This window comes from Haemaphysalis longicornis, unplaced genomic scaffold (genome assembly GCF_048455015.1).
Source record: "Haemaphysalis longicornis isolate Haplotype H1 unplaced genomic scaffold, Haemaphysalis longicornis Haplotype H1 scaffold_6, whole genome shotgun sequence".
NCBI lineage: Eukaryota > Metazoa > Arthropoda > Arachnida > Ixodida > Ixodidae > Haemaphysalis > Haemaphysalis longicornis.
In genome coordinates, this window is record NW_027526407.1 from 72,974,287 (window position 1) to 73,262,644 (window position 288,358).

At 46.6% G+C, this 288,358-nt stretch overlaps 3 protein-coding genes, 4 non-coding genes and 1 pseudogene across 7 annotated transcripts; 3 read left to right on the top strand and 5 right to left on the bottom strand.

The window, feature by feature from the left end:
* Positions 1-499: 499 nt before the first annotated feature.
* Positions 500-70,882, top strand: LOC144143483 (protein MMS22-like). The gene is made up of 31 exons (XM_077675232.1): positions 500-759; positions 956-1,130; positions 7,161-7,213; positions 10,546-10,606; positions 12,647-12,809; positions 14,811-14,913; positions 18,587-18,699; positions 21,415-21,546; positions 23,204-23,279; positions 26,897-27,015; positions 27,976-28,029; positions 28,790-28,900; positions 30,894-30,946; positions 35,026-35,091; positions 36,425-36,529; positions 40,672-40,789; positions 41,686-41,855; positions 43,797-43,927; positions 45,055-45,145; positions 45,964-46,040; positions 46,895-47,027; positions 49,938-50,021; positions 52,456-52,614; positions 54,582-54,909; positions 58,221-58,340; positions 60,126-60,224; positions 60,853-60,897; positions 61,855-61,992; positions 63,709-63,770; positions 67,535-67,728; positions 70,470-70,882. Exons 1-30 carry the CDS (start codon positions 699-701, stop codon positions 67,698-67,700), a joined length of 3,366 nt encoding a protein of 1,121 aa, XP_077531358.1. The 5' UTR covers positions 500-698; the 3' UTR covers positions 67,701-67,728; positions 70,470-70,882.
* Positions 70,883-71,802: 920 nt separating this feature from the next.
* LOC144141659 (uncharacterized) lies at positions 71,803-75,309 on the top strand (annotated as a pseudogene).
* Positions 75,310-79,622: 4,313 nt separating this feature from the next.
* LOC144143630 (U6 spliceosomal RNA) lies at positions 79,623-79,725 on the bottom strand. Its single transcript, XR_013317138.1, has one exon. It is a non-coding gene; the product is annotated as a U6 spliceosomal RNA (small nuclear RNA).
* A 1,468-nt stretch (positions 79,726-81,193) lies between these two features.
* Positions 81,194-81,266, bottom strand: Trnar-ccu (transfer RNA arginine (anticodon CCU)). The gene has a single exon. It is a non-coding gene; the product is annotated as a tRNA-Arg (tRNA).
* A 2,841-nt stretch (positions 81,267-84,107) lies between these two features.
* On the bottom strand, positions 84,108-84,210 carry LOC144143631 (U6 spliceosomal RNA). The gene has a single exon (XR_013317139.1). It is a non-coding gene; the product is annotated as a U6 spliceosomal RNA (small nuclear RNA).
* A 3,183-nt stretch (positions 84,211-87,393) lies between these two features.
* Positions 87,394-87,466, bottom strand: Trnar-ccu (transfer RNA arginine (anticodon CCU)). The gene has a single exon. It is a non-coding gene; the product is annotated as a tRNA-Arg (tRNA).
* Positions 87,467-105,387: 17,921 nt separating this feature from the next.
* LOC144143080 (uncharacterized) lies at positions 105,388-129,091 on the bottom strand. The gene is made up of 9 exons (XM_077674896.1): positions 128,861-129,091; positions 122,254-122,431; positions 121,800-122,097; positions 115,388-115,702; positions 113,023-113,223; positions 110,726-110,954; positions 109,023-109,287; positions 107,797-108,197; positions 105,388-105,681 (listed from the first exon to the last, which is right to left on the bottom strand). Exons 1-9 carry the CDS (start codon positions 129,089-129,091, stop codon positions 105,388-105,390), a joined length of 2,412 nt encoding a protein of 803 aa, XP_077531022.1.
* A 100,346-nt stretch (positions 129,092-229,437) lies between these two features.
* On the top strand, positions 229,438-229,917 carry LOC144143081 (uncharacterized). The gene has a single exon (XM_077674897.1). The coding sequence runs from the start codon at positions 229,438-229,440 to the stop codon at positions 229,915-229,917; it is 480 nt and encodes a 159-aa protein (XP_077531023.1).
* Positions 229,918-288,358: the final 58,441 nt, after the last annotated feature.

Sequence of the window (288,358 nt, forward strand, 5' to 3'; positions counted from 1 at the left end):
AGTTTTACGGCGGTGTCCTGGTGAAGCTGACGAAAGCCGATTGCCACAGCGCAAGGGCACCTTTATGGAAACTGTTTGGGCGCTTTCCCGGAGAAAGGTGACCTCATTCTGGTAGGGCTTGCTGGTGAGGTGGGCCCTCTCGACCAGCATACACTGATTGGTTAGTGCCAGGCTAGTGCGCGCGCATACAACTAGCACTATGAAGTGGTAGAGCGTGCTGCCTGTGGGCGGCTTTGAAAACTTGACACGGAGAAGGATGTTTTGATGCAGTTTTTGAGGTGTGGTACCTTCGCGTCCACATAGACGCGCGAGTTGTTGCGGCTGAATTTTCGGCGGGATAGTTCTTAGTGGAAAAAAATGGCTACAAAAAGTTTGTATTAGTACTCAGAGGCATTTTATACGTAAATTGTACCTTCGTAATAGTTTACTACAACGACTACTTTCTGTTTTCACCCAACAGTTGGCAACCACGGTGCGTCCCAGCCGCTGTCGAATCCGATCCAATCCACTTGCAAACAAGCGCGCTCTTTTTGTGCAGAAACCTTTCTGTGACGCAAGTTAACTGTAGTTTCAGAAATGCGGTAATAAGCACCGTGTTCGGAAGAAATGTAGCGCAGATTGACTATCTGTGATTTCGCGCCCTGCGACGCTTTGATCTTTCTCCGGGTGTGAAAATCCAAGAGCAGTGTAACCTAAAAATGACATCCGTGGCTTCGTATCCGCACCAACCGGGGCGACCCAGGGATCGGAATGTTTTCGGTACGTTACTGTTTTTTCCCCGCCCGTTAGCTGCTTTGTTAACCTTAGTCGCAACTCCTAAAGTGTAACGTGGTACTCAACAGTGTTGGATGGTTTGCAGGTGCGCGAGATCAGGAAAGCAGTACCGCTCATCGAAGGTTCTTTACTCTCGCAAGTCGAAGCGACGCCTGTTTGAACGTTGTGTCTTATTTTACAGAGCCTACCGACGCAGACGTGGGCGTTATGTTCGACTGCACTGACAGAGCCGTGCGTGTCGGTGCTTCTGCGTGCAACTTCTCCCCCGACGTGCCCTACGTCCGCCTGTGCGGTCAGCTTCTCTGCCGAGACCGGCTGACGCATGCGCAGCTCACCAGGCTGTTTTGGTCCGCAAGGTATGTGCATTTGGGGACTAACGGGGAAAAAATTGGGGGAAATTTATAACTGGGAGAACCTAGGGACAAGCGATTAGAAAACTGCGAAGCAGCATGATCCAGACGAGCACGAAAGATGGGCATTGAGGATAAGCGTGTTTGCGTTAAGGATTGGGGAAATCCATGTGTTAAATTCGCGATTACGTGTCTAGCGGGGTTACAGCTGCGTTGACAACGAAAAACGAAAGTTGGGAACAGTGAATATTTGTAAAATTTTCACTTGTGGTGGTTTTTGCGTTTGTACGGAGGCAGTGAGGTGACCAAGGAGTATGCAATGAGCAAGTTATCTGTATGTGTGTGCTGCAAACGCAGCCAGAAGATGAATGCAAGCTGGTCAGCACAACAGACTACCGTACCTACTGACCACTAGTGTACATATACTTGACACAGCCAGCGACAAAAGCAGGTGTAATTAGCACGATCGTCCAGAAACGAGATGGCCGTAAAATTATTCTATCAACTCGAAACGTATATTTTCCACACCTGCTACCAGAGGGAGCCATGTCCTGGGCACATTCCCAGGAAAGCTTCACCGAGATCATTCTTCCCTTCCAATAGACACCCTGCAATTGTCGGGCGGCGCCTCCATCGAGCTGACATCCGCGCCGGCGGCGGCGCCAAACACGCAGGCGCTCTGTGAGGGGCTGCGGCCGTGTTAGCATTGCTTTCCGTAATGTGGGAATACGTGATGTGAGCGTTTTTAACGGCGCGCGGCGCTAGATTTTGCCGAGTACATTTTTCTGCTATGTTTGCAGCAAACGTTACACTTGGATTGGCCATTATAGCTCAACAGCATACGATGAAAAACTGCGAGCCGCCTTGTCGCGAGGCTTGCATTGTGGGTTCAAGTAAGCCATAAATACAGTAAGAAGAATGCCACTTGTTCGAAAGCAAGCATGTTTACGGGATCCGGGAAGTGTACGTATCTGGAGTTACCCAAGCATGTCTTTCCCAGCAGAGCAAACTCGTGTACTACATTGGTCTGAAAATAAGCAACCAAAACAACGTAGCCCAGCAACTGTTAGCTCGTGAGTTCCCAGCTTGCAGTTAAAAGCTCGAGAAAAACATTAATCGTGTATTGCTGGCGTTAAACGTCTGTTAATAATTCACAAGCTTTTATTTCGTTTCGCCGTGTGCCTCAGCTACCTTTTCGCCCGAATTAACGCAGTTGACGGTGAGGCCCCGAGAAATTGAACTTCCCGCAAGTGCACTTGTTGATACGGCAGCATGAGTCAATACAGCACAGCAAGCGCTTTGCCGCAGTTGCGTTTTATTTGAATGACATTTACAAGATGACTGGAGTACACATTTGAGTCCCGACTGGGCTGCCAGGTTGAAGAATCCTCCGAACTGAAACAATTAAAGAATGAGGAATGACGTCAAAGTGCAGTAATACCAGGCTGTGTCATACAACAAACACGACAAAATACACTGCACATATATTTTTCCTTCCTTGCTTGAACGTTGCACATGTTTTCGTCATCTTTAGTAATGTACCACGCGTTACTCACTAATATTGCAGTTCTTTTCAATCAGCATGAATGAAGAGCAAAGTGGTCAACGAATAAGAAACGCTACAGACGCCAATCGCGCACAATGTAGAAACAGAGGATGGCTTCCGACGAACACGCACATTTGCTAAGCATGTCATGAGTGGTTGAGTCATTACTCTCGAATACATATACAAGCCACAAGTATGAGCACACGGAGTCGAAAAGAAGGGTATTGAACTGCAAACCACCAGACGTTAAACAAACGGTAAGCTACGGCCGCCTTGTACCAAATGCAGACTGACGCTTCCTTAGTGGCTTTAGTAACGTGCCGGGATTTCCCGAACTAACAGAGTTCACTTACTTCACTCGCTGCACGGTGACAATCTACTTCTGTCTTCAGGTTTTCTCCCACGGCTGCGACGGGAAGCTGTAAAAAGCTTCGGGCCTGGCGTGCCTTCCCGACTAGCTGTGGCATCTGTGCCCAGTTTTTTTCTTTGTGACTGTGGGGTTACCGCATGACTGCGATGACTCCATCGAACCGTCAGTTGCAGAAACATCACCGCGAAATAAAAAACCCGGATCAAAATCCCAAGTAGTTCCCCGCTCACGCAGCAGCAGCGAACGCGGGCATGCGCGAGTGAACGCCTTTGAAGCTCATAAATTCAGCCGTCAGAAGGCGCCACCTACTTTTAAAACTACTTGCAGGGTGCCTATAAAGAGTGGGGGCTTGGCGACCAAATTTGCTGTACTCCGCCACGCAAAGATGGCGTCAAACAAACCTTTCCTGATTTTCTGTGACAAACTTGAAAGCCGTTGAGAACAGGTTTTCAGGAAGATGGTGGCGATCAAATTTACCGTGCCCGGCTTGCGCTGGCCGCTTTGTAACGTGTTCGGAAACGTCTCAGAAATGGAAGGGAAATGGGGAAAAAAAAAAAAAAATGCCACCTCAAATTATTTCTTTCTTAGCAAACTAGGTATTGTTGACTGTCACACAAAAACTGAGAGGGCTACAGAATGCACAATCTTTCAGTTGAAACAAGAAGTGTACCTTCATCTTATTCCCTGTCTAAATTCATGCATTGTAAGCTTATGCAGTTTTTGTTTGTGGATTCGGTAAAGCAGCTTCTGAAGATGTCTTACAGACAGCAGAAGCATGGGGAACTGAGTATTAAAATGGAAATAAAGTAGGAGAACATGTTGGCTGCTTATGGTAGATTGTGGTGCCGTATGAATACGCCATTAGCAGCAGTTGAATATTAAAACAAAGATGTGAAATGCGACGATAATAATGGCACCTCAGATACTGTTTCCCGCATTTGGATTTATGACGGCACAATTGGAAAAAATAAAACGGGATTGGCATAGCTAATCTAACTGTTCTTCTGAAATGAACAGAAAGGCAGGGCTGTGTAAAGTAAAACAAACATATGCATGAAGTTCTGCTGAGTGTACGTTTTTTTAAAATGCACACTTCTCAGCCTTTAAGCATTGTAAACAACTTTCCTTTCACATGGAGTTGGATTTGGTTGAGTTTTAGTTTTGGTCGGATGTTTTGCCTTGTCGTACTAGAGCAATAAAAATATTTATGCAGGGGGACATGAGTGTAATGAATGTTGGGCCGGGCCGCATAGAAAGTCACGAGACTTGACTACTGTGTTCTCGCACACGCACACACAACGTTATATTAGCTGGGTAATGGAGAAAGCCGAAACAGACGCTGCAGCACACCAGCGAACTAGATGCGGGAAGATTCAAGTGCGGGAGACAGTACACAAAGTCATGAAGAAAGTCACGCGCTCGGAGACGCCGATCGCGCGACGAGACGATCGCTGATGCGACGACGTGGAGACGTACTTCTCTGGATGGCGACGGGGCAGACTAGTGAAATCGATGAGGAGTTTCCCTCTCGCTGGCAGGGACGTGACGGTGGCCGATGGCTAGCGGCGGGACGGAAGTGCTTAGGCCTGCGCCATGCCGAGGCCTCGCTGCCCGCGCTCCATGCCACCGGAACACCGCTCACGCTGACTGGCGCAACACCTTCTTGTGGTCTCGTCGGCCGTTGTCTCGTTGACAGCCCGGGCGGTGGCTCAGACGGGAGAGCCGGCGACGGTCCTCGGGCCTACACCGCGAGGGTGGCCGTCTTGCTGCCTCCGAAACGAACAGCTTCCGACGTCCTTCTTCTTCTTCCCTGCTTCCTCGATACTGCTTTCTCTAGCGCGCACGTTACGCCACGGGTACCGGCGGATTGGCCCCCACTCTGCACGGCCTCTTCACTACAATGAGATCTATCGTCCCTTTTCAGCATCGGGATCTATATTATGTACTATCATGAGCAATATGAAAGGGAACACAGGAACGCGTGGCAAACAGACTCGGAGCGATACGCGGATGGCGCTGTGAAAATCAAAGGGGGAAGGAGGGCGCTCTTCCACTAACTGTTTGCACTCCCACCACGCTGGGATTTCTACAAAGCAGCAGTTTACGTCATTTCGCCGATAATATGGTATCGTCCGACCGCCGATAAGACGCACGGCGGGAATGGGAACAGTTGTTAGAACAGCGACCCCCTTTCCACTTGGTTTTCGGCGGTGGCCGCTGCGTATCACGCATAGCTGGGTCTGAGGTGGTTTTCTATGCGTTCCTGTGTTCCCTTTCATATTGCTCATAATAGTACAGCAACTGGCAGCATAAGTCTCGGATTAGTGGTGCCATCAGCTACGCAACTTGTCTGTGTATTACTGTCTCTGCTTTTCCTGTTGGGGAAATGTGCAAACATTTTCTGCATCTTTTCCTAGGTGGCAGCATAGCTGCTACTTGGCTGACATTGTGCGACTTGCTGTTTTGCGTCCTTTAAAACTGGAGGGGAAACAACGTAGAAATGCCAGATTTATTTATCTATTTCAAAACAAACAAAGCATCATTTGCTGTCTCAAAAAAGCCGGAAAATATTTGAAAGGGGTTCCTAGTTAAAATAAAAATGTGTAATTTGGGCCTTACTGTTTGAACTTAAGACAGAAATACAACTGTGTTGTTTTGTTTGAGCGGTCCTCTCGGCCGGTTGCTGCTGTTGTCTGTGACTGCGCACTTGCGTGTTCACTGGGTGGCATTTAATACACCGCAGACCTTGTTATAAACTGTGCCTTAACCAACGCAAAGTTAACATTAACCATGAGATTGGTAAATATTAACATATTGAAGAGTGAGCGTGATACCCTGTGGGAGTCTTTGAGGCTGCGTGTGTGGTGTACTGTCTTCTTCAGTGCTTTAAAAATAAGCCAAACTTGTTGACTTTCTTTAAATGCACTGCAAAGATGGCATGCAAGTCAAAAGCATAACCAATATGTTAAGCTTAACACAAACTGCCTAATCCGGAATGTCAAAGGCAACATAGTCGCCTCCTGTGGCATTTCCCAAGCCCCAATCGACATCGCCAGTTTATGTCATTTACTGTCCTGTACAGATTGGCGGACGCCATTAAGGACAAATTCAAAATTGATGAATTCTTGGCTCTTGTAACAAAGCGACACGAAAGCACTGCAAACTCTAGTCTGGGTATGTGCTGTCAAAATTAATTCTTGGAAACATTTTTTTTTGCTTTCCAACCAATTTTGATAAAAACTTATGGGCTTGTTCAGTTTTCTTAGCTGATTTTGAATGTCCAATTAGTTTTCATGTGAGGTAATTAGTTTCCAGTTTAATTAAAAATCTTCCTTAATTGTTCTTGAGAAATATAGAGAAAGGACTATTCAACAAAAAATTACCAGCAAGGCATCAATAGATACCAAAAGTTGTGGAGAATGAAAAGTGGGAAGCAGTTTTTTTTGTTTTGCAATCGCATACACTTTTACTTTACCTCAATTCTATCTTCTAGGTTTGCAATACTCCTGCTAACCAATTAAAAATAACACTAATCAAACAACTACTAAAGCAAAAAATGAAAAATCTGCTTCCCTTATTGCGTGGTTTAAATACTCAGCTTCACAGTGCAAAAGAAATGACCTTCCTAGCTGCACTACATGCTGGGGTGTACCTCTTGAGAATTTCCTATCACTGCGATACCAATCGTGGTGAAGAAGTAGGAATTATGGGAAAATTGTTATTTGCTTGTTGAAATCAGGCCTGTATGGCTTTTATAAGTACCTGGTACTATTCCAAGTATGGGATTTTTGCAGAAATACTGTGCAAATCAAGAGAAAAGTGATGCCTAAAAAAATGCTTCTTTGGGCAATTTTTCGGTCCGAAAGGTCCATGTGCCCCCTTAGAAGAAATAGCAGGAACTCAAGGTGCCAGTTTTCCTATTTATCCCAGATGGGATAAAGTTGTACTTGATTGATGTCTTCTGTTGCTGTGCGTTTCTTGCGAATCCTGCTTACTCTGTTTGTGTACACGTTCCCAAGGAGGAGGATTTTATCTTTTATAACGAAGTGGGATGTATACATAGTTCCAGGGAAAAATTTGTTAGCCCTCCTGACAACCTTTTTCTGTCGTTTTCACGCAGGTCGAAGTTCATGACCCTGGATGTTTCCCAAAGCTTTCGCAGGAGCACAGAAGGTGAGTATCTTGAGTAACGTCCTCTATGTTATGTGTCCTTCTGGTTTGGCAACAATCAAAAACAAGTCCGACCATAAAAGTTTATAAAAACAAAGACGTTTAAACACCAAAAAGCTTATAAAAACAAAGATTACAAACAAGGGCCCTGTATGGGAGCCAAAACATATTTGTTTTTATAAACTTTTATGCGTGACGTTCGTTTTTAATTGTTCCCATAGGTTTTCCAGATGGGCTTCCATCCAACTCTTGGTTTTGTCCTTTTGGTTTGTGGGTTTGTGTTGTGAAAATTGTTTTATAGCCTTTGGCGTCGGCTGGTCTGATTCACTGTGGCGCTGCATTGACTGCTTGTAGCTGCTGTAGAGGTCATTGTGTAAGCAAAATTTGTCTGTACTCACTACTGCAGTGAAAACCAGCAGTGATACTGAACAGGGCTCAAGAATGGTTTTGTGGGAGGGATTTGTGATGTTGAGTCACTGTTGCTGGCTTCGTTCATTCATTTTTGTTGAGTGGAAGGTGAGACGACGCAAGTACTCCATTCTTCCGCCCAATACAATATTTTAAAGGGGCACTGACACAAAAATTTTGCATCTTGTTTTTTTTGTTGCGATAAGTAGCTAGTGACCTACTTATAACCTGTAGAAACCTCATTTGCTTCAGCGTGCGACGGTTGTTTAACTAGAGGCATTTTCAATGCGGCCAGTCGCAGTTTCGGTTTCAGCGAGTGCCGCGAAACGATGGATTTTGTGGATTTTGTGTGCACAAAGCTGACCACGTGACCATCGGAGGGATATCACAGAGCAGAGCCGCCGTAGCACTGTCGAATCCGCATCGACTGCAGTTTCTGCGAATGCCCCCACGTACTGATCTCGTGAGGCGCTTAATTAAAAAGCGACCGTGGATGTGACGCAGGCGCTGCGAGTGCAAATGCTACCGCGGCCAAAGAACGACGCGCGACGCTCGAGACCGTGGGTGGCAAGACGCTCGCTGGGAGCAGCCGGCCGGTCTGCCTACAGGTCCGCCTACAGATGTGTTCGGCTTAGCACTGCGGCGGATATTCGAGTGCCGCTCTCGTAAGCGGTGCAGATGACAATTTTTAATGCAACCCGCCATGGCATCATTAACTCCTTTCTCATGTAAGCCACCATGGTCGGGACTTGGGGACAATTTCGTGCAGAGGTAACAAGCTATCACTCGAGCTACCTGCGCCGGCCTGGGCCACTTCGCGGCCGTGGCCGCCGCCTGCACAGCGACCGTGCGGCTAGCTCAGTGGGCTTTTCGTGCCTCCGGCGCGTTTTCGCATCCAATGGTAATAAAAAGTAATAGAAACAGAGTGCCTGGAATCGCTGTAGAACTTTGGTCGCGGCCCGCTGCCCGATGAGCTGACGAAATCACGGCGCCTCCGCCGCCAACGATCGGGTCGTTCGTTCTCGAGAGCAGAAGCTCCGCCCTCCGGCCCTCCGATTGGAGCGGCGAGCCGGCGGAAAACGCCGGCAGGGCGGAAGCGGCAAACACAAACTCGAGACGTGTTTGGACGTTGTTTATTTACACAATATCCTCGGGATGTCGATTGCGCGTGGTCCTCAGCTGGCTGCTCGGTTGCGTTTCGCACACTTTAAAATTGATTTTAAATATGTTCTAGGCTGTATTCGCCGCTGATATTTTGCAGATGATGTAAATGTGTTCCCACCAATCTATCTCCGAAGCTATCTCGCCTTCAAAATTTTGTGTCAGTGCCCCTTTAAGTGCAGAGCACCTTAGGGGCTCGCCTTGTCGTTGTAGCTTGCTTGCTGGACCCAAGTAGAGCAACGCGGTGTTCCGCCGTAGCGGCTGTCGTCGCAGTGTAACCCAGAGGCTTGAAAAGCCAAGCGGTTTATATAGTCATAAGCGCTCGAAACTCGTGAGCCGCTGGTGCTTGTCATACATCTCCTCATTGTTTAGCGCAAAGAAAACTGCAGGTACATTTGAGGCAGAATATACGTAATTAACCGCCAGCACCCGCGTTCATTTAGTTAGGAATGCTGGTTGGGTCGGTTTTTGCAATAGTAGTAAGCGAAAAAAGTGACAGTGCAACGCCGGCACGTGTGGGAGGAAAAGCAAGCACAAAAAGAACAGAACTCTCGCTGGTGCAGTTTCAGGCAGGGGGCACGTGAGCACTGCGAAGGCGGGAAATTTGAATTGCATTGGACAAACCTTCATCGAATTCATCAGGAGAGGAATGAGACAGGGCGGCGAAGAGCGTGATGGGTGGTAAGAGTGAGCTGATAACGTCCCATAACAGCTGATAACAGCTGATAACAGCTGATAACAGCCCATTATAGTGAATCACTGTTCTGCACTTCCGACAGCTTTCACATTAACTGGAACAGCTTTAATTTTTATTGGTGGGAAGATTGTGGGCAGGGTGAGGTCCTAGAACAGCTGTGAAATTGCAACGTTTCAAAAGGAAGATGCAACGTGTCAAAAGCTGGGCAACGAAAATGCTGTGGGGTCCCAAATGCAGGTCTGATTTCTTTCCTGATCTGTTTTACCTGAATGACTTTGTTAAGAGAGCTGTTAAAGTAAATGACGCCTTTATGGCTCGTTCTATGCCACGGGAAATTTTGCTGCGCTTGCATAACAGTTGTATTCGAGCTCCTCCTCAGCATGCTTTGCTTACGTGGATTGCCCGCGGTACTCCAGATACTTAAAAGAAGACAAAAATTCAGCAAACTTTTACCTGAGGTTATCTTCATGAAATGCTTGTTGTGTTGTAAATTTAGCAAAAGTGCAAAGGTGTGACATGGGCGGTGACTATGTGATTCTGTGCAAGGACCTTGAACGAAGTGTCGAAACCTTTGCTTTTTTTTTTTTTTTTTCCGACAAACCAGTCAAAGAACGACTTGAATAGACCATTGAACCGGTTTGTAGAAAAAAAAGCAAAGGTTTCGACACTTCGTTCAAGGTCCTTGCACAGAGTCACATAGTCACCGCCCATGTTACACCTTCGCACTTCTGTCAAATTTACAACACAACAAGCATTTCATGAAGATTTTCTCAGATAAAAGTTTGCTGAATCTCTGTCATTTCTGAAAAACTTGCAGCTGATCACCTCTGCGAACGCTTGCCGCTTTTTGGTCGGTCGCCCAAGTTCTCGCCACGTGTGCTTGTGTTGTGGGACTGTCTGCAATCCTGGGCTGTGCTGTCGTAGACACAAATTAATGTGTACAGCAATCCCTTTATCCTTGGCTCTTGGCACGTGAGCTGCTAATATTGTACTCAAATTGGCATGCTTTGCGCAGCGTTAAGCATGCCAAGTTAAGCATTATTTTCCGTGCCTCGTGTTCTTTTCGCAGCGTACAAACAGCACCATGAAGTCTCCTGCCTCCTTGCCTACATCAGGCATGAAGTTGACAGGTAAGGTTGCCCTCTTGTCTACAAGAAGGCACATGTAGGGGGTTCTGCAGCAGAAATGCATGAGTTTTTTCATTATATCGCTGTTAAGTGAAATAAGTTAGGTAAAGAAAAAATAAACTGTGCGGTTCGGTTTCGAATTCTTATTTCAAACTTATCTTTCTTGATAAAGTTGATCTTTCGAAATGTGTTGGTGTCGGTTTTGGGCAAGTGTTCAGTTACTTCAAACAGCTGGGGAAGTTTGCATTTGCCTCGAATTAGCAACCAATCTCTCAAGTACTCATCTTTGAAACTGTGTCCAGGTGCATTTGGCTCATGCCTGATAAAGACAGTGTTGTTGCTGGCCTCCACCTCTGCTGGTATTGTGTAGCGTCTGTCGTGTTAGGACGTGCAGAAACATGAAGTTGTGGCAATGGTTTAAAATGAAGCTTTGCGGGGTATGCTTCACACTTGACATGCGAACAATCTCGTAACCAGCCCACCCACCACATCTCTGACCACAAAAATGTAGATACATGGTGTTTTGTCATAAGGTATGGTAAAGCGCAAATGTGTTTGTGTGTGAGACTGCTGGTGTTTGCAATAAAGACATGCGCTCCTCTTTCTTGCTGCCTCAACATTCTTTTGCTGAGGAGGAACTCGCAAACTAGATGCGTTTTTTGTTTGAGCACAGCTTAAAGGGGCACTGACACAAAAATTTAGCATCTTGTTTTTTTCGTTGCGATAAGTAGCTAGTGACCTACTTATAACCTGTAGAAACCTCATTTGCTTCAGCGTGCGACGGTTGTTTAATTAGAGGGATTTAAAAATGCGGCCAGTACCAGTTTCGGTTTCAGCGAGTGCCGCGAAACGATGGATTTTGTGGATTTTGTGTGAACAAAGCTGACCACGTGACCGTCGGAGGGATATCACAGAGCAGAGCCGCCGTAGCACTGTCGAATCCGCATCGACGGCAGTTTCTGCGAATGCCCCCACGTACTGATCTCGTGAGGCGCTTAATTAAAAAGCGACCGTGGATGTGACGCAGGCGCTGCGAGTGCAAATGCTACCGCGGCTAAAGAACGACGCGCGACGCTCGAGGCGGTGGGTGGCAAGACGCGCGCTGGGAGCAGCCGGCCGGTCTGCCTACAGGTCCACCTACAGATGTGTTCGGCTCAGCACTGCGGCGGATATTCGAGTGCCGCTCTCGTAAGCGGTGCAGATGACAATTTTTAATGCAACCCGCCATCGCATCATTAACTCCTTTCTCATTTAAGCCACTATGGTCGGGACTTGGGGACAATTTCGTGCAGCGGTAACACGCTATCACTCGAGCTACCTGCGCCGGCCTGGGCCACTTCGCGGCCGTGGCCGCCGCCTGCACAGCGACCGTGCGGCTAGCTCAGTGGGCTTTTCGTGCCTCCGGCGCGTTTTCGCATCCAATGGTAATAAAAAGTAATAGAAACAGAGTGCCTGGAATCGCTGTAGGACTTTGGTCGCGGCCAGCTGCCCGATTAGCTGACGAAATCACGGCGCCTCCGCCGCCAACGATCGGGGCGTTCGTTCTCGAGAGCAGAAGCTCCGCCCTCCGGCCCTCCGATTGGAGCGGCGAGCCGGGCGAGCCCGCGTAAAACGCCGGTAGTGCGGAAGCGGCAAATACAAACTCGTGACGTGTTTGGATGTTGTTTATTTACAATTGCGCGTGGTCCTCTGCTGGCTGCTCGGTTGCGTTTAGCACACTTCAAAATTGATTTTAAATATGTTCTAGGCTGTATTCGCCGCTGATATTTTGCAGATGATGTATATGTGTTCCCACCAATCTATCTCCGACGTTATCTCGCCTTCAAAATTTTGTGTCAGTGCCCCTTTAAGCTTGCACTAAAACGGTAGTGTGTGGGAGGTTTCAACAGGCATTAGCAAAACCCAGGCGGTTTGAATTATTCCTTTACGTCTACTACAGCTCACCTCAAAGTCTGGGTGTAGCCTCAATGCATAAACCCCGACTCGGAAACTCAATCGTGCCTTTCAGTAAGTGTCTAATGTTGGCTTGGCTACGGCTTGCAGGTTGGCCGACACGGGCGCAAGTAGAGACGGGTTGGACTCATTCGGCCGAGAGACGGCTGACTCGATGGGGCCTCACGACTTTTGCCGCAGTGTGGTGGATGAATTGCGGCAGACTCTGCGCATGGTCGGACCGTGCTCGGGCTTGCCGGTCGCCGACTGGAATGTGAGTGGGGACCGAACGTGCCCACTGTGCTCTTGCTGAGGGGGCGTGAAAGTGCACTTCGAAATGCGATCTGCCAATCATTCAGTTAATCAACCAGTCGGTTATTCAACCGGTTTGTGTGATGTGCGGGAAAAGGCGCAAGTGTTAGGGGCTTGAATGGAAGGCTGTCAAAATCAGCTTGACTGGGTCATTCAGCCAATATAATATTAATAAGTAAAGTCAACGACAAATGAAATGCGAACATGAAAATATGAACCAGAACACTCAGAATTGAAAAATACTGTTCAAGGAGGTACAGTAATGGGGCACTATTGTTATATTTTCAAAGCAACATTTTCAAACTTTGTTACAATAGTTGAAGCCAAGCCTCAATTTGACTTGCATGAAAAGAAATCGCAATATTTGTGGTTCCGGTTTATATTTTCGTGCTCACATTACAAAAGAAAAATATAGGTGCACCTTAATGTAAAAGGATGAACCACAAGTCATTAACCAGGTCAAAAACAAAAATGACGTTATGTTTTTGACTCGTTCAGTGACCCGTATTTCATATTTTGTATTATTATACTACCTGATGAGATGGTATGCCATCCAACTATTGACTTCAACAGCTTAATGTATGTATTCCTCGGTGGTGCCAGTATTAAGATGTAAAGATATATTTCTCACTTGAAGATTCAACATGTGTGGATTTTGTATTTTTAGACTGTATATAAAAGTTTGGAAGCAGTGTTGCAACTAAATCGACTGTGATGCATTCAATACTCCATGAGTGGGAACAAATTAGTGCAATAACTTAGTGCAATAAATTAGTGCAACAATTTAGTACCATAAATAGAAAATTATAGTAGTGGCAGCCCGAGTGAACAAGTCTGTGAATTCTGTGAGCATGTTTAAGTCCGGTAGTGAACCAGTAAAGCAATACAAAGAGTAGGACGGTTATTGAAAGGAGGTGCAAGACATGAGAAGCATAGTTGAATGCTTTTTTGTTACTTATGTGCGGAATAAGAGCGGGAATTTCAAACTATTGATTGATTTTTAGGGTTTAACGCGCCGACGCAACGCAGGCGATGAGGCGCGCCGTAGTGGAGGGCTCCGGATTAATTTTGACCACCTGGGGATCTTTAACGTGCGCCGAAATCTCGTACACACGGGCGTTTTTGCTTTTCGCCTCCATCAGAAAAGCGGCCGCCGCGGCCGGGAATCGAACCCGCGACCTCGTGCTCAGCAGCGCAACGCCTTAGCCACTGAGCCACCGCGGCGGGTGGGAATTTCAAACTAGAAATAACGAGTACAAGCGCGAAATGTGACATAAAGTCATGCTACCGGGTGCTTTAATGAAAGGCACACAGTTCAACCCGTTGTGTTTGACCGAGGTATTGGAATGCTTTCTGGTTTTCTGGGAAAGTAGCCAACGATTCTTTGGAGCTGCTACCAACAATGAGCTGTCACTCGGGTTTAAAAAAATGTCGGCCTGTCGAATTAGTTTTTTTGTGTGGCGTTAGGCGAAACTGCGGTAGATTACGGTGTCACTGAAGCCATCTCATTGGCTGGTGAATCTATTGTGTGCAATAAATAGGGAATTCATTACCATATAGAAGAGAAACAGAAAAGAGAACAACAAACTTACAAATACAAAAAAAAAAATGAAGCGAACCAAAAGAAATGGCAATAAAAAACAGCAAAATGGCAATAAAGAAACAATAAACTGACTCACAGTGTGACATTTCGAGAAAAATTGAATGGAACAAGTTTTTAATTAACGCAGTTGTGCCAAATGGTTGGCAATTAGAGCAAATTTCACTCACCTAAAGAATAAACCAAGTCTTCTACTTTGTCAAACTTTTAGTCTGCTTACCATTTTTTGCAAAAATTGAAACTTGTTTTCCTGTTCGTGGCATGTTGCACTTTCCAGTAATTTCTCACTTGTAGGTTCACACATACTTTCAAGCTGCTTTTTGTCAATTTGGCAGCTTGAATTTTAAACCAACTTCCCCACAGCACTGTGACTCCGGTGACGGCCACCGCTTCCACCTGGCCCTTGAAGTGTGGTGGACGGCTCTGCACGTGGTGGATGTCGCCATGTCATTCAACCTGCTCAGAGGTTTGAATAAGGATAGGCTGTTCTTCTTTCCTCCATGTCTTCATTGCGTTTGCACCTAATTGATGCTTGGCAACTTATAAGGAGGGGCAGTGGGACACACATTTCTGCTTGTGAATCATCATCATCATCATTATCATCAGCCCGTCTACGCCCACTGCAGGGCAAAGGTCTCTCCCATAGATCTCCAACTATCCTGGTCCTGTGCCAACTGCGACCAATTTATCCCCGCAAACTTCTTGACCTCATCTGCCCATCTAACTTTCTGCCGCCCCCTGCAACACTTGCCTTCTCTAGGGATCCACTCTGTTACCCTTAAAGAAAAACGGTTATCTTGCCTTCGCGCAACGTGCCCTACCCACGTCCATTCCTTGTTCTTAATTTATACTAATATGTCTTTAACATGCGTTTGTTCCCTGACCCACTCCGCTCTCTTCTTGTCCCTTAATGTTACACCTATCATCTTCCGTTCCAGTGCTCACTGAGTCATTCTGCTTGTGCATGTGCTGTTAACTCATTCTGCGCCTCGGACGAACTCGGCTTTCGTGCATAGGGCTTTTTTTCTTCTTCTGGTGCCCTGCTCAAACTTTTTGTCTTTCAGTATCCTGTGGGAGCCTTTCGTCCTCTTTCACTGTCTTGCGTCAGCTTTCTGTCTTCTTTCAGTGCTTGTGCAAGCCTTTAGACTTTTTTCAATTTTAAGTACAAGATTTCTATCTTCTTTCAGTGCCTAGTGCAATCCTATAGTCTTTTTTGAATGCAAGCTTTGTGTCTTCATTCAGTGTCTAGTGCAAACCTTTAGTCTTTTTTCAGTACGGTATTTCTATCTTCTTTCAATGCCTTGTGCTAGCCTTTTACCTTATTTCGCTGTATTGTGCAAGCTTTCTACCTTCTTTCGGTGCCCTGTGCAATCTTTTTATCCCCGTTCAATTCCCTGTTCTATCCTTTCATCTTCTTTCACAATATTGTGCAAGCTTTCCGGTTCCTTTTGGTGCCTTTTGCGAGCGTTTTCTTTCAGCTTCCTGTGCAAGTACTTCATCTTTCTTGAGCCTACCTTGTATTTGCTTCTTATCTTTCAATGCCTTGTGCTAGACTCTCGTCTTTTTTCATGGTCTTGCGCAAACTTTTGCATCTTCTTTCAACACCTGTGAGCTTTTCATCTCCTTTCTGTGTTTTGTATAAGCCGTTTTTCTTCTTTCAATATATTGCGCGAGTCTTTTGGCTTCTTTCAGTGTTCTGCAGAAACTGGGTGCTTCGCACACTGTTGGTTGGTGGTAGCAGCACACGATCTGTGTTCACGCAAAAGCAGGGGAAAGTTGTTAATCTACAGGGAAAACATTTGAGAAATTGCACCCTTTTTTATCTTTATCTTTTTGAAAGCAACAAAAAAAAAGCTGCTTTGTAAAACGTTTTGGGTAGTTTTGAAGAATACAGGTTTGATTCATTGGGTAATGAGGGACCCCCTGAGTTACTTACAAATCTAATCGGTCCAACGAAACATGCCAAAGTTTTTTTCAAGGAATAGATTATCGAACTTGTATTCTCAGCGAAAGAAATTCGCCATTTTCAGGTAGAATGTTATGTACGGCATTAAGGAAATGAAATGCTCTCAATTTGCAAAATACCTTTTTGAAAGCCTTCAGGAGTTCTTAAACTCACCCAGGATATTCAGGAACGGACATTAAATCAACAATGCTGGGCATAGAGCTCTTCACAGACGCCTTTACGGCAAATTTCAACAAATGATCAGTCCATAAACATAAAAACTGGCCCCGTTACTGGTCCTTTAGCGAGCTGATCTATTTCTTAGGACATACCTAAAATCGGATAACCAACGACCATTTCAGATAAACGGCCTAAAATCGGATAAACAACCAGATAAACAACAATAAACAAAGCTGTTTAGAGTGCTTGAGCAACAAGAAGCATGTTTTGTGGAGCAGAACTATACTGTTCATTGGTTGTTATCATTCTGAAAACCACATACAATAGCAGAGCAGCCATTGAAAAACGCCTTCCATACTACGTGCTTTTACAAACTAATGCACAAGATTCCTGGAATGTCTCAGCCAGTGTTCCAGCTAAGTTAGCTCAGCTAATGCTCAGCTTTTGAAAAGCTCAGCTCAGCTTTTGAAAACAACATTATTGTATATTTTGTCGCGTGTAGAATGCCATGTTGTGGTGTCTGTAGAACCAGTGACAAGCAATATCATTTCTGAGGAACCCGTGAAGATGAAACAAGACAAACCATGCTTGTTGATTTTATCTGTTACACAATACATTTCTCCGAAATGTATTTACATCTATGCCAATGGGTAGTATGAAGCAGTTTGCTGCTTGTGTGTGTACGTAGCTGTTCTTCAGCATTCTGATGTTTGCTGTGTATAAGCTATGAATGACACTTCGCCCAGGTACAAGTTAAGAACGGCAATAGCTCATGTAGTGTATCACTCTACCGAAGCGACAGTTGCAGATTTCGAAGCGCGTGTGCACATTTTGAAAGGAGATAGCACTCAACACAAACATCGTCTGCTTTTTCTCACCTATTTTGTTTGTCGCCGGTGCACTACTTTACAAGCAGATTAAGAGCAAGACGTTCTGGACAGAAACTGTGTCATGTTCCAAACGCACAATCTTTGCACCATGCGGAAGAACAGTTGGCTGCGGCCGTGAGATGCAGGGTCAACTGCCGCTGTCGTTTTTAAGTTGTCCCCGCACATAGTGATTTTGTCGCGTGAGGTGCAGTGGGTCTATCAAGCTACCTTGCCTGATCCTTTCCTACCATATGTCTTGTGTTCAAAAAGAGAGACCAGGAAAGAAATTTAAGGGGGGACACTGGTCTTGAAAACCAAAAATTTACCAAAAAAATCAATTTTCTGTATTAATTTTATTTGCAGTCTACAGGTCCCACAAAGTGTACCTGCAAAATATTATAGCTGTACCCTAAGTATTTACAAAGATGTCGCCCTCTGAAGTTGCCTAAATGACCATTTTCACCTATGGTTCTCAGAACCAATCTTTTTCTTGTGAGGCCGATTGTCAGGTACAACATCTTGGGATGTCCTGGTTGGATTTGTATCACTTTTGCTGCATGCGAAAGCTTATGAACTGAGCAGTGCAATAAAACCACAAAAATTTAAAATTTCTTTTTGCTGGCATAATTTTTTATGCAGTTCATTTATGGAAACATTGGTAACTGACGACCTGACATTTAATAAGTTTACAGCAATTGCACAAACAATGCTAAAATTACTGCTGTGGTATAGTTGCACTCCCTAGTTCTTTAGAGCACAAAGGGATAAAAATTATTAGAGTATTTCATACGTAGATAATGAAAAAGTTGCCCGAAACGGAATGGCATAACATGTTACACAACTATGAACTTGCACCTCATAGATGAAAACTGACTGCAAATTTGTGCCCACGATGTTAAAATACACGTAACGGTAAATCTCAAGCAAGTAGGCGAAAATAAATAACAAAAGTGTCCTCAAGACCAGTGTCTCCCCTTAAGCCATTCGTTCTAAATACAGTTTTCAAATCACAAATTCAGTTTGAGTTCGCAATGGTTTTCTTGACCACCTGCTAGGCTCTTCAAGTTGTGTCACCGAGAGTAAAAGCCTGGGGAACTAAGTTGTACGCGTTGCAGTCTGGTGTGTTTTTCGTTGCCTTTTGACAGGTCTAGTGGTGCCCTTCTGCGATCTGGGCGGGTTTGGTCAGAACGGTCTCTTTGCACAAGTGGCGGTCCTTTTCATGGCTGACCTCTGCCGCATCTCGGCGCGACAGTTCGTGGTAAGAGGCTGAACCTAGTGACTGCTTCAAACCAAACTTTGCCTGAAGGACACAGCTGCTGTCGTGTGATAAAATGCTCCCCTAGGATTCACATGTCTGGTCGGGGTGCGCGCTTATGAGGAAAATGATGGATGTTTGAAGATCTACAAATACTAGACGCTGAAATATAACCTACCTGTTGTACTGAATGAATTCTCTCAAAAGTCAGGAAGAATTGCGCTCATTTTTTGCACAAAATTGAAGCGATTGCCTGTTTCTTTTGTGAACCTTGAAACTTGCGCTTATTCGCACGTTTGAAACTGTATTTGGGAATTGTTCTTGTCTTGTACATGTTTTCTTTGGAAAAGCAACACCCAGTAATGCGGGTGTATTTTTGGTTATATCTTTATACCACGATATTTGTCTAAATCGTGGAGCAGTGTCTTTCTGTATGTGTATGTATATTTCATGAGAACTCTACAGGTATTATTTTTTTCGTGTATCAATTGTTTTGCACATTTCTTCGTTTTTGTACCTACTTGCCTTCAAATAATCTCCTGGGCCCTGTCAAGCTCGACGCGTAGCTTTTAGCCTAAGAGAGCATCAGTTCTCTATATTTTCTGGAAAATAACACCTGTATGTACGTAAAAAAAAAAAAAAGAAAACTTTCGAAGAGTACTTACTGCAGAAATAATCGCCTTCCTTTCACCTTTTTTTTTTTTTTTTTTTTCGTATTCTTAGATTTGATTTTAGGTGTCCTGTTTGAGGGCCCTTCAAGCTGTTTCAACAGCTTTCTTCCTGGTCTTCCTGCAACATAGTTGTAAAATGAATTCAATTTAATTCAATTCAACAAGGGCCTGGGGATTAACTGGCTCGCTTGTATGTTGCATCGCTTAGTTTGGCAGCAATTAGGGTCACAGCTGTGGGTCAACCACAATGACGCAAGGTTTCTTTAAAGGGGCCATGCAGACAAAACACAAGTCTCGTTCATTTGAAAGCTTGCCTCGTTAGAATCATACTGACCCCACTTTCCATGCACACTTCGCTCAAATAAGCTACATAATTAGGAAGAAAGGGAATGGACATGCGACCCGCTAGTTCATTTCCCGCAACAGAACCTATGATGCCATATGTGCCAGCTGCGCGATTGGCTGAGGCCGGCAAAAAGCAAATGCAAATTAGTCAAGGCTTATAAACTTGCCGAACAAGCTGTTTTCGCTTAGATGTAATGCGTAATCATTTTACAGCAGTAAGAATGGTGCTGTAAACAACGAAAGTTACAAAAATACACGTGAGCATAGAAGTGCAAGTGCGTACTGCTGTTGGTACTGGGCGTACTATGCTTGTTTTAGCTGCACAGCAGTTCGCCACCTTAGAGTTGTCTTACACGAACTGGCCAATTGGCGTAATTTGTCTTGCATGACCCCGCTTGTCGAGGATATACCATGTTTCACGAAACGATTACTTTCTACTGAAACAAAAACAAGGCAGGTACAAATACAGTCAAAAACAAAGCAACGGTGGACAACGGTCCGCGGCTCAGTATGGTAATGCCATCTGGGGGGACTGATGGTAAGCAAGGCTGCAGAGCCTAATGACACACTAAAAGTTCCGCGGCTCAGTATGGTAATGCCATCTGGGGGGACTGATGGTAAGCAAGGCTGCAGAGCCTAATGACACACTAAAAGTTCACTTCAATACCCGCCCCTGTGACTTCACGGCAGACATCACTAAAACACACGATTTGGCGGGAGAATCAAAATTTTAACCTAAATTGAATAATTTCTCATAGAATACGGCATAGTTTGCTGCCAAACAAGCGCTGGGGGCACTATAAAACACGAAATCTTTCGAATAAAACAAACTGGTATTTTGTGTGCATGGCCCTTATAAGTACAGATAACATATCGCCGGCACCCCCATCAAAATTGGAGAAAATATAGTTTATGCAGACAGTGCAAATCTGGGAAAATTGAATTGCATAGAGCAAACCTCTATCAAATTCCTCCCTAGAGGAGTGAGATAGGTCGGATCGGAGAGCGGAAGAGTTTACGTGGCAGGGGTGGCAGACAACTTTTATCTTTTGACGACGTTTGTAGTGAAGCAAGCAGATATGTGGGCAGTGTTTTTAAGTACAGAGCACTTTAGGGGCTCGTCTTGTCGTCATAGCTCGCTCGCTGAACCCAAGTAGAGCCACAGGGCGTTCCATCGTCGCGGCGTCCCACAGAGGCTTCGAAAGCCAAGCGGTTTATATAGTCATAAGCGTTCGGAACTCATGAACCGCTGGCACTTGTCATACATCTCCGCATTAGTTAGCGCAAAGAAAGCTGCGGGTACATTTGACGCAAAATATACGTAATTAACCGACAGCGCCTGCGTTCATTTAGTTAGGAACGCTTGTTGGGTTGGTTCTTGCGATAGTAAGCGAAAAAAAGTGGCAGTGCAACGCCGGAACGTGCGGGAGGAAAAGCAAGAACAAAGAAAACAGAACTCCCACTGGCGCAGTTTCAGGAAGGGGGCGTGCGAGCACTGCGAAGGCGGGAAATTTGAATTGCATTGGACAAACTTCCATTGAATTCATCAGGAGAGGAATGAGGCAGGGCGGCGAAGAGCATGATGGGTGGTAAGAGTGAGCGAATAACGGCGCTACAGCCCACTAGGGCGAATCACTGCTCTGCACTTCCGACAGCTTTCACATTGACTGGAACGGCTTTAATTTTTTTGCTTTGGTTTCAGAGTCTGGGCCTAAAGAGCGCCATGCCCGTTGTGGATGTCGGGGACGGAGCCTTTCCATGTGCGTGCGTGCGTGAAGCCTGGGCCATGCTCGCTGACCTGATTGGCCGTAGGCACGAACACTTTGCCGAGGAGGTAATACACATACTACCACGCTTGTTTTCCTTGTCTGTACTCTAGAGGCTTCATCAAGGAGCCCGCGATGAAATGGGAAATTGTATTTTCGTTTTTCTGCTTTGTGTGAGTGGTGATTGTTGTCGTAGGATGTGACTATGGTCGTTCAGTTTTCAGTTTTACAATATTTCAAGGTTTTATAATATTTGAAGTTCTGGGGATCGTCAAGTAGGAGAAAACAGTTGTGCCTAAGTGTTCTTCGCTGTGTCCCCATTTTTTCGTACTGTTTACCACGTTGAGGTTCTATCACCAAGTAACCCAAACTCCTGAAATGAAAAATCAGTGCCTTTAGTTTAGCTAAGGATGCAACAAGACTTGAGCTAGGTCATTACACAAAACGAAACAAAACGAGAAACAATGGTGCTTGAGCTCGGAAAATCTCCGCATTACACATGTCGCTTTGAGTTTGGACAAGTACTTGAGGGAAAGTTGCACCAGTTCGTAATCAAATTAACGTCACTGTGGCATTTAGTGTGAACTTTTGCCAGAACCACCAGTAATCGCCTCTAACCTACGTGCCTGTGCTCTAGCAATTCTCTTCAAACTCAAATCATTGAAGCTCTCTTCAGAGCATGTTTTTGTAGTTTGCCACCGAAAGCAGAAATCATTTTTATTGGCGGAAGGAACCACTAAAGAACCATGGGTCTTTGATCAAAAACTTTATTTTTACAGCTTTGACTATGAGAATTGGGGGACTTATGTAGTTTATCATTCTTATTGTAGATATACAATTTGTATTTGTGTAAAATGACTACATTCATATTTCTTTGGGTTTTTATATTTCATTTTTTGACAGCCTTTGTAAAAAAAAACTGCTGGAGTGATGCAGCTGAACAAGGTACCTGTGAACTGTGCACAATCAAGGAGTGCAATAAGACTAACAGTACCATTCTATTTGGTCTGTAGCAGAAGTTACGACCGTTTGAAGTTTGGGCTTGAAAAGTGGCAACTAGAAAAACCGGTTTTGTCTTCCAGGCCCAAACTTCAAATGGTCGTAACTTCTGCTACCAGCCAGATAGAATGATACTGTAAGTCTTACTGCACTCCTTGACTTTTCCACAGTTCAGTGGTACATTGTTCAGCTGTGTCACTCCAGCAGTTTTTTTTACAAAGGCTGTCAAAAACTTAAATATAAAAATCCAAACAAGTTTGAATGTAGTCGTTTTATACAAAAACAAATTTTATATCTGCAATAAGAATGATAAACTACACATGTCTCCCAATTTTCATAATCACAGCTGTGAAAATAAACTTTTTATGGTTTAAGAACAGTGTGCCCCCTTAATCTGGTGACTTCTTTGATCTTGAATGGATAAAGCTGAGAAGCGATTTCTAATCAGTGCGACCTTACTTTGTTGAAAGAACTTTGTCCGATAAACTTGTTTCTCAGGGGCGAATTTTCGCGGAGGTATAGGATTGAGCCCAAGGGGAACAGCTGAGTGACGTCCACTTTTTGGCAGTTTGAAGAGGGAATTGAGAAGCCATGTGCTACGTGCTCGGCATATGCATCGATGCGGTCATCACGTGCCTTCACAATCTATGTTGTCATCCACTTCTTTGGTAGAGGAATCAACCCGAAATAATTATTTTCACTTCTTCTTTCCTCTTTCTCTGCCAGGGCTTCTGGACGTACGTCAACTTTGTCCTCGAAGTGGTCTGCCCGCAGTCAAAGCCCGAGCCGGAGATGAGTCTGAGTGAGTGCTGCCCTCTCTTGAGTGAGGACAAGGCCTGTTGTTCTTCTTGGTCATCTCTCACTTCCTTCAACTTGGAGGCAGTTGTCAACAAAGTTTGGCTGATTGACGGTAGGCATCGCGTATTTTCTGCCATAACAACATCCTTTGATGTTTTGTGCATGTGATAGAGCTATTCAATGTATTGTGAATCTTCCGCAGTGAGGCAGCTGACAAGATGTTGCTTCAAGGTGCAGTATTAGGTTCAGAGCACTTTAGGGGCTTGCCTTGTTGTCGTAACTCCCTCGCTGGACCAAAATAGAACCACATGGTGTTCCGTTGTCACAGCGTCCCACAGAGGCTTCGAAAGCAAAGCGGATTATATAGTCATAAGCGTTTGAAACTCGCGAACCGCTGGAGCTTGCCCTACATCTCCCTGTTGTTTAGCGCAAAGAAAACTACAGGTACATTTGAGGCAAAATATGCGTAACTGACCGGCAGCGCCTTCATTAATTTAGTTAGGAACACTCGTTGGGTTGGTTTTTACGATAGTAAGCGAAAAAACTGGCAGTGCAACGCCGGCACGTGCGGGAGGAAAAGCAAGCACAGAAAGAACAGAACTCCCGCTGGCGCAGTTTCAGGCAGGTGGCGCGGCAAGAGCACTGCGAAGGCGGGAAATTCGAATTGCATTGGATGGTAGCAGTAAGCGGATAACGGCGGTACAGCCCATTATGGCGAATCACTTCTCTGCACTTCCGACAGCTTTCACGTTGAGTGGAACGGCTTTCATTTTTTTTCTTTATAAATTTTCTTAAGTACCAGTTGTCCCAACTTTGCCGGCAAGTGGCGGTTGGTCGATGCTTCTCTACAAGAAGCCTCTCGCTCGAGTCTTCCTTGTCGCAACAGATTCGGAAAATGTTGGAACAACACTGAGCATTATTGATACCGTAAACGTTTTTGTTGTTCAGCTCGCAAACTATTTTATCAAAAAGGTTACTGAGTAATTTGTATTTCCTAATCAAAGCATTCGCACATTGGCACCATTTAGCAGCGCTAGTGAACCCACTGGAATCCTTTTTTTTTTTAGGTGCAGAGTACCTTAGGACCATGCAATGTCCGTCCGTGTCCGTGCGCATAGCATTTACAATCGCAAAAAATCCCACAGGCACCGGCAGGATTCGAGCCTGTGTCTGGTAGACCAGACAGAGTTAGCGTCGGTTGTCTTACCCATTGGGGTACCCGAGAGTCAAATGGCTTACTCCCTCGCCTGTAACGGTGCGGAGTACCTTGGGACCTCCCAATGACCGTCCGCGTCCATCCGTGCGCACACCACCATCAAGCGAAAATCAAGCGAAGTTCGATTTGAGCCGTGAGTTGCAGTTTCAGTTAGGGTATAATCAAGGCGCAACTAACGGCTCAAATCAAATGACGGTTGGGGCGCAAATCGGACTTTGCACCCTCGCCTTCATCCAAGGAGTGGAGATCCATGCCATTTTTTTCCTTTCTCGATTAGTGTGTAGGGTGTCAAGGTATCACCTGTCAGTGGTTGTTCATTATTTGTCATCCAAATGCCTACACACTGTTTCAAGGGGGCATGAAGACAGAATTCAAGTTTGGTTGTACCTTAAAAAGACCGCTTTGTCCTGATAACAACGGCACCGCTTTTACCCCAAACTTCAAAGAAATACCGTATTTATTCGGGTACTAGGCAGTCGCGATTACAAGGTGAGGGTGCACTTTGGAGAGTAAAAAAAGAAAAGAAGTATATTTCTGAGCTTCGAATGCAAGGCGGGATATGAGTTTGAGACTACAGATTTTGGAAACAAAACCTCGCTTATATTCGAATAAATACAGTAATCGAAATAATTAAAGAAAGCACACGAAGCAGTGGTGACTCCCTGGCCAATTTCCGGCGATTTCTTTGTGACATCACAGAAAACCTTGTTTGTGCGATTTGCCGATTAAAGTCGCTGCCAAGAAACTTGACAGGGCGAGCGTAGCGGGGCCTCTAGTTCTGTTTGTTCGTATCACTTAAAGGGGCCATGCAGACAAAATACCAGTTTGTTTTATTCGAAAGATTTCGTGTTTTATAGTGCCCCCAGTGCTTGTCCGGCAGCAAACGATGCCGTATTCACTGAGAAATTAATCAATTTAGGTTAAAATTTTGATTCTCCTGCCAAATCGTGTGTTTTTGTGACATCTGCCATGAAGTCGTGAGGGTTGGTATTCAAACAAAGTTCCAGTGCGTCATTAGGCTCTGCAGCCTCTTTTCCCATCAGTCCTCCCAGATGGCGCTACCACACTCAGCCGCGGACCGCTGTCCACCGTTGCTTTGTTTTCGACCGTATTTGCACCTGGATTGTTTCTGTTGGGGTAGAACGTGATCGTTTTGTGAAACATGGGGTATCCTCGACTAACAGTGTCATGTAAGACGACGTCGCTTCCGCCAATCGGTTTGTGTCGTGTAAGACAACTCCAATGCACCGCACTGCTGTGGAGCTAAAACAAGCGTAGTGCGCCCAGTACCAACCGCAGTGTGCATCGGTAGCTCTATGCTTACGTGTGTTTTCGTAACTTCCACTTTTTGTCCCACCCTACTTACTGATTTATAAAGAATGTGCACTAAATGTAAGTGCAGACAGCTCATTCGGCAAGCTTATAAGCCATGCCTAATTTGCGTTCGCTTTTGCTCAGCTGGACATGTGACATCATAGGTTCTGTTGTGGGAAATGAGCTGGGGGGTCGCAGGGCCATTACCTTTTTTCCTAATTGTAGAGCTTATTTGAGTGAAGTGTACGTTAAAAGTGGTGTCAGCATGATTCTAACGAGGCAATGGTTCGAATGAACCAAACTTGTGTTTTGTCTGCCCGGCCCTTTAAATGATAACGCGCAGTTAGTGCAGTGATAAAAATGTTTTCAGTGCTGGTCCATATTGTGTCTCAGTGTAGCGGGAACGTTAAAAAGTTTTTGTTGCATTTTTTCAGTTAAAAAAGCGCCTTTCATGGCAGAAATGCAGCGGCGTGAGCTGTCAAGGGCTAGCTCTTTGAAATTGAACAAAGTTGCATTTTATCGTCATGGCTCCGAGGGTCTTGAAACATTTTCTTTCAGTTTTTAAGTAAACTCTGTGAAACTTGCCAGTTTTGCTGCTTTTTCCCCAATGATTTCAAATATGCTGTTGTTTTTTGAGTTAGTCAATTCGTTCCTAAGATAATTAGAAATGATTATCTATTTTTGGATGCACAAAAACTGTAATCTTTATATTTTCCAGTACCATGAAACCCTGGTGGATGCAATGTACGAAGCGTTTTTTTGATGCATCACTTGCAACTGATTTTACAGCTTGTTAAACTCTGGTGTTTGAAATGGGCGTTTGAAATGGTTCCTTGCCACTGCTGCCACCAAGTTGTCTGTTGTTCCTCCAAAAAATGGTTAGTTACCTGTAATTATTTTGGGGACTAATTGTCTGGCTCAAAAATAATGGCATATTTGAAATCATTTGGAAAAAAGCAGCAACGCTGACAAGTTTCACAGAGTTTACTTACAAATGAAAAGAAATTGTTTTAATACCCGTCTCTTCCCAGCCGCTTCAAGGCACAGTAATCGAACAAAATGAGGAAATGTTGCTGTCTTGTTCTTTGCAGCTGGGTTCTGCCTGTCGTCGTTCACAGCAAGCGTGGAACGCACTGAAAGAGACGCCTTCTGCCTCTGGTTGTTGGCTGCTGCAGCTGAAGCCAGAAAAAAGTGTGTGTGGGGTGCCAAGGTACGAAAACCTGTCAACATTACACTTGCATGGACAATCTCTTGCGCGTGGTTTTTGGGGCAGAAGTAACATGTAGTGCAGTTATTCATCTGATTGAGACTTAAGCTTTTGATTTTACTCGTTTGTACTGTTCTGCAAATGTTTGAAACTTCCTAATGTCAGTGTGAATGGGGTGAAGAAGGCCGTGCAACTTGTTTTGGAGGTTGTTGTAAGCGCTGAGCACGCTATATTTCAGGCATAGTTCGTTATTGAGGATATACTATTGTGCACGTGCCCTCAGAAAGGTGTTTTGATTGCTTGATGTGGGCTATTTTCAGCATCTTCGAACTTGGAAATAGCTGTAAAATATTCCGAGTTTCCGAATAGTCCTTATTTAATACAAAGCAGAATCGATTGGTACAAAAGTTGACTCCTTTTTGGTTTTACTCATTACGAAACTACAATTGAGAAATCTTTAGCGTTTTTTGTAGTGGTGGTTGAAAAAATACTCACTTTAATTGGTAAGCACTTGCTTCCTTTTAGATGCTGCACGCATTTCGTAGGGCTGTTAATTTTTTACACCATTTTCCTTGCTGCAAAAACACCGTGCCAACAACCTTCTAGCCTGCTCACGGGAAAGAAAAAAAAGTGTAGCATATGTGACTGAATTTGCAAACATAATAATTAGAGTCGTGTAGCCAGGGTCATTACTCCCTTAACTTGCCAGTTGTAATTTTTAGTCCTGCACATTTTTGCTGAAGGAAGCATTGCTTTTCTAAACATGCAATGTGAAATGCGTTGTTAGTCACTGCCCACTTAAATGTTGCACCATAGAAGCCCTTGAAATGTAATAACATTTTTTTATTGTGTCTCTTAGTAAGGTGTACTATTTAATGATTAGTTATTTACACCAATGCCAGCGCAACAAACATAACAACCATTGTACAAAATGGTGCAAATGCGCTGCCATTTTCTTTGCAGAGCAACTACTTGGCAGCTCGGAGGTTTGTGACGGCGGCGGTCACAGCTGAATCCGTGAGTTAGCAGCATTGTTGTGACTACAGTCATCATCATCATCATCATCATCAGCCTATCTGCGCCCACTGCAGGGCGAAGGCCTCTCCCATTAATCTCCAATTACCCCGGTCCTGTGCTAACCGCGACCAATTTATCCCCGCAAACTTCTTGATCTCATCTGCCCATCTAGCTTTCTTAGCTTTCTGCAACGCTTGCCTTCTCTAGGGATCCACTCTGTTACCCTCAATGACTAACGGTTATCTTGCCTTCGCATTACATGCCCTGCCCACGTCCATTTCTTCTTCTTAATTTCTACTAATATGTCCCAAACACGCGTTTGTTCCCTGGCCCACTCCGCTCTCTTCTTGTCCCTTAATGTTACACCTATCATCGTCCGTTCCATTGCTCGCTGAGTCGTCCTCAATTTAAGTTGAACCCTCTTAGTGAGCCTCCGAGTTTCTGCACCGTAGTGGGTGAATACCGGTGGGATGCAGCTGTAGCTGTCATACACTTTCTTCTTCAGGGACAATGGTAGGCTGCCATTCATCATCTGAGAATGCCTGCCGTATGCACTCTACCTCATTCTTATCCTTCGAATTACAGTGTTCTTTCGAATTACAGTGGCCAAGTGCTCTTTTGCAACCCCTTTCTGATGCCCACGGCCTCACTCGAGACGTGCCTACGCTTGTACTTTGAATTTTTTGTGGCATATGCACTTGCAACATGGCCTAGAAAATTTTGACGGAGGCCGTATGTACGTGTGCATGGGGGTTTCCAGAAGGAGCGGCTGATGCGAGTCGTGGTCCGTTCCTGCATCAGGCTGTGCGGGCTGTGGGAGCCCAGCCTGGAATTGGTGCAGCCCCTGCTGGACTTTTACCTCAAGCACCTGGTGGGTGACGCCGCCTTTTCCTCCGCTCACGTTAGTCCGTCTTGGAGGGTAAAAAAATCATTGTCGGGAAAAAAGTGGAGGGAACATGTTGAGAAAAGGTAAACAGGAGCAGGAAGAAAAAAAAGTAAAGGTAAAAAGGTAAAAGGTGAAGGTGAAAAGGTAAACATTTTTCGGGGCAAGGCGGAAAAATAATAATAACAGAAAAGTGTGGAGCAGACTGCTCGGTCAAAATCAGCTAGAGTAGTCAGTACTTGCGGTTTTTCAATTGCATAATAGATCCTTTTGTTGATTTAAGCTTTTTAAGGCAGAAGAAGCCTTAAGTGCCTCATTGTGTGAAAAACCAGCGTTGTTCTTGTTGTTCGGCAATAAAGGAAAATAACATGTCTGAGTTCATATGGGAACTCAACGTTGGTTTTTATTTTTTTAATTTATTTACTTTATTTATTTATTTACTTATTCTCATGCCTACACTTCACCGAGAGGGCATTACAATATGGGGGTAAGAACGCATTTTCATGCACAAAATGCACCAACAAAAACATGAAAGGAATAAAGTAACAGGAAACAGGGAAACAAATAACAGACAAAAATATACAAATGCCTGCAAAAAACAAGTAGGAATGATTAGCATTCAAAGTAACTCCCGTATGCAGAAACAAATGCATAAACTGACGTATGAAAGAAAACCTGTATGCAATTAACAGACATGCGCACTTGGAAGTGAATGTGCTACCACCCCACTACGGTAAAGTTTCAAGAGAATGCCCACCCCCCGAAACATCGCCCACTCCCCTTTAGGGGTGGGATATTCAATTTACTAAAAAACCCCAAAGATCTCCCAGCCCCTAAAATTGATGGCTTTAGCACCGATGGGTGAACAAAATAAACGCTAATCATATATTCATGCGTTGATACGGTCAGTTATTAGTGCTTTCCACACCTGTCCGGAAAGTTCGCCCGTCTGGTATTTTTTCTTGAAATCTCCACCGTTTTGGTTGGCAGTGCTGCCTCTTTTTTGTAGTTTTTCGCACCTGACCCAAAAGTTTGCCCATTCCGTATTTTTCACTTGATATCACTGTACTTTTGGTGGGCGTTCTTTCAGAACTTTACGGTACATCATCACGTTGCTGGTGGCGGAATTAGGGTTAGCCTAGAGCGTGCGGCACTGACATCGTATTGCATGACAGGTGAACATGACATCATACGATAAGGAGAGGTCCATGTCAGCCACAGAGAGCTCTGGTTTTATTGAGGAGCTGTAGTGGTGCAAAGTGCGGCCATTCGGCCTGTTAATGTAATTCGTGCTCAAATACTCAAAAAGAACCTGGGGTCATCTCCACTAACGTGAAATCTTGTAAGGGACGAAGCATGCAGTATATAAGTGTATTCTTGGCGCCTTGGTGTTTTGGCCAACGGAGATGAAACCGTTGGGTGGTAGAGGTATACAGCTATGCTGTAAAGGTCTCTTTTTTGAAGCACGAAGCTCTCTAGCGCAAGGCAAAAAAAAAGTGTCCTGGTGTTTTTTTAGTATGCGTTACGTTCTAGCGCGAGGCGTCAACAAGTTTTCCGGTGTTTTAGCACCATGACTCCATGAGACGACAATTATGACGACGATGACGCCGACGGCAGGAGACGCCAGCAGCCCCAGCCCCTAAGGGGATTTGCCCCTAAAAAGGAAAGAAAAAGGATGTCGCAGTAATGAAATCTTTGATAAGTACTATTGCGGGGGTAGGCCATGATGCCTTCACCTTCAAAGCATGTAAGCATATTTAAGTGCCCCGAGGAATTTCTAAAAAATTATTTGGTGGGTTCTACTTGTACATTTTGCTCTGCCTACCTAGCAACCTGCATTGCAGTGGGGGGAAGGGGGGCCTGGTCTATCAAATGCCTGCGTGTCCGTCTACCGATTCCAGTGTGTTGCGATATCTTGTTCGGAGCACTGAAATTGAATCCTCTGCAATCTGTTTCAAACTGCTGCAATTGTGTCTTTCAGGACGAAAGCTTCATGATTGCTTCGTGTCACTTCCAGGCCTTCCAAGCTGCATGGTGAGAGAAGTGTCAGTCCGACAGTTTTTCTTCGGGTAGGGGTGTTGGGGTAAAGTGCAGAGACCTTACCTTTGAGGCTTACCACCACAATCCGCCTTAACAATTTGTGAGACTTGGATGTGATTGCTTTGATACAGCTTATCTTTGTATGCTACTGGTTGCTGCACAGTAAAAACTTTTTGTGTTGTCAGAGCACAGGAGAAGTCTTAAAACAAGTTTTGGTGCCCAGAAGAGTAGCATGATTACTCCAGTGGTATGACTGCCGCGACAATTGGGCTCAGAGACAAATTCTGCGGCATCTTGCTACGCTGTAAGTAAGCTGTACCGAACCTGCACTACGGCTTTTTTTTTTTTTTGCAATCTGAAGGAATGAAATGAACCACACGAGCTCAGTGTGCTTTGTGACGCATAGTGAAGTATGCCGGAAAAGCTAGCGAAAGAACAAAACAAAATAGGGCAGAAAAATTACACCTTCTTCCCGTAGGGGAACCCTGATTAGTATGCGAAGTAGCCGTGGTGTCGACTGAAGTTCCCATTAGTTTTCAGTTCGTCGTTTCCGTTGACGTTCAGCTTTGCGTGCCTTCGTTGTATCAGTAGCTTCTTGATGTAGTTCGAATGAGTGAAGGACATAAGGCGCGTTCGTAGCACATGCTCCCGTCTCAGTTTGTATAGCGCAGTGGGAAGAGCGCCACGTACCTCCCGTTGCGGCCAGAGTCGTGGGATCTAAACCGGGCGCCGCCTAACTATTTCTTCTCATAGTGGGCTGCGCTGACGTCAGGCCAAACGCTGACGGGGCTGAAGAGACGCGCATGCGCAGTAGAGAGAGGACGGCGGACAAGGGAGGGAGGGACACAGCCCCGAGCATGAGATGCTTCGCATCTAAAATGAGGTTCAAGATGAGGGCACTTGGGTTGTCTGTCTTCTTTTTACAATGAAGCTGTATATGGCCACCTCAGCAAATTTTTTGCGTCCATGTGTGTTCACCGTCGCGTTTACAAAGAAAAAGTGAAGGCACCCGATCACTTCTTTGTTCCAGTGGGTGGGGGGAAGGGGTGTGGAGAGGAGTATAGGAGGAAAGAGTGGGGTGCATGCCATCAGAAAATGTGTGCTTTCGCGGTGTGCTCTTAGTGCGGAAAACCGGAACGCTTTGGTTTCACTCTGCCCTCTGCTGTGTGAAGTGGCTGCCTGGCATCCGCTTTTCCAGGACAGGGCTATCTCTTGGCAAACTTGGTTTAAGGGCGGACACTGGTCTTCAAACAACTTCTTTTAATTTTCAAGCAAACTCTGTGAAACTTGTCAGTCTTGCTGCTTTTTTTCCCACTGATTTCGAATACGCCATTATTTTTTGAGTAAGTCAGTTAGTTACCAAGATAATTAGGGATAATTAGCCATTTTTGGAAGAACAATAGACAAAACAGTATCAGCTATAAAACTGTAATCTTTACATTTTTCAATACTATGATCCCTGGTGAGTGCAATAGGAGAATCGGTTTTTTGATGCACTGCCTGGAACAAATTTTACGGCTCATTAAACTTTGGTGTTTTATATGTGCATTCGAAATGGCTCCTTGCCACTGGTGCCACGAAAGTTTAATGAGCTGTGAAATTAGTTTCGAGCAGTGCAGCAAAAAACTGATTCTCTTATTGCATTCACCAGTGTTCATAGTGTTGGAAAATATAAAGATTGCAGTTGTATGACCAACACTGTTTTGTCTGTTGTATGACCAAAAATGGCTAATTATCCCTAATTATCTTGGTAACTAACTGACTTGCTGAAAAAATAATGGCATATTCGAAATCAGTGGAAAAAAAAGCAGGGAGACTGACAAGTTCCACAGAGTTTGCTTGAAAATTAAAAGAAGTTGTTTTAAAAGCAGTGTCCCCCCTTAACCGCATTCAACCATGGGAAAATTTTTACATGGCTACAGCCCATGTATGTGTCATGTCTGAACCGCAAAACTTTTTCTCAGGGATGACCACCACCAACGCTCGAGAGAAACAAAGTATGCGTGCACCTGTCACCTAAATTCTGGGTCACTTCTATGTTCGTGTGATAAAAAGCTGCGCTGGTAATTCACCTTCACGGAGTGGAATGGCTCCTAATTTGTGCTGTTGTCTTGTTCTTCATTCCAACTCAGAAAAAGGAGGGCCGCGTTTTATCAAAGATAACTATCCTCTGAACACCCATCTCATAACTTCTATCTGCAGAGTTAACCTCAAGTCTCTGCTGTGATGGTGCAAAATTTAATAAATTTCTGCTCTTGAGAGGAACCCTCATGAAAAACTAAACGTCAGTCGAAATAAAAAAATTGGCCGCGTATCTGCTCACTCTGCTGCAAATGTCGTCGAAAAATGATAGTCGTCTGCTGCCTCCGCCGTGTCAGTGCCTCTCCTCTCTCTCGCGCTCTTCGCCCCCCATCTGGCTGCTCCCACGATAAACACGGTGGATGTTTGCTCAAGTCAATTTAGTTTTGCCGCGTTCCGCAACTCTCGGGCCATTTACTGGAATCTCTCGTTACTGCTGGGCTCCTTGGATAGCTGCCATGGTTCTCTAGAGTCAAGCTCTGGCACTTTTGTCATTTTCGGGTCAAAACATTCTTTTCAGCACCGATTTATTTATTTGCTATCACAAAAATCAAGCAGCCATGTACTCTTCATTAAAAGAACACTAATCACTGCCAGTTTTGTATTGTTCTTTTGCCTCAAATATGCTTGATGTCTTCTTTGCCCAACGATGTTGAATAGTATGAAGTGTGGTACGAGATTTAGGGGTTTGGAAAGGTTTTGCCTGTAAAACTTCTCGTTTCGGAATTTTTTTATCCTTTAACCAGGGGGATGAATCGAGGTACAGACAGACCAAAATTTTTCGGTTTTAGCAGCCAAAAAAGACTATTGTCTTTAAAATTGCCCCCCAAAGATGAAGTTTGTGGGTCACAGCGTGCCTCAAAACTGTTCTTATTGACAGGGGCTAGTGACAGTAAGCGGGCCCCTGAAGAAGAAAGTGTATGACAGCTGCATCTTACCGGTACTCACCTACGGGGCAGAAACTTGGAGGCTCACTAAGAGGGTTCAACTTAAATTGAGGATGACTCAGCGGGCAATGGAACGGAAGATGATAGGTGTAATATTGAGGGACAAGGAGAGAGCGGAGTGGGTCAGGGAACAAACGCGTGTTGAGGACATAGAAGAAATGGACGTGGGCAGGGCATGTAATGCGAAGGCAAGATACCGTATTTTCCGGTCTATAAGTTGCACTTTTGTATAAGTCGCACCCCCTCAAAACGGCAGTTTTCCCGAAAAAAAAAAAAAAAAAACGTATATAAGTCGCACTGCTGTACCAAACGCAGTCGTTAATCAGGTAAACTCATAGAGCATCAGTTCGTTAGAAAGGGCATCGAAAGTACATGGTTGCGGCGGCCGCCGCCTCTGAACGCATCCCCCGGTAAACAGTGCTAGACATGTGCATCTACCGTCCAAAGTCTAGACAGAAATAAATCTTAAAAATGGTTTATTGATACACGCAGACAGCATGTACTTACAGACGGCATTTAGGCAAAACCATCGAAGCCTCCTTCCTCCGACTCACTAACAAATAATTCATTCATTTAGACCATAAAGCTGTGTCTGTTAACGTGCGCTAACATCATGCAGCACACAGGCACCTTTTCGAGCGTGGACCACGAGTGGCCGCCGCATACAATATTTTTCCATACATAAGTCACACCGGTAGATAAGATGCACCAACAAAAATTTCAGAAAAAAACCGCGACTTATACACCAGAAAATACGGTAACCCTTGGCCATTAAGGGCAAAAGAGTGGATCCCTAGAGAAGGCAAGCGTGGCAGGGGGGGGCAGGAAGTTAGATGGGCAGATGAGATCAAGGAGTTTGCGGGGATAAATTGGTCACACTTAGCACAGGACCGGGATAATTGGAGATTAAGGGGAGAGGCCTTTGCCCTGCAGTGGGCGTAGATAGGCTGATGATGATAACAACAACATCAACACTAATAAAGCAGGCCCCCCGATTCTCCGGCCACTGTGGTGAATGGTCGTTTCCATTGTGTGCCGTGCTTGCAGCCAAACCAGCCAGCAGATACAGGTGCGGGCCCGGGCTTTGGCCGAATGTGACGATCTCGGAGTGAGGTGAGTGAATATTGTTTCGGGTCATCAAGCTCTGTTTGTACCCGGCCTCTACCAAATCCATGGAGTAATCAGTGTGCTGTGAGGTGCTCTCTCTTAATTGTGCTGCGTGCCTGATTCGTTACGTCTTAAAGAGCCATGAAGACAAGTTTGGTCCGTAAAAACTGCTTTGTCCTGATAACAATCGTACCAATTTTATGGCAAGCTTCGAACAAATCATCGAGATATCAGGGAAAACAGATGGAGTAGTGGCCACTCTCCAGCCAACGTCGCATGAGCTTGTCAGTGTGAGCTGCTGAGATAAGCCACCGCCAAGAAACGTGACATGGCATCTCTAGTTCAATGTGATCCATCACTGCAATGCTAATGTGTAGTTAACTCGCTGATGATTGTGTTTTTAGGGCTGGCTTCTGTTGCACCACTCCTGCCCATATAGGTACGTGGTATTCCCTTAAAAGCTTAACGGCCGGTCTCTTCTCTTGGTAACACTAAAAACTATCACGACCGTGTTTAATGTGCTTATGCCTGCGTTTTTGTCTCAGAAAAAAAAAAATATAAAAAAAGCAAGCCCCGGCGTCTGTCATCTCCACCATTAGCACGCAGTTCTCGGCCTACTTGTTTCGAATTGAACAAAGTTGTAATTTGTCTTCATGGCGCCTTTAAATTAAGCACTGAATAAATTTCTCGAGTAGCTTGGAATAGGTGACCGGTAAAAAGCACAAAGGCTCATGGGTATGTCATCTGCTACCGCCACTTCCCGTTCGAGATCTCAATCCTGCCCTCTTGTACGCCTGCATGCGCCGGCGGCTGTCAGGCGCGTGTGTGCATGCTGTTTATTTGTCACAGGGTGCTTACCTGTCAGATAAATCCCTAGTAGGGTCAATTGTTGTTATTTATGGAATTCCCGATGCATGAGCATTTTTTTTCCCGGTGGAAACATAAACAACAAGCACACATGCGCGTGAAAGCTGACGGCGTACAGGAGTCCAGGAGAGCTCCCGAACCGGAAGTGGCGGCTCTCCGCGGGAAAAAACAATGCACCCATGAGCCTTTGCGATTTTTACCAGTCACCTATTTGACTTGGTTTGAATGGAAGTTACTGTGCTGGGCGCAAGAGCCAGTTGTCTACCTCGGGCGGTGAAGGGTTCCCAAATTAGTCGGAGAGCCGGTGTAGATTGTGAGGCTGCAAGGTGTGGCCATTCGGCTAAGTGTAAAAGGTGGAATCATGCATCGGTTGGTTGGGAGGGTAAAAATTGGGACGTCATCTTCATGGGCTTGTAGTGTACCTTGCCAAAGCAGTGCCGCCTGTTTTTTTTTTGTTTTTTTCCTCTCCCAGAGGTGTGGAGAGCAGTTACGAGCTGTTCCTCATGCTGTTGGCAAAGACCCTGCGTAAGAACACCCCAGAGGGAGCCACCAGTGCGTGGAAGACTCTCCGGGGCCGGTGAGGGAGGAGGCCCTTTGCTTTGCTGAGAACGCCTGATAGACCCTGATAGATTGCGGGAGTCTTTATGTGTGTGCGTATGTACATGTATACGTACAAATGCACATACATACATATGTACGTACATATGTACCGTATTTATTTGAAGCTAAGCCGATAGTTTTTTTCAAATACTGATATATCAAACTCCAGGGTCGGCTTGGATTCGAGGATTTTGAAACACGCGCCAATTTCCAAGTGAAATTGAGGGAAGTGGCGCGCAGCTGGCGCCACCCAGAAAAGAAAGTATTGTAGCCATTACTAGATGAGCCAGTTGCCACTTAAAGGGCCATAGCTGGGGGCGATGCCGCCATTTTGAACTGTGCGGATAGTGGCCTGTGTGCGGTGTGGCGTTTGGTTTTGACATCGCAATGGCATCAAACAAGCGGTGCCATTATAGTGCCGCTTTTAAAAGAAAAGTTGTTTTAGCCGCGAAGTTGACGTCGAACGTTCAAGCCGGGTGGGACTTCTGCGTGGATGAAAAAAATGTCCGTCGTTGGAGGACGCAACGGGAGAAAATATTTGGGTGCGCCGCAACGAGGATGGCATTCAGAGGCTAGCAGCGATGATGAGACTCAGAATGAGCACCGCATCTTCATGTTCAATAAATGTGTTTTCTTTTTGTGAACGCTGACCTCGCCTTTTTGTTCGGCCTACATTCGAGATAAGTTTTTTTTTTTCCTGGCTTCGGACTTTCGGGGGTCGGTTTAGAATCGGGGCCGGCCTAGATTCGAATAAATACGGTATGTACCTATGTATGTTGGATGTATGTGATAATGATGAAGTCTGGTGTGTATGTACATATGTAAAGATGTATGCACACATATGTCAATACATATGTATGTACAGGTGCCGTCAGAAGCAATTGCAGCACGGGAGCTGTAGCCGAACCGCATAGGAGCACCGTGTAACTGCACCAGCGGTAAACAAAAGGAGCAGAAGATGCATGCGCGCCTGCCTACGGTGATAGCCCATCTATACTTCTCAACCCACTTCTTTTAACGCGGCTTTGAGCAAATTATCCCCAGCATACTGCAATGGCGCTGATAGCATACCCACATAAAAATATTCGAAAAGAAAAATTGTCACTTCAGATCCCTGTGATTACGGCGCTTCTCCCAGCAGGTCACGTGCGCTAAAAGTGTGGGAGCGCACTGCCAGATACCGCCTCTTCTATCAGCGCCATCACTGAGACCAGTACGCTGCGAATAATTTGCTCGAAGCCGCTTTAAAAAAGCAGTGGGTTGAGAAGTATAGATTGGCTATCACCCTCAAAAGGCGTGCGTGCGTCTTCTGCTCCTTTCATTTACTGCCGGTGCAGCTACACAGCGCTCCTATGCGGTTCGGCTACAGCTCCCGTGCTCCAATTACTTCTGACGGCACCTGTACATACATGTATGTATGTATGTACATATGTACGTATGTGTGTATGTGTGAATGTATGTACTACGTATGTACCGTGAAGTTTCGAGCGACCGCCCCACCCCCGAAACGCCCACCCCACCTTTAGGGGTGAAATATTCAATTTACTAAAAGACCCCAAAGATCGCTCACCGCCTTTATCGATGGCTTTAGCACCGATGAGCCAGCAAAATAAACGCGAATCATTTATTCGTGTGTTGATACAGTCACTTATTTGTCCTTTCTGCACTTGACCCAAAAGTTTTTTCTGGTATTTTTTTCTCGATATCTCCGCAGTTTTGGTTGGCAGTGCGGTCATTTTTTTCTAGTTTTTCGCACCTGACCCGAAAGATCGCCCTTCCCGCATTTTTCACTTGATATTGTATTTATTTACACAATACTGCAGGCCCAGTGAAGGGCCCAAGCAAAAGGGACATAACTACAAACGATGTACTATGAACAACAGAAGTTCAAAGAACATGAAAAGCTCGAAGATTAAGGGCATCATTCAAACACTGTATCACTGTATCACTGTACTTCGGGTGGGTATTTTTTCGGAACTTTATGGTATGTATGTATGTAAGTCTATTTGCTGCGTACCATGCCGTTTTGACTTGTTTGTTTATGCTTTCTTACGAGTGTCTGGCCATGCCCAACTATGCTATCTTGTATTAAAAAAGCATGTGTTTATACTCCTTTTGCATGCTGCGCCACCAATATTGATTTGATGGTGAAAGGATGTTGCGTAGCGGTCAGTGCCCCAGACTGTTCCTGTGTAATCTAAAACGTTCTTGATATGAATCGGTGTGTCTAGTAACAAGAGCGCTGTGGATGAATGTGTGCCGAGGAAATCCCGTGGGATTCTATTCGTCCACCCTCATCTGTGCATGTCACTTCGTTGACTGCTTGTTTGGCGCTTGTTTTTTCTTTAAATCCTTTGCAGAGCACAAGTTCACTCCAGTGAACGTTAATTTCTATCAGATCCTTACATTGTTCTTCACTGTGTGACAATATATATTTGTGTGTATGTGTGTATTAATAACGAATTAAAGTTATCAATATTATGAATATAAAGTTTTCAATATCAACGGGTATCAATATTAAAAAACTGAATCTTCGAAAAGCTTTTAAACATTTAGGCCAGGGACCGGCCTCAGCAAAAAGCTGGTATCGGGCCAAAACGTTGAAAAAAGTTGTCTTTATATAAAGAACGCACTTCTTTCCTTTAAAGGGACCACACCACGCAGCCAACATCTGCTTGAGAGACTGCATCATTGGAATAACAGTAATGCCCATTATGTCTATTTGAGAGAGAGTGGGGCGCCAATGTGGGCGTGGGTACTTCAGTGTTTGTGCGGGTAATGTGGCCGGACACCTGCCGCGGTGGCTCAGTGGCTAAGGCGAGCCTGAAGATGCGGGTTCAATTCCCGGCTGTGGCGGCTGCTTTTCTGATGGAGGCAAAAAGCAAAAACGCCCATGTCTCAGCGCATGTTAAAAATCCCCGGGTGGTCAGAATTAATCCGGAGCCCTCCAGAATTCTTTACTACGGCGCGCCTCATCGCCTGCGTTGTGTCGACGCGTAACCCTACAATCAACAACGATGAACGTGGCCAGATGTATGTGTGTGTTCTAAGTGGCTGTGACAGGTACTGGAGGTCTTTTACTGATGTACGTGTCGCCGTCTTCGATAATGACTCCAATAACTCGGTGTATCAACTTGCGAGCCGTACCGTGAGCCGCTTCATTGCCCTTGATAGATGTTTGATGAGAAAAGCAAGAGATTGGCTTGCCAGCTACTTTCCCGCACTCGACTTGTGACTCTGCAAGACTGTTCGGCTGATGCTGACAAAAGCAGCTGCGAATTAAAACTTTTTTGTTTCAGCTTAGACAGGTCGTGTTTCAAGTTGAAAACATTTTTTATTCTGATAAGGCAATTATACATGGCTACGGCACAGAATTGTAGGGCAAAGCGACCTGAATTGGATGTGAATGCCACGACCTGTGTCATTTGGGCGATAGCGGCAGGACGAGTGTGCTTGCGATCTGTAAACTGCTCGTTAGGGTTAACATTTCGGCGCGAGGGCTGCCATTCTGTGACGAGGCTCTTACGCATGATACGTTTGGTGCAGACTCGTGTCAGAGTGAGAAATATCCGACTAAATTACCCAAGCAGAGAAAATTGGATAACGGTTTGCGCAATCTGAACCCTAATTTGGCAAAGAGATCAGGCAGTGCCTACAGGTCTCGAAGTGCGCCTTGAAGTTACGGTATTTGCATGATTATAACGCGCCCCCAATTGTACTGTGCCGGTAACTTATAAAAATTTGAAAAAAAATTACCTGAAAAAAATTTCACGCGGATTCTACAGCACCAACTTACAATTGGATATCAGGAGGAGTTCGTGTCCTTGGCAATGCTACTGGCCGCTTTGAAGCCGATTTTGTCTTCGAGCTCAACTGTAACGCGCACACAAGTATGAAGGCTAGTTTTAGCCAAAAAGGGTGCTCGTTAGCATCGTGCAAATAAGGTAGTAAGCTGTTTCTGCTGTTCTCAACACTCTCCCCATCAGAACGCCCCCTTGTCACAATATATCGTTTGTCAAAAGCTTCCTGTGTTTTCTCGGAGCCCTTGGTTGAATTCTTCATCATCCTTTCTCTCATGCCGTTGCATTCGTTTTCCCCTCTCCCCCCAACTGTGTGCAGCATCTGCAGCCGTTTCCATGCCAACCGGGTGGAAGAACTGACCGAAGTGGGCCTCCGCAACTGCTCCCTCCTCTTCCTCGTCCTTTCCCTCTCCATCCGTCAGCATCCCGAGGAGCCTGTGAGTAGGCCAGCTCTGCTCTCTTGTGGCAGGGAGAGATAATAGGAGGGATGCTACCCCTGGTCATTGAGGTGTTCGTAGAGTTGAATCCCTCTTTAACGAAATTGACAGGACGTGCAAAACACTTCATTGAAGCGGAAATTCGTTGATGTGAAATCTACCCCAACACACCACGAAAGGGCAAAAAAATAGTTTCGTATATTATCTACATCATTGACAGCATAATGCAATGCTTATAAAGTTGTGTTTATTTGGATGACAAAAGTACCAGTGGTTATCTGTCTTCTGCTACATCTGTTATCTGTTATCTGCTACAGGCCAGATAGAATGATACTGTTAGTCTTATTGCACTCCTAGATTTGGGCACAGTTCACTGGTACCTTGTTCAGCTGCATCACTCCGGCAGTTTTCTTACAAAGGGTGTGAAAAAACCAAGTATAAAAATCCAAATAAATTTGGATAGAGTCGTTTTACACAAATACAAATTTTATACCTACAGTCAGAATGAAAAACTACACACGTCCCCCAATTTTCACAGTGATAGCTGTAGAAGTAAAGTCAAAGACCCATGTGCCCTCTTAACTAAATGTTTACCAAAGTCCAGTTTTGGGGCCACGCGAGTGCACTCTACCCTCAGCTTCAATGAAGCAGCGGGGCCCACGGTGCTCAGATTCTGAAGCAGAGTTCTGCAACTGGTGTCTGCTATAGAGTGCCTTGGCTATGGAAAGCTTCCCGAAGGGTTGTTTTGCTGTTGCAAATGCCGGTGCTGGCTTTTTCGCCCATTGGGCCATTTAATGCTTTCGCATTGAAAGCAACCTAAGAAGCCCCCTATTTGAGAGTCGCCGATCCGTTCCACGTCACCGGCCTTAACAGCCCGCTAATTTTCCTCGTCTCAGGTGGATCGGCTGCTGTCCGTGCTTGCCCTGGTGCCGGCGGACAGCCCAGTGGAGAAGCTGCAGGCTGCCTTGCGAAGCCTGTTTGCGGTGCTGCTGCTTCTGCAGACGACGTCGGCCGACCTCAGCACGGCCGCTCAGAAGACGGCGGCGTGGTTCTTCGAACGCTGCGTGTCAGTCACTTGTCCCGCGCTGCTGTGTGCGTGGTGCCTGGCATCGCTGAACTCTTCAGCCGCCAGCCCCTATGTGTACTCGTCACACGAGTTTGTACCAATACGTATCGCCAATGACGAGTGACGCTCGTCCGGCCTGATTTTCCGCTCCTTCCACTGCTGAAGACATATCACGGTCGTCAATTGCTTTGCTTACAATTTTCAACCCTAGATGGCGCTAGTGGTCGATGAAAAACCACGTTTTGTGCCTTTTGCTCGTGTTTTAAGTATGGCGACAGTCATTTTTACAATGGCTGATTGAATGAATTTATTCATACAGGAGAGGTTGAATGCCTCATGTTGGGTAGCAGGAAGAGAACAATGGCACTTCGCAATAAAAATGCTGATGGGGGGATGCTCCAAGAGAAAGAGGTGCTTCTTGGAGCCGTACAGAAAGCAGCGTTAGTGACGACGGGGAATTTGTGTCCGACGTCTGTGCAATTTTTAATGTGTTACCGTGTATGGCATCAAATAAATACTTCGACTTTCAGTACGTTCTGACCCATTAGCACGGCATGCATTGACAGAAAGGCGCCCTCAATGGCAGTTTTTCCTTTTTTAATTTCTGTGCTAATTCTAAGCAGAAATCAACGATGTGGTATATTTTCAGAATCAGAATTGCATGGGAAGGATTATGACTACTTGGTGATCTTGGTGGTGAAAAGAAATTGGTGATCTTGGTACATTTTTTCGAAGTTAAGTTGGCGGTTAAAGGGTTAAGGGGGCTGTCAAGACAAAATACCAGTCTGGTTCATTCGAAAGGCTGCTTTGTACCGATAACAATGACACCAATTTCATTGGAAACTTAAAAAAATTACTTAGATATTAAGAAAAAAAAAGAAGCGGTGGCAACTCCGCTGCCACTTTCCAGCAACGTTTCCCTGACATTTCGGCATCTTACTTGTGTGGTTGGTGGCCACCAACCAAGCCACTGCACGTAACAGGACTGTGCACTTGGAGTGGGGCCTCTACTGCTGCTGAATCATATCACTTGAATGCTAACGTACAGTTAAACTCGGAGGGATGTTTACAGTGCCGGCCAGTATTGTGTCCCTGCTGGCATCACATGAAATTTTAAAGCTTTTTTTTAAAGATTTCTACATTTTTTTTTTGGGGGGGGGGTTTCAAAAACGTCTTTCGCGACTAGATCGGAGCTGAGGGATTCACCAAGTGCTGCACTTTTCAAATCAAACCTGGTCGTATTTTGCTTTCATGCCATTTCAACAGCTTGTGATTGCACGGCAGGGTCTCACACTCCTCTTTAGCTGACACGAGCGTTTGCAGTTTTCTCTTGTTTTTCGGCGAGGTTGCACAGCGGCTTTGTGGTTCGTCCTGCTAATTTTCAACACCTTACCGGTTTGTCGTACCATGGGGAACTTGTATGCGCAGCACCAGATGCTGATGTCGTTTTGCAATCTGTCTGCCGCATCCACCACCTCGTTTCGAAGCTTGCCATATAGCAGGTGAATTGCATGGTAAATGCTTGCAGTGCAAGGATTTTTAACCTTCTAGTGCACACCGAAGTATCAAGTGAAAGTTTTGCAGAATGCAGATGTGGCACGTGCAGTCACCCTAACTGGCAGTTATTCGTAAAAGTTGGGTGAGTATACGAACACAAGAAGAAAAAGGAGTGCCGCCGTTGCTGCAGCCATGTCAAGCATGTGCACGCCACTGATAAAGTGGAAAGCTTGGGCTTGTTGGTGATGCATATTCGAGTGTAATGCACAGCCCAAAGGACAAGGACAAGAGAAGGTGAGGACAGAGGGCAGAGTGCCTGACCTGTGCTCTCTCTTGTCCTTGTCTTTGGCATTCTAGTCCACTGATAAGTCTCATTTTGGGGTGCACACAGTCGAAATGTTCAGCGAAGTCACGTCAACCGGCTTTGTCCTTGTTTTGGTGCAGCGGCCTGGCGCCACAGGGCGGCTCCCAGTGCCAGTCGCTGCGCACTGCCCTGCTCCCAGTGTACACTCAGGGCATCCGCGACGTGGTGGACGCCAGCTCGAACCTGGCGCTCTCGGAGCAAGCACTCCTGGGTGAGACCACTTGCCGATTTCCTACTCCACAGCTGTTTGGCCCTTTGGTGGGAAGACAACATCTCTTACCCTATGGACGCTTGATTCCAGTCACAGACGTGTCGTCGATACAGTAGTTACTGTATTTGCATGAATATAACGCGAAGTTATTTCCTGCGATTTCTGCCTCCAAAATGTCCCTCGTGTTATATTCGGGCTCGAACATAGCGTGAGCTTTTTTTCTCGCCTTTCTTTCTTCAAATACCTTCGTCGTTGGCACGCGCCTCGTACTATTATGCCTGGAACCTGAGCCGTATACCCGCTGCTCTACCCTCGGATTTACGTTGCCAAGAGCTTGCTGCTATCGGCGTCAACTTTGGCGCCAGCTTCTCCCAGGAACGCAGTTGGCTACAATGGTAGTGATCACATGACCAGGCGATCTTCTGCGGAGGCAAGAGCTAATGCGCGCGCTCATTGTACTTTGTTTTGTTCGTACTTGCTTCTGCCTTCTGAGCTGCTGCAATGAACAACCAAAATCAGTACACCGTTGCATTTAAGAAACAGGCGATCCTGTTGTCCTCAGGGTAGGGAAATTCAAGTGCAACACGGCATCTCGGACTAAGCGAGTCAACCATTCGAGGTTGGAGGAAGTATCGTGATCGCATCTTTCAAGCTGCACCGACTCGTAAAGCGCTCCATAGACCCAAGAATGTGCGCTACTGTAAACTCGAGAATGACCTGGCAGAATTCGTCCGCGAACGTTGCGGCTAGTTTTTGCCTGTAAACGTCGAGCTTGTGCAACTGAAAGCCAAAGAGCTTGCATGTGAGGCCGGTGAGCCTCGTGACATCTTCGCGTTACTTCCTGTAATAATCGTAATATATATTTTTTCCATTTTCCGAAGGGCCAAAAGTACCCCCCTCGCGTTATATTTGAGGTCGCTTTATTTATGCGCAAATATGGTACTTGATGTAGTGGTCATTTGTCACTTTCAGATCGTCCGCAATGGGCATTCCACGTAATGGAGTCAGAAAGATCATACTCCTTTCATTGCCTTACCTTCCAGGTTACGGCCAGTGCTTTTAAAATGTTTATCATTCAGGACAAAAGCCTCAAAGAGTTTTTTAAAGCCATCGTCCTTTGGTTCCAGTTCCGGAGACATCCTTGCTGCTCGAGCAGTGTTCCACCTCGCAGCAAGAAGACATCATAGTCACTATTCAAGAGGCAGCAGAAAAGCTGAGGTGAGGGCTGTTTGGGTGGAGGGAGACAGCTTGTGTATCACAGTTTATCAAGGAAGGCTTTGCACTTTTATTATCAGTGTACAGGGGTTGGTTCTAGTTTTAATCAGGAGGAAGGGAACAGTTCAACACAAGTGTGTCACACAATTTGAAGAATGCTAGTAGTATCTAATTGACACTCATTGTGGATGGGTTTTGCCTGAGTTTTTCTTTTTGTTTTACAAGTTTAAACTGCAAGGAAGATCACCCGGGGAATTCCAGGATCCAGCGTGTCTGTGCAGACTAGTGAAAGACAGTCTATAGCTCGAACAATCTTGTTATTCGCCTTAACCAAATAGTGGAAGAGGAAAGTGGGGAAGACGTGTAGGTTAATTCTTACATTAGAGGCCCGTGCTTTTTTTTTTGTGTCTGTACGTATCTGAAAACAAACCTGATGTCCTTTTTGATGAGCAGTTAATGTCCTGTTTGTTTTATTGGGATCACCTGCACATTCTAAACATTATCACTCATTCATTCGTTCACAGTGGACACGCCATTTTATGAAGCTGGCGAGAATTTTGAAATGCGCTGTAAGAGCCAGGAATTGGTAAAAGGGGTAAAACAAAATTTGCGCAATTTGAACTTGTAAAAAAGTATGGTTATTTTAAGAGGATGGTCGATCTTGGACCATACTCGATATAGAAACTGTGAAAGGAGGGGGAATGCAAGGTTACTTGTGGGTGCATATGTTTTGTTTTCCTTTTCTACAAGAAGAGCCGGTGTACCGCTGGGAACTGCACTTTGCCCTCTTTTTTTCGCCGCCACCATGGCTCTTGGCACAGGAGCATTCACAAGAGGAGTGTCGCCCGGTACGCTGAAGGTGGTAGCAGGGACGACAGGCTATTTGAACGGCACGCAGGTGAGTAGATAGCATGAGTACCAGAGGGGGAGGAAGGGGGCACGAACCTAAAATGTGGCACCAAATGGCGTGCAGGGCAAGATCGTGACGTGGGCGTTCGGTTACAGATGGATTTGATTTTGTCTATTTGTTTTCTTATTTAGGGACTGCAAGCAGCATGATGCCTCAGGAACAGGGCGCTAAAAAGACATAAAAGGGTGCAGATGGGGATGATGCAAGCGGTTTTAACAGAAAGGGGAAACTCAAGTCAGAATGCTAGATAGAACATGATTTGGGGTGTTGAAGAGAAGTGCACAAAACTAGGAAGCTCAACATACAGGCTGCAGTCGGTGTTATCGTAGCCCAAGTCAGCCACTGAAAGAATGACTAAAACGACGAAAAACATTTAAGAGATCTCTTTGTCATGCTAGCTTTGAGGGTAAGCCGTGGGTGTGCCCTTTTTTGGGATGAGTGTTTGAAAGTGTCCGGTTCCTTTGAATGAGGAGACAACCCTCTCTTTTTCACCGCATGTTGTGAATGCTGTTGGGCTGTGCGTTGTAGGCTACTAGCTCCACCTATGTCTTCCATAAATTTTTTTTCCACAGAACTACATGCTCCAACTCAGATAGACTTTTCTTACACCATGGCTGCCGCACAATGTCTTGTTATTCTTCGCCCCAACAAACGTCAAGCATTGTCAAGACGTAAGATTGGGTGGAAAACGTTGAACAATACCCATGATTTCCAGCAGGGAGCCACTACATCCTACCTACATTCCCAGCGGTCAAAGTACTGAGAAGTACGAAAAGACCCTATAGTACTTGGAACAAAGCCTGGTTGTCGGCCCCCTCTGAGGGTGCGGTTTCTCCTCGCAGCCTTCAGTGGCGCCATCTGTCGGAGCACTCTGCAGTTCCTGCACAAAGCCCTGGCACTCCCAGTCCACGCTCCCGCACCCGCAGCTTGCTTCACCGACCTGGCAGTCAGCATCACGCTCCTGGCACTGGACCTGTGAGTGGGGTGCCACACGTGCGGTGTTCAAAGAGACACTGGGGATCTTGGATTTACAGTGTTGGACTCGCTGCATATAGTCCGTTGGCAGTGTGAGGATTAAAAGGGGGGCAAGTTGTTGCTAAGATAACGGAGGCATGTTTCCTAGTGCAAAAAATTGGCCGCGTATCTGCTTCTTTCGTTGCAAATGTCGTCAAAAGACGATAGTCTTTATCGACTTTTGCCAAGTAAATGCCTCCCTTCGCTTTCCCGCTCACCTCTCATGTTGTTCCTCTTGTGTCGCGCTCCTCCCAAGGTAAAGACACCAAAGGTTTGCTTAAATCATTTTAAATTTACCGCGTTCCACTGCTCCAAACCGGGTGTCTCGATGCCATCGCTGCCGTACGGCGAAGACGCGCATGAGTCAAGGCGCCCTACTTCGTTTATAGAACTGCGTTTCCCTACTCCACGTGCGTTGCGAGCAGGACGTGGAACCTATCTAGTGGAACCTTTCATAACGGTTGCCGGTTGATTCCTTAAAATGCCGCAAGAAGCTATAGTGGCGCGGGTGACAGCAGGCGACGGCGAAGTGAATTTTTTTTCTGGAGTTGATGAAGTATTTAATTTCGCCAAAGTCAAGCATGTATGATTTTTTTTAAAGGAACACTGCAAACATCACTTCTGTATTAATTTTTTGTCTTATATTTGCGTAATGTCTTGTTATTCTTCAACAATGTTGACAGGTATGAACATTACACCGGACTTAGACGGGTAGATTTAGCTGTGACTATATAAGACTATTGCGCAGGCATTGTTTTGCTTTGGCCGGGTGGCTGAATCGAGTCACAGACGTACAGACATACAGACAGACCGAAATTTCTGGGTTGAAGTAGCCCAAGAAAGACTATCATCTTTAAAAAAGACACGAACACAGGAGAAGATCCCCGTACTTGCATGATTCTAACGCACCCCCCCCCAATTTTAACGTGCTGGTAAGTTTGCTTAGGACAATTCAAAAACATAATTTGATGCCGATTCTTCAGCGCAGATGTAAGTATAGGCAGAATTTGAGCTAGTTGGATCATAATTGGTCCAAATACTGGTCAGCCTAAATTTAACTCGGGACACAGACAAGAAGGACGAAAGGATAAGAACAAGGGCAGACAAGTACGTCAGCATTTGTGCTTTTTCGTTCATCCTTGTCTGTGTTCCTGAGTTAAATTTAGGCTGACCAGTATAAATCAGATGTAAGTGACATGAAACCATGGTACTGGCGGAGGACATTTTAATTTAATTTGATGCGCGCGATGGTGTCAGCAAAAATCTTTTGTGCTTCACAATAGCCCCGCTTATCCAGTTCCTGCTGGCGTTAAAACTGGAGTGGGAAATGCATTGAAAGGATTTGGGATTTCAAGTGCCTTTTTAACTTCGTAATTTTAGACCTGACCGTTTAGGGTTGGTTCATTTGCTGCAAATTTTGGAATTCTGCCTGGAAGTCTTCAAGTTGTTGAAAACGCCCAAGCTCCGAGCCGGTGAAGCCATGCGTTAAAATGTGGCTCTGCTTTGTTTACGTCAAGCACGCACTCATGCTTCCGGTACGCCCAATATGCATGATGCCGCTCGATCCCCCTCGCTGTCGGGCGGGGAAAAATTCTTTGCGTGTGATGGGAATTTCATAGCGGTATCTTTTCGGAGCCGTAACGACTGAAACGTGCTAATTGCAGCAGCAGAAATACGTGCAACAGGTGGCCAAGGTATGCCCATTAAGAAATGGGTCCACCAAAATTTACTGAAGTGATGTTGATGGATTGTTTTGGATTGGATTGAGTTGGCTTTTTTGGGAGGAGTTCATGTGCCTGGCAATGCGGCTGGCTGCTTGTAAGCCAGTTTTGGTCTTGAGTCCGGTTGTAACGCGTGCACAAATTTGAAGGCTACTTGTAGCGAAGATAGGTGCTTGTTAGAATCGTGAAGTACAGTAAGTGGAGAAGAACGTGGGAGAAGGATAAGAAGAAGTGTCTGTGTTGTCTGTGTGGTTCTTCTCTGTTTGGGCCTTTTTTTGTGCTAGGAAACATGCCTCAGTCCAAGGATACCTCACCCCGTAGAGATATATGTGAAAATATTAAAGCCGTTCCGCTCAACGCGAAAGCTGTCGGAAGTGCAGAGCAGGGATTCGCCATAATGGGCTGTGGCACCGTTATCCGCTCACTCTTACGACCCATCACGCTCTTCGCCCTGTCTCATTCCTTTCCTGATGAATTAAACAGACGTTTGTCCAATGCATTTCAAATTTCCCGCCTTCGCAGTGCTTGCACGCCCCTTGCCTGACACTGCACCAGCGGGAGTTCCGTTATTTTTGTGCTCGCTTTTCCTCCCGCATGTGCCAGCGTTGCACTGCCACTTTTTTTCGCTTACTATCGTAAAAACCAACCCGACGAGCGTTCCGAACTAAATGAACAGTGGCGCTGCCGGCTAATTACGTATATTTTGCCTCAAATGTACCTTCACACCAAACAGTTTTCTTTGTGCTAAACAACGAGGAGATGTATGACAAGTGCCAGTGGTTCACAAGTTTCGAACGCTTAGGACTGTATAAACTACTTAGCTCTTGAAGCCTCTGGGTTACGCCGCGACAACCAAACGCCGTGTGGCTCTACGTGGGTGCAGCGAGCGAGCCACGACGACAAGGCAAGCCCCTAAAGTGCTCTGCACTTAAAACAAATGTCACATTGCTTCGCGGGGTGTCTGCACTGAGTCTGAGATGGATACTCGAAGGGTCCCACTGAAGCGCATTGAAGGGAACAACCGGACACGATGTTGAGCCATTGTTGCAGTATTCCTCGTTGCATTTGGTGCCCAGTCGCAAGATTTGACGCTCTCCTTTGCAAGTGAGCAGCCATTGTTGCGGGTATGTTTTGGTGCTTTTTTCCCCAGGCCACCACCGCAATCAGGACCAGTGAAGGCCAGCTTTGTGAGCCTCTTCGACCACTTTGGCTGTTCACCTCACACACACCCCAGGTGGGTTTTGTGTTTCATTCACCTAGGTTTCATGGGAAGGGTTTTGTTGACGGGTATGTGTACTTGTTTTCTAATTGGGTCAGTTATTTCAAATAAGGGAGCGCAGAATATTTTTTCGAAGAACCACGTTAGCGACTCGAGCGACGTCAATGTGAACTCCAGTTACCACAGTTTGTTGGGTCGCTTGGTCGTATCAGACACACTAGGCCGACGCGATGGCGACGCAGACAAGTCGCCAAACCATCGGTCAGCTGCCGAATTGCAAGACCGTGTTGTCACACGCCGACGGCGACACAAACACGTCGGCCGATGGAAAGTCGCCGTAGTGTGACTGACTCGCCGACCGAAGACGCCAACAAAACCGGTCGCCCGACTGTTTGCCCGACGCGTCGTCGGGAATCGACCGAGAAGCGAAAACTGCGCCCCGACAACATTCGTGCCGCAATGAATGCAGCGCTATTTTGTTAGTTTCTGGAGTGTAATAAACTCACTAAGGTCCATGAAGCTCATACAGCTCAACACTAGCGCTAATGCGATCCGTATTTTGGCGTTCGGCGCTTCGGCCGTGCTCTTCGGCGACGCCGCTACCCCGGAGCTGCAAACTGCATATGCACGTGCGATCGGCTCGCCTGTAGTAAATATAAGGTCAGTTTCGTGCAGAAGAAGAGTTACGTAGGGTAATTTGGGTAATAAGAGATCAATATCGGCGAAGGTTTTTAACGTAAAACGTAAAACCAAATTACAACAAGCACTATTCCTACAGTGCAAAATCGCAGTCGCAGCCGGGCCCACTCATTTTCGCGAGCGCTTTCGCGAAGGAGCACAGTTGATGGCGATAAGCTATTGCAGGAGCTTCGCAGAACTTTGCTGCGCAAGTGCTATTCAAGAAATTTCAGTTTACCAGCCAGGAATTCTGTAAACTAGCTAGTAAACGCCGACGTACGACTCAAAGGATGGGCCTCCATCTAGTACACCGGCTACTTCGCAGCCGGAGCCTCATTTGTGCGGTGGCGCAGTGGTCTCGCACGTCACGCCCGCTCGGCGGTCAACGTTGCAAATTCAATTCGTGACAAAGACCTTTTTTTTTTTTTGAGCGGTTACATTTTTATGGTTTGCTTGCATATCCATGGCTTTCATTTGTCTGCATCCGAGGATGCAGACAAAGAGCCCATGTCGGCGCTGTCGCGGCTTGACATGACGAGCCGGCGTGTTTACTTCCGTGGTGAAGCACGTGTGTGCGGGAGCAGACGCCGCAGTAAAGTCGCAGCGTACCGCAGCGCCGCATGGTAGACACACGTGGCAGAGCCTCCTCGCAACACTGTGACGTCACTGCTTGAATGGGCGCCCAGAAACAAACCGAATCCTGTTCACATAAATCGTGCAATAATAAATTTTTTACTCAGAATATGTGCATGTGAGAGCATGTATCATGCTTTCTAAAGAAATATAAAGCGTTTGCAACAAAGAATGCACAAACAACAAATTTGGTGGCACAACACCTTTAACAGTTCGTTTGGTTTCACTCTTCCTTACTCCCCTTCCCCACTAAACGTGCAACAAATGTTTTTCGTTGTGCAATCTCTTTACGTCGTTAAGGCATATTATTTATTGTCTTATGTCATGCATACTTTGCATCTATTTGTGCACTATCGCTGTTTCTATACGAACTCACTCCGTGCCATTTCTGTAATTCACTTACTTGGTACAAGGGACCAAGTGTTGTGCTTAGTACCTTGTGTGCAATTTTGTGTAGTTTGTTATCCTCTCTAAGACGCTGTCTAACTCAGAACTTTGCAGTCACTTCACGGGAACCTTACAACTAACGTGATAAGGAGCAAGCCTGCTCGCAACCTGGTGTCAGCATCTCCTTTGTCATGTACCATTGTCCCTAAAGAAGAAAGTTTATGACAGCTGCATATTACCGGTACTCACCTACGGGGCAGAAACTTGGGGGGTCATTAAAAGGGTTCAACTTAGGTAAATTGAGGACGACTCAGCGAGCAATGGAACGGAAGATGATAGGTGTAACATTAAGGGTCAAGAAGAGAGCAGAGTGGGTCAGGGAACAAACGCGTGTTAAGGACACATTAGTAGAAATAAGAAGAAATGGACGTGGGCAGGGCATGTAATGCAAAGGCAGGATAACTGTTGGTCATCAAGGGTAACAGTGGATCTCTAGAGAAGGCAAGCGTGGCAGGGGGCAGCAGAAATGTAGGTGGGCAGATGAGATCAAGAAGTTTGCGGGGATAAATTGGTCGCAGTTAGCACAGGCCCGGGATAGTTGGAAATCCATGGGAGAGGCCTTTGCCCTGCAGTGGGTGTACACAGGCTGGTGGTGATCAATAAACAAACATGCAAACAAACAAGTGTTCCATCTCTCGACAACACCCCCAATTATGGGGTTAACGTATGACGTGGGTGCGGTGTGGTGCAGTGCATCTGGGCGCTTCCTCTGCCTGCTGCTGGAAGACGACCAGGTGTCGAGCGAGATTGAAACACGTGCGGCCAACGCTGAAGCCCGGATCGTGCAGTCCTGGCTGCGCTGCTGCGTCGCGGTGGAGCCCCCCTGCGCCGAGATGACACGCCTCTCGCGGTGAGATGGCTCTGCCAGCCGCTTACTGGGCTGCTGTTCCCTTAGAATGCAGTGCCGGCTGTTACGTTGTGGAATCCGTATTACCATCGTCGTAATTGTTGTGAACAACTTTACGGGTTCCTCCGCACCCTCTATGACATTCCATTTCCGCAGTTTTATAGTTGTAAGTAGGGTATGAAAGGCCTTCGCCAATGGATGCTCGCTGCCAGATTTGAAGGGCAGTGCAAAAACACGTGAGTAAAAAAAAATGAAGGGAGCTCACACTAACGCGTAAGACTTGAAGCTAGCGAAGCTGCACGCCAGCTTCACGACCGTCACGTACTAGGTTTAAGTCCATGATTGCAGCTGGTTTGCTTCTTTCTCACTGCCACAACAACCTTTACTCCATCACTGTTGGGATAAGTGTGAGCTTCCTTCATTTTTTTTAAAGTGATAATCATTGGACATCACCTTGGAGGGTCGTACGCTATGACGTGTCTTTCTCGTTCCAAGCAGTTGCCACGATTACAACTAACGCTGGAGGGATTTTTTATTTTTTTAAAGGGGGGGGGGGGGGGGGGGGGTCAATTTTTGCCAGTCTCCCTAAGTGGTATGCTTGGCTTGACAAACGTGCACAGTCGTCGTCGTGAGTCACGCACACACGAGCGCTAGGCATTTTCTTGGTTTTGTTAACTGCCGGGCGGTCGCCGCGAGGCCCACGCTTATGTACGCGCACTCGGCAGCTTCTTGGTATTTTTAACGGCAGACACGAAAAATTACGATTTGCCAAACAGCTTCGCTGTTGAAACTAACAATAAGAGATTAGAAAACAGAAGTGTGGGTAGAAGACATTCTGCTTCAAATTAAGTGAAAGAAGGGTGGTTTCGTCAGTCATGTAAGCGGATGAAGGACAACAGGTGGCTGCAAAAGGACGGTGAATAGGATAGGGCAAGACCAAGGAATCGGTCGGGGGGCGAACTGCAGAGCGATAAAGAGTGTTTGATATACAAGGAGCCATTTGTAGACGGAGTGCATGTGGCTGGGGCCTTTTGTCTTTTTCGGGTGAGAACTTTCTGAAAACATTTCAGTAATCATTCCAGGCCAAGGGACGACGGTAGAGAGCTTTCAGCTCTTTAAAGAACAAGGAGTGAAATACAACTTAACGAAATAAAGCTTGCTTTGCAAATTAGAAAGCATTTAATTAGGTCATTTTCACATATGTCTACACATTTTTTTCTTTTATGACTTACGGCAGCAGCCGCAAGCACTTGGGTTACTTCGTCAACTTTCTCCCGATTGAGAGCAGGCTAGTCAAGTTGCCCTGTGCTCGCCCCTGTTTGCCCCCAGCACAGGGGGGGGGGGGGGGGGGGGGCTCACTGTGGACTGGTTTAAAAGCAAAATGCTTCTTAGTGGGACCGATTGCGTCCTGTCACAAAACTAGTGCATTTCCCCATAGACCGATTGGTCGACCAAAAAGCTCTGGTAAGATCTCTGGACACGGCACGTGCGTCAAACCGGGCTTCCATTGTGTCAAAACGGTCACTTGAAAATCGCAAAAAAAAAAAAGAGCGGTCCCAGATAAGACAGTACAGTACACGTGTCGGTCATGACGAAAAAGTGTAATAGTATACATAACTTTATCTTTAAACTACGTATCGGCATATATATACTTAGTGCACGAAAAGTTATCGCATCGGTTCATTCTTCGTTTGCGATTTGGGTCTTTGAAGGTTTGATGATTGATTGGACGCATTTTTGACGCAGTTTCAATGCCAGAAAGCTTTCGCGCTTCTCTAAACTTTCTTTAGGGGGGGGATGGTAATTTTCTTTCGATGCGTGGAGCCTATGGGGAATTTCACAACCGGCGTATATTGAGTAACTCTGTTGGAGAGGTCGTTACAGGAGGGGCTTCAAATCACTGGGAGAGGCCACGAATGGGCCGTGGATGGTGGTGGTGATGATGATGATGACGTGTCCCACACACGCAGGATCGTCCTGAGCCGCAAGGAGTTTGAGCGCTACAACGCCCTGGTGGGGGCCGTTGTCCCATCCAAGGACGACGACCTGCTGACCCACGACGAGCTGGCTGTCCACTTCCTGGACTGCCTGGCGCAGTACGCGGACATCGTCTCGGCCATGGACGGCCTGTCTGCGCTCTCCCAGCTGAGGCAGAGCGTCGCCTTCTACCTCCGGGACTTTGCGACCCTGGTTGTTGCACAGCTGAGGAGCGGCACGGCCACCTCGACCCGTCTGGCCAACGTGTACTTCCTGTGCGGGCAGTTGTTCCGGCTGTGTGCGGGCCTTTTGTACACGAGGGTGAGTATGGGTGGTACTTTTACCCTTAGCGATGAGTCGCGAGGCCTTCCCTCTTGTGCTTGTTTTTGCGGAGTGGTGGTCAAGGCAGTGTATGATATGGAGTGTGTACGTAGATGTGAAAGCTGTCATGGGCACATTACCAAAAAAAAAGTAACAGTGTTACAGTTACAGTTACCTAAGCCAAAAAAATTAGCAGTGCTTAGCTCAGCTATGCCAGGATATACGTAGCGTGAGCTAAGGTTCAGCTGGTTATTTTTAGCTTTCCGGGTTGTCTAGGATTAGCTGATTATTATGTTCACTGCTGCTAAAACGATTTCAAATCCAATCCAGTGCAGTCTAGTCACTGCTCCTCGCACATGTGCAGCACGGCTCTGCAGGAGCCACGCGAAACGGCTATCAAGCGGCTCCGGCGCACCGTCAGACTTGGCTACTGTGCAACGGAGGCGCACAGCTGGGCATGCGCCGGTGCCAGTGCATCTGCCGCGGCTATGACGTCACTCCTCTGGAATGCGCAGACTGGCAAATGTGGAGACCCAATTTGCTACACACCCAAACTACAATTAGATTGGATTTCCAATACAATCAAATATAATCCAATCCAATCCAAACCCAGTCCAAGCCAAGCCAATCCAATCCAATCTCGTGCTCTTCGCACTTGCGCAGTACGGCCCTTTACGGCCCACGCGAAATTGCTCAACCTCGGCCAGTGTAGCTTACGCTACAAAATGTAACTCTGTTACAGTTACAGTTACTGCAAAAAAGTAGTGCCGTTACTTTTTTGCTGCTATATAAAACAAAGTAATAGATAACAAACCAAATAATAAGAGTTTATTTAATAGAAATGTACAAAGCCATGCGGAAAGACAAAATTGCATGTGGTAAAACCTAGACTAAGGGAACCTAAAAGGAAGCACACTCAAGCCCAACACCAACAATCGTTGTGTAGGTACTATTTTGTTCCATCAACTATTTTGTTGATTCACCCTTCGTTTCGTTATGGGTGCCCAGTTCTCAGTGGGCCCCTCTGCCATGGTCTTTCTTTACAAGGGTAGGCCAACTTCGTGTTCAGTGGAGATCTAATTGCAGGTTTCTGTTTTTTTTCTTGCTTCCACTCAACTCATGGGATAGGAAATAATTTTAAGAAATCCCCCGTACGGACCGACGTCTTACCTTGGTCTTCTGCGAGGAAAAATAATCATTTTAACAACCTTCTCTCCTAAACTGCGAAGGGAGCCGTGTTGTGGAAAGGGAGAGAGCGGATAAACATCTTTAATTTCGACCTTAATGGTGTGGAAAGGTGAAAGCAGAAGAGGATACAGAAAAAAAGAAAGTCCGAAAATGAGTTTTTTGTTAAAGTAACTGTAACGGCATTTCCTATCACAGAAACTGTGCAAAAAAGTGACAGTGTTACAGTCACAAGTTACTGAAAAAAGTAACTAGCTACCGGTAACGTGTTACTAGTAACTAGCTACTGCCCAAGACTGCGTGAAAGCCTCCCACTAATGTATTGGCAGGAAGAAGACCTTCGTTTGTTTTAGAATATTGTCTGCTTCCTTGTATGCCTGGCTTGAAGTCTAAATTTGCCCACATATATGTACAGTCTTTGTCAAAATTTTCTAGGCCAAGTTGAAAATGCACAGGCCACAAAAAAATCAATGTGCAAGCTTATGCCCCGAGCGAGGCTTAAACATTTTGTGCTGGAAAGGTAGAGAAAGGGCCTTTCTTTCTTACTGTCATGAAGTAATTTTGTCTGATTTAAAGGGGAAGCTAATTCTTTGTGCTCAAGAAGGCTTACGATTGGCCTAGAAAATTTATACAAAGGGTGTACTTACACCAAACAAAAAATGCAAGAAATATTGGAAAACCCCAAGTTTCGTGCTACAGTGACTTAATATAGGGAGGAGTTATGCAGTAGATGTCAGCACTCAAATAACAGTTATGAGTGTGTTAGATGCAGATCATCATTCAAGTGATACAATCGAAAGCGGCAGGTTGGCATTCAGGTGATACAGTCAGACAGATGTAGAGGCCCCCAGCACAATTGCCCAGTCATGCTTTTTGGCAGCTACCAACCACACAAACAAGATTCTGTGACATCATCGAGGCGTTGCCAGAAAGTGGCTATCTTTTCTTTAATATCGCGATTATTTGTTAAAGTTTACGATAAAAATTGGTATCGTTGTCGTCGGGACAAAGCAGTATTTTTAATCAGCCAAACTTTGAATGGCTGCACTTGCCTAATGAGGTGAGGAGCTCTCTTGATATCACTGGTGCTAACTGCTCGTCAGAATTACTCTGGTTGAACGGTGACTTGATGACAACAGAGTGGCTCTTCAGCTGTCAGTCGTGTATCGTGGACTCACTCAGAAGTGATGCAACCCTTGTATATTTGTTTGTTTGTTTGTTTACTTATTTATTTTTTGTTTGTTTGTTAGGATAAGTGCCCCCCCTTTGGCAGGGGTGGTTGGTAGTGAATTTACATTTTCGTTGCTGTACAGCATAGCCAGGAACAAAGAGACTTAGCAGTAAAATTTGGATTGACGATTTGGATTGATGCCTTCAGTGTGGTGCACCGAAGAAGCAAAGGAAAGGAGAGGAAAAAGGAAGGCATGTTCAATAGAGAAAAAAGAGCATAACAAATGAAAATAACATCAATGGGACAAACGTTTCATGGCTGACTCACACATGATTCTACAACACACATACTATATTTCACATACTATATTTCTGTGGTGTGGGAAATCCTTGGACTACCTGCAGACTATCTGCGGTGAGTTTGAGACTGAATCGAAAAGCCTCAGAGACCCACGTTTGTCTCGCCGTATATCGGTAGAAACCGAGTGAGATGTCAACTGAGCCTGTGCGGTAAAAAAGCACAACAGTTCCATGGTCAGGCTGCGCGTGCAATCAAAGCTCTTTTGGAGTTTCTTCGTAGCACAGAACTGGACAGAGTTTTGTGATTGAAAATTTTGGCCGCATCAAATGACATCATTTCGTTTTCACATTTTTTTTTCTTTTTTTTTTCTTTTTGTTTTTCTTCTCTCATCTAGCGTAGCAAGCCAGCCCGACGACTCGGCTAACATCGCTGGTTTTCATTAAAGTTACTCTCTCTCTCTCTCTCTCTCTCTCTCTGCAGTTTGCTTTTCCGCATTCGTGACTACGGCTTCGACTAGCAACCGCTGTCTCGGAATTCTCGCAAACATGATTAGTTCACAGTCTTGCATCTCCTCGTAGCTGTTGTGTATCGGTTGCTGTGTGGCGAAAAATAGCAAGGGCGTGTCAACCAAAGTTACTGCTGTGTACCCTTGCAGGGGATGGCGGATTGCCTGCTGCCGAAGCTGCTGGACTCCCTCGTGCTGCCCAGTGCACTGTACGCAGGGAAGCTAATCCCCCAGGCCCAGCTGGCCGCCATCAAACAGCACCTGCCTCTGGTGAGCTGGGAAGGAGGCAGCTTGGTGGTGTCCCTTCCCCCCGGCCGGGGTGGTCGGTAGCAAATTTGCATTTCCTTCGCTGTACAGCATAGCCAGGAACAAACAGACTTCACCAGTGAAATTTGGATTGACGATTCTTGCCGTGACATTGATGGTAACGTGCTCGTGTTTGAGCCGCGAAAGTCTGTTAGACGCAAATTTTTTTCGCAGAGAAAGGGAAGTGAAATAGTTTTAAAAGTGAATGACTGAAGAGCAAAATTTGTTGACTGTCGCAGCTCATACGAATGTCTTCAGACAAATACATTAATTCTCCACCGTGCAAGCCAGGCACGCGGCATTATTTCCCGGCGGAAGACATCTCTTGTCACTTAAAATAGCGGCACTAGGTAGCACTGCAGGTGGCCTGTTTGCATAGCAGAGGAATTGTAATAGTTTGAAGCAGTACGTGCTACTAATCACCGTTTTTCTGAGCCGTGCTGTGAAAAACGACGGGGACACTGGAACTGGGTAGGTAATCATGCATATCACATATTGTTCGCTATCGTGCTTAGTTGATGCATCTTTTCTGGTGGCCATGCGACCATACGACCAACAAGATTGGAAGTTTTTAGCAGCGAAGCTCTTTAGCAAATCGTAATTTTTCTTGTCTGCAGTTAAAAATTCCCCGCATTTCCCCGAGCGGAAGATTGTGAAAGTGCGAATGCACGAGTTGAATTTGCGCGGTTCGGTAATGTTCGCGAAAGAGAGATCACACACACACACACAACTACAAATGCATTTATTCACACACACCTATTTGTGTTGTCGTTGTACTTGATTGCTAGAGCGGATCTCAGCTTTGAAATTTCGTGTCAGTACTCCTTTAAGCGGGTGCATTAGCCCTTCTCACGCCCGATTCCTGGCCAATCCCCCACGTGGGTATGTGCCATGTCAGCGGCCAGGCAGCGCGCGCCCATCTCCCCCCGTTGCCAAGGAAGACGAGGAGATTCCTGGCCAATCCCCCACGTGGGTATGCTATGCGGACATCGCCGGTGGACGCAGGTTCAGGGTCGCTTAAGAAGTGCATCGCACTTAAAAATTCCAAAAAACTGGCGAGCGCGCGCTCCGTCCAGCAGTTAACAAAACAAAGAAAATGCCCAGCACTCATATGTGCGTGCCTGGCGACAACCGCCCAGCATCTCCTGTGCACGTTTTTCAAGCCAAGCATAATCGCTTAAAGAGATTGGCCAGGATTAGCCAAAAAAAAAGAAAGAAAGAAAAAAACAAAAAAGAAAACTCCAGCGTTGCTGTAATCATGGCAACACTTGCTCGGAACGAGAAAGACACATCATAGCGTACGCCATTCCAAGGTGATGTCCAATGATTATCACTTCCAGAAAATGAAAGGAGCTCGCACTTATAGCAGCAATGATGAAGTAAAGGTCGTTGCAGTAGGGAAGGAGAAGCAAATCAGCTGCAATCGCGGACTTGAACCTTCGTGATGGTCGTGAAGGTTGCGTACAGCTTCACTACCTTCAAGTCTTACGCCTTAGTGTGAGCTTCCTTCATTTTTTTTAATCACTTTTCATAATTCAATATTGGTTTATTTAGTGTTTACTGTTCATTACTTGCTCAATCTGTTCACTGTTTAATATGTGATCAGTCCCGGCATTGTTCCACCATCCTTTCTGACTATTTAAAATAATACAACCTACCAACTCTCCCAACAGTACACTTTGCTAAGTGTTGTTCGCCCCGCAATATTTGGCATGCTCTTTTACTCTCTCCCTGCGTTCAACCGTGCAGTTCGTGTGCGGTCTTCTGACCCTGAGCCCACAGACCGACGCCTACATTGAACGGAAGCTGAAGGACATCGTCGTCCACTACCTGCCAATGTTCCCCACGGTAGGTCAAGCTTCACAGCTCAATACAGCCAAGCCGACGGCCAAAGCCGAAGCCGGTTGCTTCCTGAAGCTATTCGCTGTGGGAAGCGAATCTTATTTCCAGCACAGAAGATTGATAGAGGGGAGCCGATGGCCAAAGCCAGAACGAATGGCTTCCCGCAGCCAATGGCTTCAAAGAAGCTGAGATTGTCACTTCTGAATTTGTAGTTTTTTAGCGTGATATGTTTCGTCCCTGCCTGCACTAAGGGCTAAGGGCTTTTGTTAAGGGTTTTTTTGGTGTGTCATGTGTGGGAGTCCCTGTTCTGAATGTGGAGTGCTGTCATTATTCTACTGTGCTATGCTGTGGCGGCGAAGAAGAGGATAAAATACCACTGGCCGATAAGTCAGAAGTTGTCATTTCATTCATTAACAAACACCCGCACAATGCTTGCAGTGTTGTGTTAGCTGGGTTGCAGAAAGCGATTGAAAGGCCGCTCTATCCTTTCATGTTGTTTTATAATGTTCGTAGTGTTTGAAGTGGCGGGGTGCAGAAATTGCAACCAAGGCAGTTGAGTGGTGCTTACGTTGCATGACTCCGTCCTTGTTTCACCGTTGTAAGTGTTGCATGCTTTTCCGCTCCTTCGTTCCAGCAAACGCAAAGCTCCATTCACCATACGGGGGAGCACCCACTCTTGGTGAGGGCGCACTTCTTTATTTTTCTCCTGTTCGTTCGTGTTCGCGTTGAAGCGTTTTCTGCCTTTCTCACGGAATAAAGCGAGCACTCCGTTGTGAACAAACTGTCCGGAGTGTAGGAAAAGGGAGCGGGCAATTCGATTCCCACATTTTTGCTTCTTCGAAATGTCCTTTACACTGTATGTGTTCAGATAGGTGATAGCTTTGATATGTTTTTCCTGAAGTTTGAAGACATTTTACAACGGCGTAAATAAAGGCACAGCGCCTCAGGCCCACGAATATGCAAAAGTAACAAAAAAAAAAAAAGGAAAATGCAGGGCAAGGTATCTCACAAAAGTTCATTGGAAGGCTATAGTGTGGGGAGAAATGTTTAAAGACATTGTATGAAGCCCTAGTTCACTGCTAAGTGTAATCAAAAGAATGGTGTAACTTACTGGCAAACCATATGATTGGCAACACAGCATGTGTTGCACATCTCTACTGGAATAGTCAAGGCTAATGTGAGACGCTTTGCTTACATTAGTTTTTTAAAATCACCCTTTGAAAGCAAAAAATAGCATGTTGTGTTAAAGAAAGCGCACCTGGGGCATTTAAACTTGTAACAGCAGGACTTTATGCTATTCTAACTTAGTTTCTTTAGAACAATTGAACTGGGAACAGGGCACCCTTATGTATTTTGCAATACCGGGCTCAAGAAGCTTGTTGTGACCCCCTGTCAGACGTTGAGTGCAAATTTTGACCTTCAGAGTGTTGGGTTCTTGGATTATCAGTCGTGGACTCTCTGCGACCTCTTGGAGAGGCAGTTGGGCATTCGTTTTTCTCATATAGTTAGTATTGCTAATACGTGTAGAATGCTTTAACTATTTGCAGTGGGTCCGAGGCTTTATATTGAGGAGTCCGAACGGCATTACGTACAACTGCGTGCCGGCCAACTCTTCCGTCTGTGTATTTGCGTGCAGGCCACGCTAGAAAGTTGCGGAGGGGCATGCCGCGCTGCCGCCGAGAGGCGAGTGGCTTATGTCGGCTTCCTGCTCGACTTCATTCACAAGCACTTTGTAGCCAGGGCCCGGATCGTGTCGGCAGCACATCTGAACCAGGTGAGAGCCGTATGGCTGTTGCCCGGTTGTTGCCTAATAAGCGGGGGAAATAGGAGATAAAAAATCTCATTAATATTGCGGACATTTTCGCATTTTTGAATTTCGCAGGGCATAAAGACAGTTGTTTCATGGGGGCTAAGCAGAGTGGTAGTGGGAGGATCCATAAGAAAGCCGTAGTGTAGCGTCATCAACTTTGCTGATGTCAGGGACGAAGCTTCAAAAGCATAGATAGACTTGTGTCGGCCATAACAGGAATAGCGTCCTTTGCAGAAATTCTGCGACTAGAGCCCAAGGTGTTTAGCTTGCACAAAAAGGAACCTGATGGCTGTTTTGAACCATCGCATCCACAGCCTCTATGCCAGGTTTTAGCATGTGTCTTGATTCAGAAACAATATGTGTTTCACATTTTGGAAAGAACAGGGTGGTAGGACGATAATTGGAACACTTTAATTAAACTTTTTTCCTGAGCTAACCGCCACTCTGTTTGCGCTCAAACTTCACACAAAGGTCGCATTTTGTGGTCTATTTTGTTTGACACCAGCAACAACGGCGGTACTTGTCTGTTTATTCTGAAAATAAATAAAAACCATTTTTGCCTATGGGAAAATGGTGGCCAGTTTGGACTTGCGAGCCAGTGCAATCTGATCTTGGAACGGTGGCGCCACCTGTGGTATGCAGAGCGAAACGGACAATGGGGATTCTCGATAGGAAGGAGCCAAATGAGGTAGCAGATGATCAGAAAATCTCTAGTCCCTGGTTTACGATCACAAATACTTGCATAACAGCTGATACCAATCACAATAAAATGTTCTCACGGTTCACCGTCGCCAATAATTTGTTGCCTCTCCTGTTTCAACTTTTTCTACAGAGCTCTTCGAAGTAACTCTGATTTTCTGATCGTCTGCTACTTCATTTGGCTCCTTCCTACCGTGAATCCCGATCTTCCGTTTCGCTCTGAATACCCCAGGTGGCGCCACCGTTCCAAGATCAGCTTGCACTGGCTCGCACATCCAAACTGGCCACCATTTTCCCATACGCGAAAATGGTTTTTATTTATTTTCAGAATAAACAGGGAAGCACCGTCGTTGTTCCCGGTGTCAAACAAAATAGACCATAAAATGCGATCTTCGTGTGAAGTTTGAGCACGATCTGAGTGCCGGTTTGCTCAGGAAAAAAGTTTAAAGTGTTCCAATTATCTTCATACCACACTGCATATTTACAGAGTGTAACGAATGTTCAGGGAACTTTCGCTTAATTCATAGTCACGCACCCTCGTACTTTCTTTGTAATAATACTAATTTCCAAATTCATGGCGACCTCGTGAAAAAGCACTGAAATCGGAGGCACGTGCTTCCACAAAATAAATGATAAAATAAGAGGGTATAAGCTTGTTAACCATCAAATTACGAAATAGAAAGGCTATCGGAGAGGGCAAAGAACAAAGAAAAACAAAAATTGTTTCCTTTCATGAATAAGGGCAGTCATTAAGGTTTTAAATAAAATGGTGTAAACCGGTTCACGGCTTGAAAGCAAGTAGCTGCTATTTTTTGTTTGCTTTGGTACGCATGATGCTCTGTATGACTTGACATTGGCTGGCTTCTGGTCACGGCATTTGGAGCATCAAGGGTAGCAATTATTTTTTTTCTTTGTCACGGTGTGCAAGGTGATTGAAATGCAGACGTGAGAGCTTTGCTTTTTTGGATGTGTTTTACGCAGGCGCTGCGTTTCCTTCAGGAGCTCTTGAAGCATGCAGCATGTCGTCAGGGTGAGTGCAAAAGGTGAGTTGGTGTCCTGTTTGTACCTGCGCCGAGTTCCTTTCTGAGGCTTCATAATTAAGGTGATGGCGTAGAGTAATAAAAAGAAAGGTAAAAAAGAAACCTGCATGCTCCTTGCCTTTCACTTGTTTTTTTTTTTTTTTTTTTGTGATCTTCTGTGATCTTACTCTATCGACTGCTAACCAATAAGGTTGCCCATTCGCGACTATTATTGGAGTCTTTGTTAATGAACACATTTTCATGGATAAGGTGAAGCAATTAGCTGCTAACATGATTACTGAATGACGCGTGCACTGCACTGATGTCAAGGGAAAAAGCTTGTCAGTAAGTGTTTGCGTCGTAGTTTGCAGTTTAACCCTGAATTTAGTACTGCCATCTGCGTTAGCAGCCAAGCCATACTGTGTTTTTATATGTAGTGTTTTCACCTCCCTGTCACAAACGGTTTAAAGAGGTTCCACTACACGAGCAAATAAGTAAATATGGTTCTTACTTACTGCTGATTGTAGCCCTGACACTAAACGCTGACTACTGTATGCATCCTTTAGGTTCTGCGTCGCCATGTCTGCCTAATCTTTCCAGAGAAAAAGTCCACCCCCACTTTTACAACTGCATAATATGTGAGATTGGAAAGGTTTTGAATGTGCAATAGAGTCCTCCTTTTGCGCTAGCATGAGTGCTATGCAGGCATTGCACTTTTTACAGTAAAAGTGTACATGACTAACCCCCCCCCCCCGTGCGGGTTTTCATTCCGGTGAAGCCGTGTCATTTGCCATCACCCTTTTTCCTCCTCCTCGCCACCACCGATGCGCCTTCCACAAGTTGTGGAATCATCTAATGGCGGCGCTAGCACCGTTATCAACAGTTTCTCTGTGAACTCGCTATGGCACAGATGCGTGTCGTTCGCTCTGAGGAAGGAGTGGGAATTGAAGGAGCGTTGGCGCGAAAACAACGGAAAGCCGCTGCTGCAGAACGTACAGCCACTTCCGTTGCCGCCTCGGGTTCCACCTCGCCAAGTAGCTACGAATCCCTCCCAGATGAAGAGCAACCTGCCTGCTTGGAACGCTGGCGTGAGCCAATAAGTCCTGTCCAGCTTGAAGGGGTTTCAGAGCGGCATTTTCGCCGGTCTCTTTCACGATTAACCAAGTGCACATCACTGGTTGCCGGTTTATTCGTGCACGGATGGTGCGGGTGACATGTGGGAGATATAAACTTAGACGTCTCACAGCCCAGTGCGACTTGGCGGCTGTGAGCCATGGTCGAGTGGTTTGGGTCGGCGTGTTACTCGGACAGTAAAATGCCTACAACACATGAAGGAAACAAGTAGCTCCATGTTTGGTTGCTAGAATAGAACTCGATTCCTTCCTTCCAAGTTTAATACAGTAGAATCTCGATGATACGAATCTCGCGGGACCGCGAAAAATATTCGTATCATCCGAAATTCGTATGAACCAACACAGACCAAAAAATTGAGCGCTGAAAAAAGTTTTCGTTTATTTCTTTTCTTACTTTCGCGTGAACAAATCCATGATTTTTTCTGCTTTTTTTAAACCCCCATGTCACAAAGCAGTCCTTTCTGGAGCGCGTAACGCTTCGCCCAGCTTCGCGCTTGTCTCACTCCCGGTGTCCAAGCTCGCTACACGCCGCAAGTCAAGCGTGAACCGCATGGTGCGTTTTTGCACGCGATTCGCACGCCTCGGCTTTTCGCGCGCTGTATTTTCAAGGCCGCATTGACGATTTCGCGCCCGTGGTATCTCCTACCTCGGTCAGAAAAAGACGCTGACGACTTCCGAAACGCTCGAGACAGCCCGCTGGCTCCGCCCGAGATGTTTAGGCTTAGCACTCCGGCAGATTTTATGGGCGCTTTCACTAGCGGCGCGGATGGTGTTTTATAGTACCGTTTTCGCCAACGTCGTTATCAGCTCCTTTACTGCACAAGAAACTTCGTGTCCGCCTTGAGCGGCATTTTAAAGAGCGGCTAGAAGCAGTCGCTCAAGCGGCCGTGCCACTTCGCGGCCGAAGCCACCGCCATGTTGCCGCCGCCGGCCGCGGCGCGCGCAGCGTGCGAGAGGTTTCGCGGCGCGCATGGGGCGTAAGGGGCGCGTTTTCGCGAGCAGAAAACAACAGCCCGGCTGTTTCTGGAGAAAGAAGAGTGACAAATGGGGAGAGAGAGCCATCACCGCCATCACTTGCTTGTTCGGCAGTCGGGCGCCTCGCCGGCTCGTTCGTATCATCCGCCGGGCCGCGCAGGTCCGTTCGTAACAGCCGAAATTTTTCCCATTGCAAACAATGCAATTTTGCCGGGACTTTTCAGAAATTTGTATCATCCAGAAATTCGTATCACCCAGAATCGTATCATCGAGATTCTACTGTATAGCTAATTAGCTAGGAAGTATTTGCGCAAGAGCACGTTACAGAGGAACATGTTTTGTTCTGCGCATTCCTTGGACTGCACCCAGCTTTGCTGGACATCGTTCTTCACAGAGTGGAAGAGCGCTCGTTTTTTCTTACTGCACCAAGATCAACACTTGTTCTGCACGCATGTGGCCTTGGGGCTCTGGTGGGGTTACGGCAAGAAGAATGCACGATGGAGAACCACCCCCTTCTTTCCTTCCTCCTTATTGTCACGTAGCCATGGAGGACACAGGTGTCTTCAAGGAACAAAAGTTTATTGGAGCAAACTTGTGCTCCGCAAAGAACTGAAAGAATGCACAAAGGGTGACGGAGCAGTCAACAATGTGACGGGTGCTGACGAGTTTCAGCGAATTAAATGCTGATGCGTTTGCCCTCGGAGCATTTATCTTTCTGCATAATTATTTTTAGAATAATTGGATTTGGCAGAGAACAATGGCAACCAAAATAGAACATTCTAGTCGAGTGACGTCAGGATGACACACTCTGCCTATAGTAGCCGTGCTGCATGTACATGAAAAATGACAATAAGTGTTTAATTAAGGCCTTAAGATACTGAATGACATTATTTGGGCCGGCCGCACCAGACACGAAAATGCAAAGGCATTAAACGTGTTAGGCATGATGGTGTTAATGACCTAAAAGAGATGCACTCATATTTTAGAAGTTTTTAATGCAGGGAAAAACATGTCACAAAGGTTAAAAACATTTTTTGTGCAAGAAAACGTTATGAGAAATAATGCTTTCTAAAAAATAGTGTGAGCCATTTCTAAAAGTGGCTTCAGCAGCTGCCATCACCTGCCAGTGGTAGCCAAATCCGAAAAATTTTAAGCGACGAGTAACACGATGTTTTGCCTTTTGCGGCTGTTTTAGTGAGCTAAGTCTTCTTCAGAAGTGCACCACCAAGAGTGCACAAAAAATCGTCTTATTTTAAGGTTCAGCTACGTTTCCGCGTCAACACTGTGGTACTGAGAGTTTCGTTGCTTTCATGTGGTGCTCATTGCGTTCGAGAGTAGGCAGATGCAAGGCGCTCGTGAAGGCGAATGAGTTGTACGGAACTCCTTAAACCAAAAATGACATTAGAGCGAATGGCGTTAGATTTTTGCGTGTAGCAGCAAACTAATGGCATTAAAACTTGAGGCATTAAGCACTTAATGTCATTTTTTGTGGCTAGGGTATAAAATAAGATAGCGTGTGCAGCATAAAAAAGAAAGAAGGATACACGCACTTTGCTTTAAGCATAGATAACAGAGCTAGGCGTGACCAGACGGTAAAAAAAAAATAAGTGAACAAAACAGAAGGCATGCTTTGTGGCATGATTTTCTTTTTAATATTTTGATTTGTGTGTGTGTGTGCAGTGTTCTGGAGGCGAAACTTCCGGTCCTTGCAAGCACCCTAGGATCCCTGACACTCGCCCACAATCGAGGGCTGAACCGTGACATCTTGGCAGAAGTCGTGCGAACCATGACTGCCAGGTGCAAGGCCTTCCTGGAGCAGAAGAAAGTTACCGGCCAGTCGCAGTAGTTGAGCTCCACGCACAATGAACCTCGAGGTAATTGTAAGAGATGTTTGTCAAAGACTTCGATGCCCCTCGAATTTTCTCGGGAGGTCAGATTGCTCTATAGACGTCCGCTAGATTTGGCCTGAAAAAAGCTTAACTTGAAGTGCTCATGTAGGCATGCTGAAGTAACCTGTTACCCAGACAGGGCGGCAATTAAAGTTCTGAGCAAGGTACGATATCAAGAACATTAGGTTGTACTATTTTGTGTGTTGGATGCAATGTGACACTTGGTCCTAAGGGCATATTTACAATGTCCTTAGGCTCCTTAGTTGATGTTGTAGCTTGTGCAACCTAGCCCAGTCTTTCGGTTTTTAGACGCCGCGTTGTGTAAAATGCTAGCCTGTTTTTCCTGCCATGCGGATTGATTGTGCTATCATCGAGGCTGTACCTCCTCAAACAGAACATTTTTATATCGCTGCGACACACCAGTGTCTGCCGTGCTTTCTTTTGGGGAGTGGAGGGAAACCATACCTTCCGTAGTGAGTCCATGCGGAAGCAAAGGGGAGGGGCTTCGTGTGAACTACGTGAGCGAAAGAAACAGGTACCCAGGATTAGTAGAACAGTTGTTGGTCCTCTGCACCAATCATCATCATCATCATCATCACCACCAGCCTATCTACGCCCACTGCAGGGCAAAGGCCTCTCCCATTATTCTCCAATTACCTCGGTCCTGTGCCAACTGTGACCAATTTATCCCCGCAAACTTCTTGATCTCATCTGCCCATCTAACTTTCTGCCGCCCCCTGCAACGCTTGCCTTCTCTAGGGATCCACTCTGTTACCCTTAATGACCAGCGGTTATCTTGCCTTCGCATTACATGCCCTGCCCACGTCCATATCTTCTTCTTAATTTCTACTAATAGGTCTTTAACACCAGTTTGCTCTCTGACCCACTCCGCTCTCTTCTTGTCCCTTAATGTTACACCTATCATTTTCCGCTCCATCGCCCGCTGAGTCGTCCTCAGTTTAAGTTGAACCCTCTTAGTGAGCCTCCAAGTTTCTGCCCCATAGGTGAGTACCGGTAAGATGCAGCTGTCATACACTTTCTTCTTCAGCGACAATGGTAGGCTGCTATTCATTATCTGAGAATGTCTGCCATATGCACCCCACCCCATTCTGATCCTTCTAATTATCTCTGCCTCATGGTTGGGATCTGGGGTCACAACTTGGCCTAAGTAGATATATTCGCTTACCACTTCCACTGCCTCGCCACCTATCTCAAACTGCTGTGCTGTCCCGCGGTTATTGGTTATTACTTTAGTTTTCTGCATATTAATTTTCAGGCCCACGGTTCTACTCTGTTCGTCCAGTGCGGAAAGCATGCTTTGCATGCATGCACCAATCAGAGAGCTTCAAGTACAGCCTTTCTTGAATGCTGTGGCTACCGTGGTTTCCCAGCTCACTCCCCAAGCATCAGCCACCCACCAAGCTAAACAGTGATGGCGTCACCTGCATTCCTGCTTCGAAGTGGATCCAAAATAGTCATTCTCTCTCTTTTTCTCTTGTTGGTTCCTCTCAACATGGCAGAGCTTAAAGGGGCCATGCAGACAAAATACAGGTTTGTTTTATTCGAAAGATTTCGTGCTTTGTGTTGCCCCCAGCGATTGTCCGGAAGCAAACGATGCTTTATTCACTGACAAATTAGTCAATTGTAAGTTAAAATTTTTGTTCTCCTGCCAAATCGTGTGTTTTCTGGACATCTGCAATGACATTATATGTGCTGGGTACCCTTGTTTAACATTACTAAACCGAGATGGCGCCGTCATACCACGGCGGCCGTTTTTTTTTTTGTCTTTGCTCTGTTTTTGACCGTATTTGTACGTGGCTTGTTTTTGTTAAGGTAGAAAATAATCGTTTCATGAAACATGGTGTTCGCTCAAAAAATGTGGTCATGTAAGACACCGTCGCTTACGCCAATCAGCCAGTGTCGTCTGAGAGAACCCCGAAGCGCCGCAGTGCTGTGCAGCTAAAACAAGCATAGTGAGTGCAGTACCAACAGCAGTACGCATCTATCCTTGTATGTTTACGTGTGCTTTCGTGACTCCCACTGTTTTCCCCACCATTCCTATTGCCGTAAAAAGAATGTGCCCTAAATGTAATCGCAAATAGCTCGTTCGACCAGTTTATAAGCCCTTCTAATTTGCATTTACTTTTGCTGGCCAATTGCAGAACTGGCACATATGACATCATAGGTTCCGTTGCGGGAAATGAGCTAGTGGGTCCCATGGCCACTCCTTTTTTTTTTCCTAATTTTATAACTTATTTTACCGAAGTGTATGTTAAAAGTGGCGTCAATATGACTCTAACGAGGCAATCTTTCGAATGAACCAAACTTGTGTTTTGTCTGCATGGTCCCTTTAACCTCTGAACGGTGATGGTGTGCGCTCACGGGGGTTGATTGTATATTTATCGGCATATAGAAGACTGCCAGATGCAGGGCAGTACTCCATCCCTGATTCCTAGCAGGTTCCTGTGCAAGATCTTGGTGCAGTCTTGGTGCAGTTAACTTTCTAGTTATGGCGTATTTACTCTGATAGCATTGCTGCAGGCTGGTCGTGGCCTTTGCGGGACTTCATTCAATAGTGTAATGTTTCCTTAGACAGATGTGAGACTGTGTCGTATTGCGCGCGAGGCTGAGTGCAAATGGGGTAGCTGTAGTTTTATCCCTTATGTTCCCAAAGATCGTGGACAGCACTTTCTTGCATCGTTCTACTTCTCATCTTTTGTTCACAGATCATTCGCCAAGAGGTCATCTCCATCTTCAACAGGTCATCCACTGCGAGTTCATCTTCACCGAGCTTGAGAAATTTACGAGGACATCTACAATCGTCTTCTCTGTGGAGTGTGGCACGGACGCAGTGGAGTTGAACCTTCCACCCTCTTCCAGTGCCTTTTTGATCGCCTTGAATGGTCCGCAGCTCATGATTGACTTAGCCTGCCAGTCAAGCCTGGAGAAGGTCATGTACATTGTTTGAAACGGTTGCGAAGGCAGTATGTGACAGTTGTCAATGCACCGCGAAGTTAAAAAGCAGTGCTGGAGGAGAAGTTTGTGACCATCTAAAATATGTTATTCTTGTTTTCAGTGTCATTAAAATTGGCAATTTGATTTCACTGATGTATGTTTCTACCTCAAATAAATTATTCTTGTTTTCAGCTTTATTGAGCTTGAGAATGTGATTTCACTGATGTGTCTATTCATTAAAGAAACAGGTATTAAAGGCAGTAAAACCTCGCTGACACGTTTAAAACAAAACGCGAGGGAGAAACGCACTATCCCGGAAAACGTACTATCCGGTAAGAAACGTACTACTGGGAATTTTTCGTGTTCACAATTGACAGCGTACTAACCGGGAAACGGTATGAACTGAAAATGTATCAACAGGGTTCTACTGTACACCAACAACGAATTATGCAGAAGCACTTTGCTTCAGTATAAAAAAAAAGGCTCGGGTGCGTGTGAAGAATGTGTGTCATAGCTGCTGTGTAAGTTTTGTTCACAGTAGTCTTGACTTAGTGACTTATTTTTGTGGCTCTGTAGGGTACTCTATAAAAAATTTGCCCATGCTCTCCGTACAAATGGTTAACGAGCGAATCTGCAACGTGCGGCCGGTGTTTACTTGTGTATTTTGCTCCCTCCAATGCTCCGTTCCCTCGTATCAGTGCCGGTTGATGCGAGTGTCACTATGTCGTCTATAAACCCAGCCAATCTCTCTTCACTTCGAACTCCTCTCGGACCTGGCTTATTTCACGCATGCGCAGGGAGTTTCATCGGAGGAGTTTTCTATGTACATGTGACCGCGGGGTTTTTCTTTTGTCTAGCCCACGGTGTAAGAGGTATTTTAGGTGAGCGAACGGCGCGGGCGAGCCGCTCTCGATCAAGGGGAGACGTTGTTCTCCTTCCGCGGCGCGCCAAGAGAGGGCGCTAGCAACTAGTGCCTCTCCTCTTTGTCAGTTCTTTCCGTCCCCGTGTGCGCGGAATTTGTGCTGTTTGTGCGACGTTTTTGTGCCATTTTCACTTGCTGTGCTCAAGAACTGTAAGCTAAGAACTCATTCCCGAGCATGCGCGATGGGAAAGTGCTTTGTTCCGTTTTGCAAAACGGGGTATAAGTCGTGCAAGGAAAAGTATTCGCTTTTCATGCCGCCGCACGACCCATCGAGGCTCGAAGCATGGAGACGTGCAATACCTCGGAAGGACCGCGTGCTTCAAAGGACGGACAGAGTCTGCGAGAAGCATTTCGCCCCGCATTTCATCATGCACTTGGTCCGCGGAAATAGACGGCCATGTGCTGATGTCTGGAAAAAGAAGAGCCGGCCTAGCGAAAGACACTGTACCGTCGATTTTCGAGGGAGCACCAAGATACCTCTCCAAGAAGATTAAAAGCCCTCGCAAGCAAGTAAAGCGACAAGCCCATCGTGTAGCCCCTTCGACAAGCACTTCTCACAGTGGAAGCAGCAGTGAGCTCATGCCGACGTCGCCTGGTGAGATCTCTAGCGCGGAAATGCCCTGTGACAGCAGTACTGTGATGGAGCCCTACGCAAATGCCTCGCGTGACTCATCTTTTGGAGAGCTTTTTAACACGGCGCCCGGCATTAGCCTACCACAATCTTCGTGGGCTGTGCATCGCACTGACGCAGAAGGCGTGAGGGACCTCGTCTTTATAAACGCTGCGGTGACGCACAGGACAAGCGACGGCTCTTAGCTGGTGTTCAATTGGAAGGCGTTGCATGTGAAGAGTGACATGACCGTGCAGGCCTACGTCTTCGGCAAACAAGTAGGTACTGCTGCTTTGGGCTTAAATCCGTCAGTCTCAACTGTATCGGAACTGGATACTATGCTCAGCGTCATCGACAGCAATAGCGTTTGTTGCGGAGGGCCGAATTTAAAGGATTTTCCTGGTGTCGCTCCTGAGTGTGCTTTTGTGGACTGCCAGGGGAACTGGAGACACAACAGGTGCCTTTTAGTTCCACCCAGTGGAACCATCTGTCAGTTCTGCAGCGGCCTTGCTGATACATTGCGAATACATGCCGATCGTCGAGCTGCAAGAGCCAAACAGGATCGACCATTGAAGCGCATCAGGTTGGAAGTAGCACCTGCTCAAAAACAGAAGCTCCACGCTTTGAGGCGAGCGAACTATGCACTCCAAAGATCACGAGCACGACTCGCAAGAAGGAACAAGCTTCTGTTGGAGCAGTTGCAAGCTTCCAGGAAGGAACTTACAAAGCTGCAGGAAGAAGACATCACTGAAAAATTGAAGGGCCTCAACTTGCCACAAGCGCAGCTTCTTCTGCTAGAAGAATGCATATCGGCCGCAAAGTGCACTTCAAAAACAAACAGACGGTATACGGATGACTGGCTCCTGTTGTGTCTTCTTCTGAACATCCGCAGCCCAGCTACATATGCTTTTTTGCGCAATAATGATGTACTGCCGTTGCCATGCATCACTACGATAAGAAAGTACATAAGCATGGTTGGCCTCAAGTGTGGCTTTGATGAAAACTTTTTCAAAGCTTTCAAGATTAAAATTTCCTCCAAGTCACAGTTTCAGCGCAGAGGAATGCTGATATTTGACGAAATTCAAGTAAGGAAGGAAATATCCGTCAATTCGAAAACGATGACGTACACTGGACTCGTTGATCATGGCGAAACAAAGGATCAGAGTAGTGAGCTCGCAGATCACGGCCTGGTTTTTGCTTTTGCCCCGTTCGGCGAGAACTATTTGCAGCCCGTAGCAGTGTTTGCGTCCAAAGGACCGACTAAGGGGACTCTTTTAGCGCAGCTCTTGATTCAGTGCATTGTGAAACTTGAGCAGGCCGGAGTGTTCATTGACGGCGTTGTGTGCGATGGAGCGTCCACCAACCGCTCCATGTGGAAGCAGCTTGGGATCAGTGGCGCACTGGGCAGCGTGGTAAATGCAATCGAGCACCCACTGGACACTTCAAGGAAGGTGTATGTCCTATCTGACACCCCTCACCTTTTTAAGTGCATTAGGAATCGACTACACGACAGGAAGGTATTGATGAAAGATGGTAAGCTCATTAGATGGTCATGCTATGATGCCCTGTTCGTTGCAGACAGCAAGCACTGTGGTGAACGAGTATGTCCAAAAATAACGTATAATCACGTCAACCCATCTAAGATGCTGAAAATGAGAGTTAAGCTGGCGACACAGATTTTTAGTAACTCCGTGGCTAAAGAAATAATGTTCTACGCACAGAAAGGCGCACCACGTCTAACTAATGCCGAGCCGACAGCCCAGTTTACCCTTTTTTTAAACGACCTCTTTGATGCACTGAACCGGCGTTTTCCCTCCGAAGGCCTAAAACTGGGATGCAAAGATTTTTCTGTCCCAGAAGCTGCATCTGAGTGGCTAGAGTCTAGGGAGACCGAGGTCGTGAAAGGAGAAATTTCCAAAGACGTTTTTTTGACGCAGTCAACAGCTGAAGGCTTACGTGCAACATTAAAGTCGGTGCGGGAGCTTTCAGTTTACCTACTGAAAGAGTGCGGTTTCAAGTATGTTCTGACAGCGAAGATGAATCAAGACCCCTTGGAATGTTTTTTTTGGTATCGTCGGACAAGCTGGAGGGCAGAACGAACACCCTACATTTTCCACGTTCCTTCAGCTATACCGCATGCTGAGCTTGTATTCCTTGCTAAAGCCACCACAGTTCGGCAACTGCACGACTACTGGAAACAAGCAAGCTTCTGTTGTCACCTTGGCGGATTTAAGAAATATTTACAATGATTCATCTTCGCAATGCCCTGCCAAATTAGATCAACTGAAAAAAAAACTTGACGGCCTGATTGAGGAAGGAAGCTGGGAGTGCGACGATCTCTTCGACTTCGACGACACAGACGCAACAGTAGTTGACTGCATCGTCTACTACGTCACAGGATTCGTATCCCGGAAGGTTGGCAGCTGCACATCCTGCACCAGTTGCAAAGAGGCTCTTGCGGGGAAAAAGGGCATTGTAAATGTCCCTGAAGCCGACCTAGTGAACTGCAAAACAAAGGGCTGGCTGATACACCCAAATATGCATCTCTTCGATCTTTTCAAATGCACTGAAGAGCATTTTGCAAAACATGCTAGTGACCGAGATGTATACGACAAAACCATTGATGCTGTGCTGGAGAATCACAACTTCATGTTTCCATGCAGTGCTCACAAAGAAGAAATGCTGGAAAAGCTGTTGCATTATTACGTGTGCCTGCGCATGCGGCAGTACTGCAGGCAGTTGAAAAAGAAGAACGAAACCAAAAGCCATGACTTGCGAAAAATGTCAAAGCTTGTTTGAGACCGAATGTCGGGACGAGTGCAGTACCGCTTTTACAACCTTCATTCACGTATAAGTTCAGGTGTCCTCAGTTTGTGTGTTTCGCCCTTATTGTTTTGAGAACGTTGCTATCATTTAAATAAATGGTGAAGAAACAAGCAAACATGTGTTGTATCATTGTACAATGGCTAGTTTAGAGGATAGAAAAATGTTGGTGTTGTTTTTTCATTGTGGTTTCAGGTAGGGTTCTTCGTAAAAGCCGACAGGAGTGTCATGTTTGGCAGCATTATGACTGCTTCGAACCTCAAAAATTCTATTATTATCTCATGTCTTGTTCGTGCTGTGCTGTCTATTAAATATTGTTGCGATTTCTCTTAATAAAATTAAGAAAAAACTAGCAGCAGTTGTCTCCAAGATACGTTGAAACTTGTGCAACCGCGCCGCACGCTGACGCCAATATGCAGTCTTCTCAAACGCAGTGCGTCAGAGCTGGGCGGGTACGTGCAGCGGATGTCAGGGAGTGCAAGACAAAACATTGCTTGATTCACAGATGAACTCCCAATGGTCGCTCACTCGAACGATATATTTTTATTCATCGCGCCGGGGCTGCTTTCGCGCCAGCGTGTACGCGCAACGTAGCCGGTTGAGCGGGCCGCAATCACTGTCGCCATCTGTCGGCCCGCCCCCGAAGGAGAACTTTACGTCGACGCGCTGGTCGGCGGCGCTCTCTCACCTAAAATACCTCTTACACCGTGGTCTAGCCATAGACAGCTTCGCTTTAAAATAAGGAAAAAGAGAGAATGGAAGGGAAAAATGTCCCAACTAGGGACATCCGAATCCACAGTCTGTGCATATCTGTTTCAGAGCGCAACTTATAAACAACTTTTCGTGCATTTGGTATCGCTGTTGGCGTAACCGAACGAGCATTCTATCGCCACAGGGAAGGTTAATTAGGTGAGATTGAAGGCGGAGTGCAGTGTAGAATGAATGACAGCGGCGTGAGGAAAAAAGTGCATGAGAAAATTGTGAGAAAATGAGGACACAAGCGCAGAAAAGGAGGATGTTTTTGGAACACGCCTTCCTGGTCGTGCCATCGCCGCGCCGATTGCTTTTACAAGGCCGTAACGATGACTACAGGTAGAGCCCACGCTGCGGAGCAAATGTGTTAGTCCGCCTGTGACGGTTAAGAGGTGGCGCCGGAGCTCGCTAATACCTGGCGACAGCGACTGCTGTGAAACGCTGTCCCGCATCTCGAATGCAGTGTCTCCCACAACCTCGCAATTAGCGAGACAGTCACGCCACATTTCTGGCATTTGTAGGGTAACACGACACTTGTTCGTGCCAGCCACGCTACTTGGAACGTTCTCTTGAAATGCTTCAAAATTATTCATCCCATTGTATATTGTAAAATTAAAACACCAAAATAACTGCACTTACGTTTCACATTAGGGCGTGTCACTATTGTTAGTCAATTCCTTTACCATTCTAACTATTGCAATTATAATTTCGCAAGCGAGCAACTTTGATTTTATTGCAAATGAACTACCACGAATGGAAACATTAAAACAGTGCAGGAAAGACGACAATATGGAAAAGATGAGACAGGATGAGTGCTTGATCAGTGTGGCTTATTCTCCTTTTAGCCGCATGTTTACTGCACTGTTTTAATGCATTTCACTGCACTGGTAACCTATTTGCCCATATCAATGAATTACCGCAAATGCTACCAAGCTATTGGTGTAGCCATTTTGCACTGTCTGAACATTCCCCTAAAAAGAATGGTAGCTGGCACCAGTTGATTTATGGTTAAACTCCCAGCTGGTAGCAGTTCGTCTCAGCTGGGACCAGCTGCGCCAAGATGGGAATTTAACCATAAACCAGTTGGTACCAGCTAGCATTTTCTTGAATTCGATAGTAACGTGTGCTGCATATTTGGACGGGGGACACGGACAGTGAAAAATACAAACCATACGATGGTGCGCACCATCGTATGGTTTGTCTTTTTCACTGTCCGTGTCCCCCGTCCAAATATGCAGCACACGTTATTATCGAATTCAAGACTGTACCAACTAGCCCCTAAACATGCCTTTACCATTTTCTCTACGGTCCGCCGATTTGTTTGACCACATTGACCATGTGTTGTGCTTGGGGCACTAAACAAGACCTGGCACTAAACAAGCCGACCGACCTGCTTTATGGAATAATTTGTCCAACGCACATAAAGGCTGTCGATGCTCTGTTCCGATAAAGGTACAAGGCTGGAACTTTTAGTGTTATCAATGCTAATTAAACGTTGATGTGTCACTTAAACTGACTGAAAAGCTAACGAACAACACTTACTCACGGAAAGAATGCGCAGAATTAAGCTAAGAGAACATTTCACAATAAAAAAAACGCAGGTTCGGGAAAAAAGTTAAGCAATGCTGGGACTCAAACCTAAGGCGTTGGCGCCAAATCTCATAACTCTACCTGAGGTTACTGAGGCCGATCAACTGTGTTATTTTTACAGCTGCTGAAAAGAATGTAAGGAGTGTTTTTTAAGAGAACCAGTAGATGTCGCTGGGTGCACACAGGCAAGTTCGCTTTCGGTGCCGGTAATGCTCTATCTTTGGCACCCCGCAACCATGTGGTCCTTCCCGCTGCATGCAGAAACGGCTTGGGGAACTGGAAAGCGTTTTCTGTGGCTTACTTTTGGGCAAAGTTGAGATGCCACCTGAACACATGGTGTCGTGGTGTGCCCATTGTCTTTGTATACTGCTATGCTTGTCGAAAGCAGGCTACATGTACAGCATTTGTATATGGTAGGGACTGTTTGCGCAAGCCTCGTGGCGACGTGACATTCCTGCTTTGTAAAGGAAGTTCCTAGTGACCGGATTTGCGTTGGTAGGCGGCTGTTACAATGGCCCTGCCACAGTTGATGATAGGCATGCGTTCAATATGAGTGCAGCCGTTAATAAAAGCTGAGCTGAACGCTAATGTCTACCCTGCAAGTGTAGGGACCATGGAGTACATATGAGAACGTTATAGAAACACTTTAAATGGCACAGCTGTATGCAAGGAAGTTGGTTGGAGCGTGACATATCTCAGTGCGTGGAAGAGCATAAAGCGCGCTTTTGCAAACTTGCCATAAAAGGAAAGCAACTGCAGAACACCGCTTCAACAAAGCTTGGTGTTATGATCGGTAATTTGGATTTCGGATAGCATCAGTTGGGTGGGCCTTGAAAGTTTTCCCCGGTATGGTAGGGGTATGGGAGGATGTGGGGGGGGGGGGGGGGGGGAGGAGTTGAAGAGGCGAATTTGATAAACAAAAATTTAATACGTTGCAATATCGTACAGCTTGTGTCATGTTTACTTTTTGGCAATAGACAACTTCGTAATGCACACGTTCATATGAAGCAGGCAATCAGATGAAATTGTACCAGTCGCTTGCACCAGTCGAAATTGTACCAGTCGTTTATGCTACTGGTGGTTGTGACTTTGTGCTGTTTACAATTACACCTGGTACCCAGAAAAGTACAAATAGAAATAGGTCACATGCATTCATCCAGGCTGACCAGAGAAAGCGAGAGCAACTGAGGAAGCGTACATTTTTCACTGGCGCGTTTCTGGTCCTCAAATACGCAGCATCGGGTAGCGATATCTGTTGCGAACATCGCGAGCTGTTAGAACCTCCCTTGGACGCCGCATGCGTTCACGCCAACGAGCGGGCTGTCGTTCAACACACGCGCAGGCAGCTAGGCACGGTAGGGCAGAACGCGGGGCTGTCAAGAAGAAGAAGCAAAAAGAAGCGGGCAAAATTCACAAAAAATTATGTCCTCGAAGTTAACCGGAAGTTAGCCTCCGTTTTCAACCTACGATTCACGTGAAGCCGTAAGTTGGAATGTTTCATTTCAAATACAGGTGGCCTGGTTCGCTATAACGTGTGAGATTAATAGCAGCATCAGCAGGAAGAAAGACTTCAAAAAAACTTGATATACAGGGTGTTGCAACGATAACTGGAACACTTTAAAAATTTTTGCTGAGCGATCCGCCGCTCTGTTCGTGCTCAAACTTCACACAAAGGTCGCATTTTGTGGTCTATTTTGTTTGACACCGGGAACAACAACGGTACTTACCTGTTTATTCTGAAAATAAATGAAAACGATTTTCGCCTATGGGAAAATGGCCGCTGATTTGAACGTGCGAGCCAGCGCAAGTTGATGTTGGAACGACGGAACCACCTGCAGAGTGAAACGCACGTTTGGGATTCACGTACGGAGCCAAATGGTGCAGCAGACGATCAGAAAATGCATTTAGAAATGAGCTAACAGACGATCAGAAAACCCGGTTTTCGGGCTCGCACGTCCAAATCGCCGCCATTTTCCCATAGGCGAAAATCGTTTTTATTTATTTTCAGAATAAACAGGTAAGTACCGTTGTTGTTCCCGGTGTCAAACAAAATAGACCACAAAATGCGACCTTTGTGTGAAGTTTGAGCGCGAACAGAGCGGCGGATCGCTCAGGAAAAATTTTTAAAGTGTTCCAGTTATCGTTGCAACACCCTGTATAACGTGGTGGCGCAACGCATGACGCATTACGTTTGCACAGGTTGGTCTGTCAAGGCGATTTTTGCAAAAAAATGTGGAACGCTTCACGATTTTGCGTGTCATCCTTGCGCAGGGGCCATGCTAATCTTCTCTGTATCGTTCCAATTTTAGTATATGTACTTTGGAAGTACACCAGCGATGTTTTAGTTTCTGTATTTATACGCCCGGCCAACCGTGTGCCACAGTGGGCTAGTGACTTTGTAAATTTCAGTGTACATTCTGATTGTTCTATTAATTGCTTGCTCAAATTATAAAACTATTTGTCATTTCTGATGTAAAGTACGTAATTTTGTTAGTATATATTGTAATATTCGCCGTCCTTTATTGTACCATATGATATAATTTGTCAACAAAAAGGCAAGTGAACCGACTGAAGGTGGCTTCACCGCATGGCAGAAGCGCGCTCGTAGCGCTACTTACGTTATGTGCCACTCTCGCTCAACACTCACCGAGCGCGGCTTCTGACCATTCCCAGAATGTTTCTCTCTTCTTTTTGTTGTTTTAGGGCGCAGATAGAGCCACTAAATAAGGTTCGACTAAAAACAAAGTCCGATCACCAGTTCTCGGGTAACCTTCTCACCCTGAAAAACCTGTCACGGCGCGAAATTTGAAGGGTAGCTAAGCACGATATGCTAGGCAAAAAAGTGGGGTTGGTTGTTTCGCGAATGTTTTATGCTTTAAACATTTAAAAATACTGTGCGTGTGATGTACCCGTGGAAGTAGCGGGATTTTCACGCCATACGAGCTCGCGTGGTGCTATTCGTCGTACGTGATTGAACTGGCAGATCCATATCCGCGATTGGATTCACGTCGAACTGTGCGATTGAATTCGCCTTGAAGAACGTGGAACAACGATAACAATAACAATTTTTATATTTCAACCCAAGAGGTCAAGGGTGTGCTGGAGTGGCCAAACTCCCATATCTACCTGGAGCGATCTGCACCGGTCATTCGACCGGTGTATATTCCGCCTCTTATGTATGCGTGGTTACGTGTGTGGCCAAGCTGAAAATTCCGTTCAAGCAATTAAAACGATTATTTTCAAGCAGGCAAAGAAACAGTGACCTAAAATGCTATAAACAACACGGGCCCAGTTGGTCACTGGCCTTTACCCTTAGCAGAATCGTCGTGTATACAGGGGATATGCACGAGAGCGCTTTAACGGCTTAACATGCGGGCGTTGACAGATGTGGGCTTCCGAATTGGGGGCTTGATGCTTTTGCAAGAAGTTTTTGCAAGAGGGTGAATTTCCAAGTTCTCCGTAATCACTTGGTTTTATTAATTTTTATTATGTTTTGGTCTAAACTGTGCCTGCTTCGGTAGTGAACGGTTTGAAGATGTACTGCCACTGAACGGGCCACATAAAATGTGCGTACACGCAAGTAACGGCGTCAGTTGCGGGTGCAAAAGCACGACCTGTGTGGTTTTTCAAAAAAGAGCCTTCTCTTAGCAGAGCCAAGCCAAGCGTCTTACTTAGTAAGAGAGAGAGAGAACATCCAACCTGAAATCTTGGACGTCGGTCGCACTGCGGCTGCAGTGGGGTAAATATGTGTGAAGGAAAAACGAAATAAAAATAGTCCGCGCTTCCGCGGACTGCCGTACCCTCGGCGGGATTCGAACCCGCAATCCCCGGTTTAGGAGACCGATGCCTTATCCGTTAGGCCACGAGGGCGACACGGCATGACGGCTTCACAGCGGTGGCTTGTAAAAAAGACTGATTCTATCTCGGTCTACGTTTGTGCACGCCTTCAGTTGGCCAAACAAAAACCGCAAAACTTTCCAACGGACATACTAGGAATTGCAACGGTCAAACATAATTCATTATCGCAAGCAATTGCCGCCGTGTTTCCGTTAAAAATACCGTAATTCGTTTTGACAATTCATTCGGGAAGACAGCGCATCCTCAGTTGACAGCATGTCTCTATGATACGAACATGTCACTAGGACTACGGGTAAAACGCTGGCTCAAGAATATAATAGAATTTCTCCTGTCATCGGGGCCGGTGGATTCCCGGTATGTGCTTTCAACCCAGTTCGCAAGGTCACTTCGCAGAAAATGTCGCTAAAATTCACGACCATTCCATTATTCCTACAGATCTATGGTAACCGCGGTCACTTCTTTATTGATCATCTGCGATCAGTATCAGGCGGATAAGGGCATGAAGAGCTAAGCGGGGCGAAGTTCAACGGCTGGAAAGCTAGTCCAGGTGCCGGCAAGCGCAAAAAGGAAAAAGAAGCCCGTAAGCGCAGTACGCAGTAAGAACGATGACGTCACTTGCGTAAACATGCATTCGGCAGATCTCCAGCCTGTTGGTCACCTCGTGTACGGCCAGCACACCACGCCTGCTGTCACGTCATCGGATCAGGGCAGTCTGACCTACCAGCGGTGAACTGGTGAAGGAGTAAAATACTGAGATAAGCGCTGCTTGCCGGGTGAGCTGGTTTATGGGCGAGCTTGTGAAACAAATATTTATAATCAAGACCAATCGTAAGAGAGACTAGAAAGGCCGCTGTAAACACTGCAACCTTAGCCCTCCGAAAAAAAAAAAAAAAATACGCGCCCGGATTTCTTCTCTGTTAAAATAACATTTTTACTCTGCAACGAGTGGCAGGCAACTGTGACCTTCAAGATGCCCCCATGGCCTAGCCTCTGTGCACCTCATGAAGACTAAAAGTACGGCCAGAGTCCACATATCGCGAAAAGCAGCAGTTATAATCGTCGGTGTTTGAAAAAGTTCGGGTTGGTTGGCGCCATGGAACACCACCACACCTCCTCCCCATCAAACGCAACCCTAGGTGTTCCGCAATAAAAAGTAAATATTGAAATGAGAAAGTATAGAGCGTAATAGCAGATACATGCGCCCTACCAAGCTGATGAGTTTTGTTTGTTTCAAAAATGTCGATTTCGCGACCATTTCAATCCTGGCGGCCGCAGCCTCACTTGCAGGGCCTCTGACCAATCACATGCCCAGAAACTGACGCCCCCGCCTTGTTTGTGCTGCGTCACATCCGGGTGATCTGCTCTCAGCCAATCTGAATTGTTTTTACTAATTCGTTAGTACATCAAACTGTTGGCCTAATTTCAAAGATGCTCGCTATTGCTATATAAATCTGCGTGCCAGGAGGTGCCAACAAGTGGCCCAGGCTGGAAACAGGCTCGCAAATGCATACGTAATATCTTATTACTTTTTTGACAGAGCTATATGCTTGTGGAAAGCAGGCTGCATTTACAGCTTGCGATGAGCCTCGTGGTGACGCGGTATTCCTGCATTGCAACGGAAGTTCCTAGTGACCGTATTTACGATGATAGGCGGATTTTATGAGGGCCATGCCTCAGTTGTTCATGATAGGCATGCATTAAATATGAGTGCAGCTGTTACTAAAAGCTCAGCTCAATGATAATGTGCTACCCGGTAGGTTTAGGGAATATGGGTATATAAGAGATGGTCGGGGAAACACATTAAATAGCATAGCCGCATGCAAGCAAGTTCGTTAGAAAGTGACATTAATTTGAATCTCAGTGCTTGGAAGAGCCTAAAGCGGTTTTGCACACATGCTATAAAAGGAAAGCGATTGTTGAACACCGCTTCGATCAACAAAGCATGGTGTTTTGGTAATTTGGATTTCCGATAGCATCAGTTGGGTGGCCCTTGAAAGTTTTCTCGTTGGGGTAGGGGTATGGGAGGATGTGAGGTTGGGGGGCGGGGGGGGGGGGGTAGAGAGTTGAATAGGTGTATTCGATAAAAAAATTTAATACATTGGAACCTTACAGCCGGTTTCATGCTTGCTTTTTGACAATACACAACTTCTTCGTAATGCACACGTTCATGTATGAAGCAGGCAATCCCATGGAATTCTACCAATCACTCAACGTTTTGGATCACTTGCAGGCATTTACGCTACCGGTAGTTGTGATTTTTTGTTCAATTTACAACTACGTACCTGGCAATCACGATTCACGTGCCCAGCAAAGCACAAATAGAAATAGGTCATACGCATCCCTCCAAACTGACCAGAGTAAGCGAGATCCACTGAAAAAGCACATTTTTCACTGGCAATCCTGGTTCTAAAGGAATGGCAGCCGTGAGTTGCGATGTATGTTGTGAATATAGCGAGCTGTTAAACGCCCCCTTGCACGCCGGCATGCATTCACGTCTACGAGCGGGCTCTCGTTCAACACGCCCGTGCGGGCAGGGCACGGTAGCGCAGGGTACGTAGGGCAGCACGCGGGGCTGTCAAGAAGAAGAAGAAGAAGAGGAAGTAAAAAAGAATCGGGCAAGATGCACAAAAAATGTATGTGATGCCGTATGTTGGAATGTTTCATTTCAATTACAGACGGCCCAGTTCGCGATTACAATGTGAGATTAGCAGCAGCAGCAGCAGCAGCAGCAACAGCAGCAGCGGCAACAAGCAGATGCTGAATTGAACACTTTAAAAAGCGCGACAGTGTGGCGGTGCAGCGCATCATCATAAAAGGGTGCCACAGAATTGCCTGTCAAGGTGAATTCTGCAAAAAAATGTGGAACGCTTCACGATTTTGCGTGTCATCCTTGCGCAGGGGCCATGCTAATCTTCTCTGTATCGTTCCAATTTTAGTATATGTACTTTGGAAGTACATTACCACGCCTTTAGTTTCTGTATTTATACCCCCGGCCAACCGCATGTCACAGTAGGCTAGTGACTTTGTACATTTAAGTGTGCATTCTGATCGTTATACTGATTGCGTGCTCAAAGTATAGAACTATTAGTCATTCTTGATGTAAAGTACGTAATTTTGTTAGTATATATTGTAATATGTGCCGTCTTTTATTGTACCATACGATATAATATGCCAACAAAAGCGGCAGCGGATGGACTGAAGGTGGCTTCACCGCACGGCCGAAACGCGCTCGTAGCGCCACTTATGTTATGTGCCACTCTGGCTCAACACCATGGAGGAATGCTCAACACTCACCGAGCGTGGCTTCAGACCCATCCCAGAATGCTTCTCTCTTCTTAAATAAGGTTTGACTTAGTGGCGCTAAGTGTGTGTATATTATACGTAAGAAAAATGTACGCAAGTTCGATCACCTGGCCCCGGTTAACCTTCTCACCCTAAAAACCCGTAACGGCGCGAAATTTGAAGGGTAGCTAAGCGCGGGATGCCAGACAAAAACGGAGTGTTCGTTGTTTAACGAATATTTTATGCTTTAAACGTTTAAAGAGACAGCGCGCGTGATGTATCCGTGAAAGTGGGTGTGGTTTTCGTGCCATACGGCCTCTGGCCTTCCTTTCTAATAAAGTTTACAACAACAACAACAACATACCAGCTCACGCGGTGCTATTCGTCGTGCGTGATTGAACTGGCAGATCCACATCCGCGATTGGATTGGCGTCGAATTTGATTGAAGTCGCCTTGAAGAACGTGGAACAACAATAACAATAGGAACACTTTATTTCAATTTATGAGGGCCGGGGTGTGCTGGAACGGCCAAAGGCCCATACCTAGAGCGATCTGCACAGGGTTCAGTCGAGCAGTGTATTTAAAGAAGGTAGTGTCTATTATCACGGCAACCGTGAGAATTACCGTCAGAAATTTCTCACGGCAGTCGCCTCTGATTGGCTAAACACACCACCCGAAGATTCTCTGGAACAAAAGTTCCCTAAAATCTTGGCTCTACAGCTGCTTCTGTGGCACCTGCTTCTTAACACGAACGCCCAGGTTCGAGTCCGGAATTGTGAAGTTCTTTTTTTATAAAGCTTTCTGAATTTTTAAAGTTTTCGCTCATCGGGATTTTGCTTTGTTTTATTCTGTTTATTACTATATCAAGATATCAACAGATCGACGCACACGGCTTCTAGAATGCGTTGGATTAGGTTTAATATAGGTTGTGTTCTGTGTCGTTGGGCTGGGTGAGGTTATGTTTGTTGCAGTTGGGCTGGATTTGGGTATACGTTATGATACGTTTCGTTAGGTTACATTAGGTTTGGTCATGTTAGGTTACGTTGGGAGGTAATATTATTCAGTGAATTTTAGGCCGGCCACCCTTTAAGAAACTGCCGTGAGAATTTCCCGGAGGTAATTCTCACGGCTGCCGTGAGATTAGACGCAGCCTTTAAAGGATACCCAGGGCCACTCCGCCTCGTATGTATGCGTGTTTACGTGTGTGGCCAAGCTGACAATTCCGTTTAAGCGATTCAAACAATGCCTTTCAAGCAGGTAAAGAAATAGTGACATAAAATGCTATAAACAACACGGCCGAGTTGGTCACTGGCATGTGCTCTGAGGGCAATCGGCCTGTATGCAAGGCCGAGAGCGCTTTAACGGCTTAGCAGGGATTTATACCCCCCCCCCCCCCCCCCTTCGCAGAAGGATTTCGACAATCCCCCAAAAGCGACATTCTGGGAAAACCCCTGCGGCTTAGCATGCGGGTGTCGACTGACGTGCGCTTGTGAATTGGGCGCTTGATGTTGTAAATCAAAGGTTTTTTCAAGACGATCAGTTCACTTGGTTGTGTCGATTTTATTTTTGTGTGTATCTCGTCTACACTGTTCCAGCGTGCTCCGGTGGTGAACGGTTGTAATATGCACTGGCACTAAACTGGCAACGTAAAATGTGCGTACACGCAAATAACGTATATGGCATTTAGTCAGTTGTGGGCGCAAAGGCATTATCTGTTCGGGTTATCGTTATCGAAAGAGCCTTTTCTGGGCAGGGTAGTATTGTTCTGCAGTGCCAAACATGTTTACCGTGTACAGTCAAACCCGGCTATAACGAACCCGGATAGAGCGAATTATGCTATATATCGAACAAAAATAATTCAGTTACGGAAATACATGGGGAACATATCTCTTATAACGAAGTTAACATCCGATATATCGAACTCTGGGCGCCTAGAATGGTCGCCGAAATGCATGATCTCGAGCGGCAATTGAGATGTGGATTGGCCGCGACCACGGAGCAAGAGCCGCGCCTGAGACATTGCGCCTCGCACGGAGCGACGTGACGCCCAATACTTTCCGTAACTGTTTCCGATGCGCGGGACTCGCGACGGAACCCGCCCAGTCAGCGAGTCCGGACCAAGACAGCAGCATCGGTGAACGGTGGGAAGAGCTCGCCAACGTTCCCGATGATGTCGCGAGTGAAATCCGTCCGACGCTTATAATAAAGCGATTTCGGCAGTCGATGTGCTCCGCCAATGCTTCTTAGATTTTTGAGGACGCGGACTCGAACTGGTGCAAGCATTGTTTCGTGTAGAGAATGCTATGCTAGTTGAAGCCGCCAAAACGAAAGTGAAAACAAAAATCACCGTTCTTTTTTGCGACATGGGCAGTTAAGGCGGAAAGTAGCTTTATTACTTGCAATAAATGGATTATTTTGGTATGGTAATGGCTACTGTACTGTGTTCGTTTCTGCATACGCGGATGGCGGAGTTGGGGAGGGGGCGGGGACTCCCGCGGATTGCGAACTCGTAACAATAAGCTCGTTATAGGCGGGTTCGGATATATCGAACTAATCGCGGTGCATATTGCAGTTCGCTATAAACGGGTTTGACTGTAGTAAGAGAGAGAGAGAGAGAGAGAGAGAGAGAGAGAGAGAGAGAGAGAGAGAGAGAGAGAGAGAGAGAGAGAGAGAGAGAGAGAGAGAGAGAGAGAGAGAGAGAGAGAGAGAGAGAGAGAGAGAGAGAGAGAAATACAACCTAAATCTTCACAGCCCTCTGCAAGATGGCGGTCGCACCGCGGCTGTAGTGGGTTAAATATAAATAAGTGCAAAGGAAAAGCAAAAAAAAAAAAACAGTCCAAACTTTGGCGGACAGCCGTACCCTCGGCGGGATTCGAACCCGCAATCCCCGGTTTAGGAGACCGATGCCTTATCCATTAGGCCACGAGGGCGACATGGCGTCATGGCTTCAAGGCGGTGGCTGGTAAAAAGAAAAGTCCGTTAAGATTCTATCTTGGCCTACGTTTGTGCGCGCCTTGGGTTGCAGAAACAAAACCACAAAACGTTCCAACGGACATTCTAGGTATTGCAACGGTCAATTGTAATTCATGATCGTAAATAATTGCCGCCGTGTTTTCATTAAAGTACCGTCATTCGTTTTGACGTGCTGTAGTACTTTGTTCGCGAAGACAGCGCATCCTTAGTCGAGTACATGCCTCTATGACTTGAAGATGTCATGCTTTAAGAAGTACGGGTGAAACGCTGGCTCAAGAATATAATAAAATCTCTCCCGTCGTCGGGGGCTGGGGGACATTTCAGAATGGGTAATCGCAATTCATTATTGATCATTCTCGATCAGCAGCAGGTGGATGAGAATGAAGAGCTAATTAAGCGCAACAATAAAAACGAAGTTCGTAAGCACAGTACGCAATAAGGACGATGACGTCACTTTGTGCAATCATCATTTCGGCAGATCTCCAGCCTATTGGTCACCTCGCATGCGGCCAGCACACCACGCCTGCTATCACGTCATCGGATCATGGCAGTCTGAGATACCAGCGGTGAACTGGTGAAGGAGGTAAAGTACCGAGATAAGCGCTGCTTGCCGGGTGAGCTGGTTTAGGCAGAAGCCTGTGGAACAAATATTTATAATCAAGTCCAATCGTAAGAGAGACTAGAAAGGCCGCTGTAAACACTGCAACCTTAGCCCTCCGAAAAAAAAAAGACAAACAAATATTGCTACGCGCGTGGATTCTGTCCCGCGGCTGTAGAGAGCACCTTCTCTGTTACAGTGACGTTTTCACTTTTCAATGAGTGACAGGCAACTGTGACCTTCAAGATGCCTCAATGGTTTAGCCTCTGCTCAACTTATGTAAACAAACAATTGTACGGCCAGAGTTCACATATCGCAAAAAGCAACGCCTTATAATCGTCGGTGTTCAAAAACGTTCGGGTTGGTTGGCGCCATGGAACACCACCACACCTCCTCCCCATGAAACGCAACCCTATAGGTGTTCCGCATTGAAAAGTTAAGATTGAAATGAGAAAGTAAGCGCGTGATAGCAGATACATGCGCCCTTCCAAGCTGATGAGTTGTGGCCGTTTCAAGAATTTCCATTTCGTGTCCGTTTCAACCCTGGCGCAGCTGCACTTGCGAGACCCCTGACCAATGATATGCCCAGAAACCGACGCCACCACATTCTTTGTGCTGCGTCACATCCGGGTCATCTGCTCTCAGCCAATCTGAATTGTTTTTACTGATTCGTTAGTACACCGAACTGTTGGCATAATTTCAAAGTGGCGCACCATGGCAATATAAATTCATATGCCAGGAGGCGCCAACAATTGGCCCAGGCTGGAAATAAAATCAGAGGTGCATGATATTATTGCGTTTTTGATAGCGCTATATGGTTGCGCGAAACAGGCTGCATTTAAAACATTCGTATACAATTGTACACGAAAAATATAAAAAAAAACACTTGGCATGTATTATAAAATTAGGACGGGAGTCGAGGCAGGCAAAAGAAACACATTCCTGCAGGTCGTAATTGCCGTCGACACGACAAGGCGATCGAGTAACGTTGATCCAAAAGCGCGCGAAAGGTAGATGTTGAGCTAAAGAACATCACACAATCTTTTTCACCGTATCTATTTCTTGAAGTCGCTTTCAGTAACATATAATTGAGCTCTTTGCTTCAATGCAAGCTCTGTTGCGTCGTCACCTTCCCGGCCGTCACCGCGGCCACGCTATTGTCTGCTGCTATGTTACAAGTTTATGGCGTGATCAGAGAAAAAACTCCCAAGCATTTCCCAGAGGGTGAACATGGTTAAGTGCGAATGCACGGGGTGATGCTATGAGGGGGAGTAAAGTTAAAATCCGTTGGCATTCGCCCGTGAGCGCGCGCGAGCCGACCCACGGAGGTCTGGCAGTTTATCGCTGCATATATAGGGGGGTACGCCGCGCCGAGCGCGCCGAGCCAGGTGGCTGAGAGAGGAGGCGAGCGCAAGGGGAGAGGAACAGCGGCACACGGCAGCTGCAGCCGAGCGAGGGGGAGAGGAGAGAGTGTGACGTCACGGTGGAGAGAGAGGCGCGCGGCAGCTGCTGGGGAGAGGAGGCGCGCTGTGACGTCATACCATGACGTCACGGCGCGAGGAGCGGTGCGGGGAGCGGCGCGCACCCGCGCAGCCACGGCGAGGAGGCGGAGCGAGTGCGGTCACGTGGTGAAGTGACGTCACCGCGCCGTTGCTACCGACGCTCCTCTCCGCTCCACGCCGTTGCTAGGGAGAGGAGGACTGCGGACGCCGCCGCCGGCGGTGGAAGGTTTGGGGTCGCTTATAAAGTGCATTCGCACTTAAAAGACTGCCGTGACCACCGGTTGAATGACGCATAAGGGCCGCGAAGCGCTCTGATAACCGATAAACGCCTCATAACCGCGGAGCGGACAGAGGCAACCTTACTGTTCCGCATCCGGACCAACTCAGCGCGGGCACCGGCGTGGCTCCATAAGCTGAACATTATCTCTTCACCTCTGTGTGGAACGTGTGGTGCTACAGGCGACATCGGTCATTTTATTATGGACTGCCGAGAGCATGCGGAGGAGCGGTTAGCTTTGTTTAAAGAACTGCGAAGGATAGCCGCTCCGCATGCCTCTTTGAACGATTTAATTTTCCCGGAAGGCCATTGGATCACGAGGAGGGACATCTTTCGTTTGATCCTGCAATTTTTACGTGTCACAAGCCTCAGCGAGTCATGGTGAATTCCCGCGCATAGCGGTAAAAAACTCCCAAGCATTTCCCCGAGGGTGAACATGGTTAAGTGCGAATGCACGGGGTGATGCTATGAGGGGGAGTAAAGTTAAAATCCGTTGGCATTCGCCCGTGAGCGCACGCGAGCCGACCCACGGAGGTCTGGCAGTTTGTCGCTGCATATATAGGGGGGTTCGCCGCGCCGAGCGCGCCGAGCCAGGTGGCTGAGAGAGGAGGCGAGCGCAAGGGGAGAGGGACAGCGGCGCACGGCAGCTGCAGCCGAGCGAGGGGGAGAGGAGAGAGTGTGACGTCACGGTGGAGAGAGAGGCGCGCGGCAGCTGCTGGGGAGAGGAGGCGCGCTGTGACGTCATACCATGACGTCACGGCGCGAGGAGCGGTGCGGGGAGCGGCGCGCACCCGCGCAGCCACGGCGAGGAGGTGGAGCGAGCGCGGTCACGTGGTGAAGTGACGTCACCGCGCCGTTGCTACCGACGCTCCTCTCCGCTCCACGCCGTTGCTAGGGAGAGGAGGACTGCGGACGCCGCCGCCGCCGCCGCCGGCGGTGGAAGGTTTGGGGTCGCTTATAAAGTGCATTCGCACTTAAAAAGGTGCTGATCGGGTGAGCAATTGCCGGCATACCACGCAAGGCTATGTCCACCCGTCAATACCCGCCGCGGTGGCTCAGTGGCTAAGGCGTTGCGCTGCTGAGCACGAGGTCGCGGGTTCGATTCCCGGCCGCGGCGGCCGCTTTTCTGATGGAGGCGAAAAGCAAAAACGCCCGTGTGTACGAGATTTCGGCGCACGTTAAAGATCCCCAGGTGGTCAAAATTAATCCGGAGCCCTCCACTACGGCGCGCCTCATCGCCTGCGTTGCGTCGGCGCGTTAAACCCTACAATTAATCAATCCACCCGTCAATAAACACAACCACGACCACCACCACCGTACCGAGCCGCCGATTCACTCATTCGTCAAGCTCGACTTCAATCAACGCAGTAATGAATAAAACAAACAGTTTTCTTTGTTAATTTTCTCTTGAGTTCGATCATGTGACCCAGCAGGGTACTAGGAGGAGTGTGGACAAATGCCTAGCAATGGGTTCTATTTGTCATGGAGAGGCTAGTACTGCCCTCTTATGTTGCTGTTACGCCAAAAAAACAATTTTTAGTTTATTGCCAAAGACAAAAACAAAATACGGCACGTCATTTGTATGCTCCCTGATCGCTGACTTGGAAACAGTCAAAACTATTATTTCGGTAGAAGGCAGCTTTAAACCGCGCGTCATGTGAAATTGCGCCTGCTGAAAATTCAGGGGTGTTTCACGGCGCCGAACATCGGCGCAACTTTTTGCCCTATTTCACGGCGACAGCAGCCCCAATATTCAAGCTGTTACGTAAAAAAAAAACGTTACTTTTAAGCAGGCTGAAGTTGCCTATGTGTGACGTAAACGTTCCCGCGAACTGTTTAAGTTACGTCACGCTTTCTCAACCAATCACAGAGAGGGCGTGACGTACAAGCCGTATTGTTGTTGAATAGCAAAGACAGGCCTACGTTGTCATGTGCGCTTCAATTAGTCTGGTTTTTCATTGCCCGCCAAGAATTATGCGCTTTCAGTAGTGAGAAATAAGGCAAATTTTAGAACTGGTGTCAGTAAACGTCATAAAACGTCAAAATGACGAAAGCACACACAGCTGCTTTGTAAACCGGAAGCACGGGACCAAAACTTGAAGCCAATTAGAAAAGACTTCCGACAAATTCACAGTTCGCGAGGAATTGAGTGCATCGGAAATAGGAGGGCCCCTGAAGAAGAATTATGGGCTCCCGTCGAGGTTCAAAGCGGACAAGTTGCTCCGGCAACGGGTAGTAACGGTACTGTCGCCGGTATCGCCCGTGAAAGAGGAATACCTTATTTACTCGCACAATGACCGCACTCGTGTAATGATCGCACCCCTGAAGTTCGTCGTCAAAATCCATTTTTTTTATTTTTCCGTGCAATGAACGCACCCTTAACTGGCAGCAGCAGTATGTCGTATGTATGCCAAGTCTAGCTGATGATGATCGTGCTTACTTCTGTTTCCTTCCATTTCAAAGCGGACATAACTACGTTATTGCCGCAGACTTGCCGATATTAGCGATATCGGCAAGCATGCGTTCAATATTGATGAAGAAATTCTCACTAAATGCACATAATGTACTCACAAGACAAAGAAAGGAAGGTGCTCAGCTTGCTGCCTCGACCCCCATGTCTGTTTTGATGTCCCGCACTGTGACAGCGGCAGCCACTTATTGGTCGCTCTGTTGTCACCTCGCCGCAAACTCGTTCCTCCACGTTCCGTAATTCATGTAAACACTGCATTTTGCGTCACTTTGCAAAGCGGCTGAAGGCGGTGTGCGGAGTTTTATTACTTTTTATTTATTATTTTTATTATGTTCATGAGACCTATCGTAAAATTTTTTACCCGCAACTTGCTTGCCTTTTCTGTGCTCAAAAATTTCTCGTGAAAAATGTACCTCGTGTAATGAACGCACCCCTAAATTTGGATATTTCTTTTTTTGAAAAAAAAGTGCTATCATTACGCGAGTAAATACGGTAGGCGCTGGCGAGGAATAACAGTTGGGATAGCGGGGTCGGAAGTGGCGAGGAGGAGAGCTGCAGCGGCGCCGTGTAAAGAGGCTTCACCGGAATGAAAACTGGGGGGTTACATATACTGCTTCGAAGTAAAAAGGCTCACACGACATTTTCACAATCCTGTTTAGTCTGCCTATACACCAAGTCCAGTATTCAAACCGCCGAAACCAGCTCCTCGATATATCATGGTTAACAGACACAACCACATGACTGACGAAAGTGCGCATGCTCAAACAAGCGACTGACGGGTTGAATATTCTTATTTAGAGATACTGGCTAGTGGCACCCACTCGGGCGCTATCTAAAATTTCACAATTATGAACGTGGTCCCGTTTGTTATGTTAAGAACGGTGGGTCTTCAATGTCTTCCAAGCTGTGTGCCTGGAGATGCCAACGTGGTTTAAGAGGTGCGACTGGGTCTGGGCGAACGCTAAAATGCAATTGTAGGCAGCCGTTATACACAGATTGGTGACGTTCAAACACGGCAAGAGCAGTTGGCTATGTACTAAAGCAGGACCGTAGCATTGCTAATGTGTTTAACATTAATTTACTCGTGTTTACTAGCTGGCTTTACGGCAGCTAGATTCGTTTAAAGCAGAGAGCGTTCAATTGCGGGATAATGTGGTTATGAGGTTCCGAATCTTCAGTGCAAGCTTTGTCGCCTCACGCAAACAAGACGTTTTGAATAATGTCGTACTCCCGTCTATGCCTGGCCAAGAACGAGCGAACGAAGAACACCACTGATACAGACAGGACGAGCGCTACGAACACGAGGACCACGAGCAATCGGAATCGTCGCGTCCCAAGCGTTCGTTTCGGCAACGCTGCTGAACCAGCGATGGGCCTTGACGTCGTCCACGTGTCGTTCGGCACGTGGGCTCCCTTCTCAAAGACGACAGCGTAGGGTCCATCGCGGGGAGCCACCATGAGCCCAGGGACGACCAAGAGCAGAGGAGGCTGCCGTGTCGTTGACGATGGCGATGAAGCGAGCCGGGCCACGCTGGCTTCTACAGTGCCGTTATTATCCGCCGAGCAGCGGCATGAGAACTCCTGACGCTCGCGCGACCGTCGCAGGCCTTGCGCTTTGATGATGTCCAGGAAGGGGCGCCTGTGGGAATGGTCGCTTGTGCTCGGGCGCTGCGTCTGGTGCATAAAAAAGAGACGAAGAGGACAGGGTGTCATTAGAAACAGGCTCCATATTGGCCCTTGTCGCAATGCTTATGACGAACGTTAAAACTTAGATAGCACCTTTTTTAGTGCAAATGTATTCAAAAAATGAGTCAGGATTGTAAACCTTGTTATCACGAGCTAAAAGTCTGTCTTCGTCTTGCAGGGACTGTGACCATAGTGTTTCATAAACGTTTGTCTGCTAGATGATTTAACAAAAGCCTGATCAGGGGTAGTTGGTTGAACATAACATACTGAATAATTTGAGGCGCTAAACAACGGGTACCAGGAGGAGCAAGTAGACACAGGGAAGGTGCCACTTCCAACTAAACTTTATTAGTGAAAAACCCTGGGTTAAATGCACTGTTTTGACGTCATAAAATCGTCACATTAAAAATGTGCGCGAACCTACACGTTTACATCTAAGAAGTGCAGTTCTTTGATTGATAATGCGACTGATGGTGTACTGATGCACTTGTTTCCTGCCTTACGAGTCCTTAGATGGACACGTGTAGGTTTGCACGCGTTGTAGGTGTGACGTTTTCATGACGTCAAAACAGTGCATTTAACCGAGGGTTTTTCACTAATAAAGTTTAGCTGGAAGTGGCGCCTTGTCCCTGTCTACGAGTTTCTCCTGGTTCCCGTTGTTTAGGGCCTGAAATCATTCAGTATGTTTTGAATGATTTAATCCAGCCTCGCGCTTGCGCTGAAGCTTATGCACAGATGGCCAAGCCACTGCGCCAGCCATGGCGAGACTGAGCGACCAATCGCCGGCGGAGCAGCCGTTAAACCCTCGCCTAGTCACGTGGTGCCGCAGCTGCGAAGCTTCAAGCGAGCGCAGCAGTGACTCCTTTCCACAGCGGATCACGTGGAGTGACGTCACACCCGCCACACTTGCGCTCCGATGGCTCAAGGTCATTTCGACACGATGAATGACCTTGCCAGACAAGGCGGAGTAGCGCCTTCGCTTTAATAAGGTATAAACACTTAAAACGAAAAAAAGCCGCGCTTCAACATTCACGGTGCTGAATGGTCAGTATCAGTTAGATCTATTAACTTACTGCTCAACATACTTCCACCGTTAATGTTTTGACATCATATATTGAAGTCGCGTCCGAGGAACGGGGCAGGTAGACCTAAGTCAAGTACTGAAATTGAACCACCGTGCTTTAGCGTCATTCAGAAAATTCCATCCAGGTCACTTTGGTGTTCGTGAAAGGCACGATCATCACGCCGAGCTTGAATCAGGGATGTGATATTACTATAACAATTCTGTCACGAACATTCACCCTCTTGTTTTAAAATAAATCATTGTACAGTGTGAACTCTACCACTATGAATCCACAGGCGGCGTAAGATTCAAAATCACGTTTAAACTGCCTGAAAAGCATGAGAATTAAGCACTTGGATAATTGAACAATTTTACCCTTTTGTGTATACTCTCTATGAAAAAAACGAACGAACGAAAGGGTTCGGCTGCAGGGTCCATCTCGCAAGTTTTTTTTTGTCAGCAGTTTATGAGGAACAGGACCGATTAAATGTTTCCTGTGGTAACGCGTAAATGACGGGAGTACGGTTGTAGTGAACATAATGCGGAAAAACTTAGAATAGGAAAACAGCACTCCTGACTCTTGACGCTAATATGGCTTTGTACCATACCGTGGACGTCAAGTGGGTCGACCGACTCCGGTACAGCCTCAAGACATCCCCTGTAGTTGTAGTCTTGGTGCTGTGACGGCGAGGCTGGAATGGCAACGGTGCCCCGAGCAGAGCTCCGCCAATGTGCCTCCTCCAAGCGGCGTTGATGCGATCCCCGTTCGGGCTTCCTGCTCCGGTGTCGACCCAGGCATCTCCTCCGGCTCCTTGGTAAGCGCCGTAGCCTTGGTAAAGAGGTGCGCTTTGGACGAGGAACGAGCGGACGCGTCTCGAAAGCTGCTGCTTCCAAAGCTCGTGCCGCATATTGGACTGACGCGGCTCCTGAAACCAGAAGGTAAGGTGTTTTGTAGCGTAAGCTACACTGGCCGAGGTTGAGAAGTTTCGCGTGGACCTTGAAGGGCCGTGCTGCGCAAGCTCGAGGAGCATTGGATTGGATTGGATTGGAAGTCCAATCCAGTTGGAGTACGGGTGTGTAGAGAATTGGGTCTGCACATTCACCGGTCTGCGCATTCCAGAGGAGTGACGTCATAGCCGCGGCAGACGCACTGGCGCCGGTGCGTGCCCAGCTGTGCGCCTCCGTCGGAGCCACTTGATAGCCGTTTCGCGTGGCTCCTGGAGAGCAATGCTGCGCATGCGCGAGGAGCACTGACTGGACAGGACTAGACAGGGCTGGATTGGATTGGATTGGATTGGATTGGATTGGATTGGACTGCACTGGACTGGACTGGACTGGACTGGGCTGGGCTGGGCTGGGCTGGATTGGATTATATTGCTGAACCTTAGCTCACGCTACGTATATCCTAGCATAGCCGAGCTAAGCCACTGATTATTTTTTTGGGGGACTAAGAAAAATGGGCTGAGCTCAATGACGCGGGTTCGACCCCAGCCGCTGGGGTTGATTCTCAGTTGGAGGAAAAAAGCGAAAACGGCCGTGTATCGAGTTTTCGGTGCACGTCAAAGATCCCCAGGTGGTCAGTATCAGTCGGAGCCCTTCACCACGGCGCGCCTCAAAGCCCATGAGCAGTTTCGGCTCTTTAAACACCCAAAATTGGAATATTTTGTTCCCCATCACATAACTAATAATACAAGGAGTGTTATTTAAAATAAACGCTGATGTGGGTACAGTTTTGGCCACAGGAAAGAAAGAAACAAAAAAAACCTCCTTAAAAACTATATTTCAACCATACAATACGAAAAGGGCTCGCGCTCAAGCCTCCAGCTTGTGGCTCGAGCGCAAGCCTAACAGTAAGAGAGGGGCCCAACAGCTTGCGAGCCAGCAGTGCGATGCCGGGAAAACCGAGTTGAATTCAGCAAACCCCAATTTTGTTTACCATGGGAAAACCGGGACAGGAGAACAGCGGGAGAGGTGGGTGAGGGGAGAGGAGAAGCATTTACGTAGCATGGTCGGCCGGCAACTATCGTCTTTTGACATTTCTTGTGAAGGGAGCAGGTACGCGGACAATTTTTTAAAAATCGGTGTCGATTTTGAGCACTCCATGCGTGAACTATCTTCTGCTGAACGCTTGACGGGGAATGAAATGACTGATGCATTACTATATAGGCACATGGTTGAGGGCCCCGTTATTTGCAGCGGTGCCGCGCGTACCGCTGCGGGGCTACGCTTAGTGGCTGATGGGCTTTAGATTGACGTAGACTAGACCTCGTCGTAAAGGAGGAGCGAGAGCGGCCATAGACATATACTAGGGAAAAGATTCATACGTGAAGATCGTGGTATTGGTTTGGGAGCTCTAGAGTGTGGGGTATGCGATGGAAAAGGTTTAGATGCAGAAAGATACTTATATATACGATAATAGATACACCCAATTAACTGATGGCCTTCGCAGTCCCGTTGGTGCTCATCGTACTCTGTAAAATGATTTACACCCGTAGGGGCAGTTTCCACTGTCTATACTAACACCCTTGTAGACAAGCAAGGGTGTTATTCAACGTCAAAACACCGTGAAAAAGGTGTTTTCTTGCGTTTTTGCTTGGGTGTGAAGGGTGTTATAGACAGTGGGAATTTCCTTTGACGGTGTAAATCCTCAGCAGCGTATAGTTTTTCAAACATGAACCTGTGCCAGCTTGCCCAGTTGTTTGTCCTCGGCGAAAACACGTTTCCATGTAACGACGCCTCCGCTGGTAAGCTACTGCATGTGGCTGAGTTATGTTTGCAGGATTATGCTGAAATTTACACTGTGAGTTAGTTTCGCACCGAACCGCTCTGGTGTCCTCTACCGAAGCGTTCACGGAATTTCGGATGAAAAGATAGTTTCGGAAGGAGCTTTGGAAAAGATCTCGTCACGACGATTACAACTGGTGGTGCGCAAAAGAAAGATATGAGCTGTTACGGCGGCAGAACAGGATCAGCGAAGAGGCTAGGAAAGGTATAAGTGTCAAAGCATGAAGGGAACTTACCCGTGCTAGTTCTGCCAAGAGACCATGGAGGTAGTTGCGCCAGCGAAGGCCGTGGGGGTCGCCCGCCTGGACGCACTTTCCGCAAGTGAGGAGTATGATGATGGCGAGACCACGCATCTGGCACGAAAGCTTTTCTTTCCGTGAAGCAGCCGCAGGGAAGGCAGCCATGGACATTCTTCTTCTTCTTCTTGGCCTAGTGCGCAAAGGCTCACGGGAAGGCAAGGATGAAGAACACAGGGTGACGGTAGACAGATGTCGTAGTGAGATGAAAATAATGATGAAGTTTATCAGTATGAATTAAAAAAAGACTATGTGAATATTATTAACAGGGAGTATTATGAATATTATGACATAAAGTGGGAAATGATGCACCAAATCAATTCTCGACTCACAGGTGGCTCAGTGTCTAAGGCGTTGCGCTGCTCAGCACAAGGACGCGGGTTCGATACCGGTCACGGTGGCGGCTTTTATGATGGAGGAGAAAAGCGAGAACGCCCATATGTCGAGATCTGGACGCACGTTAAGGATTCCAAGGTTGTTAAAATTAAACCGGCGTTCGCCACTACGGCGCGCCTTATAGCCATGGTGTAGCTTCGACGCGTTAGGCGTTACAATTAATCAATCGACCAAATCATTTTTAAGTGTTTGTCTTCGTTTCCTGTGACGCATACAGATGGTTCCGTGCGGAGACAATTTCAGCGCGCCGAAAGAAAAATCGGTTTGACATTAAAATGCAAGCACGGTAAACGTAAAGGATGTTAGCTAACTACAAAAAGTTTGACACAACGCAGATGAACTGGCCGAGATTACCCGATAATAATTCCAGGAGCACGTCACGAGCGAGTCAGGGAAGAAATGCCGCTACAATTACCATCAGCGAGGGGAGAAAGAAGACGAGAACGCTCGGGCAAGCGCTTGTTTGTTTCAATATTGACTAATTTCCAAACTCGATTCCTCAAGCACAAGAAGAAAAAAGCTTCAAAATTTTTCTAATTTTCCTCGAATGATCCACCTAGGCAGTAATCTCATTCGAATTAACGACTGATGTTTGGCCGATCCCCAGATTGGGTATGCGCCAATAATGTTAAGGAACAACAACAACAACAACAACAACAACAACAACAACAACAACAACAACAACAACAACAACAACAACAACAACAACAACAACAACAACAACAACAGCAACAACAACAACAACAAGCGCTTGTCCTCATGGACTGTGGGCGGCAGCTTGGAGTTTAGACCCATTGAACCTTCTTTATAGCGTTCATCGTTGGAAGTCCCAAGTGTTATTCGTTACAATATTACGCTGCGCTGAAACCAGCTAAGAGAGGCGATATTCTAGGTGAAATACTCGAAGTCAAACGTTGGTGCATCTCAGTACGCTACCTAATCAATTACCTCAAGTACAGCAAGCGGTTATTCTACGCGGCTCACCGAAGTGCTAGAATTGTATAATGCGGAGCATCGCCTTGGCTTTCCCTTCGGCGAGGCTTACAAACACCGCGTATTTAGCCCCCTCAGTTCGCAACTCTTGTGACCTGGTCAAGCATTGTGCCCATATAAGGTGCGGAGCACCTTAGGACCTCCCTTTGTCCGTGCCTTGGAGTCCGTGTACAGAGTGCTATAAACCGAATATCTGTATGCCAGCCAACCTAAAAGGTTGCAAAACGCGAAAAAAAGCCCAAATCATAACTATCACCGCTAATTCGCCGAAAAAAGTTAGAGAGAGAGAGAGAGGGAAAGAGAGAGACGCACAGCACCGTGTAAATCGAAACATCTGTGAACAAAAGGTTCACAAAAGTTAGCAAGAACAAAATAAATGGTTCACAAAAGGGTAGAGAGAAAGAGAGAGAGAGAGAGAGAGAGGGGGAGGGAGAGAGAGAGAGAGAGATAGGTTGAGCAGTTTCGCGTGGCTCCTCGAGAGCCGTGCTGCGCATGCGGGAGCAGCATTGGATTGGATTGGATTGAAATGAATTGGATTGGATCGGATTGGATTTGGATTTGATTGGATTGGATTGAAGTGGATTGGATTGGATTAAATTGAATTGTATTGGATTGGAATTGTAGATACTGTATACACGCGTTGTCACTCATTTACATGCGCGAGTGGGCAATGCCACGGGTGATTTACGGTAAGAACGATCCCCAGTGCTTCACCAACTCCTCATGATTCACTTCGTGGAGATGCGTGAATTTTGTATCTTTTAGGGCCACCGCGAGACATTTTTCCTACGCAAATGCTTCTCCGTTGAAAAACCATTTCGCCGCGTATCTTTTTCAAAGAAAACGGTTACAGGAACAATTCACTCGAATAGCCGAAGAACAATTAACAGTGACGTCATAAGACCTGTACCATGGGTTGGTCCGTAAACAGGCGCACACTTCTAAAAATCCAACACGAAGAGTAAACCTGCTCCACACTAGTGCGAAACACGGGTGTCTTCACTTGACTGCCATCGAGGGCGGGATGGCGTGGCCCAACGTAGCTTACTGCATTGCAGGAAACCACAGGTGTGAGTCCTGAATTAATGTGTCAAGAAAATTTGTTACTTATAACGCTATAGGATTTGAACCACGGGAATTATTTAGTGCCCCTGCATCTAAAGGGGCCGAAAATGGTTCATACAATTTTGGAAGGATTTTTGTTCATTCAAAGCAAACCTTTTGATGGGTGCAAACTGCTTTATGCGTTGTTTTTCTCTTTTATGATTTCAAAGCGAAGCTTATATGGCTTGGATTTCATTCATTCTGTTGTCCGTCAATGAAGACTCCCGGTGCTCGAGATGTCTTTCAAGCTCAAGGCGCTCAAAAACGAACTTTCCGTTGTGTGTCCTCAAATGTTTCCAACGGACTATGATTTAGACGATCACCGCGCAGCTATGAAGCCCACCGGGATGTTCACTTTCCTCACAAAAGAACTCAGGACTTGGGCTCGAGCGCTGCACAGCACCGAACAAGCCGAGAGAACACTTCTTTGATTGACGATACTTTACTTACAGGAGGAAATGGTCCCTGTGCGGGACGGACGCAGGCTAGGCCTCCGTGCATTTTCTTCTGCGTGTGCAAAAGATACCTTGCGGCAAAGCCAAATTTATCGCGAACGCCGAGGAGAAAACGACTGTAGCTGTGCCTTCCTTAGGAGTGACTGATTGATTGATTGTAGGGTTTAACGCGCCAACGCAACGCTGGCGATGAGGCGCGCTGTAGTGGAGGGCTCCGGATAAATTTTGAGCACCTGGGGGTCTTCAACGTGTGCCGAAATCTCGTACACGCGGGCGTTTTTGTTTTTCGCCTCCATCAGAAATGCGGCCGGCGTTGCCGGGAATCGAACCTGCGTCCTCGTGCTCAGCAGCGCAACGCCTTAGCCACTGAGCCACCACGGCGGGTCCTTATGACCATCGTTTACGCTACGGAGAAAAAAAATTGCTCATACCATTTACCTAATTTCTGTGCACCTCTAAGTCGTGTGCTTCAGAGCTTTTGCACTACTGAAGAGGGAAGTCCAGCGATGCTGGCGGTCTTGTGGGATTTGCTATGTTGACTTTTAGCTATATTGGTGATTATAAGGACAGTAGTGCGAGCTATATACGTTACAGACGCAGGATACACGCGATTGGTGGGTGGAGATAATGACTTTTCATTATAGCGCATCTACTCCAATCACGGCGCAGGATCTAGTGCGCCGAACACGTGGCCTCCGAAGATAGCGCAGGAAAGCGCAATGTCATGGGGAGAGAGAGTAAATGTTCATTGAAAAGGGGGAGAGGTCGGCCTGAGAAACTGATGTTGGGCCTGCTACTTCCCACTGGGGGGAGGGTACTGGGGACAAAAAGAGAAAACAATCAATGTGGAAGGTATGAGAAATGACAGTAAAATCAACAAATGAACTATGTACAAGCAGTACAACCAATAAACATCTCACATACAATGAGGCGCTAAATTAGATGATTAGAGACGAATTTTTAAATATCAGGGGGGAGAGAGACGCTAGTATACGCGATTCGGAAAAGAAGAAGCGGCGGTGGAGAGGAGATAAAGTGGCACTGTAACCATAGTCCATCCGTAGTTGGTCACGCTTCACTGAGCGACACGCAATGTGGAAAAGCCAGCTTACAAAGACCAACCTTTCATCGATGCTTTTAAGGGTGGCTTCACTTTTAAGCAATGCGTTGCTGGCAAGGCATCTTTTTTAGGTGCAATATAAGCCGCCTCATGTGGAAATATGGAGCTGGTGGTGGCTTAACTGGCTTATTGATTGGAGAGGTTGGAAGCGAATGTGCGCCCGGCTACTCCCTTTCACCAATAAAGGGTCATAGACCCGGCTGTGCAAATCAACTGTTCACGGTAATTTTCGTGAGTTCTAATAGTTGTCTATAAAATGTCCTCCTTGGTTGGTGTTCATGGATTCACGGTAAAAAGCTAATCCGCCGAATAATACCTTGACGCTAGTCCTGTCGAGGTAAAAATCACATTCAAAGCACGAACAACCTCATTTTGAAGGCCCGCATCAGGCCATGGTACTAGTACAGATGCTAAACACACCACACGACGGTTATCTAATGGCAGTTTCTTGTTGTAGAGTTCACGTCTTTGCCGGAAATTTAATGGGAAGGCTTACATCACGTGAGAAACATCTTCCTCGGGCACTCCGAATGCGCAGGATAGTGAGTTTGCACGGAGAATTTTGAACAGAAACGATTTTCTATCAGCCACATCGAGTCACATGCGATGAAACAAAGTTTTTACATTTTGTGACAGCCCCACATTCAAAGGGAATTGTAAGGCTGGGTCTATTGCGTACAGTAATGTCCGCTTCATGTCATGATCAAACCATGCCTGCATGCACCGTTGCTCACTCAGTTTCCGTACGATGATCCTTACATCATTGGCGAAGAGTGGAACGGTGAACTCGTCGCCATGGTCGTGCCCCTGTTTTGCGAGTCTGTCTGCTCTTTCATTTCCATTTAGGCCGCTGTGGCTGGGTACCCATTGGAAATCTCTGACATGCCCTTTATAACGGGCTGTTTGAAGAGGTTCAACAATCGTAAGATCCAATATTCGGTACCGTTTCTGGCCTGAATATTTGATATAAGCAGAAGTGCCGGCTTTGAGTCTGAGCAGACAACCTACCTATCAGTTTGCTGCCTAGACCCTACGTCTTTTTTGTTATTTTACAATGAAGTGGTCTGTGGCTAAGGTCCTGCAGATTGTTTCCGGCGACGGATCGAGCCTAGTCCAACATGTTAGGGAGCTTTAGCAGAGCGGTGAACTGTTCCCGGTACGGTAACCGATATCCCGATTCTCCAGCCAGCTCTTGCAAAGGATTGCAAGAGGGGGCTGGGAAATCGGAGTAGACGATGAAGACCACAGCTTGACGATTCAAGCTTGGCCTTGTGCGATCGCCTGTGCTGTGGGCACGCCATGTGGGGTGGTAGGAGAAGTAGAAGATCACCTGGTGTTCTGCTAACAGTATGCTGCGGAGCGGACAACAGTGTTCTCTGCGACGAGCGAGTTAACAACCCCACACAGCATTTCGCACCACGTCCTCTTGCCTGTGGGGCATCGGACACTTCGCAGAGCATTGCCGCGGTTTCTTTTTAGATTTCTTCGGGACGCTCAACTCTCAGGTTCATGGTGAACGAAGCATATTTTTGACGCATAGGGCGCAACTCGCGAGGAGCAATTGCTTGAATTTTGTGCCAGGGTGTTACACCGCCTGATCTAACCCCCCCCCTCCCCCCCCTCCCCCGCCATTACCACCACCCCCATCACAACCACCGATTATTGCTGCAAGAATGGAGCAGGAATGGGCCACTGCTACACTGCTGATCGGAGGCGGCTTTTAATTAAAAATGTTAAGGAGAGTGCTCGCGTTCGCGTAGAAAGTATGTCGGTCCATATGGATGGTTGCATATTGCGAAGGCGGTGAAAAGTGTTGGACAAGATGATAGGGATTAGCTGCAGTTTGGAAGAAGCAGTAAGCCAATTTTAGAGTAATCTTAACCATGGAGCTCATTTTTGAGACAATTCAGAGAAACTGTGACGAGGTCTAAATCGTAGCTTAAATGTCTGCATTTAATCCTAAATTGACCAGAACAAACGTCCGCAAATCTCACACACGATGTCTGTGGGGAGACGACCGATGGTCTTGCACTGCAGGATCCCTTAACGCAGTGTTTATGTTACTAGGATTATATGCAAGGTAGGGAGGCAAGGTCGTTTTATCGTTCTCAGAAGTTGGTGCTCAGTTTTACGATTCGCATGTGGGGCCACCAAATGCATTGCCCATAATTCTTTTCCCATAGTTTATGCCAGCTGTCGTTCCAAAGATTGCTCTATTCGTGGTGTATTGCGTGTGGTATTGGGTGTGGTATTGCATGACACGGCTGATTCTCACAGTAAAGGAGACCCAGATGGTCTGGCACCAAGAGGCCGTGAAATGAGTAGTAAAGCAAATATTTTTAAGCGCAGAGCACTTTAGGCGCTCGCCTTGTCCTAGCTCATTCGCTCCACCCAAGTATACCGAGCACCAAGGCGGCGTCCCGGGGTAATGCTGTTGTTCGCGGCGTACCGGTGTGGCTTCCAAAGCAAAGCAGTTTATATAGTCATAAGCGTTCGAAACTTGTGAAACGCTGGCGCTTGTCATGCATCTTCCCGTTGTTAGCGCAAAGAAAACTATAGGTACATTTGAGGAAAAAAAAATATACGTAATTAACCGGCAGCGCCCGCGCTCCTTTAGTTACGGACGCCCGTTGGGTTGATTTTTACGATAGTAAACGCAAAATGTGGCAGTGCAACGCCGACACACGGGGGAAGGAAAGCACAGAGAGAACAGAACTCCCGCTGGCGCAGTTTCAGGCAGGGGGCGCGTGAGCACTGCGAAGGCGGGAAATTTGAATTGCATTGGGTTGTAGCAATAAGCGGTTAACGGCGGTACAACCAATCATGGCGAATCACTGCTCTGCACTTGCGATAGCTTTCACATTGAGTGGAACGGCTTTATTTTGTATAGTAAAGGTAGCACATACCACAAACTGGGGTGGGTCGGGGTTGTAACGTCGAACAACAGTATGCATGTAAAATCAATCAAAACTTTTAATCACTTTATCTCATTCAACCATTGTTTAGGCTAAAGAACAAAATAACCAACGCCCTTGCTAACTGGCAGCACTTCCTCGTGCGTCGTCCTTTAACATACGCAACATTGTTTACGAGACCTCGAGCCTCTTCCACATATGTCAGGCAGTGACACGTCTTTATTCGTGGAGCACGTAGGTGGCACAGTTGTCCACGCGTTCGCACTTGCACTGGACCTTGCGCTCGCGCTTGCAGTCGAGCGCCAGCGCGAACTCGTCCGTCGAGTAGGCGACGTCGTTGCAGGCATCGCGGAGCGTTGGGTCGCCGCAGCTGACGAAGCAGCCGAGGCGGAAGAACAGGTGCGACCGGCCCTTGTCGTCCAGGTGGCGGCGTGAAGCCTTGGTGCCCGCCTTGTGCTTCGACAGGAAGGACGAGTACTGGGCGGCCCAGCGGGAACCCATGAACGGCCTCACCTGTGGGAAGGATGCAGGAGGTCAAGTAGGGGGAAAGTTCTTTTGAGACTGATACCCGTGCCACACGTGCACAAAAAATGACTTCGAGTGCTTACCCTGTTGAAACCTTCCGTATATGCGGAATTATAGGAATACGGAGTTCATACGGAGTTTGATGCCCCCAATCGTAACTAAATGAGATATTAGTTCCACAAATAAGGGCATCATATTAGTTTGCCCAATATGAACGTTTGGCACCATTTTCGTATTTTTATCTTAAATAATAATCAAAATCGCGCTCCGTATGAATGCCTATACTCCGTATATACAGAATTCATACGGACAGGGTATTCGCGGTTCTAGTGATTCTACAGACATAAAACCGGTGTCAAATGTTTCGACAGGCTTGCACTATTTTATTTTCATGTGCTTCTCAAAAGCCTTCTTTGTCCTATGGCGGATTTTTGTCATTCTAGGAAAGCGCTCCGCACTCCCATAATTCCGTATATACGGAACGTTTCAGGAGGGTAGGGCCTTAAAACAACCAATGACATTATTTGGGCGGTCCGTGCTAGACGCGAAAACGCAAAAGCATTAAATGTGTTAGGCATGATGGCGATAATGACGAAAAAGAGAAATGCATTCATATTTTAGAAGTTTTTAACGTAGAGAAAAAAACGTTTTACAAGGGTTGCAAATGTTTTCTTGTGAAAGAAAACGTTATGAGAAATAGTTTTCTAAAAAATGAGGTGAGCCATTTCTATAAGTGGCTTCAGCAGCTGCCATCGCCTGCTAGCAATAGCCAAATCCTAAAAATTCGACACAACCAGTAGCACGATGTTTTTCCTTTTGCCGCTGTTTTAATGAACTTCGTCTTCTACAGAACTTCGTCACCCAGATTGCACGAGAAATCGCCTTATTTGGAAGTTCAGCTACGTTTCCGCGTCAACACTCTGGTGCTGAGAGTTTCGTTGGTTTCATTTGGTGCTAATCGCGTTCGAGAGCAGGCAGATTGAAGGCGTTCGTGAAGGAGAATGAGTTGTGCAGAGCTCCTTAAACCAAAAATGACATTAGAACGAATGGCATTTGATTTTTGCGTGTAGCAGCGAATTAATGCATTAAAACGTAAGGCAAACAGCCCTTTGTGTCATTTTTTGTGTACTTGTGGCACGGGTATAAGAGAAGGGTTAATTCAAGCAGGGAGCAAATTCAGCCCCACTGAGTTTAATATGCAAAATTAAAGCACATAGCTTAAAAACTATAGAACAACACCCATGTGCCAGTGTATTTCCCAGCAACTGCATCACACTCCCTGCAAATCTGCTAAGTTTTAGTTTTCAACATCACTCTCAAAATTGTAAGTGGCTGCCTGACGGTAAAATTGTTCCTTCTGGAATTGCAGAGGTGCTACAAACAACTAGGCTGATTTTTATGTGCTCTTGCGCAATGCCAATTAAATTGCGCAATACTTGCATGATTTCAAAAGGACAGATTTAAACCGACTAACGCTTGCACACGCAAGCTACTCTGACTTGCTGTGACAACTATCCCAAAATGAAGTTGCGTAGGCCGAAGCATCTATAAGGTAATTTATCTAAATACCTTTGCCCTTTGTCTTTTATGGAGACTGATATCGACGCTTCATAGGAATAGGTCAGTGCGACTTAAATAGTGGCACAGAACCAAAGAACACACCTGGTTTTTTCAATAGTCGATGGGGCTAGCGCTCTTTCGAAGGAATGAAAGAAAAAAACTCTCCGAGATGGTTAAACTATACGCATTTCAGTACTGCTAGTTTACACACGGTTCTATCGTGGATACGTCCTCATTTTGCTACAGCGAGCGGTGCATGTAAGGGCAATTCCTTTTCGTTCACATAGCTCAGCCTTCAGTTACAGTGAGCACACTTCCTGTCGATCAACGCACTTGATTTTTCTAAACAACTCGATGAAAACTAAGTATTCCCAGGTGGAATGCCAACAATTTGCTTACCATGTCTATCAACCCCAATTTCGCAATGCCTTACCTTCGAGCCCTCTACTATAATAGCAGTGGTTACCCACACAGGTGATACTAGATTTCTGCAAAGTCTTGCTGTGAGCTATGCGAATCGCCTGTGGTAGGGACAACTCTTACCGCGTTTGGGGGAACGTGCTTTCCTAGGGCGAACGACACGGATTCGCTGAAGCACTCGTCGGTGTAGTTGGCCAGTCCGGCGGGCGAGTGGTAGGCTCCCTCGTCGAATATGGCACGCAGCACGAGCACCGCCACCGTCGGGTACAGCACGTCCAGCTCGTCGAAACGCAGCGCGAGTAGCCCATGTGCAGACAGGTAGGCGGGAGCCACGACGAAGACGTCCTCGCTTTCGTTCCGTTGGTACCCCAGGTACCCTGAGGTCAGCAGGTCGGCCACTCGCTCATCCTGTGCTGCGTCCTGGCCGACGCGGCTTTGTAGTACGGTGGCCAGATTCGGCAGAAAGGTCGCGTTCAGCCGATGGGGAAGGGGCGGTAGTCGGGCGCTGAGGACGTTGCTTTCGCCTGCAGAGTATTAGGCATGACATTCAGTTATCCCAAACCTTATTTTCCACATAGAGACGGTACCTACAAAGACATGTTAGAAAGAATGGCCTAACCCCGGGTGACAGAAATAAAGGTGGAGATGAAATCGTATACCCCAGTGTTACAGTGCTGCTTCGAGCAAGGTATCGTGGCACGTAGCTACCGCTGTCACACCAGTAGCCCTGAGGGTCAGTTCCATTCGTGGTCGATAGTGAAGCACTCCTATTTTAAATCCATAACTTGAGGTTAAAATGTTCGTGAACCGTCACATTTTAACACGAAAGTGTTTTATGCCCGGGTACACCGAGCCCTCAGCGGCGTCCTATCGGTCACGGAAATGACATCGCCAAAGAAGTTCCATTGACGCGGCTGCGCCCGGATTCGAGCCACGAACTCTCTCGCCACAGCGGGAGGTACACAGCGCCCTGCCAAGTGGGCTATGAATTCTCTTTTTTCCTTTATTTGGCGCTATAAATAGCGTCATAATTATATCGTAGTTATATTACTATTTTACACTATGACGCTATAAATAGCGTCATAGCATCAAATAGTAATATAAATAGCGATGTGCAAGTTCATACGGATGCACAACAAACATTTAAATGCTCATTTGAAGGCGAATTTCACTTTCGCGTTTTACCGATTAGTATGAAACAGACATAAACCACATTCTTTAGTGGGTAATGGTCAAAGTGTGATTTCCAGCTCTGTCCCTGGAGTACACATCGCGAGTGAGGCAGCAGATATTACTTCTTCGGTTGCTAGACCTGCTCCGACGTTAGCCGCATACGAAAAAAAGCATACCATATATTGTCAACTGCGTCCTCTTCAGACGCCTGTTGTCTACCAAGACTCCTCGGTTGACGCGGTTGTCGCGCATCAGCAGCACTCTAATGTCGGCGAACAGTCTTCTGACCCTGGTCACTGCACTCCGGTTGTAGAAGGTACCAGCCAGCCAGGACTGGTAGAGAGCACCGAAGTGCGAGCCCGTCATGCGGAGGCACCAGTGGATGTCGTTGAACCTGTCGGGCACGAACACCTCCCGGAGCAGCAGCGAGTATTTCATCACCTGTTGGAGGCGCAACGTACTTAAACCTCTCTTGCTGTGAGTTATGAACTAAGAACCTTTGGCACTTGACCATGGTGTTTTATTCTCTTCGTTACCCCATAATTCCGATGATATTACGTCAATTTTGGCTACGCAGCGATATCTCGTGCAGAAGGTGCGGGTTTCAATAAAATGCCGTGTAAACCCTAACCAGAAGTCAGAATGCTTTATTGTAGCAGACATTATATGCGTATATAATGTATTCCCTTCAAACGTGATAGTGGGCGATCGTGTGTAGATCGGCCTGGGGAAAAAAGGTCTACCTAAACACTTTAGAAGCTCAAGCACCTTATTTAGAACCCATCTATTTCATTCCTTCATTCATTCATGCGCTCGTATACAGACATGAGCTTGATTATGACATGCACGGCACCTCTTTACATCAAAGCGGTTCCCTTGGTTTTTTTAAGTGTTTTAGAAGGGCTACAATATCTCGCACAGTGCATTTTTTAGCGTGTTTCAGCTTTCCTGCCTACTTAGTCCACTTGAGTCGGGAGGTTGCAAACGCTAAAAACAGAGAATCGCATTTTTGCAACACGATAATAAAAGTTCGAAACAAAAACCCACGAAACGGCGGCTAATGACATGGAAAATTGGCTATATGTAAATGCCTTATTGAGTTGGTTTTTAGGATTAATGTAACAATATTGTTACGTGACGGCAGGATACAGGAAATGAACGTGGAAGATGCGAGTGATGTATTTAAACTATATACACGATGTCGGCCATGAGGAAGTCCGCACAGCTGGGTCTTCGCCTTCTTCTCTGGAGATTGGCCCGATAGCTCTCTTCTTCTTTCCGTGATAATATTAATGCTATTGCCACACACACAGGTGCAATCAGGCAGTTACATGCAGCTTTCTAGCTCAAGGAATTGCCCCCACCCTTTTTGCCCTTAACCTTCTTCCCATTTTTAAGGATTTAGTAGAGTGTGCTAAGTCAGCCAGTGGAGAAATTGGTCATTTCTCTGTTCCTTGCAACGCAATAGCATCATCTTTTCTTGGTCCAGCAGAACATTGTTCCCAGGAACCTTGCTACACGATGGGTTTTTGCACTTGCAAGTGCTGCTGTTTGATGTGTTATTTTTTACTCGCAGCACTTAGGCAGTGTGCGATAATAGCTTCGTACAATCCAGAACCACCTACGTTCCTTCTGTTGTTCCTCAGTAATTAAACTTCAGATAAGCCTAACCAACCTTCATGTTACCCTCGTCCTCATACCGAAGGAAATCTCTCTTGCACAAAATTAAAGAGGACCCAACAACGACTGTAGCCTTGCACGCTTCGATGTCTCCTGCTAAGCAGCACTAGATTTAATTTCTCGTTCTACCATCGACATTCCACAAAGCCCTCTCAGGTATCTCACAACCGTACCGAACTCGGCCTTCACGGGTACATACCTGTGCCAGAAGCACAGACATGGCGTAGACAGCCACGGTCGGGACTGAGGCGAGATGCAGTCTGCCGATGACTGTGTTGAGAACAATCTCGCCCCGGAAGTTGACCATGCTCTCGCTGGTCATGCGGACCAGGCGGGAGGAGCGGCCGCGAGTTAGCATCTGGTGCCAGTCGACTTCCGGGAGGAAGTTCCGCAGCTTCGCCACTGTACTCTGCCGGTATGGGCTGCTCCTGTGAAATAGACGATCAGTTTTATTCGTAAAGGGGCCAGAAAGGCCTCTTACAACCGTTTTATTACATAATTTTGCTCAGAAACGCTAGCGGTTGTCCAACAGAAAACGACGCTTTGTTCACTGATTTTTGTTCACTGATGCATTGTTCACTGAAATTTAACTAGAGACATTTTTTTTCAGAGTATCGCATGCTTCGTGATATCAGGAATGATGCATTGGGGAAGGTACCACAGATAGTATAGCGACTTCATCCGATATCAAATCGCTTCTACAGGAAACGGAACTAAGGCTGCCAGATGGCCATGCTGAAACGCGCTTTGTTACCTTGGGCCTTTTGGAAAGCACAGCGATGTCGCACGGCAGCAGTCCTTTACTGGATACTTTTCATCGAATCTGTATGTGCGGTATTGCTACAGTTCATAGTAATAGTATCGTAAAACAATGCGCATGATGCGACAAACAGGGTCATGTATATGGAAGTATCGCTTATGCTATACGACCCCACCCCTTCCCCCATGACCTCTCCCGACTACTGGAAAGAATCCGCTCGTAGGAACACTCTCAGCGGCCGCTAGTCCGCCAGGTGCGCCCAAAGCCAGTTGTGTAAAATTAAGGCTACACACACGCACACACACACACACGCATACGCACACGCACGGGCACACGCACACTAGACGCACACACGACGCACGCACCCACACACATACACGCGCACACTAGCGAGGCGCGCACACACACACACGCACACACACGCGCGCACATACACGCGTGCACAAACACACACGCGCACACGCACACACGCACTCACACAGGCACACACGCGTACACACACGCACACGAGCACACACACGCGCACACGCACACACACACACACATACACACACACACACGCACACGCGCACACTCGCGCGCACAAACACACGCATACGAACACGCGCACACGCGCGCACACACGCACACGCACACGCGCGCACACACACAAACACACAGACACACGCACGCACGCGTATTGTGGACATGCCCTGCCCGCCCTTACCGACGGCGGCATTTTAGAGCATCGGCCAGGTTTAGTTGCGCTCGTGGTTCGTTCTGAATTTGTTGCTTACCCCACCATTGTTACTGCTAAAGAGAATATGAACTAAGTTTAAAGTGCCATCAGCTTATTCTGGAAGACAACAATCCCTGTAATTTGTATTTGATTTGTTGAATCCAGCTAACAGCCCAAACGACGCCTAATGTGTCATAGCTTTCGTTTGAGAAAATAGCTGCTATGTTGGAGGCCAAATCTGCATTCCTCATTTTATAGCGCATTTCTGTAAAGTTTGCGTAAAATGATATATGAATATCTTTTTAACAAGCAATCTTTCGAATGTACCAAACTGATATTTTGTCTTCACGGCCGGTTGAACAGTTCGGTAGCGATGAATGTTCGAGATTTGGCAGCCGTAGAAGCGAAAAAGAATATGGATATATTTCGTTTCAATGTGCCCATAACCTTTAATTAAGCTCGTTGCAAATTGATATAGAGCATGTGAATGTCATGCTAAAATGCCCTACAAGGTCTTCTGCAAACACTTTTGTTCTAAAAGGCTCGAAGTAACCTTTTTAAGCTGGTCAAAGCTGTGCTTTAATTTAAAAGTCAAGCTGCACTCCCTGTACTCCTCATATAATACAGACGGAGAAGGAATCGCAGCATTATGTCCCAAGCTAAATCCTGAGCATTTACGTCGAAAATGCAATCCACGTTTTCGGAATCAGTGTGGAATCAGAGAATATAGGAAACACTTCCTTTAAACATATTCGACTTTTCAGTCAAAGCACTCACTCCGGTCTAAAAACCTCAGGCCAGCACCATAGAAAAAGAGGCAATGATTTACGTTACACGCAGCCCATGATGTTCGCGAGATATGTAATAAAAAACCCAATAAAAACAACTTTGAAACCAGATTCCCAAGGACGATTCGCACAACATGATAGATGATACAGCGCTATTCATATCTACAGCAAATATGCGTCAATGTAGTACTTGCGTACGCAGTGGTCGTAGAGCGCCACATTCTACTTACTGCCATTTTCTGCCAAAGCTTGCTATGATCCTGTTGACGTCACTGTCCACCTCATGCAGCTCGGAGAAGTGCGCACTGAAGTTCAGGTTGAGCGCGCTGAGCGTGAGCAACAGCAACTGGTTCACCTTTGCTAGAGAGCGCAGGCTCGACAGCAGGGTCTCACCCACTTCCACGTGAAGCACGTCATTCTTGATGGTCACGCTGCATACGCCAGAGAGGGAGATACTTGCCTTACTGCTGTTAAGTGTACTACGAGCAAATATTGTAAAGATGAATGGCTTAAAAAGATGTTTTGCATCCATCATGCAGCGTGGACCTTTTTACAATGTACCCTTTTGAACATGTGGACGAATAGGATAGGGGACATGTTTGGGCCCCCTGAACATTAATGGACATGGCTGCATGTGTGGAAAATCATCTCAAGCCAACTATATTGAAGACTGCAAATTCCCTACTTCACGTGTATGCACCCCTTATGCGTGCAAGATATCCCTTTCAGAACGTGTGGATATTCCAGCTATCAGCGAATGTAGCTGCGTTTTGAAAAAAAAAAAAAACATTTGACCCTCATTTACGTTTCTGGGGAAACCTGAACTACCGCTGAAGGCGTCAGTTGTCGGTTTTAACAGAACATACGTTACTGAAGTTTAACCAAACAAATTACCGCATGCTTTTCCGCGCAGAAAAGAAAAGCTTGCGTGAAGCTTGTGCGAGAGATGTAGCTGTTTGTACTCTGGGGACTGTTCTTGCTGGTTTAGACCTTAGCTGAGTGAACACTGACAGTTTTTTGAGGTCATCTGAGCGCCCCACAAAACGTCACTTACACTGTGTTCTTGCACGCAAAAACTTCCTAACGCCACGACACCACGCAGGAGAAAATAAGACGAACAAGATATATCTGCAATTATTTATTCTGAAGATGTAAACCATACTATATTGGTAGTGAAAGAGAATATACAATCAGACTAATTCTGGCAAAAAGAAGACTTGCACCAACAGCAGCGACAGCAATTCATATTTGACCGATATATACATGCAAGCATCTAGATGGCCAGAACTCGTGATTATCTACGTTTTATTTTATAAGTGAAATAAATTCATAATACCACCAACCCAGTCGTTATAAGCAACAATTTAGCATGTTCTGTTCATTGTGTTATTCTTACAGTCCAATTTATTGATGTTATGCTGTGGTCTCTTGTGCTATATTCCACAGTGATGACTTTGAGCTCGAAACATCGGGAAAACAAAAAACTTGTCGGCTAGCGCAGCGCTAGAATCCATAAAAGCAAATAGCGACCGTTATCCTGTGAGCCGGAGCTATAATTTCTTCTATAATTAGGGCTTAATGAGCCAAATCCGTTATCGGTGCTCAGCATTGAAACATTTTTGTCACTGCACCACCAGTGCTTGTCTCTTTGTCTGTGCTGCACGTTTCATTCAAACCCGTCTACCCTTTTGGTTATTTAGCAGTTGCGAATTGAACTTACGAACATCCAGTCTTCACGACTTTATGTTCACGAAATGCATGTCACTGAAACAGTACAGCTTTCTTTACAACGCAGCCTTTTTTACAAAGCTGTTTTAATGCGGTCCGTAATAATAGTAAAGCATCAAGCCTGGTGCTTCTAAAAGAGCGATGTTTTCTTTCAAAGCGAAAACTTTCTGAATGGGACAGATGACGCCTCATATCAGAAAACTAATGCATTTCCCCATAAATTGGTTGGTCGACTGAAAAGCTCTGATAAGATATCTGGACACCTGCGCGTGCGTCAAACCGGGCTTCCAGTGGGTCAAAATGGTTACTAGGAAATCGCGAAAAAGTAACGGTTATAGAAACGAGAATTCAGGCATTGATCCTGAAGGAGTAAAATAGTATACGTTTATCTCGTAAACAACGGATCTGTGTACACTTAGACCGCTATTACATGCGTTCACCTACTGCGCAAAAACTTGTCGCATTGGTGTGTTCTTTGTTGGCGATTTGGGCCTTCGAAAGTATGGCGATCGATGCCAAGCAATTTCCTTGAATCAGACGAAGCTTACGCGTTTGTTTCAACTTTCTTCAGGGAGGAATGTAACGTTTTCTGCCAGTTTTCTTCAGTTGTTTTCTTACCAAACGTTTAGCATGTTGAATGATGCGACAAATACTCCTAAAATTTCTCCAGTGCACGTTGAATACGAAAGGGAACATCATAAACCACAATTATCATAGTTCCACTAGTGGTAGCCCTAAGTCATGTAACGCAGAAAAAAACTGTTGTGGCAAAAGTAACAAAATGGCGTTGCAGGAACAGCATTCGTGCCGGCATCCTTATATCATTGCCGCCATGCTGTGAAATTTCTTGCGGGAGTTGTCCCATACCTCACGAATGACGACAGGCCCGTCTCCTGAGCAGCGTGCACGACAAGGTTGAGCAGGCCGCCCAAGGACGGCGCCTTGAGCCACGAGTCCGGGTTTATGCCGAGAGCACGGAAAACGTCGCTAGCCGTACCGCCCAGGTCGCGGCCGCTGGCCAGGGAGTGGCAGCTGGAGTAGAAGACCGCCATCTGGTGCGTGGCGAGGGCCCTCTCTTCCATGGACGATGGGCTGCGGAGGGCCGTGTTCAGCAGGGCCTCGTGCACGCGCCTGTTGAAGGACTCGACGTGCTCCTCGAAGTACGACGGTCGGTTGGCATAGCTGCAGGAGCCACGCAGTGTATATATGTTGCATAATTAAGGCGTTGCTAGTCCCGAATCCAAGGCCATGGCGCAGTCTGGGAGCGTTTTAAAATAATAGAGATGGCCGCGCATGCAGCTTCCTGAGGGAATTTTGTTTGATCCCGGGTTGTACTTTAGCCATTTTTGAGCCCAATCATGGCGTTTCACAAATCCGGAGTGGCTGATGACGAGGCTGGTGACGAAGACAACTCCAGCGTCAGGGTCTGAATAGTCCTGAATGCGAAATCACTCTGCATCATCGTGAACACGACATCACGTTGCGGTTATATTTCTTTGCTTCAAATCAGTTGATTTCCTCGTGCACCTCACGTTGTTGAAGAGACTGCACTTACGAAGGAGAGCCATTTGGACAGAAAATAATTTTTCTGCTCCCCTCATGCAAGCTTACGCAAGCTTACGTGTAGTTTCTGAGTCGCGAACAAATGAAAGCAGGCTGCAACAACATTGTGTTGTGGCTGAATGTATGACGACGTGTTGAGGATGCAAACTGCATAAAATAAAGTTGGCACAGAATGGGGGAAATAAGGCGGTATTTTTTCCTCATTTTTTTGTTTGATCTATCGCGCTGAGGGCTGTCGGGAGTTTCAGGTATACTCACACGGGTGGTTCACTGGCTGCTTCGCTGAGTCCCATGGTCGCTATCCGGATTACCACTTTTTCTTACAAAGTTGACCTTTACGAATAAGAATCCGGTGTATAAGAACCGAAATAGTAGCCATCCAATACGGTGCATCTTATTTCAGAAGTCGCGCGATCGGGACAAACGGCCTGTACTTATACCACTAAGAACGCAGTGCTCGTACCTCACAATTCACTGGGGAACATAGCGGGCGTTTAATGTACACAATTTTTAACAGATAGCGACTAAGCTAGCCTCGAATCTGCGCTGATCACCAATAACATCAAATCGAGTAGGCCATGAAAGTGCATCTCATGTTTCTTTTAAAGGGACACTGAAGGGAATTTGTCAAGCTCCCGTTTTTGCTTGCACTGCGTAGAGTGGCTCAAATTAGCACACTTTTCATCGTTTATCCGGTTGACAAATCGGTAATTATTTTACAAAGCGCGAAATAAGAAAAACTACCATGCGCGGTTTGCGGCGGCCGCACCAACTAAGGCTGTGACGTTGAGAGGAGGGGCGCCGTGATTGGACGATGCCCAAGGTTAGCAATCACACAAGTTTCGGTTTCGGTTTCGGTTCTGTAAAACATAACCAATGGCTTTGTTGGATGGGCATTCTCAATATCTCAGTAATCATCGTACCGCGCTTCTGCCATGTTGTCGGCTGTAAAATGCACAAGATAAGCCTCCCAGGACGGCTTGTAGTCGTAGCATTCACTAGCCGAGACCTACGCAGTGCATGAACGCCCTCCGCGTACCGGCAGACGCCCAAATGTCATGCGCTTTTCCCCCATATTTGGAGCTTGCCTCCATCATGCCTGTATCGTAAAAAGCGTGTTTGCACCAGGCCAAGGGTCTGTTCATTCTGGCCTGTGCCCACTGCCTGCAAGCAGTCGGTGCTTATGGCAACAGCACGCCAACGAGAACTCGCTAGCGCGCCAGTGCCAGCCTGCGCGCGTTTTGTGAACTAGTTCGTGTAGCCATGAACGTTGCGGCCCAAAAAAAAGGTGAACTCAATATAGAAAACATCGGCGGAAAACAAAAAAGTTAACTTACAAAAAAAAAAAAGCACGTACCCGCGGGGATTCGAACTCGTGACTTGCAAAACATTTACGGTGAATTCCTAGCGCCCCAGACTGCTAGGCTTTTTTTTTTTTCTTTATTACCAGTCATCAACACACACTTACAACACAAAAATAACCACACTGCATTCGGTACAACAAACACCGACATTAACATACCAGCCGTGCTTCCGGCAAGGCTTTGTTATTTAATCATCACTTTAGAGAAATTAGCGGCTCTAAAAAATCCAACCAATCTGGTACTGGCTGCTGGACTCTCAGCCCCTCAACGAACTGCGTGACACTCTCCCGCAGAAACTGCCGGGCCGGTCGGGCATCCACGTCGCCATGGAGCCACGCCATGCGCGCCCTCCATATGCTGTGAAGGCCCAGGAGCATTATTAAATCGTAGGGGACTCCTTCGTTATTCTCTGTGGGTAAATACCGTATACCATGCGGGGTAAGTGGGAAGTCTTTGTGTAAAGTTCGCTGCATAACATCCCAAAAGTGAACCGCCATCCAGCAGTGTATAAAAACGTGGTCTATGTTATCCGGTTGTTTACAAATTGTACAGTCAGTACCCCACGGTGTGTCTAACCCCTTTTCTTTTAACCATGTTTGCACAGTAAGTGTCCCCGAATGAAGTTTGAAAAAAAATGACTTCACCCCCGGTTTTACAGCCATACGCTTAACTCTTTTCAGTACATCCTGCCCTGGGCCTTCTTTGTACAGTTCTCTATATCGTGGTATCGGGAACAGACTGTCGCAAACATCTTTATATAATTTTCTACGTGACACTGTACTCAAATATTCTATCGAAAAACGAGTTGACAGAAACCTGAGTGACATGACAACTTCTTTAAAATATCCGGAAATCCTTCCCTGTATGTGCAAACTGGATACAACAAATTCCGGCAGTGCTTGAGACAGCCGCACCTGGCAAACTGTTCGTAAAAAAGGATCGCTTGTATCGCGAAGAAAAAGGAACCTATTCACCAACTGGCGGACAAACAGGTGCGACAACCCAAGCCCGCCCTCCTTGACGCGTCGAAAAAGGTTATCTCTACTGCACCTTTCCCATGTAGATGACCAGATAAACACAGCAAATGCACGATGCATTTTCTGTACATTCAAACGCGAGCAGTGCAACACTTGCATAACGTACCACACTTTGGCAATAAAAAATAAATTACAAACAGTCGCTTTAGCAAACATTGAAAGAAAAACCCCTTTCCACTTTTCTGCCCTGTCGCGTATGTCCTGCGTTCGGGCACGCCAATACGGTTCGCTGTACTGGTAACACTCCAGTGGCGTCCCTAGATACTTAACGGGACTCGTTTCCCAGCTCACGTTGGCAAAAAAATCCGGTGTCAAAGACCAGTCCCCATGCCAGAATCCCAAACATTTCCCCCAGTTTACCCCACTACCTGTGATTGACCCAAAACGTTTAACAATGTCCACCGCTTTTGTAACACTATCTTTGGTCGTACAGAAAAGAGCAATGTCGTCTGCGTAGGCCAGAAGTTTTACCTCTGCCTCGCATAGCTGAAACCCGCGAATGTGTTCACTTTCAATTATATTTAAGCAGAGCGTTTCGATATACAGGCAGAAAAGAAGTGGGCTCAGAGGACAGCCCTGGCGTACCGACCTTTCCACGCTGATGGGGGCCCCCAGCGTCTTGTTTACAATTAATCTCGTGGTGCACTTTCGGTACGCCAGAGCCACCCCCTCCTTGATGACTGTTCCAACGTTCACATGATCTAAAATCAGCAACAATAATTCATGGGACACACAGTCAAACGCCTTCTCCAAATCAAGCTGGAGAACAGCCACGCGAGCTCGGGCAGCGTCGCAGCATTCCAGCACACATCTCGCCTTGTGTGTGTTTGAAAAAATAGTGCGTCCTTTTATGCCACACGTCTGGTGTGGCCCAACAATCTGCTTGATGACTGTTTGAATTCTTTGTGCAAGCACCTTCATAAAAATTTTGTAATCGACATTTGTCAAGGATATAGGGCGATATGCTGTAACATGTTTAAGTTTGTCCGTGTCCTCTGTTTTAGGTATGAGTATCGTGTGCGCTTCTCCGTATGAGGGTGGCAATGCCTTTAGTTCGAAGGCCTCGTTAAATAGTGCTGCCAAAAGTGGCGATAAATCGTTTTTGAAGACCTTGTAAAAGGCTGCAGTTAATCCGTCTGGACCCGGTGACTTTCCGTTGTTCAAACTATCGATCGCACATTCAACTTCAGCAACTGCAATAGGCTGGCTTAAACTTTCTTTGTAGTCTTCATCAATCCTTGGGAAAGCACTGATAAACTCGGTTTTAAAGGCATCCACCTCAGCCCTGCGGAAGGCAAACAAATCTTTGTAGTAGTGATGAAAAGCCCGTTCAATCTCTTGCTGATCACCCGTCACCCGTCCTTCCCACTCTATCTCCCTTATATGATTACGTCGAGCGTTCGCCCGTTCTATACCCAACGCACGCTTGGTAGGGGCCTCTCCACCGGCTAATCGGTCCACTCTCGCTCTCACGAGGGCTCCCCGGTAGCGTTCATCGTCAAGCGCCTCAAGTTTCTGTTTCATTTTTCTGATATCCTCACTAAACACCCCAGGCGCATTGCACTCTTCACGGATAAGTTTTTCTAGGTTTGACCTTAGTGTCTTTTCTATAATTTTCTGTTCGTATCGTACGACAGTGGACCTCTCAATGGCCCTCATTTTTACCTCCTGTTTACACCACTCCCACTGTTCACCGATTTTATCCCCTTCTATTTTCCGAATCAAACCACTCACTTTTTCAAAAAAGATTTCATCCGTAAGTAACTTATCATTCAATTTCCATAGCTCCCACGTGAAAGTATTGGTCCGTTTCTTGTATCCTAGATTACACACCACCAGGCAGTGATCTGAAAATGATACAGGCTTTACTTCGTACCCTTCACATTTTTCAATTAAATCACACGATACATACACTCTATCCAGTCTAGCGTGACTGACTCCTTGAAAATGTGTAAATTGCACCTCCCGTCCTCCCTCTAGACATTCGCCCACATCCACTAACCCAATAGTATTTATTATTTCCTGCAGCACAGCCGTGCTCTCGTCACGAAATGGCCGATTACTAATCTTATCTCGCGTGGATAAGACGCAATTAAAATCCCCATTGTACAACCGGTTTACACTTTTATTTAGTTTTGGCATTTCAAGCCGCTTAGGTGACTATTTGTTGTACTGCGATCGTGCAGTAAGCGTCGCCCGAGTTTCCACAGTAGCTCACGTCTAGCAATTGCATTTCGTAGACGAAAAAGCGTTCGCAGATGCGTAGTGGTGCTGGTGACCGCTGTGCTTGTTCGCCCAGCGCAAAAACGTGCTTCCCGCGCCCTAGTTTTACGCTGTACGGTAAAAATATCAGTTGATTTTATTTGCTTAGTACCTATATTGACTTCGCTGACTCTTCTCCCGCCTTCAAGAGGCCTTATATTTTCCTACTGGCGTACCAGTCAGCGAAGCGTCGCATGTGCAGCGCTTGTGTGAAGCGACCTTGACTTGGAGCTAGATACAGTGTACAAACAAACCAAGTAAAGAAAGGCACATTCTTCCATTCACAAACGTGTCCTGGCTTCGTTTCAACTAAGCGAACGAATTGCGACCAAGCAATTTTTTTTAACCTCCTTGATAGCGACGACCCGCCGGCGGCCGGCGGACGAAACGCTGGGCCGACTGACTCTGTCGGCCGGGGAGCCGTGCAGTAGCGCAGCCGTGGCGCAGCCAATTGCCAGCTCATCCCCTCCTGACGTCACACGAAAACGCCACAGAAAATGGGAGAGCGTAAAGAGAGGAGGACAGCGTTTTCGAATTAGTTTTTCTACTAAATAAAATCGCGTAAACGCGCCTAGAGTGGTCGAAACATGGCCTGGGGACTCCGGACTACAATTTGCGCTAGTAATCCCGCAATGTTTACATATCACTTCAGTGTCCCTTTAAGGTACTCCTCACCAGGTGCCAATAGCTTCCTTTAACAGGACGAAGGCCCGACCAAAAGACCACCGACCCCGAGCACGCAACGTGGGCGTCCTAGGGTAGCCATTGCCCACCGCTCTACCCATATCGTTCGCCTCCAGCGCCCTTCTCTTTCAAACTTTCCTTCGGTCTGGGTGTGCATTCTGACCCTTATTTTACCCATTCATTGTCTAGAAAGCATAACTTCCTTGTATATTTTTTTGTACAAGTGAAGGTGTGACTGGCCACTTCTCAGGGCTCTGAGATATTCATACAAAATAGTGCATGCATCCATCTCACCGGGATCTGCTCCACTGGACGCAAAAACAACAAGGAAGGCAAGCGTAGGAAATTTTGCGCATGCGCAGTCAATACCGGGGCTCCCAGTTGCCGCAAACGCTCTCGTAGAAGTCGTCGCACGGGTCCGCCGTCGCCTTCATGGAATGCGCCATGCGGTCCAGAATCTCCTTGCATGGGGCGCTGTCGTTGTCGTTGCTGCACTGGTCGAGGAGCACGTCGGAGATGCCGACGAAGGCCAGGGCCGAACGTTGAGCCCCGGTGCGCATCGTCACAAGCTTCAGGCCTACTCCCAACAGCAGCACTGGCAGGGTCACCACAGCGCAGAGCACGGCCACGGAGAGGTAGCCGCCGTCACTCTTACGCGCGGGAGGTCCTGGGATGGTGTTTGGAAGGAACGAGCCACAGTTAATGGTTATCTCCCGCTAGCACAGACGTACCGCACAGATGCTCACACCAAGGTTAATCCAAGTTGTATAGATGAGGAGCGTGCGCGGACGCTAATAATAAAATTACGGGAGCACAGATTTACCTGCGGGCGGTGGCCTGGCTTCGGCGCCCCTGTTGACCTTGCCAGCTTGCGAACCTCGGCGTTCCTCTAGGCAACGCTCTTGGCAGCAGTCTGTGCAGGCCGCCTCGTTTGTGTCTCGGCATGAGGCGCTGGTCTCTGTGCCAGGATTACTAATGGTTGTGGTGCCCTGGGAAGATCCCTGAGGAATGTGTGTTCACAAGTGAATGTTGGGGCAAAAAAAAAAAAGCAGAATGGCTCTCAAGCATAATGGAGAAGTTGTTGGTCAACAATGCGTGCGCAGTCATGTGGCCCAAATGAAAACAAGTGCCGTAGTTAGGTCCAACGATATTGTACTGTGTTTGTCAGCAGCAGCAACGTTGACATGTGCCCGTGAGCCAAACCTTGCGCTCCTAGTCATGTGAACGGTGAAGATGTAGTATTTTGGTGGCTTTTCTCACGTCAATCGACCTGCTACGGCAAGAAACAAAGGCTTGTGCACTCCATACCAACCACATCCTAGCCACCATCCCTTCCATCGTGTCCCTTATCAAAGTGAAAATAATCTGGACTTCTGGGCATACCTGTGTCCATCAGAATGGCACTCGTGCGTACGCCTAAGAAGCAACCGGCAATGACATGGAAGTGCTGCCGCACCCATACCACCGACGGCGCCATATTATCACCTGTTTCGACTTGCTAGCTTTCTACCGGCTACATATGCACACCGTCTTTTCTTATCCCTTGGCGTAAACTCAACGCTTCTCATTTCCGTACCTCACCCTACCATGCACGCCTCACACTGTCCGCCCTGTGGGGCTCGTGCTGCGATATACCATTATAAATAAGGGTTTCAGCCAAGGATCAATTATTTATGTACCATGATATTCCGGAGTTTTGCATTACCGCCTCGCTCGCGATCAATGCCCTCCTTCTCACGCTGGGCAAACCAACAATGCCGAGCGCTTATGGCGACTCCTGAAGACGAACGGCTTGTCCTGCAGAACACTTTTTCACGCAATTCACCCCTCACAATTCCCCTCGCCAAACAGTCCACACTGTAGTGACCTAGCCACGCTGACACACTATGTGGGCCTGCCCTCAAGATACCTTGCCCTCCATAGTTAATGAAGAGCCATGGAAGGGAGCGCTTGGCATCTGGGACCCGGAGGTCCAGATACTTCTGGTTTCCCGTGCTGCCAACGTCGCTGCTGGCCTCAAACCAGAAGCCCAACCGCTTCCCTAAGCCAGCGTAAGGCTCAATAGGGTTATGTTTCTCTCTCTCTCTCTCTCTCTCTCTCTCTCTCTCTCTCTCTCTCTCTCTCTCTCTCTCTCTTGCAACCTGTGAGTTTCCTACTCCTCAAAGTCACACCTTCGTCGTCAGAGTTGGCGCTGCACAGTTCGAACTCGACCAGCCTGTGATCTCGCCTCGTGGCTAAAGGCAGTGGCGCCCTGGTTTACGGGATAAATTTTTTTATGAGGAGCACTTTATGGTCGCCGCTTATCCTAGCTCGTACGGCGTCACGCGCCCACACAGAGCACGGCATCACGGTGTCACGCACCCAGACAGAGGCTTTGAAAAGATCACCGCTTCCCCTGGTCGGGTTCGAACCTGGGACCCTCGTGTACGAAGCCGATGTCATTCTTATTGTGGCACATAGGCACACCTTCCTTATATGTAAATTATTGGGGGTGATATTTGTGCTGCGCCGTTTCCACTGAGGCTGCCGTTGCTAGGCCACAAATAACAACACAATTGTATAAAATAGGAAAACATAACGCATCAGTTATCCCAAATTAATAAAAATCCAATTCAGTGTCTATTCATTGGCTTTTTCCGGAGCGCAGGCTCCTTCTCTTGACTGCTTTCGGTATCAAAGCCAGGATGCTACTGAAAGTAGTCGCGACAGCTTCTCTGGCGATCTTGAATCTTTAATTCACAGCGCAAACACGAAACGAGGACGATAGGGAGGGCACGACACACAGGCGCTGACTAACAACTGAAGTTTATTGCTGTGACGTGTGGCATATAAATACAGCAGAAATCAAGGCAACAAAGAAGTCGACACATAACATGTGAAAATAAAATATAACAATTCCGCCACGACATCACTACCACCATGCACGTGCTTACAAACCGTCTAGATAGTTGATTTCTTTTGATGATAGCGCGACTATCAACTATCTAGACGGTTTGTAAGCACGTGGTGGTAGTGATGTCGTGGCGGAATTGTTATATTTTATTTTCACATGTTATGTGTCGATTTCTTTGTTGCCTTGATTTCTGCTGTATTTATATGCCAGACGTCACAGCAATAAACCTCAGTTGTTAGTCAGCGCCTGTGTGTCGTACCCTCCTTATCGTCCTCGTTTCGTGTTAGCGCTGTGAATTTAAGATTATGGAGCACCAACTCGCCCAAGCATCAACGTTAAGCATTTTTATATTTCTCTGGCTAATCACTACTCCGCACTTGAGGGCTTTCAAGTTGAGTGGAACTGCTTTAATTTTTATTGAATCTGTACTGATTTTTCTCCCTCCACTGAGTTCTTGGCACCGATGTAACCCTCGACCTCAAGGTCTTGATCTGTGCGTTGAAAGGAAACGGGTAACGGGATGCCGTCTATCATTAGTCCGTGGATGCCGTCCAGTGGTTATCTCATCAATGTTCGCTTTATTCACGCCACCATCACTACACTTTTACTTTACAAGGATTAGTTCGGAGAAGCTGAAGCGCAAGAATGAAAGCAGGAGTAATCGAACAAGTTGTTTTTTACGTGCAGTAGAGGTATATGATGTGCGAGTCTGACGTATGAAAACTTTTAGTGCATGTCTTGATTATACTGAACTTCCAAGCTGTCAGGGCGAAAGCTTGCGGCATTCGTCAAAGTCCGAGGCCCCCATAGGTCCAATGATAATCTGCCCCCAATTCATCAAGCAAGACCACGCAAGCGCTTGCTCAGTGCTTACTGCTCAAACCACGTGATCGGGCCTTCTAAACATTGCCGCACATTTCAAGGCACGTTCTCCCCGAACAGCGAGTGACGCATCTACACCGTACAGACACACACGGCGCGCCCTGAAATTTTAATATAACCTAGGGTGAAGGAATAGAATAATTTTTAAAGAGACGTGTGGTAGTGGTCTGCGACAAATGGAGCTGCAGGAGGTGAAGTGGTGGTTCGGGAAGCAAAGGCTACCAGCCATGAAGAGAAAATGCAAGTTGGTTTTATTCGAAAGATTTCGTGTTTTATTGTGCCCCCAGCGCCTGTCCGGATACAAACGGTGCTTTATTCACTGAGAAATTAAACAATTTAGGTTAAAATTTTGATTTTCCCGCTCAATCGTGCGTTTTCGTGGTCCCAAATGACATCACAGGAACCGACCGCTCTGCAGCCTAGAGTACCTTCATTCACGCATCCGCCGTACAGGGTAGAGACACGTATACGCTGGCGCCGCCATTTTCGGTTGCTCGCTCGCCGCCGAAGCAAGTCATTGTGTCAAAACCGCGCTAAAATTATCGACGCAACGCGGTTTACTGAAGAAGTTTGAATCATATTGTCTGTTTCGCGTTGATAGGTCTCGTGGGAAACGAAAAGAATAACGCGTTGAGCCCGTTGGCCGAATTGCGGCGGCACGGGACCGTTCAAAGGTTGTCTCCACCCTGTACAGCGGTGTTGGTTTGTTCCCGCGTTTTTTTACGTTCTGTAACCTAGATGGCGCCACCATACCGTGGCAAGCGTTTGGTTTGTTTTTGCCCGCATTTAAACGTGGCTTGTTTTTGTTCTGGGAGAAAATATTCGTTCCCTGAAACAGTGCTCGCTCGACAAATGGGGTCACGTAAGACACCGTTGCTTGCGTCAATCGGCCAGTGTCGTCTGAGACAACCCCAAGCCCCGTAGTGCTGTGCAGCTAAACCAAGCATGCTGTGCGCAGTACGAACAGCAGAACGCATCAGTACTTCTATGTTTACATGCGCTTTCGTAACTTCCACTGTTTGTCCCATCATTCTTATTGCTTTGTAAAGAATGTGCCCTAAATTTAAGCGCAAATCGCTCGTTCGTCTAGTTTGTAAGCTCTACCTAATTTGCGCCTGCTTCTGCCAGCCTCCGCCAATCGCAGAGCTTAGCTCATGTGACATCATAGGTTCTGTTGCGGGAAATGAGCTGGTGGGTCGCATGACCATTCCCGTTTTTGCTAATTATGTAGCTTATTTGAGCGAAGTTTACGTTAAAAGTGGTGTCAGTATGACTCTAACAAGACAATCTTTTGATTGAACCAAACTTGTGTTTTCTCTTCATGGCTCCTTTAAATGTGAGAAGAAAGGCACTTGTAGAAATTGGCAGGAGATGAGGCCACACTAGACTTCGTTAACCCTGCTTGTTTGGCTAGTTTTGCGGCTTCTTTCACCCTGAACCGCGGGTCCCCGTTTAACTCCGACAAGGAAATCGTATCACCCTTCGTTTATTACGTTTGTTTCCCGGGCTGTTACGTCAAAATGCAATCGTGCGCAATTTAACTGACATTACACAGAGTGGCCCCTTAGGGTTCGATGTTCGAACCAAGGGGGAAAACTGGCGTAATGCAATGCTTGGAGTAAAATAGGGAATGAAGACGGAGTTTTAGGAGAAGTGCTTTGGTGCGAAAGGAGCACGCGTCAGGTATCGTTCATGTGTGTTGTGTTTCAAATCTTAACCTGAATCGCCTTGTAGAACAGGGGGAGGATATGCACGAAGTGTCCCTAGAATACGAATGAGAGGGCAGCAGAAAATACCGCTGTGCTCTCCACCATTGAGGACGAAGGAGGTGTGTCTGCGCGCAGTCGGCACGGGCTCTTTCATGGCCACCTTGAAAATAGTGTAAATAGATTTCTTACCATTTTTATCCAGGGTTCGTTTCATCTTTGCCTTGGCGCAATGTAATTTATTTGGTCGAGTATGCGGAGTCATCCCCATGCTGGCCACGGATTCGCAACATCTCGGCCCCGGCGCAGTCGTCGAAGGCACACGGGCCTTCCCGGGCAGTTCCAGCCCCGCCGCGATCACAACGTAACCCCGCCCACCACCCCTAGTCACTACCCCGTGACCAGCCCAAAAAGACCAGCTGTGAGAAGATCAGACTACAGGAGACCTACAGAAAACGCAGTTTCCCCAACCCTGGCGTCCCACGTGGTTACAACTACCTTAGACGCTTCGTTTCTCTCTTGATGCCACTGTAGCGACACCAGGCCTCACAAGCGGTATCATCATCATCATCTGTGGCGGCAGGCACTGGGCCTCCTAGATTAGCAGTCCCGGATCGTCCGTGTACAGTCCGAGACGTGATCTGGTGCTCAATTTTTCCTATTTATTCCAATGATACTTCCATTCCGAACGCAGTCCCCGGACAGCCCGGCCACCGTACAGGACTGGTAAATCGAGGAGGCCCACTCGTTCAGAGTGTGCGGTCATCACATCGCTCAATCAATCACATCATATCGCTCAGTCAAGATGAGACGAACCATGATTAAAACGACAGGCTTCCTATTTACACTGTTTGCAAAGCGGCCATGAAAGAGCTTGTGCCGGCTGCGCGCACATACATATCCCTGGTCCTCAATGGTTGAGAGCACAGCGGTATGTTGTACTGCCCTATCCTTTGTCTCCTTGTCATAGAAGGAGGCGAAACCGGAGAGCAAACGAGTACTGATATACCAAACCGCCCAATATTGCAGCCCTTTAAAGTACGTCAGGTTCACGCCGGAATGTAGTCACACTTGGAATGCTCTCCGTCTATTCCAGGTTAGCAGTTCAAAAATAAAGCTCCATGGCAGCCGAAATAGGAAAGATACTCTGACAATAAGCAGCCCCCCCCCCTGTCAGAATATATTTGTTAAAAGGTGTTGGAAGGCGAGATTTCATTACACCACAAAACAAAAAAATCCCAGGCCATCTCCACTAACGTGAAACTTGGGAAGGGGCGAAGCATGCAGTGTATAAGTGTATTCTTGGCGCCTTGGCATTTTTGCCAACGTAGATGAAACCATTGGGGGGTACAGGTATACAGCTTTGCTGCAAAAGTCTCTTGTCTTTGAAGCACGACGCTCTCTAGCGCGAGGCTCAAACGAGTGTCCCGGTGGTTTTTTAGTACCCGTTACGTTCTAGCGCGAGGCTTAAACGAGTTTTTCGGTGTTTTAGTACCGTGACTACATGAGACGACGATTACGACGACAGGAGACGCCGACGACGACAGGAGACGCCAACATCCCCACCCCCTAAGGGGCTTCGCCCCTAGAACATGGACACAGCCGCAAGCTACCTTCGAGCTGTCCGTATCACGAAACTAGTGGCTGCTGTTGGAGCAATCGGTCCAATTACTAAGGTTATTTGCCCAAGCCTTTTATTCGGTTAAGTACAATACCTGGATCATTCTAGGTCCAAATAGACAGAGAATGTTTAACAGAAAACCTCCTCTTAGAAGAGCATGGTGCGACAATATGAAATCATTCGCACTCCCTGCTGCTAGTTCCATTTCCTGAGCTAATTTACCGCAGACCCTCGAATATGCTCGGCGTATCATAAGACTGAGGTAAAACTTCTTAGAGCACAGTATGTTCAAGCTGAACACCGGCGCTTCGCTCCGAAGCAGCGTTACCTGGGCGCTGTCGGATGTCGAGGTCAGCGGGCGGTACTCGCTCCCCGCTTGGGCCATGGTCGAGGCGCAGCTGACCCTGTCGCTGTGGGCGCTGTTGCCCTGTGGGAGTGGCACGCTAGTGGTCGGCTGCATGTCCGGCTGCCAAGTCACGGCGTGGGGCCAGAGCGCGGGTGGCACGAGGGCGTTGGCAGTATCCTGGTCTTCGCTCACGATCGCGGAGCGGTCACGCATGATGCTCGCGCGAAACATTCCGTGAGACGATGATGATGATGGCTCATAAAAATGGCGACTGCTCGGCTCGTGGGTAGCTTTGGTAACCACGCATGCTCGCGCCGGGGATTGGCCAAGGAGTGTCAACTTAGGATGACACGAAAAAGGGTGAGTGAAATCAAAATCGATAAACAGCGTCATAATAGTTGATCAAAATGTGCACGTTCATGAAGGACTCACGCCGAGGACATCACGGACAGCTGGCAGGCCAATGACGTGAATTTGTTGCTCTGGCGGCTGAGAGTGGGACTAGTTAATATTGTGTTATTATTACTATCATTATTGTGTTATTCCAGGGGTCATTACTGTATGAGTGAACGAAGTGGCCTCGCCCGTTCCACAGGGCCAGGAGCTACCAAAATTCCCATTGCCTACACGTAGCCACCGACCTTTCATCAAAACCTTAAGGCAGAAACCTCCTAAACTCGCCATGGGCTGCCAACGGGGTTTGTCGCTGATGCCTGGGTATGCGTCGGATTGACGTCTTTATTGTGTATGCGAATGCCGGACGTTAGCCCCAAGGTTACACCTTTAGGTCTAACGATGTCAACCGGTTCCCGAAGCTTCATGTGCGATGAGTTTCACGCCGCTTGTCATGCCGTTAGGCTCAATGTTTAGGTCGCCTAGGGTTAAAGGCCATTTGCACTCAAATTTCATTTCGGTCAAATTTACTTTGAACGTACAGTACGTACCACGGAACCGACTGGAACATGACTGATGGCCCCTTGAAATGCGTTGTTAATTATTTACAAACGTTTAAAATAGCTCCATCGCAGGCGACGCTGCACCTGCCTGCCGATCAGGCAAACAGCCATGATGCCGAAGTGACATGTCAGCCGGAAGAGTGTTTTTCCTGCGGCCAGCCGGAACAACAGGTCGAGCTCCACTGGGTGCACTTCTCCTGTGGGTGTCTATGGGTGTTGCAAGGGCGATGCGCTGCGCGCAGGTTTGCTCCGGCCGGCCGGCCGGCTGCGTGTGGCCATTCGCTCACCGGCTGGAACATCATTTTAGCCTGGTCGTAATCGCTGCGCTTTTCTCAATTTCAGTTTCAAAATCTGATTTTTGATGGTCGTTCGCGCCGTGAATACGCGTATTCCAGCGGCCATATTTTGTATCTTGGAGTCGTTCACGGTGAGCATACGGAAATAACGTTATCAATTGGTTGAAATTTTGAGTGCAGTTGGCCTTTAAGGCTGATCACAGGTCTAACCACGTACCAATTTAGGTTGATTTGCCAGTGGCGATGACAGCAGCCGACAGAAGCTCAAGGCCGGCTAAGGAATTGTAGTTTGGCTGTTACAGAAAAATCCTATTCAAAATTGTAACATAATCTTTCGAAGAAACTGACCACTGACACTAACAGTTGCCCAGAGAAGCTCGCCGCAAATTCAGCACTCAACATTTGCCTGCGACGTCAGCGATTTGCATTAGCAGAGACGGCGACGGCAGGGGCTCGCACATTGACAGGGACCCACCCGTATGCTTTCACTATTGTAGAGAAGTGATCATGTAACGAGCAAAATAGAAAGTAGATGGTTCATCCGCAGCGAAAGATGTGTGTGCTTAAAAAAAGTGGCAATGAGCATTATCATTAAGAAGACCAGAACAGGCGCGAGAACAGGGAAGATTTCTGGCTTAAAATAGGAAGCGTCGAAGGCGAGCACCAGACGAGGGACAGAAACACGGAGGACCACGCACACGTAATAGCGCTCTGTGATAGCGCTCTGTGTGGCCTATTCGGTGCTTCTGTCCCTCGTCTTGTACTGCGCTTCGTCACTTCACTATGTACCAAATCGCCGAAACCAATACTCTGCCTTCACTCTTATCTTCGAAACAGGTAGTTTATCCTGATAGTAAAATACAACTGCAGGCACTGTACTTTTCCGGATAATTTCAGTTTTGACTTAGTTATATACGCTAATCATTTTCTGGCATGAGTTGTTAGTCCTCCTTGGCCAATCAACCGGGAGCGGGTAGGCGTCAATTCCACGAGTTCATGGTCAAAGAAAGCCGAGCATTGCGATTGTCCTGAGCTCCTGGGCATAAGCCCCTTCATGCGTGAAAGCGACATGCACTCTAAGAAGTTCTAGCTCGGCATACAGCTGTGTTACATTTCGCACAGGTCGAGCTTTCATCACCGCATCCCGAATCTAAGTTGTTTCACAGAATCGACACAGATGGCACACCGCCCAGCCACCAGAAGCCTGTCCGAGTGTCCCCTGCGGAACGCCTAGTTCCCTCACGTTTGGACGGTCAATGCATTGTCGGAACCAGTATTTATTTATTTGCGGTGGCTCGTTCGGCATGTTAATCATCTTGCCAAAAGATTTTTCTATAACACCAAACTAAAATAAATGCTTCTTCATTGCACATTAGAATCTTTCGACGGCCTCCTACGACATGTTTTTCTGAGGTACTTGCGATTGTGACGAAGAAAAAAATTGTACCTTCTCTGCAAGACAAGAACAGATCCACTGGCTTTAACACCCTGGAAACCTCACACCTATAGTTATTATTACTAATATGCAATCCCGTGGACCTGAATTATAACAGGGCAAATAAATACGAATGCTTGCATTTTTACAGCGAGGCATAGGAAGTTTTATATGGATACTGGATATGACCGAAATAAACGAAAATACTTGTTATATTCACAGAATATGGGCGTCTCCTTGGAATTACACTCCCAGAGATAGAATATAAAAGTGTGGTCTTCAAGGGCTCCACGGAGTCGATAATGTTGGTTTATCGTTTAAAACTAACGATATTGGTGTGCTCAGTCCCTGGACACAATGCCATGCCTGGCAACGAACAGTTTGTCTGTACGGCTGCTGTGGCAGCACTGAACCATGGGCAGCAATGAACATGGCGTTGAGGTCTTAAAAATTACACACTGGGACCGGGAATAGCTGGTACTCAGAATGTGCAAACACTAGCATCGTAAATAGGGCGAAAGAACACGCAGCAAAGTATACGTAATAAGACGACAAATCGGTAGGCATTTGAGGGCAAGTAAAATTGAACACTGAGGCATCATAAGCAAGGATTAGAGTTGCCCGCAAACATTCATGTTTTCGCAAGGGGACACTGCTGCGATTTAGAAATTCAAGGAACGGCTTTCCGGCCTAAATGTCTTGCGTAATGATACGGTCTGAGATTATTCAAGACGCAACCCTACCCCACACTTTATTGCATCTGTAATTGGTTTTTGCTAACAAAAGTGAAGTTTACAAGCACGCTCCGCTTATTGTACTATGCTGTAGCTACAGTTTTAGAACTGTCCTTACGCCGTGCATAATCTCGGAACACATAAGAAGTCGGTACGGAAAGATTTCTCCGAATGGTCACCAATGTTCCCTGGCAAGCAGCATAATCATGTTCTGTGGTGACTTCACGCCATCGCAGTTGTCATTATCCTCTCCTATCACGACCAAAATAATGTGTATAAGCGCAAGGTATGTATCCACATCTATCTAGCTTTTAGGCACCCCTACCCTTTTCACATAAAAGTTTAAAAACGAAACAGTAACTAATTGATCATCTACCACTAATCTGGCACCCTTCAAAGACCACTTCTTTTGTGTGGCTATAAACCTACAGCTGCTAATAGGGCTATGAACTTTGTGCAGAATCTGCAATTGTAGGTGAACAGAAAGATATGCAGCTAAGGTAGTCTACAGAGGTCTACACACTAAAGTCTACACACTAAAGTAAGGTTGCACACGGCAGTAATGTGTAAATTCCTGCCAGTATTTCGTGCTTTGGCTTGAGGGCCGTCCGTTCGACTTCATTCGCATTTTACACATGTGAGTTTCAGTGTAGAGATCTACAAAAAAGGAAATTGTTATTTTAAGAAAAGGCAGGTGAAGTACCTTGGTAAAAAATAACGCCGAATTTTCAATGATACAGATGACAAATCAATTAAGAATTTTTATTTCAACTAGCGAATCAGGTCTACACAAAAGCTGTTGAGTGTTAATAAGAACTGTCTCACCTTTCTGAGGTGGAATAGTATTAAAACGATACTCAAGCGCGTTCTGCCTATGTTTCATCACATTGCATCAACGGGACATCCCCCTGATATACTTCAAAGAAAAGCCATTAGTGTCGGTTTTGCCTGCATGTTTCATGTCCCTTACCCTAATCACTGTTGCTGCCATCAATCTCACGTAAGCGAATGAGGGGGCACTGGGGTCACCATTAAAAAGAGGGAGGGGCTCGATTTTACTTCACAAGAGGTTAGAAGAAAAAACTTCGGTAAAGAGCTGGGTGACAGCCACTGCCTTTCGAAACTTCCAAGTGCACATATCGTCAATGAGTCCCTCGTTCTCGCGTAAGTAAGGATCGAGTGGCCTTATTGGCTTCCCTATCGCAGGGTGTTTGCTCATCTCAGGAGGAGGTGATGGATAATTTTACTGAGGAAAGAGGTCCCGTCACTATGACAGACCAATAAAATTGCGGCACTTCTGCAGTCAAACGATGATGACTTTCGACCTATCGTCAAGTGATCAGAGATGGTGGCGCACAATTTTTATATTGAGCACAACTAATTGGATTCATTTCAAACAATCGTATTTATTTGAATTTTGAATTGTCATAATGCCTTTCAGAGTATCGTAACACGTTTTGGTGCCTCTTTGGTGGGTTAGTTTTTTATTTGCAGTATTTAACGGCCCAATATTGCAGTAGTGTCTGTATTTCCAGGAGAATGCTGGCTTGAACCGCCATCAAGAATACTGCAGAGTTGTCGAATTGTTTAAGTGAAGTAACTTTTGTGATGGGCTTGCAAACGCCGCTCTTCTAATTTGCTGTGGCTGAAAAATCCAGTTCAGACATTTTAATAGCTGAACCTTATCAGACTAACTCAAACAATTCTTCGATTTTAAGGTCCAAACGTTGAACGTCGCAGCGCCACTACCGTTTTATAGCTACAGTAACCGTGATTTCACAACATACTGATTAGAATTCACTGCCATAGATGTTTTTGCATAGAGCTACCTTCGTCATCTCTTGTAATCGGTACGCGCTGAAATTTTTTGCGATATGAACAGAAGTATTGCAGATATACAAGCCCAAGCTAAATCCATAAATTTGTCTTCTGTTATGTTATATGAATTTCTGGAATGTAAAAACATCTATAACTGGCAGTGTAGGGAAGTAACCCTCGTTTTTCTGACACTATAGTTCCCGTACTCAATAAACCGGAACGTCGCGTCGAAAGGTACCACGGCGAACACTTGCTCTTTTCGATCACATTCTAAAATAGAGTGCTCTTCCAATGTCGCAAGTGCAAAGCACTGCAGAATATAAATTTGGGGACATACAGCGGTCGCCTTCTAGGGAGGTTGTAGAATATTGCAAAACTTGTTTAAGAATACGTCACATTTGAAAATAGTGTCGGCGTATAGCAACACGTCCATGTGTGCCGTCTCTCGTACAGGACAAATGTTTTACTAAAACATTTCAACCTAATTTTTAAACAGTTAAAATCTTGGCATGAAAGATTTCACCATCTTAGTTTACCCGAAGTCGGATAATGAGCAATACCTGCTTATTTACGGAGAGGTAGTTGATGTATCATTCAGGCAAAGAAGGCACCATTGGTGGCTGCTGTTGATTAGCAAACGTTGAAGACAATATGAATGTCTTCGCTATATTAGGTTCAACAAGTTGATTTCGAGATTAGGTACACGGGGACAAAATATTCCAGGACGAGACTTTAGCAATCAAAGTAAATTTTTTTTGTAGTCTGGTGGTGGCTAAGGTTCTGCTACATGTGTGGTAATGTTGCTCTTAAGCGTGATGCTTCGCGTCTTATAGAGGTCTGATCGAAACATCAGGTAAAAAAATTGAAAGTCACAATCGCATCCAAAAACTTTTGTAGCGTGGGTGCACACTTTAGCATAAGTGTTGAGATATGTGGTGAGTGTTGATATGAGTGTTGAGATATGAGTATGAGATATGTAAGCCCGCATCATTTATTATTATTTTTTGTCACATGTGTTCTTCACCAACGCTTGGCTTTAGAAATCTATGCGTAATTAATAAATAGGAAGTGCACATGCGTACGGTTTCCTTAGCCGTGTAGCTCTGACTTTCCACACTATACATTTCTAAAACACAACACAGGGCGAAAGCTGTGCTAGACATTGGCTAATTAAAGCAACGCTACTATTGTTTCGTATCTGCACGATGACAACAGCTTTATGCCAAGTCTTGTGTGGGTTTAGAATGGTACGTTTAGCCGGCATGTTAGTTATGCAGGCTTGTTTTGTTTTTGTGGACCTATTTGTTTTTGTCGATCAGCATAATATTTTGCGCAAGGAAAATACAATTTTATCTTAGCAAGCCCAGCTGCTTTTGAACGAATATTATGAGGTTTAACGCGCCAACGCTGCCCATGCGAAGAGGCGTGCCGTAATGCAGGTGCCCGGATTAATTTCGACCACCTGGGCATCTTTAACGGGCGCCGAAATCTCTAACACAAGGGCGTTTCTGTCGAAAAAAGAGTGCATTGTGAAAGATTGTAGAAGGAACGCGAATCAATACCGTGTAAAATACTTGCGTATAAATATAAACCTACCAGTTTTATTGGATTATATATCTATTTTTATGCGGTTGAGAGAAACTTCTGAAGTTATATTTTCCGTACATACTTATGTTATTTTATGCTTTTTCTGTACAATTTCGCCCAAAAATCCACATCGGACAACCCTCAAGTTTCGAAGCATCCAACTCTTTACCCCTTCATCTGTATGGCTCAAGGCAAGATAAATATTGCTTTAAAAACTCAGTTATGGCTCTCATTTTAAAATTGTGTAGTACCAGTAGGGGAAAGTTTGCCTGTGCGCTTGAAACGTAAAAGAGCGACGTATTGTTGATGATGATTGCAGGTTTCTTGGCACAAAGCCACCGAGGGGCAAACAGCGCTAAACAAAAAGTGTTAAAAATTTGTGTCAAGCATAACTATAAAAAAGAACAAAAACAGAACGGCTTACAGGATAAAATGACTTGTGTATAGGGACAGGATAATCATTGGTGATACAAAATGAGCTGTAAAAACTTGACCTCTGCTAGAAACTTAAGTACCCCTTAACAGAAACCATCGGTTCGCCGCCTAAAAAGGGTGACGGTTGTTGTGGAATGTGTTGTCTGTAGAGTTCAGGAAAATGTTTGCATCTTGTTGTGTCGTGTGGCTTACATGTAATTCGTATGTGAACTGCGGATAGGCCCTCCCCACACCTGCTACAAAGGAGGCTTGACGGCCCAGTGAGCAGCTGTGAGTGCGTCACATGCGTGTGGCCTATCCATCGCCTACTTAAGGCTACTTCCGTGCGTCTGTTTTGTTTGTCTGTTATTCATGTGGCCAAGCGTGGTTTTACAGTGTGTAGCTTGTTGTCTGCTTGTGTATCCTATGTTTCCTGCCAAAATTTAAGCAGATCTCTTAGAAGAATAAAAGCTCCTCCTTTCCACTTAAAATACACTCAGCCTTTTCTTGAGCGTGGCATTCCTTCGGCCAGAACTGCATGAAGCCCTTTAAACATGTGTAGAATGACAGCGTGCCTAAAAGAAGCCCTCACTCGGTACCTAATTATGGTGAAACTAAAAAATCGCCCCCCCCCATGCTATAGGAGTAGAGATGCCACTGCTTGAGGCCCTCTTCACTGCCGCTCGCGCTTCCTGAAGCTACCTTTGGAGCTGTTCTTTAGCCACAACTTGATCCCACAGAACCGATCTTGGTGGTCAAGTTGTCGTTTTATTGTGTCAGCAGAGCGCAATGCCGGAAACTCTAATAACTCCAATGTTGCTTCTGAAATAAAAAAAGCAACAAATAGAACTTTTAGCTATAACCTCGTGCTTGTACTAATGAGTATTCATTTGTATTTGTTCCCTTTTGCAGTATGTCCTCTTTTCCATCAGCCAGTGCATTAACCTGCAGAACTTCGGAAACAAAATGCAACAAAAGCACAAATTATGACACAGTGAGCTGGTTGCTTACGCACGTACTTACCAGCATTCTAAACTACGTCAATATGAAGTTAAACGCGAGCTAAGTACAGTCTTTTATGTGCCGAGCCGCACTTGGAAAAAAAGATATGACCAATACAGACTATACAAAAACTCTGGAGTTTAGACTAAGGAACAGCACTGAAAGCAATGTCGCACAACAAGCAAAATGACTCCGAGAGCACAAAGTAAAAAGTTTTAAAACTACAGGCCCGCTTTACGTTTTTCTGATGCTGACCATGCAGTGGAGGTAACACCTGGGGAGAAAAAGGCCCAAGAAAGTGGTTACTGTTGCTGAAGTTTAGTTTTCCAGTGATGTAAAATATTTCTTACTCGTGTCTGCATTGGGCCCTGCCTTTCCTAAAAATGAAAACCGATGATTTAATGAGTGCCTACTATACAACCGAAGACCATGCTTGTAAGTATTAAACTTTTTTCTATGAGCTGGTGTCATTTAGGTGATCCATTGAAATAAAAGAAACAATTGATAGGTTCTGATATGTTTGGTTTCGAAATACAAGTGTTTAAAAATATAAACGAAATGGTCTGAGCATGATCATTTCGCACCTGAGGCTGTATCGCTAACCGTTCACTAGCTAATTCGTTCTCTGGGTGCACAGCGGCCGCAGGTAGATCTGAACAAATACGAACCACATGATGTGAGCATGTTGATAACCCATCTGATGTACACCGCCCAATAAATTTACATTCATTACTTTCTTCGATCTTACGGTGAATAGCGACTGCAGGTAAATAAGCAGGACCTACACCGGGAAAAAGAAACAGTACCGCGAGGCCTGACCAGCAGTCATGCTTATTGGGCATTCGAAAGCAATTTTAAAACTAGTAAGTTTAGTTAACACCCCCAGCTGTGTCCATAAATGTGACCATCCTCTGCAATGTGAGTGCACACATCATAACACGCTCACCAGCATCAGGGATTACCAAGAAAAATTTTAGAGAGAAGAAAAGAAATACGAACGGGTTTACTACAAACACTTCTGAATGAACGCATGGTTAACACCAAAGTAAGTATCCACGTTTGGTTCGTGTTCATGTGCACACCCAAAGTAAAGCTGCCTAACCTTACAAACCACAGCGCCAAATGCGCAGCTGCGTGCTCAACGCATCAATCAGTTCATACCTTGGCCTGCTGCGGATTCCTGAAGCTCCCGCACGACGGCGTCAAGCGCGGGCCGATCGAAAAAAATTGATGGCGTGGGATATGGATGCCACACTTGTCACTGTGGCCTCCGTGCAATCATGGTGTGGCAGTATTGAAACACCAACGAACCCAAGGCCATGCAGCATTAACACCAGCATAGTTTTAAGCTACTACAGCGATTGAACTGCTGTGTGCGGTCGAAAAAATGTGTTTTGTGCAATCTTTGGCACAGGCACTCACATAATTTTGTAGCCAATATTTTAGCACACGCACCTGTGTAGAAGTAGTCGCCGCCGACGCACGAGTACTGCGTCGGTTCCCACGTTGACGCCACGCAAGCCGCTATCCACCGCTTCTGTCTAAGGGCTGCAACTTAACTTTTGCGAAGGAAAGCTAAAGAAGCCCAAGCTGCTTTCTTTTAAAACAGCGGTTTTTGCATCCGACGGCAAAACATCTATCCGGCATATCGGGGCGGCTGCCGCTGGCGATGGCAGCCTGCTCAGACGATATGCCGCTTTGCTAACGCTTCGCTTGATGACAGATAACGTGCAGTGATGTAAAAACAAAAGGAGAAACCATCGGCCGTCTCCCACGGAGTAGAAACAAGAGTAAAGAAGCCGCCCGAGTCGCCGGCTTGTTAATTTTGCCTTGAGAGAATGGCGGCCTGGTGGGGTTGGGTGCGCTGGGGTCGATGGCGGCACATGCGCAGACCACTTCTCGAAAAATGCTCGTTCAGTACCACTCCCATTTCGCCTGCGACGTCACCGGTACCCATTTGTAGAGAAACCGATGCCAGAGACTTGCAGACTGACAGGGACCCACACGTCCCCAAGAAGTGATTGTTACAAGTCAACAAGAAGATATTTTCATGTAATGAGCAAAGTAAAAAGAAAATGGTTCGTCCGCAGGGAAAGGTGCGTGCACGTAACAAAAGCGGAAAAGAGCCTTATCGTCATCCAGACCAGAACAAGGGCGAGAATGGGGAAGATATCTGGGTTAAGGAAGGATTGCATTCACTATTTTATTTCTGAAACAGGTGGTTATTCTGCTAGTAAAATTCAACTGCACGTGCCGTTGTTTTTGGCAAGGATCATTTAACCGTAAATCTTTTAAGTGTGCCGACACCCATTTTCACATCAGCGATTTCTTATTTCCGTCTCAGCATTTTTACCTTCCCTCTCTCCAGATTTTCTCACTTGAATTTTCACCGAGTTCTATTCCTTAACCGTTTTCTAGCATGAGATGTTAGTCCTCTTTGGCAAATCCCTCGCAAAAGGGTATGCGTCTATGGAATGTCTACGTGGTCTAACAACGCCGAGCATGGCTATTCTACTCAGCTCCCGGGCTTAAGACTCTCCATTCTTGAGAACGACATGCACTCTAAAAAATTCTGGCTTGGCTTACAGCTGTGTTAGATTTCGCGCAGGACGAGCTTTTCTCTACACTTCCGCAAACTAGGTTAGCCCACAGAATCGATACAGATGGCACACCTCCCAGTCGCCAGATGCCTTTACGGGTGTCCCCTGCGGAACGCACAGCTAGCTCATGCTTGGACGGTCAATGCAGTGGCAAAAGCAGTATTAAAGCAAAAGTGTCCTAACCTCGTCGAGCTGTTTCGTCGTCACGGAGGATTTGACCTTCATCTGACTGCAGCTGCGCCGTACCCTTGGCAACGCATCAAGTGATTCGCCGGGCCGAATGCTTGTTGAAAGGGCGGCCAGGCCAGGGGGAAAACCATGGTTCCAATAGGGCCATATCAGCGCGGGGAGGTATGCCTCTATGAACGCGGTGCATTTGAGGTGTCAATGATCCCAATTGCGGGACACGTAAGCTAAGAAGAGACGAGTGTTCGTCTCGTAACGTTATTAACTCTTCTGAAGTCTCCCACTAAGGTTTGCGCTTCAAGTGTCGTGTGTAGATGTGATATCCGTTGAAAAGTTTAGCTGTCTATTTCTTCGCTTGGCAACACTGGAAATGGCCACAGACATCGCCGATGCGCCACGGACATGGCGCAGCTTGGGCCACTGCGCCCGCACGACGAAGAAAAAAAAACGCCGTCGTGCGTCGTCTGCTTTGTTTCAACCTGATTCTCAACGGTCGTGTCAACAGAGATGTTATTAATCGCACTCACGTTGGACTCGAAGCATTACTTTGCGTTTGGTGAGGTAGAGTTTATTAACGCGTAACACAGTCATGTGCTCAGCACGGACCAGTACCGCCATCCCGCGGAGCCCGACGTAACGAGTGACGGCGCTCTCACACGGTTGCCTGCATACGCGCCTCGCCAGTGAATACAAGCAATACCTGATGAACTTGAGCGCAAATTTCTTATTATGTTGTGTGCTGACCACCGACTCTTCTGTTACGCTCCAGTGTGTGCTCCGTACGCAGGAAATTAGTAATAATTGGAGTCATGAATTGTTTCACTCAACGAGCAAGGTGACTGATGCGCGAAGCTTCCCCCTCGGCTTCAGCTGTAAGCGAGCTACCCGCAACATGCCTGGAGTCCCAACGATGCCCGCACGTTGGGCTGTTGAGGTCGTTGTGAGACTCCTGAACATATTGTCAGCACTGATGACGTCAGAGTAACTGCTGTACTTGAGAACCATGCGATTGCTCCGCAAAGTGAACCTCTGAAAGAGCGCGCCTCCAAAATAGACTTGAGCTACATGCAGGCTGAGCAGGCAACATTATAATTAATGTTCAGACACTCACTTTCATTGCTGGGTTAAGCGGTATTCCCGTTGTGAAGCAAATCGACTACCGCGTGTGAGACAGGTGTCTGTGTGGAGAAGAATAGTAATGCGGGCATGGTCGTAGGAGCGATGTGTCTCTCAACAAAGAAGTTTCGGCGTTCCGCCAGGCGAAGCTAGTGTAGTTGGCCAGGGTCTCTTGGCAGCGAGTCAAATTTTCCTCTATAAGGATGCAAGATCGAGAGCACTGAGGTTCCACCAACCGGAATAGCACGACTTTGCGAGGCCAGATTGGATGGCGTGGGTGGTTGGTGTCTGCTCGGGGGAAGGGGGGGGGCGTTGCGTTTAAACTTCGTGGCAGCTCTGAGATCTGAAGACAGTCGCTGGACTCTGTTGCACAAGGCGTAAAGTAGTTCGAAATTTCACTCTAGATTTGTTGGAAAGATATTCCATCCCGTCTCAGATTTCTACGTAGTTTGAAGCTGTGTACAATGTCTTAACAGGCGATTGTGAGCATTGCTTAATGTATACGTTCAATTTCACAGCCATCAATGGTTCAGTAAACCAAATAAGGTGTTACACCTACTTGGGAGCACTTGTGAACCTATGCGCAAACATACATTAACCATCGGGTTTTGCTGCACTAGCGACAATACGAAACCAGTTTTTCTTGTCTAGCTGTGACATTTACGTGTTTGTTAGCTCTGATGCTTATTCAAAATCTGGGTTAAGATAGGTATTCTTGGCCAGCATTTTGCCTTCATTTGGCTGCATGCAGGCAAATGCCCCGCTGGATGTAACGTTATGCTTGTTCATTTTCGATCAATTTGCTTGGTCATTGCTTATATGAATGCGAGTATGTCCTGTCTTGGATGTAGCTAGTACCTATAATTTAGCATTTAATTGTCGCTATCTATCATACACTACGAAATTGGAAAAAGTTTCAAAGTATATCTCCAATGCATAGCTAAGGCGAATATTGGGAATGGCAAACAATGGAAATATTAAAAGTACCTGGTAGCCAGAACATGCAAAGCAGAGAGGAGAATGAGGCTTTAGTGATTTCTTGTTATTATTAATAATGTCACAATATCAGTTGCAACATTAGACTCTTCGCGGACGACAACATTATATACTAAGAAATTATCAGTCATTCAGATCACCTTGCGCTAACTGATTCCTTAAACCATCTTTCCAACTGGTACGACATGTGGCAAATGCTGATGAATGCCAAAACACATGATGATAACCCGAGGGGAAGAATCTATTCCATATTTTTACTCTATACAGTTACCCGGCTTGAAAAAGTGAATGAGCGAAAATATTTACGCGTCACGAATACTTCCAACCTCAGAAGGAATGCGCACATTTTTAACTCTACCTCAGTTTCTTTGCGCAGCCGTTTTATATTACCGGATGTCTTCGACTGGCCCTCCAAACGCTTTCAGCCTATAATACCTATTTTACGCCGTTATCAAAATACGCCAACTCAGTATCGTGTCTTTATAGCGTCACAAACATTAAAAAATCTAGAAAATGCACAGAGAAAGACAGTAATATTCATCTGCAACAAATGTAAGCGTACTGAATCTGCAACTTATACGTTAAGAAACTCTGGCCTCCAAACGCTAGCGATTAGAGCAGAACAATCGCGCCTGAAATTTCTGTTGAGCTGCTTAAAAGCCATGATAAAAGTGACACATCATTGTACATCAGTCATTCAGAATCCCGCGTAACCCACGGCAAACATTCACACACACTCATGCACTACTCACACCACAATGATACTTCCAAGCCCTCATTTTTTGCGCTTGCTATTAGGGAATGGAGTAATTTATATCCCCCCTTTACTAATATTGCAAGTCATTATCGGACTTTGCTTCAAAAATCACCTTCTCGCAGGAATGCTCTCATCCACCGAGTCATTTCATCAAAAGTGCGAACATATTAGTGGCCACGTGCTCGCAAGAGCCTTAAAAAAAATGTCATTATTTTTCTGTGTACCGCTACATTTTGTGTGCTTTTTCTCCTCTCTTTGCTGTTGGTTTCTTCGGCTCAGTATGAGCTGCGATTAAAATGTGTGCTTTGAATATTATTTCTGTTTTAAGTGTCTGTAAGTTCTAAGTGGTTGTAATATGTTGTTCAATAATTTTTGTGCCGTATTTTCTTAATACGATTAAACGTACTTCTTTTGAATATTTTTGCAGTTTACCTTTGTGGTGACTGTCATTGCATTTGTTTCTGATTTCCCATTACGTAGCGATGCATTTATGTACAACGTGCATGTGCAGTGTGTGCGCCTGCCAGCTATGGTCTCGGAAAGAGAAGGACAACATTGAAAATAAATAAATAAATAAATAAATAAATAAATAAATAAATAAATAAATAAATAAATAAATAAGTAACTAAATAAATAACCAGCATTTATCAATTCCTTTCGGAAAAAATCCGCAGGACTTCTATATCGCCATACAGTCTCGCCTCTGTGCAAAAAACGCGAAATTACAGAAAATATACTCGGAGTACTATACACCCCTTATGACGACCAGAACACTCATCGGCCTAAATTTTTATAAACCAACCGTTCTGTCAAAAAAGTAGTTAACGCATATATATTAAAAAAATGCTGAAGAAATGTCTTTATTTCAAATTGAATAGATTGTACACCAGAATATTTTAGATACTTCTAAGTCTGCATTTCTTTTTATTTCACTTCACCATCTGTCCTGATTATTATGCAGTAAATTTTTAAATTCAAGTAATAATGCTATTGTAAACAATACAACCATCTCATTGCATTACAGCTATGACATGGTAATCACTTTTTCAAAACATAACTTTCGACAGTTTAAGTTGATTAATAAGTTAAACTATATTGCGCGTCTGAAAATTATACTGCCGATAAAAATATGCATAAGACGTAGCACTGAGAATCTTTGGCGCCAGAATTATATAACACTTTAATACAACACATGCGCCAAACAGGAAGCCTTTTTTTTACTACTGGTGCCTGTACCTAAAAAAAAGATAAGAAGATATAAGAAATTACGAGGCGATGTAGCATTATTCTGCGCTGTGTGATGTTTGTAGTGGAGGTTTTGCAGTTCGGGGCGGTTACAATACTATTGATGATGTAGTGCACTGACACTTATGTACAAAAAGCGAACACAAACTTCAATAGGACTTTGAAAAAAAGAATTGCAAGGCCAGAATATGTATCCACTATACATTTTGAGCAAACATTTCTAGCGCCACAGGTTACGCAGTTATATTTGCCGATGTGTATGGTCTGGAAGACAAAGTGTCTGCTACAAGACAACTAACTTCTCGTACACAATGGTGATGCCGTGACTTACTGTAATGTTGTTGAACCATAGCGACCAGAGCTCCCTTCAACCAATACCCCTAATTAGAAAAAAAAATTGGGCCCATCTCCCCACGAGGGGGGACTCGAGTAAATGCGTCGCGTAGGGGGTGGGTGTATTGCGTTAAGTGTTTGGGGTGTGGTGGTGGGGTAGTAGTGAATGTGTTAACTATTATTGCTTATTACTATTAATTATTATTATTTCTTTCATATATTAAATATTACTTTCGTGATTTTGCGACTCGAGTCCCCCCTCGTGGAGAGATGGGCCCAATTTTTCTTTTTTTTGTGACGCAAGAAGTGAAGGCAAGGAGTAGGTTGTTGTAAGTCGTTATTTATTTATTTGTTGCTGTTGTCGTTGTATTGGACGCTGAGCACGACGGCTTCGTGGTCGTTAAAGTGTACTGTTAAGGGGTCTTTAAGCAGTGGTCGTGCGTTGCAGCAACTGGTGAAGACGAGATCGATGCAACTGCTGCCGTGTATCAGCAGCTTCTTGACGTAGTTTGAATGAGTCAAGCATATAAGGCACGTTCGTACCCTTTGATTCTGTGTCGCTTTTGTGGCGCAGTGGGAAAAGCACCATGTACCTCGCGTTCCGCCCACAGGGTCTTGGGATCGAAACCAGGCGCCGATAACTATTATTTTTTTTATATAGTGTAGGGGGAGGAGTGCGGACCTGTTGTTGAGAGCGATGAGGGTAGCGTGATGCGGGAGAGGAGGAGTGGGGGAGAGGGCGCACCTGCGCGCTGAGCTGTTGCGGACGGACGGCGGACGCTACATGTGAGTTAAAGAAAGGCTCTGCATTTAAAATGTGTGATTTATCAACCATACTTTTTGCGTTAGTGGATGGAATAAAAGAAACAGACTGTGCCATTAATTTAACTGAATGAAATAAATAAATTAAACGAACACAGTACAGTTGCAAATTATGAATTGAAGGTTATTACGGAGCTGATCTGTAACATTGATGCTTGAAAACATGTCGCCAAAGGTGGTACGCGCACCCACGCACTCACGATCGGGCGTACACTTGCACGTGCGCGCACACACAAAATAATTTGAATAAGTGAAGCTTGAGGCAAGCAAGAATCAACTGAAAATGCAAAAAAAAAAAATTCACGATCTTTCCGTAGGGGAACCCTGAATAGTGTGAGAAGCAGCCATGTGGTCGACTCAAGTTCCCAGTAGTTTTCGGTTCGATCGCGGCGTTGCGGGAGGAGAACGAGGTGAGCGGAGCGCGCGCGCGCGCGTCATTTATACCGCGGAGCTGTAGTGAACCCCCCCCCCCCAGCGAAGCATGCAGCGGCTACCGTCGCGTCTTTAACTCTAAGCTGCTTCGCATTATCGCGAAGCCGCAGGCGTTGCCATTCGTTGCGCAATCCCGGAGAGGAGAGGAGGAATGCTGGAGAGGGGAGGATCGTTGGAGAGGAGAGGAGAGGAGAAAATGCCTCGCATACTACTCAGGGTTCCCCTACGGGAAGATGACGACGGTGGTTGAACGCGAAGCTATCTAGTCATGGATTCTTTGGTTGGCCAATCCCTAGGGGCATCCTGCAACAATCATCGTCAGCGGTGCCTGGCCAGGCATGCGCAGCGGGGGTGTGGACGCCGCACAACGGCGCCCACACAACGGTGGAGGGAACAGGCTCGACCATAAGCTGCTTCGCATCTAAAATGTGTTTGGTGCGTGCGCTGCCTGCTCCTCGCGCAAGCTTTGCTAGGACAACACAACCATGCGTGCAATATACACTTAGAAGCCGTTCCAGCGTGAACAGTATCCGGTTAGGGAGGTAAGTGATGCAATGTCAAGCAGAATTTGCAGGTGCCATGGTAGTTGTTTCTCAAATTAAATCCGGCACTTTACAAAAGCTTCGGTATACATCAAAATACGGTCCCTTGCATCGGCGTTTGAATTCATCCATGCATTTTTTACTCGGCGCAGAAGGTGGTACACCCATTAGCGCTTTTTGGCGCAGTTCACACGAAGTGAAATCTTCTTTGTAATCTGCACAAAAAAGAAGCAATATGCTTAGGGTCAGTTCAAAATTACTTTTGTTAATGTTAATCCTCGTACTACTTAAACTATCAAAACGGTAAGCCTCATTAGTGGGAACTACAGAAACATCTGCGTTATGTCGGGCAACGAAGTAGATGTGATGACTGTACTCTTTTTATTGAAACCTGTTAAGCATTGATTTTAAAAAGCCCCGGTTGAAAGACTTCTTTAGTGGAGAGAGAAACATTTACTAAAGCTAAGTCCCCTGGCTCTGTAACGGACTTCTTCCTGCCCCAGTCATTCCATTCAGGGTTCTAAAATAATTTCGCGCATCTTACACATGCGCTTAAAACGCAAAAGGAATTCTTGATCCTCTGTGTCTAACGGGTTTATTTAATGAGCCAGACGTGGCGGCGCATTAGAGGCAGCGTTGCTGTTTTCCCTATGGAATCAACAACCAAAATGCTTGCTTTTCAATATGTTGAGGTACATTCGGCATTAATATCTAAACGAGCTTATGAACCTGTAGTACGACCATGGGAACAGAAAAATTCAATCTCCAGAGTGTAAAAATCCATTTCCAATTCATATGGGATATGAATTCATTAGACAATCAGAAGACAATCAGAAATTAGACAATCAGAAATTCTTTATAACGCCCTAATGAAATAAGTCAACTCTTAGGTGAAGTTTATGGGAAATCATTGTATGGGTGTTTTTCTTATGATCAACGACCTATCAAAATACATTCCATGTAGGCTTTGAGGCACATTTAGTTAACTCACTTACACAGCCGTGTATGTTCGCGTTTTTAGACAGCTATTCTTGCAGACAACGATCTTCTGCCTTGTTTATTAAGTTTTAAAGAAGCGAACGCTAGATGTATCAGTTTATATGTATGAGTACAAGATGTATGCGTTTGCTTAGCAGCAAACGTGCTTCTATTTTTCCATTTTGTTTATTTTAATTCAGAACCTACTGCAGGTCATGGAGGCCCAAGCAGGAGGGGGAAGGTGGTAAAAATATGAACATCACAATATACAAACAGCAAAAAGCAGAAACAATGAAATGAACTATAAAAAACTGTTCGCAAGGCCCAACTAAGCACGAAGAACGAAACGTTTGCTTGTGATAACCCACGGTAGTTAAGAAAATTTTCGGGTGTATTGTTCCAATCATAATTGTGTGGTGGAAAAAAAGACAATTTAAACAGATTGATAGCAGCGAAAATTGAGGCCAAGGACAGAGAATGGGAGTGAGTGGTTCGGCGAGTAGAAAGGGTTTTCAAAAAGGGACTCCAGTAAAAAGTAAGTTTCTGGTGATAAATACAACAATTTAAGGTGGAGCAACGGTGTTCTGGATTCGAGTGTTCCAACTCCGTTGTTACAAATCAGCGCAGAAACCGAATCTGTGCGACGAAATTTAGAAATACCGAACCAAACAGCTCTTCTTTGAATCTTTTATAACAGGATGAGTGATGGCCCCTAACAGCGCAAGCATATTCCAGTTTAGGCCTAATCAGCGTTGTCTATGCAAGTATCTTACCATTAGGTGGAGCGTGTCCAAGCTTATGCCGAAGTAAATGTAATTAACGGAAGGCAGAGGAGGAAACATTATAAACATGCAAAATTGAGCTTAGATTATCTGTTAAAGTCATGCCCAAGAATTTACAGTCCTGTACTTGGTTTAAGGGATTTCCTGCGAGAGAGCACGAAAATTGGTGAGGATTCGTTTTTGGGTGATGCGGAATCATCACCAATTTTCCTAGATATTCGGTAGATAAACTAATTAGTCTGGTTATGCGCTGCTTCTGAAGAACAGAAGGCTATAAAAACCAAATCTAATATGTGTGGCAACAAAAACCGTTTAGAGCAGTGTATGCTACAATCGTACGTTTTTTTTGGCGGCTAAAACACCATAGTTAGTTTTGATTCACCCTGCTAAATGAGTTAAATTTTAACAAAATAAACAAGAAAACACTGGTGCGTTTTCTTTTTTTTGTATACGTTACGGGAATATTAAACCCTGGTAAATTATGGTAATTGCTATACAGAATATAATACAGTAAAAAGTGTGCTGAAAAAATAAAGAGAATGGGATGAAATAAAAGTGACGGGCAGCTTCCGCATGCATTTATTTCACGTAGACGCGTACATGCCTCACAGCCAGAGTCAGAAAAAACTTTGGCAAGAACGAGAATCCCGATACTATTCCCCATTCGAGATTCGTGGTATCCCAAATTCTCAGCCTTCCACATCTCCAAGTAATGTCACGTTTCATGTACGTCAGCTACAGAAAAACGAGTGCTGTTAATACGAGCGAAGTTAATTCATTTGCGATTTTTAGATTGGCTAATCGATAATATTAGCAATCTGAAATAACGTTCTCATGGTATGTGTGAGTCTTAAAGATGTTTCCAGTTCCTTTGGAACAGCCACATAAACCTGTAATCGTTAATGGGACGGACAACTGATTTTTGTCGCGTATATGTTCTCCAGCTCATGTGAAAGCCAGCGTATTATATAGCTCGGTAACCACAAGCAATGTATAAACACACTGACGGGAATAATTTTAATTTGGCAGAAGACTTTCCGAAATCGGGAGGGTGGCGGTTCGTAGTGTCGAAACTTGACACTACAATATGTGTCCCTGTCATGGGACCTGCAAACACAGCAGCTACTCTGACTGCTGAAACGTTTATGTGCGTATTCAAAAACCTTTTGACACAGCTATTTGTATAAGTTTATATTGTATATGTATTTTTAAACATTATTTTGAAAATTTTTAAGAAACGCCGCCCGCCGTCGCTGAGTTGCTCTCAGTGTGGTCAACTGAGCCTCCATCCCGAGAATCAACCGCAACGTTCAGCAAACAGAAGGAGCTTTGATAATTCTGCCTGAGTTAGGGGCGTTTCTTCTGCCACAATATTTGATTTCAGTTTCTAATTACGCCAACGGCACCTTGAAAAAAAGTCGCGTCCGGGGAAAATCGAAGTTCCGACCTCCACAACGTGAAGCCAGATTCTGCGTATCATCTATCCCAACAGATGGCGCATTCGTGCAAAATAGACTGTTGAATTTAGAAAAAAACACATAAAGGAATCACAAAGCCTGCGATTCACACTTTTTTTTAGCTGGGGACAAGTTTTTAAAATATCGTATTTCATTTCGCATACAGAAAAATGTATGTTGGCGAGCTACTGTATGTCATGGTTGCCAGCATTATTTTTGGGTGGTCACATATGGCTTGCAAATCTAAAAATTTCGATTTAAAAAGTTTTAGGGCATTATAAGCAAAGCCGTTTCTCGTAAAGGTGCTTTAAGTGATGCCCTTTCATTTGTGATAGAGAATATAGGCTCAACAAAAATCGGTTGTCTGTCCCTTTAAGTTTATACACACATACGCCACGTGATTGCGACAGAAATGTTTTTTTACCGATGCCTTTTACATTAAACAGCAAAATTCGTTTCAAATTTATTTTAACAATGGCCACCTATTTTAATGTCACTGTACATGTAAAACAAACGCAACATGCGGAATGAATTTTGAAAAATAAAGCAGTTTTGATAGCCAACTTTTTGGAGGGGCAAGGTCGTACCTAATAACAACTCTAATTACTTGTGTGCATATTAAACAGGTTCAACAATTCCATCTACTCGTTAAATTGCGGCTCGTTGCTAAGGCTGGTATTTGATTGTAGCGTTTAACGCACCGACGCAACGCAGCGGATGAGACGCGCCGTAGTGGACGGCTCCAGATTAATTTTGACCACCTGGGGATTTTTAACGTGCGCCGCAATCTCGTACGCACGGGCGTTTCTGCTTTTCGCCTCCATCAGAAAAGCGGGCGCCGCGGCCGGGAATAGAACCCACGTCCTCGTGCTCAGCAGCACAACGTCTTAGCCACTGAGCCATCGCGGCGGGTGTTAAGATTAGTATTTGGAAGTCACTCTGAGTGAATGTTCAAATAGCCCTGTTCCAATGGAAGAATTTTGTAGGTGAGCTGTCCTATTAGTAAGAACGGTATCTCAGTTCAGCGTCAAGCAGAGAATTGTATGAATAAACAATCACCGGTAAAAGCCAACTTCCCGTTAGCTCGGTTTTCGAAGTTTGCAGACATCTTCAAAATGAGTGTCGTACTTGTCGTGCCTTCAAAGTTGTCTTTCTATTAATGCGTTTTAATATTTTCGTACTTGCCCCGCCGCTATTCGAAATTAGTTTTTGACAGCACGTAAGAACTGCACCGTTTGAAAGGAGAAAGAGTAAGATAGAGAGAGAGAGAGGGAGAAAAGACGCATTTATTGAGTCTTGTGGGACAGGGGGGCCTGGTAGACGCCAGTGAGGTGTGGGGAATTCACAGCGCTGTCATATATGCCTTCCTAATGAGAATATTATTGGGAATATTAATATTGATGAGAATGAGAATGAGAATATTGAGAATATTAATATTAATGCCATCCTAATGAGAATGGGCGCCGCGACCACTTACTTAAGATAAAAGAAATGTGCGCGCGCACAACCACATACCAAAACTCCTTTTTTCCCCCTACAATTCGCGAATGGAACCTGCTGCCTCCTGAACTAATCGAAGTTGCTTCTGATGTGATGTTCCCCACTGTCCTTCAAGAATATATTTATAGATAAAATGTACTCGGCATTTGAAACTTCCTTTGATATTTATGCTTTGCAATGTTAGCCAGCGTGCTGTGTAAATGAATGTATCTTGTTACCTGGCCAATACTTGTTTTTAGTGCTGTCTCATGTGCTCCCTCAGAATGTACCACATCTGTGATAAGTATTGTACTCACGGTCTGCAGTGTGTGGCTTACTAACGCAAACCTTGTATGTTTTCTTACAATTGTTTTTTTTCTTCAACCTTTCAAAGAGTGTGCATTGTTGTATTTTAAATCGATTATTTGTCCCCCCCCTACTATAATGCCCAACGGGCGAAGTAGGTATGCAAATAAATAAATAAATAAAAAAAACTATCCGCAAGAATTGCAGCTCCTCCTTTTCCGTGAGTCCATGATTCGCCGAAACAGCCCAGTGGTTTTATTTACATGAGCACCTCTTTTGTTTTGAGAGGTGTTGCCTGGTGCTGACTTGCGCTCTGTTAGCTGCCCTAGCACTTTAAGGATAGCACCTCCGGAATGAGGTGACCATCTTAGAAAGTTTCCAAGTTTGGGGGACTTCGCGATCGGAATTTACACGATAGAAGGAGCTATTCCGGCTTGGCAGGTGAGCATGCAAAGCCCGCCACGAGAGCTTCGTCGGCAAACGCTTGGACCCCTTGCTGCAGGGTGTGCTCAAGTGTGCGCTGCTACGGCCTGTTACATACACAGCGTTACGCCACTTGCATACAGGTGGTAGTGAAGTTGGGGTATTACTGTAAGTTGGGGTATTACTGTAGTAAAGTTGGGGTATTACTGTAAGGGTATTACTGTAGGAATGTTGAGAATGCCAGACTAAAGAGAAGAGGGTGCTAGTACTGCCCTTCGCTGTGTCCGAATGAAGCGCATGTTTCTGATTGATGATTTGAGATCTGGTCTCTTACGAAAATGTCATATATGGCCATATATAAAAATTGCCATATATGGCCACGTCAGGAATTGGGCATATGTGGCCATATATGGGTTTGCCTTATAGGGCCATATATGGTCTTATATGCCCAATTCCTGACGTGGCCATATATGGGTGAGGCCATATATGGATGTGTGCTATTATATTTCCAATTCCTGACGTGGCCATATATGGGTGAGGCCATACATAAGAAAGCCATATATGGCGGCCTAATATTATATATGGGTATATATGGATTGAGCTTATGGCCACGTAGATGGCATATATAATGGACGTCAGCTAACAGCAAATGACGTGTGCGTCTTGAGAAACATACGCAGATAGATAGTTGTGCCTTCCGTATGGGCCGGCGATTCTAGTTCGCGCATAATGGTTGCGTGAGAAAGCGGAACGAGGGCTTACGTGAGGTTTCTCGTGAGGCCAATATTGCTGCGGTGCTGTGCTTGGCGGTAGATATTAAGACGTTTCGAGATAATTTCGCAGGATGACTTGGGTAGAGATCCGGGACAGAAGCGAATAACTAAATACGCAAAAGCAGTGGCTGTCGCATGGGGCATGAGGCGAAGGGAAAGATGTGCTCCATGACCATATGTATTCATGGGTGAGTGAGATGCGTATGAGGTGTTCGATGGGAAAACGTTTTCCTGGCTTCGAAATGCGAGTGATGGGAGCAGTGCCTCCAGGCTTGGAGGAGATAACCGAGCTTTTAGAATTGGTAAAATAGTCGGTACGAGCCGATGTTGAGGGTATTCCAGGTTACGGAGCTTTTTGTTGGTTACTCCAAACGGTCATGGCGTTGACCCGGGGTCAACAGCAAGAGGACGAAAGATCTCCACTTCCATGAATCGCGTAAATTTTGTCCTGGTGATTACATAGTTTTCTTGAATGGTTGTGTTTCACGTACGCGTACTTATAAAATATTATGAAACTTTGTAGAAAACTAACTTCGAGTCATGAAAACTTGATAAAGTATACAAGAGGAAAGAGGAGAAAAGGAATACCACACACAAATATCTTCCAACAAGTTTTGCTGGAAAAGGCGCACATAATAATATCCACAGCGTTACCGCCATCTCTACTCACTCTTACCGCCTTTGGTGACGTGTTTAAGGCATGTGTTGAAATTGTTTCTCCTTATCTTTCAACACCTTGGATTCCTATCTATCCGGTCACGTCGACTGAACAACCATTACAGGTTCTCACGCAATTACAGTGCCACACATGCTTTTATTTCACCGGCCCTCCCACGTTCTGTACGTCTGTGCAAAGACATGCCCGATCATATCGGGTCTGTTTCTTGCCATGGACGCTTCGGTGCCTAGTATCTTATTATTACGTGTCTTAATATTTTGTAGAATTTTAGGGCGTATGTATTGTACTGGTAATGAGTTGCTCGCCTACAGAAGATATCTGATAATTTGTAACTGCCCTGATGAGCGGGTGTCCTGTACAATTTTGTTTATTGTTATTATAAGCGTGCATATATGCTCTAGTTAAGGTTAAGGTTAACTCGACTTTCTATTTCGTAGCTAGGGCTTATGTATGATTTTACGTGTGGGTGTTTTGTTTGGTATACTTGCATAATTATCTGTTGCTATAGTTTTGCCTAGTGGTGTCGATATTATGCTTGTCGCCTCCGAATACATTATGTGCTCCCCCATATTCTTTGCCTCCAAAGGCCTGTGAGGTATCTTAAATACATGAATAGATAAATAAAGAGTGAAGCAGCAAACTTAAATACATACTTTAAAAATGACCTAAATTAAAATAAATGAATAAATAAAAGTACAGTGATTATACAAGCACGCACGCGAACCGAGCTGTAATATTAAAACCTGCCTCAGCTATCTCTCTTACATTTTGTTCTCGATGTCTCGCTCAGGCTACTCGATAAGGCGTCAGCATTTCCGCGCAGGGCTTTCATACGTCGGCATTGGCGGCGAGAGTGAGGAGAGAGTGTGAAAACGCTGTGAATATTTATGTGTACGTTTTCGAATGAAACTACTTGTAAGTTAGCGGTGTCTATTGTCTTTTCTGTACGTGTTGTGCGGGCAATAACTTTTGCGAGGTTGCCAGAAAAATTTGTCCAGAAATCCGCACTCGTCACCTTCGAAAGAGTAGCTCTTAATTTGTTGCCTGCATAGCAACCTCCGGAAATGTATTCAGGGCTCTTTCCTTGATGTTACTTCTCGTTTCAAGTTTGAGAAAATCTTAAGCCATAAAAAATACATTCAATTTCAAACGGAGCGAAAGTTAACATATTTTGCAGGGAATTCAATTTTATAAATCGATAAAGATGGTGTATCAGCAATAAAAACTTACAGTCATCGTCGGTTGATTGCGGATCATATCTGGTATATTTCTTCGCTTTATGTAGAAATATGCCACATGAAAAATTCTTTTCAGAGAATACTAAGAATTCCTCGGAAATGTACTTGTCTGTAAGAAAAAATTGACATCGATGATAAAACTTTTCACGCTGATGAAAAACGTTATAACCATATTTTCACAGGAAGTTTTTCTAAACAATTAGAAGTGTATTTATTTATTTTTTGTACAGTGAATGTTCGTTGGTCTTCTCCTCGCTGACCAACCATGGGGTGTGGTGGATTGGTGAATTCCGCGTGCAGAGCTCCTCGTTATCGAAGGTCGATGAACTTGACGATGCAGTTGGGATTAACGCGAGAAAGTTTATATAACAGATACGACGATCGCATCGGGACTGTCTATAGAGGATGAATCCCTCCTCGGTACAGCCGTTAGTACAGCTCACCGTACGGTAGATCAGAACGCTGGACTGGGCTCGTGCATGAGGTATTAAGTAATCGGGGTCCAGTTCATACGTATCCAACATCCAACAACAACACTTAACCACTATGATTAGTGGTAAAACACTTATTCAAGTGAAAGGGGGTCGCGCCTAAAAGCGGGAGAAGCCCTCAGTCCAGGGCCCCTGTGGCAGCTGCGGTCCTGCATGCCAGGTCCACCAACTGTCGCTCCTACTCAGGGTCCGAACTGCACAGCGTGGCCTCCCTCTGCTCGAGGGTGGGGTTGCGAATAATGGGGCCAGCTGGTGTGTGTTGGCAAGCCCACGTGTGTGGTACAGTGTTGGATGCTCGCTGCACTGTAGGCATGTTGGTGGATGTATTGCGGGGTCTATGATATTGTCACGAAGCCAGAGACGACGCAGTTGTCTTGAAGGAAAACGCGTTTATTGGAGCGAACTTATGCTTCCCTAACAACTCAAAGAATACACATGCGGCGAGTAGCAGTCAACAAAGTGACGTGTGCGAGCGAGCATCGACGATCGGAAATGCCGGGGCGTCTGCTCTGCAGGCTTTTATCTTTCGGCGCGAGTGTTTCTGGAACCGTCGATTTACATCCAGAACATTGTAGATGAGAGAAGATTATTCTTTGCTAGTGACGTTAAGACGAAACAGTCTGCGTATATGAATGAGATAGGCCGTGCGGCATAAAAAAAAGAATTCAAGACGCGCTTCGCTTGACACAGACAACAGAGCCGTGCGTGGCCGGGCAGTAAAAACAAAGAATAAATATACAAACAAACGCATACATGGTTCGCGGCAATATGCAGGAATCTAAGGTTGGGTATCTGTCTGTAGTTGCGGCCAGGCTACATCCTCCTCTCGGGTGAGCTTCTGGCGTGGTTGTGGGTAGGCACATCTGGCAAGGCGGTGGTGTTGCAGTAGAGCACGGTACTTCTGCTGGATAGGCTCTTCTGGCTCACGGAGCGACTGGTGCGGGGTCCGTAGGGTGCATGCGTGGGTTGTAGCGTGTGCTGGCTCGTTTCCATCGAGCCCTGCGTGACCTGGCGTCCACATTAGTACAGTAGGGTTGAGGGTATCCTTGTGCCTTTTTAGTAGTCTGAGGGCGGATATTGAAATGCGATCGTTGCTGTTGTTTCTGCATGCCGGCTGGTACTCTGTAATTATGGGAAATGGTTTATTCGAAGTTGGAAGAGGAGGAGAAACACCTTATTTGCAAACTTGGTCTAGGGGAGAAGGGTGGCGGAGGATGCGATGTTCTCCGCGACTTGGGCGGCCCGGTTGGTTAGTGCCAACTGCACTTCCGGGACGGAGCTCTCCAGGGCCTGCTCCCAGTGTATGGGGGAAGGAAAAGGGGGGAATGGGTCATGGGGACACCCGGAAAGGGAATGGTAGCAGGTATTCGGTTGGAGCCATTGAGGGCAAAGAGGCGAAGGGTAGAGATTGGGGTTGAAGCGCTGAAGTACAGTTCGGCAGGGGGTTGTGTGGGTTTAAAGTAGCCGCCAGAGGCGAGCGGCTTCGTGGGAGAGGGAAGGGTGTGCAGGAGGATATATCCTGCGGAGAAGGCGGAAGTGCTGGGCTGGAGACGTCGTCGCCAGTGCGACGGCCTTTTTTTCGGCTTCAACGATGTTTCTGATTTTTACGGTTGCAGTGCGAACTACATCGCCTGAGCCATCGATGACGCTTACTGCTGTGGCTCTGAATCGTCCGTGAATCGCACATGGGGGTGGTCAGAGTACTTCCCTTGTAAGAATTGTGCCCGTGCTTGTCTGCGCTGTGCGTGATGCTCAGGGTGGGTGCTTGTTTCGCGGGAGCGGAGCAACCCTGATGAGCCTACGGATGTCCTGTGGTACAGTTTGCGGTCGAGGGCGGCTGGCGTCTGCTATCTGGTAGCCTAGCTGCCTGAGCACCGTGCGGCCGGTCGAAGTTTGCTTGAGCAGCTCTAGTTGGCTTACAAGAAGGTGGGCATCAATGATCTCCCTCACCTTGTGGTTCACCCCGAGCGCTTCGAGCTTGCTAGTGGCGGAATCAGAACGGAAGCCTAGGGCTTGCTTGTACGTCTTCTGCAGGTGTATGTCAAGTTGGCCCATTTCCCTCGGTTTCAGCGGAAGGTAAAGCGTAGAGCACACCACGCATATGACAACCCGTTCTTGCACCAACTTGATGACATCATCTTCTTTCATACCCTGGTTTGTTACTCGACTCACCATACGCATTATTTGCGAGGTAGTGTGGTTGAGGCGCTGGGTGGTTAGCATTCCTCCTCCGTCATGCTGGATGTAAAGTCGCAGTATGCGGATGGTTGGTACTATGGTGATGTCGCTAGCCTGGAGCTTTATTTTTATTGTGGTGGGTTCCAGTGGCTTGCACCCCAGAATGATGAGCTCGGACTTCTCCGGGGAGCATTGAAGACCGCGTACACTGGCGTACTGTTGGACTGCGTCAGGGGCTTTCTGGAGCGCATCCTGCATGTCGCCTTCTGACCCACCAGTAGTCGAAATCGTGATATCTGCGTAGAGCGCATATTTAATTCACGGGATGGTGTTACCTTGTTGCGGGAGCTTCATCATAGCAATGTAAAATAATGTTGGCGAAAGCACGGCTCCTTGCGGCGTTCCTTTGTTGGGCATGGTTTAAAAGGCCGTTCGCAGTGGTCCGATGACTACAGTTGCCATTCGATCCGTGAAAGACGCCGGGATATACTGGAACATTCGTTTTACACAGTAAGTGTGGCCTAGGTTGTCGATGATGTTCTTCATTGAAGATGACCCCTGAAATGTTCCTCATTGGAAATGTTCCTCATTGGAAAGAGAAAATTTTCCTCATTGAAGATGATCCCTGTCCTTTTCTCGCTCTCTTGCGCTTCGCTTTTTTCTCTGATCACTAATAATGAACAATCTTTGTAAACTGCTGCAAGCAGGCCCGCCGTTTAGAAAACGCGCTAAGATGTATGCATGTGCAGGCGCTCTCATTGAAGCGCGAACTCCTTGATTTATTGCTGTCGCCATGAAAGGAGACTTAGTAAATTAGATACCCGAATAGGTGTTTCGTGCTAAGAGGGATGTTTACATAGCACATGCAGGGCATCGAACATATTGGTGTTTTAGATTTTGGACTCCTAATTGGTGGCAACATTAGGCGGAAGAAGCAAAGAATGGTACAAAGGCTAGACGCGCAAGACAGCGACCTGTCTCCTGACCATTTTTATCTAAGCAGCAGCTAAGTATACCCATGCAGGATTCGCAATCCCGGCATTAATGATGTACGCAGTGACACCGCCTTTATCCAGAACGATAATGCTTTACCGAATGTTTTACGGACTTCTTTTACTTTTTTTCTTGTTTCTAATGCAGTGCTGTTTTTTCACTTTCAATAAAAATATGTTTTCAACTCGTGAGGTCTTCTTCACCATCAAGTAGTGGCTTCAACTTGGGGCTGAGCACCAGACGCAGTTACTAAGGTATTGCGCAGTCAAGCCCAAGGACTTTTTTAGTGGAAGCATAAAGGAAAAACGGCCGTGTGTTGAAATTTCAGCGCGAGATGAAATATCCATATGCCAAGAGTAAGACGGAGGCGAGGACTATGTCACGATTCAAAGCCCAATGGCTGCACTGGTGCCTTAAACTTCGGAAATATAGTTTTTTTAACATTGCCTTAGCAGCACTGGTGTGAGCACCGGTGTTCGGCCTGGTTCCTCGTTATACAATTCTTGAATGATAAACGAACCAAGTTGTTTTGCAACTTTCTGTCTGACCATTCTGTGACAGCTGTTCGGTCGGATACCTTGTACGCACACTGCTTATACGTTTGGGCAAGACAACACAGCTTGTTAGTTAAGGAGGACAAAAGAACGTAGCCTAGCACTGCAAATCCTACAAGTATCAGCCATCATACGGCTTTGTGCAAAGTTTCAAGACAGTCAGAAATAAACTTCACCAGGAAATGATGACACCAGCAAGTTTAGACTTAAAACCACACCAGTAATATAATCCCAGTTGTTACCTTAAAAAGTTGCTGCCAATGTCACTTGAAACATCATGTGTATTCAATTGCAGGTTCTAATGTCGCTATATTTCGCTGCAGGTTCGAGCCAACAAAAATATTTCAAAATCAGGCTAAAATTACTTTCATGTGTCTAATAACGGAGCCAGATATGAAAGAAAATACACCCTATATTTTGAATTTTTATTTTTTGGAGCTGTGTGTTGGAGCTCTAAAAATAAGTATTTAATCCTTGCTTTTGTTTTTGCACATCCTGACCGAGACATCGGGACAGTTTTCAGCCACGTTGCTTCGGGCACGATGTGGGATGGGCACATGAAAGGTTGTATTTGTATTAGGGGTTATAAAACAACAAATTAATTTTTTCAGGGGCGAAGCTCCTCTTGCTCGGGCCCTGTCCCGGGCGTACACGGCACATTGATGATGATTTTGGCAGGATCCCCCTAGGGATTGGCCAACCAAAGATTGACCAAAGAGGTCAAAACGTTCAACGCGTTCGTTGATACCCAACAAGAAGGAGAGGAAGAAGAAGAGGTTGTCGGTCGTCGCCTGCGAGCTGAAGACTCTTGCTCGGGCCCTGTCCCGTCCCTCGTTGCTGCCATACACGGCGGAATGATGATGATTGTGGCAGGATCCCCCTAGGGATGGCCAACCAAAGATTGGCCGAAGAGGCCAAAACGTTCAACGCGTTCGTTGCTACCCAACAAGGAGGAGAGGACGAAGAAGAGGTGTCGATCGTCGCCTGCGAGCTCAAGACACGTACCGGGGGTACGCGACACAAGACGCTCTGCAGAAGGCGACGGCGAAGGTGGCTAAAATGTCCCACACCCAATTCGCCAACTTACCCATGGAGATTCTCATCGTCCCAAACAAGCCATACATAATCACCACAAACATCGACGTCGTCGACGGGCTTGTCAACGGAGCGGTGCAAAGCTTGATGTGTCGAGTCTTTATATGATATGTGGGCGAATGTTTCACGGTTTTATCGATAAGCATTTTAGCTTCGCCCCTCTCATCATCATTCACTTCGTGGAGATGGCGGGAGTTTTTAAACTTTGGGGTTTATTTTCAGCGGTTTCGCGTGCCGTACCTTGCAACATGTAATCTGAAATATGCTAGGTAAGTTTATTAAGCATAGTTCTTTTCATCTGCCCCTTTTACTGTTCAGTACGTCACTTGTTTGAAGCCAAACTCTTCGTTCTCTAACGAGCGTTGGTTGAAGTTCATGCTTTAGCAATTGATATGGAATTAGCACTAACATACTTGGTGAAGATTAATGAAGCATAGTGTTATAGGGCTCAGTTCTTAGCTAATGTGAGAACCTGTACCTGCTTTAGGCTTCAGTGACTTCTTTATCAAATGGCCTGAAGAACTACTGCAGTTTAAAGAATACTTGATAAAAAAGCCCTTCTGTAGCTTGTTTTAGCGCAACCTTCACTGTAAAGGCTTGCACCACGCACTGGGAGGACAGACTGCTCCACACTCAATTGATATCCTTGCTGGCAAAAGTAAGACCAGTGACGTTTAGTGTTGACAATAGAGTGAAACGTTTCAAGCTTACTATCGTCACCACTTTTCTCTGAGCAACACGCATACATGGCGTGCTGCTGTGTTTACCTAAATATAAATAGGTTGAAGTATACAATTACTACCTAAGGCAACTGAATACTTCAACCTACCCATTTTATATCAGACAAGACTGCCCCCAGTGTACGCATTGTCTTTATTGAAAAGTGGTGAGGATTTTTAAGAGGGGGCATAAAACGTAAATGGCCATATGAACGAAATTCGAACTAGCGTCGAAGATGACAACTCACTCTGTTACACTCACTCTGTTACACGAAAAGTTTTTTGATGAAAAAGCGTATTTTAGAGCCCTTGGGCAGTGTGAATTTTAAGGTGTAAGAAGTGCAGCACGCATTGATGCTTCGCCGTTGGCCGTTCAATATAGGAGTGATCCGATAACAAAGACATGTTCAAAGCTCAACTGTTGCGTGGAAAATAGAAATAGATTAAAGTATGCTTCTAGAAATGAGGATGCGGCTACATAGGTTTGAAGAAATTTGTTTCTATGGTACGCGGAATGTATTCTAAGAATCACTTTAAAATTGTGGAAGCGATAGCAAATGACCACTATCTCCACATGTTTTAAATATAAATTGTTCCTCATGTCACTCAGAATAAGCGTCGATTTTATTGCTGCTAGCTGTTGTGTTTCGGGATCTGGTTGAATTAGAGGACTGTACTGAAGAAGGGTTTTAGGTTAAACTCCATAGTGGTCAGAACACCAACGTTGCTCGGTAACATCAATAAAAATCACAAACTGGACTCTAAAGCAAACCTTGTGGCTTAATAATGTCCGTACAGCGCCGATATTTTGAAAATAGTAATTGATATGCCTTTATCGGCATTTATAAGGATATCGGAACTAACGTTAAAGTAGGCAGTTATAGAGAGTATAAGAACACCACAAAAGCCCTCCTTAATGTGCGGTTCGTGCATATATACGAAATGCTGCGATAGGAGCACAAGAAAAAAAAAAAACAGGCATTTGCGCAAACTCCGGTCTATAGTTACGAAAAATATGTTGCACGCATGAAGACAAGAAAAGCTAGGTACGCAATACTGGCGCGGAAAATCGTGAAGTTGAGAACGGTGTTAACACGCAAATGGGAAAGTACGACTTGCAGGTTCCGGTTTCAATGTCGCACAAGACACGCCTTCTAGGCACAACGAAATTTGTTTATTGTTTTCAATGCGGAACCATTCTGCGGCCCAAGGATAAACTTTACGTGTACGCTGCGTTTGTATCGTGCGGGTTCGAAAAGAAATAGGCACTCTTAGCTCACAGTACGAAGTCGTAGATGGTCTTTGAACTGGTCCCATACTCACTCAAGGGGATTGGCAAGCGACAATCCCAGGTGCTGTCTGAATCTCTTGGCCTATTCACCAATGCCCGTTGTCATCATAATTTGGCATTCAAATCACGTGAGGAGGCTCAAATGCCCCAGTAAGTACAATTATAGCAATCACAGAACGATGTTTCTGTACGCAAAAAATATTTTGTTGAAAGTAATACTTACGGGTGGGTCGACTATACAAGAATTGGTCGTTTACAAAGAAGAGCTCTGAAAATTAAACACGAGATCAATAAACTCGGGAAACATAAGCGTTTTATGCAGACCAAGACTGGCATGCCAGAGGGTGCTTGTAGGAATAGGATACGCACTCCGTATTTCTGAAAATATTACCGAAAAGAACTGAAAGGAGAGTATTCTATGACATTTTTGTGAGTTTCGTAACTAGGGTAACAAGGAAAATCTACGTCGTCTAAATGCTGCTCCGAAATTCTTCCCAAATTTCTGGAATAATAATGTACATATACGGTTTGCGACCTAAAAAGGACGCGAACCTACGAAGCGAGAACTGAGATGATGAAACACAAGGGTGGATTGAATTCAACGTCCGTCCAAAAAATTAATATACTCTGGCTTAAAAAAGTGCGCCAATTCACCCCGGGAAGGTGGCGGGAAAGCGAAGCTTTAAACAGCACCCACAACGATTACCCATGCGACGTCACTTGAAATAAAACCCGTGGCTCTACAAAGCATCAAGCCAGTGCCAAGTGAAATGCACTTAACGACACCCTTTATTACTTCAAAGAGATATGCTTTGCTGAGGTCAAATATATGCATGATCCACAATTATGGTTGGTTGAGTTGTATTGGTGAAGCGCATGAGTGGAAACTCTTTCTTAATAAAATGAAAGGAAGCTCAAACTCGGTGTGAGACGATCTCACTTCACCCCCGTCTCTGCCGACGCCGACGGAGGTGACGAGGTCGGCGGCTGAGACAGAGAAGTGAGATGCCATGCGTTGATGTGGGTTCCTTTATATTTAATGCAAGGCGCGCCATGGCTGTTACACGCGCCGTGAGCAGAGACACGGCGGAGCGAGAGGTCGCGTGACGCCGTCATGTGTAATTCAGCTAGAACGCAGAAGGTAAACCTGCAGATGTGCCCGGGAAGTGCACCGTCTGTCTCCCCCGTCTCCGCGTGGGCTCGTAGCTCAATCGGTAAACAACGGGCTCTAGTTTCGTTTCTCTGTTCCTTCCAGGTGCGATTCCTGGCAATGCAAGTAACTTATTTGTTCGCCGGAATTTTCTATTGACACCAGCGGTCGCGACAGACCCTTTGGGGGGGGGGGGGGTAGAGGTAGAAAGCTTCGCTTTAAAATACAAATTTAAGCTTATTTCCACTCATTGGGGTTTTTGTGTAAGTTTGGTTTCTGTTATGAACAGGACTTTTTCTGTGGAAGTTCCCGCGAGTGCAGGGCGTAATATGTATGCGTGTGTTGGCTTTCACTAAAATTAGTTTCGAGTGCATTAGGGTTCTGTTTTTTTGTTCTTCGTGCTTTTGTATATAAGCTAGCTCTAAAAATGATATGCCAGTACCAAGTCCCGCATACGTCGATTCTTTTGAAGACAACAAGCATATGGTTAAAAAATCCTACTGCATAGAGCTATCCAAATTCGTAGAAGACGCTGTGGACCGGCACATCCCAAAGATGCGAATCGCTGTTCTCAGTCTTCATTTGGTTCAGTCAGGAGCAGCGAGGCGCGCCTCGATCAATTCCACAGCCTTATTAAGGCTCACAAGTACCCACCTTCTCTCGCAAGCTTCAAGGAATGGCGTTCCTCAGCGAAAAATCTCAGCGCCGATGTAGCCCGAGCGAGAGCCGAGAGAAAGAAAATGGAGAGGAGCGTTTTTCGAAGGGTGAGACAGCGAAACCTAGCCATGCTGATGTGCTAGCTTGGGGCTACACCACCTCGTGACACAAGCGCAGACACCGAAACAATTCGGCATGTGACCTTAGTGATTCCCATTTATACCGATTTAAACTAGTTAGTTTAGTAATTTCAAGAATTGCGGGAAAGCCAAGGGAACTTTTATAATCGCTATTTATCAGAACCAGGTGCTCCTTTCGCCTTTTGTAATACCTGTTAAAACGAAACCGAATTGGTATTCAAATTATGAAACCGAATCCCATTCGTGGCAAGCAGTGCTTTCCTATAGCGCTTCTCTAGCGGCCAGATGTCTATATGTGGTCTCTATGTTTTGTTTTCATAGCATGAAAAGCAATCCTTAACATACTTTGCCCTACGACTATATAATTCCATCGGGACCGGGTTACCCAGGAGTTCTGTCAAATTAATCAAGCCGTGCCTGGTCAGAGCGCAATGAACGCGAAGCTGCTCCAAAACAGGCCCAAAACAACCGCCACTAAAGCAGATGGCAAAGCCAACGGAACGGTCCCGCCGACGCGACCCCCGAGGGGAGCAGTTCCGGCACGCGGGGAACGCTGGGTGTGCGCAATCTACAGTGTGCTCCGTGAGTGAAACCCTCTACCCGCTCCCTTCACCGCCTGCACCGCACTGGGAGTTTATTGTCCCGCACGCCATGAACCTTTGGCTGGTGAGGTAGAAACCTTTGCTTTAAAAGTGATGCATCGCTACAATCTCGCAGCTATGCGTGGATTATTTCATTGTAACCAATACGGTTGGTTTCCGGAGGGTCAGTAGAATCAAATGTCGGATGTTTTCTAAACGTCATCGGGCCTCCAGTGCTCTCTCGCCAACAGGGAAATAAACTATTTTTCCACTGTAGCAAGGCCTTCAACGCTTTATTCGTTAGCTACAGCATCGTAAATTGTCCACGTGTGGTCTATACAGTGAGTTCTGTAAGTGCTCCGGCAGTTATTACGGGCGAAGCTCCTCTTGCTCGGGCCCTGTCCCGTCCCTCGTTGCTGCTGTATACGGCACGGCACATTAATGGTGATTGTGGCAGGATACCCCTAGGGATCGGCCAACCAAAGATTATCCGAAAAGGTCAAAACGTTCAACGCGTTCGTTGCTACCCAACAAGGAGGAGAGGAAAAAGAAGAAGAGGTTTTCGTTCGTCGCCTGCGAGCTCAAGGGAAGCGGAATGGTGAGCGCGCTCGGACGGCGAAGCTTCGTTCCCGGGAGTCCAGACGCCCGGGTTGCGGTCAAGCTACGCCACGTCAGGTTTTTGGCCAGGTTCTGGGCTGCTTAACCGAGAGTTGTTTCTTTCGATTTCTGGTTTTTCTTTTCTCCCTTTGGTTTTTTGTTCTTTCTTCCGTTTGTGGCTAACGTAGGCGAGGCAGTGATCACGGCAAAGGGATGAGTCTCAACTCTCCCTGCCGGGGCTCATCGCTTTGGTCAGCATCTCTTCCTACGCAGGAACTCCCGTTGGAGGAGTTTTTGAGTGGCAACGTGACGGGCATCCCTGTGGCCTTGGTCCCTTCCAACGGCGGCTTCATTCGCCGGAACAACCCGCAGTCCATCCAGAGCGACCTGAGGGAGGTCACCGCGCATTTCAAGAAAATCACGGAGGTGATGCCGTTCGGCAGGGGAGGAATCTTGTGTCGGTTCTGTGACAAAGATTGCATCCTGGATCTGCTTGCCTGCTCGATGTTCGCATCGGTACCGGTAAGCGTCTTCATCCCTCTGCATCTTGCTTGCACTAAAGGTTTGATACGTGGTGTCAGCACTTCTTTGACTCCTCCGGAGGTGCTCGAGCAGTTTTCTGTGGCTGGAGCCATTTCAGTCTATCGGTGCAATCGGGTAGTGAACGCAACCAGGGTGCCCACTGAATCTGTGATTGGCACCTTTGCGGGGCGGTCATTCCCCTCAGAAATTAAAGTATGGCCGCTTCTGTTTCGTGTTGAACCTCTCAAACCTCGGCCATTACAGTGCCACAAATGCTGGCGCTACGCGCACAGCCTGGGAGGCTGCAAATAGCGACTCGATGCCGTCGGTGTGGGGAAGGGCACGCGGGCTCAGAGTGCACTGGAGATGTTCGATGTTGTCTTTGTGGGGAGGCTCACGTGGCAGACTCTGTAAGCTGTGTGGCACGTGCACAGGAAGAGAACATTGTAGAAATCATTGAGAAGCGCCGGTGCTCGCGCGGGGAAGCTGTAGCTATTGTCAAAGAATGCTCGATTAGCTACGCAGGAGTCACTTCCAAGGAGACCCCTCTAACATAGTCGACTTTGACTAACATCATGAACACGGCTGCGGAGAAGGCAGTAGCGAAGCATGTAGAGCCACTGGTTTTAACAATGTCTCAGTGTCTGGCCCAAATGCAGCTACTGACGGCAAAGCTTTCAGAGTTAATACAGGCTTTTCCTCTCCTCCATGCTTCCTCTGTCTCCCAGATTCCGGTCGTGAATTCAGTTCATTCTTTCCCAATAACTGCCACTCGTTCAGTGCAGGGTCGCCAGGATAACAAATCATCTGGAGCCAGCCCTTCCTTGAACAAAGCTGGAGCTCCCCTAGAGGCCGAGATTAACCACCCAGCCCAGTCTGCTGCCATCGCCAGTGCCCCCCAGGTTCCTCTCTCCTCTGATGAAAGCTCTTCTGACATGGAACTCAGTACTGAAACTTCCCAATACAAAAACAAGAGGACTCTCTCTCACGCAGATGCTAAAACAGCCAAGGGTCCTAAATACAAAACTAAGAAGGGCATAACTCGTACATTAAAATCTGGAGACATCTTAAAACAGGCCATCGCTTCGGCAGAGCTCCAGTCGCCATAGGGCGGATACGGGTCCTGCAATGGAATTGCCGCTCTGCAATCTCTTCGTCTCCTGATCTTTCGTATCAAATTTCTACGCTATCCCCGGACATTATTCTGCTTCAGGAAACGTGGCTATCTCCTTCAAAATCTTTCGCTGCTCGAACTTCTGATCGTTTCGCTTGGATCGTCAAGGTAGGGTAGGAGGTTTGCTAATTTTAATTTCAACCGCCTTTTGCCACAGGGCGTCAATCTCGTTCACGTTGTCGACAAGTGACCGTGAAATCTTCGGGGTTGACCTCTATCTCGCGAATACTGCTCCCTTATCTGTGATCAACGCATACGTCCAATCTGGAGTAATATCTACGAGACCATTGGACGCAGCCCTCGCTTCCTGCAGACCCCACAGCATGCTCGCAGGTGATTTCAACTCTCACCATGTATCGTGGGACTTTCGTACAGATGCCTGTGGGCGGCGGTTGTGGGAATGGATTGGTGACAACAACATGGCATGCTACAATTCTGGTGCGGCAACTTGCGTGAGGGGTCAATCCCGCTCGGCTTCGGACTTGACTTTTTCAAAGCCAGGCTTGGTAGTCAGTTGGGAAAAAATCTCGGATGCAACCAATAGTGATCATGTTCCTGTGCTTTTCGAAATTTTATGCCCCGTGCGTACTCCCAGCCGCAAAATACACGCATTCGTAATATGAACCGCTTTGCTAAGGAATTACGAGTTGCCCTGTCTACGATGGCCCAAGGGGATGAAGAGCATACGGCCGCAGAGGTTTTAAATACGATTAACGATGCAGCCGTGAGTTTCAAATTCACAGTCTCGGTAACTAGGGATACGATCAGCCCGTGGTGGAACGAGGAGTGTACATATGCCCATAGTAATGACGCAGTACGCGTCAGTACTATGTTTACGTGTGCTTTCGTAACCTATACTGTTTGTCCCACCATTCTTACGCATATATGAAGAATGGGGGCTAAATGTAAGCGTAAAAAGCTCCTACGGTAAACTGATAAGCTCTGCCTAATTTGTGCTTGCTTTTGCCGGCCTCCGCCAATCGCAGAGCTGGCTGGTATGACGTCATAGGTTCTGTTGCGGAAAATGAGCTAGTGGGTCGCATGGCCATTCTATTTTTTCCTAAATATGTAGTTTATTTGAGCGAGGTTCCGTTAAAAGTGGTGTAAATATTATTTTAACGAGGCAATCTTTCAAATGAACCAAACTTGTGTTTTGTCTTTTGGCTCCTTTGAGCAAACCCGTCAAGCGTGAAATAACCAGCCGTAACTCAAACTTTTGTTTGCTGATGTGAAAAATATTCATACCTTCTTTTACCTCAATCTCCATACGATCTGGCGGTTGTCCTGGGACCCCAACAAATGTGCCCAGGAGCAGCTTATGAACGCTAAGCAAAGAAAAAAAAACATATACCAGTGCGTACGAGCGACTGCGGCACTAAACTGGGGAGTTTCTTACCTTAATCTGTCGAAGCTGTAATTTCTCCAGAACAGCACGCTTTCCGGCTTCCATTCTTCGATCTTCTCGACCTTACAAAACACACACTCATCTTTCAGTGTGCCTTTCATGGCCCAGATGAAGTCGTGTTCAGTGTGCATAAACTGAGTAAGAAAACATAATCATTGCTCAGCAGATTTTATTACGGAGGAAGAATAACATTTGTGTTACGAGGTGGCGCGGGATACGTCTGAAAACCCGTTCTTTGCACCGGCATGACAATTTTTGACACGAAATGTTCGCCATTTTTCTCTCTTCGATAAATACAAATAGATATGCAAGTTGTAATTTATTTAACCTGCTTATCACGAGGACAGACGCGTGGCTCTCCACATCACAAGTTTTTAAAATCTTGTTTGGTTGCCTTTTTCGCAGGTGCGCTATCTTTCTCCACTCTATTAGGACGTCTAAGATGGAAGTATCCCCTATTTGTTGTCTTTTATTGTGTATTTATTGCCGTTAGGAATATTTCTTGCTTTCAGCTTTGTCATTGAAGCATCTCGAAAAACAAACTGCGCGCAAATTAACGTGGACAAGAACACATGAAGACGGCACAAGCACACACTCGCAGGTAGTTTATTATTACACAATTCAAAGCTTTAAATGCCCAAGCGCCCAAACGCCACGTCCCCAATGCGTCACAGTTCTCGGCGCACTCAGCCGAAAATTAAAAAAAAACCGTAACAACGAAACCACAAAACGAACTTTGAAGCGCACGAATGGCGAAAAATCAGCAAAGATAACCGCATCATACATGTATTAAGACCCCCTCCCACCCCAACACGCATGCCCAGAAGAGGCACCGAAATAGCGCTCAATGTGCATCTAAATATGCGACTTCTCGATTAAGCAGGGCGATATAGGGATGACTGATGCAATCGGAACCAGCTTTTATGATGTGGCTGACTTCTACAATTTCTCGCGTTTGCTGATTCTTACGTCGGAAAAGGATGGCTGTGCGCTCAAATACAGGGACACAATCAGGTCTGCATGCGCGGCAATGAGAAGATAAGTGGTTAGGGTCACGTTTTTACTTTGAATAGTTATGTTCTTTAAGCCTGACATTTACACCGTCCCGTTTGGCCAATGTATACTTGAATTGTGTAATAATAAACTAGTTGCGAGTCTGCGCTTGTGCCGTCTTCATGTGTTCTTGTCCCCGTTAATTTGCGCGCAGTTTTTTTTTCGAGATGCATCATTACCAACTCGCCCAAGTCTCAACCCTTTTGTTATTGAAGTTTGTGATTGCGGTGGCAAAGCAACGTTGGTAAGCTTGGCTAGGCAAGATTACACCGGGTTCTGCAGTATCCTCGAATATAGGTTATGGCAGAGATAGGGAAGTTTCGCGGAGCACACGCTCAGCATGTTAAAAATTTTGTTTGCACAAATGTTGCCGCGCGTTTGTCATCGTATCGAGAGCGGGATACAGCGCTGTCTTCATGTAGAAATTAGTGTATAAATGATGTAACAACGTAAAACTTCTCATGCCTAAACGCTGCCCAAGTGTTCAGGGGTTCGATGGCGCAATCTCGTTGTTATTTCTTTAACGACAGCAATGCTAAACCCGCAAAAGTAGATGCGACCTATTGCATAACTTTTGTTTATTGGTATGCGCTGATAAACAAGCAAACTTGTTATTTAAGTACTATTAGGCTTTTCATCTAGACTGCATAACTTTACCCGCCAACGTGTGTTTTAGTTAATTTTTTTTTATATTCATTGATTGAGTGACCGTGTGCTTTAACGCGACGGCGCTACACAAGCACTAAGAGGCGCACCGTAGTGGGGGCTCCGGGTTAATTTTGACCGCGTTCGAATCTTTACGTGCGCGTTAATCTCGACAGGCGGGCGTTTTCGCTTTGCCGTCCACCAGAAAAGCAGCCACTGGGGCGGGAATCGAACCCGCAATGTTTTTCGCTCAGCAGCACAACGCCATAGCCACTGAACCACCGTGGCTTGGTGGTTCTATGCTCATCATATGAAAATAGATATTTATTTTCGACAGCCACGGAAATTTCAAATCCCGTGTCAATTAAGCATAAAGGTGGGTAGCAGAAGTTGAAACGAAAAATTATCCCTTATAGTAATCGTATTCAACACTGGCGAAATAAAATAGGTGCGAATTCCTAAAGACATGTCGATAGCTCACTTTTCTAAGTACGCTGTTTTTTAGCGTTTTTCAGCACGGGTAATTCATTCAAACACAATTACGACATACGCTACTGCTTCGAAAGATATAGCATATACTTACTTCTCTGACGTTAACGAGGTCATGGTGCACATAGTAACCAAAGTTTCTTGCACAACAGATCGTCGTTATTATAAATAGCCACATAAGTTTTTTTTGTAGCCGATGAGTGTTCCTGAGAAGTGGCCAGGAATTTTGGCTGTAATAGGCTTCAAAATGGAAACACAGGTCACATCAAAGCAGATATTTTTTAAAGGCAGTAAATTTGTAACTGAGGTACGTTTCCACCGACTAAAATTATGTAAGCTGGAATACAACCAAAATTATGCGATTTTTAACTCATGAAGTACAAATAGTATAATAGTTACAAGCGAAATTGCCACTCTAACTTACTTTGACCGGTATTGTTTCTGAAAGACAATAAAAACGGAGAATTGTACCCGTATGCGAGCGAGGTATAAAAAAACCTAATTTTGACTGTTTGCGCACGTTTAAAATATGTTTATTTGTCGTTAAAAAATGCGGGATATTTCGGGATTATAAATTGCAGTTTGTAAAAAAAATACTAGATGGTAACACAAATATTCGGCGACGGCCAAATTTTTGTTTCACTTGGAACCCACACATTGTTACGGTTTAGTGCGAAGTGCTTCGCCGTTACCCTAACCGCGCGCGATACAAGTTGAGTGCACTGCGGTGAGTTCCCTGTGTGGCGGTGAAGTCCACCCCTTTTCACCTGTCGACGATGCGTGCTCTCGCTGTCGGAAACTCGCACCAGCGGCAGCCGTATGACGCATCTCACAACTTTCTCCCCAACTTCTCCTGCCCAGCGTGTCTCCCCAACTTCTCTTCGGCGAAGAATTCGCCGACATTCAGGGACATCGCCGTTTATTCAAGAGACATTCCAACACTGAATCTAGGGAACCTGTGTTTTGTATGTCGCTACTTTTTGTGTCGCATATTGAACTGGGGGCCTTGTGATCGTTGGGACATTTGGTTGTAAATTATAGCCCTTGAGCGAGCTGAGTCAGTACGCCGTCTCTATCAGAGTGACACGTCACAGCGCCAGAGTGATGTAAGCACGCCTGCAGGCTGCCTCCTGTATCATCGTTGCTTTCTTCTAGACGTTCATTTTACAAGTTGTGTTGCACTCGGCTCTTGGTCGTTCCCAAGAGCGTGAGCTTTCCTTCTCGCTGCTTGTCCACCACGCCGAGGAGAGTGACGGGGGTCGCTCCTGGGACGCCCTCGTCAATATAACAACTGGTGCGAGCGGTACGGATACAACTTCGTGGACTTCAAGGGGGCGTTGGACTTCGCAGAATTCGCTGTGGTCAATGCTGACTACGGTACCATTCTAACTGAGTTTTTCCAGGCTTCAAAGGACAGCTGCTACAGCACAAGTCTTTGTCGCAATGGTGATTTGAGCAAGATTATTTTGGTTTCGTGATAAAGCACTGTTTCATGCAGACATGAATTTGAAGGCGATAAAGCACCCGTGGTTGTAAAACTTGAAAAGGAGTCGCGCTTTGATGTTTTGGAAGCGCTGAGGAAGCCAGAGGTGATGAATGTCATATTTGCTGCGGGGGCTGACGATGGCGATGTGTCGGAATGCACTGAGCTAATCAATGACCAGTAAAGGTCAGGCAGCGGAGGCTGGGCTCCAGAGAGAAAATGTAAAAGAACTCGAGAGACATAGAAACTACAGCATGGGCTCGAGAGAAGGAGGTGAGAACATGAGCTCGAGTGAGAGAAACCCTAGCAGGAAGCAAAGAGCGAGAATTTGAGCTCGAGATGGAAAAACAAGAACTTAACCTCGAGCGAGGGAGACTACGGCAGGAAGAAAAAAAGCAAAACAGAGAGGTGAAGCAGCCGAAACTCTAAATGTCTTGACCTCAGGTTTAGAGTGTCAGCTGGGTGCAGTGAGAAACGACTGAGCAATTCGAAAGAGTGACCCTAGGCGGCCCTACAACGCTGAACAGCACATAGGCCTTTATTTTGTACGAGCGTATTTCCAGCGCATGTGCCAGAAGACCCAGCTTAGCCATGACACTTGGCCACAGCAATTGCTTATGCGTTTTCCAGGTGACCTGTCCCACGTGATGTCAAGCTTGCGGAAACGGCAGGTGGAAGATTGCGAGACGGTGAAGTCGAACCTTCTACGTAGGCAAAGGCTGCCTGCGGAGGCGTTTCGTGGGGAAGTTCCATGAGGCCCAGTAAGCTTAAGGAGAGCCATGCTCGGAGTTTTCCTATAGGCTTATGCTAAAAATGGAAGACTGGCTAACAAACGTGAAGGCTTTCGGCGAGAACGACGAGGTGGAGGAGTGTTTTGGGCTAGAACAATGTTACCATCAACTAACTAAAAATGTAAAGCACTGCGTGGATGACCGGCTGGGAATGAACACTGTGGACAAGGCAGCTGAAATCACCAACATGTTTGTCGCACTATGTGGTGCGCAGGTGCCGAAGGAGGGCTAAACAGATTTCAGGAAAAGGCTTGGTAGGTCAGTGCCGAAGCCTGAATTTACCAGGACAAATGCTCCTCTCACGTATTTGAGGTTCCGGAAAGTGAAACTGACAGTGCGAACGTACAGTGTGCGGACGTAGAGGCGCAGCACGGAAAGAGGTTTTTGAAACGCGCAAAAAGTCTGCTTGTTAAAACTGTGGGAAGACAGGGTATATTGCTGCGAGCTGCAGAAAGCTCAGGCTTGTATTTCATGTAGTAGCTTCTGCAGCCCAATGTACGTGATCTCGTATTCAACGGAAAGCCGTGCCCAGTGCTGCACTATTCAGCGGTGACGGCAGACATGGCCACCCTTCATACGACGAGTCGGTAAAGGTTGGCAGGATAATGTGTGTCGGTGAAACAGAATTAGATGTGCGGAGCGTGGGCCCACTGATTGATAGGATTAGCATCGGGAGTGCGTTTCTGCACTTCTCACTCAGGCATCGGTTTCACGATGGCTTTTCCCCAAGAATCAGTAACTTTTCTGGAACAGGTTTGATGCTGCCTCACGAGAAAGGGGCATAGGATTCGAAGCTCTGACTATTCAAGCACTTCTGTGAACAGAAGCTACTGACTTCGTGGCGAAAGACACTACAGCGGAGAGTCTCATTGTCGCTGAGGGGAAGGCGGTGATAAAAAGAGATAGCGACTTCGCATTTCCGTTCTCTGCTAATGAACATAAGTTTTGATATAAATATTCAATGCAGTTGGCGACTGTTTTTCGGGCTTGACGGAAACCGCCGATAAGACCGAATAATCGGGAGTCCGAAAACTAGGATTCACTGAAAACAAAAACATTCATTGGTTCAACGGCCGGAAAAACGTATTTATGCGCGTCTGTACACACGCAGGCCTACGCGCGAGTAAGTCCGCGTGTATTTCCGCCAGTGTTTGTTCGTTCCGGTAGCACACAATAGCACTGTAAGGGGTCGTGCTAGATCAGTATTTGATGCTCTGGCTTTGGTGGCATGTCATCATCGGATTTCAAGGGTTGAGGCTTGGGGGAGTTGCTGCATGATTACAAAAGGGGAACAGCGCAAACTCAGACAAAACACAAGAAGAACAAGGTGAAGAAGCAGACAAAACACAATCAGACGAATCAGAAAAAACACAAGAAGAAGCGCTCGTGATTGTCACATTATTCTTCTTGTGTTTTGTCTGAGTTTTGTGCTGTTACCCTTTTGTAATCATCATCGGAGTCACTGTCCACCTGCGCCGGTTCGGGGACCTGGCGTACGATTTCGTCATCACCCAAATCGGCACCCGGCAGGACGGCGCTAGTGATGTTGCTGCAATCTTCAAACGTAGCCGCGCCAACATCGACACCGCCAACACGGAAGTCGTCGAACATGTCGGATGCTGCCGCAGGTGGCACCTCAGCTGTTGGGTTCTGGACTGTGTCACTATCCTCGTCGTCACAGCCAACCTTAAATCCCGCATGCCGAAAGCAGTTGCGTATCGTGTCCTCTATCATTGCCCCCCAAGCACCAAGCAAGATGCCGATAGAAGACAACACATCCACAACGTAGCTTTTGTGACTGTCCGCACACAACAGCAAACGATTAACAAGGCGCGATCGGTAATGCAGCTTTAAGTTCTTCATGAATCCTTGGTGCACTGATGATATTCGGAGGCAAAAAATCCAAGAGCACCGCTGCTGGAGTCTGAAAAACCTAATGGCGTGCTCTGCGGCGTCCGAACTATCGGTCGTGGATATACACGTACTTCAATGGGCCACGTGGCCGTGCCGCGAAAGTGTACTACTAAACAAGCGTGTCGGAATTTTCGACGTCCGAATAAACGGTGGGCGACTATATAAGAGTGATGTATTGAAAATGTTACGTTTACCGAACGTCCGTGTTTTGTTGAACGATACATTTTTTAAACATTGCTACATTAATACGTTTAAGCCATTGTATATGCCTATGCGTAATCTCTGACAAAAACAGCCTTATTTGATCCCCGGTTGCTAAACAAAGTATGGAGGACCACCAAGAGTGTATTATGTTCCATTCCAGCTGAGTTCAACCAACTGTGTTGTGATTTTTCTATCAGAAATTCAAGATATAAACTATGGAATGTTGTGAGAAATAGATAATAAGTGTGTTTTCCACCTTACTTCCTTGCGTTTTTGGCATGAATCGTTAAATATACTTCGATTGCTCAAACTTGTTCTATTTGCTTTTGTTTTGCCATGTATTTGCAAAGTTTTGCCTTGTATGACTGCCATGGCCTGCCATGCAAGCCTTACGTGGCCTTGGCAGCCCAAACGTTTCCGCTGGTTTCAAAAGGGAAATAAACGATCTTATCATTACCATCATCTGTTCAGGCTACCAAGTAAAGGCAGCGTGAGTCTACAGAGTGTCGTAATATGTCGGCATTTGTTTCGGCCGTCTCGGTAGGGTGTTACGATTCGGGGGAAGCCTTTGAAATGGCTACCGTCCTGAACAAGGACAATTCGCGAGGGGATAGATAGGAGCAGCGGAAATTGACGACGTCGTGACTGAGCGCGTCCTGTCCGTCCTGTCGCAAGCTGAAGCTTTCTACGAAGGCCAGTATTCGGCTGGGCATTTAGAGATACGGCGTCGCATGTGGCTAAGATGAAGGTGGAAGTCCCCCGCAGGGGGCACCTTGAGTAATCTTAGTGACGCTATTGGTGACACCGCGGACTCTGAGCCCCCAAACATAAGCTGGAACCAACCGTGGCGATGCGTTTCAAGGTGAAGGGTGGAAACCTCAAACGGTGGCCGTCGGAGACCAGGTCAAGCTCCGGCGGATGGGCTCCCTGTCTGTTTACCAGGCAGGGAGCTGCGGGACCTCTCTCGGTATCAGGGTAACCCGAGTGAAGAAAGTACCCCCGTCCCCTGCTTCTATACTATGCTATATGGTATTTTCTAAGCACCCCTGTTAAGTTCGGGCTCCTCATTGAATTAATAAAAGCCGCCGGTGGCTCGTGCATCGGCGTTGCCTCCGCTTGTAGCTGCTATGCTGTGTTCCTTTGATGCAGCCGCACGGGCACGAAGTTGGGAGCCGCTGAGAGCATGGTTTTTGTCCCTTCCTTTTGGGTGGCAAAAGACGCGGGGTGCTTAGCCAGAGTACCTCTGTTGCGTTGCTATGCGGTCAGCTCGGCTGGGTGGTCTAAGCGAACGGCAGATGGGTGCACAGCAGTGAAAACAGGTCCGGCGCGGAACTCCCTCTCGGATGGCGCGCACGCCGCTATTATGGCTTGTCGACAGTGGGAGGTGGCTGGGTCGTTCGTCATGACAAGCTGACGGGAAGGGAAAGGATGGTGTCTCTTGGTGTCGAAAAGGCGCGCGGCATGGTTTTTGACGATTTGTGAAGCCGGCGTCGGTGCTGTTTGTTTATGGGTCATTCGCCTCGGCAACACTCGCCTGGGGTTGAAGGAGCTCTTCCCGCTAGAGAGGCGGCGGGCAGCGGCGCCCCTTATAATCGGGGGAAGGGATTAGCTCATGACTTGCGCCGGCACGCGCGCAGACAAATGCGAGGCAGCAAGGTGAGGACGCTGTAAGATGTTAGCCGCGCGAAGACCGCTGTAAGCGTTCGGCTTTGGCTTTGAGCAGGTGCCGCCCGCTTAACGTAAAGGTTTGACCTCTCCACGCGGTCAGTGACTTTAGGTGGCAGATGAATTGTATTTGCTTGTCGGTTGCAATAACGTGCGCGGGAAACGTACTATGAGTGCATGAGAGAGAGTGTTGGGTTACGTAACCGCAGGTGGCGACATGTGTAAGATTGGCTGGTTCTTGTGGCCAATCAGTGGCTCATATAAATATTTTGACAGGGGTTTTCGGTCTTTCTTGAACGCCCCCTTCGGAGGCGTGGTTTTTGGGATCAAAACCGGAGTGTGTCGGTGGAGAGGGATCTAGTTCAGTGTAGATCTTGGCCGAACAGGATGCTGCGGGCAGAGTGTCAAAGGAACCATCAATCGGTCCTGATGTAAATATTTGGAGTAATGTAAATAGTGTAAGTAAACCTAATATCCTGCAAGAAAGGCCGTCCTCATCCCTAACCTTCTTCAAGTATCAGACGTCGGTCATCGGGGTGAGCCGAGATTCTCCTCTCGGGACGCGCATCAAAAGAACCTCTCTATTTCGTCTTCACCACTCATCAGGAAGAAGGAAAGCGAAATTCAACTGGCGCAGTCGACAGGACGACCACCACTGCGTGCTGAAGTTGGTGGGGAACTCCGGAGAGACTCCTGCAATGCAACGTTCAGCTCGGACCTACGATGGGCCAGACTCCAAGCCTGAATGAGGCGACACCTCAGCGGGAGGCCTCGTGAGTTCCGGCACAAGGCGGCAGCAGCTGCGATCCGACTAGCCGCACCTCAACGGGAGGCCTCGGGAGCTCCGGCTTAAGGCGGCAGTGGCTGCGATTCAACGACGCGGCACCTCAGCAGGAGGTCTGGTGAGCTCCAGCTGAAGACGGCGGCAGCTGCGATTTGACCGGGCGACACCTCAGCGGGAGGCCTCTGAGCTCTGGTTCAAGGCGGCGGCAGTTCCCATTTAACGAGGCGACGCCTCAGCAGGAGGCCTCGTGAGCTCCGGCTCAAGCCGACGACAGCCGCGATTCTACGGGGCGACACCTCAGCGGGAGACCTCGTGAGCTCCTGCTCAACGCGAGAAGTGAGACGCTCCGGAGCCCTCACGGCGGACGCGACGGCGGGTCGCCGAGCGCAACACTTCGACGCCGAGGCGCCGGCGACGGAGTCTGCCGCAACGCAGTCAGTGGACTGAATTATGGTAGGCCACTATTCTGTTTCCTCCAGGGGCCCCATGGAAAAAGCGGCGGTAGAGCTAGCGCGACGCTTGGGAGAAATGGAGAAAGAACAGCTCGAGAGCGCAGCGACAAGAGAGCCCTAGTAAACAGGTTTCTCTGATGAGCACATAACGGAACGACGGGCATCAGGAATGCTTTGTAGGTGCGGCACAGCCGAGAGAAGTTGTCGATGCGGTGTCCATCCGCCAAGAAGGGTCAGCGAGAGCCGAAATGTTCTCAGAGGAACAAAGAGGCGACAAATCGTTAAAAAGCGACGGGTCAGAGGCCCAAGCCGGGACTCATGGAATGTCTATAGAAGCGGGTTTACTTGTTCATGATGAAACTCGCGATGGGAAAGCGTGTAAACAGCTGGCACTCCCGGAGGCACGCCGTCAGAAAGTGCTCACGCTCGTGCGCGACACGCCAATCGGCGGGCACTCTTTCGAGAAAAAAACCAAACAGCGCGTTCGCAGCTTTCTTTTGGCCAACACTGGCGAGGGATGATAGAAAGCACTGTCAGTCATGCCATACTTGCAAATCTTTTCAAAGGCTAGGGTGACGGATCGAGTTCCTATAACACCACTTAAGCGACCTCACGAAATGTTCCAGGTAATTGACCTAGATTGCATTGGACCTCTTGATCCGGCCTCGACCAAGGGACGAGGCCGGGTCAAGAGGTCGAATACGCGCTATGCGTGATCTACTTGTGTAACCGGTGGCCGGACGTTGTGACACTTCACGGCCTGAGGGCCAAGGCAACCTGGAAAGCACTGCTCGACATTTTCTAGAGTTTTGGCATTCCGGAGTTAGTATGTTGCGATCAGGGTTTGAACTTCGCGGTGAGATTGACGAAGGAGCTATCGGAGTGACTCGGAGTACAGGTGCGTTTTTCCACGCCGGAGAACCCTAAGTGCAACGGACTCGTGGAGGGTTGGAATGAAACTTTTAAGACCATGCTAAAGCACTTGATTCACGACCACGAGCGTGACTGGGTTCGCTTTATCCCGTGTATCCTTTGGGCTTACCGGGAATTGCCTCACAAGATCACGGGGGTGTCACCGTTTGAGTTTATATACGGGCGTGTTCCGCAGGGACCGTTAAGCATACTTCAAAAGACTTGGACTCGTGCATGGGAGCCACCGACAGGGCTGAACAAGTGCGTTGTCAACTATTTGGCGGAGTTTCACGAGCGGATGGGAGAAGCGGCGCGAGTAGTCGACCTAAGGGCGCCACAGATGCAACAATCGTACGCCGAAAAGTACAACTTAAGGGCACGTCCTAAAGACTTCGAAGTGGGGGTGGTCTTTTATGCCTGTCTTTTACGCAGCTTGATAAGAACCGCGCACCAAGAGTTGCAATTCTGCAGCATGTCATGTATCTGCAGGATAAATATAGGGCTGCAGAGTATTTCAGTGATGCTTCCAAAACGTTCACTTCGGTGTCTTGTGCTGCTCATGGACCCAATTTTGATGCAGATAGAACCATGATTGCAAAGAGAAGTATTTTGTCGGCAGAAGCATACGGCATCTTTGTGGTTATAAGTCAGATAGTTGAACATCATATTCCTAAAACCATCATCTATACAGATTCGCTGAGCGTTGTCCATGCATTGTCAGCCAAAGTTGAGGAGCTGGAGACAGGTCTCGTTGTCAACAATAGTTACTATAGTATGATTAATAGTGACATTGCGTGTCAAAAGTACATCCGGAATAGGTGAAACGACGGTAGTCGCCGTTTGCAAAAGGGGAGGACGGAGATAAGGAGATGTAGCTAACAGCGTTTGGTGGCAAAACACCGTGTTCGGAGCTGCAACAGTGCAGTTGGGGTGCGTCGGAAGAATGAGGGAAAGGAAATTGGAGGTGGAGGAGTCCAGTGCAACAGTAGATGAGAGCGGCATGCTCAGAGAGAAAATCATAGCCGAGAATGAGGTCATGAGGACATTGTTTGACAACGGTAAACATAACAGCTGTTCCTTGGTCAGCGATGAGTACGCGAGCTGTGCACATTCCGACGACCGGAGGCGTGCTGTCGTCGGCCACGTAACAATATTACAGAAAAATTTAAAGTTATGGCGACTCTCCAGTCACTTTAGGGCGGATTTCATATGGCGGCACGGAATCTGGCCTGTGCGATTGACGGTCCCCGACCTACGCCACCCCCAGGAATCATCACTGGGTGATTTTAGTGGGGCCTGTACATTCGTTTGATCCTGCCCGTAAGAAGCTAACATGCAGTAAAACCTTATGAGTATTTTTTTAGTGCTCGCCCATATTACGTATCTGGGGCCCATAATACGTCATCCTGCCAGTTTATATCACGGTAGCGCAAAATGTGAAATTTTGTATATTCATTGCCCTCTGTCGGTTAAAAAATGGCTCCAATTCAAGCTGTGCAGGTACTTGGAAAGCACAGCTTTCAACGACACCCACAACAATTGCCCATTGGACGTCTGTTGAATTCACACACATGGATCTACAAAGAGTGAAACCAGAGATTGTGCCGCCCGTTACCCGGAATGCGCCGGGGTGGCGTCCCGAACGTAGCAGCAGCGTCGGCCACGGCCGGGCTAGAGCGGCAGCCGCCGCCGCTGTAGCGGGGCCGTGAGTCGGGACAAAGAAAACGATGAGGAGTGTCTTTCGAAGGGTGAGACAGCGGAACCTAAACATCCTGATGTACTAGGTCGGGGCTACACCGCCGCGTGACACAAGCGCAAACACCGAAACAATTTGGCATGTGAGCTTAGTGATTCCCATTTATAACGATTTAAACTAGTTATTTTAGTAAGTTCGAGAATTGCGACAAATCTGAGAGAACTTTTATAATCGCTATTTATCTGAACCAGCTACTCCATTCGCCTTTTGTAATACCTCTTAAAGCACAACCGAATCGGTATTCACCAATTCAGAAAGCAGAATCCCATTCGTGCAAGCAGTGCATAAGAGGTAGAGTTTCTCTAGCGGCCAGATGTCTGTATGTGGTCTCTACATTTCGTTTTCCTGCCCTGCAAACCAAGCCTTAACATTTCTTTGCCGTACGACCACTTAATTTTATCGGTGTGGTTCACCCAGGAGGTGCTGTCGAACAAGTCAATCAAGCCGTGCGAAGGAAGTGCGCAATGGATGCGAAGCTGCGCCAAAACAGGCTCAAAACAACCGTCGCAAAAGCAGACGACAAAGCCGTATGGCCGAAGGCCCTGGCCAACGAGAAGGCGCCTCCGCGCCGGTAACGGTGGGTGAATTCGCCGCGCCATCTACAGTGTATTCCGTGAGTGAAACCATCCGCACCGCGCCCCCTCTACCCGCCGGCACCCCCGCCGCGTTGGAGTTTAGTGTGCCGCACGCCGCGAAAGAACCGATGGCTGGTAGAGGTAGAAAGCTTTGCTTTAAAACGTTATTCGGGGTTGCAATAGAGCTGAGCTAGCTAGCAAAGGCTATTTGTCGAAATAGAAACAAACAGTGTTTTGCATTTATGGCCCCATTAAGGCACTTTGGTAGGTCAAGAGCAGTGATTGCAAGAGGCATGAGGAGTATATTCAGCAGAAGAGTTGCAAGCTGGGCGAGTTGGAAATGCATCTTGAATGAAACCAGGGGCAAACGTCACAGGACGCAGAAAAGGACCAGCGCTTGTCCTGTGTACTCCTTTTCTGCGTCCTGTTACGTTTGCGCCTGGTTTCATTCAAGAGTATATTCAAGAAATATGAAAAGGAGGAAAGGACTTCAATGATAAAACAGACAGCATTTATCTTGTTGTGCCAAATACCGAATTTCGTCTGGAAGGTGGACATATTTTTGCTCATTCACAGTTGTGCAATAACTTCCCTGTCGGTATCTATTTCTCTTTGCGTATGCAACACTTTAGTAGCCTTCTGAGTGCGCGCGCGTTAGGTGGAGTTGGCGAAGGGAGCCCTTGTGGCGGACACTCCCATTGCATCCGCTCAAAAAAGCTGGCTGGTATGACAAGTATGTAGCGCCCCGTGACCCTAATCTTAGTTGGGAACACTCTAAACCTTGGTAGGCAACACTGTGTTTGGCTGGCGAATAAATACCGCCAAGCGCCGCAGCTCGCAGTTAGGGATGCCAGGGTGGGCTATAAATAGCCATATTGGGCTACTTATTTTTATAGTTGGCGAGAAAATTGTTGGTTGGCTTTGTGGCAATTTCTAGGTTATTTTGTGTTTTTGCTTCAGACATCGAAATTCAATGTCTTTATGCGTACCTTAAGAGCAACTGTAGCCACCCGCGCTGCAACAAAATGCGGGTCAGCTTATAAGGCCTTATCAATAAACCACTTTAGGTATACCCGATTCTGTGGCTGCACATCACTTTTCTGGATGACACAAGCAACGGCACAGTATGTTCTATGTCTCAGGCCTAACGTTTGCCTTTGAGGTTTTGGCAAATAAGAACCAGACAGACGTCAGTGTAGGGTGTCTACAAATACGTTTTTGCATGGCCTGGTCCACTACTCAGCAGCGAGACAACGCGTCGCTGCATTCGTCCCAGGCGGCACAGAAAGTGTGCCCAAAGACCGGCCCGTCTGTGGCCGCTTTCTGGCATGTCCGGCCAGCATCCAGGTTCTGGCAGCCACTGATCATGAGTTGAACGGCCAACATTCGGCAACCAGCGCTTCGGTATCTTTCCGTCCGCCCGTGTCCGGACGCACAACGGCAGCTAACCGGCTGCCAGATACTCAGTTCTCTTACGGCTGCCGATGTTGAGAAAGAGAACGGCCGAAGTACGGCCTTAGGGCATCCGTTTTTTCTTCGGGAAGCGGTAATCGGCCGAAGCACGGCAAGCGACCGGCCCCAGAATATGCGTATTCTTGCGGCAGTTGGTGTTAGAAAGGAGACCGGCCGGAGCGCGGCTGCCGTGAATTCGTTGTTTCAACGGTGAACCGCGCGTCCGGCGGTAGAATATTCGTTTTCTTCGGGCAACCAGTGTTATGAAGGATACCGGCCGACGTACGGCCCCAGAATATACGTTTTTCATTCGGTTAGCTGTCCTCGGCCGAATTACGGCAAGCGAATGGCCACAGAATATTTGGCAACCGGTGTTCAAGACGAGACCGGCCTACGTAAGGTATCTGGTTATACGTCATTTTTTCGGCAAACGGCATACAGCCGAACAATGGCACGCGCCTGGGCGCCGAGAATTCATGCACAGACGTGTTTGGAAGGAGACCGACCGGTTTTTTTCTGGGGGAGAAAAAGCCGTTAGGGAGCCGAATGACGGGGATGCGTTTTTCATCCGCTCCGTGTTTCTACGTTTTAAATGAACGAACATCGTTTGTCAAACAGTAATGAGTGTTCTCGGTGATCGGGCAAGGTGCAAGGACTCACTGGACATTAGCAGGGAACCTTTTAGGCCATCGAAGTGTCATTTATTGCCACAAGAAGACTGTGCCACACCGACGGGTGAGCTAAGCCTCGCCAGTCATCGCCGCTACCACGCCTCTGCCGCCGGCTTCGTCGACGCATCAGCTCGAGGCTATTCGCCCCCTCAAGAAATGGAGAGCATTGGAAACATCGACCCGGCAGAGATGTCCGATCCGAGATGGAGATGGTTCACCAAAATAACTGGCCTTCAAGGGCGTCGAGCAAGCGGCCACCAAGCAGGAGCTAAACCGCCACCATGTCAAGGACTCCCCACCAAAGAAAGGCAAGTGCGAGCAAAAGCGCAAGTTATTCTGCTTACAATTAAACTGCGAGAAGCAATGTTGCACTATGTTGTTGGTGATAAACGTAGAAGAGACTCGCTCGTGCATTGGTAGAATCAATTTCATGCCCTGCACTATGTTACTTCATGGGATTTTACGACTGCCTATTTAGAAAAAAAATTATTTTAAATTTGCGATAACAACACAGCCTTGTCAATGACGAAGCCTAGCGGTTAATTTAGTTCCGATGTTTGAAGGTGAGCTTAGCTATTCCTGGGATATGACTGATTTGGTTAAACATAATCGCCAGCATCCTAGCAAACACGGATTTTGTCAGGATTTTCTTGCTCAACGCAGATTGTTGAGTTCACGCACGATTTGGCTCTTGCAATAGATAAGCTTAAAGTGGTTGACTGTATATTCTTGGACTGCAAAAAAGCAAATGATGGTGTTCCATATCACCTTCTGCGTAGTACATTTCATCCTATGAACTGAATGAATCGGTTTTCGCATTGTTATTACTATTGGCCCTATAGCTTTGTTCAAACGTACTGTGTAGTTTACCGGACTATAGCAAATGAACGTGATCCCGTATACCTGCAGCTTTATTCGAATTTAATAACATCCTGGTGTGCTGATTCAGAAAAGTTTTTGGATGTTAAACAGTGTGTTAACGGCACCTTTACAAGATTACCTTCATTCCAATTGAATACGTATACCGTAAATTATGCTGCTGTGACAACGGCCGAGGAATATAAATAGTTAGGAGTTTATTTAGGGAGTGGTTAGAGGTTAAATAGGCAGGTTCACACCATAAAAGTTACGGCTGCATATGTTTTTGGCTTTCTGAGACGAAATTTTAGTGAACATCCATCTAACTGAAAAGAACAACCGTTTTTCACTCATGTACGCTCAATCTTGGAGTACCCATGTGTTTTTGTGGATCCCTACACCAAAGAGCTGGTTGATACGCTCGAAAACATACAGAATATGTCAGTGCGATTCGTATTAGGTAATTGGCACGCTCAACTTAGCATGAGAGAAAGTAAAAGTAAACTGAAATGGCAGGACGTGAAAGATCACAGACGAAATCACAGGTTGAACTTTTTTCGTAACATCTATCATTCGAAAACTGGAGTACAAGGGGAGAAGTATGTCCAAGCGCCATTCTACATATCGCGAAGTGGGACCGCTAGCTTAAAGCAAATTATTAACTTTCCCTTAAAGGTGGCGCCTCGCGCGATTCATTTTATTTTACATCAATACTGCAGTGTAATTATCTTCCACGTATGATTGCATTAACTGTTTATATTGACGATTTTCAGCGCGCTTTGTAGAATTATTTTGTTATTTTGTCTCATATTTAATGCTTAGTGTTATGTATCTCCCTTCTGTAATGCATGCAAAGGCAAGCAGGCATCAAATAAATAAATAAAACAATAAATTTTATTTATTTATTTAATTATTTTCAATACTGCCAGTCTCGGGCGAGACCATAGCAGGTGGGCATTTATACAATTTCAGCAGGAACAACAGCGATGGGCCTAACATTGGCCAACAAGCATATAAATAATAAATAAATAAATAAATAAATAAATAAATAAAAATAAATAAATAAATAAATAAATAAATAAATAAATAAATAAATAAATAAATAAATAAATAAATAAATAAATAAATAAACTTCCAGAGGCGCAAGTTTGCCTCCGACGGGTTGAGAACCCTACGCATTCAACCTTGACCAATAAAATATTTATTGCCCTATTCGTTGCTGTATGCAAGGTTTCCTGTATGCATGCTACCATTGCTATGTTATTGGTTTGAAACAAATTATGTAACTCTAATTTTACGCCTTTCCTTGCGTGAACACACAGGGATACAACTTCAGCCACCTGAAGCAGGGCGTCATTCGCAACGCGTCTAGAATTTTTTGAACGTAGTATGACATTAGAAGAAAATTAAGTTCTTTTGGACTATTAAGTGGTGTGGACGTATACTCATGAAAACAACATTAAAATAGATTGAAAATGAAAGTACCTGTTCGCTCCTTCTTAGGATCAGCCCTGCGCAAGATCATCAAAAAAGGTGATCGAGTAGAAAATGTCTTTGCAAGAAAAATGGGCAAAAAGTGGACATACTTTTTTGTGAAGGAGTTATATTAAATGCTCCTGAGTGTTTCGTTGAGAACCAAAACACTTCGTAAAGGCATTCACACCGGTTTTATATACATCAAAATTGGCCAAGCAACTGTTATAAAAATAGTTTATGTAGTCATAGCATGACAGTGTTCCGGAATATTGCCCTAAAAGAAATTGGCTAAAAGCGGTGCAATTTATCTGTCTGAAATTCAACCAACTAAAGTATGCTCGCTCCGCCGCGCCCCCCCCCCCTCCTCTTTCCCCGTTTATTACAGGTAAGCAGCCCCACAGAGGATATCAGGACCCGGACAATACATCTATTCAAGCTCTACAAAGAACTGAATATTTTCGGTGTTAAGCAGTAAAAGAGGCACAGCAATTAAAGGAACGACAATTTGTGAGCACTGTTTAATAAATGAATTTTGCTGTCAACTGAGGCTGGTAATTAAACAAGGCTGCGCTGAAAGCTTGACGGCTGGTGGTTGCGCGCGAGCTCACTTTGATGTGGCTGCATTGGACCCAAAATGCTGCGTTTGTGCTGCTTCTGCACAGCGCGAATGAGTCATCTGCTTGCGCGACATGCAGTGACCGGCCTCAGTACAGTTAACGTACTGTGGCTGAACTCCAATGCCCGTAGCACGGTCGTATTTCCGGTAGCTTTAGTCCGGCTGGAGTCCGACGACCGCATCTCGGCTGTCCTCCGGCAGCCGTACTTCGGCCGTACACGGGTGGCTTTGGAATGGCCGGAGCCCTACGGCTGGAATCTGGCCGTATGACCGTAAGCCGGTCGACTGGCCGACGGACACTGGCCGTTGGACAGCCATGGGAGTACGGCCGTATACGGCCAAAAGGCCCACATTTGGACATTGGCCGAACATGGCTGCCGGAGAACGGCCGGACAAAAATCACCTGCCAAAGTACACCGGCCTGTTTTAGGCCGAACAGTCCTGCGCTGCCTGGCCATCGCTTTTTCTTTTGCAAAAACAATAAAACAGTAGGAAGTGTAATGCAATCATTCACCAGAGGAGCTGTGGCGCCGTTTACGACTTCTTACTACCACTTCTGACGCACTTCTCCTCTATGTGTCACTCCTGTCTTGATGAATGTAACATGTTTGTTAAATAAATTTCAATTTTTCCACCCACACAGTGCTAACGCACCTTCTTCTAAGACATCCTTCTTTTGTTGTTTCTTTCTGGTGCTGTCCGTTTTTTTTGGCCTGCCTTTCAATTCGCACGTGCTGGAAGACCTTCTGCGCCGTTATGAACCTGTCGTGTTTTTCTTCGGCAGCCATTTTTTTTTCGCTCACTATCCTAAATACCAACCTAATATGCCTTCCTAACTAAAGTGCGTGGGACTGTTGGTTATTTACATACTTTGCCTCAAATGAACCCGCAGTATGTTTTGGGCAAACGATGGGGACATGTATGACACGTGCAGCTATTCAGGAATTTGGAACTGTTATGCCTATAAAAACATCTTGTTCAAGTCTGATCTCAACGGGACAAGCGGTATCTTTTCATTTAATTTAATTTCATTTCATTTATTGCATACTGCAGACCTTCGCAGGTCCAAGCAGGTGGGCACGGTACAAGTAGCAAGTACTTATCAGGCACTCAAGTGAGGTAGAAATGTAAAAGAAAAAAGGAAAGAATTCAACATACAAGTACAGGTTTACAGACCCAACAATACATTGTTAGCAAAACAACCAAAGTCAATCTTTAAACAGAGTCTTTTAGAAAGTTCCATTCTTCCACTGTTCGTGGAAAAAAAGAAAATTTAAATGTATCTGTCCGTGGAAAATAAGGTGTTAGGGTTCCGGGGTGATGGTGTCTCGTATGCCTTGTCGATTTGGGTGTCAGGTACTGTGTCGGGTCTAGTGCTGTTTGTCTCTGAAGAAGTTGGGAAAGAAAATCAAGCCTAAATGTCTTCCGTCGTCACTCAAGGAGTTCAATGCCATTAGCTCTAAATAAATCAGAAGGTGAATCGGTGTGACGAAACGTAGAGTATATATACCTTACAGCTCTTCTTTGGATTCTTCCTAATTTATTGACGTTTTTCATCCGGCCAAGGTCATTTAGAGTTGTTTTCTGTATACATGGGACCCTTCGTCTTTTCGTGCAAATACCTTTTTCCCGGCAGTCCACACGAACTTCGAGTTCACGTCACGCTTTTTTAGACCGCAGCACCGAGCAGTTGTTTGCCTTGCCTTGTGAGGTGTTCATTTACGTACAACGGACTGCTGGCCTCAAAGCCGAGTTCTGTGGCAGTGATGTTCATCTTTTTTGCCTTGCCAAGGAATGCGTTTCTCTCTGTTCGTCGCAAAAACCGGACAATGATGTTTGTTTGGTCATGCTTGCCAGTTGGTACCTGATGGCACGCATCAATATTTGCTTCGGTTACCGGTTCCTGAAAGGGTTCCCCGATTTTTTCCAGTACAGCGACTGGTTCTTCATCCAGAGGTATGCCCTTAATTTGCAGGTTGTTGGAGCGCTGGTATTGCTCCATCTCCTCCACCCGACGGGACAGCCTGGCATTTTCGACCTTCAGCTGTTGGTTTTCCTTCAGCAGTTTCTGAATTTCTTCTTTCATCCCCTTAACGTCCTGCAACACATCCTTGAGTGCCCTCAGCTCAGCTTTCAGTTCCCGCTTGAAATCTTCTATGGCCTTAGCTGTTTCTTCTGCCATTGTACATCTGAACGAAATATGCGCAAAAAGAACGACAAGAAAAGCACGGCAAACACACTAATGCGTTCGGCAGCAGCGCACAGTTTGCAGTAAAAGTACCTAGGTCAAAAATCGAATGCGAGAAATCGCTTTGCTTTTATTGGCCTGATAACGGTCGTGAGGAGGTGTCTTAGTTGCTATCACAGATCATCTTCAGTCGTTCCATATTCCACTCGAAACTCGGTTCGAAGTGTGTTGTGCATGCATACGAATCATGCACGAAAAGATATATCGTTTGCGTGGGTTACCGACCGCCTAACACTCCCTCATTGTTATCGTAAGATTCCCCTAATCTAATATCTTTATTTTAAGCGACTTCAATTACTGCCAAATAAATTGTTTCGGAAGCGGCACGAGCCAGTGAATTCCTTGACTTCTCTAGAACTTTTCGTATTTCGCAGCTTGCGAAGCAACCGACACGCGCCTCTCTGCTAAGTAGTAACGTGCGCGACTTGTTTTAATAACACCGCCAGATCGTCTCCAATGGCTCGCCGTCGTACCAGGTCTCAGCGATCATTATTTTGTTCGCTTTTGGTCAACATAGATGCCAACCAAACTGTAGCTCATTAGAGGTTACAGCAACACCGAATTTTGGGCTAATAAATCGGAGCTCAAAGCCTTCATAGGTGAGTGTAAGGTCCAGTTTTATGAAAGCACTGTAACAGCTAAGTGCGCCTTTTAAAAGGTAAAGTACGCTCTGTGATAGAAAGTAATTGTTTATTTATTTTTTTGTTTATTTAATGGAAGTGCTCACCAACAGCAAAGGAGATTCTCAGGTGATGCACTGGGTACAGCAGTATAAAGTATACAAAGGGAAATCATACCAGGGAAGGGAATAAATCATAAATCCGTTAAAATAAATTAGTAGATATATACAAATGTGGAGTGTGATTAAAGAAGGTAAAAACGAACCTCTGAGGAAGTGGTCGGAGGTTACGTGTAGAGTATGAGCTTGTGATCATATACGAACATAAACAAGGTGGTGCTTTTGGTGATGAAGCAAGAATAGAGGGACACCGGGAAGTTGGACCTCTCCACAACATTCTTACATTCTTCCCGCTTTCTGTCAGCTAACGAATGAAAGCTTGATAAGCTCGCCGTGTCCATATTGGCTGACGGGTGCGTAACGATAAAGTGAAGCGCATGTGAAGCACATATGAACCCTTTCTAGCCGAAGGGAGGACGCAGGGCTTCAGCAATTCAGAACTGCAGTGGCAAAGTCGAGCTTAGCTAAAATTAGGGCGCGGTGTAGGTGAGAGAAATATCAACGGTCGGTGAATACAATGGCTGCCCGGGAAATCACGCCAGGCATGTGAAGACGAGTTATTCAGGCAGTTCCCACGAGAGTTCAAAAATAGCTTTTATATCCATGATTATACCCAAATCACACAATTCAGTACCGGGTTATACGGGTTCGCTGAGGTGAGCGTACGAAAAAATGAGTGGGAAACTATGATGAATATATGATATTATGATGATTGTTGAGAGATTAAGCTTTAAAGTGTTCCTATCGCGCCATCTCGAAAGCTGCGTTCATGGTATATTGCAGCAGGACATGATCGTTCTGAGAAGAAAACTTGCGATAGAGCATCTTATCATCGGTATATGGAGAGAGCTAGCAGTGCCTAGTAGCGGGGTAGTGGTCAATAACAAAACTCTCAGTGAGAAGAGGGCCGAGTGTCGAGCCTTGAAATGCACCTGAAATTATAGCTAAAGGATGCGAGATAACGCCTTTAAAACAGACACTATTTGACCTGCCTTTTAAGTAACGGCCGAATCACTGGTTGAACAACCATGGGATAGACCGCATGGAGAGAAATTGCGAAGCAGTAATATTAATTACTGCGTCGAAGGCCTTACAGTCGAAATATACTGTACCTAGGTGTTGGCCAGAAAGAACCGGAGGGCTGATGTCGTTAATAAAACCGACGAGGTTTGGTTCTAGTGAACCTCCGGGCATGAAGCCGTGTGGGTTAGAAACGATTATTGGACGCTTTGCTGCTAAAAGGTATCGATGGGTGACTTTTTCGGCGACTTTGAGAAAGGAAAACGATATGGTGACTGGCCTATAGTATAGGCAAAGACAAGATGGCGCCTAATTTCCAGTTAGAAAAAGTTTCTCAACAAGTGACATACATATGATGTGACAGAGTAAGGGTCCGAAGACAACCCAATAATGCTTCACAATGAATCAAGGAATGCTGTCGCAACGCGTGGACTTTTTCGAGGGCAGTTTGCGGAAGGCGGCCATGACATCAATCTCGGTAATGTTAGTGATTTGCGATACTGGCCCCTGGCACTGAAAACCCAGTTTGTGGCCGGTGTCGGAAGACGTCGAGTAGGTAAAAAAATGATGTGCGAGAAGTTAACACTCACCTCTTGGGTCAGAAACACTTGTCACCATCGTGAAGTGTTAGACTTTCGTGGGCGTCACCTGTGGGGAACCTAATATACCGCGAGAACTCGCGACAAAAGCGGGTAAGAGGTAATTCACTGTTGTGACGAAACGTCTTTTGTCCTAGGAATCAATTTATCTGGAAGTATAAGGAAAAGAACTCTTTTTTAGACGTGGCGACAGGGCTTTAGGAAACCATTGTCTTGCGAGACAGCTCAATTCCTCCACAAACGACGTTTTCGGTGCAGCCTGTAACAGGTGTTTTGTCGACTGCATTTTCTTGTACTTCTCCAAATCATCCGTTACTTTACCTCCTCAGTTATTTTTCATGAACCTTGAGAAATGAAATATGGACTCATATAGTTGACTGGACCGAATAGTTTTGTCTAGCGGAACGCCATTTGTAACCGGTAATGTAATTATATCGAACTTTTTTTCTGTTCATTCGCATCAGGCGTGCCTTAAGGATCTGCATTTTCCCCTGTGCTCTTTGTGATTTATATCAGAGATCTTTCTAGCACCATTACCTCTTCCATCAGGTGGTTTCCGGATGATTACTGTACCGTTCTGATTGCGGCTCGTCTCTAGTGCAGGCTGATATAAACAGAGTATTCGACTGGGGAATTAACTTGTAAATTTGGCTAAACATTATAATATAAAAAAGGAGAAATTAATTTCCTTTTAATTCTCCTGAGGCTTCAATTACAAAATGAGAGGCCGTCAACTTGAAGATACTAAAACGTGCAAGTATTTACGAGAACGTATAAGTCATAACGTTTTCTTGGAAAATGCATTTTAAGTAAATAATCAACAATGCTAATGGTACCCTACGGTACCTCAAACGTACCTTGTCTGCTAGGATTTCTGACTTCAAATTGATGATATACAAAATACTAAATCATCTCTAACCTGAGTATGCCTGATAAGAATGTGACAATGAAAACAATTATTTTGTAACCATTATAATCCGCAAGCAACAGCAGCGCAAGTTCTGTCTGCCCAACTATCCCATGTTGAGTGTAAGAACTATGAAGCTCACCATAACGCTTTTTCAATTGGATCTTTTTTACGAGTTTGGCAATTCTAATCATATTGTGGAAAACGAAATGGTAACTTGTCCATCCTACAAATCACCGCGCACTGATCATCCGCCCAAGGTCAACGTTGCGAAATGACAAAGAAAATATTTCTACATCCTTTCATTACCAGAACCATCAATGCGCGTGCATTTCAAGCGGTTTCCGAAAGATACTTTTCATCCTTCAAAACATTGTTTCCTTCTGTATAGACATAAATTCTATCACCCTGCATAAAATCTGGAAAGCTTATTGTTCGTATGTCTCACCTGTATTTTTGCAGAACCTAATTATTCTCCACGTGTAAAATGCTTTTGCACTTGCAGCTAAACCACCACCCTCTGCAACGCCCCCTGGGTGTTGAAATTACTCGAATATATACAATATTAAAAATGCCGGAGGCTTCACAAATGAGGCTTCTTAAAACATGCTTCACGAATGTGCCAGGAAACCATCAGTGGTAGGTTAATATATATTTCCTCCTAACACAAACGACCGTAGAACTAAATTTGTATTCTGTAGGAGACCAATCGCAGCAATTTAGAGAAGTTCTCTGGGGCACATTTGAAGTATCAAAAATACTTAAAACAACTTAAAAAAGAAAAAAATTTCAGCCACCGTAGACAAAGAATGTTAGCACTGGTTCTGGTAAACCATAGGAAGCGACGCGATAAGCGTTCCTTCGACAAAAAGGAATATGGAACTTGTAAACGTGGCTTATATTAGCTTAGCCAAGATGAGTGACCTTTGTGCCTTAATCAATACATAGATACGGGACTAAACTAGTGGAACACCGCTATATTGAGATGTAATGTTAACATTCAAGTTTGAATTATTGATCCAGGTATTCGAGGAAAAACGTCTTAAATAAGAAATAAATCATACGTGGGGGTTTAACACACTGACGCTACATCTGGGTGATGGGGCGCGGAGTAGCGGAGGGCTCCGGATTAACTTACCATCTTGGTATTGTACCAGCCCGGAATGTCAGCAGCTGATGGAGGCAAGAAAGATGACATAGAGCTGGTTTGCAGTTTTAAGAGGAGGCTTTATTTTCAAAAGATGCGTACGCCGAGTGCCCGGTACCCGATATCATCAGGCGTAGGAGTTCCAGAGAACATCGGACCTGCAACCAATCCCCAACCCCTCTATACAATAGTGGAGGAGGCGGTTGACCAGTCAGGACCGTACGTTAAAGCTTGACCGGGTGAAGAGGGCCGGCGCAGCCAGCCGCACACAGGAGATCCATGATTAGGAATCCCCTCTACAGGGCGGGTTTCCTAACAGCACCTGTTATTCTTTATGAAGATGTTATTGATTTGTTCATTATGGTCGTTATGGGAAGACCGCGTATAATTTGGACTGCAGTTCCGCTAGGAATCAACCTTTTTATTTATTGACTTATTAATTACGGCAGGCTTTTCAAAGCCCAAGCAGGAAAACTTGACGAAATTTATTATTAGCCCATACTCTCTGTGTCAGTTATTACGCTCTGGATAACAACCGGCTAAAGAAACTGGCGTGATAGTTGTTCTTTTCTTGTCTACCGTATTGTCACAGCTGTAAAAAATTTACAAAAAACTCAGCGTTCGGTTTGCTTACTCAAAGTTTCCGGTACGCTTTACAGAGAACCCCCAGCTATTGAGTATATGGGGTATAGTTTTGCAGATGTGCTGAATTCCTGCATTTAGGGAGGATTTAAATCGGAGCTCATTCAAATGGCGAGACAGGGTAAACCACTGTGATACGCACTGTCGCCCTTCATCTTTAACGTCACCATGATCAAGCTGCCTCCACTCCTAGAGGATATCCCGGGAATCCAACATAGCCTCTACGAAGATGATATTACAACCTGGGCGACTGGAGGCAGTGATGGGGACCTGGAGGAAAGGCTGCAGCAAGTTGCCGATGCAGTCCAGACCTTGCCTGCTCACCTCAAAGGTCTTGCCGTGGTACACCAGCAAGGAAACAGTGATGTCGGGCACAATCCTGATGGCGCACCCTGAGTTGGCTGAAGAAGCGGCTATTGCGCTCGCGATAGCTAGCACGGAAGCCAAAATTATTGTATCTGATTCGAAGACGGCACTAAGAAACTTTCTGGCCGGACGAATATCCCTGCCAGGGGCCAAAATTCTTTCGATGTTTATTGGCGACAGATGCAGACATGTTAGCCTTGTATGGACATCAGCACTCTTGTCCCTTCCGGGGAATGAACTGTCTCGCGAGGCAGCCCGACTTTTCGGCAACCAGGCTGACCTAGACGGAGACATCGGGCCTACATTCATGGGGAGCAGCGACAGGCTGGTCCCGTACAGGGAGATTACGCACCACTACATGTTGAGCCGCCTCAAGTACCCTGCACTACACTCCTCCCTCAACAGATGGCAGTCGGTTGCGTGGAGACGACTACCGTCAAACACCTCACCCAACGCCGCTCTCTACAACCGATATTTCCCAGACACATATTCAGACAGATGCAAGTGGTGTGCAGACAAAGCCACCCTATAACACGTCATATGGGCCTGCCAACAGAAACCTCGTTCACCTAATAGAGCATTAAACGTCAGGACTCAAGAGCAATGGGAGGCCCCGTTGCTCAGCTCTCACCCCGACTCACAACAACTACTCGTGCAGCTGGTGGAACATGCCGCTATGGCCCACGGGCTCATGGCCGCCATCTAACAGGGAAGGCTAGGTGACTTTCTTCCTGTCGCCCCCTTCCTTCTACCAGTTTGGACTCAAATAAAGTTCCTTCTCTCTCCCCCTACCCCCCTCTCTTCTCTCTCTCTCTCTCTCCTGGTCTTGCAAAGTTCATTTGTGACTACCCAACAACACACCCCAGTTACGAGGAAATAGTTTTTAGGTGATGATATGGCAACACCCGCCAAGTGTTCACTCACTCACTTACAACATATAACAGCGGAAACAAAAATGAACTGCGCTGAAACAGGGGATTGACCCTTCCAAACTGCTCCTGTCGAAGAGGCTTTTCATGGGCACTGTTATCGCTTTGGTTAGAACATTTGAACCGCACGTGCAAGCTTATTTTGTCATACGTCAACGTGTGACTTAAAGGTTATTGCCTGACGGGCTGCGTAAAAGAACATTAGGCACAGTGAAGTTTTTCAGTAATATTGTTAAATAGCTGACTTTTCTCTTCGTATGTTCGCTTTGCGCATTACAGGCCTTGTTTGTGAAGGGTATTATTCGCCTCAGCGTGCGCACATTCCAATGAAATAAGTTGTGAAACTTATGCTTGTTAACTAGCGTTCCAGAGAAGAAAAGGCGGGCGATATGCCAGCGCCTCGACAATCTGCAAGCTATTCGCCTCCAGCAGGATTCCTGGCCTACCAGCCCCTCTGGGAATGTGGAGCTCCGTGCTTTATTACGCGCTATCATAAGCGAGGAGCTACAGCGGCGTGACGCTCCCTGCCCCCAGAATGCTCCTGTCTGCGCACATGGACTGCGGGACGTGATCAAGGAAGCGCTGGAGTGTATGACCAACATTTCCCAGCCATGTCACACTGCTCAACTACTCATTCCCACGTACTCAGAAGCTGCGTCCCGAGAACCCATTCCCGTGGAAAACATCGTGCATCCCACTGCGCCAGCCCACTTGACCGCCCTCTCTGCGCCATCGATACCGGCACCTTACTCGTCAACGTGGCGACCGATGCGTGCTCCAGGCGACTGGCCTGTGTGCTTCTACTGAGGCATCAGAGGACACATCTCCCGTGTTTGCCGCAGACGCCAGCTAGATGAGTGACGAGACTATGCCCCCTTCGAACGAGACAACCGCTTCAGCAACGCCCCCCGTCAGCGTGGGTACTCGCACCCTCCAGCCCACTCGTCTCCCTCTCCTGACGTCATGGACTATCCCCGCGATTCTCGCCCTATTCGACGTCGTTTCCTTTCGCCATTCCGTCGTGCCTTGTCACCACTTCGACCTGTTACCAATGCCCCCAAGATGAGGATTCGCTCTCGCTCGTACTGCGGCTACCTTCCCTGAGTTGTGAATTCCCCTTCTTGAACTGCTTTCCAGTATATATCCAGCAATACACCGTTATTCATGGCTTCCTCGTAACATCATATGGTGGAGGTTGCGCTGTGATCCCTGTCGGTACGCTTCACTCAACATGGAGCAGTGTAGCGGTCGCCAAATCGGTCTTCAGACCCTGCCATCGAACGAAGAAACAGCTTAAACGGCACCGATCATCATCGTGTACCACTCAAGAGTACCCGGTACGTTCAGCGGCACGGATAATGTCGACGTTGAAGACAGGCTCTGCATATGAGCGCGTTAGCTCTCATAACGACTGGGATGACACTTTGATTGAGAGACCGTCTATTATTCCTTGAGGGGCGCAGCAAAGGCTTGGTTTGACTCCAAGGAGACTACGGCAACAAGATGGGAAGGCTGCAAGCAGGACCTCAGTGACCTTTTGGGGCAGCCGGTAACTAACCACCTTGCTGCCAAACTCCAGCTGGCCTTCCGTGTGCAAACATCTACTGAATCATATGTTGCGTAGACTCAGGACGTTCTCGCACTGTGTTAAAATGTCGACAGCCGGATGTCTGAAGACGACAAAGTAGCGAATGTGTTGAACGGCATCGCCGATGACACTTTCCACCTGCTTGTTTAAAGGACTGCGCGAGTGTCGACGCCATACTCCCGGAGAATGGCATCGACACTCCGCCGCATCGCTCCGCAGTACATCGGCTTCCCCAACAAAACTTCGTCGTGTGAGGACCTTTCCCCATGCCCCGCTTCTGCAGCTGAGGTGAGTCCTTCCCCAACCGGAAGCATCACTAAGGTCGTACGTCGGGTGCTTGAGGCTATTGCTCCGGCGCTTTCCAACCAAGCGCCTGATGGCGGTATGCATATGCTTCCCCTCATCCAGGCAGTCGTGTGCCAAGAAATTGCGAACATGGCTTTTCCTAGCTCCTGCTCGGCGAATTGCGACAATGTCCGCTACAACTACGTCTTCGCCGACCCACGGGCTGACTTCGGCCTTCTTTGCTCTCGGACAAGGAACCTCGCTGAATGGCGCACCGCGGACAATAGGCCCAATTTCTTTACCTGTAGTCGGGTAGGTCATGTTGCCCGTTACTTCCGGTCCCGCAGGCTTTCGTCGCACCAACACCACCACTCTGTTGATTCTTTTCCAGTCGCCGCCACACCTCGCCGTTTCAGGAATCGTTATCCGTCGCCGTATGCCGCGACGTCCACCCACGCTTCCCAATTCAGCCGTTCTCCTAGGGAGCCTACATGCGCCGCGCCTTCGTCGTTTAGGGTGGCGACAGCAGAGTCCAAGGTTTCCTAACGGTGGCTGTGGCGGCCGCCAAACTTGACGGGCCGCCATATTGGACCCCTAGTGCCCGCCCGACCTAGGGAGTCGCAATGCGGCGAGCCTACGCAGGCGCGGAACAGGCTATCTAGCACGACCTGCTTCGAAACGATCGTGCGTGGTTAGTGGTTATCGCCAAGCAGCTTTCCAAAAGCTTACTGCTGCTGGGCACAGTTGAGATCGCGGGATCATTCGTTTAATGCGGCATTCACGTCCTTGGTAAAGGCTTGCCATTGCCTCCTTTGGAGGCACTAGCTGTGCGCAGAAGCGCGCGACTGCGCGATTTTTCGTGCCTGGAGCTCCATGTGGCGTATAGCCGGTGTATCTTGTTTTTCACATGCAGAATCGTGCTACGGTGCAATTATTTTTCGCAGGTCAGTTCGGTGGCAAGCAGGAAATATATCTTAGATTCAATAAAATTAGTCGAGAATTAAAACACGTCGTGAGCAACTGACACAGTGGAGAGCAACGTCTCGAGAGAAAGGCGCAATATGAATGCAGGCACACCAGTGTTCTTGGTTTTGAATGCTTGTTTCAGGCTGGTACTGAGGAGCAGCAAAAGAAAATGTTAGCAGGAAAATATTTCACAGCTTTTTTGAACACACTATAATGTAAGGCATCAATTTTTCTTTATTACAACTGTACGGCAATGAAGTTTCATAGAGACCTTAACAAAGGCACAGTCCTGAATTACGATTGAATGTACCACTCAAGTCGTTCAAGTGTCCTCACATAAAAAAAATTGATCGTAGCTACGTATCTTGTCGGTGCTGTCGGTATCTTGTCGGTGCTGCTCAAAACTTGAGTCTTCAAAATGTGCCTGAAGAAAAAAGTCAATCTTAACAACAATATTTGAAAACCACATAATGCACTTGAATTACTCGCTCGCGAGGCAGAATGCTTGCTCTCGTGCGTTTTTTTGCCTTTTGGAATGGAAATTGATTATGCCCTCTAACTAATGCAGTACGGGAATTTTTATGGGGCGGTTCGCCACAGAAATCTTTGCAGACTTTAGTGACCCCTCATACGCAGTTTGGCAGTGTTGCATGAAAGAATCAATCATATATTCCACCCCCGTGCGGAATATCAGCACAAGCAACGCAGGGGACAATGTTTTCGGCGACCCGATGAATATCCAGCACACGGCAGCTTCAAAGTCGATTGCCGAACGCAGCTGAGGGATGAGACAATACTCTGAATTGCAGCGCGTTCGAAGATTGCGCAGTCGCTCAGCGATCGCTTTTGTCGCTCGGTATCAACCAATTTTTGTCGCAGTGACGAGAATCGCGCCTTTTCTGTCGCAAGCGTGAACGGTCCGGGCCTTTCGGGGATGCTTTATAACCAGGCTTAGTTTTGAACATTCACGTTTCTTGCATGCGTAATCCGGCATAATCGAGCCACGCAAACAATCCAGTAGCGCGCACGCTGCATTCGCACGCTAAATTGCCGCTCGGCTGCGTTCAACCGTCGCTGGAAGCCATCAAAACAGGCCATGGCCTGCGCTACCGGCGCGCAACGGCGCTGCGGCGACGGAGGAGACGTTGAGGACACGACGATGCTCGCTGAAAGCGTTGCAGGTGCAGACCGCTTAAATAATAAAATATAGCTGCAAGTACGCGTGCAAAAAACATGAAGCGAGGTGCAATACTCACAGCGCAAACACGAGAAGCAGCAGTGGGCTCCCAGCGGTCCCTTTTCACTTGAACGAGCCAGCGCTTTCTTCGGTTCGGGCTGGCCGGGAAGCGGAACATCCGTGTGACTTTTAAAGACGATAGTCTTTCTTGGGCTACTTAAACCCAGAAATTTTGGTCTGTCTGTATGTCTGTCTGTCCGTCTGTCTGTCTGTGACTCGATTCAGTCACCCGGCCAAAGTAAAACAATGCCTGCGCAATAGTCTTATATAGTCACATCTAAATGTGCCCGTCTAATTCCGGTGTAATGCTCATACTTGTCAATAATGTTGAAGAACAACAAGACATTACGCATATATGAGACAGCAAATTAATACAGAAGTGATATTTGCAGCGTTCCTTTATAAAAAATCGTACATGTTTGATTTTGGCGAGATTAAATACTTCATCAACTGAAGATAAAAATATCACTCCGCCGTCGCCTGCTGTCGCCCGCGCCATATAGCTTCAGGCGGCATTTGAAGAAATCAAGTGTCAACAGTTACGAAAGGTTCCACTAGATAGATTGCACGTTCTGCTTGGAACGCACGTGGACTTGGGAAACGCGGTTCTATAAACGTGGAAGTAGGGAGCCTCGATTCACGCGCGTCTTCGCCGTACGGCAGCGTTGGCATCGAGACACCCGGTTTGGAGCAGTGGAACGCGGGAAATTTAAAATGATTTAAGCTAAGCTTTGGCGTCTTTACCTTGGGAGGAGCGCTACGCAAGAGGAACAACATGAGAGGTGAGCGGGAAAGCGATGGGAGGCATTTACTTAGCAAAAGTCGATAAAGACTATCGTTTTTGACGACATTTGCAACACAAGGAGCAGATACGCGGCCAATTTTTCTGCAATGGTTCGTACATTGCGGAACGCAACAGCCGGGCATTTTTGGTCTCATACAACTCCCAACACGTTCACCGAGCTGGCGTGGTTATGAAAAGCTTCCCGTGGTCAACAAAAGTCACCGCGGGTCACAGGCGGCAAGGACGCAGCCCTACGCACACGGCGGCAGCGAACCGACTGGGGAACAACATGACGCCGTATCAGCCCCGTTGCTATGGCAACGTGTGCTGGCAACGCTGCCCGACGGCGGAAGGCGGCACGAGCTGTGTCAAAGAGTGGCACCACCCTAAACGACGAAGGCGCGGCGCATGTAGGCTCCCTACGTTCTCCATCTCTACAGCGCCACCTATCCCGCTCACCTCAGCCTCGCCGTTTCCAGTCTCCCGCCCAGAGCGGACGTACCTCCTCGGGAAACTGAGGAATGCAGCTCCCGGAGGTGACGCTACATTTTCAACCCCTGCCCGAAGCTCTCCTCTTAAGATACCGGCTCAGCATAGTTTATTGGAAGTACCCGTAGACGGCGTGACCGTTATGGACCTCATTCCCACTGGTGCGCAAATTTATATTGTGGGTGCTGCTCATCGTCGTCGTCTTCGCAAAGTACTGACCCCGGCCCCTTCTTGTGCTGTGCGTGTCGCTGACGGAGGTTCATCTACGGTTTCCGGAGTAGGAGCTGCCAGTGTCAACACCGCTGGCAAACAAACTGTTGTTCTTTTCAGTGCGTAGGACCAATTCCCATATAACGTTATTCGCGGTCTTGAATTCCCTTCTGCCCAATCTGCCCTAACTGACTGTTCACGAGGCCTACTTCATTTTCAGCTGCCGTAGTGTGACGTCGCAATCGACGAAAGTCGACAGAAGTCATGGTTCGTATCCGCGGTACACACACTGTTACCACCGTATAGTGCCGCCTATGCCCCATTGATGCCGATTCCCGCTGTTGCAGACGGCGTGTACGAGTTTTCGCCCATCTTTGACACGCTCCTTGCGTGCTATGTGCCGCTTCCTCACATTATCGTCAGTGACAACCAGATTGCGCTACCGTTCAATAATTTCAGTGCCTCGGCGCAGCTCCGTCCGAAAGGCATGTCGCTCGCAACGATTTCCCTTCTCGACGACATTGCCACCCTGACCGTCGACGATAACCTTGATCATTCCAACGAGCACCCACCAATTCCAAACCCGACCACCGTTACGCGGCAGTGATTTCCACCGATCTACCACCTACACAAGTCGGTGAGCTCCTTCCTTTCCTCTACTCTTACCGAGGCATTTTTGATCTTGACAACCATCGACGAGGTAAGGCAACCACTGTGAAGAATCGCATCAACACCGGTGATGCGAGCCCTATTCACCGAAGGCGTTACCGCGTGTTCCACACTGAACGTAAAATCACCCAGGAGGAAGTGGACACCTTGGTGCGCATAGATATATTCGAACCTTCTTCAAGTCCGTGGGCTTCACTTGTCATTTTTGTAAGAAAAAACGTCGCAGCTGACGTTTTTGTGTCGATTACCGCAACCTAAACAACTTTACCAAGAAAAACCTGTACCCTCTGCCTCGTATAGGTGATGCCCTTGATTGCCTCCATGGCGCAAAATACTTCTCCTTCGACCTCCGATCCGCGTACTGGCAGATTGAGATTGGCAAAACTGACCGAGAGAACACAGTGTTTGTAGCAACAGATGGCCTTTATCAATTCAAAATAATGCCGGTCGGCCTCTGCATTTCGCAAGCCTGGTGAACTGGTGCATGCTGGACTCTCTATTATATGGCTAAAATAGTCTACATGGCTGTTAAGTAGACGACATCGTTTTATTTTCCCCCGGTTTTGACACTCACCTTCACCGACTTACCGATGTACTTGATGTGTTCTTACGGGCGGGTCTTCAGTTAAACTTGAAGAAATGTAGCTTTGCGCACCGCGATATAACAATTCGAGGTCACGTTGTTGACGCCAATGAAGTAAGACTTGACCCCGAGGAAATTCACTCCGTCCATCACTTTCCTATGCCGCAGTCGGCTAAAGATAAGCACAGATTTTTCGGGCTGTTCTCATAGCTTCCCGGTATATAGAGGACTTTGTGACTATCGCCCGTCCCCTTACCTAGCTTCTTCGCAAAAAAGCGACATTCTCTTTGGGCCCCGATCAAGCAGGTGCTATCTCAACCTTGGTTTCTCTGCTTACGGCATCCTTTATTTTGGGGCATTTGGACCCATCCGTCCTAGGCGAGGTCCGGACAGACGCCAGTTGCCACGGCATAGGTGCTGTTCTGGCCCAACAACAACATGGTTGCGAGCGCGGTATTGCATATGCGAGTCGTCTCCTGTCCACACGCGAGCATAATTACTCGATCACAGAGCGCGAATGTCTCGCCTTGGTGTAGGCAGTTGCCAAATTCCACGCCTACCTCTATGGCCGAAATTTGTGTTGTAAGGGACAACCTTGCACTATCGTGTTTTTCCTCGTTGAAAGATACTACAGGATGTATGGGCCACTGGGCTTTAAGCCTTCGAGAATACACATTCGCAGTCGCGTACAAACCTAGCCGTCTACATCAAGATGCGGACTGTCTTTCCCGCCCCTCCCGTCGACACACCTGATACGTCTACGTTTGATTCCGATGCGGGCGTCATGGCAATATCTGATTTCCTGCACATAGAGAAAGAGCAACGGCGCGTGAGGATATTGCGTCTGCAAATACCGACCCCTTTGTACAGGCTTTCCTACTCCAGGACGGCGTGCGTGTGCAGGATGGCGCCACCACTTCCGTTCTGATTGTCCAGCCTTCCTACTTCTTGTTATAAAGCACATGCCATTCTCAGTACTGCAGCAGCTCCATGACGTTCCCACAGCTGGTGACGTTGGTTTAACTCACACCTATGACTGCAGACACCCGCTCTTCTAGCGGCCTCGTCTGTACAAGTCAGTGCGGCGCTACATCCACGAATGTGACTCTTGCCAACGGTGCAAGACCCCACCTGTGCTACCAGCCAGGCCACTTCAACCGATAGATGTCCCAACTGAACCATTTCATCGGATCGGCGTCGACTATTGTGCCTTCTTTCTGAATCTAACTCAGGAAAAAATTGGGTTGCGGTTGCTACACAATGCGTTTCGCCATTACTAGTGCCATTCCGACCAGCTGCGCAAATGATATGTTCCAGGAAACGCTGAGATTATCAATAAAAACAACCGTAAAAAACATAATTTTCCTAAGCATTCAGGGCTACGTCATTAGACACATCTGATGAACGCACGCGGAGATACGTGCCGCGAATTTATCTGAAGTTCCCTGCATTCTCACTTTCTATAGTGACTTAAGTCATGCGTGGCTAACGATTCTTACTCGTATGCATAGCTGTCCAGCTCGCCAATGTCGCATGGAAGATGGAGAGGAATGGGGCTTCTGACATATGATTGGTAACACCTGACAGACGTGGCAAATCATGCGGTCCTAGCTCTTTTGTGGAGCCAGCTAGGCTAGCTGATTACTTCTCAGCGGAGGTCATGCTTCCGCTATAGGAGGGTGCTGGCAGGTGCTTCAAAGTGTACCTGAATTTTATAAGGTAATTATTAGGCGATCACCTTGTGGAGTAAAAAAATGCGAGAAGAATACACTAGGTTGTTTATTGCCAATTTCACCACCCATCACGTCGTTAGAGGCATATACGCGTAAATACAAACATTTACAAACAGTTTGTAAATACAAACGTAAATACAAACAGTTCTCCTGCGTGTACTGAAGTTATCAACCAAGATGTGTTAGGATTGATGTCACAATTACGTCGCAAGCGACATGTCCTTCAGACTACGTATTTCTTAATATCATCTGTATTTTGTTGCCTTGGATATGGGGAACGTTTCAGCTTACGAGTTATTAGACTCAGACGTTACCATTTCTTGAACTTGGAAAGCACATCCGCAAAATACGTTGTAATAAAAAGCGCTTTCATACTATCTTGCAGAAAATTGGACATGGCAGGGAGAAATTTGAAGTTCTCAATAGTATTTATACTAATATGTGTATCGGACGCGCAAACGTCTAATCGACGGCGTGATCCCCCTGATAATGCAGACCGCGACATAATACGGGTGAGTAAATGTTGTGATTTTAATAGCTATTCTATTCCCGCCTGTCCGATTGTACTTCCCCTTTAGGCATCGAAATAAGGAACTTTTTCCACTTATGAAGCATTTATGATCTTGAGGTACTCTTTTCAGATAATAGTACACAATATTTTTAATGAAATAGCACATTTCCTGGCACCTACCTAAACAGGCTACGGTGAACATACCGACGAAAGCGTCAAAATACCTTGTAATACCCTCTTGCTAGTAAGACCAGATAAGAATTTAGTGTTACAGTATACGTAAGAATTTCAGCGCCCTTCCACTACGTGCGGAAGCTTTATCAGCCAAGCTGAGCGCGATCTAACGAGTGCAGGACGAAAACACATTTTCTTGTAATTTGCGGTTAAACAAACCTCCCAGCCAATTACCCGGATTAAACTTCGAAGGTCTCAAGATTTTTTTCTAGCGGGGAAAAAATGGGGTGTCCGTTGCGCTCCCGCGCCGCTTGTTATTGTTTCTCGAACCCACCGACCAAAACAGCCCGACCATGAGGGACACTATAAAGGTGGCATTCGGCAGGGAGACGTCCAGGTTTAAATCACCAAGCAGCACAGCGGGCACAGTACTGGTGAGATAATGAAGCCAAGCTGCGCGCGCATGCCTCTTCCTTTCCTGTGGACCATCCACGAAGGTATGAACAGGCACCTACGGCTTTGTGCCTGCTTAGACGTGACAGACATTGATGAAGAAGTCTCTACCACAATGTGCCCGTGCCTAGGCACATAGTGCACAACTGGGAAGTTCAGCAAAGCCCGGTAAGAATGTGGAAAATACGGATGTTGTCGGACGGTCAAACTTCAAAAGGCTACTTCGACCGAGGTGCCGCCACGGTACATAGTGCACAACTGGGAAGTTCAGCAAAGCCTGGTAAGAATGTGTAAAATGCGGAACTTGTCAGACGGTCAAACTTCAAAAGGCTACTTCGACCGAGGTGCCGCCAAGGTACACGGCTGAGATCTGCTCGCATGACAGGCTGGCACTGTGAAACGGGCGCAGTGTAACTATCATGGAGCCTAAGAATAGCGGCTGTGGAGGCACCTCATCTATGCTATGAACAGTAATGGCGAAATTACCAGGACACAGTACACCAGTTAGGACAAACTTCAAGAAATCGAAGGATCGCCTGAAGGCTGTTCAGCAGCGATATCTCGCCGCCTCTCCTCAATATATTGGTCCAGACAACCCAAGCGTGCCGAATCAACATCTCGACAAAGGAATGGATGTGGCGGAAGTGTCTGCTGTATTTGCGAACACTAGGAGAAATACCAGGCCTGGGCAAAAAGCTTTCTTATTAAACACGCTTTCTAATGTTGACCGTTGCTGCATCTTCTCCGGAATGCAAGAGATCAAAGGCTGCTGGGGGAATATCTGGACTGAAAGACAGCCAAGGTGCGACTACAAAACCCAAAATTCTGTTTAACGTTCACAAAGGGGCCAGAAACAGAGAAAGCGCATGACAACAACATGTGTTTCGAGTAATACAAATGAATAATAACGAGAAAAGACCACCACCTGCAAGATTTGAACCAGGTTCTGGCGATGGCTACCATAAACAAAACCTCTTCGCCGCGAGACAAGTGTTTCTTTATTTTCTCTTTAAACAACATCATACAACAAAGCGCAAGCTCAATCTGAGGGTTCACAGGAATGAATACCGCGGCCGTGCTATGAGCAAGCCGTTAAAATTTGTGGTATGTAGTCATAATAAATTACTCGTGATTTTCAATGGGCCATCGTGACACCCTTGTGAGATCGTCACACGCTTGTGTGGCTGGGAAGTTTAGGTGTTACATTTGATCAGTATGTGGTGCCACGTATTTGTAACCACTTGTTTGTATCAGAAGAAATCCTTACCAAGTTCAGCGACTTCAGTTCGTAAAGACAGCGTCCTCAAAAGTGCCTAACTTGTTAGATATTTCACTCCTACGTAGCAAATATTGCTTGACGTCACCCTTTCATAAAGGCGAAATAACGTGTTCTTGATTTTTAAAAATATCATATACTAACACAAATGGTTTGTAACAACTTTAAGGCAATTAGTTCTTGAGATGCTGGCAAGGTAGGTTGTGGCGTTTTTGGTCTTAATCACGACTGTGAGGTCTTTTCACTCCTGAGTAGGCATTTGCTAGTTTGCGAAAGCTAAATCCTCATCCTAATGCACCGCTGCAATCAAGCGAGCTGTTGGTCGGGCCTCACCAAAAGATCTAATAGACATCTCTTCGCAATGAGTTCTACTTTGTTTGCTGTTTAGGCTAATTGAGTGTTTGGTACTGTTGCATCTTTGTTTCAGTTTTACGCCACCCCGCACAATATTTGGACCACAAATGGAACCCTGATTGACGAGTGCGTCACGTGCAAAGTTGACAAAGTAATATCACTCGAGGAGCTTAAATATGTTATATTTTTGCGTTCTTACAACATTGATGAAGTCCGGTAAGCTCGAGCTTTCCTTTGGGCTCATGAGTTGTCCTACATAAAGCGTTTGGTTTTGTCTCCAGAGTAACAGTGAAGTTAAATGGAACATTCATTTGGACAAAGCTACGTACAGCACCGGACAGAATGATTGTCACCGTTATGAATGGTATAAGCATTTCTCCTTTGCTTAAAAATTTGAAAACAAGAAAATCCGTTACACCCTTTTTTACAACGAAAACGTTTGTGCTTTTACATGATGTATTGCAAAATTTATTTTCATGACCTACTATATCGAAATGTGTTCTGCTGTTTCATTACGTGCGCTGGAAGCTCTGTGATATTTCTAAACGTTTCCAGCGATAACATTTCAGAAAAATAAAATAACCAGCCAACGACTACAAATGTGTAACTACCTACAGCTTTAATGTCTGCACATACAAGTCATCTGCAAATCTGAATAGACCGAGGCTGGAGCGATACTGTTGAGAAACCATACTTTTCGATATCATCTCTACAAAGTAATGCCTAACCGAAACCTGTTGGAAAATGTAGCAGCTTCATTTGTATTGAACACCCATAAATCGTGTGCGGTTCAGTTAGCTTGACATGGACACTCATGAAATCAAGAAACGCTGTTTGCTCACTTTGTTTTTCAACCAAAGCGATCCACAATTAGGAAAATAACTTGTTCGGTTGAGCCCTATATTTTCACTTGGGAGCAAGTACGGGACAGCGCCGAAAAATCGGAACGCCGCTTTTTTACATGTAGTTGAAATGTTTATAATAATAGCATAGTTTTCAATGTAGAGCAATAAACCTTTCTTGCTGTGTTATCTTTATGTAATCAGGAGTCGTTAAAGTGCGTCAAAGAAACTGACAGACAGCTACAATTCGCAATTCGAACTAATATTTGGAAGTTTTCTTTATTTTTGCTTTGCATAGAACTTAGCATGGTATCATGTGCTTTCGCATTCTGGAATACTTTTTTTGTTTAACAAAGTTTTGAAAACATCTCAGTGCTCAATTTTTCTGTATTGTGGCCAAGCTTGTTATTGATTATAACCAATTAACACAGAAACTCTAATGATGAATTCGGATGCCCTGCAGCAGACGCGTACTCATCGCGGTGAGCAGGCCCCGACCACTCCTTGGCAATGGAAGCTAAACCTGGTCAAATAGCTCGACCAATATTGTCACGAAGCCAAAGACGACGCAGTTGTCTTCAAGGAAAACACGTTTATTGGAGCGAACTTGTACTCCACTAACAATGCAAAGAATACACAGGCGGCGAAGCAGCAGTCAACAAAGTGACGTGAGCAAGCGAGCGTCGGTGAGTCGAATGGCGCGGCGTCTGCTCTGCGGGAATTTATTTTTGGGCGCGAGTGTTTCTCGAACCGTCAATTTACATCCACAACATTGCACATCAAAGAAGATTATTCTAAGCTAGAGATGCTAGGGCGAAACAGTCTCTTTATCTGAATGAGATAGACCGCGCGACATAAAAATAAAGAATGGAACACGCGCTTCGCTTTGGACACAGATAACAGAACCGGGCGCGGCCGTGCAATAAAAACAAACCATAAATAAACAAACCCATTCATGGTTCCCGGCAATATCAAGAAATTGGAGATATTGACGGCAATATCAATAAATTGGAGATATTGACAGATATTTTTGTGTCTCAAGCTACACGAACCGCACACGATTTTAGATGCGACTGCATCTAATTCACTCGCCTTGTCCATGCAGCGTCGGCGTTGTTGTCGTCCGCCCCTCCCCCATTTCCTCGCCGCGCGAGCTGCGCTCTCCGCCGCTCACCCCCTGTCTTCTCCGATGCCCCTCTGTCGTCCACACCCCTCCCCCTGCACTATAAAAAAAGTAATAGCGGCGCCAGGTTTCGATCCCACGACCATGTGGGCGGAACGCGAGGTACACGGTGCTCTTCTTACTGCGCCACATAACCGGGACAGAATAAAATGCTACGAACGCACCTTATATCCTTGACTCATTCAAACTACGTCAAGAAGCTACTGATACAACCCATGATGGGGCGATGATTAACACTTGCAATAAAAGGAAACAAGCTCCCACTTACAGCAACAATGATGGAGTAAGGGTCGTTGCGACAGCTTAGCCCCAAACATACCACTTAGAGAGATTGACCAAGATTGGCCAATAAAACATAATAATAATCATAAAACGTAATAATCAAACGCGTTCACGACACGTTTCATGCGATTTCAGATTCAATCCAACGGAAACACCAAGTGAACCCCACGATGCGTCACATCTACACAGGGTTCCCCTCGCGGGGAGGTGGGCGCAATTTGTTTTGCATTGGGCTCTCAACACCATTTTCTTTTCGGTGTCCATAAAGAAACAAAAATGACAGAAAAGAATACAAAAGTCAGTAGGGTACGTCCTTGGCTTCTCGAAGTTTTTGTTTAGAATTGGAATTGCTACAGTGTTTCTCAGCACCTTGAGTGTTCACTTTGAATCTGAATTGCTGCAGTCTATAGATTTGCATTTGTTTTCTTTTGGCTACTGTGTTTAAGTTCAGCCCATGCACCCTAGAGGGGGTTAGACATTTTCACTAAAATAAATGCCGGCGTACGCCTCCGCCCCTCCGCCTTTTTTTACGGATCGGTCATGCCCTGGTATCACCAACTCTGAACACGTACGAACATTCAATGTTTATACTGTCCCACAAGTGAAGAGAGCACTGTAAGGAAACCTTCCAGCGGTTCGTGCAAATGGGCGGCATATTTCCATGTTTAAGCAACCAATGAAATTTTGTGCACACGCTATTTGTCACACGAAATTTTACTGGCATGTTACCACAATTTTCATAAATTTTATTGCTGAGTAATTATTCGTGATTCACTTAACAATCCAATTTATTATTGTAGTAACCTAGTTTAGTTCTACGGTTTACTCACGTCCATCTCTCCATCATCCGACAAAAACTATTGTTTCGCATCATTTCATTCACTCATGCCCTTATTTCTCTTTCAATCTTCCGAATTTTTTTATTCAGCTTTTATTCCTCTTAACATTATTATACGATCCGTAATTAGTTACTTTATCTTCATAATACAGTTTCATCCAACTTAGTTCCCTTTTGGCTCTTGTGATACGCTTTATATATCTTAATTCCTAAGGCTTTGAAGCCATTACCTAACCAAAGAATGCGTTATAATTTAATTTGACTTGTCTTCGTTCGGATGGATTCTTTCTATTTTTAATTGAACCGTCTTAATTTGCCTTCTCCTTCTTGTGCATTACATTCAATTTACCTTCTCTTTGCGTCCCGTTGGTTATGTTTAACTCAAAATTTCATTGAATTGGATAGCTATTGATTTATTGAATAATCTGCTTTATTTACCCAAAGAGTAATAATTCTCTTTCATTCACTTTTTTCATATTGACTCCTTTCCATTTTGCTGCCCTTCTTTCGTACTTTGGTTTGAAACGTTTTCATTTCTGTTAGCCTTTGTTAGGTAACGTTTAACTACGTTATTTTCTTTGTTCGTTCACTTAAGGTTACAAATATTCTTTTTAATTTACAATGATTCTCCGTTACTTCTTCATTCTTTGGTACTTCACTAAATTCACTTTTATTCACTTTAGATACAGTTATTTCACTTCGATTTGTCAAACAATGTGCATTTTGGTGCCCTTGTTTCGTACTTCGATTTGAACCGTTTTAATTTTCATTGGCCCCGTTTAAGCCTCTTTAAGTCACTTTAATTCCCTTGTTCATCACTCTGCGTAACTTTGATTCCTCAGAATTCCCATCATCTCCTCTTAATTTGATTATCCTTTTTTACCTTACATCGATCCAGCGGATACACTTAGAATTCTGTTAAGTAATGTTTTTATTTATTCAAGTTGATGTTTCTTAATTCACTAAGTCATAAACTTCAATTTACTTTGATTCCTTTAACTGACATTGATTTCTGTAAATTTGAAGTGTCTTCCTCATTCACTTTTCTTCCCGGAATTACACTTGGATTCCTCTTAATTTCTTTTGTCATTCTTACTAATTTGTAATTTTATATGCTCGCCTTCAGTCATGATTTGGTTCACTCTGCCCTTACCAATTAAAAGACATTCAACGTTTTTTAATGACGGGTGTTGACTGCCAGTTTTCGCTCTGACTTTAAAGGTCTTCCGAATGACACGGCATAGTATCCCCGCACGGGGCACCTTGAGCAATCTTGGTGACGGTGTTGGCGACACCGCGGACCCCGAGCCCCCATACTCACGCTGTAACCGAGCGTGGCAATGAGTTTTAAGGTGAAGGGTAGAAACCTCAAACGGTGGCCGTCGGAGCCCAGGTCAAGCTCCGGCTGATGTGCTCCCTGTTTGTTTACCAGGCAGGGAGCTCCGGGACCTCATCTGCTATCAGGGTAAGGCTGACGAAGAAAGAACCCCCGTCCCCTGCTTTTTTCTATGCCGCATGGAAAAATCAAACCCCCCTCCTAAACGTGATCGGTCCCTGAAAAGGGGCCGCACCGAAGTCTAGTTTCCTTCACTTCAGAGCATGAGCTTCCCCAAGCGAGACAACTACTCCCGTCTCATTGTTATCGAATCTCTTGACGCAGCCCACCGACTTGTTTCACAATCGGTATTTTTGATTACAAAATACCTTGACGGAATAATTGGGAAACCTACAATGCCAAAAAACAACGCACAGGTGAAGTGCTCGTTGAGGTAAAAAAACAAGCAGCAGGCAACCACACTTCTTGGCCAAACGAAAATGGTCGATCTGGACATCAGGGTCACACCCCACCGCAGCCTGAATAGCTCGCAGGGTGTGATCTCTGTGCCAGACCTCCTAAACGAGACAGATGACGACCTTCTGAAAGGTTTAAAGGATCAGGGCGTCACCGCGGTGCGCCGCATCACGATACGCAAGGATGGTAACATAATCCCCACCAAACATATTATCCTGACCTTCAACCGCTCCTCACTTCCTGAACATATCAACGCTGGCTTCATTCGATGCTTCATACGTCCTTACATTCCGAACCCGCACCGCTGCTTTAAGTGCCAGCGGTTCCGGCACGGAACCAACTCCTGCCGTGGCCGTCTGACCTGCGCAAAGTGCGCCCAGCATGATCACCCATCGGACAATTGTCCATCATCAACCCTCACCTGCGCCAACTGCCATGGACCCCATGCCACCTACTCTCGAAAATGTGAAAAGTTTCAACTAGAAAAGAAAATCATCAACATCCTAGTCACTGAAAACATCACCTTCCCGGAGGCGCGAAAGTGGTTCGCGTCTTTCCCCCTGGGCAGGTACGCCGACGCGGCTCGCCGGGGTGCGGAGCAGCGTCTGGTCTCGGCGGGGACCCAGTACCGCGAGTCGGACTTGGTCCCGCCACCGCCCCCCCCCCCGTTGGGGTGCGTCAGGCAGCCCAGCCCGGCACCACACCGGTTGCTGAGGCAGCAGCGGTTGTGGTGCCAACCGTCTCTGTTGGGACCGATGCAGCTCCTGCCCTTGCTTCCCTGTCCTCCAGTGCGTTGCAGGGTGCCGAGAGGATGGACACCGGGGGCCCTGCACCGGCTCCCACCACCACCGCACCGCCCGTGCCACTTCTGGCGCCCCCGACGCCCGTGGCGGTGGCGGCTCAAACAAAGGGCTCCCGAAGGGGGGCCAAGCCCGGTGGGCCCGGTTCGACGGGCACACCCAGGGCATCCGACGACGAGATGGACGTCGCGCCGTTCTTGCCTGCAACGCAGCGTAAGGAGCTGCCTCCGACGTCCAAGCCTACAGAAAGGCCCAAAAAGCCCAATCCCAGAGTCACAGCCCCGAAAGACGACACATAAACATACACACTCCAGTAGCTCTCACACTAAATAATGGGAAGACAAAACATAATACAATGGAACTGTAGAGGCCTCCTTAAAAATCTTGACGATGTGTACGAGATGCTGCATGCCAATCAGCCAAGTCTCATGTGTCTTCAAGAAACGCATCTAAACTCCAGGCACACAAATTTCTTGAATAGTTACATGGTAGTTAGGAAGGACAGAGATGGTGGTGGTGTGGCCATCATTGCCCGAAAATCCTTGGCATGCCACCCTGTCAAACTACAGACTGTCCTTGAGGCCGTGGCCATTCAAACCATAATCTTTAATAGACTTATAACATTATGCTCTCTTTACATCCCTCCCGACTTCCAGCTCTCGAGCTCGGATTTCGAGGGTCTCGTAGATCAGTTACCCGAACCTTTAATTCTTTTAGGCGACCTCAACGCACATAACTCTCTTTGGGGCTCTACTCGCACGGATGCCCGAGGTCGCCTTATCGATAAATATCTAACATCTTCGGGAGCATGCATATTCAATAAAAACAAGCCTGCATACCATAATATAGAACACAGCACATACTCGCACCTTGACTTGGCTATTGGTTCTGCAGTTCTCTTTCCATCTCTTGAGTGGGTTGTTGGCACTAACCCATATTGTAGTGACAACTTCCCAACCACATTAACATACATAGGTAAAGGCCCGAACAGTTCACCTTCCCATAACAGGTTTAATGAATCTAGAGAGAACTGGAATACATTTACAGAAACATCCAAACTACACTACATATCCTTAGGAATCCTACACGTTGAAGAAGCTACCCAACTGATCACGGCGCACATCCTCCATGCCACCGAAAAGTTCATTCCCCAGGCCTCCAGTGCTCCGCACAACCCAAGGAGGCCATAGTGGAATGAGGACTGCAGGCGGGCGCGACAGGCCCAGAACAAGGCGTGGGGTGTCCTTCGCAGGTACCTTACGTCGGCTAACTTAATTTCTTTTAAAAGAGCAAAGGCCTTGGGAAAGCGCGTGCGCCGTGAGGCAAAACGGGATAGTTGGTGCTCCTTCATAACATCCGTAAATTCATACACAGACACACGCAAGGTATGGACACGAATACGTAAACTTAAAGGACAACATACACATAGCCTGCCCTTGGTCAGCACGACTGGGGACACACTAGAAGATCAAGCTAACACACTTGCACAACACTTTCAACACGTGTCAATCTCTGCACACTACACAAACACTTTCCTGAAACATAAAGCCTCTTGTGAAAAGAAGTCCCTATGCGACAACAACAAATCACAGACTTCTTACAACAGACTTCTAACCTAACCTAACCTAACCTAACCTAACCTAACCTAACCTAACCTAACCTAACATAAGCTGAGGGCTGCTCTAAGCACGTGTAAAACATCAGCTCCAGGCCCAGACAACATTACATATACAATGATACAGCACTTACACACAGACACTCTTATAACACTCCTTCACCTTTACAACAAGATATTTCTTTCGGGGCACATTCTAACGTCTTGGAAAGAGGCCATAGCTGTAGAATTCTTGAAAGAAGGGAAGGACCCTTCCTCTCCTGCTAGCTATCGACACATTGCCCTGACCAGCTGCCTGTGCAAGCTTCTCGAGAAGATGATAAATCACAGGCTCGTGTACTTCCTTGATTACAACGGTCTTCTCGAGAGCTGCCAGGCAGGCTTCAGGGCAGGGCGATCAACGAACGATCAACTCCTAGCTCTTGAAACATAAATAAAGGATGCCTTCGTGCAGAAACAATTTTGTCTTACGGTGTTTTTCGACACTGAGAAAGCCTATGACACCACTTGGCGGTACTGCATCCTCAGTGACCTAAAGTCAATCGGTGTTCCGGGCAGCATGTTGAACATCCTTTGTAGTTATATGTTGGAGAGAACCTTTCGCGTCAGAGTTGGTTGTGCACTGTCAAATTTTCACGTGCAAAAAAATGGCTTGCCGCAAGGTGGAGTGTTGAGCTGCAGTCTCTTCATAGTAAAAATGAACTCTCTTGGAAAGGCACTGCCACCTACAATCTCTCAATCCATGTATGTAGATGACGTGCAGCTATCCTTTAAATCTTGTAACCTGTCCATCTGCTAATGTCAAGTCCAACTCAGCGTCAAAAAACTTGCCGGGTGGGCTGACAAGAATGGTTTTAATCTTAATCCCACGACGAGCTCTTGTGTTCTCTTCTCCAGGAGGCGTGGGGTCCACCCGGACCCAGAAATCACTCTTGCGAATGTGCCGATTCCTGTGACCAAGGAGCACAAGTTTTTAGGTATTTTATTCGACGAAAAGCTTACATTCATCCCGCATATCATACAGCTCAAATGCAAATGCTTAAAAACAATGAATATCCTTAAGGTCCTCTCACATCAATCTTATGGGGCCGACAAAACACTCCTGCAGCGCCTATACACAGCCTTGGTGGGGTCTCGGCTCGACTACGGCAGTGTCGTGTACGGGTCGGCTACAAAAACAGCACTGAAAATGCTCGACCCAGTGCTGCATCTTGGCCTTCGCGTCTCATGCGGCGCATTCCGCACTAGCCCTGTTGAAAGCCTTTATGTCGAGTGCGAAAAATGGTGTCTAGGGCATCAGCGGGAGTATGTTGACCTGTTGTATGCATCTAAGATCGTGTCTCTGACCAACCATCCTTTTAATCCCATCATGAACGATACATCAAATTTACAACTCTTTTTAAATAGGCCATTTATTTCCTTACCGTTCTCTCCCAGAGTTAGGGAGGAGGCTTCTGGACTCAATGTCCCCATTTCAGACACGCACAAGACACCCATTCATAATTTCATCCCACCATGACATCTTCGTCCTGTATCATGTGACCTGTCATTCTCTAGTAGAAAAAATAGGGTACCCAGGAATGCAATTCTGCAGCACTTCCTGCAGCACTCTGGCGGAGCAGAGCTAAGCCACTGATATTTTTTTGTTCACTGCGTCGGTACACGTAGTTCGGATTTCACAACGTTTTGAGCGACGCATTTCTCACGTTACTGCTTTGCTCTTAATCTCTTGTTCCGTGGCCCACCCATCCAGAAACGCTGCAACGCGCTTTCCGCTGTTGAGAGAGGCAATTGCGAAACACATTACCGTCGTAGTTTCAGTAGAAGCACCGCGACTTTTCTTTTAGATGCGACGGCATCTCATCCAATCGCCTTGTCCCTCCATACGGCGTTGTTGTCCGTCCACACCCCTCCCCCATTCTCCTCGCCACGCGAGCTGGGCTCTCCGCCGCTCACCCCCTTTCCTCTGCGATAGCGAACACTCTCTCGCGAGGGGAATTGGATTGGATTCGATTGGATTAACTTGGCTTGGATTGGATTGTGTTGGATTGGATTGGATTTGGATTGGATTAAAGTGGATTGTGTTGGATTGTGTTGCGCATAGCCGCTCCACGTTGCGTCATAGCCGCAACAGGGGCTTCACGGCACGTTTCACGCAATGGGAGAATCAACCTAACGGAAACAACAACGGAACCCCCTATGCGTCGCATCTACACATGGGTTCCTGCGAGGGGAGGTGGGAGTAATTTTTTGTTTGAGGAGGTTCTTCTGCCTGCGCGAGCGGATGACTAGGCGATCGTTTGGCATGTTGGCGCCGGCTGCCTTGGTAAGATACTCCGCCGCTTAAAAGTGCCCCTTTAGAATCGGAATGGAGGGCTTGGCGCTTTAGTTATAATCCGGCGAAACAATGAAACAACAAACAAGACTATATTCTAGGCGTTTGAGTCAGTTAAGCAATTGTTTAGGCGATTTGTACGTGCGGACGCCTACTACTGGAATTGTGTCTGGATCATTCAGGCCGGTGATGATATACTGAACGCAGTCGTTGTCGCTGATGTTGCACCAGCATTCTTAGGGATCTTTTCATAATGGTAAGACTGAATAGGTTCACCTCGGTTGCGCCAACTGACATTTATCTCACAGTGTAGAAGTTTCATGCCTAATGTTGACGTAAATTCATGTTTTCGTGTTTCTTTGCACAGTACCAATATTTTGTCCACTGATAACAGGGAATCATACTAAGTTTTGGCCTGGTGTTTAACCTAGATAGTTTGTTGCAGGAGGTTAGCCTTTCCGATCAGCCATAAATATTTGCCAAATCATTGACTGACCGAATCCGTGCGTCGATGGTAGAGCAGCCTTAAGAAACGGGTTTGAACGATGGCGCCAGGAGCTAAATCTCTGCCGCAGACGTAACGCGGGGTCTGTTGCGTTTGAACGAGCGCCGTATCTTTGATCGCTTCCCTTACGGCTGCTGGTACAGCTGGTTGGATGATGGCTGTCCCGTTCAACGCTGTCTGTGGTGTCGTTGAGTCACTCGTAACTTAGTTTTCTGATTCATTGTAGCTGCGTGACCCGCGTCAATTTTGGCCTGACTGATGACACCGCCATTGCATTGTTGTATCTTTATATAATCCGTTTAGAGTCACAGGCGCCATCATAGCTGAGAGTGGCGGCTTCTCATGTTTAGACGCTGTGATTTGGTCCCCGTTCTCAACCAGTATTGATCCTTAGAATTTTGTTTGCTGATTAAAGTAAGAAAGGCGTTTTTTTTCGCTCATTGACTCACAGAAAAACCGTGGTGTGGCCTATCGCTTTGCCCACCGGGAACCAGTCTTCCTCCTCTCTGAGGCGGCATTGCGCAGCCCCCCCCACACTTTTTCGCATTTCGTAATTGCCGGTGGAGGAGATCGGGGACGTCATCCAGCGGGAACCAACAATGGCGCCGCGTACAATATTGATAAATATTGTTGTTGTGCAGCAGCACTTTTCGCTTATGCGAGAAAATACACGACATGGTTGCGAACAACCATCCGCTCACTCTCTGTTCAGTGTGGTCATTCTCCTGAAATCACGGACACTTGAACGACAGAAGCACAATTAAGAAATCGAATCGTCGTCACCGTCGACCAACTACCAACAACGGTGCATAAGGGTACAGCGCTCTACACGTGGTGACAGGTATCCGGTTGACAGAAAGATGACGCGTAAAAGTTTTTTAAACACAAAGACATATCAGACGAAAGATGACCCAGCAGCGGCGTGCGCTCAATAACCCCCACTCGGCGTGCGCGACGTCGTCGGTTCCGCAAAAAACGCTCCTTGCGGCGCAAGCATCCTGTGTAGCAGCGGTGGCCAAAAACTGCAACAACGACAGGCTGGTCGTGTCAGGGTGGCCGAGCACGCGCAGATGCAAGCTACTTTGAACCGGGTGTCGCCGATAGGCGTAGTCCGTTGAGCCCGCTGCGCGCCACTTGGGTGTTGAGACAAGTGTGTTGCCATCTCTAAATGGATAATAGGTGCAATTCTAACCGCATAAACGACCTCGCCGTAAGATGACATTGTGGAGGTCTGGAACAACCGGGCTATATATTTGCTAAGCAGGTATATAATACACTTTCATGTATCCGTTCTTTGTTTCAGAAACCTACACAATTGACGATAGGAACTTCACGGCTGCTACACGTAAGCATCTTTACTAGTTATTTTTCCCTCTGGGAAAACGTGTCTGGGAGAGTCGCAGGTGTAGAATACCGATGAAAATCATCAATGGCAGAGAACTAATACTAATGAAAATGTGACATATACATACCACTAGAAATACTCTATGAGTACACCGAAGATTGCTGAAGAGGTATAGCGCGCAACAGGCAACTATTTTGAAGATACTCGAAGGAACCATTTTACTATGAATTTGGCGGGCTTATATTGAGATGGTTCATGTAGTTTTTGTTCTCATTTTGCGTCGCGGAAAGCTTAAAGGAATGTCAATTGTGGAGAGAACAATTGATTTTGTAGTGGGCATTGTGGCACAAATAAAAGTTTATTTCGCTTTACACTTGCCTGTGAGAAAATGCCGTCACCTCAGCTATATTTTTCTGACTTCGTTTCCCCCGCAGTCGTAGATTGCTTCTAAACCACATAATATATGAAATAAATGTTAACTTCTTACAACATAAGATTGCCAAGCAGCTGCTTTTACACAGGACCTGAAACATGTCGCCATACTTTGCGACCAATAAAGAGACAACTAATAAGCATAATGATAATAGGTATTGGTACTTGCAGACGGCAAAGCTGTGTCTAAAGAGTAGTTTTAGCGGTGTTGCCTTAAGATTGTCCTTACAAAAACTTTACTTTTGAAAGTATGTTACAGACTGCTTCCTACATATAAGAGTCGTGCAACACGGAAAACTTTCTCGTTGTTGTTATTGTATGAACGTAACATTGCGTTTCTAAAGGAATCATGCGTGTTCTTTTTGCATTTATGACCTCCTCCAATTGCGACAAAGTTCTGTGACAAGTTGTATGTTTATATTGTCAAGTTGTGCTAAAAATTTTGGTATTTTCCGAGAATAACACAGTTCTCTAGTTATGTACGAAATGCAATAGAATGATTCGAGCATACGCATTCGCACTACCGCGGACGAGAGAGATTGAGCGAGAACAATTTGGTAAAAACTGTGACTTCGCTGCGTTACAAGGAAAAGAGAACAAAGAGGAGGGAAAGGGGCCGGTCAACGTTGGCGAAGTCCTGATAGAAACGACTAACATTCGGGCAGAGCCCAAAAAAACTGCCTACGTGTTTGGTCGTGCGCGGCTCTATGCAATCATTCACAGCAAATATTTTTTCAGGATAAGGCTGTACTCCTCTAGCGTCGAGGAGGTGACCCCAGAAAGGGATTTCACGAGGGCAGAAATGGCACTTGGAGTAGATGAGCTGCATACCTGCACGGATAAAAACTGAGAAGCTGTTGAGATAGACGATATGGGCACTCAGTGACGGGGTAAAGGATGACGTCATCGAGGGAACAAAGGCGGATCGTCCATTGTCGCCCATGAATTAGAACATGAATCATTCGGTCGAAGTTCCCGCGAGTATTACACATTCCAACTGGCTTCACCTTAAACTGGTACAGGCCATTGGGTGTGATAAAGTCAGATTTGCAAATAGCGCAATCTTAAGTCGACGGATCAAACGTACTGGGCTCTGTAAAGACAGTCCATTACCTCATGATTACGGGGAAAGGGGCACATGCCCTTCTTTGTTACCTCAGTCAAGTGGCGATAATCCAACTAGAAGCGCCATGATCTCTCCACATTTTTCACAAGTACGACAGCTGAGTTGCAAAGGATGGAGGATGGTAGGATGAAGTACTTCTGTACCACCTTGTCGGCCTCCTCTTGGATAACTTCGCGCATGGCATGGGACGCCCTGTGCGGCCGCTGGTGAATCGAGATAGCGTCACCCGTGTCGATACGATGCTTTGCACCATAGGCTTGACCCAATCGGCGATTGTCTGGATACAACTTGTCCAAGGAGGAGGTCGGAAGAGTTAGAAGTTGGTTTGCCTCAGCCCAATACACGTCCACAGCCAGCATTGGCGTAAAGCAACCATCTCTGATATGCCCAGGAGATCGTCCTATACGGGGCGCTACTAAAGCTAGAGGGCGTCACGATCAAATTTCTATTAAGATCCCTAAAATAACTAAGGTAGCGCCAACTGCTCCCTCCTTCTCCGCTGCCCTCCTCTTTTTTCTCTCCCCTCACCCGCGGAGCCGCGGTCCCTTTAACGCCGCGGCGGGGCCGCCATATTTGTTGGCTTCCTCAGAGCAGACGCCCTCGCAACGCTTCGGGCCGCTCGCTGCAGTTTTTCGTGCAGTTTGCTCTTGTTTCCGTGCCGCAATCGCTCTTTGGTAGCATTAATAGTATTTCTAGAGCCCCGTTTTACCAACACGCATTAAGCGAGACTGTTTTGTTGTATATTTTTGTCTAGAAGGGGATATTTGCGGGGTGGATGCCGCGGGCGCATACGGACAGCGCGGTGTTTGTTTACGTGTGCGGCATGCTCAGGATAGTTCGTGAACGCGAAAGGATCGAACGTGGACGTTTCAAATTGCTCTGTTACAGTAATTCCGTTCTTGCATTTGCGTGATTAAATTGTGGTCGTGCAAGCGCTGCACAGAGGGCTTGCGCATGGTTCGCGGTGACCTTGGTTCGCGGCAGTTCGAGCGCTGCGCTGGCTTTTTTGCGTTCGCGTTTTTTGCGTTAGTTGTAGATCATTAGGCAGCGCTCAGTATGCGCCCCGCATTAGCTACTGACATTCATGCCACGTTTATTTCGTGCACTTTACGGTGCTTTGACGCTGTTGCAAAATATATGTCACCTTCACGTCGTCATAGGCTGCTGTCAAGGTCAAAGTTCTCGCGTCTCCTCGTTGGCCTCGCCCAAGACGGCTGTACTTTTGGCAGTGCGTCCGTGGCATAGCAATGTTCGTGCGATTGGCGTTCACAATTACTTCGAGTACGGCCCTGTCGGGCATATCTGGAACAGGCTCGCACAAAGAACGCGCAGTTAAAGAATGCGCTCAGCTTACAATTAGCTGTAGCGCCCAATTCTATAATAACTACCGTATTCCAAGGCCAGAAGCACGCTAACAAGCGCAATTGTGAATCCTTTTCATGCTGTACAGCTAACATTGATTCATGTGTGGGCTTCGATAAACTACAGCTTGCTACAGCCGAGCTGGCCGTGACTGCGCTGACCTTATTCGAGCAGCCGAAGGCACAACTCGGCATCGCGAAGCTACAAGTGACGCGGACGCAACACTTGTTTGAAACGAGCAGCTGACTCTTCGGTTGTTATCGGTTGTTATACGCTGGCGGCTTCGGCCTGCTCCGAGGCAGCTGAGCCTAAAATGGCGAATTTAAACGGACAGTGGCGGCGAAGAGAAGAAAAAACAAACAACGCGGGGACGAGGTATTACGTCACTGGCCGTTGGCCAATGGCGCGCGGCGTTCGCCGGCGAAAAAGAAAATGGCAAAAAACGAAGGAGGAGAGGAGCGCGGGAGAGGGCGAAAGGCGGCGAGATCTAAAGATGGCGCTACCTTAGTAATTTCAGGGACCTTAATTTCTATAGGGTGGAACAAGCGAAAAAAGCACATGGGTTTGTATAGGGCACTTGCCGGTCAAACAAGCTTCATTTATTGTATGGGGAAATGATTCGCGGTGGGGCTATAGAAACCTACCGCACACACATCAGCCGTTCGCCATCATGACTTTCCGCAGCCCGAAACCAAACAATAGCTCTGGATATCAAAGCTGAACGTTTGAAGGAACTTTGGACTCGGTCTGCAGTAGACCCTTCATCGCAGAATGTTTCAGTCCCATCTCAGGTGGAAATTTCAAAAACAGCACAGAAATCGCCGCAGACACGAAAAGCAGGCCTAAAAGGCTCTACAATCATTCGCGGTGGTGAAAAGAGAATGACATTAACAACCTTCCCAGGGTTAACCCGATAAGCCGCCGAACGTTGCAAGTTTTCCGAGAATTCGCATTGAACGTTCCTTCTTGCCAGGTACAAAAGAAGCTTGGCTCTTGGCTCTAGAAACGCAAAATGTTTCTCAGACTAAGCTTATGTCTTCCACTAACTCTGCTAACCATATCCATTCTTATTAGGCTTTTATTAATGAGCCTCTTGAGTGCATATCTAAAGTGCATATCTAAAGTGCAAACCGTGCATAAAGTGCATGTTTATTTATGTTTTGCTATGACAGACCGGCTGCGCCGGTCTGTAAAAGCAAAACATATATACACAAACCGAATGCACGGTTTGCGGCAATATCTTCTTACAAGTACCGTGGCCTTCACTTTCAGCGGGGTCTGAAATGCATGCATCCCGTCGAACTTACTCATGCAAGCGCTAACCGGTCTCTCGGTTTGCTGAAGCGTATTTTAAAACAAGCTCCATCACAGTTAAAAAGATTGCTTTCATCACTTTAATTCACTCTAAACCGGAGTAATCCAGCGCAATGTGGCATCCTCATCAAGCCTACATCTTATCAAATATGAAATCCTCGCAAAACCGTGCTGCTCTTTTTATTCACTCGGATTATTCATCTTTTTTCACCGGCAATAAATTGGAAAACCGTGATGAGCTATTGTATTTGGCCCTTTATCGTAAATATTCGGGTTGATTCCCTTTGCACAAGCTTTACAACCACCAATCATAGCATGAACGCTTTTTTGAATGTCCCTCTATTCTCTTTGGACGACGGGATCACGCAACAAAGTTAAACGCCCACTCTGTCATTCACTTCGTCTCGCCCAGTCATTCATCCCGCGCTCCATTGTTGAGTGGAAATACTTGGTAGCACATCTTACGACAGAAAACCTCCCAACAAACCCTTCCAGCTCTTGCGCACTACCGTCAATAACTACATTTCTTAAAAATATTGCTTTTCCCGGTATTTTTAACCATTGTATTACGCCTTATAGTTGAGCTTGCATTCATTGTTCTTGTTTTTGTTGCAGGCTTGTTCAGGATATACTGCTACTTCTTATATTCTTTTTTTTTGTTTTTACGTTATTGTTTTTAAACAACCAACCTATAGTATGTTAAAAAGATTCAAAGAAATTCTTAGAGCTCTTGCGCGGTATGTTCACAATTTATCTTGTTGTCTAGCGATTGCAAAACGCTGTATGGTTGTAGCTCGTTTTGTGCTTTTCCTTTTGTTGTATCTAATTATTGGTTGAACTGTGTCTTCAGTTTTTGTCCGTATTTTCGCTTTGTGTTCTCTTGCCCCTAGCCCCTATGTAATACCCTCGTCCAGAGGGCATCTAGGGGTAATCTCAAAAATAAAAATAATAAATAAAAAATAAAACCACATCAAAAACAAAAACAAAAAATAAATGAGGCAATTCAAAGACAAACTATGGACTTGAGCAGCACAGAATGGGAGCGGTTGGATGATCAAGAAGAGAAAAGCTAGCACGGGGCGCACGCAAGAGTGGGCAAGATGAATAGGTAATATAAACGCCACAATGAAGTAAAACTGGGTGGCCCTCGGAGTGCGCTTAGTGAGGGCGATGCTCACCCGTTTACGGCGACGGTGCGATAGTGACGACCCGTCGCCGCGGCTCTGCCGGCACAGCGGGGCCGGTGCCGTACAGCCGGCCACACCTTCATGTCCTGTCTTCATGCACCCAAGTTTGCACCGGGTAGCCTGCGTGTATCTCCCTCATTCGGGGGCCACCACAACGTCGGGCGGGCCACCCGCCACTCTGCACGCAAATAGAGGCACCTGTGCTTTGCGCCGGGGAGCCTCGGCTCGCGCCAACTACTGTCAGTCATGGCAACCGAGCCATGACGCCGTTGCGCCCTCTGGGCGAGACTCCGAGCATCTACCCGGCGGCCATCGGTCGCCGATACAGCGGCAACAAGAAGGCATCGCCAGCAACTATCTGTGTTGAATCTTTCTTTAATTAAATGTCTTACTCCAGTCTCTCTACAGTTTCATGTTGCAACGGTTTCATTGTCCGACACGTGCGCTATCCTCGTAAGTATAGAAAGCGTCCTGCAATAACATTTCAGTGCCCCATGTAGCCAAATCTCCGCTGGATACACAGAGCTACCATATGTTCGGCTTAAATTTACCTCCGTTCAATTAGAAATGTAGATTTTGCCACTAAACACGCAAACAAATACCTAAGTAATCTACATTTGTCATTGGGCGGAGAAAGCTAAAATGCTTCCGGAAATAGCGATTCCGCACATTATCCGCGATTTCAGCGTTCTTTACAGAGCATTACACATGATCGTTATTTAGAGGGCAAATTTAATGTAATAGAGGAGTATAAAGGTGTCGTGGGTGGTATAAACCTCCTTTTTAGCTACAATTCTACATGAAGGAAGTAATACAACGCGTGGCATTTGTGCTGTGAATATTTTAAAACAATTGTTCAAGACAGCTTCGAGATTTCGTGTGAAAATTCAAATATCTTTTTCTAGGTAGTTTGTTTATGAAAAACGTGTTACGGGTATATCTAGTTTTCTGGCGCTCAATCTCATTGGCCAACCTTCCGTAACGCTCAAACTAAGCCACAAATAACCTTCCGTAACACTCAGACTAAGAACGTACTTTTGTAAGAACATGAAGTTGTTGAGCTTCATCTTACGAGATAATTCGCGCTTTATTGGACGCATATTCGTCAAAAGAAGTCACCAATAGTGCCTCTTCGCTTGATTTCACAGCGACTAGAGTTTCGTGAATGAGTAGGTATTGCTTAGTAAACCCCATTCAGGATCAACTGAAATAAAAACCTCTTGCATGTCAAAATTCGTACTCTTTATTGTTCAATGGTGAAATTTATTTGAGCCAAAATGTTTTTTCTGCAGGACCAACGGTTCATCAGGAAGTGTTGCTATTCGAACACTTTGAAGGAAATTGTGGCGTGTTCTTGAGCAAATTTCGAACATACGATAAACACCCCCTGCAGTACCATGACTGTAAGTCTGCTACTTCCTTCGATGCAGAAATGTGCATTTACAACATTCGAGGAGCGCCGTATATTCAAGCAAAATTGAACAGAGAAGGTTGTTTTCTCGCTATGCGTTGAGGCAATATTCCAGTTTATTATCGATGCAAATAAATTTCGAAAGATACTTCTGCATCCTGCTGCTAGTGGCAATGTATAGTATTCCTGAAATGTATGAAACTAACACCAGACTATTTTTTTCCTTACATAAGGGATAATTGTGGCCACATCCAAAGCAGTTTCAGTGTGTTAAAATAAAGGGGCGTATGGAGGTTTCTTGACTCAGGTGCTTATGATGCAGAAAACCCCCGCGGGTTCTTCTCAGGTGTACAGTGGCGACTGGGACCTGCCAAAGTGCGAATAACTTGACGAAGGCGCTTGCAGATGGTACAAATGAACATACATTCTGAAAAAAAAACCCAACATGCATCAAAGTACAAAGAATTCCGCCCGTCAGCAAACCATACGCCAAATGTCAGTCAAATATATTTATGTATAACACAGAGAAATACTAGTGTTAAAGAACACATCAAAGAAACGTCCCCACCAAATGTTCAGAGAGGTGAGGCGTTGGCCCCAGGGCGTCATGGATGCTATAGCAACGATGCGAACCGAGGTGTTTCGGGGCTATGACGACGTCATCGCGCGTACCGGAAGGTCGACGAAGAAGACGCACCGTTGTCCTTGTATATAACGGTCTCCTCGGCACTCGCTCACGATCGTGCGACCTGTGGGAGCGGGCAGGAGGCAACCGGCCACTGCCGGTGGATGACGGGAAGCAGGCAGCGGGTCGCCCCAGAGCGGAGCACGTCAAGGTTGCGCTCCTCCACGAGTCAGGGGTACGGTCAGGAGTCGCGCCTCTGCCCCAGGAACCCAAGGCGCCAGGTAGACACTTCTCTAGCCTGGGTCCCCAAAAACCCGACGAGCTTTGAGCCTCCCACCTGGGCGTTGCGGCCATCGAGCCCGCTCCGCCCACTCCTCCCGGCGTTCTCCTCCGTTCCAGCTCGGTTTCTCCAGCTCCTTCATTGTGGCCACTTCTTATTACCCCACGTCATTCGCTCGTTTGTCTTGCCGCTTCTTCTTTCTCGGCGCAACCGCACTAAGGGCAATCCCCGATGCGCAAATTCGCGCCACGACTATTGCCACGTTGTGGTCGTCGTCGACCACACGAGCGCCTCACCTCACAATGCCTCCCGCACGCCCCCCCCCCCCCCCCCACGTAGAAAAGTTTTTTACTAAAAAAACTGCACAGGGAGGTGAAAGAAAATCACTCGCTGACAATCGTACTGCCGTATCCGGTTTACAGCCCCGTCCCACACACTCTGGGAACACCACATACCGTCGCATAGTTCCGGAGGTACACAGTAGCACAATAAATAGTTCATATAATCTCACATAACCCCCTCCCACGAAAACTTGAGTGTAAAAAAGCTGATAGCGTTACATTAGTAAGCCAACACACAAAAGTAATTACTGTAGTAACAGAGGGAAATAATGAGAATTAATGGTCCAGAAATCAACCAAAAGTTCATGATTTACCAGCGCAAATTACACGGGACGAGAGAGGAGTACACAATACGAGCGCTCGTGTTGTGTACTCCTCTCTCGTCCCGTGTAATTTGCGCTGGTAAATCATGAATGTATACCAACTAGCCCAGTTCTCGACCTTGTTGATCAACCAAAAGGCCAGCCGGAAGGTAGTTTGTCCTTTTTCGGACCGTGGCTGTGGTGCCACTCTCGGCGCCCTTTGTAGACACGTCTATCAGAGTAGGGAGTAGACTTCCCATTAATATTACAAGCCACGCGAGCCGATGGGAACACTATAATTATGTCGGAACCATGCGCGATTGTGAACTTTTATTTTCGTAGAACTTTCATTACCGAGTGTGGCGTGGCAAATTTGTTTTTCAAAATAATTTTGCTCTTTTCCGCAGACATGTACAGTCAAGAAGAGGAATCATGTGAAATACGTGTCAGATACCCCGGAAGGCCTTCACCGCCGAGTACTCAATGCTGGGAATATTTTAAACACTATTGCCGCACAGAACCGTACTTTAATGTATATCAGGACTTTTGTAAGCTTCCCCCTTCGGTTTCTTCAGGCCCACCATTGGACACACCCTATGCCCGAAAATAACGAATAATTTGTAGCAATAAATGTTTGTTATGACACAAAGAAACTAGCGGCTGTAGGATGTCATGTTTGTGATTGCGGGTGAATTGTACTGTTGAAACTAACATTTATTTCATTAATGAAATGCCTCAACTATTGTATAGATGATTGCACAACACGTCTTTGTTGTAAGAGTAAACGTGCCTAAAACTAAAACTTTATAGACGTAGTGCGGTCTTCTAAAGCACCAATTCGACCATGATGATAAATATATGATGTATGATGTATGGTCGGATCATTATCATAGATATATGATGATGATTCAACCATGAATATAAATATAACGGCAATGGCGAGGCCACGCCGCTAAACTTGACTACATTTTTTCCGAGGCAACATTTGTGACCGTCAGAAAAAGGTATGAATACCGACCCTATTTACAAGACTCTTCGACATTAAACTAGATGTTAGTGTAGGTTAAAAAGGGAATTTTATTTTCTGCCACAAAATATTTGGCATTGCAACATATTTCAGTGAAGGGTTGCCTCTAATATTTTCCCATCAAATGTACGCACGCAAGATATGGAGGACGGAAAGCCGCACCTTGCGCTTGTTTATGAATGGTAGCAGTGTTCTGTTACAAAAAAACGTCAATGTCTGTCACCAACGACAGATAGCTGATGGGGCTATCGGTGACTGATATTAGTTTTACTTGAGAATATGTGCCCCCATTTCATTTTATTGCGTGTAGTTGTGCTGTTTTGTTGTGTGTTAAGATAGTCTCTTCGGAGTTGCCTTACTATCACCCTGGTTGTGTCCTGGTCGTATCGAACTTTCAAGACGGCTACGACAAGGTTCAGAGCTGTAACGTAGGCCATAGTGACATACTTTTTCCAACACCTGGGAGCAAAATATGCTGAGGCTGCGGACTCGGAAACCCCAAAGATGACCGTCAGTATACAGCCAAAAGCAAGATATGCGGCAGTGTGCGCCAGACTACACACAGAACGTGTGAGGCTAAATATAAAATTTTCTACGCTGTGCGCAAGCGCCAGTCTCAGCGTCGGAAGGCCGAAAACCAGCTACCATCGAAGAGCGACTTCCAGCCGCACGACACGCCAGCGGCGCGCAAATCAAGGAGACCCTCGCGAAATAGCCCACAGTACAGTGATAACAGTCGCAAACGGAGTCAAAGCAGAAACACGCGCAATGGAACAAGCAAAAGATTACCTTCGCATGACCGTGTATGCTGGGTCAATGTAGCGCGAGGAATGATGAGCATCCCAAGTCCCAACAACAACGTCAATGCTTAGAAGGATGACAAGACCTCGAACAAGGAGCAAGAAATCATTGAAGCCTTGAGGGAAGCAAATGCGGCTCTGCGTGCCACTATCAACAACCTCACCAAGGAGATCGCGGAAATCGGAAACGAACTCCGCAGCATCGAGCAACAAAGCTCTAATCTAAACAGCAACAGTAACAAGACGAAAGAAGTCATGGTTAAGCAAGAGTCGACCGACAAGGAGACGGCATCTAAGAAACGAGCCGTGGAGCCACGCAAACACAAGAGTAGCAAGAGCATCGACAGTGGCCACAACCTCGAAGTAAAATTCGCCAAGCTCGAAGACTTCAATGACACGAGCCATCGAAAACTTCCAAACGAAGAACATACGCAGACTCACCTGCCTGGAGAGAACCCTACAACTAATTGCAAGTCACTCGACGTTCGCATGGATAATCGCGCAACTAAACCAAGGAACACAAGCGCCCTCTTTCACGATAGAACAATCCGTTCTTCCAACGCAACAAATGTAAGATGTGGGAGTGGAACTGCCGGGGCCTTACCAAGAAAAAGGCAGTCGTTCAACAGCACATTGAGCACGCCGTGCGCAACCAGGATGTGCTTCTACTGCAAGAGATTCTGACAGATACACCGTCCCTTCCCGGCTACAGAGTGCATGCTGTCCCGACGACCGGCAGGGGCCTCTGCACCGTGGTCAAAAACGGACTCACCTTCGTCGAATACAGGTTGAACAACAGCAAGATTGAGCAGGAGTTACGGAACTTATATCAATCAAGAAAAGGAAACCGAGCATCGAATTCCCAGTAATCGTTTATAGTCATCCATCGCAGACAAATCAGAGATTTAAAGCCCTCCTCCACAAAGCCAGAACCACGGTGGGCCGCGACACGCTTATCTCGTACGGTGTCTTAAACGCGATGGGCCGCGCTTGGGGCTACGTCAAAAGCACAGCGAAAGGCGGCAACCTAGCTCAAGACTCAACAGAACTCCACTTTGCCCTCATAACAAACCCGGCGCACCCGACGACAGTTGGGAACTCTGTGCCCCGTGACAACCCCCCGATTTTACGTTCATGAAGAATAACAACCCGGTTAGATCACCTGAAAGAATACGGGTGTGGACGTAGCCAGTGACCACACAATCGTGAAGACGGTGATTCCAGTACGCAGCGGCAGAAACACCAGAAAACGCAGATGGACCGACTAGAAAGCCTTCAGAGACATCAGAAGTCAGAACAGTGAGCAAGGGAGCGAAATCGAAGACATCGAAACCTGGGCCACCGACATCAATAAAGACGTACGAAACTCAACCAAGCAAATAGAAACGGGCGTAGAAACCAGTAGAATGGACAGCCGTCTAGCTTACCTGATCTAAGCTAACCAGTCGATACTGAACCGGTGGAAAAACAGCGTCTGAATAGCAAGCCAAGAAAGAAAGTCACAGAGCTCAATGGTGTATTCAAGGAACACTGCGGCATGCTATGTGTGCAGCAGCGGAACGAGATCTACAACGTAGCCGGCGGTCAGACGATAGCGGGAAAACATGGAACCTGCTACATCTGCTTGACGAAGGCAAGACAAAGTCACAACAGTGAGACAGACTGGCCCAGCTCATCCACCAAAAAGTTTAGGGGCATGGAACCAACAATGTAATCAAACGCACCAGCGACAAATACCTGTTAACTACACCCACGGAAGAACACAGACCGCACGGCGGAATACCCAACGAAAGGCTCGGCAGAGATATTGACGTGGAGGAGGTCTGTTCGGCTCTACAGGACCTGAACATCAGGTTGGCGGCGAGCCCGGACCCTGTCACGAACAAGGCGCTCAATAACCTCAACGACAAGTTGATTGAAAACCTGGCGAATTACTTGAACAAATGCTGGAGAGTAGGCACGTTGCCGAAGGAGGGGAAGAAAGCCAGAACCATACCGATTCCAAAGCCGGGAAAGCCGCCCGACACGAACAACGTCCGGCCCTTCTCACTCACGTCTTGGGGGGCAAGGTACAGGAGCACGTCCTCCTCACTGTGTGGCAAGCCTACCTGGAATGGGAGGACCTCTACCCGGCGACAATCATCGGATTCAGACAGCGCTTAGGCACGCAAGATGCAATGATACAGCTGAAGTATCAAATCATCGACGGAAACACCGACGACAACAACGCAATTCTGGGCCTCGACCTGCAGAGCACCTTTGATAAGGTGAAGTACTTGGCGTTCCTGTCCCAGGTCTCCAAGCTTAATATGGGAGTAAGATCCTACAGTTACATCGAAGATATCCTTACGGTCAGGACCGCCGACTTACGAGCAGGTGACCTTCAAAAGCAAGCGAAGAAGCATGGCAGCATTGGAACGCCACAAGGGTGGGTGATCTCGCCGATGATTTTCAACCTAGTAATGATCGGGATGGGCGAGAGGCTCGCGAGCATCGACTATGCCAGGCATAGCATCTACGCGGACGACATAACGGTGTGGGCGGTAGGTGGCAGCAACGCCCACATCGAGTCCACATTACAACCGGCGGTCGATGCAGTTGAGGATCAACGTGAAGGCACCGGACTGACGTGCTCGCCGAACAATGGGAACTTCTGATACATCCTCTCGTCAGGAAACGCAAACCCAAGATAAATCCACAAGAATGTAAGGAGATCGAATATCACATCTAGATCAGGCAATGTAATCCCAAATGTCAGCAAGATCAGAATACTAGGCATGGTAACAGAAACGCATGAAACGGCGACACCATCGCCCGGCTCATGGCAAAAGCAGCGAACGCAACGCGACTACTAAAACGAGTAACATCCAAAAGAGGCGGCATGAGAGAGGAGAGCCTAATCAGGCTCGTCCACTCGTTTGTTATAAGCGACGTCGCGTACGTAGCCGTCAACCACAAATGGTTGCAGTACGAACGCGACAAGATGAACAGTTTAATCCAAAGAGCGTACAAGACAGCACTGGGGCTGTACGAATACACGAGCACGACTCGTCTCTTGCAAGCGGGACTACGCTACACGCTCGAAGAAATAGCGGAGGCACCACGCGCCACCTAGCCCGAGCGGCTGTCTACAACCAGGACCGGGAGACAGATATTGGAGAACCCAGGAATAGGATACCCAGACAGGATGGAAACGAAACTCCCCGTTTCCGACAGGATGCGGAGCAACATCCGGGTGAACACAATACCAAACAACGTGAACACCGAGCACAATAAGGGAAGAAGGATAGCGAGAGCGAAGGCTCTGATCGACCTGCACGCCAACGACAGGCAGGCACGCTACGTGGACCCGGCCGAGTACAGCAATCTGAAGAACGGCTTCATGGCAGCCGTTGTTGACACCACCGCCGTCTTGCGGACGGCCGGCACCGGGAGATACACCAAGTCTGAACTCAACGGAGGAGGTGGCCGTCACCCCGGCTATCTCGGACCACCACTGTCACATGGTGCAGTGTGACTCAAGACAGGCAGTAAGAAATTACGCCAAGGTAAGGGCATGGTATCAAAGGAAACGGCACGCATACTGCAGGCGGTTGCTGAAAACGGCAGAAAAGTGAGAATCAAGGGGTTCCTTGCGCACGCAGGCAACGGATCGGACCGCAACGAGACGGCACATGCCGAGGCGCGAGTACTCACGGACCGCACCTCGGCAGACCGCCCGACGTGGCTCAGCATGAAAGTTCGTATGACCGAGTAAAGCGAAATAACGAAGGCTTTCCGCTTGGCTCGCAGCGCTCTCCACCAACCGTGCCCGTCGTTGAGTCGAGAGAAAGCCGTTTTATTTAGACAGCGTCAGACGGGCTCACTACCCAGCCCATCACAGATGCATCGCATGTACCCTGAGACGCACCCGACCGACAAATGCAAAGTCGGTCTGAAACACATGATTTCAGTTTTCATGATAATGTCCATGCGCAGCGCAGGACACAGAGGTGGCAGTTTTAGAGGCGTCCGTATAAAATTCAGAACACTGATATTTCTGCTGCAAATACAAGAAGTGCTGCAGAATTGCACATCTGGGAGCTCGGTTTTTATCTATATGTGTGAAAGATGTGTCGCATGATACTGGGCGGAGGTGCCATGGTGCTATAAAACCTGTTAGAGAAGCTTGAATGGTATCAAAAAAGGAGACAGCAAGCTCTGACGCTTCCTCTTCAACCCTGTAAGAGAAGAGCGCAGAGAACGATGGTCGATTTAGCAGGAGTTCAGTCATGGGGGTATTATAAAAAACTGATTTTAAAGGATGGTGAGGCATGGATGAAATTTTAAAAGCATAAAGGAGATCTGTGTACGCTCGCTGAAGTTGCAGGTTCTATTTATTACACTCCACATAGAGGATTTCGACCAGGCTAGTGCTGAAGGCACCACTTGACAGGCGAAGCCCCAGATGAAGCACTGGGTCAAGCATTTTGAGGGACATTTTACTTGCTGACCCATCTACAAGACTTCCATAGTCCAATAGGCTTGTAAAAACACGTAAAAGAAGTTGTTTTTCAGCACCATATAAAGTGTGGGAGAGAACCTTGAACATAGTCATAGCCTTTACACATTTATGGTTAGGTTATTTTGTATGTGTAATGAATGTAAGCTTTTCGTCAAGGACTACACCTAAAAAATTGACTTGTGTTCATTTCTGACAGGAATTGAGACACAATTGAGTTTGATGTCTGGATCCGGCCGAATGCCACGTGTTTTCAAAAACAAACCACAAGTGCACAATCCTGGAATAAATTTAAAACCATTGCTATCTGCTCAGACAGCTAGCTAGCTTGTCAACATCAAGCTGGACTTGGCGTTTGCAGATAGACAGGTTAGAACACGTAAAGGATAATTGCATGTCGTCTACAAAGATTGACCAGGAAATTGATGGTGGCAATGCCTTTCTGAGTGAATTCATTTTTACAATAAACAGAGTGCAGCTTGGAACCCCACCTTGAGGAACGCCGTTTTCTTGCACATGAACCCTTGCGAGTGCGCTGCCAACTATCACACGAAATGTTCTTTCGGACAAATAACTAGCAAGACTGTTCATCATGTTACCCGACATGCCAAAAGACTTCAAATCGCTCAGGATACCATAACGCCATGCAGTATCATACGCCTTTTCAAGATCGAGGAATACTGTCACACAGTACTGCTTATGTCGGTAGGCATCATTAATGTAGCATTCTAGCGCTACTAGTTGGTCATTTGTAGATCGCCCCACCCTGAAGCCAGCCTGGCAGCCCTCGGGAAGACCGCTGTACTCAAGAAAGCACACGAGTCTCCTGTTTTCATTTTCTCGAAGGCCTTACACAGGCAGCTTGTCAGGGCAATGGGACGATTACTGGCCGGAGAGGAAGGGTCCGTCCCTTCCTTCAGGAACGCCACTACTATGGCTTCCCTCCAAGAGTGTGCAATGTGCCCCAAAAGCCATATTTTATTCTAGAGGTGTAGGAGTGCTCCAAGAGTGTCTGGGTGTAGGTGTTGTATTATGGTGTATGTAATATTATCTGCGCCTAGAGCTGAAGGTTTACATGTGATCCCAGCAGTCCTCAACTCATAGAGTGTAAATTCAGAATTGGAGCCAGATTTTTACCTGTCATTGTCGTGTAGGGACTTCTTTTCACGAGCGATTTTGTGTTTCAGGAAAGTGTTTGTGTAGTGTGCAGAGCTGGAAACGTGTTGGAAGTGTTGTGCAAGCATGTTAGCCTGGTCTTCGAGTGTGTCCGCTGTTGTACTGCCCAGGGGCAGGCTATGTGTATGTTGTCCTTTAAGTTTACGTATTCTTGTCCATACCTTGTGTGTCTCTGTGTATGAGTTGATGGAAGTGAAGAAGGCGCGCCATCTCTCCCTTTTCGCCTCACGACGCACACGCTTCCCGAAAGCCTTTGCAGTTTAAAAGACATGACATTATCCGATGTGGGGTACCGGCGAAGGACATCCCGCGCTTTGTTCTGGGCCTCTCGCTTCCGCCTGCAGTCCTCATTCCACCAGGGCTCCTTGGGTTTTGGGACGCACTGGCGGCATGGAATTTTGGCAAGTGTCGAGGATGTGCGCCGTGATGAGTTCGGCGGCTTCCTCCACGTGTAGGTGTTTTATGGATGTGTGGTGTAGTTTAGATGTTTCTGTGAATGTGTTCCAGTTTGCGTTTATTCCATTAAACCTCTTATGGGAAGGTATACTGATTGGGCCTGTACCTATATACGTTAGGGAAGTGGGGAAATGGTCACTACCAGATGGGTCGGTGTCCACGCCCCACTCATGACATGGAAAGAGAACTGCAGAACCAATCACCAAGTCAAGATGCGAGTATGTATTGTGTTCTAAGTTGTGGTATGTAAGCTGTTTTTTGTTGAAAAGGCATGCTCCAGAGGATGTTAGAAACTTCTCTATCAGGCGACCTCAAGCATCCGTTCGGGAGGAGCCCCAAAGAGAGTTGTGCGCATTAAGGTCACTGTGAGGATGTATGGCTCGGGTAACTGGTCAATTAGTGCCTGCAAATCGGAGCTCAGAAGTGCAAAATCAGGAGAGATATAAATGGAGCATACCTTTAAAAACGTATTAGATGTTATCGTACGGATCGGTACAGCGTCAAGGACAGTGTTTAAATGGAGAGGGTGCCTTGCTAATGATTTCTGGTTGACAATGGCCACACTGCCCAAAGAGTGAGTGCAGCCAACCCTGTCTCTTCTGAATACCATGTACCTATTTAAGAAATTCGTCTGTTTCGAATCGAGATGAGTTTCTTGGAGACACATGATACTTGGCTGACTGGCATGCAGCATCTGACACACATCGTCAAGACTTTTAAGGAGGCCTCTGCAGTTTTATTGGAGGATGTTTTCTTTTCCCCATTATTTACATTTAGGAATGACTTGAGCGTGTGTGTGTGTGTGTGTGTGTGTGTGTGTGTGTGTGTGTGTGTGTGTGTGTGTGTGTGTGTGTGTGTGTGTGTGTGTGTGTGTGTGTGTGTGTGTGTGTGTGTGTGTGTGTGTGTGTGTGTGTGTGTGTGTTCATGTGTCGTCTTTCGGGGCTTGTACTCTCGGAAGCGCCTTTTTGGGCCTCTCTGTAGGCTTGGACGTCGGAGGCCGCTCCTTGCACTGCCTTGCAGACAGAAACGGCCCCACGTCCATCTCGTCAGATGTCAGAGGGGTGCCCGACAGGCCGGGCCCCCTGGACTTGGACCACATTCAGGGACCCTTAGTTTGAGCCGCCACCGCCGAAGGCATCGGGGACGCCAGAGGTGGTACGGGCGGTGCGGTGGCGGTGGGAGCTGCCGATGCGGGGCCCCCGGTATCCATCCCCTCGGCACCCTCCAACGTACTGTTAACGACTATGTTACTTCCCTTACTTACGTGAAAGCAATCCTGTATGCTGATGACACAGCACTATTAATCAGCTGTAACTCTGTGGCCGAAGCTTAAACTCTGCAAAAGAAGATCTCGCGAGAACATTAACGTGGTTCAACACAAACAAATTAGTACTAAATATAAAAAAGACAAAATTTATTATTTTTTCTTCGCGTCAAAAACATTTATCTTACCTATGTAACCTTAAACTAGATGGAAAAGCACTTTGCCAGGTAGATGCATATAATTACTTAGGCGTAACACTGGACACATCAATGGGCACAGCACATAAAAACCGTTTGCCAAAAGGTATCTTTTGGATGCTTTACCCTTATCCAAGCACGGAGACACTTCACGGAGAGAACACTGCGCCAAATTTACTTAAGTATTTTTCACTCACATTTAACCGACTGTGTAGAGTCATGGGGATACACTTACACATCGTACTGCACACCTATCAACATCTTACAAAAGAGGGCCGTGCGCATAATAGCATCAGCAACGAGAACTGCAAAATTTTCGCCAAGTTTTAAGGCGCTGAACATCATGCACTTCAATAAAGCACGAGATTACAAAACAGCAATACTGATCAAGAGGGTCATAAGTACTAACACTCCATACTACTCATCCATCTTAAGCTTTCCTAGTAGAAATACTAGGCATGCTAAAAATAATAACCTGAACCTACCGAAGATACAAAATGTATACGGGTGTCGAAGTCTTTCTTTCATTGGCACAAAAATATCGAATAGCCTCCCACCAACAATAAAATGTATGACACAAAACGATCAGTCAATAAAAACCTACATGATGTCTGACACATATAGTTCATCTAGTTGAAAGTTTGCTCTGCAGCACATAATACGCATTTTCCCTGATACCTTGTATAGTTCCCAAGTGTGTGTACCGTTATTCTTGTTCAAAGTTTGGTGTTTATTTTTGTAATGTATCAACACACCTTCCTTGTTACATGTATTGAACCCCTGATATGTTCCTTGTTCTTGACTTGGATGAAAAAAAAAGAATGTGAAATTTTCTTGTATGGATCCAAAACTAGCCTGGATCCAGATGCTAATCTGGATCCAGATGGATCCAGATGCTAATGACAGCACTTGTACATATGAAAATTTCTGAAAAATAAAAAAAACGTTCTACTTCTTCTTCTTTTACTTGAGGACGGGGAGGCAGTAGCGGGAGCGGCATCGGTCCCAACAGAGATGGTTGGCGCCACAACCGCTGCTGCCTGAGCAAGCGGCGTGGTGACGGGTTGGGGTGCCTGAAGCAACCCAACGGGGAGAGTGTGTGAGGGACCAGGTCATAGTCGCTAAACTGGGTCCCTGTGGAAACGAGACGCTGCTCCGCTCCCCGGCGAGCTGAATCAGCGTACCTCCCCAGGGGGAAGGAGGCGAACCTCTTTCTCGCCTCTGCGAAGGTGATGTTCTCAATGATATTGATGTTTATGATCTTTTTCTCGGTTTGACATTTTTCACATTTGCGGGAGTATGCCGACTGCGGCCTCACGCAGTTCACATAAGTGAGGGTGCTAGATGGACAATTGTCACTCCGATGATCTTGTGTGGCGTATTTTGCACAAGTTGTTTGGCTACGGCAAGAGTTTGTACATGTGCCCGTACCGCTGGCACTTGAAACAGCGCCGTGGGTTCGGGATGTAGGGACGGATGTAGCACCGGTTAAAACCTACATTTATATGTTGTGGAAGAACTGCGCGGTCAAAAGTCACGATGATGTGCTTGGTGGGAATCTCCTTGTCGTCTCTGCGGATGGTGATGCGTCTAACGGCAGTAACGCCCTGATCCTTCAAGCCTGCAAGGAGATCTTCATCCGTTTCGTTCAGAAGATCTGTCTCGGATATCACACCCTGCAAGCTGTTGAGGCTCCGACGGGGTGTGTCCTAGATGTTTAGATCACCCAGTCTAGTCTGACCTAGAAGCTTTGTGGACTGCTGCTTGCCAGTTCCCTCGATGAGGAGTTCACCAGACCTTTGTTTTTTGGCCTTATAGGATTTTCCTAATGGCTTCAAGATATTTCGCGATCAAGAAGACTGACTGCTATGCAAGAGGGTGGGCTGGACTGAGGGATTCCATGAAAAGAAATCGAGAGAAATGATCCGGTTGAGGAAAGGTTACCGATGGCAACGGGGGAAAAGATACTTCGGTGCGGCCTCTTTTCAGGGACTGGTCACGTGTTGGGGGTTGGTTTGAAAATACCATATAGCATAGTATAAAAGCCGGGGACGGGGGTACTTTCTTCTCAAACATTACCCTGATAGCTTGAGAGGTCCCAGAGCCCCTTGCCTGGTAAACAGACAGGGAGCCCATCTGCTGAAGCTTGACCTGGACTCTGATGGCCACCGTTTGAGGTTTCTACCCTTCACCTTAAAACACATCACCACGGTAGGTCACAGCTTATGTTTGGGGGCTTGGGGTCCGCGGTGTAGACAATACCGTCACCAAAATTGCTCAAGGTGCCCCATGCGGGAGAGCATGAGGAAGAGAAGACTCACAAAAAACCTGGATAGACATAGTGAGTAAATCTCAAAGGAAGCAGAAGACGACGAGCGCAATGACAGGAAACGAGATGGGCCTCTCGAAGACTTCAGCCAAAGAGACCAACGACTCCAAGCGACGTGACGCACCCAAACCGCCACCGCTCCCCAGGCATGACTTCAAACTGGGAACTCGCCCTTCGGATGGCCTCGATTTGCGTAAATACCAAGCATGTACTATCGCGTACAGTATTTTGCAAGAAGCACAACTCACGTTTAAACAAGCGGATATCCAAATCAGGATCGACCCGGCACAGAATATTGCCACCGACAGCACGCCGAACAAGATGGCTGCAAGGAAACTGGATGACATAGAGAAGTTGAAGCTACAAGGCAGGTACTACCACGTCAATGATTACGGCCTCTTCCCGCACGACTCAAGTAAGGGAGTCATTCACGGCCTCCCTAGCCACCACACTTCAGAAGAAATTTTGGGCAACCTTCCGATGCCAGGGTAGAAATTCGCACCAAGCCAGCCCCTAGGACAGTCAAGCTCCGTAGCTTCAGTATCCTCGGCCCGAAGGTCCCCTTCTACGTTTACTACAGAGGTGCAGAGACACGTTGCTACCTATGTAAGAATACAACACCTTTCAATTACAAGTGCTGCCAGCAAGGACATCGGTCAGACGTTTCCCCACAGCGGACGTAAAAGCGTGCGAGAAGTGTGGGGTGGGTGATCTACAACCTAATCATTTTTGCAACTACAAGTGTGAACTTTGCCAGGGAGATCATCTCACTGCTACCAAGGGCTGCCGTTCGAGGTTTAAAGAGCCGTATCTTGCCCGTCAAAAGCGCCGAGAATGGGAACACCTCGACACGACCAGGCGATCTAAAAGCACGAGCAGGAGGCTCCCAGGCAGCAGCCGTTCAGAAACATTGACCCGAGGTGGAAAGAGCCGCTGAAGGTCCAGATCCAGGACTACAAACTTGCACCGCCGCCTAAGGACGTGGTGGCACAGCAACACCAGGTGAGCAGGTTGTCAATTCTCTCTGCCACTGCTCCCCCGCTAATACTAAACGACGGTGTAATGAATGCCAGAAGTTACAGCATGAGCTACAAACACGTAGACCAGAAATTCAAAGCCTCAGAACTTTAATAACAAAGCAAGCTCCACAGCAATCAGCTTCCCAACCAGCACAAACGGTTGTACTCGAAACGATCAAGCAGCAGGCAGAACAGCAACAGCCCCTCACACCTCTACAGCCAGCCAGTGAAAAGAAACGCAAAGTAGAGACACCCCAACTCCTGGATATCGGAGAACACAATAACTGTGTAACGAAAGAAGAATTTCAGAATTGCCTGAGATATATACAAGAAACGGTGCGAGATACGCTCCCTGCAGTGGTTTCCCAAAGGAAACAGGTCAGCAGTCAGTGGACCCAACTGGGGGAACAAAATCAAAATCTGATCACCCGGGTAGATCACTTGGAACGACAGCAGCAAACGCCCACAAATCGCTTTGCTCGAAGAGAAAAGCCAAACAGCAGACCAGAAACGGACGACGCGACCCCTACGGACTGCAAAAGCACTGGATATGACGATTCCTTCTAAATCCACGCAGCAACCTAACCTATTTGGCAGTGCAATTGCCGCAGCTTTAAAACTATCAGAGGCAATCTCCAACAGTACGTCCCCCTCCTCTCTGATCCTCCAGACGTCATAGCCCTTCTGGAAACGACTTTAACGCTAAACTGCTGGGCTACTTAACTGTTAAAACACAGAATGGGAGAGACGTATATACGCTAATTAAAAAGGACCTCACGACCATACAGCATCAAATAACCACCCATAGCCATCATAACATTCTCGTCGAATCAATTCCTCAGAAGGCGAAGAAGAAAGCGAGTATTTTTGTCCTCAATGTAAATTTTCGCCCTAAAAACTACGCCATTGGATTGGCGGACATTATTGGTCAGGCTAAGTGTATCGCAGAAGACAACCCTTTCATAGTCACCGGGGATTTTAATGCGGCACACATCGCCTGAGGATACACATCCCAAACAAAGAGGGGCCGCGAACTCTTGACCATCATGGCTGAAGAGAAACTTATTTTGCTCAACGAACACCGCCTACCGACCAGAATCGGCAAAAGCACAGTAAAGGACACATGCCCCGATCTTACGCTGGCAGCCATCGCTCCGAGAGCCACATGGCATAACAGATAGGATAATCTCAAAACTGATCATATGATTATAAAAACTGTGCTTCCGGGACCTCAATATAGGAGAAATCTAGGCGCAGCTAAATTACCCGACAACCATAGCTTCAGAAAGGCCAGAAAACAGTCGCAGCTAGAAGAAATCAAGGACATTAAACAATGGGCACTAACGCTAGCCGCATTTGTCAACACCTACACCAAGAATATTAAGACAAGCTTCGAAACGCCGGCAATCGACAACCATCTCGCACACTTATGGGAGGCGAGAAGTAGCTTACTGCGGAGGTGGAAACGTCAACGCCACCAGAAAACCCCCGACAACGTACTGAACAAATCTACACTGAGGCAGCGACATATGCAGCAAAGCTATGCCAGCAAAACTGTGCCCAATGTGCGATGGCCTCAGTGGCAGACTTAGCATCTACAAAACGTGGAACCTCCTTCGCTACCTCACAGATCCGGGCCAAATAAAACTGAAACTTGCAAGGCAATGGAAACCATAATGCATTAATTTAAAGGAAGCGAGCAGTCACTTATCACTGCGCGCTTAGGGACAGATACCTCCCTGAAGAACAACTGCATCAGCTCACTGATTACACAGGAGCCTAGAACTTCAAACTGGACAAGCCCATCACCCCGGCAGAGGTGCGCACAGAACTTCCCAAAATCCGCAGAAATACCACTCCCGAAAAAGACAAGATCACCAATAAAACATGATCAACGTCGACGCCACTTCCATAGTGCTCCTCACGAACTATATGGACGAATGTTGGGCCGACAGTAAGCTTCCCAACAAATGGAAATAAGCAGAAGTGCGGCTCTTGCAAAAACAGGAAAAAACACCATGTATAGAGAACCTACGCCCAAAGTATTTAACATCTTGCATCAGGAAACTCATGGAGCACGTCGTTCTGCAGAGTACCTCGAGAACACAGATCGCATACGACACACAATGTTTGGATTCCGGCAAAAGCTATCGACGCAGGACATAATACTACAATTAAAAAAACAAAATTTTGAGACCATAAGCAAAAATACACCCAAGGCAATTCTCGCGCTTGATCTAAATGGGGCATTTGATAATGTAGCCCACAGAACCATACTCAGAAATCTCGCCTCCCTAAATTGCGGAGAATGGACATATGGCTACACTAAAGATTTCTTAACAGCCAGCGAGGCGATCCTCAAAGTAGGCGACCTTCCGTCCGACCCCCACAAATATGGAAGCAGAGGCAAGCCGCAAGGCGCAGTATTTTCTCCGATACTATTCAACATCGCAATGATAAACCTGCCCCGAAAACGTGTCAGCATTCCAGACAAAAAAACATGGTCTGTATGCAGATGACTCTACAATATGGATAGCCAAAGGGTCGAAAGGGGAAATGCTGGAGAGTTTGCAACACGCTGCAGATACTGTGCACACGTACGCGGAAGAATGCGGACTCACCTGCGCTCCACAAAAATCCGAACTCCTGCTGGCGCAAAAACGTCGTCATGACCCAGGTACCTCTTTCTAGACAATGATGGACGGTATCCGCATTGAACCCACCGAGAACATTAAAAGTCTCCCCATGACTTAATAATACTGCATGAACAACCGCCTATTTCAAAAATTGGACTCATCCACTGCTCAGAAAACGAGAATGATCCACAGAGTATCGACTTAAAAGTGTGGCATGAATAAACAAGATACGATAAAGCTCGTTCACGCATTCATCATTTCACGCCTCGCCTACGTAACCCCCTAACAATCCTCCAAGCAGCAAACAAACAAAAGCTCAACACCCTTATTAGGAAATCTTACAAACAAGCCTGGGCTCTCCTACCGACAACATCCACCGAACGTTTTACAGCGCTAGGGATACACAACAACATAGAAGAAATCGTCGAAGCCCATCTCACAGCACAGCAAGTCCGGCTCGGCCTCACGAGCACCGGTCGATCAGTTCTAGCCTTTTTAAAGCTTTACGCTCTCACGGAGACGGAAGATGCGGCCATAGTCCCTGTTGAAATCAGGACAAGACTGAAACTTCACTCTTTGCCGAGCAACATGAACCCCGAACTTCATGAAGCACGAAAAGCGGCCAGGGCAGAAGCTCTTCAAAGTCAGTAGAGAAAATCCGAGGAAGTGGTATACACTGACAACGCGGGCTATGCCCGGTGTAAAGTAAAAGCTATGGTTACTGGCACACCCCACACCCTCCTCAGTAGCTTAACATTACGGAAGGCATGACGCTACAAGCAGAAGAGGCGGCAATCGCCCTCGCAATCGCCCAAACCCGAGCAACCACGATCATCACGGACTGCCAAGTGGCATACAGAAATTACGCGGCAGGAAGAATTTCCAAGATTGCTCTCGGCATCATCCTTCCTCGGAGAAACATAAGAATAATCTGGACTCCAACCTACACTTCACTCTGCGCAAACTGGGCGGCGCACGCCTTCGCTCGAGATTCGGTCAGCCCAGCACCGTTAGAAGAAGAGGAAAGGACAGTATACCCCCTGTCACGTACAAGGACATCACACGGCATTACCGGCTTGGCCGGATGCGATACCCTTAAGTTTCTCAGCGACTAATCTGGCCCCAACCGACTGCTCTTCGTCAACTCCAGACGAACACGTTCCCACACCCTACGAGGCTGCACGCTATACACCCCACCCTCTACGATCTCCTGTGCAGACACTGCGGCGTCCCTGCAATGCTTTACCATATGGTATGGGAATGCCAAGTTAACCCCCAAATCGCCCTACCCAAAACCCCTCCAGAGAGCAGTGGGAGAGGAACTCGCTAGCTCTTGCCCCAGCAGACAGCTGCAGCTGATCGAATGGACGAAGGCGGCGGGTTGCTCCAATGGGGCCCTGGACTGAGGGCTCCACCCCCAACACTTTCCGAAACAATAATACTTGTACTCCTCTTGCTCCTCCTCTTTATGAGGAACGTTCCTCTGATTAGGGATGGTTGTGTGTGTTACTCCAATGTGCGTCCGTCTTTATAGCATTATTCGCCGCCTCGTCCTTGAAGTCTGTCAAACTAGAACATGCTTTTTTTTGTGGCTTTTTTTGCTCGATTCAATATTTCCCATGGTGGCATCACTGGACGTTCTTCTTCGAGTTTGATTCTGCATTGGTATTGCACGCTTGATCACTTGTTGCCTTTTTTAGATACGTTCCTGTCTGCGCACTTGTTGCCGCATCGTCCGCGGGATGACGCGACGTCGGCAAGGTATTGTGACACCAGCGAAAGCGTTTCGAACAGACTGAAGTCAAAGCGTTTCGAACAGACTGAAGTTAGGCGACAGAGAGCAAAAGGTACCCTCACAAAAAACCTTCTCCCGCCGTCCGCTTCTGTGCCACCGCTGCTGACGCTCATGGGGCGATGTGAGAATCATTTTAAGGTATTAAGCTCTATTACTGAGCCAAGCCGGCCGTGTTCCCTGTTCAGTGGGGCGAGAGAAGCCTCCTACGTTCCTCAGCGGTGCTCCGTGATGCTGGCTGTCCCATAAACTTTTCCATCGCACCACTGCTACAAACAACGGCTCACCGTAGGCGACCTTGGTCAGCTCACGTCATTTTATCAAGTCCCGTTGACTGTTTTCCTTTTGCTTGCGTACCTTCTCTCATTAGGAGCAAGGATGCATTCACGTAAGTGGCGGCACGTAGAAGCAGTCTCACAAAGTATTGTGATACACCTATCCTTTCAAAATACAATGATCTCTCACGCCCAGTATCATTGCATGGTTAAAGAGACCATTTAGATAATATACAACTAGGTTCAACTTCAAAGAAGCAGTTTTTGCAACTCACAGTATTTATGTCGGCCGAGAAATAAGTCTGAACCAAAAAAAACGCAAATGTTGAGCTGAGCGCTGCAGCTGTGGCTCGAGGGCCGTTCGACGACCTTCGAAAATTTGATACTAAGTCTGGGACGAGACATGGCGTCTGCTGTTGCGCGTTATATGTTCCACCTCAGCCTTGCTGACATCAAAGGAGGAGGTTAGATTCCGGCTGTCACGATGTTTCCTTTGCTGCTTTAGTTGAACGTATTGTTTTAATGACTCACGTTTGTTTTTAGCGTTATAAATAGGGGTGTGCGAATATTCGAAAATTTCGAATATTACTTGAATATTAAATATGTTATGTTCGTATTCGCTTCGAAAAGTATGTATTCGAAATATTTCGAATATTCCAAAGGGTTCGAATAATCGGATATTATAGAATATTTGGATTGATTAGTTTAAAGGGAGGGGGGGGGGGCATGACTTTTAACTTCGGAAAAGGGACCACAACATCGTTTTCTTTAAGGCAACATATTCAGCTTCTATGTTTACTATCCTCTGCGTTTGGAAAGTTTTTCCGCCGAACACTGTCGCAAAGTGGTATGAAGAATACTTCTGCCAGCCGCAGTCACAAAATGTACGCGGAAATGGGCGAAAAGGCTGCAATTTTCGGAGCGCTGTATCTCTGCAACGGTGCCACGGGGCGCGGTCATTTTGGCACCATTGGACCGACCGAGCGATCCTCTTTCCGGTCCTTACCGTCTCTTTTCTTTTCGTTCATTCACAAATGGACGAATGTCAGAAAAGGAAATGCGCATAAACGAAGCCAGAAATAGATGCTAAAGCGTTGTTGGCCTTCCGGTCGGCGCGCGTTGAAACGGCCCTCCTGATTGGGGCGTCGCAGCGGCAATGCAAGATGGCGGCCGCCTGAACGATGTAGTGCGCGTTTCTGAGCTAGTTTGCACTGCCTCGCTCGTCCAAGTTTCTGTTCAATCATTTATCTGCTATGGCATTCAACATGGGCATTATAGCGATGGCAATTCCTGAGATCACAAGCCGTATTACGGGAAGTTGCATGGCTCGGAAGGCGGAGGTTATCGAACGCTTCTTGGTGCGCATGACTTTACCCTGGAGGGTGAAACGCGGTGTTCGCGCTTGTGATAGCGGTTCGCGCAGTGAACTTTTCGTCATATTTGAGATTGTTACACGCTTAGTTATTGCTAAGCCTTACACTAGGCTCGCTAGCCTTGGGAATGAAATGACCGACGCGTCCTTAGCTTCGGCGCGCGTGGCGGAGCCGCTGCGCCTTGGAGCCTCGCCTGGCTGCACAACCTGGTACGATTAAAAGGGAGTAGTTGTAAATAATGCCTGTAACTTTATATTTAATCTTAGGAGCGACCTGGCGGGCCATTTCAGGGATAAACAAAGTATGACATGTTGCGGTACACGAGCGCCGCAGTGCGGGCGAGCCATATCGCTTTCTTGCGCAACGTAAGACTGTCATGACCTCGTCCATTCATGTGGAAATGCAAACACTTTGATGAAGTTTTCTTCGTGTGTTTAGGCCGCTTAAGCTCGGTGCAAGGTGGACAGAAAGAAAATTTTATGAATAAATAGTTTTTAAAATATTACTTTGAAACTTTTATGGTGTTATCACAGAGGCACTTCCAGTTGCTGTGCTAATTTTCATCAAAATTCACAAAAAAATCAAAAAGTTGATTTCTAAAGTCACATTGCCCCTCAAATATTCGATATTCGTTTCGATATTTGAAGCTAGATATTCGTATTCGATTCGTATTCGAAAAATGCGATATTCGCGCACCCCTAGTTGTAAATGATTGCTTTCTGTTCTTTATCTTAGGTTAGGTTACGTAGCATTTGGGACAGTAAACGTCTGTCAGACGCGGAATATTTATACAAAATGGCAGTGGATGTCTATTTAATGAAGTGCTTGTAGTACCGCGAAGAGGGGTTCTAGACACAGCCCTTAAAAAGCTTAAAGCAGTTGCACTAAAAGTGAACGCTGCCGATAATGCAGAGAAGTGATTCGCCATACGGGCGCCGTTCTTCCCTCTTTGCTACCATTCCTCACGCTCATCCCCTCTCTGTCTCACTCCTCTCTTCATAAATTGAACAGAGGTTGGTTCAATGTAATTCAATTTTCCCGCCTCCGCAATGTCGCGCCATCTCGTGGGACCGCACGTATCCTTTCTTTTTTACCTTTTGGTACCTGTTCTCCTGGAACAGCACGAACGGAGTTCTGTTAGTTTTGTGCTTGCTTTCACCTCGGAAGTTCTGGAGCCTTTCTGCACCATTTTAAACGCGTCGGGTTTTTTTTTTCTTCAGCGGCCACGTTTTGCAGTACGAGCTACACTGACCAAGATTGAGCACTTTCGCGCGGCTCGAGATTCGTACTGCGCATGCACCAGGAGCAGTGACGTCACACGGCCTACAGAACGTTGCTCGCTGCCCGGCGTCTCTCACACAGCCCAAGCGCCCAGCGTCTTCGCCGGCCTCCGTTCCGCACGTGGCGGCCCGGTCAACTTGATGATCATGCATGGGAGGGGTGGCCGGGTGTGCAACCGACGGCTCGTGCGTCGCAGCAACGCCGGCGTGCGCCTGTGGAACCAGCTTAGCTCTCGGGCGATTGGTGACGTTACGCCGGACCCGCTGATAAATACACATGTGCCACATAATGCGTACACCGTGTGTGTGTCACTGCAGCAGCAGTAAGCATCATAATCAAGCTGATCGTAGACTTGAAGGAAAGCTAAAAATACCCAGGCGAACCTTAACTCACGCACGTATATCCTGGCATAGCCGAGCTAAGCCACTGCTATTTTTTCGCTTATTATTGTAAAATCCAGCTGAATGAGCATTACTAACTAAATTGACGCAGGGACTGGGAAATTACTCATGTTTTGCCTTAAATGTACCTTCACTTTTCTTTGCACTAAATAATGGGTACAAGTGTGACAAGTGCCAACGGTTTCAGCAGTTTTGAACGGTTCTGCTTATATAAACATCCTGATCAAGTATTCTCTTAACTCTTGGCCTGTAGAGTGACTCGAGGAACAAGCGGGCGTCGTTTCCAAGCCTCTGTGTGGGCCCATGACGCCTCATGACTGCGGTGACTAGATAGTGTGACCACGAACGAGCTACGACGAGACGCTGGCCCCCTAAAGTGGTCTCCACTTCAAACTTAGAGTGACGCATATTGGAAGGACTGTCGCCGTATGGGCAAGCTCGAAAACATAGTTATGAGTATGTTATCTGTACGTTGGCAATCATTTTACACTATTAAGGAAAATAGAGGTCCCGCTAACGATCGCCAAACCATGTTTATTGGGAGTGGTTTATTGCGATAGCCGCCAATCACACAAATAAGGCTCTGTGAACTCATTAAAAAATCGCCGGAAAGTGGCTACTGCTCTATATGCTTTTAGGTGCGGAGTATTTTAGCACCGCACAATGTCCGTCCGCGTGCGTGCGCATAGCATTTCCAATCGCAAAAAATCACACAGGCACCGGCAGGATTTGAGCCTGTGTCTGGTAGACCAGACAGAGTCAGTGTCAGCCGTCTTAGCCATTGGGCAACGACCGTGAGTTAGTACCAGAGAGTCAAACGGCTTACTCCCTCGCCTGCAATGGTGCGGAGAAACTTAGGACTTCCCAATGTCAGTCCGCGGTTATCCATGCGCCCACCACCATCAAGCGAAAATCAAACGAATGCCTATTTCAGCCGTGTGTCGCAGTTTCATTTAGGGAATAATGAAGGTGCAACTCACGGCTTAAATCGAATGACGGTCGGGGCACAAATCGCCTGTTACTCGGGGCACAACTTAGATGTCATTTCGAGTGCCCGTACTCTCCACCCTCGCCATAACCCACGGAGTGGACATGGTGCCATTTTTCGTAATTAGTCCTCGGACTCGTTTAAAATTTGCTACAAAATTGGTGTCATTGCTACTTGAAAAAGCTCTCTTTTCAAGTACCTGAACTTGTATTTATCTTGTTGGCTGTGTAGAAGTTGTGCACATGAAACATCCAACGAAGGCTCCGATATTATTACGATCGTTTTCTTTCAAGCAGGGAGTGCTGCTTTTACTTATATTCCAAGCACTTGTCGTCGATTTATCGCCGACGATGTCGTCTTTTTTCTGCTTATTTCTTTTCATTCGAGAAGGCGTGTTTTTCAATGGAGTTTGTTTGTTGATCAGTGGCACTCACCTTCTACTCTTAAGATTCCCATAAATCAATTTTCTTATATATATAATCTAAAACATTTCACTCCAAAATGTGTATTCGAAAATATCTCAGTGATTGCTGTGTCATCTCTTCGTCAGGTCCTCAGGTTATGCTTTTTTGTGGAGTTGTCCCGATGTGGAATCACCGCCATTAAAAGGGCGGCCAAGCCAGGGGGAAAACCGTGGTACCAATAGGGCTATATAAGCGGTGGGGAAGTATGCCTCTATAAACGCGGTGCACTTGAGATGTCAATCATCCCAACTGCGGGACACGTAAACTAAGAAGAGACGAGTGTTCGTCGCGTAACTTTATTCACATTTCTTAAGTCTCCCACTAAGGTTTGCGCTTCAGGTATCTTGTGTATACCTGAAGAACTTGAGCGCAACTTGGTTCTTATGTTGTGTACTGACCTCCGACTCTTCCGTCACGCTCCAGTTGGCACTCCGTACGCAGGAAATGTTTAATAAGGGCAGTCATGAATTGTTTAACTCAACAAGCAAGGTGACTGATGCGCGAATTTTTCCTCTCGGCTTCAGCCTTCGGCGAGCTAGCCACAACATGCTCTTTAACCCCAATGACGTCCGCTCGCTGGGCTGCTGAGCTTCGTTGTGAGACCTCAGAATATTCTCAGCACTGATGACGTCAGAGTAACAGGTGTACCTAAGAGCTACGCAATAGCTCGGGAAAGTGAACCTCTGAAAGAAAGAGCCTCCAAAAGAGAGTTGAGCTTCATGCAGGCTGAGCAGGCAAGATTAAAATTAAGATTCGGACACTCACTTCCATTGCTGGGTTAAGCGATATTCCCATTGTGAAGCAATATCGACTACCGCGAGTGAGACAGGGGTCTCTGTGGAGAGGAGTAGTAATGCCGCCAAGGTCGTAGGAGGGATAGCTCTCTCTCGCAACAAATTTCGGTGTTCGGCCAGGCGAAGCTAGTATGGCTAACCAGGGTCTCTTGGCAGCACGCCAAATGTTCCTCCATAAGGATGCAAGATTGACAGCACTGAGATTCGACCAACCGCAGTAGCACCACTTTGCGACGCGGGATAGCCTAGGATGGGGGTTTGAATCTGCTTACACTGGGGCATTGCGCATAAACTTCGCGGAAGCTCTGAGATCGGAAGGCAGTCGATAGACTTTGCTGCGCGAAGCGTAAAGCAGTTGGGAATTTGACTCTGGAGATTTGTAGGGAAGATATGTCATTCGATCTCACATTTTCTATACAATTCGAAGCTGTGTACAATATCTTAACAGGCGATTGTGAGCATTGCTCAACATATCCGTTCAGTTTCACAGGCATCAAAAGTTCTGTTACCCGAACAAGGCGTTACGTCGACCTGTCAGCACTTGTAAAGCTATGCGCATAACATACATTAACTATGGGGTTTGGCTGCCCTACCGGCAATACGGAACCAGTTTTTCTTGTCTCAATGTGATGTTTACTTGTTTGTTAACTCTGCTACTTATTCAAAATCTTAATTAAGATTGGTATCCTTTGCCTGCATTTTGCCTTGATTTGGCTGCATGCAGGCAAACCACACGATGGATAATTGGTGTAACCGTATGCTGGTTAATTTTGATCAATTTGCTTGGTCTTTGCTTAAATGAATGTGAGCATCTCCTGTCTTGGATGTACGTACTAGCCATAATTTAGCAAATCATTGTGGCTCTCTATCAGACACTGCAAAATTGGAAAAAATCCCCATGCACCGCTTGGGCGAATATTGGGAACGGCAAGCATGGTGTATTCATTTAGCTTGAAAATGTTAATAGTACCTTGTAGCCAGAAAATGCGAAGCAGTGAGCAGAATCGGGCATTTGCGATTTCTTGTTTTTGTTAATAATATCACAGACTATCACTTGCAACATTGGACTCTTCGTCGACGACTGCATTATGTACTAATTCATCAGTCATACTAAGCCATCAGTCATTCAGATCACCTCCAGCTAACTGATTCCATCAACCACCTTTCCAACTGGGGCGACAGGTGGGAAAAGTCGATGAACCGCAAAAAGCATGATCATAACCCAAGCAGAAGAATCAATTCAATATTGCTACTCTATACGGACACTGGGCTTGAAAAAGTGAATGAACCAAAATATTTACGCGTCACAATTACTTCCAACCCCAGATATAATGCGCACATTTTGTAGCGTGAGCTACACTGGCCGATGTTGAGCAGTTTTGCGTGGCTCCTGCAGAGCCGTGCTGCACATGCGGGAGGAGCAGTAACGTCACACGGCGCACAGCTGGCGCCCCAGTGCCGCCGTCGCGCACTCTGCCGGTCTGCGCATTCCAGAGCAGTGACGTCATAGCCGCGGCAGACGCACTGGCGGCAGCGCGTGCCCAGCTGTGCGCCTCCGTTGCGCAGTAGCCAAGTCTGACGCTGCGCCGAACCACCGAGACGTCTTTGTATCAATAGAGAAGCAACTATACGTTGATCAAAAAGAAATATGCGTATACCGTGTGTGCTTCACTGAAGCAGCAGTAAGCATGATAATCAAGCTACTCCTAGACAACCAGGAAAGCTAACAATAACCAGCTGAACCTTAGCTCACGCGACGTATATCCTGGCATATCCGAGCTAAGCCATTGCTAATTTTTATTTAACGCTACCTCAGTTCCTCTGCGGAAGCCGTTTTATATCCCCGGATGTCTTAGACTGGCCCCCTAAAAGCTTTCTGCCTATACTACCTACTTTACTCCGTTATTATAATACGCTAACTCAGTATGGTTTCTTTATAAGGCACAAGGATTAAAAAAATCAGAAAATGTAAAGAGAAAGACAGCAATATTCATCTGTAACAAATGTGCGCCCAGTGAATCTGCAACTTATACGTTAAGAAACTCTGGCCTCCAAATGCTATCGATCAGAGCAGAACAATCGCGCCTGAAATTTCTTTTTGAGCTGCTTAAAAGCCATGATAAAAGTGACACATCATTGTACACCAGTCATTCAGAATCCCGTGTTACCCCCGGGAAACATTCACACACACTGATGCAGTACTCATACTACAATGACACTTTCAAGCCCTCAATTTTTGCACTTGTTATCAAGGAATGGAGTTGCTTGGATCCCCTTTACTAATATGCGAATTCACTATCGGACTTTGCCTCAAAAATGGTCTGCTCGCAGGAATGCTCTCATCCACCGAGTCATTTCATCAAACGTGGGAACATATTAGTGGCCACGTGCTCACAAGAACCTTTAGAAAATTGGTTTTATTTTTCTGTGTACCGCTACATTTTGTGTACTTTTCTCCTTTCTTTGCTGTTGGTTTCTTCGTCTCAGTCTAATATGAGGTTAAAAGGTGTGCTTTGAATATTTCTTTTTTTAGTGTCTGTAAGTTCTAAGTGGTTGTAATGAGTTATTCAATACTTTGTGGCGTATTTTATTAATACAATGAAACGTACTTCTTTTGAATATTTTTGCATTTTATCTTTGTGGGGACTGTCATTAGATTTGTTTTCTAATTCCCCATTACGTAGCGATGTATTTGTGTACTACGTGCATGTACAGTGTGTGCGCCTACCCGCTTTGGTCTCGGAAAGAGGATGGCAAAATAAATAAATAAATAAATAAATAAATAAATAAATAAATAAATAAATAAATAAATAAATAAATAAATAAATAAATAAATAAATAAATAAATAAATAAATAAATAAATAAATAAATAAATAAATAAATAAATTAAAAAAAAGCAGGGAATTACCAATTGCTTTTGGGAAAAATCCACAGGACTTCTATGTCGCCGTACAGTCCCACCTCTGTGCGAAAAATGCATAATTACACACTATACACTCGGAGTACTATACACCCCTTATGACGACCGGAACACTCATCAGCCTTAATTCTTATAAACCAACAGTTCTGCCAAAAATGTATTGAACATTTACATGTTAAAAAAACAAAATGCTGAAGAAATGCCTTTATTTGAAATTGTATAGATTGTACACCAGAATATTTTAGATTCTTCTCAGTCTGCATTTTCTTTTTATTTCACTTTACTATCTGTCCTGATTATTATGCAGTTAATTTTTTTAATTCAAGTAATCATGCTATTCTAAACAATACAACCATCTCATTGCATTACAGGTATGGCATGGTAATCACTTTTTCATAACAAACTTTCGACAGTCCATGTTGAATAATAAGTTAAACCACATTGGGCGTCTGAAAATTATACCGCTTGATAAAAATATGCACAAAAGGTATCACTGAAAATCTTTCGCGACAGAATTATATAACACTTTTAATGCAACGCAGGCGCCAAGCAGGAAGCCTTTTTTTACTACTGGTGCCTGTACCTAAAAAAAGATAAGAAGATATTAGCAATTACAAGGCGATGTAGCATTATTCTGCGCAGTGTGATATTTGTAGCAGGGACTTCGCAGTTCAGGGCGGTTACAATACAAATAATGATGCAGTGCACTGACACTTATGTACAAAAAGAAAACACAAGCTTCAATAGGACTCTGTAAAAAAAGAATTGCAAAGCCAGAATATGTATCCACTATAAATTTTGACGAAATATTTCTAGCGCCACAGATTACGCTGTTATATTTGTCGATGTGTATGGTCTGGAAAACTAAGTGTCTGCTAGAAGACCACTAACTTCTCGTAAATAGTGGTGATGCCATAACTTATTGTAATGCTGTTGAACGATAGCGACCAGAGCTCCCTTCAACCAATACCCCTAATTACAAAAAAAACGTGTTATTTATAACCCATACTTGCAGCGTTAGTGGATAGAACAAAAGAAATAGACTGTGCCAATAATTTGAGTTATTGAAATAAATCAATTAAACGAACACAGTATAGTTGTATATTATGAATTGAAGGTTGTTACGAACCTGACCAGTAGCATTGATGCTTGAAAACAACGCGCAAAATGTGGTACGCGCGGCCAGGCACTCACAACCGCGCGTACACTCGCATGTGCGCGCACACACATAATTTGAATAAGTTAAGCTTGAGGCAAGCAAGAATCAACTGAGAATGCAAAAAAATTACCATCTTCCCGTAGGGGAACTCTGAGTAGTATGAGAACCAGCCGCTTGGTCTACTCAAGTTCCCATTAGTTTTCGTTTCGATCGCGGCGTTGCGGGAGGAGAATTAGGGGAGCGGAACGCGCGCGCTCGTCATTTATACCGCGGAGATACAATGGCGCCCCCAGGGAAGTATGCAGCGGCTACCGTTGCGTCTCTAACGCTAAGCTGCTTCGCATTATCGCGCGCGGAGCCGCAGGTGTTGCCATTTTTGCGCAATCCATGAGAGGAGAGGAGCTTCGTAGAGGAGAGGAGGAATGTCGGAGGAGAGGAGGAATGCCTCGCATGTTACTCAGTGTTCCCTCCCCTACGGGAAGATGACGACGGTGGTTGAACGCGAAGCTATCTCGTGATGTATTTTTTGGTTGGCCAATCCCTAGGGGCATCCTGCAATAATTATCATCAGCGGTGCCTGGCCAGGCATGCGAATTGGGGGTGTGGACGCTGCACAACGGCGCCCAGAGAACGGCGCAGGGAACAAGCTCGACCATAAGCTGCTTCGCATCTAAAATGTGTTTTGTGCGTGCTTTGCCTGCTCCTCACGTAAGCTTTGCTAGGACACAACCATGCGGGCAATATACACTTAGAAGCCGTTCCAGCGTGAACAGTGTCAGGTAAGGGAGGTAACTGATGCAATGTCAAGCAGAATTTGTAGGTGCCGTGGTAGTTGTTTCTGAAATTAAATACGGTACTTTACAAAAGCTTCGGTATACATCAAAATACGGTCCCTTGCATCGGCGTTTGAATTCATCCATGCAGTTTTTACTCGGCGTGGAAGGTGGTACATCCATTGGCGCTTTTAGGCGCAGTTCACACGAAGTGTAATCTTCTTTGTAATCTGCACAAAAAGAAGCAATATGTTTAGAGTGAGTTCATTGTTACTTTTGTTAAGGTTAATCCTCGTACTACTTACACTATCCAAACGGTAAACCTCATTAGTGGGAACTACCGGAACATCTGTGTTATATCGGGCAACAAAGTAAGTGTGATGACTGTACTCCTTTTATTCAAACCTTTTAAATACTGATTTTAAGGCAGGTTGAGAGACTTCTTTCGTCGCTGAGAGAAAAATTTATTAAAAGCAAGTCCCCTGGCTCTGTAATGAACTTCTTCCTGCCCCAGTCATTCCATTCAAGGTTCTAAAATAATTTCGGGCAGCTTACACATGCGCTAAAACGTAAAAGCAATTCTTGTTGCTCTGTGTCGAACGGGTTTCTTAAAATAGCTAGACGTGGCAGCGCATTAGAGGCAGTGTTGCTCTTTTCCTTATGGAATCAACAACCAAAATGCTTGCTTTTAAGTATTTTCATGTACATTCGGCACTAATATTTAAATAGCTTATGACCTTCTAGAACGACCCGGGGAATAGAGTAATTCGATCTCCAGAGTGTAAAACTCTAGTTTCAATTCATATGGGATATGTTTCATTAGACACTCAAAGATTCTATATAACACCCTTATGAAATAAGTCAACTCTTAGGCGAATTTTATGGGAAATCATTGTATGGGTGTTGTTCTTATGATCCACGACCTATCAAAATAGATTCAATATAGGCTTTGAGGCTCATTTCGCTAACTCACTTATACAGCAGTGCATGTTCGCGGTTTTAGACAGCTATTCTCGCAGACAACGACCTTCTGCTTTGTTTACTAAGTTTTAAGGAAGCGAACACTAGATGTATGAGTCTAGATGTGTGAGTACAAGATGTATGCGTTTGCGTAGCAGCAAACGTGCTTCTATTTTTGCATTTCTTTAATTTTATTTCAGAACCTACTGCAGGCTTTGGAGGTCCAAACAGGAGGGGCAGGGGGGTAAAAATATTAACGTCACAATATAGAAACAGCAAAAAGCAGAAACAATGAAATGAAGTATAATAAAGTGTTGGCCAGTCCCAACTAAGCACGAACAATAAACGTTTGCTTGTGATAACCCACGAGAGTTAAGAAGATTTTCGGGTGTATTGTTCCAATCATAATTGTGTTGTGGAAAAAAAGACAATTTAGACAGACTGCTAGAAGCGAACATTGAGGCTAACGACAGAGAATGGGAGTGACCGGTTCGGCGAGTAGCAAGGGTTTTTAAGAAGGAACTCCAGTAAAAAGCAAGTTTCTGGTGATAAATACAACAATTTAAGGCGGAGAAACGGTGTGCTGGACTCGAGTGTTTCAATTCTGTTGTTACGAATCAGCGCGGAAACAGAACCTGTGCGACGGAATTTAGAAATACCGAACCGAACAGCTCCTCTTTGAATCTTTTCTAACAGTTTAATATTATGTGATGAGTGAGGGTCCCTAACAGCGCAAGCATATTCCAGTTTATGCCTAATTAGCGTTGTTTGTGCAAGAAATTTAAAATTAGGTGGAGCGTCTCCAAGCTTATGCTGAAGTAAACAATTTACAAAAGGCAGACGAGGAAACATAATAAACATGCGAAATTGAGCTTAGATTATCTGTTAAAGTCATGCCCAAATATTTATAGTCCTGTACTTGATTTAAGGGATTTCCTGCGAGAGAGTAAGAAAATTGGTGAGAATTCGTTTTAGGGTAATCATCACCAATTTCCCTAGATATTCGGTAGATGAACTAATTAGTCTGGTTATGCGCTGCTCCCGAAGAACGGAAGGCTATAAAAACCAAATCTAATAGGTGGGGCAAAAAAAAAAAAACGTTTAGAGCAGTGTATGCTACAATCGTACGTTTTTTATAACTCTGGTGTTTTATATAAAATAACTCTGGTGTTTTAGCCTCCAAATTTGGAGGCTAAAACACCAGAGTTATTTTTGGTTCAGCCTGCTAAATGAGTTAATTTTTAACAAAATAAACAAGAAAACAGTGGTGCGTTTTCTTGCTTTGTATGCGTTACGGGAACATTAAAACCCTGGTAAATTATGGTAATTTCTATACAGAATATAATAAAATAAAAAGTGTGCTGAAATAAACAAAGTGAATGTAATGAAATAAAAGTGACGGGCAGCTCCCGCATGCATTTTTTTCACGTAGACGCGTACATGCCTCACAGTCAGAGTCAGAAAAAACTTAGGCAAGAACGACAATCCACATATTCCCCATTCGAGATTCGTGGTATCCCAAATTGTTGTGCGGGAAAGTGCATGGGGCAGCAACACCGGTTTTCACCCTTGGGGCGTTCTGTGTAGAGCGTTACTAACAACAGCTGTTACCGTGGTGAGCATATCTGCAATCACTACACTGCAATATACTGATACAAACCAGTTAGTTTCTTGAATTTCGTGTGCCGATGTACGATCGAAAATGTCACTTTGGGTCAGTTGACCGTAGCTCTTACCTTTAAAAAAGATCCTAAAAACAAAGACTTAGAAAGAAGGGTCTGAGTGGTATGCATAGCCGGGACACTCGTAATAAGCCACCTAACAAACACCAAGTTGGTAGGGGCTGCCATACCGATTTTGTCAGCCTTCCACATCTCCAAGTAATGTCACGTTTCATGTACGTCAGCTACGAAAAAACCCGTAATGTTAATAAGAGCGACGTTAATTCATTTACAATATTTAGATTGGCTCATAGATGATATTATGAATTTGAGATTACTTTCTCATGGTATGTGTGTGTCGTAAAATGTTTCTTTGAAGGCTTCTTAAAGATAAAGAAGCCACATAAACCTGTAATAGTTAAGTTTATACACACGTACGCCACGTGATTGCGACAGAAAAATTCTTTTTATCGATGCCTTTTACATTAACCCGCAAAATTCATTTCAAATTGTTTTTGAACAATGACCACCTATTTTAATGTCAGTGTACATGTAAAACAAACGTAAGATGTGGAATGAATTTTGAAAATTCAAGCAGTTTTGGGAGTAAGCTTTTCACAGGGGCAGCCGTACCTAATAACAACTCGAATTAGATGCGGGCATATTAAACTGGTTCAAAAATTTCATCCACTCGTTAAACTGCGGCTCATCGCTAAGACTGGTATTTGATTGATTGTAGCGTTTGACCCGCCGACGCAACCCAGCAGATGAGGCGCGCTGTAGTGGAAGGCTCCATATTAATTTTGACCACCTGGGGATTTTTAACGTGCGACGAAATCTCGTACGCACAGGCGTTTCCGCTTTTCGCCTCCATCAGAAAAGCGGGCGCCGCGGCCGGGAATAGAACCCACGTCCTCGTGCACAGCAGCACAACGTCTTAGCCACTGAGCCATCGCGGCGGGTGTTAAGATTACTATTTGGAAGTCACTCTAAGTGAATGTTCAAATAGCCCTGTTTCAATGGAAGCATTTCGTAGGTGAGTTGTCCTATGAGGAAGAACGCTACCTCAGTTCAGCGTCAAACAGAAAATCGTATGAATAAACAATTACCGATAAAAGCCAACTACCCGTTAGCTCGGTTTCGGAAATTTGCAGACAACTTCAGAATGAGTGTCGTACTTGTCGTGCCGTCAGAGTTGTTGTTTTAATATTTTCGTACTAGTCGCGCCGCTAATCGGAATTAGTTTTTGACAGCACGTACGAACTGCCCCATTTAAAAGGAGAAAGAGTAAGCGAGAGAGAGAGAGAGAGAGAGAGAGAGAGAGAGAGAGAGAGAGAGAGAGAGAGAGAGAGAGAGAGAGAGAGAGAGAGAGAGAGAGAGAGAGAGAGAAAGAGAGAGAGAGAGAGGCGCATTTATTGAATCTTGAGGGGCAGGGGTGCCTGGTAGACGCCAGTGTGGTGTGGGGAATTCACAGCGGTGTCATATGTGCCTTCCTAATGAGAATATTTGCTCTGATCATGCTTTCAGCGCTTACCCGAAGGTAGGAGAAGGAATCTGTAATCCAGCTGACAACTATTCGCACGAATTTCAGCTCCTCCTTTTCCGTGAGTCTATGATTCGCCGAAACAGCCCAGTGGTTTTCTTTACATGAGTACCTCTTTTGTTTTGAGAAGTGTTGCCTGGTGCTTACTTGCGCTCTATTAGCCGCCCTAGCACTTTAGGATAGCACCTCCGGAATGAGGTGACCAGGTGACCATCTAAGGAAGTTTCCAAGTTTGGGGGACTTCGCGATCTGAATTTAAACAACAGAAGGAGCTATTCCGGCTTGGCAGGTGAGCATGCAAAGCCCGCCACGCGAGCTTCGTCGGCAAACGCTTGGACCCCTTGCTGCAAGGTATGCTCAAGTGTGCGTTACTACCACCTGTTATATACACAGCGTTACGCCACGTGCATACATGCTGTAGTGAAATTGGGGTATTACTTTAAACCGTTTGGGAATGTTGATAATGGCCAGAACAAAGAGAAGAAGGCGCTAGTACTGCCCTTCGCTGTGTCCGAATGAAAGGCATGTTTCTGATTGATGATTTGAGATCTGGTACTTTGGAAAACGACGTGTGCGTCTTGACAAACATACGCAGATAGATAGTTGTACCTTCCGCATGGGCCGTAGATTCTAGTTCGCGCATAATGGTGGCGTAAGAAACCGGAACGAGGGCTTACGTGAGGTTTCTCGTGAGGCCAAAATTGCTGCTGTGCTTCGCTTTGCAGTAGGTATCAAGACGTCTTGAGATAATTTCGCAGGTGACTTGGGTAGACATCCGAGACAGAAGCGAATAATTAAATACGCAAAAGCAGTGGCTGTCACGTGGGGCATGAGGCCAAGGGAAAGATGTGCTCTATGACCATATGTATTCATGGGTGAGTGAGATGCGTATGAGGTGTTCGATGGTAAAATGTTTTGCTGGCTTCGGAATGGGAGTGATGGGAGCAGTGCCTCACCGCCTGGGGGAAATAACCGAGTTTTTAAAATTGGTAAAATAGTCGGTACGAGCCGATGTGGAGGGTATTCCAGGTTACGGAGCATTTTGTTGGTTACTCGAAACGGCCACAGCGTTGACCCCGGGTTCACAGAAAGGAAAAGAAAGACCTCCACTTCCTTGACTTGCGTAAAGTTCTCTTGGTGAAGCTATCAGGGATTACATAGATTTCTGGAATGGTTACGTTTCAAGTACGTGTACTTGTAGAATATAATAGGTACATGGAACTTTGTAGAAAAGCAACTTAGAGTCATCAAAACTTGATAGTGTATACAAGAGGAAAGAGGAGAAAAGGAACACCACACACGAATAACTTCCAACAAGTTTTGCTGGAAAAGGTACACATAATATTATCCACAGTGCTACCGCCATCTATACTCACTCTTACCGCCTTTGGGGACGTAAGGGCATCTGTTGAAATTGTTTCTCCTTATCTTTCAACACCTTAGATTCCTATCTATCCCGTCACGTCGACTGAACAACCATTGCAGGTTCTCACGCAATTACAGTGCCACACATTCTTTTATTTCACCGGCTCTCCCACGTTCTGTACGTCAGTGCAAAGACCTGCCCGATCATATCGCGTCTGTTTCTTGCCATGGACGTTTCGGAGCCTCATATATTATTAATATGTGTCTCAATCTTTTGTAGAAATTTAGTGCGTATGTATTTTACTAGTAATGTGTTGCTCGCCAACAAAAGATATCTGATATTTAACTGCCCTTATGAGTGTGTGTCCTGTAGGGTTTTGTTTATTTTTATTATATGAGTACATATATGCTTTTGTTGTAATACAGTTAAGGTTAACTCTACTTTATATTTTGAGGCTAGGGCTTATGTCTGATTTTACGTGTGCGTGTTTAGTATACTTGCATCATTATCTGTTGCTATAGTTTTGCCTAGCGGTGTGTACAGTAAAGCCCGCTTATATCAAACAGCGCGAGGATTGTAAAATATTTCGATATAGCAAAATTTTGATATAGAAAGTGAAGCAAAAAGAACTTATATGAGAGCAATCTTGCCGACGGAGTCCCGAGCTAACGATGACCTCTTACCACCCTGCAGTTCAATATTGATAGGATGCTTTCTCGGAAAGAAAACAATAATTTATGGGGGCCGAAGAACTGCGTGAGTGTAGCCTGCTTCTTGGAGCACAACGCGTTGCTTGTGGCTGCTTGCGCCACGGTATCTAAACAGTCGACAAGCACAAGACCGCTGCCCTCAATGGCATTGCAGTATCGCCGTAGCAGGGCAACGGCAGCGACGGCTTCGCTCGTGCTCGGAAGCGGTACGGAGTCCTCGGCGTCTTCGATAGAGCAGAGGCAAGCATGGATACATGCGAATAACGGCGACTCCAGCAAACCGAGCAAGTGCGGGCAGCGAGTGGCGCGGACTTCAAGTTCGGTGACACCGCAGCAAGCAGTGCCCAAGGTGGCGCTTTCGGCTCCAACGGCATGCATGCGAGGAGCTGGTCCACTCTGCCACGGCCGGTTTAGATCATTGAGTTTCTTACAGTATACACTAGAGAGGAATCTGGCGCTAGCGTCTATGCGGCTCACATCAAGGTCGTCTTTGTCGTCATGGGCCGCCATTATACATCGCGCTCGCCTTAGTTTCATCATTGGCTTGGATTGAAACGTTTTAGTGACCGCAAATTTAAACAAAGTGCCACAAAAACGCGAAGAATAGTGTGCAATTATGTAAGTGGAAAATAAAAACTGGCTGTTTTAAAACTAAGGAAAAAAGAAGTACAGCGTATTTTTGCCGGAACGGTTGTTCCTGCGCAGGCCAAGGTTGTAGTTACGAACAATGTTAATAATTGGGGGATAACTCAGAGCCTGTGATTTGATTATTTTGCCATTCTTTCAAAAAATAAGTTGTTTGAAAAGTTTGGCAAGTTTTTTAGGGTGCCTGTGAAAACTTTGCCTTCGTGGTGAACCGGTGCACCGAGACCGCAAGCTGCCCACCGCGGTGGCTCAGTGGCTGAGGCGTTGCGCTGCTGAGCACGAGGTCGTGGGTTCGATTCCCGGCCGCGGTGGCCGCTTTTCTGATTGAGGCGAAAAGCAAAAACGCCCGTGTGTACGAGATTTCGGCGCACGTTAAAGATCCCCAGGTGGTCAAAATTAATCCGGAGCCCTCCACTACGGCATGCCTCATGGCCTGCGTTGCGTCGGCGCGTTAAACCCTACAATCAATCAAATCAAGCTACCGCCAGCTAGTTTAACAAGAAAAATGAAAACGTGGCGTTAACCAGTCGTGGACGATGACAAGATAGGACGCATACAAGCGCCCGTATCTGTCGTATCTTGCCTTTGTCGAAGTACTTTTTGTATCTTCTTTTCGTCGGCTACAAATTTCGCAGCGGCATATTACCCGCCCAGTCATACGTCCTTTGACTGCGGCATGAGCAACGTCAGGTGCGACCACGCGTTGCCTGCTGTTTCACTGAACACGGCTACCACAGAAACGGGAGTATTTCGGCTTCCTTGTAGCTCGTAAACGTGTTAATGCATAGTGAAGAAAGCAAATCCCAAAAACCGCTTAAGAATCAAGTTGTTATGCCAAGCCCAAGCCAAAAAGGGGGTCTTCCCATTAACCCCCACGACGACGTGGCTTACGAGGCGCAGTTTTCTCTCTAGTGTACTTACTAAGAAACTCTGTGCTTTGGACGCGCCCGAGCTCGCGCGGGAGTCGCAAGCGACACCCGCGCCACCGCTCCGCGCCGATGTTTTGCGCGAAAGCCTGCCCCATGCCTAAGGAGAGCGAAAAACCCCGCGCGGGAGAGTTCGACATATCCATTGTGAGCAAAATCACGTTCGATATAAAAAGTTTTAAATGCATGTAATTTTTACCAGAATTATACAAGGGTTCGATTTAGGCAATAATTCGATATACCCGTGTTCTACATAAGCGGGCTTTACTGTATATTATGCATGACGCCTCCGAATACACTATGTGCTCTCGCATATTCTATGGCCCCAAAGGCCTGTGAGGTATCTTGAATAAATGAATAGATAAATAAAGAATGAAATAGCAAACTAATAAATACATACTTTAAAAATGACCTACATAAAAAAAATAATGAATTAAATAGAAGTACAGCGATTATACAAGCCCACACGCGAACCGAGCTGTAATATTAAAACCTGCCTCAGCTATCTCCCTTACATTTTGTTCTCGATGTCTCGCTCAGGCTACTCGATAAGGCGTCAGCATTTCCGCGCAGGGCTTTCATACGTCGGCATTGGCGGCGAGAGTGAGGAGAGAGTGTGAAAACGCTGTGAATATTTATGTGTACGTTTTCAAATGAAACTACTTGTAAGTTAGCGGTGTCCGTCGTCTCTTCTGTACGTGTTGTGCGGGCAATAACTTTTGCGAGGTTGCCAGAAAAACTTGTCCAGAAATCCGTACTTGTCACCTTTGAAAGAGTAGTTCTTAATTTTTTCCCTGCATAGGAACCTCCGGGAATGTATTCAGGGCTCTTTCCTTCATGTTACTTCTCGTTTCAAGTTTGAGAACATCTTAAGCCATAAAAAATACATTTAATTTCAAACGAAGAGAAAGTTAACATATTTTGCAAGGAATTTAATTTAATGAATCGATAAAGATGATATATCAGCAATAAAAACTTACAGTCATCCTCGCCGTTTGAGTGCGGATCATATCTGGTATATTTCTTCGCTTTATGTAGAAATACGCCACATGAAAAATTCTTTTCAGAGTATAGTAAAAATTCCTCGTAAATGTACTTGTCTAAAAGAGAAAATTGGCACCGATGATAGGAAGTTTTCAAGCTGATGAAAAACGTTATAACCATATTTTCACAGGAAGTGTTTCTAAACAATTAGAAGTGTATTTATTTGTTTTTTGTACAGTGAATGTTCGTTGGTCTTCTTCTCCCCGCTCACCTACCGTGAGGTGTGGTGGATTGCTGTATTCCTAGTGCAGAGCTCCCCGTTGTCGAAGGTCGATGGCCTTGATGATGCAGTTGGGATTAACGCGAGAAAGTTTATATAACAGATACGAGAACCGCATCGGGACTGTTCATGGAGGACGAATCCCTCCCCGGCACTGCCGATAGTACAGCTCACCGTACGGTAGATCAGAGTGCTTGGACTGGGCTCGTGCATGAAGCTTTAAGTAATCGGGGTCCAGTCCATACGAGTCCAACATCCAATAACAACACTTAACCACTATGATTAGCGGTAAAGCATTTATTCAAGTGAAAGGGGTTCACGCTTGAAAGCGGGGGAAACCCTCAGTCCAGGGCCCCTGTGGGAGCTGCGCTCCTGCGTGCCAGGTTCACCAATGTCGGTGGTCCTCAGGGTCCGAACTGCACAGCGTGGCCTCCCACTCCTCGAGGGTGGGGGTGCAAATAATGGGGGAAGCTGGTGTGTGTTGGCAAGCCCACGTGCGTAGTACAGTATTGGATGTTCGCTGTACTGTGGGCATGCTGGCAGATGTATTGCGGGGTGTATGATGTGCAGGAAGCTAAGGTGGGATATATGTTTGTCTGTAGTTGCGGCCAGGCTACATCCTCCGCTTGGGTGATCTTCTGGTGTGGTGGTGGGTAGGCACATCTGGCAAGGCGGTGGTGTTGCAGTAGTGCACGGTACTGCTGCTGGGTAGGATCTGGGTCAGGAAGCGACTGGTGCTGGGACCGGAGGGTGCATTCGGGGGCTGTGTACCGTGTGCACGGTCGTTTCTGTCGAGCCCTGCTTGACCTGGCGTCCACATTAGTACAGTAGGATTGAGGGTATGCTTGTGTTTTTTTAGTAGTCAGAAGGCGGATATTGAAATGCGACCGTTGCTGCTGTTTCTGCATGCCGGTTGGTAGTCTGTAATTATGTGAAGTAGTTTTTTCCAAGTTGGAGACGTCATCGCCAGTGCGACGGCCGTTTTTCGGTTTCAACAATATTTCTGGTTTTTACGGTTGCAGTGCGAATTACATCGCCTGAGCCGTCGATAACGCTTACTGCTGTGGCTGTGAATCGCACTGCTGTGAAGCTTGGCTGTGAATCGCACTGCTGTGACTATGAATCGTCCGTGAATCGCACATGGTGGTGGTCAGAGTACGTCCCTTGTAGGAATTGTGCCCGTGCTTGTCTGCGTTGTGCGTAAAGCTCAGGGTGGGTGCATCTTTCGCGGGAGCGGAGCAACCCTGATGAGCCTGCCTGAACACCATGCGGCCGGTCGAAGTTTGCCTGAGCTGCTCTAGTTGGCTGACAAGAAGATGGGCATCAATGATCTCCCGCACCTTGATGTGCATCCGAGTGCTTCCAGCTTTTTAGTGGCGAAGTCAGGACGGAAGCCTAGCGCTTGCTTGTACGCCTTCTGCAGGTGTATGTAAAGTTGGTCCATTTACGTCGGTTTCAGAGGAAGGTAAAGCGTAGAGCACACCTCGCGTCTGACAACCAGTGCTTGCACCAACTTGATGAGATCATCCTCCTTCATACACTGGTGCCGGTTTGTGACTCGACTCACCATACACATGATTTTAGAGGTAGTGTGGTTGAGGCGCTGGGTGGTTAGCATTCCTCCTCCGTCTTGCTGGGTGTAGAGTCGCAGTATGCGGATGGTTCGTACGATGGGGATCTTGCTACTCTGTAGCTTTATTTTTATTGTGGTGGGTTCCGCTGGCTTGCGACGTGGCTTGCGCCTCAGAATGATGAGCTCGGATTTCTCCGGGGACACCTTAGGAAACAGCGCGAAAAACGTGGACAGAGGAAGGGCAAACAGACACTAGACACAGCCCTCGTGTCTGTTTGCCCTCTATCTGTCCAAGTTTTTCGCGCTGTTTCCTAAGGTGTCTTGTGTACCCAACTAGCCCAAAGTCAAGCTCTAGTTCTCCGGGGAGCAGGAAGACCACGTACACTGGCGTACTGTTGCATGCGTCAAGGGCTTTCTGGAGCGCATCCAGCATGTCACCTTCTGACTTACCAGAAGTCCAAAATCGTGATCTCATCTGCGTTGAGCGCATATTTAATTCACGGGATTGCGTTATGTTGTTGCGGGAGCTGCATATAGCTATATAAAATATTGTTGGCTAAAGCACGGCTCCTTGCGTTGGGCATGGTTTAAAGGGCATTCGTAGTGGTCCGTTGCCTACAGTCACCGTGCGATCCACGAGGAATGCCTGGATATACTGGAACATTCGTTTTACACAGTTAGTGTGGATTAGGTTGTCGATGGTGGCGTCGTGGTTCGCATTGTCAAACGCTCCTTTTAAATCGAGAGCGACGATAGCCCCTACTGGAGTGAGGTGAAATGTGCACCAAGGTGTCTTTCATTAGTTGAAGGAAGATGTCATGCGTTGGCAGGTGGGGCCGGAAGCCGAACATTGTGCGCAGATTGTTCGGCGGATTGTCTTGTTTTGTACCAGCCACCAGGGAGGAACATGCCTACCTTCTTATCATTTATCGATGCGTTTTTCGGGTGGAACGAAAACCATCTAAAATTGGTTTTGGGTGGTGATAATGCCGCGAACCATGTATGGGCTTGCTTATTTATTGTTTGTTTTTACTGCCGGCTGTGTTAGCGGCTGTGTTATCTGCGTTCCAAGCAAAGCGCGTCTTCCAGTCTTTATTTTTATGCCGCGCGGGCTATCACATTCGGATAAACAAAGTGTTTCGCCCTAAAGTCGCTAGCCCAGAATAATCGTCTGTGATCTACAATGTTCTGGATGTGAATCGACGTTTCCAGAAACACTCGCGCCGAAAGATAAAAGCCTGCAGAGCAGAAGCCTCGGCATTCGATTCTGCGACGCTCGCCGACGCAGTCACTTTGTTGACCGCTGCTTCGCCGCCTCTATATTCTTTTGAGTTGTTAGGGGAGCACAAGTTTGCTCAAATAAACTTGTTTCTCCTTCAAGACAACTGCGTCGTCCTTGGCTTCGTGACATCTGGTGGAGGTGCGGGGTACTCACCCTTTATGCTCTCTACGACATCTGGAAGCCGCCAAGCCAGCCCAACCAGAGAAAGCCGCCGACTGCAAGGATTGCTACCCGAGTTCGGTCTCATGCCAGAAGGGCCCAAGAAAAGGAACGCTGCAACAAACACCATGGTGCAAGAAACAACGTCGCCAATCGTCCTGCAGCAGCCCCGGGAACCGCCATCATTCCGGGGAGCCCCCGCTGAAGACCCCGAAGAATGGTTGGAGAAGCTGGAGCGCGTCCGCATCTTCAACAGGTGGGACGACGAAGAAACTTTCCGGCATGTCTTCTTTTACCTAGAAGATGCTGCTCGAACTTGGTTGGAGAACCATGAGAGTTCTTTGAGCGACTGGACTCAATTCAAAAGGGAGTTCCTTAAGACCTTCACTACCGTGTGAGAAAAGAGCGAGCTGCGCTTTTGCTTGAAACTCGAACGCAGCACCCCAACGAAGGTGTCATGATCTTCGTTGAGGAGATGAAGCGACTTTTTCGCCGTGCGGGCCCCGAAATGTCCGAAGAAAACAAGCTCAGGTTTCTAATGCGAGGAGTGAAGCAAGAGCTTTTTGCTTGTCTAGTACGTAACCCGCCGAAGACGGTGGCTGAATTCGCGTCTGAGGCGGCCGCAATGGAGAAGACGCTAGAAATTCGAACGAGGCAGTACGACCACCCTGTCAACGCGCTGTTCTCGGAGACCATCGGTGCCGCAACTGGAAGCTCCGATACATTGCGCGAGACCATTCGAGCAGTGGTCAAGGAGGAGCTTCAGAAGCTTTTTCCAACAACGCCGCAACCTCAAGTGGCTTCTCTGGCTGACGTCATCCGCGAAGAGGTTCAACAGGCGTTGGGAACCTCTCTGCCTTCAGAAGCAGCCCGTCAGCCCCAAGCGATGACCTACTCCGCAGCTCTTCGTCAACCCCGCCCTGCTCCAACCCGTCATCAAGAGGCCCAGCCATACCGCCGTCCAATGCCGCCCGCCCGACGTCCTGTAGACCAATACCAGACGCCAAGGAAGACCGACGTGTGGCGAACGCCCGATAATCGCCCGCTGTGCTACCACTGCGGAGATTCCGACCACATCTACCGTCGCTGCCCTTACAAGAGGCTCGGTCTGCGAGGATTCTCCGTCGACGCACCACGCCCCCGACCCGGCCAGCGCCCTACTGAGATCGACGAATACCTGTCGAACACGAACCGAGGACCTGCCCGCTTCAACCGTTCACCGTCGCCCTACCGGAAACTAAAAGCAGCAACTTCTGGAGGTGAAGTTGCAGAACGGCGAAAAAACGAAAACCCTCCAACGACGCATGTCCGCACCGAACACCGTACCTGCAGCCCAACGACTCGATCTAACCCGGACGTGACTCCCGAACCCGACGACGACATGGCGCGACGCGCACCCGAAACGACAGAGCCTGCCGCTGAGAAGATGACGAGAATGACGACGCATGATGCCCGACCGTCAACACACACAAGCCGAGATACAACGCCCCGACACACCAGAAACTCGAGGAAAGCGGCGTCCGAAGTCCAGTTGTCCATCGACGGCTTTGACGTAGTCGCCCTCATCGACACGGGAGCCGACTACTCGGTAATGAGCGGCTCATTCGCGTCGAAGCAGAAGAAAGTTACGACAACATGGGACGGTCCGAATATATGCACAGCAGGAGGCCATTTCGTAACGCCAAGTGGAACGTGCACATCACGCGTCACCATTGGCGGCACCACGTTACTTTCGTTACTTTGCCTAACTGCTCCCGCGACGTATTTCTCGGAATGGACTTTTTGACGGACAACGGCGCAATAATTGATCTGCAGACCAAGTCGATAACTTTTTCCTCCGATCACTCCACGACGCCGCAGCCGAACCCCGATCACCGTGCTGCTGTCAGGATCGCCGACGATCACATCACCGTGCCACCCCGCGCAAGCTTGATGATCGCCGTCTACTGTGAGGATGCTGCTTCTGACATCGACGCTCTCGTAGAGAGTGATCGAAGGTTGTTTCTCGACCGCGGTGTTTCCGTCGCAAGAGGCATTGCGCACTTTAAGCAACGCCAATCTCACGTTTTGGTCACTAATTTCACCGAAGAGTACCAGCATTTAAACAAGGGAGCTGCAATTTCGTTCCTCGAAGAAACGCAAGAAGCAAGTGACGTGATCCTGGTCGCCGACTTTGAACGCACACCCGATGACACCTTCAAGCTTCCGCAGCCCTTCGACGTGAATCCGGCGCTACCGCAAGAACAACGGAACAAATTATTGGCTTTGTTGCGTTGCTACAGCGAGTGTTTTTCGTCGAGTTCAAAATTACGTCAGACACCCCTAGCAAAGCTCCGTATTATAACTGAAGATGGAGCCCGACCTACCCGACAGTCACCATACCGCGTCTCTTCCCACGAACGGGAAGCCATCCGGACTCAAGTCGACGACATGCTCAGCGACGACATTATACAGCCTTCGAAAAGCCCCTGGGCTGCGCCGGTCGTACTCGTAAAGAAAAAAGACGGCACATTAAGGTTCTGCGTTGACTACCGGCGACTAAACAAAATCACCAAAAAGGTCGTGTATCCCCTGCTACGAATCGACGACGCCCTCGACCACATCTGCCATGCGAAGTACTTCTCATCGATGGATTTGAAGACCGGCTACTGGCAAATTGAAGTGGACGAGAGAGACTGAGAGAAGACTGCGTTTATAACCCCGGACGGCCTATACGAGTCCAAGGTGATGCCTTTTGGGCTGTGCACGGCGCCAGCAACGTTTCAAAGAGTCATGGACACTGTGCTAGCTGGCCTGAAGTGGCACACTTGCCTCGTATACCTCGACGACGTTGTGGTATTCTCCCGGAATTTCGATGAACACCTTGCAAGGTAGGAGTCTGTACTCAAGGCCATTCGTACATCGGGGTTAACGCTGAAGCCTGAAAAATGTCGTTTCGCGTATGAGGAGCTGAAGTTCTTGGGCCACGTCGTCAACGCCGCGGGAGTCCTACCTGACCTGGCAAAAACTTCGGCCATTGCGAACTTTCCAAGGCAGAAAGACAAGAAGGGCGTGCGAAGATTTCTCGGACTATGCGCATACTACCGGCGCTTCGCCGCAAACTTCGCCCGCATTGCAGAGCCACTCACACGGTTGACGAAAGATAGCACGCCTTTTAGCTGGGAAAACGACCAAGAAAAGGCATTCTGTGAGCTGCAAAAACGCTTGCAAAGCCCTCCCGTGCTCGCTCATTTCGACGAAAACGCCGAAAAAGAAATCTACACCGACGCCAGCGATATAGGCTTGGGTGCCGTTCTCGTCCAAAAGCGAAGCGGTAGCGAAAAAGTAATCGCCTTTGCCAGCCGTGGTCTGTCGAAGGAGGAGAAAAATTACTCAGCCTCTGAAAAAGAGTGACTCGCAATTATATGGGCTATGTCAAAATTCGCACATACGTATATGGTAGACCATTCAAGGTTGTCACAGACCACCATGCGCTGTGTTGGCTCGCAAATTTGAAGGACCCCTCTGGCCGTCTTGGGCGGTGGATCTTGCTCCTGCAAGAGTTCGACGTTACAATCGCCTACAAATCCGGCCGGAATCAATGTTTTATGGGTTATACAAAGAACAGACCTTTTAGTCTTAAGCCCAATTTCCCCTTCTTTGCTTTACGCTTGAATGGTTTTAAAGTTGCATTGACGTCACCTTTACAATTAGCACATGAAGCACATTTAAATAAACACAAAAGTCTGCAAACAATCAGATATTAACAACGGGTATATGGGATTAACTATATTTTGATATTTAACCGAAAACGGAAGGACCCAGTGCATTCTTTTCTGGAACGCCTGACATCACTGGATTCGGCCTGAAGCGATTGGCTATTACTCCATAAGTAACTATAGCACTAATTCTCATTTTTAAATAGTGTACTGATGTATTTACAATTTAGCTGGTCGTGCGGGACCTCGCCAAACGTTTTGCTAAAATCTAAAACAGGGATTTTACTCGGAAGTGTTTGATTACCGAAGCCAATGAGCGAATTATTGCTAATAATTTCGTTGCTGTTGCATAACTTTTCATTAATAGATGCTGCAGGGGTGTTAACCCTGAATGATCTTGTTAGCAATCGATTATGCCGTTAGTTTAAAGCATTGGAATTCTTCACAGAAGTACGATGTTATAGATATGGCGGTAGTATTGGTGCAGTGATAGCTCAGCTTTCTTGAACATCGGCAGCACTCTGGCTGCCCTCCAGTCGTTGTTGATTGCGAAAGGGTAATCGCTGCGAAAGGGTAAGCGGCTGCGAAAGGGTAATCGCCTATGCCAGCCGTGGTCTGTCGAAGGAGGACAAAAACTATTCTGCCTCTGAGAAAGAGTGCCTGGCTATTATATGGGCGATTTCAAAATTTCGCCCATACGTGTATGGAAGGCCATTCAAGGTTGTAACAGACCACCATGCGCTGTGTTGGCTCGCCAATTTGAAGGACCCCTCTGGCCGTCTTGGGCGGTGGAGCTTGCGCCTGCAGGAGTTCGACGTTACAGTCGTTTATAAATCCGGCAGGAAACACTCCGACGCCGACTGCCTGTCCCGCGCCCCCGTCGACCCACCACCACAAGACTCTGATGAAGACAGCGCGTTCTTCGTGATCGTGACGGAGAGCGACCTAGCCGCCCAGCAGCGTGCCGACCCCGACTTACGCGTCATAATCGAGTACCTCGAGGGATGCAATGTTGCCGTTCCTAGGACCTTCAAACGCAGCTTACCAGCATTCAGCCTGAGAAACTCCGTCCTTGTGAAGAATTTCAGCCCCGGAACAAGAGCGAATTACTTTCTCGTCATCCCCGCGGACCTTCGTGACGAAATTTTGGAAGCGTGTCACGACGACCCGTCTTCCGGACATCTAGGCACAGCCCGCACTATTGAAAAAATAAAGGCGAGGTACTACTGGCCCGGCCTTACCTCTGACGTCACCCACTACGTCCGGAGCTGCCGTGACTGCCAGCGACGAAAAACGCCGCCGACAAGACCCGCCGGACTTCTGCAACCGATCGCCATCCCATCGAGACCATTTCAACAGATTGGAATGGACCTTTTAGGCCCGTTCCCTACATCACGATCACAGAACAAGTGGATTGTCGTAGCGACAGACTACATGACGCGCTACGCAGAGACCGCCGCTCTTCCGAGGGGGACTGCACAAGAAGTGGCGAAGTTCTTTATAAGCCAAGTTGTGCTGCGACATGGAGCCCCGGAAGTCCTAATCACAGACCGCGGAACGGCATTTACTGCGGAGCTGATGCAAGGAGTATTACGCTACAGCAACACGGATCACCGAAGAACGACGGCGTACCACCCCCAAACGAACGGACTAACAGAACGTCTGAACAAGACAATCGCAGATATGCTGTCAATGTACGCTGACGTTGAACATACGACTTGGGACGAAGTGCTCCCGTATATCACGTTTGCCTACAACACGGCTATCCAGGAGACGACGCAGCTGACGCCGTTCGAGCTTGTCTACGGTAGAAGGCCGACTACGATGCTCGACGCTATGCTTCCGCACGTAGAAGACGACGACCTCAACGCCGACGTCCTCGGATATCTTCAACGTGCGGAGGAGGCCCGCCAGCTCGCTCGAGTTCGTATAACGGACCAGCAGCTGGTGGATGCGGGCCGCTACAACCTCCGACGCCGAGACGCCGAGTACCAACCAGGGGATCGTGTGTGGGTTTGGACCCCCATCCGACGACGCGGACTCAGTCAGAAGCTCCTGCGACGGTATTTCGGACCCTACCAGATTGTACGACGTGTTGGCCAACTTACCTACGAAGTGATCCCAGATGGTGACTCCGGCACATCACGACAACGCACGCGGCCTGAAGTCGTCCACGTGGTTCGCTTAAAACCTTTCAACGGACGATGACGAACTTTTATTTTCATTTGTTCGGACTGTCGCTTATGTTAGCATCGGGTCGATGCACTCTTAGAGGGGGGTAATGCCGCGAACCATACATTGGTTTGTTTATTTGTGTTTTGCTTTTACCACTCGGCTGCGCCGGTCTGTGTTATCTCTGCGCCAAGGGAAGCGCGTGTTCCATTCTTTCTTTCTGTGCCGCATGTGTTATAGGTTGTGATAAGGAGAGCATTCCGATCTAACGTGAACAGCCCAGAATAATCTTCTTGGATCTACTATGTTCTCGATGCGAATCGACGTTTCGAGAACCACGCGCGCCAAAAGATAAAAAGCCTGCAGTGCGGACGCCGGGGCATTCGATTCGACGACACTCGCCTGTGCAAGTCACTTTGTTGACCGCTGCTTCGCCGCCTCTGTATTCTTTTGAGTTGTTAGGGGAGCACAAGTTCGCTCCAATAAACGTGTTTCTCATTCAAGACAACTGCATCGTCCTTGTCTTCGTGACAATATGGCGGTAGTATTGGTACAGTGATCGCTCAGCTTTCTTGAACATCGGCAGCACTCTGGCTGCCCTCCAGTCGTTGTTGATTTATTCATTGATACCGGAGGCCAACACTGGCCCATGCAGGAGGGGCAATACATAAGGAGAAAGTAAAACAGCACATGAGACTGATGTTACTAGGGAACATGTAAATACTTGTAAGTTTTAGGCTTTGTACAAAATACACCACAAAAGAACACTGCAGATGAAATCGCAGTGCCGCAAACAAAAAGCCTAACACCCAAAAAGGCAGGACATTTTACACAAAGTAACAATACGGCAACACTGGTTAGGCTGCGTTAATTCACGACACGAGTGGTTTTCTGAATCTTGTGGTAAGTTTTTGTTGTAAAATCTTAGGTGGGAGAGGATTTTATTTATTAATATTACGCACACAGAAAGTTTCCGTGAAAGATTTTGTTTTAAAAATATTTGCGTAAAAGAGAAGCTCAGTAACAAAGTTTAGGAAAACTAAGTTGAACTCTTATTTCCCGTATATGCAATAACGTAATAATTGGATACGACTAATTTTGTGCCTGCGTTCTAGTGAGCTGATTTTATAGCTAAGCTTTGTTAAGGACGGGGAAGCTTTTCTTTCATGTTTACAAAAAATGTAACTTAGGGCCTTCCTTTGCTTATGTCCCAGATAGATGATGTCCGTTTTAATACAAGGGTCCCAAGCAACCACAGCGTATTGGAGTTTCCATCTTGTCAAGGTGTATAGCAGACTTCAGCGGAACAGCCCAAAAATACACAAGCCTATTCCAACAACCCAGGACATATAAGAAATGTAATCATCAGGGCTGCAAGAAGTTTTTGTTCTGGCGTATATAGCAGAAAACCTAAAACAGCATAAGCAAACAACACACCAGAGGAGGCAATAACTGCAACATTGGCTTTGCAGAGATTTGGTCAGGAAAACACGCCATGATGAACAAGACGTGCCCCATCGATTGATAGGTTAGGTACAGCGTTCCTCTTTCTTTTAGATTTAAACCTGGACATAACGAAGTTTACAAAAAGTCGCATTTTTTCGTTACATACAGGTTTTCGTTACATGCAGGTTTCCAGTTAACGCTCGCGGAAATGAAGGAGAAAAGAAACCAATATGCTAGGCATCAGTCATGCTGAACTCACCCTTGTTGAAGGATATATTTCCCACATAAAAACTGCAAGATTTGCGCTTGCTGCGACTACACGGCCTCCGAATTCTCAAACGTAACTAAGTATCACTTTTGCTTTTTGATGCTCTTCGGTGCCTCAGCGCGTTTCAAGAACCAAACTTATGCTGAAGGGGAGTTTATTCGCGAACTTCATGCTGTTTTCCGCAGTCAAAATTGTTGAAGAGATGCCACCTAGGACACTGTACCGGGCGTGACGTCCTTCTCTCTCGCCGGCGGAGATGGAATTTAAAATTGCGAGATTGTCTTGACAAGACAAATCTTTTCGCATTAAGGCAGCAGAAATCATCCACGAACACATACTACATGTTTTAGGGGACACACGCGACTACACGCCGACAGGCAGGCCTAGCGCTTAACCGACACCGCACTCACACGTGGAAATGCACGAGAGATCGCTGTGCGGGCGAAAAATTTACAAAAAAATATGTCCGTATGTTTTGTGAAGGAGAAGGAAATTCATGGATCATGTTTGACACTGATCGCTGGCAGCCTCCAATTAAATTTTTTTATATTATTGCTAACTGTAGCAGGAGGCCAACGACTCCTCAGCTCAGAAAAGAAGCGCAATCGTTGTGTCTTTTTGGCGCGCGCACAAAACACTTGTTGCGCGCTGATCTAGTCAACTTGATGTAGGAATTCAAAAAAGTAAGCAGATCTCGTGAAATTGCTTAAAGGGACACTGAAGGGATATGTAAACATTGCGGGATTACTTGCGCAAATTCTAGTCCGGAGTCCCCAGGCCATGTTTCGACCACTCTGGGCGCGTTTACGCGATTTTATTTAGTAGAAAAATTAATTCGAAAATGCTGTCCTCCTCTCTTTACGCTCGCCCATTTTCTGCGGCGTTTTCGTGTGACGTCAGGAGGGGATAAGCTGGCAATTGGCTGCGCTACTGCACGGCTCCCCGGCCTTCAGACAGAGTCAGTCGGCCCAGCGTTTCGTCCGCCGGCCGCCGACGGGTCGTCGCAATTCGTTCGCTCAGTTGAAACGAAGCCAGGACACGTTTGTGAATGGTAGAATTTGCCTTTCTTTACTTGGTTAGTTTGTACACTGTATCTAGCTCCAAGTCAAGGTCGCTTCACACAAGCGCTGCACAAGCGCACATGCGATGCTTCGCTGACTGGTATGCCAGTAGTAATATATAAGGCCTCTTGAAGGCGGGAGAAGAGTCAACGAAGTCAATATAGGTACTAAGGAAATAAAATCAACTGATATTTTTACCGTACAGCGTAAAACTAGGGTGCGGGAACCACTTTTTTGCGCTGGGCGAACAAGCACAGCGGTCAGCAGCACGACTACGCATCTGCGAACGCTTTTCCGTCTACGAAATGCAATTGCTAGACGTGAGCTATTGTGGAAACTCGGGTGACGATTACTGCACGAGCGCAATACAACAAATAGTCACCTAAGCTGCTTGAAATGCCAAAACTAAAGAAAAGAGTAAACTGGTTGTACAATATATAACCTATATTACCAATGCCAGCGGAGCCCGCTCCGTGGCAGATCGGTCTGGGTTGCTAGGTATGCCACCGCAAGTATTTTGCAAGTCAGGAGTTCGAATCCCCGCGGGTACGTGCTTTTTTTTTCGTAAGTTAACTTTTTCTTTTTTGCCGATGTTTTCTATATTGAGTTCACCTTTTTTTGGGCAGCAACGTTCATGGCTCCACGAACTAGTTCACAAAACGCGCGCAGGCTGGCACTGGCGCGCTAGCGAGTTCTCGTTGGCGTGCTGTTGCCATAAAGACCGACTGCTTGCAGGCAGTGGGCACAGGCCAGAATGAACAGACTCTTGGCCTGGTGCGAACACGCTTTTTACGACACAGGCATGAGGGAGGCAAGCTCCAAATATGGGGGAAAAGCGCATGACATTTGGGCGTCTGCGGGTACGCGGAGGGCGTTCATGCACTGTGTAGGTTTCGGCTAGTGAATGCTACGATTCCAATCCGTCCTAGGAGGCTTATCTTTATGCATTTTTACAGCTGACAACATGGCAGAAGCGCGGTACGATGATTACTGAGTTATTGAGAATGCCCATCCAACAACGCCAACGGTTGTGTTTTACAGAACCGAAACCGAAACCGAAACTTGTTTGGTTGCTCACCTTGGGCATCGTCCAATCACGGTGCCCGCTCCTCCTAACGTCACAGCTTTAGTTGGTGCGGCCGCCGCAAACCGCGCATGGTAGTTTTTCTTCTTTCGCGCTTTGTAAAATAATTACCGATTTGTCAACCGAATAAACGATGAAAAGTGTGCTAATTTGAGCCAGTCTACGCAGTGCAAGCAAAAACGGGAGCTTGACAAATTCACTTCAGTGTCCCTTTAAGAACAGTTGGGTTGACACATAATGATGTATTGTTTTATTAAATGCTAATTAGGCTGCCCCATGACCAGCGATTTGGGTCAGTGTGCGACTTGCCAACGCTTTCTTTATTTGAGTTTTTCTCTTTTATTCCTTCCAACCTCCGTTCCGTTTTTCTCACCCTCGGTTTTTCGCTTTAGATAGTAAAAAAGCCTATACGTTTAACCTTTGTGTCATAGATTTTTCTTTATTAATCTCCTGTGACAGTTTTGTACCTGATCGAGATGTTAGTGACAGGTCCTGTCGCGGATGTCAGTTGCGCTGTTAAGGTTTGGTTGTTTACAGATGAAATCGGCACACGTGTTCAATAAAAACAGACCCACGATACGAAGGTGGAACATAGAGGGTTGTATTATACAACGTTGACCGTGAACATAAACAAAAGGAATGGGTTTTGACAAGGTGCCATGAAAAATGTGGCTGGTTGGTAAATCTAGTTCACCTTTTGCTGTTGCGGTGCGGTATGACAACTTTCCTTTGTGGACCTTGAATCCTTCGCAACTAAAAATAAACTTAGTATTGTGTAGACCCCTTAGAAGTAGCGAGTGTTTCGGGTCGCAGAAGGCCGCACTGTACGTTGAGCCTCACCATTACAAAAAGAACCACCGCACGGGGCACCTTGAGTAATCTTGGTGACGGTGTTGGCGACCCCACGGACCCCGAGCCCCCATACTCACGCTGTAACCGACCATGGTAATGAGTTTTAAGGTGAAGGGCCGAAACCTCAAACGGTGGGCGTCAGAGCCCAGGTCAAGCTCCGGCAGATGGGCTCCCAGTCTGTTTACCAGGCAGAGAGCTCCAGGACCTCTTCAGCTATCAGGGTAAGGCTTACGAAGAAAATACCCCCGTTCCCTGCTGTATGGTTTTTTCTAAATTTCTCAAACCCAATGATCAGCCCCCTAAAAGGGGCCGCACCGAAGTATCCTATCCACCCCTTCCGACCGTGACAATACCAAAACCTGATAAGTACCCACACTTCTTGGTAATTGAATCTCTTGAACAAACCAGGCCGATTGTTTCACAGTCCGTGCTCTTGATTTCGAAGTTCTGAGAAAGTATTATAGGAGAATGTTATAAAGCTAAGAAGCAAAGAACCGGAGAGATCTTGGTCGAGGTACACAATCAACAGCAGGCCACAAAACTCCTGAAGCAGACACGAACTGCTGATCTTGACATCAAGGTCACTCCCCACCGCAGCCTCAACAGCTCACAGGGCGTGATCTCGGAGCCTGATCTAGCAAACGAGACACAGGTCGTTCTTGAAGGCCTGAAAAGTCAAGGTGTGACGGCTGTCAGGCGCATAACCATAAGAAGCGATGATAAGGTAGTACCTACAAAGCATATCATCCTGACATTTGATCATGCCGTCCTTCCAGACGACGTCAATGCTGGTTTCATCCGGTGCTCCGTCCGAGCGTACATTCCGAACCCGCGGCGCTGTTTCAAGCGCCAGCGGTTCGGGCATGGTACTAAGTAGTGTCGGGGCCAAATAACCTGTGCAAAGTGCGCCCAACATGACCATCCAACAGATAATGGTAGTTCAGAACAGCTCCTCTCCATTATGTTAGGGCCCACACGCGGCGTACTTCAGGAAATGTGAATAGTTCCAACTTCAAAAAATAAATTAACATCAAGGTCCCAGAAAACATCACCTTCCCAGAGGCGCAGAAGAGGCTCGCCTCTTTCCCCCTGGGGAGGTACACCGACGCAGCTCGTCGGGGGGCGGAGTGGCGTCTGGTTTCGGCGGGGACCCTGTACCGGGAGTCGGATTTGGTCCCGCCGCCACCCCCCCACTGTTGCCCCGCGCAGCCCAACCCGCCTCTGCACCGCTCGCTCAGCCAGCAGCATTGTTGTGGCAACCACGTGTGTTGGGGATGGCACTGCATCCACTGCTTTCTCTCCACCGGCACAAAGCACACGCAAGTACGCGGAGGAGATGGAGATGCTGGCAGCGCAGACACAGAACACCCGAAAGGGCACCAAGTCAAGGGCGCCCAGTCCGCTGGGCAACCCCTTGCCTTCCGATGACTAAATGAACGTTGAGTTCTTCCAGCTCTCATCGCAGCAAAAGGAACGGACTGCGACGTCCAGGTCAGTAGAAAAGGTAAAAAAATCCCTTCCAAGAGTCCAAGCCCCGAAAGACCTTACATAAATAGTCACACTCTAATAGCTCTGAACACTTAGTAATGGGAAGAGAAAATATTGTTCAATGGAACAGCAGAGGCCTTCTTAATAACCTTGATGGCGTGTATGAGATCCAGCATGCTAATCAGCCAAGCTTAATGTGTGTTCAGGAAACGCATTTGAATTCCAAACACACAAATTTCTTGAATAGTTACATGGTATTTAAAAAGGACAGATTTGGTTGCACACACTTCTGGCGGTATGGCCATAATTGCCCAGAAATCCTTAGCATGCCACCCTGCCACTTTGAACACTTCCCTTGAGGCTGTAGCAATCCGCACAATAATATTGGATTGGTTGATAATGGTATGCTTCATATACATTGCTCCCGATCTTGTACTTTCCTACTCCGACTTTGAGGCGCTCGTTGACCAGCTGCCCGAGCCATACATTCTCACTGGTGACCTGAATGCGCACAAATCTCTTTGGGGCTCCTCCAGAACGGATGCACAAGGTCGCCTGATAGAGAAGTTTCTTACATCCCCTGGAGCATGCCTTTCAACAAAAAACAGCCTACATACCATAACTTAGGACACAATACATACTCACATCTTGACTTGGCTATTGGTTCTGCAGTTCTCTTTCCATCTCTTGAGTGGGGTGTGGGCATTGGCCCATATGGCAGTGACCACTTCCCCACCTCACTACCATATATAGGTAAAGGCCCATGCAGTCTATCTTCCCAAAACTGGTTCAATGAAGGAAGAGCAAACTGGAATTCATATTAAGAGACACACAAACTACACCACACATCCATAGGAAACCTACACGTTGAAGAAGCTACCCAACTTCTCACGGCGCATATCCTCGACGCGGCCGAAAAGTCCATTCCCCACGCCTCTGGTGCCCCGAGCAACCAGAGAAGGCCGTAGTGGAATGAGGACTATAGGCGGGCGCGAGAGTCCCAGAACAAGGCGTGGGGTCTCCTCCGTCGGTACCCCACGTCGGGAAACCTTTTATTGTTCAAAAGGGCAAAGGCGATGGGAAAACGTCTACGCCGTGAGGCAAAACGAGAGAGTTGGCGCTCATTCATAACAACCATAAACTCATTCACCAAAACGCGAAAAGTACGGACACGAACACGCAAACTCAAGGTACAACAAACATACAGCCTGCCTCTGGTCAGCACAACAGAGTACACACTCGAAGACAAGGCTGAAACGCTCGCAAAACATTTTCAACCGGTGTCCAATTGAGCACACTCCACAAACACTTTCATAAAACACAATTAATAGGCCGAAAAGAAGCCTATACTAGATACAATAGGTAAACATCTTCTTATAACTCCGAGTTTTCAATGCATGAGCTGAGGGCTGCTTTGAGCACGTGTAAACCCTCAGCTCCGGGCCCAGACAACATCACATATTCAATGATACAACACCTACACGCAGACACACTTCAAACACTTCTACATCTATATAATAAAATATGGCTTTCGGGTCACATTCCCCACTCTTGGAGGGAGGCTATAGTAGTGGCATTCTTGGAGGGAAAGGAATCGTCATCTCCTTCAAGTTACCGTCCCATAGCCCTAACCAGCAGGCTCTGCAAGATTCTCGAGGAGATGATAAATCGCAGGCTCGTGTACTTCCTTGAGTACAACGGTCTTCTCGAGAGCTGCCAGGCAGGCTTCAGGGTGTTGCGATCGACGAACGATCAACTGGTCGCACTTGGCTCGTACATCAAGGATGCCTTCGTACATAAGCAATATTGTTTAACTGTGTTTTTCGACCTCGAGAAGTCCTATGACATCGCCTGGCGTTACGCGATCCTTAGTGACCTCAAGTCATTCGGTGTTTCGGGTAACATATTAAACACCCTTGTTAGTTGTCAGAGAGGACGTTTCAAGTGAGGGTCGGTAGTGCACTGTCAAAGGTTTATGTGCAAGAAAATGGCGTGCCGCAAGGCGGAGTGTTGAGCTGCACCCTATTCATAAATAAGATGAACTGTCTTGGAAAGGCATTGCCACCTACAATCTCTTATTCCATGTATGTAGACGACGTCCAGACTTCCTTTAAATTGTGTAATATATCAATCTGCGAACGTCAGGTCCAGCTCGGCGCCAAGAAACTTGCCGGTTGGGCAGACAAGAATGGTTTTAAAATTAATCCTGGAAAGAGCACTTGCGTTATATTCTCCAGGAAGCGTGGGGTCCATCCGGACGCAGACATTACTCTTAATGGCGTGTCGCTTCCCGTGAACAAGGATCACAAGTTTTTAGGTGTTGTGTTTGACCACAACCTCACATTCATTTCCCACATCAAGGAAGTTAAGCATAAATGTCGGAAAACAATTAATATCCTTAAGGTTCTCTCCCACCAATCCCATGGGGCTGACAAAGAACACCTGCTGCGCTTGTATGCTGCTTTGGTTAGATCTCATTTGGACTACGCCAGTATGGTGTATGGGTCGGCGACTAAAACAGCATTGCGAATGCTTAACCTAGTGCTACAATTGGGGCTTCGTCTGGCGTCGAGTATTTTTCGCACTAGCCCGGTACAAAGTCTGTATGTCGAGTGTAACAAGTGGTGCACTGAGAACCAACGGACGTACATGGACTGGCTTTATGCTTTTAAAATTTCCTCCCTGAATAACAATCTTTTTATCCTGTCTTTAACAATACATCCAAATCTCTGCTGTTTGTAAATCGCCCATCCGTTCCTCTGCCCTTTTCGCTTAGAGTGAGCGAGCGAGCCTCGGATATCAGCGCTTCGTTTTTAGATGTGTACAGATTTCAGACATTTAGGCAGATATCAGCAGAGTTGCTGATGCCGCCCTGGTGCCATGTGGCCAAGAACCAACTTGTTCTAACACGAATACTGTTAGGTAGAACTCCGACAATTTTCTTATAGTTATTCTCCGAATTGCAGAATCAAGACATCCCAACACTTCCAAACAAATTTACACATATAAGGAGCATCTTTCAAAATGTGTTCAGTAGCAGAAAAGATTTTTGATAAAAAAGCGTATTTTAGAGCCCGTGGGCAATGTGAATTTTAAGGTGTAAGAAAGTGCAGTACGCATTGATGTTTCGCCATTGGCCGTTCAATATAAGGGTCCCCTATCGAAAGGCATGTTCAATGCTCAACCATTGCGTGGAAAATAGAACTGGATTGAGGTATGCTTGTAGAAATTAGGGTGCGACTGCATATGTTTGAAGAAATTCGTTTCGATGGTACGCGGAATGTATACTCAGAATCACTTTAAAATTGTGGAAGCAATAGCAAATGACCACCATCTCCACATTTTTTAATATAAATTGTTCCTCATGTCACTGAGAACTATGTTGAACAAGGGTTTTAGGTTAAACTCCATAGTGGTCAGAACACCAATGTTGCTCGGTAACATTCACAAACTGGACTCGAAAGCAAACCTTGTGGCTAATAATGTCCATATAAGCGCCGATATTTTCAAAATAGTAATTGATGTGCCTTTATCAGCATTTATAAGGATATCAGCAATAACGTTAAAGTAGGCAGTTATAGAGTATAAGAACACCACAAAAGCCCTTCTTAATGTGCAGTTCGTGCACATATACAAAATGTTGCTATAGGAGCACAATGAACAAAACAGACATTTGCGCAAAATCCGGTCTATAGTTTCGAAAAATATGTTGCTCGCATGAGGACGAGAAATGATAGGCACGCAATACTGGCGCGGAAAATAGTGAAGTTCAGAAGGGTGTTAATACGCAAACGGGAAAGTACGACTCGCAGGTTCCGGTTTCACAAGACACGACTTCTAGGCACAACGAAATTTGTTTATTGTTTTCAATGCGGGAGCATTCTGCGCCCCAAGGATAACCTTTATGTCTACATTGAGTTTGTGTAGTCCGGGTTCGATAAAGATAGGTATTCGTAGCTCACAGTAGGAAGTTGCAAATTGTCTTTGAAACGGTCACATACTCACTCAAGGGGATTGGCCAGCGACGATCCTAGGCGCCATCTGAATCTCTTGGCCTAATCAACAATGCCCGTTGTCACCATAATTTCGCATTCAAATCACGTTAGGAGGCTCAAGTGCCCCAGTAAGTGCAATTATAGCAATCATAGCACTACGTTTCTGTACGCAAAAAATATTTTGTTGAAAGTAATACTTACGTTTGGGTCGACTATACAAGTGTTGGTTGTTTATATAGAAGTGCTCTGAAAATGAAACATGACATCAATAAACTCGTGAAAAATAAATGTTTTAAGCAGACCAAGACTCGCATGCCAGAGGGTGCTTGTAGGAATAGGACGCGCACCCCGTATTTCTGACAATATTATCGAAAAGAACTGACAGCGGACCATTCTATGACATTTTGGAGAATTTTGTTACTAGGGTGCCGGGAAAAAATGTACGTCGTTTAAATGCTGCTCCGAAATTCTATATGTCTGGAATAATAACGCAAAAATACGGTTTGCGACCTCAAAAATGATGTGAAGCTACGAAGTGAGAACTGCGATTATGAAACGCAAGCAAGGATTGAATTCAACGTCCGTCCAGAATATTAATACATTGTGGCTTTAAAAAGGGCGCCAATCCACCCTGTGAAGGTGGTTGGAAAGCGAAGCTGTAAACGACACCCACAACGATTACCCATGCGACGTCACTTGAAACCCGTGGCTCTACAAAGCATCAAGCCAGAGACGAGGGAAATGCACTTAACGACAGCCTTCATTACTTCAAAGAGATATACTTTGCTGAGGTCAAATATATGCGCGATCCATCAATGGTGGTTGGTTGAGTTGTATTGGAAAAGCAGATGAGTGGAAAATCTAGTTTTATCAAATGAAAGGGAGCTAAAACTCGATGTCAGACGATTTCACTCCACCTTCGTCTCTGCCGTTGCCGACGGAGGCGACAAGATCGGCGGCCGGGACAGCGAAGTAAGATGCCGTGCGTTGGTGTGGGCTTCCTTTAATTTTTAATATCTCCTTTAGCGCATGCGCAAGGCGCGCCATGGCTGTTACACGCGCCGTGGGCGGAGAGCACGGCGGTGCGAGAGGTCACGTGACGTCATCACGTGGCATTCAGCAAGAAAGCAGAGGGTAAATCCGCAGATGTGCTCGGAAAGTACACCGTCTGTCTCTCCCGTCTCCGCCTGGGCTCGTAGCTCAATCGGTAAGACAACGGGCTCTCGCTCCATTTGTCTGTTCGTTATAGGTTCGATTCGTGGCAATGCCAGGGAGTTATTGTTCACCGGAGTTTTCTGTTGACACCAGTAGTCGCGACAGAGCCTTTGGGGGCAGAGGTAGAAAGCTTCGCTTTAAAATACGAATTTAAGCTTATGTCCACGCATTGGGGTTTTTGTGTAAGTTTGGCTTATGTTATGAATAAGATTTCGTCGGTGGAAGTTCCAGCGAGTGCAGGTCATAGTACGTATGCGTGCGTTGGCTTTCACTAAAATTAATTTAGAGTGCATTACGGTTCTGTTTTTTCTTCTTTGTGCTTTTGTATTCTATGCTGGCTCTGAAAATGTTATGCCAGTACCGATTGGCGCATACGTCGATTCTTTTGAAGAGGAGAAGAAGCGTATGGTTAAAAAATTCAACTGCTCATAAAGCTGTTCCAGAGCTACTCACATTTGCGGAAAACGCTGTGGACCTGCACATCCCGAAGAGGCAAATCGCTCTTCTCAGTTTACATTTTGGTTCAGTCAGGAGCTGCGAGGCGAGCCTCGAGAGAGAGAGAGACAGTAAACTTTATTGAGTTTGCCAGCTGTGTTGCTTAGTCGTCAGCCGTGAGCCCCTGGGCTCTGGCAGCGTCCTCAGCCAGCTGGACAGCCCACAGTTAATCTTCTGGGCTAGGGCTGAGCAGCACGGTCTCCCACTGCTCACTGTTAGTGATTGTGCGGCCATTTGTGATCGCCTGCGGGCATTGCCAGAACATGTGTGCTAGGACCGCTTGTTCCTGACATCTATGACACTCATGGGAGTAGCGCCCTGGGTGTGGTGGGTTTGGATACGAGTGAGTTTGGATACGAGTGAACTGTAGGAGTCACCAGGCCACCGAATGCCGCTTACTGAGGATGGATCGCACCTCAAAAAAACATCAATTCCAAAGCCTGTTTAATGCTCACAATTACCCGCATTCTCTCGCAAGCATCAAGGAATGGCGTTCCTCAGCGAAAAATCTTTTTGCCATGGCAAAAAGATGTTTACCGACTACACTGAATAATCTCTCACCCGCTAGCCTCGTGACTTATGGAGGCATATTAAGATACGCACACGTCACGCACCTGATAGAATAACTCCTATGGATGGGGACATGTTAGTTTGAAACATAAAGCGTATGTGAACTTTTCGCTCGCATGTCATTTTTCTTCGACCTACGTGACGTCTTCTCACAGCGACAGCAAACTGGGTGTCCAGTTTCATGGTTCAGTATAGCAGATCCCTAGCATTACCTAGAATGATGTCGCGTAGGTTATCCGCTGTTTTCATGCCTTTGCACCTTTCCTCTGTCACATTCCATGTTATTCACTTGTTGAGCAACATTTTCCAGCAGAGGGGAAATTAGGCACTATATTCCCTTTGCCCACGTCCGGGAGAGCCACTACCCTGGGTAACTATAGGCCAATCTGCCTAGTGCTTTCTTTTGTCTAAGTCCTTGAAAAAAGTGGCTCCAATCCACGTTGTGGAGGTGGTAGGAAAGCAAAGATTTAAACGACACCCTCAACAATTGCCTATGTGACGTAACTTACATTCGCACATGTGACTCGACAAAGAGTGAAACCAGACGTTCTGCCAGCCTTTACTTGCAGTTGGCGGGGGCGGCGTCCCGAAGCGTCGGCCACGGCCAGCCTTTAGCGACAGACGCCGCCGCTGTAGCCCGGGCGAAAGTCGGTAGAAATGAAACAGAGAGGAGCGTCTTTCGAAGTGTGAGACAGCGGAACCTAGCCATCGTAATGTGCTAACTCGGGGCTACACCACCGCGCGACACAAGCGTAGACACTGAAACAATTTGGCATTAGAGCTTAGTGATTACAATTTATACCGATTTAAACTAGGTAGTTTAGTAATTTCGAGAATTGCGAGAAAGCTGAGGAAACTTTTATAATAGCTATTTATCAGAACCAGTTGCGCCTTTCGTCTTTTGTAATACCTGTCAGAACACAACCGAATTGGTATTCAATTAAAAAAGCAGAATCCCAGTCGTGGCAAGCAGTGCTTTTCTCTAGCGTTTCTCCAGTGGCCAGATATCTGTATGTGGTTTCTATATTTTGTTTTCCCGCCATGCAAACCAATCCTTAACATATCTTTGCCGTACGACAATATAATTCCGTCGGGACTGGGTTATTCAGGAATGCTGTAAAGTTAATCAAGCCGTGTGAAGGAAGTGCGCAATGGACGCGAAGCTGCGCCAAAACAGGCCCAAAACAACCGTCGCTAAAGCAGACGACAAAGCCGACGGATTGGTCCCACCGACGCGACTGCCGATGTAACCAGTTCCGGCTCGCGGGGAACGCTGGGTACGTGCCATCTACAGTGTGCTCCGTGAGTCAAACCCTGCACCGCCCCCTTTCACCCCACTCCCCCCTCACCCCCCGCCGCCTCCGCCGCGTTAGAAGTTTATTGTCCCGTACGCCATGAAAGAACCCTTGGCTGGTACAGGTAGGAAGCGTTGCTTTAAAATCATGCATCGCTACTATCTAGCAGCACTGCGTGGACTAATTCATTCTAACCAATAGGGTTCTTGCTCGGAAGGTCAGCAGAATCAATTGTATGATGTTTTCTAAATGACATCGGCGCTGCAGTATTCTTTCACCAACAGGGAAATACACTATTTTTGCACTGTAGCAAGACCTTCGACGCTTTAATCTTTAGTGACTGCTTCGTAAATTGTCCACAAGAGGTTTATACAGTGAGTTCTGTGACTGCTTCGGCATATATTTAAAAGGCTGGTCTAATTGCGCTTGTTATAGAGGCGTCACTTTCCTGCCTTGGCGATGATTTCAAGGGTAACTCAAGTTGCGACACTGGGCTCTCTTCTCTTTTACCGCGAAACAACGAATCCACCAGCTCCACAGCAAAATGCCATCAAAGGTGATTGTGTCATGGGTTCCAGGTCATACCAGCATTGTAGGAAATGAACGGGCAGACGCAATACTGCCCGGCCCCATCATCCCATCCCCAGCTACCAAGTGACCCATGGGCCACACGAATGGCTGCAAAAGGGGATCTTCGACGCTGAACGCGTGCTCTCATACCTCCGTGTTGGGTTCTCCTCCCCATCAACCTTACCAGGATGGAGGAGGTTGTACTACGACGGATCCGACTGGGCGTGGCTCTTACTCCTGCGCGCACCTGTGGATGGAAAGGGGACTACCTAGGACATGTGAAATGTCCAACCTGCTCTGAGGAAACGGTTCCGGCAGACCTCCACCACCTATTATGACATGCCCTGGAACTAAGGACATTCGAAGAAAATGCCTGATTGCAGCAGGCCTAAATTTGCGGCAAGAAGCCCATTACCATCGGTGGCTTCATGGCCCTGCCTACCGTTCTTTGTTGGACTTTATCCGGGAGGCTAACCTAGTTTCCTCGATATAGAGCGGACTCGCTTAATGTCTACTAAGCCCTCAGGCTATTACATAAACGCAAACACAACAACTATTCGTGTGCGGATAGCGAAAGGGTAATCCACACGCCCCACAGTAATGCCCTAACGTAAATGGAACCCTAAACGTAATGGGGACGGCCGAATTCCGGACTCCAGCTTCGCTAGTCATCCAGCTTCACTGAGTGGAATAGCTCATCATTATTTTTGCTTTTGTCGCTTACATTAAACAGAACACAACATTCTCTTCTTGTTGGAGATTCTCCTCCTCTATTTGAATTTAATGTTACACCCTGAAAGTACTATGCTATTACTACTACTAATTATTACTACTGTTAATTAATAGTATTACTACTGTTAATATTGGTACTCATCGGTTATCGTATTGGTGCTTACGCAACAAACTTCTCCTACATACTTCTAAAATTAAGGTTATGATATACAAAAAAAATTGACAGCGTGTTGCTCTCTTATAACATTAACGATGACGCTCTACAATGTGCGGTGAAGTTAAGGATCTTGGGGTTAATTTCGACAGTATGGTGACCTTCTTCCCGCACGTCCAGGGAATTGCTCGGCAGTCCCTTCTACCCCTCGGCGTGGTATGTCGTTATCGACGGAGTTCAAGGAGTCGGATTCCCTTTTCAAGCTGTACGGGACTATTTGCCGTCCGCAGCTACAGTATGCCACTGTGGTATAGAACAGCACATGCAAAACAAACTATATGCTTACTGAAAGTGCCCAGAAAAAGTTTATATCTCCCTTTAACCATCGCTGAGCTACTCCTAACTAATATGATTCTGGATCAGATCTTGAGCCAACGCTACCATGCTTAACTGCCGGGTACACTAACGCAGATATATTTTCCTATTCAAAATCGTTCACGGCACAGTGTCTTGTGGTGAGTTGCTGCAACATGTTCCGCTACATGTTCTGCGAAACTATACCAGACGACGCGATGCCTGATTTGATCCCAGATGTTTGCATGACTTGCGCCCCATGTTTCGATTGCTGGCACATAGCTCCAGGGGATCCACGCCTATGACGATGAAGCAGTGTGTTGCGCGGGCTCAGCTCAAGCTGTCATGACCGCCTGTACATAGATAATCCTTGTAAATACATCGCTGTACCATCGTCCAATATTGGTCTCACCTCTGCCTAGCCACCACGTAACATAGTGGTGGAGGGTGCGGTGTTCTTCCCGTACTGGTTCCCCAGCTTCACGCCGCCTTGGTTCGTGAAGGGACCGCCTCAGAGCTCTCGGATCACGTCGGCCGCCCCATTCCTGCTGAGCCAAGGACGCGCCCATTCCCCAGACCCCTATCCGCAGCCAATGACCTGCCGACGACAGACGAGACGTGAACAGCCGTGAACTGCCCAGACGACGACGCTGTTACACGGACCCATTTTCCAGCGTGCCTCCAGTGGCTTCGGACGTTCCTTCATTGCATCCGCGGGTGCAGCTGTTCCGGGGCCAATGTTCATCAAGCTCATCATCATCCGTGGCGCAAGGACTTCAATGTATCAAGGACTTCAATTACCGACAGACGTCGGTAACCGGGCTCAGCGGTCGACGGCTCTCCGGCGACAGCAGCGGTTGAGACCCTGGCTTCTAGCTCCAAGCGATCACAGGGCCACGCTCACTCGCCCAGCGCGTCCAATGCGTCCGCTGAACGCTTCCCGATTCGATTCTTCTGCACGCACTCGTTGCAGCTGCGCGCTCGGTCTCCTCTTCCTCTTCGTCCACCGGCACTTCATCCCAGTAAAATCCTCCAATATTCGTGTCACCTTTGCCTTGCCGCCACGTAACAATATATTTAATTATTAGTCAACTCTGTTCCCAAAGCACGTCTGTGAGCTTGTCATTAAGCCCCCTTTTTTATCATTTCTCATGCACTGTCACTTGAGTAGGAAATTGTAACAGAGCATCCTTTCTATCTTTCTCAAATCACTTGTCTTCTGCGCATTTATATTCATTATATATTGTGCTTTTCACATATAAGCTATCTTCAGTGACCCCGTTTTCGCACAACTTATTATCATTTATGTATATTTTTGTTATAGGATATATGTATGTGTGGTGCCTGATGCCTTACTGAAAGGTGCTGTAATTGTGCTTGTGTGTGTGCTTGTGTGTGTTTTGTTGTATCATCAAGACTTCTCAATGACCTATTTCTATTCCTTCTTTCCTATTCCATTGTTTGTAGAAGAATGTGCTCCTAAAAGCAGATTATTTCTCCCGGAAATACCCACATTGTGTCTCCCCGACTGTTGCGATTATATATTCCAAAGTTTGCCACTGACTTTCCTCCGATTTGCTTCGTACCGACTTTTGCGTTTAATTCACCCATCACAATCATGAACTGTGCTCTTCCCTTCTTTATAACTGATTACATCATCGTAGAAAATGTCTGCCTCTTCATCTTCGTAGTTGTTTGCGCATTGGCTCTCTACTATAATTAACCTGTAAGCTTTTTTAGCTAGATCGCGACGGCACCGAC

What these genes read in the sequence shown, in the direction of transcription:
- LOC144143483 (XM_077675232.1), top strand. Translation starts at nt 699, where the DNA reads ATGACATCCGTGGCTTCGTATCCGCACCAACCGGGGCGACCCAGGGAT. An exon ending in GAGGCAGCAGAAAAGCTGAG is followed by an intron (nt 45,146 to 45,963) that starts GTGAGGGCTGTT and finishes CTCTTGGCACAG; the next exon opens with GAGCATTCACAAGAGGAGTG. An exon ending in CGGGGGAGCACCCACTCTTG is followed by an intron (nt 60,898 to 61,854) that starts GTGAGGGCGCAC and finishes ATTTGCGTGCAG; the next exon opens with GCCACGCTAGAAAGTTGCGG.
- LOC144143080 (XM_077674896.1), bottom strand. Translation starts at nt 129,091, where the DNA reads ATGCGTGACCGCTCCGCGATCGTGAGCGAAGACCAGGATACTGCCAAC. An exon ending in TGTCTGTGCTTCTGGCACAG is followed by an intron (nt 109,288 to 110,725) that starts GTATGTACCCGT and finishes CGCCTCCAACAG; the next exon opens with GTGATGAAATACTCGCTGCT. An exon ending in GACGCAGTTGACAATATATG is followed by an intron (nt 108,198 to 109,022) that starts GTATGCTTTTTT and finishes AATACTCTGCAG; the next exon opens with GCGAAAGCAACGTCCTCAGC.
- LOC144143081 (XM_077674897.1), top strand. Translation starts at nt 229,438, where the DNA reads ATGATACAGCTGAAGTATCAAATCATCGACGGAAACACCGACGACAAC.